At 42.7% G+C, this 269,067-nt stretch overlaps 7 protein-coding genes and 2 pseudogenes across 18 annotated transcripts in view; 4 read left to right on the top strand and 5 right to left on the bottom strand.

Moving 5' to 3' along the window:
• Positions 1–12,330, bottom strand: part of LOC117259560 (uncharacterized) — a 14,252-nt gene extending 1,922 nt beyond the window's left edge. Inside the window, exons 1-8 of the mRNA XM_033630945.2 lie at positions 12,269–12,330; positions 12,040–12,102; positions 7,160–7,235; positions 6,998–7,012; positions 6,688–6,837; positions 3,895–4,034; positions 1,977–2,177; positions 1–1,691 (exon numbers count right to left, since the gene is read on the bottom strand). The exon at positions 1–1,691 is cut by the window's left edge and continues 1,922 nt beyond it. Of these exons, the coding sequence (XP_033486836.1) occupies positions 1,581–1,691; positions 1,977–2,177; positions 3,895–4,034; positions 6,688–6,837; positions 6,998–7,012; positions 7,160–7,226 (684 nt within the window). The 5' untranslated portion in view covers positions 7,227–7,235; positions 12,040–12,102; positions 12,269–12,330 and the 3' untranslated portion in view covers positions 1–1,580. The remainder of the gene's footprint in view (positions 1,692–1,976; positions 2,178–3,894; positions 4,035–6,687; positions 6,838–6,997; positions 7,013–7,159; positions 7,236–12,039; positions 12,103–12,268) is intronic.
• A 6,348-nt stretch (positions 12,331–18,678) lies between these two features.
• LOC117259227 (uncharacterized) lies at positions 18,679–21,906 on the bottom strand (annotated as a pseudogene).
• A 13,421-nt stretch (positions 21,907–35,327) lies between these two features.
• On the bottom strand, positions 35,328–37,599 carry kcne4 (potassium voltage-gated channel, Isk-related family, member 4). Its single transcript, XM_033616669.2, has 2 exons — positions 37,467–37,599; positions 35,328–36,890 (listed from the first exon to the last, which is right to left on the bottom strand). Exon 2 carries the CDS (start codon positions 36,849–36,851, stop codon positions 36,306–36,308), a length of 546 nt encoding a protein of 181 aa, XP_033472560.1. The 5' UTR covers positions 36,852–36,890; positions 37,467–37,599; the 3' UTR covers positions 35,328–36,305.
• A 2,360-nt stretch (positions 37,600–39,959) lies between these two features.
• LOC117259364 (fatty acid CoA ligase Acsl3-like) lies at positions 39,960–87,927 on the bottom strand. 6 transcript variants are annotated; one of them, XM_033630648.2, is made up of 15 exons: positions 87,786–87,927; positions 77,987–78,533; positions 75,649–75,826; positions 69,823–69,932; positions 67,252–67,390; positions 63,415–63,565; positions 59,995–60,118; positions 57,821–57,892; positions 52,260–52,399; positions 51,984–52,156; positions 49,375–49,449; positions 44,432–44,623; positions 43,924–44,038; positions 41,698–41,855; positions 39,960–41,616 (listed from the first exon to the last, which is right to left on the bottom strand). In XM_033630648.2, the coding sequence occupies exons 2-15, from the start codon at positions 78,359–78,361 to the stop codon at positions 41,459–41,461; spliced, it is 2,160 nt and encodes a 719-aa protein (XP_033486539.1). In that variant the 5' UTR covers positions 78,362–78,533; positions 87,786–87,927; the 3' UTR covers positions 39,960–41,458. The 6 variants fall into 6 exon arrangements, with proteins under 6 accessions (XP_033486539.1, XP_078023453.1, XP_033486541.1 ...); XM_078167327.1 differs by having other exon boundaries at positions 63,415–63,562; XM_033630650.2 differs by lacking the exon at positions 87,786–87,927 and adding an exon at positions 84,712–84,831.
• A 3,068-nt stretch (positions 87,928–90,995) lies between these two features.
• On the top strand, positions 90,996–110,457 carry farsb (phenylalanyl-tRNA synthetase subunit beta). Its single transcript, XM_078167323.1, has 17 exons — positions 90,996–91,125; positions 91,573–91,628; positions 93,199–93,353; positions 93,663–93,735; positions 93,852–93,967; positions 94,762–94,912; positions 95,004–95,112; positions 95,345–95,415; positions 95,511–95,572; positions 96,200–96,251; positions 96,363–96,424; positions 97,727–97,934; positions 98,046–98,126; positions 98,491–98,583; positions 101,538–101,655; positions 102,009–102,161; positions 110,041–110,457. The coding sequence occupies exons 1-17, from the start codon at positions 91,068–91,070 to the stop codon at positions 110,190–110,192; spliced, it is 1,770 nt and encodes a 589-aa protein (XP_078023449.1). The 5' UTR covers positions 90,996–91,067; the 3' UTR covers positions 110,193–110,457.
• A 144-nt stretch (positions 110,458–110,601) lies between these two features.
• On the top strand, positions 110,602–111,597 carry LOC144462761 (elongation factor 1-beta pseudogene; annotated as a pseudogene). The gene has a single exon (XR_013490985.1). The product of XR_013490985.1 is annotated as an elongation factor 1-beta pseudogene (transcript).
• A 555-nt stretch (positions 111,598–112,152) lies between these two features.
• Positions 112,153–130,476, bottom strand: sgpp2 (sphingosine-1-phosphate phosphatase 2). Of its 3 annotated transcripts, XM_033630919.2 has the most exons (5): positions 130,115–130,476; positions 127,902–128,063; positions 119,325–119,504; positions 115,113–115,202; positions 112,153–112,886 (listed from the first exon to the last, which is right to left on the bottom strand). In XM_033630919.2, the coding sequence occupies exons 1-5, from the start codon at positions 130,328–130,330 to the stop codon at positions 112,341–112,343; spliced, it is 1,194 nt and encodes a 397-aa protein (XP_033486810.2). In that variant the 5' UTR covers positions 130,331–130,476; the 3' UTR covers positions 112,153–112,340. The 3 variants fall into 3 exon arrangements, with proteins under 3 accessions (XP_033486810.2, XP_033486811.2, XP_078023450.1); XM_033630920.2 differs by lacking the exon at positions 119,325–119,504; XM_078167324.1 differs by lacking the exons at positions 127,902–128,063; positions 130,115–130,476 and adding an exon at positions 124,264–124,417.
• Positions 130,477–131,986: 1,510 nt separating this feature from the next.
• Positions 131,987–137,930, top strand: rnf228 (ring finger protein 228). Its single transcript, XM_033630620.2, has one exon. It carries the CDS (start codon positions 135,060–135,062, stop codon positions 135,828–135,830), a length of 771 nt encoding a protein of 256 aa, XP_033486511.2. The 5' UTR covers positions 131,987–135,059; the 3' UTR covers positions 135,831–137,930.
• A 4,540-nt stretch (positions 137,931–142,470) lies between these two features.
• Positions 142,471–176,612, top strand: pax3b (paired box 3b). Of its 4 annotated transcripts, none has more exons than XM_033632053.2 (9): positions 142,471–143,119; positions 143,699–143,934; positions 144,141–144,198; positions 144,688–144,831; positions 162,111–162,310; positions 163,062–163,227; positions 164,144–164,358; positions 168,837–169,116; positions 174,803–176,612. In XM_033632053.2, the coding sequence occupies exons 1-9, from the start codon at positions 143,035–143,037 to the stop codon at positions 174,835–174,837; spliced, it is 1,419 nt and encodes a 472-aa protein (XP_033487944.2). In that variant the 5' UTR covers positions 142,471–143,034; the 3' UTR covers positions 174,838–176,612. The 4 variants fall into 4 exon arrangements, with proteins under 4 accessions (XP_033487944.2, XP_033487945.2, XP_033487941.2 ...); XM_033632054.2 differs by having other exon boundaries at positions 168,837–169,121; XM_033632050.2 differs by having other exon boundaries at positions 142,474–143,119; positions 144,141–144,270.
• Positions 176,613–269,067: the final 92,455 nt, after the last annotated feature.

Here is a 269,067-nt window from a genome sequence, read left to right as displayed (position 1 = left end):
GGAGCTGTGAACACTGCAGTCTGATTGGTCAGTAGAGGACGGTCACTCTGCTCAGGGCTGAGTTGTGTCTGGTTTTGAGGCTCATGTAACCACTGTTCATACTGTGGAGAGTTTTATTAGTAAACTGTAACTATAAAATGAAAGGATGTTTTGCTGCCTCTCACAGCAGCTGGAGTCTGAGAAAAAATAACTTTATTCATTGGGCCGAGTGTCTGCGATTTTTAAGGTGGAACATGAACTTTGAATGTTACTCAATGCATGAGTTGATGACGTGAATCCATCAACACACCTTAAATTTCACTGTCACAACTTTGACCATCACTTTAGTTTTATATGACACACACTTTTAGTAATGAGTGGATCTTCAAGAGTTTATATATTTTAATTTCAACCCAATTATGTTAACTGCATATATTCAAATCTTCAATCCAAAATAAATGTGGCAGAGCGTCGTTCCTGTAGGCTACAGCAACACTAAACCCCTGAGCTTGCCTGAGAAGGACTAAATGCACAAAGCTGCTATCTTTAAATATCCCATGGAGAGAGACTCTCACTGCAGCCTGTTCTATTTTGTTCTGAAAATGTCGGCGTGCAGCCTCGTTCTGTGGACGATAAACGAGGTACAGACTTCCATCTGTGTCACTGCTTATGAGGAAATACAGCGAGTGCTGGACGGAGCAGTGAGTGACAACAACCCCGCCAACATTTAAGAGGACTGTCTGTGGTGGAAACATTAAGGTCTAAGTACCATGTCTCAAGGGTTACTTTGGTTCCAGAGGTACAATGCCGAAAGTGTTTGGTGGAAACAGGGCTTTATTTACGTGTCTTTGTGCCATTAAACCTACATTAATTATACACTGTACCAGTGATACTCAACTTGCGGCCCGTGGGCCAGATTTAGCAGAAAGACTCACCGACTATTTTTCAATTCACAATGAAAATAAATTGATTCACACCAGGAATTTTTATGGCTTTGGCCGGTGATGGCTTTGGCCGTAGGTATTAGGTTTTTGCTGTCTGTCTGTACGTACACACGTCTCATTCTTGTTGATGCAATACCTCAAGAAGGCAATCAAGGAATTTCTTCAAATTTGGCACAAGCGTCCAACTGAAGTCAAGAACAAACTAATTAGATTCTAGTGGTCAAAGGTCAAGGTCACTGTGACCCCGTATGTCGCATTCTCTTGAATGTGATATCTCCTGAAGGCCTTGATGGAAGTTCCTCAAATTTGGCACAAACATCCACTTGACTTAAGAATGAACTCATTGCAATTTGGTGGTCAAAAGTCAAAGGTCAAGGTCACTGTGCCATAAGAATTCATACACTAACTATGACCAGATTTCACAAATATTATTGTGAATTGGTGACACTGAACTTAAAACTGTCCTGATTGTATAGATCTTGTGCGCTGCTGGGGAAGCATCCATGTTTTCACTGACATGGATGTAAACTGTAAGTTCAACCTGAATGGTTTGCGGAGGCATACAACTGCGAGACGGTAACTCTAGTTTTTTAGCGTGCTTTTAATATAAATAAGGTGGCAGTGTACATTAATAAAAAGCCATAAAATTGAGCTTCTTTATCGAAACAGTTTTTTTCTGTCCTCAAATCCCAGAAACACCAATACAAGACCTGCACGAGCCTGCTGTGACTGGATTTGTGTCGTCAAACGGTTGAGAACAGGCATTTCCTTTAGAAACAGAAAAACATTATAAATAATTGTTCATTAATTGGCCCCTGGCTTCTGTCATTTTGCAAAAGTGGCCCCCAGGCAAAGCAAGTTGAGCATCTCTGCTCTATATTCTATCAGTGGTACAGCACAAGTCTTTTTTTTGTATGTGTGAGTAGAAATGGGTCGATCTTATTTTGTGAAACTGCACATAGAAAAAACTTATGGACAAGCAGTACAGAAGGTTGTTCAGATAGATGTTGCTGTGATGACATTTTAAAGTCATTGAACGGACTGTATCTTCACCTCACAAGCGTCAACCGCTTCACCTCCACATTTAGGATGCAAGACCAGTTGGATGAAAGAAGGATCACTTGCATCGGGCTGAAATCCCAGGTAATACCCTCGGTACTCAGAGGACTCAAACTCATAACAGCCGGATGATTCGAGTTTGGTCATGTAGAATATTTCCTTGCTCTTGTTTCCATCAATTCCTTGTGGAATATCCTGGAGAAAAACACACAGCAAACCTGATTTAATTGTCTGTTTCGTTACACCTCTACACGGTGGACAGGTTGCAGTCAATGGAAAGGAAAGCCTAAGCACTACAGGATGAACTTTAAAGGTCCAGTGTGCAGGATTTAGGGGGATACATTGGCAGCAATGGAATAAAATATGATACTTTTTTTTTTAGTGGCCTGTCTGCTATGTGCCAAACAGTGTAAGAGAAACCCTATTGTCACCTGGTCTGTTTGTTTTGGAGAAGAAGAGACCTCTGTGGATAACTGACCTATGGCTAAGTCCCGCCCTCAAACACAATGAGCCAATCACAGTGCGTATAGCCATTCCCATACACTCGGACATTCTCTGCCTGGACGTCCATTCAAATGCATTACAGAAAGTCAGTTTTGTTCGGTTTTATGAGCTTTTTCTGAGATTTGAAGTTTAAAAATGGTCACACGGTGTACATGGGGTACATGCAACTCTGACACAAGGTATCCTGAGAGGCTGGGCGACGAGGTGTATTTTTTTACACTTTAAACCACATCTCAACCGAGAAAAGTGTCTCCTTTGGATAAAGTTGTGTGGTAACGTTAGACCACAACATCAACTCAACGTGAATAAGATTAACAATGATGTCTACATCTGTTCTAAGGTAAGTCAACATTGTGTTTGAGGCAACATATTGTCACTTTGCTGGAAAGAAATATAAAGTTATCTTTAACATCTCTAGCTAACGTTAGCTAAAGTTAGCCTAATGTTAGCTCCTAGCTGCGTTGTTCATCACGTCACCTTGTTTGCTGGGAGTTCATTAGCCTATTTTGTTCTAGTTTTGTACTTTGGTGATCGTACATCATTGTTAGCTGTTGTCCAAAGGGCTCTAGTTAAGCTAACGTTAACTTCTGGAGCTTAGCTTCATTAACTTATCTGTAATGGCAGAGATAACAAAGGTTGGCAAACGTTATGCTGAATGATTCAGTGTAAATACTGTAGCACCAAACTAACGGAGAGACACTCTTGGTAAAGATGGTAAAAAGGCCGTTATCCTTTTCTCATATTCCGAGCCAAAAACCTTAACTTCAGTGGCACTTTAACTTGTTGTCTTTGATGGCGACGGCAACGAGATGCGGTTCACAAGCGTACACTGTGACCTGTAAATTTTGGCTTGTAATTTAAGTTTTTCATCGACCTTCTCAACAATAAAATGATGAATATATCCCTCAATGCATAGTTTAGGTCCTTTTGGTTACTTATCAATGACATCTGATCATTATGTCCCCAAAAATCATCAACTGCCTCCTGTGAAATGCCGTGTACTGTGACACCTGCCATAGCGCCGCTCACTGAATGTTGATAGTTTGTCCGAGTGAGTGGAGGGGGGCGTGGCTTAGCCATAGGTCAATTCAGCTGCTGGTCAAAACCTCCTGAATCATGAACACTGAAGGAACTCAAACCAGGAGAAGTTGCAGCTGGTTGCAGTCTGCAGTCGTCACAGCTAGATGCCACTGAATCCCCCTACATCTTACACACTCTCTTTAAACATGACATAAAGCAGAAGGCCTCGCCAAGGGATGACAGTCAATATCTTTAAGGGCTTACTAAGGTTAGAAAATCCTGCACAAGATAAATTAGGTCCTGTATGTGGTTGGTTTGACAACAGACCCACTCAGAGTAGACCCTCGCATCACCAACTTATAATTGCATATCATTTGCTCAAACTCACCTTTTTCTCAGGATAAATTTTCTGCTCCTTCCCACAGCACACCACCATGTTCTCATTGTCTACGGTGACATATAGCATGGCTGCCGGCACTTTACTTTCCTCTGGGACTTGATTGAAAGTCTTGATTTTGAAATGGCAGTCTAAAAAAGGAAACACAAGATCAACAGGACATGCAAAACCTGACAATGATTGAAGTCATTTAAAGAATATTTTCACAGTGTGACCTCTGTAAAGTGTTACGTCTGCTCATCTGTGTTTTTTCTTGTTTTGTGACATCAGAAGATCTGAGACAGTTTTAAAGGTGAAGTCAGTAAGATTTAGCTGAATTATCAGCAGAGGTCTAAATAAAGCAGTTTCACGGTACAAATCAGTTTAAGTCCGGCGGTGCCTATTGCAGTTGGGCTTCTTACTACAGTAGCCAAGGCGAAAACACAAAGGGCACTATGTTGAGCCAGTGTCTGGTTTGTCTGTTCTGGGCTACTGTAGAAACATGGCGGTGCAACATGGCAATCTCTATAAACAAAGACCCGCTCCCTATGTAGATATAAACGGCTCATTCTGAGGTGACGAAAACACAACAATTCTTATTTTCAGGTGATTATACACTAAAGAAAACTTGCTAATATATCTAATGTTACTAATATCTAATGCAAAAACACTTGATGCTCTTTGCATTTGGTCGTCTGACACACACACAAATGCCTCACTATATGCAAGAGCAGCTGTTTCTGTGATTTCCTCTGAGAATTCACTGGATTTCCACGTGTCGTTCCACTCCTGAAGGAGTCGACAAATGTTTGTCAACATTTGGCATTTCATAGGTAATTAAGATAAACTTTTTTTCCCTTGAAAACAACTTAATAACTACGAATCTGGAAACAAATCAAATTACATTTTAATCTGGAACCCATATCCCACCCTTTACCCATTGTTGGAAACCCAGCCTTTGCAGCAGCTAAAAGATAATGCTTTAACAATGTGGACTTGGATAGTATAGGAGACTTGAGGAAGTCAGACCAGGAAGTCACTTCCTCAGATGCTTACTAATAAAAGACTACGACAGGAAATACCTGCAATATTTTGAGACTTTTAGAGGCTCCAGTCTTGACGGATGCCTTCCGTCCACATAGACTACATGTATGACACCTTACAAACTGTCAGCCCAGTTGATCATACTGTAGTAAAAAATAAATGGGAGGAAGACACGGGGGTCGAGATCTCAGACACCTTGTGGCAGGAGAGCCTAGAGCACATCCATCTCTGTTCTAACAGTGCAAGGCACTGTTTAATTCAGTTTAACATTCTACACTGTCTTCATTACTCCAAGGAGAGATTACACAGAACGTACCGCGACATTCCTCCTACTTGTGACAGTTTTGCTCTGTGTCCCAAAGTTAAGACCTACTGGACAGTGTTGGAAGGTATACTGGTACCAGTGGTAGACCGCGGTACAAAAATACCACGGTACATATGATACCATGACGTTGGAGTACCGTAGTACCACGGTACCTCATGGTACCACTACAGTTGGATAAGTTCAAAGTCTAATCACAAGAGGGTGAGTGTCCATGCGCCATCCAATAACGGTGCGCACTGGCCACCTGGCACTCAATATTCTGCTGCAGTGGTTTGTTTTCCAGTGACATTTCAGGTATTAGCTGAGCTACTGAGTATCTTTAAGCAGTGAAAGTTATTATTTATCTCTTTTTACTTGTGAGCTAGATTTCTTTATATATGCTACAGTGATGTGTTTTCCACAGATCTCTACGTGCGAGCATTTTATTCGCATTTGCAACTAAAAATAGTTTTGTGCGAGCAAAAGAAATCATTCAGGAGCACGCTGTGTGAGTACAGATTTCAACCAGCAGCAGAAATGAAAGGCAAATCCCGCCGGTTGTGGGTTGAAAGGGGAACATAGACAGGAATACGCGGAGCACTATGGCCACCGCAAGATAACGGCTTACCGGCGACCGAGAAGCCCGGCTCCAGGTCCAATAATTTCCTCTTTCGTTGTTGTCATGACTGCCTGGTAGTACCTGAACAGCCGAGCCGTGGCGGCACACAGGTATGTGATATGTCAGAGGAGAAACGAGCCGTTCACATTTCTCTCTGTGTGGCAGGTAACAGTCCACAAACCTCACCGCACTTTAGGGACTGTTCTTTACTTATGAAGGGACTGTTCTTTACTTGTCAGGGGAGGAGGGTGGCTGGTTGATTCTTATTTTATTTATTTATTTTATTTCAATCCCCTCTATGTTAATCACTTATTGATGCTGTTTTTGAAGTATGAATAAGTCAATAAGTAATTTATTCCATTGAAATATCATTGATGTATTATAGAAAAGTGATTTATCTTTTTATAAATGACAAAAAGGCACATCTGCCTCATTTTTGCTGTGGTGTCGTGATACTTTCACTGGTATCGTACCGTGGGTCCCAAATTTGGTACCGTGACAACACTACTACTGGATCACCATTTTAATACTTAAAATCCAGATGGAACCTGAACCCCTCATTATTATTCTAGGAATGTCTGATGATGTCAGGAAATTAAGCAACACGCAGCAATGTTTTCCATCCTATGGTCTCATTATTGCAAAAAACCTGCTCCTTATGCAATGGGAAAAGAACGAAATCCGAACCCACTTCACCACTACAATCTTATGGACAAACTTCCATATTTTTCTTGTTATAAAAAAGAAAGTTTTTTTCTTCGAGTAAAGTTTCTTGTCTTAAGATAAATGAATAAATGTTTTTCAAAATATTTTCATGTTATAACTGGCTGCATCTTACCAGGTTGACCCAGCTCACCGCTGTCCAGGTTCTGTGCTTCAAAGTGCTCCTTATTCAATAACAGCAGGGTTTTGTTGTCTTTGCTTTGGACCCAACATTTTTCACTCGGCAGTTCACTGGCCTGAAAAGCGTCGGACTCCAAACCTATATCTAAGAGAGGAAAACACGTCTTACCATCATGCACTTGCAATCACTTCTTGTTTATTCTCTTTTAAAAATGAGGATGGAGGAGAAAAGCGTAACACTGTGTATCAGTTTCATGCTTTTAAACAGTGTGTATTTAAAAAAAACAACACAAGAACTGCCTTACCTGCTTTTGTTACCACTTTAAATGGAGAGACAGTGAAAGAGAAGATTTCAGGTTTTATACACAGACATTAAAAAAAGAAAAAGGACTTTATGAACATTGTGATAATATTTATACCATATAACGTATCTACAGGGAGGGAGTAAAATATGAAGTCACTTTTACCTTGAAAGTAGAAGGCGTTATCAAATGTTTTTCGAAATATAACAGGGGAGCAGTCACTGGTCGCCATCAGGTAGACCTAGAAGAAAGCCTTTATGAGTACAGTTTATGTCCACAGGGCATTCGGGTCTGCCTGCTACATGTCTTTTATCATGGTACCAGTGGGTGGTGCCAAATTTTCAAAATACTACACACAGGCAGAGTGACTTCAGGTCAGGGGGCAGCAACCACAAGTAACAGAGCCATCAGTCTGGAGCTTCAAAACATTTGAGCCCTATATTAAAGCTTTGCAGCACTGTCAGCGAGGGCAAACAAAATCTGTTCACACACTAGTGAACTCTGTATTTCCTTTTTTTGGGTTTGGAATCCATCACTAAAGAGACCAAAGACTAGTCACTGCTCCTGAGGTTTGGGATGCAAGTGATTAAACACCTTAACGATTAAACATCCGAAATATCGCAACCAGAAATATTAGTCGATTAAACCAACTAGTGCTTTATTCATGTACATCTACAAGGACACTTAACCCTTTGAAACCTGAGCACATTGACTTGATATCTTTTAAAACATGGGGAAAAGACAATGAGCAATGAAAAAAAAAGACCCAAAAAATTAATAAGAAAAAAGTAAAAAGAGAAAATTAAAAACAAGACAATTAGTGGGGAAAAGAAAAGAAAAGAAAGACAGTTAAAAATAAACAAACACAGAAATTACCTGGAAATAGTGCTTAAAAATTATAATTATAACATGATTTAATAATAAAAAATAATTTATAATTATAGTTTATTTAATTACAACATTATAATATAATTTTAACATTTAAAAATAATAATAATAATTACAATTTTTTAAATAATTTTCCAAACCTCTCTTTTTTTTGCAATTTGTTGGACATTTCAGCTGAAATTTAATTATAATTTAGATGTTGTTTTATTAACTTTAAAGTGAATTGCTATCCATTCTGATGGATAACCTGCGAGGCTCTGTGTGCGCCACATTTCAGAGGCAGTTCATTTATTTTAGATGTTATTTTAATGGTTAACTTTCGACTGAGTTGCCGTCATGTTTACATTCCTACCGCACTTAAAATACAGCATTTAAAATCCGACATGTTCAAAAGAGGAGTAAGCCACTCAGGCTTTCTTCAGGCACACTACGCACCGAGCCAAGGAATAATATTAAAAAGCCGTTATTTAATTGGGCATGTCAGAGTTAAAATACATACGACCCAATGCCAAAAACAAAACAAAAAAACGCCGACCAGTTTCAACCACCAGGTCTTCTTCAGGGCGTGGCAGAGAAAATGTGTGAAGCCGAGTGAGAGGTTGTGATTTGTTCTATAGATCTCTTGACAATGGGGTAATTGGAAACAGGAAAGGGACAATTACATCATCAATTCACATCAGGTGGGCTTGCAGTATGTAAACATTAATTAACAACAATATTTTCAGAGATGAACAACAAACAATATATCAGAGTGGACATCATCAACAACAATATATCAGAGATGAATTTATAAAAAGGGTCTAAAATCTATCTCTTCAATTAGTCCAGGATACATCAAAGCATCAAATTTGAAAATCCAGAATGTCCCTCTTTGTAATAATTTATTGAGTCTGTTTCCTTCTCTGATTGACTGCTCCACACATTCAATACCTTCCACTTTCAGTAGGCTGTCGTTCTTATTATGAAAGTTACTGAAGTGGCATGCCATAGGATAATCTCTATTGTTGGTTTTTATGGCATATTTATGCTCCGTCACTCTGTCTTTTAAGCGTCTTTTTGTGCGGCCAATATAAAAACAGCCACATGGGCAACTTAAACGATAAACTACATATGTGGTGTTGCAGTTGATGAAATGTTTATTTTTATGTATCTCATTTGTCCTCAAATCAATAAATTCCTTCTGTTGTATGATGTTAGAGCAGTGATTACAGTTGGTTTGCATACACTTAAAGGTTCCTGTAGGTCTTTTAAGCCAGCTGCCTGCCCTCTTAACTGGGAGATAGCTGTGCATCACTCTGTCTTTTAAAACAGAAAACAGAAAGTAGGAGGAACTTGTGACCCCTCTTTTAGAGAGGGGTCACTTTTAAGGATGTCCCAGTTAGACAAAATAATCTTAATTTGTTGAGCTAGTTGACTGAAACATGTAACAAAATAAGTGCCCGAAGTGTTTCTTTTCTGTGTTTGATTGTTGTAGGAGCTGGGGACGTGCAATGGAAGCTGCCTTGGTCTGAGCTGTTGAAATAATAAGTTTAAGTTTATTTCCTTTATTAATCCCCCTGAGGAGAAATTCAATGTTTTCGCTCTTGCTTGTCAATTACACACAGGTCTGAAAGACACACACATGCACAAACAGGACCTATACATGCACAAAGTGGAGAGATGTCAGAGTGAGGGGGCTGCCCTTGGTGAGGCGCCCCGAGCGGTTGGGGGGTTCAGTGCCTTGCTCAAGGGCACCTCGGCAGTGCCCGGGAGGTGAACTCTCCAGGGTCGAACAGGCGACCCTCCGGTTCCCTATGGACTGAGCTACTGCCGCCCCCTTCTTGTCTTGTTATATGATCTATCCAAAAAACGTTTGGTCATATGTAGAGACTGTGTATGAAAATCTGAATCCTGATCACATATTCTTCTCAATCTTTGAAACTGGCCGAATGGGATGTTGTTTTTGAGGTGGGGTGGATGGAAAGATCCATACTGCAATAAAGAATTACGGTCAGTGGGTTTTCTAAACAGTGTAGTGTGTAATTTTTCATCATCCCCTTTATAAATGGTTAGATCTAAAAAGTTGATATTTTCTTTAGAGTTTTCCATTGATAATTTTATATTTTTGTTAGTGTTATTAAGATAATGGTAAAAATCCATCAGATCCATCTGGCTCCCCTTAAACAGAAGAAAAATATCATCAATATATCTACAATACATTTTAATGTTTTAACCAAAGGGTTTTTTTCATGATTAAATTGACATAAAAATCCGACATGGTTGTTGAAGATTGTAATTAAAGGCTTCAAAGGGTTCTTAATGCACACAATAGTTTTTGGGACAATGTTTCAAATACTTAACAATAAACTGTGCTAAATTTTGACTGTTTTCTGAGTGTTTTCCTTTTTTCAGACTAGTCGAGGAGTCTTACCTAAAATTTCTGTTTAGTCGACAGGGAAATTAGTATTTATTATTAGGAACATCCCTAACTGAGGTTTGACAAAGTTTAAAGAAAAGGCACCAGGCTGCACATTTTACTGTCGCTGATAAAATGTTTAAACTTTCTTTTTTGTTTGTTATTTTAATTCAGTGTATAGTCTACACCTGTTTTACAGGTGGAGAATGTAAGAATGACTTTAGGCCTACAACAGTGATGTGATATTTTTCCGTGTGCAGCTCCAGAGCCGCAGCCTGTCTACCCCTGTGTGGTACATTAAATATAGGTACTACAGATCCTAACCAGGTGAGTGACAATCCAAGCTTCCCTGTTCAAACCAAACAGACTTATCTAATGAACAGTGGGATCTTGTTTAACACCTGGTCCACTCCTCCATATGTGGACGCCAGGGGTTAACTCAGTGTAAAGAGTCCTCTATACTGAAACTATAAGCCAGGATTATAATGTGACCATTGCCCTGAACTTTTTATCGGACATCTTTGGTGCTCCTTCTGATGCCGGCCTCCCCATTGCAGCCTTCACAACCTTACTGGCCTCGCCCCTATACATGATCGTCTGATCAAGGAAGTTTCTAGTAATTTTTCTTGATAAATTTTAGTATTATTGTTTCTTTTTATTTTTTATAATCTTCTGTTATGTATGTATGTATTTATTTATTCATTCATTTTCCGTAACTGCTTCTTCTGTTGGGGGTCGCAGGGCGGCTGGAGCTGACAAAAAAACAAAAAACAAAAACCGAACGCTGTTGTGTGTTGCCATGTCATTATACGCTACACTATAGAGGGGGGCCGGTGATCAGCAGATTACATGTACGTGATAATTTTCAGTGCTCTGTTAAAACACCTGCAACGTCTACAACATATCCTGTTCTGCTTTTACGTCCTAACGCTGCAGGGATAAGGAGCTGGCCTCCGGATTGTTTTTTCCTCATACCAGTGATCGGCACATCTGGGTTATGTTTGTATGTTTTGGATGTGTTTCCATGCTCCATTTCCATTTCTTTGCTGCTGTAATTTACCGGCACACTGAGGTCGGCCTTCCAGCTCCAGTATATTAATTTGTGCTCGTCATAGTGACTTAATCGCACCCCATTCTGTTAATTGTGCTAACCTTAGTATTTGTTTTATTGTGTTTCATATCATAGGCCCACAATTATTTATCCACATCTCATCTCTAACCCTCCCTGTGGCCAGGGTTACTCATTTATTTTAAAAGGTCTAGGCTTTTTAATTGCTCTGTATCATCACACTATTATTAATATAAGCAGGGATTTTAATGTAAAGGTGTAACCACTGTATGTGAACACATGAATGTGTCAGACCTGCAGCACTGGATTTAAACAACATGAGCCTCATCATTTAAAATCAACATTCGTTATACTGAGGTGAAAGTAACGCAAACATAGTGTAATAAGTAACTAATTACTCTACACAGAGAGTAATGTTGTAAAGTAACTGATTACTTTTTGTTCACACTGATCCTACAGCAATGACTGAAATTTGGGCTGCATGTGTGTATGAGAGGTGCTCTTAAAATGAAGTTGAGTTTAACAAATCAGGCGCTGAGTAAAGTGACAGTGTCTCAATAATGTAAACCTGTCCAACACACACACACACACACACACACACACACACACACACACAGAAGTGACTCTCAATTTCCACATCAGGTCGTTGTGTGTTTTCATTGATGAAACGTTGAAACGGAAGCTTTAACAAACCTGTAAAGGTGCGCTGTAACCTGCCAGTTTCCTCTTTTCCTCACGCGGCACGTTCACGGTCTCCTTCAAATGAAGCCGACAGGCAGGAAAATGTTAAAACAAATTTCATATAGTTTCATATTCTAGTTTTATTCTCCTCCCGCTGTGTCTGTGTGATGCAGAGGAACTGCTGCTTGTTCCAGCTCTTACGTCTTTAAATGACTGCATGAATGTATGTACGGTGTGTTACCTTGTTGCCGCTGTCTCCACACCCCGCTGCCTCTGTCTCAAACAATCTGATCTGGAGAGGTACGTGAGACTATGCGCGGGGCGGGCAGCAGTAGCCTACTATTGGGCAGCGGGCGCGCGCTCTTCACAAGGCGGAAGTGAAAACAAAGGAGTGAAGGACTAAACGGAAAAGCTATTCCTGTTTCATTATATTCTGAAACGTGTGAAATGATTTGGGCTCAAAATCGATGTGCCTATTAATTTGTAATTTCTAGTACATACATATAGATATAGATAAAAAGTCATAATTATGAGATAAAGTCAAAATTATGAGATAAAAAGTAAAAACTATGAGATAAAAAGTCATAATTATGAGATAAAACGTTATAATTATGAGATAAAATGTAAAAACTATGAGATAAAAAGTCAAAATTATGAGATAAAAAGTAAAAACTATGAGATAAAAAGTCATAATTCTGAGATAAAAAGTAAAAACTGAGATAAAAAAGTCATAATTATGAGATAAAACGTCATAATTATGAGATAAGTCAAAATAATGAGATAAAACATAATTATGAGATAAAAGTCAAAATAATGAGATAAAAGTCAAAATGATGAGATCGTCATAATTATGAGATAAAAAGTCAAAAATAATGAGATAAAACGTCATAATTATGAGATAAAAGTCAAAAATGATAAGATAAAAAGTCAGAATTATGAGATAAAAGTCAAAATAATGAGATAAAAAGTAAAAACTATGAGATAAAACGTCATAATTATGAGATAAAAGTCAAAATTATGAGATAAAAAATAAAAACTATGAGATAAAAAGTCATAATTATGATTATGACAGTGCTGGCATGGGTTAGCAACCCATGGTAGCAGTGGTGAGGCCTAGCAGCCTTATTACAACCAAAATTAGCTACAGCCAACATAGGAAAAATACCCCAAGAGTCAGCGAGAGCAAGGGTGGAAGATGACTCACAGGTGGATTACACGGTAACAGACATTGGAACGGACACGACTATGACTTGGATCTGTGACTCAGTGAAGGATAGGGGCACGGACCTATCCACCAGTGCTAGAATTAGCAGCACTCAGGGCAAGGTGAGCGCATCTGTAGAGGATAAAAGTAGCACAGTTGAGAACAAGATGCTTCAGGTTTGTCCTTGCGGCTGGCAGAAAGTAACATCAGTGAAAGGCCTCAGAACTCATCAGGGAAAGAAGAAGTGTGTGGCAAAGAAAGGGCAGAGTAGCCGCATTGATCAGTACTTCCTAAGAAGTCAGTCGAGTCAGTCGGATGAAGTCCAGCGGCAGGTAGAAAACCACAGTTTGCAGGATATCAGTAACGCTGCCACTGAGGAGGAGGGGGTAGTAAGAGAGGATGCAGGCGACACTGAGGCCAGTATGCTAGCCAGAGAGAGAACCATGGAGCAAAAGGTTAGAGTTAGATGGCCTAGAGCAAATGACAGTAAAGAATGGGAGATAGTTAATAGAGATTTGTCAGTAATCTTAAGTAAGCATAGAGGAAATGCAATAGAAAGGTTAGAAAAGATGGGAGATATAATGTATTCATATGGTGTAGAGAGGTTTGGGGTGCATGAGAGAAAGAGGAGTGAGAGGGTACAGTCAGGTAAGTCTAGGCGGCAGAGAGAAATAGAGAAATTAGTCAAGGAAAGGAGACAGTTAAGAAAGCAGTGGAAAAAGGCTACAGAAGAAGAAAGGGAGGGAATTAAGGTGTTGCAAGAGGAGTTGAGAAGCAGGCTAGCAGTTCTTAGAAGGGCAGAGCATCTCAGGAAAAAGAGGAGGAAGAAGGAATATGCTAGGACAGGTTTTTTCAGGGACCCTTTTAAGTTTGTTGAAGGATTGTTCAGCCAGGAAAAGGGAGGGCAGCTTAAAGCAGAAAGGTTAGAGGTTGAAAAATATTTGAGAAACACATATTCAGATTTGGAGAAGAGTAGGATAGTAGGTTTCCCACCTGATATCCCTCCATTAGGAGGGATAGAGCATGAGATGGATGTCAGGCCACCTAGGTGGAAGGAAGTTCAGGAGGTGGTCAGGCGTGCAAAGGCTTCTTCGGCCCCAGGGCCTAATGGAGTCCCCTACCGGGTTTATAAAAGTGCGCCTGATACCCTTAAATTTTTGTGGAAACAGCTAAGAATAATTTGGGAAAAACAAATTATACCAAGAGCATGGCGTAGGGCAGGGGGTGTCCTCATTCCTAAGGAGAAGGATTCTGTGGACCTTAGCCAGTTCCGGATGATTTCTCTCTTGAATGTGGAGGGGAAGATTTTCTTTAGTGTAGTAGCGCAGAGACTAGCTAGCTACTTAGAAAGGAATAGCTTAATAGATACCATGGTGCAGAAGGCAGGAATACCAGGTTTTTCAGGGTGTTTAGAGCATACTAGCATGATCTGGCACCAGATTCAGGCTACGAAGATTAACAAAAGGGACCTACATGTAATATTTTTAGATCTTGCAAATGCGTTTGGTTCAGTACTGCACAGCCTCATTTGGAGTGCGTTTGACTACTTCAGAGTGCCACAGGTAGTTGTTAACTTAGTGAAAGCATATTTTCAGGATATTAGGTTGTGTCTAAGTACAGCAGGTTTCACAACAGGTTGGCAGAGGCTAGAAATAGGCATCATGGCAGGGTGTACAATTTCTCCATTAGCATTTACTATGGCAATGGAAGTAATTATCAGGGCTTCTAAGTGGGTGGTAGGTGGGGAGAGACGGCAGAATGGGTTGCATCTTCCACCAGTTAGGGCTTACATGGATGACATGACACTGATGACCACAACAATGCCATGTACAAAGAGGCTACTAGAGAAGGTAAATAAGAACCTCAAGTGGGCCAGCATGAAAATCAAGCCTAGTAAATCTAGAAGCATCTCGATATGTAGAGGGAAGTTAAGTGATAGGAAGTTTGTCATAGATGATGAGGACATCCCAACAATTAGGGAAAAGTCAGTAAAGAGCTTAGGTAGGTTGTACAATGTGGAGTTGAATGATAAGGAACAGGTGGTGAAATTTAGAAAAGATGTGGCTGAAGGATTGGATAGAATAGATAAATCAGAACTTCCAGGAAAGTTGAAGTTGTGGTGTTTGCAATTTGGGCTATATCCTAGGTTAATGTGGCCATTGTCAGTTTATGAAATTCCAATATCTGTTGTGGAGAGAACTGAAAGGTCGGTTAGCTCCTACATTAGGAAGTGGTTGGGCGCTCCTAGGTGCCCAAGTAGTGTTGCGTTGTATGGAAAAGGGATACTTCAGCTGCCAGTATCTAGTTTAACAGAGGAATTTAAATGTACCAAGGTCAGGACAGAGCTCTTGTTATCTGGGAGTAAGGACGTGGTAGTTAGGAGTGTGGTTCCAAATCCAATCAAGGGGAGGAAGTGGAACCCAAGATCGGCAATTCAGGAGGCAGAGACAGCTCTTAGACATGCAGAGATTGTAGGTAATGTTCAGTTTGGCCGGGGAGGCCTGGGGCTTGGCTCAGGTAAACCGGTATGGAATACAGCAGGCCTCAAAGATAAAAGAAAGCTGGTTGTAGAACAGATACGCAGACAGGAAGAGCTAGTAAGGGGTGCAAAGGTAGTGGCCCAGGCTAAACAGGGACAGTGGTTGAATTGGGAAAGTGTAGAGAAGAGGAAGCTTAGTTGGAGGGACCTGTGGAGTATGGAGGAGAATCGTATTAGATTCCTGGTAGGGGCTACATACGATGTCTTACCAACCCCCCAGAACCTAAAACTGTGGGTAAATGAGGATCCATCATGCCCATTGTGTTCATGTACCGCAACTTTAAAGCATATTTTGTCAGGCTGTAAAGTTAGCTTGTCACAAGGCCGATATACATGGCGACATAATCAGGTGTTGAAATGTTTAGCTGCAGGCATCGAAGGGAAACGAAGACAGGTGAATTCAGAAGGTGTTAAGGATAGGAGCTTAGTAATTCAGTTTGTCCGTGAGGGAGAGATACAGAAGGGATAAGTTAGTGAGGAGGCAAGGGTGTGGCCGCCTAGAAGGTGCTTGTGATTGGGAAAAGCAAGTAGATTTAGGGGGAAAGCTTGTTGTTCCTCAGGAAATAGTCTGTAGTGTTGTGGTCAGTGAGTCAACAGATAGTTTATTTCATTGAGCTGACAGTTCCTTGGGAAGACTCAGTGGAAGAAGCCTATGAAAGAAAAAAGCTTAGATATGCAGACTTAGGAGCAGAAGCTGAGCAGCGAGGATGGAAGACTAGGATTTGTCCAGTGGAAGTGGGGTGTAGGGGATTCATAGCAAGATCAACTGTCTCACTCCTGGGGGAACTTGGAGTGCGGGGACAGAGTTTGAGGAAGACAGTGAGGGAAATGTCAGATGAAGCAATTAAATGCAGCCAGTTTATCTATTACAGAAGAAATAATGTCAGCTGGGGGCCAGCAGGGGGAACTACTAAGCAGGGCACATAACTCCTTGAGATCAGGTGGAGAGATCCACTTCCTGTCAGGAGAAATCCAGGAAAAGGAAGTATTTAAGTGTGGGAGTGGCCTATTGGAATCCATTTTGTTTGAGGCCATGCGGCAAGGTGAATGTGCTTGCTGATCCTGTAAGTCCAGTTAGCTCCTTTAACTTTAGCTTATATTGTAGTTATGCTATGTAGTGTGTGAAATAGAGTATGGTGAATGTGACAGGAAAGCTAGTATCAGCATTGCTTCTACCTGGAGCTCGCATGTATGGAGCCTGGGTTTGGTTGAAGATGGCAGTGCTGTTTGGGCTGAGAAAGCCATGTGTAAGTAAGGAGGAAATCCAGGAAGAGGAAGGTTATTTAAGTGTGGGAGTGGCCTATTTGAATCCATTTTGTTTGAGACCATGCTGCAAAGTGAGTGCGTTTGCTGATCCTGTGAGTTCATTTATCTCCTTTAACTTTAGCTTACATTGTAGTTATGCTATGTAGCGTGTGAAATAGAGTATGGTGAATGTGCTAGTAAAGGTAGCATCAGCATTGCTTCTGCCTGGAGCTCGCATAAACGGGGCCTGGGTTTGGTTGAAGGTGGCAGTGCTGTTTGGGCTGAGATCACTGTCTAGCCTCCTGGAGGTGTCATTGTTGTGAGGGCTCATCTTGGGGAGGTAGACTGTACAGCCTAACCCGGCGGGGGAGTGTGATAGCCTAACAAGGCTTCCTTCCCTGGGTTGGAAGGTTGTTCGGTTAGTGTGGGGAGCAGTGAGACCTGGCATTAGGGGAGTGTCTCTGGGACACCAGAGATCACTGTCTAGCCTCCTGGAGGTGTCGTGGGACCAACTAGACGAAACACCGGTGAAAGGAGGTTCCCACCCAATGACCCCAAAGACATGTTAGTTATCACTGCTCACTGGTCTGTATAGTTAAGCCTTGCCATAATAGCTTATCGTAGGGCTTAGGAGGTTATTCACTGAGTGCTGATCCTTTTTTTTTTTTTTTTTAGAGCACAAACTTCTTGTGTTTATTTGAATTTGAATGAGAAAAGGTAAAAACTATGAGATAAAACGTCATAATTATGAGATAAAAAGTAAAAACTATGAGATAAAACGTCATAATTATGAGATAAAAAGTAAAAACTATGAGATAAAAAGTCATAATTATGAAATAAGAAGTCAAAACTGAGATCAAGTTATAATTACGAGATAAACGTTCATAACTGACATAAAAAGTCATAACTATAAGATTAAAAGTCAGAATTATGAGATCAAAAGTCATAATTATGAGATAAAAAGTAAAACCTATAAGATAAAACATCATAATTATGAAACAAGAAGTCAAAAACTGAGATCAAGTTATAATTACAAGATAAACGGACATAATTGTAAAATAAAAAGTCATAACTATTAGATTAAAAGTCATAATTACAAGATAAAAAGTCAAAACTATGAGATCAAAAGTCATAATTATGAGATAAAATGTCAATTATAAGATAAAATGTCATAATTATGAGATCAAAAGTCATAATTATGAGTTCACTAACAAGGACCACACCACAACGATATGCAGTTTAAAGATTTAATAAAGATGTGATTGTCAGAGAAATGGTTGTGAATGGGGTGGTGATGAATGGGGGAGTGCAGATTTGCGGGTGAATGAACGGGATGGAGATGGCATCATCGGAGGGTCGGACTGGGTGAGGTGTAGATGTGGGCGGACAGACTCAGTGTGGGGGTTCCGTCTCGTGCTGTTAGGAAGCCCCCAAAAGAGTCTGATTAAGTGAGGCTTAGTCTGTCGTGTGCTAGACAGAGATCATTGAGGTTATTGTGGATGTAGGTTTGATATGCTTGTGAAGACCAACAGCCGAGGATCTGAATGACTTGGTCTGAAATACCTGATCTGGCGGCTGAGGAGGCAGCGCTGATGGGGAACGAATGGCAAGAGTAATGATCAGATGAAATTCCAGAGAGACGGAGGATATTATGGAAGTGTTTCTAGAACCAGAAACGGGTGGCCATCCTCCCTGTTTCGGTGAGGAAGAGGGGATCTTGTGGTGAAGCGCGGGCGGAATACCGGGTGTGGATGTATCTGGTCAGTGGCTCGTGCGGGCTGAGAAAGGAGTTGAGGCGAAAGATGTAGATGGGAAAGGATACTCCTAACTGATCGGTTTTACTCCTGCAGAGTGTGAATATGAGCGAGTCGGAAGTGTGAGTGGTGATGTCGGATAGACTGGGATGACGGGAAGGATCGTAGACAGATGATGTTGGAGCGAATTCAGAGCACCTCAGAAATCCAAAGAAGGCGAGTAGAAACATTGATTCCAGTGTTAAGTCGACTGTGGGAGAAATGTAACCGGAGCGCAGAGTGTGTATGCAGCGACAGAGCAGATCGGAGGTGGGAGGAAGGCGTCTGGCTGTCAGCGCTGGTTCCTGCTTTCGTAAGCCTTTGATTAGCATGGCAACGTGAGCGTGCGAGATTGACTGACAAGGGAGGCCGGTGGATAATTTATGGAATAAATTGATACCAGCCAGATATGTTTGTATGCTGGAGGCCCGGATCTTTTGAAACGGGTGTGTTTGTGGACCCAAATGCAGTACCAGGCTCGCAGGAACAGTTGGTAATGACTTTTATTAGCACCACAGCAAACAGGGAATGCAGCAGGCAGAATAAACACAGAATAAAGTTCGTTCTTCGGGCAAGTTGCCCTCACACAGTCTCTGAGGCTCAGATGAGGGAAAGAGATCAAGCTTACGGCAGCCAAAGGCGGCAAGGCAGACGCACCGTAGGCTGAAGCGCCGGCTGATCGTGCTGAGAAGCCGACGAGGAGTGAGCTGAGGCGAGGTCGGGAGCCGGTGGGGGGGTCGTAGCTAGAAGAGCCGTCAGCGAAGGCAGAAGCACCGTTGAGGAGCAGGCAGGAGGGTAGACGAGGCCGGGCGGAGGAGTCGAGACCAGACGAGCAGGCAGAAACCAGAGACGCTGAAGCAAAGCACGAGGTCGGGGACAGAAGGCAGGTGAGTTTACCCGGAGGCAGACGAGGAGAGCAGGTTGGGGACAGGCAGAGTTGGCACCGGGAGATCAGGCAGGAGAAGAACGCTGGAGAGTCTCGCATAATGCTAAAGAACAATCTGGCAGTGAGTGAAGGTGCTGGAGAGGCTTATATGCAGGGCTGGTTGATGAGCTGCAGCTGTGTAGGCAGGTGAGCAGAGTTGGGCTGATGAGGTGGGCGCGGCTGGCAGGTAGAGTGAAGCAGAGGGAGGGGGAGTGGAAAAACACTGCAGCAGAGTGGCAGGAGAGGACTGAGAGACAGGGATTGTGACATCTTTGTTACAGTATGACAGTGTGTGATGAAGTTGCACATAGACATGGCGTCCAGAGAGGGAAATGGTAGATGATAAGTGGCATGGTAATTCTTGAAAGAATTCCAGCCGGTGAGGTAAGAAGATAGCGTGCTTGGTGCTAGACTGTTAAGGATGGTTTCTTGGGAGGTGCGAGTGAGATTTGCCAGATGTGGATTTAATTGAATATGGTTGCTGAAACCGGTGGGATTGTTGTGGGATGGACATCCGAGTCTGGAGCTGAGCATCTGAATTTCTGGAAAGAGAAGCGGGAAAGTGAGTCAGCGATGGCGTTGTGGTGACCGGGAATGTGAGATGCACGGAGGATAAATTGATGCTGAGCGGAGATGAGAGTGAGTCTGCGGGTGAATGGCATGATGGCTGGGGAACGGGAATGGCCTTTATTGATTATATCTACTACTGCTGTGTTGTCAGAGTGAATAGTGATGCATTTTTTGGACCATTCGTGCCCCCAAGTTAGAAATATCTTCTTGACCCTGACCATACATGCTTTTGACCCTGGCCCCTTACTGGTCATCTGTTCCAAAGCTTCAGAGTAAATGATAATACACTACAGTGGCGATGATCACGGGGTACAGCTCATACAGAGCAGACGAGGGAGAGCATGACTCTGCATTGAGGGACTCGAACTCAGAGGGCCAAGCAGCAGCAAACCACCTCCCCCCGTAATACCCGCTGAAACCTACAGAGGGAGCTGCGTCGGTGTAGAGTTGAATGTCCTCGGGATGGGTGATGAAGTTATCGTAGAAGAATGAGATGCCATTCCAGGATGACAGAAATTGCTGCCACATGCGCATTTCCATTTTACAAGTGTCATCCAGAACCACGCGGTCGTGGAGAGAGGGAATGGATGCAGCTTTGGTCAGCAGTTGCGAAAGAAAAGATTTTGCCTGTGGAATTATGCGGATGGCATAATTGAGGTGCCCGAGGAGAGCGAGCAGCTGGCGTTTGGTGCACCTGTCTGTCAGGAGATAATTAGACAAGAGCAGCAAGATGTGCTGCATTTTCTCCAAGGGCAGTGAAGCCTGGAATGACAGTGAGTCCAAAGTGATGCCCAGAAACTTGATGGACGTGCCAGGTCCTGAAGTTTTTTCTTCGGACAGAGGGACGCCGAGGTCGGAAAATGCGGATGTAAGTGTAGTGAGACCGTGGCGAGGAGGTGAAGACGGAGGGGTCACGACAAGAAAATCGTCAAGGAGATGTAGCACGTAGGGGAGCCTGTAATTGTTGGAGAGGATCCAGCATAGAGCCTCGGATAAAGAGTCAAAGATTTTGGGACTGCTCTTGCAGCCGAAAGTGAGACGCACGGAGAAGTAGTAACCCCCTTCCAGCAGACATCAAAATAACACCAGAAGTCAGGGTGAATGGGCAAGACCTTGAATGTGCTGGTGATATCAGCCTTAGACAGCCATGCTCCATGTCCCGCCAGTGCCTTGGTGTGGTCAATGGTGGCGTACTGCATAGAGAAATCCGGGCTAGGAATAAGGCTGTTGATGCTCGGGATGTCGGAGCCGTGTGGGGAAGACAGGTCAATAATCAGCCTCTTTTTCCCCCGAGTATTTGCGTGTGGCGACACCGATGGGACTAATACGGAATACAGAGAAAGGAGGATGGTCGAAAGGGCCTATCATAAATCCCTCAGTGACCTCTTTTGCCAGTAACGTGTCGACAGTGTCGGGCTCAGTGAGAGCGGACTGAAGATTGTGACACGTGTGGGAAGAATCGGGAAGCACCTCCATGCCAGGGTGAAAACCGTGAGTGAAGCCAGAGATGAGAAAATCGACAAACTGCTTATCAGGGTAGTCACTGAGAGCAGCAGCGAGTGCACGTACCTTGATGGGCGTGCCGAGGTGACGCTCTAGTCATGCTGCTGTGTTGGTGGGATTGTGGGGGCAGGTGGTCCTGGCGTGAACGCCCCCGCAGAAGGAGCAGACATGCAGGAGGCGGCAGCCGGACGAGTTGCAACCCCACTGATTGAAATTATTGCACACCATCCTGCCGCCCTGATAGAGGATCGGCCGTCCTCGCTTGTCGACACCCTTTGACACCGGCACGTTGACAGTGGGACGTGTGTCCTTGGCTCTGGGGATGACAGGAGGAGGAGGTGCAGCGGAAGACAGACGGTCGAAGATCGGGGCATTGTGTGGAGTGGTGGGGCGGGAGTGCGGTGGAGGAGCCATGATAGTGCATGCAGAGGCAGAGTGAGAAGGGGCGCTGCATAAGTCGCAGGAGACGGAGGAACGAGCTGCAAAAATGCGGCAGTATATTTCAGAATCGAGGACCCCCCCAGTACGTCCCCTGATTTAGCTGCTGCAACCGGCCGGCTGCTTGTGCAGCAAAGTGGACGTGGTAGGCATAAAATCCCGCCCCCCCGAAACGCAAAGCCATGTCCAACACGATGGACAGATAGTCGTCCAGCTCTGATCGACGGTAAGGAAAAGCAGAGCAGATGACGTCGCGAAAGAGGGAGAAAGCTAGAGCAAACTCAACAGGAGTCAAGTCTTAGACCTGGCTGACAGTGACTGCTTTAATCGAACTGGACCGAGGACAGTCTGCAGTTCCCTGGGTTGACTACTGTCGAAAAAGGATGGCTGAATGAGCTGGGCTAGGTCTACATAATTACCGGACAATATTTGCTGGCGCAGTGAGTGCGAGACGGGTGAGGGGCGGTGAATGGCAGAGGCTGGCGGAGCTGGTGGTGTGGCTGTGGCCAGAGTGTAGATGGCAGCAGAGGAAAAAACATTAGGGTGTTGGGGAAGGGAGGGGGTGGGTGGGAAGGGGTAAGGAGAGACACGTCGGAAAGAGAGTGGAAGGCAGTGAAACACCCGCCGGAGGAGCTCCTTGTGCTGCAGGACGGGGCTCCTGGGCTGCGATGCCAGCCAGAACAGGATAGTTGGAAGGAAGGGTAGAGGAAAGGGGTGTGGGGATGGAGGATGTGTGTGCACGGGGTGAGAGTGGAGGCCTGCGAGACAGGGAGGAGAAGAAGGCAGGTATTGCGCGTGACATATCTGCATCAGAGGGAGCAGGCACAGGGGGTGATACGACCTGACCCCCGGCTGGAGGAATGAATGAGAGAGGCTGCTCCGGCTGGAGTGGTGGAGGCGCCGTGACGTCACCGACGGTGACTCTGGTGCGAGTAGGCCTCGGAAGGGAACCCGGAAGTGGGGCCGGCTTGGCAGAAGGAGCTGTGGTCTCGGGAGCCCGGACAGCGGCTGAATAGAGCTGGAACAGCCTGGACTTGTTGTCACTGCGGTGGAAGGGGATGTTTTTTGCCCTCAGGAACCGCTGGAGCCGGGCGATGGTCCAATCCCTGATGTCGAGCTCTTGTTGTGGACGTGGAGGTGGTGGAGATGGCTGAGTGGAGCGTGACGGAACGCCGCGGGAGCGGCGAGGTCAACTGGACGTTGCTCTGCTTCGGGAAGGAGGAGGAGAAGACCGCCGCTGGCTCCCACGGTTGTGGATGCGGTGTCGATTTCCCACCCGCGAGGACGGAAGAGAAGAGGCCTGAGACCCACTAGGAGTTGGGGCGATCTCGTTGATGGAGCCCAACGGAGAACCACGGCGAGACCGAGGGATGTGGACCACAGAGCGCAGCCAGCTCCCCTGGGAGTGTCGGCTACTGGCAGACTGCTGAGACTCGTACCAGTCGTCGGAGTCGGACCGGAACGGGTTGACTTGCAGCACGTGATCCATCTTGGTGAGTACACGAATAAACACACTTGCTGAGATACGTATGGTCGTCAATGCTCGAGAGATCTGAGAGGCCTGTGGTAGAGCTGTGCTGGTATATATACGTTAGTCAGGTGATTAGAGGAGTGGTTGAGGCATGGTCCTGCTCCTGAACCTAAGTTAAACAATTAACTCCATATAAAATGTCAATTATAAGATAAAATGTCATAATTATGAGATGAAAAGTCATAATTATGAGATGAACAGTAAAAACTATGAGATAAAATGTCATAATTATGAGATGAAAAGTCATAATTATGAGATAAAATGTCAATTATAAGATAAAATGTCATAATTATGAGATGAAAAATATCGAAATTGTGATATGAAATGTCAAAATTATGAGATAAAGAGCCAAATTAGAGATAAAAAGTAAAAACCATATTGTTAGAGCCATTTTTGTATCTGTGTCCAATCAAGTGTGGGTCACTGGTTTCCACAGTAGGTGGCATGTAGACAATGGTGTCTGTGAAGGTACAAGTAGAGGAAGAGTTAATTACTCTACAGGTGTGCTGCTTACCAGGAGAAGCACACAGTTTTTTGACCACCGTTTAGTGACCTAACTTTGAGCCTTTTGTTTGTTTTGCATCCAAGTATAATGGTATGTGTGTGTAGGTCGACAAAGGCTACATTGTTAAATGGACCGATTGTTGCAAATAAATAATCTATGATTGAGCCACGCATGGATTCATTCAATGGAGCCGCCACAGACGACGCGTCAATTAGAAGTCCTGGTAGCAGCCCCTCAGTGGCTTAGGTTTTTTGTTTGGTAGAAATCAAGTCATTACACATGAGATTAAGTCATGATTATGTTAATGTTAAAACCATGGCAAACTAACTAACTTTAGCTGAAGACATCCATGGCTCGCTGAGTTGTTGTTGTTAAGCTAATATCATGGCTAGCTAAATGGGAGACTAACTGGATGAAGTCTAACCTGTAAATCATTTTTTCCCCGTGTGTTCGAGGGGAAAATGGCGGAGCAAACTTCACAACAAGGTTTCTGGGACTTTCCTCGACAGCGAGGTGTGCCAGAGAAAAACAAAAACCAAACGCAACAAGACGAGGTAAGATTAATTTCACTTAAGTGGATTCACAGTTTAATAACCCAGAATATGATTATGGTGTCTTTGAACACTGGAAATGATTTATTAGGCCAAATATTTCAGGGAAAATTAAAATTCTGTAACTCATCATCTCAATGAGACTCTCTGACTTTGATTGTGTCCATAATAAGTAGTTTGTTCTACTAACAGAAACCTTGGCCCAAACAAAGAGTGGGGAAAAAAAGCAGTTATCGTGCTAAAAATGCTTTAAAGAATTCAAGAAAAATTGAGTTAGGATGGATCCATGAGGGAAAACAAGTGAGGAAACGTGAAAGTGGGGGCACCAGGGTACTTGAGGTATCCAAGAATTCAACCAAAAAAGACCTTTTGATTCATGCCAAAGAGCTTTTTTTTCTCCAGATGATGAGTCGTAAAAAGGGAAATGGCAAGACTTCATTCACAATATTTATGTCTCTAAGGAATCTCAACTTGGTGAAGTCAGTACGGTCTACGGTTCTAGCACAACGTGTTTCGTAAGGACATCTGACTCAGAAGTAGATGGCAAGATGGACAAATACGGTGACACTTTAGTAGCGCAGCAGAGACAGACAGATTCTGATGAGCGCCACAGTAAATCACAGATAGCACCATCTGGTCCAGCTGAAGACTCCACCCTTTACTCAGCTGTTGCTGAAGTTGTTGATCCTTTCTCCCAGGTGTTGAAAGGTGGCCTAGAAGGTGTATACTGTACCTCTGCACGCCAACTGGATGACACTGTTCCAGTTATCATCAACGTTGCCCTTGCTACGTCCTCACCTGTGTTAGCAGATCATGTTGACCATGCTGTCCATTCAAGTGGTAGTGCAAACTATGACCCACCCTCAGAGATTCACTTGGATGACGGAGTCCGAGTCAGCAGTGCCCCCTCAGCATCCCTTCCAGAGGACCATGCTCACCATACTGATCACTCAAGGTTTGATGGGGGCTATGAGTCACGTGTGTCTCAGACTTCACTGAGTAAATCTGTTGGAGGAAATGATTTGTCAGTTCAAAGACGAGTCTGTTCTTAGGTACCCTTTGAAGTTTAGATTGAAAAGGGTGCAGATGCAGGTGCAGATGCAGATGGCGTGGCCAGGGATGCTTACGCTGCCTTTTCGACAGAATTCTTGGACTCTGCAGCAGAGGGGACAGAAATGAGGGTGCCATCCCTGTCACCAAGGAGTGGAAGGCTGTGGGAAGAATATTGGCTAAGGGGCTCCTTGACCAAGGTTACTTTCCATTGCGCCTTGCCCCAGCATTTACCACAGCACTGATACTTGGAGAGCGTGCTGTGACGACTGATTCAGTATTTGAGTCTTTGCTTTTGTACCTGAGTCAGTGTGAGAGAGAGCTCATAACCGCTGCTTTACAGGACGACCTTGACAGTGATGGCCAGGATGAGTTATTAGATCTGCTGGATCGTCCTCCTTCAAGTAGCACACAAACAAATAATACAACAACCAAAGTACTGATGGACTAGGGGCTCATCCTACTCTCCAGTGTGCTATGTGTGAGCTCAGTCCTGCGTGTTCTTTAATGAAGCAATAGGAGAAGATATTCAGTCTCAGTTAATGTAGTTTATTAAGCAGTAAAGGAATAAAATTACAGAGCTCTGGGTCTCAACTTCACGTCGTCCCTGACCAACAACAAAGGTGTGTCAGTTCACGAAGTCTGACCTCCTGTCCTTTCCCTGACCCAGTATATTTGAGCGTAACAGAGTGTCATTATGCACGCAAGGCGTTGTCCTCTTCTCATTGGCAGTTCCACTTCCTCCTTCACCACACCACGCCCCTGCCTCGTGTTAATCTGACTCCTTCCCGCTGGCGGTGGGGGCGTGGTTCCTGTTTTGAAAGACAGGAGAACAACACAACTCCCTATACGTGCTGTACCTTACTATCTGTATATCACTTTCTATTCTTTTTACCATATATGAAACTAATTATCTAAGCATTGCGGTATGTGCTCCTCAGACTTCATGTCTCTTCCTCTCCTGTACTTCTCCACTTCTGCAAAGCAAACACATTCAGATCAGCTGAAATCATCTCAGTATTCTCATTGTTCACACATCTAAAACTTATATAGTGAAACACAACTTATAGTAAAACACATAAAATCATTCTATTCCCAACAGTATGCTCTTGTTAACATGTCAGCGGCTGCAGGACAACTCCTGAGGTCCGCCATAACCACAACAGCAAAAATACAGGTCATGTACGCAGACAAAACTTGTAGGAAAGTCCTGAAGCGGATTGAAGCCAGTCCAGCGACTCCAGCTGAGAGACAAGCCCTCAGATTTTTACAGCAGTACATACACAGGTTGGATGAAGGGACTGGAACGTCGACCGATTGCACACACCTGCGGATTGGTTTAGTTACCTTGTACATATAACTCCTACCTAGAGCTACGCGCAGAGATGGAGAATGTACTGACGTGTAATAATGAGAGAGAATACACGTGCTGTGTGCACAAAAGGCAGGTTCCATACTGACACTTTGAATGAAATCAAACTGCATTCTTTGGTATTTTAACCCTCAGGCAGAAGTTGACTTGAAAAATGTTCTGCGTCAGAAATTAAGTCCCTGTATGCTGAGTCAAAATTGCACAAGTAACCTTGAGAAGTCGCTGAGTTGGTAGCTATTTAATTGTGTGTAACAAGCCATGAGGCAACCTGTGGTAATCATACATTAGCAAAATCATATCTGAGTAATGAAAACAGATCGTAAGGCTCAAAGGCTGTTAGGATTGCTGGCTTCTCTTAATGTTACAGCAAATCCAGAGGCCAGTTTGTTAGTCATGGTTGGTTGTTTGACAGAAATGAACACAGTGTCTCAACAATCTTTTTTTTTTCTTTTTGTCTTTTTTTTTGTAGTTCCATACAGGAAGGAGCAGTAATGCCTGTCATGTTTCGCAACCGTCCACTTGTGCTCTTATCAGTATTTCTTCGGTGTGCCCCTCAGACATAGTTTGAAATCTTATTTCTTATTTCAAGACCCCCTTGTCAAGGGGAGTCCCCTGAGAGACGCTCTTGGTCTTTTTACTTCTTAAAATCCCCACCATTGTTAAGTCCTTTGGTTATGATTACTTGAAATAGTAAAACTCATTTGGTTGCCTCTTAAAAATATTCGCATCTGCTCCACTCAACATTTTCTTGTGGTGTTTTCAGAGGGATGTGGCTGGCCCCTCAGGTTGCGTCACTGGAAAGTTGACAGAGTGAGAGCACTCTGTGGTTTGAAGTTTACTTAGAGTTATTGTTGCCAAAATGAGTTTGCCTCTAGTTATGAGCAAAAGAGATTTTTCATACAAATGACTGAAAGTGTTGCTCCTGGCAGGGGCTGCCCCAATTAAATGCTATGTTCACTTTGGCTGTGAAAATTTGTCACAGGTTAAATGATTGTACAACAGTCTTCAAAACATTTTTTTTTAGCACAAACACAGGTGAAAAATCTGTGAAATTATATGTATAGCCTGTTAAATCCAATCCAAAGCTATGTATTTTTTAAATAAAAAAATGAAGTCATGGGATCCGTCTAAAAATAAAATGCCCGTTTTGGTTTTTGCTGGTTCCTTTTTGCCATTTCTCATGTGTAGCAGACACGCTGGACAAACAGGAAGGGAAAGAGAAGTGTTAAAATAATGAGTAAAATTCCAAGACAACAGATCAGTCCTTCAAAAGACGCTTTCAGTGCATTTGGGCTTTCTCTGAACTATAATAACTTTGCTAACACCACATTACACAGTAGGTCTACTTAAAACTGTAAACTGTATTCATAATGTCATGATGTGCCCTTTTGAGTGTGCAATAAATAACACTTACGGCCTCTACAGTGGAACCACCAGTAAATCATTCACACTAATGGTGGCAAAAAACATTGTAAATTCTCCTGTAACATTGCTCAGGGCTGGAGGGATACGTCTTTTGTCACCTGTGTGACGTCCCTCCCTCCTATGCTTTTTGCTCATGTGATTGGTTTGGCTTCCTTACTGAGTAGCCACCGGGCAGAGTAGGGATGGACATCAGGAAACTGCCTACACCTGAGTAAATAGGCCTCAGTCTATTTAAGGTGCTGACACACCAGGCCGACGGTCGGCTGTTGGCCAATGTCGGGCTGTTGGTGAGCATCTGTCGTCCTAGTTTTTGCGGTGTGTCCTGCACCGTCGGCACTAGTCGGACCCCTGTCAGCGGCTTTTCGGCCGATTGAGCATGTTGAATCGGCAGCGGAGCTTGTCGGTGAGAGAGATCACTCTGATTGGCTGTTCAGGTTTTATTTCCTCGCCCCTGTAGCGAGTGTACTGAAACCAGTGCTTCCTCCTCAGGCTCCACTTCACTCAGCTGCCCGACAGACCCGTTTCTTCTTCTCACTTTAACCTGAATAACAAACCAGGGCTAGCTGTGAGGCTAGCGGAGCGTTAGCCGCAGTGTCCGCACTTTAATGTTTTCAAATGCAACTGACACAGGGCAACGTGAGGCGACGCAACAGTTGGCTTTCGTTGCCACTAGTTCTTTGATGTCGGTTTGGTGTGTCAGCACCTTTAAGTGACTTCACCTGTAGGTTCCTTTTTTCATCCTCCAAGGCCTCAACCAGCTGGTTTGGCTAAGGCTGTCTTTTGTTGTCGCTGTCACACACTCTCTTCCACGCATTCGTAACCAACCTTAATGGTTAACATAATTATTGGTGCTTTACCTCAAGTTAAAAACTTAGTTTGGTTTAATTTGCTGGATGTTGTAACAAGTGAACCCAAATGCAGCACTCCAGAAGTCAGTGACAGTTGATAATGACCTTTTCTATACACAGAGTAAACAGGAACGTGAGCTAACGAAGATATTCTGGTAACAGTTCGTTCTTGGGGCTCAGAGCCCACACACAGTCTCTGGGGTCAGGGAATGGACCGGGCCACATTCGGAAGTGGGACTGAGAACGAGGACAGTTCAGTCTGCTAGCAGGCAGAGGTAACGGAGAGGGGCTTACTGATGGCGTGGTCGAGAAGGCGAGGGGTCTGGAACCAAAAGAGCAGTCAAGGGAAGCACCAGAGCCAATGAGGGATGAACAGCAGGGAAGTAGAGGCCAGGCGATGGATCAAGGTGCCGACAGGTAGGTGAAAGGAGGACACACACACAAGGCAGCGTGTGGCGCCTCTGAGCTGCAGCAGGCGGGAACACTCACACTGAAACGTCGTCGCAGGAGAACACAACACAGACACAGGCTGCGATGTAAACAGGGTTGTTATCGTGGAATAAGGCAAGTCAGAAGTGTTGGAAAGTGTTGCATGTGGGTGCAGCTGTTGAGGCAAGTACGAGGAGAGTGGAAAAACACTGGGAGAGCAGAGGAGCACAATGCAGGCTGTGACAGATGTGGCATGTTGCTCTAACAGGTCTGATATTCAGACACAGTAGAGTCTAGACTGGATGAGTAGCCTACATTTACAAAAGAGGAACTAAAACCTCAGTTTAAATAAAGATGACATTGCAGCAATATGAAATGCCACTGTATCTGTCTTCATTATTGTGCAACATTAAGTTCTCTGAGAGGTTGTCAGACAGTGGTTAAACTCTGTCTGACTTCAGTCATGAGAGATTAAAAAAATAAAAAAAGCATAAAACCGGTCAACCTTGTCTGCACTTCATCCGTGTACTCCGGGTCACATAAATACGTTTTTTTCCTACTTATATGCACAAGTGAATACAGATTTTCCCACTCTGAATGACTCCCTCCTGATTGAAATAAATACTTGTGGTGTCTGACTCAGGCTGGTCCCACTGGAGCTGCTGTCCACGCCAGAAAATGAGCTGTGTCTTTCAGCTAAGGCTATGTCATTATTCATCTGGCTTCTTTTTGTCGTTCGCTGTTTCTTTTGCAATCAGTTTTATTCAGCGTTAGTTGGAAGAGTTTATGTGTAGCTTTCTGCTTCATTTCAGGCTACAACTTTGTTTTGAGCTGCAGAATAAAGGCAGTGGGCCCTGTTTTATCTTTTGGCTCGAGGAATCAGGCACCAGTAGGTTGTCATCCTTCAGTATCTGCTCCATCGAGCCGATTGTGTGCTAGAGGAAGCAGGTCAACACTGACACCTGGTGGTCAGGAAGCAACTTACATTTAGCTGTGGGACATCAAATGCATTGTTCAGTACGCTATCAGGATTCTGGAAACATTATGTGCAGCACAACACTTCATCTGTCCTGCAAAAGGCTGCCACTCACTCAGAACATATCAGCCAATGTGTCAAAAGCATTAACAGAATCAACTACCAGCTGAAGACATTCATACTCATAAGGTACATGCAGTTAAATTTAATACCTTTCAAGACATTTTTTTAAAGCACCGTTTCTGGTCTCTATGGAGAATAGGCTACAACGTCATTGTACATTGCATTCTGGGTATTAGCATCCATGCTTTAGGACACACTTCTCTGACAAGGAGCTGGAAAGCGTCGCTGGGTAGAGGGGCGTCTGGGATCTTTGCCTGGCCTGCTGCCCCTGCGACCCAGCCCCAGATGAGTGGATGAAAATGGATGGATGTTTCTTGTGACTTGATGGATGTAACTCCAGTGTTCTCCCTTCTTTTAGCTCCGTTCTGGGCTCTGCCATCTTCTGCGAAAAAGGACCAGTGGCTGTATTCACAGACACTCCGAGAACACTTTCAGAGAGCTCGTCACTTAGCTTAAAACATTCTAGCAAGGAGTCCAAGTTTAGGAGTGATTTAGAAGAATTCTCAAAGCAACTCTGAGCAAAGAAGCTTCTTAGTGAGGAGGTGTGGATAAACCTGCTGCCAGGTATGACACAATCTTTTAACAGATGTGATTGGTTGTCTCATCGTTCGTCTGCAAGTTGTGGACAACCAGTGGAAATAAACTGCAGCACAATATGAGACGTTTATGTAGTCACACTACAAACGCCCCTCAACTCAATGAAAAGCAGTTTAATGATAAGACAGAAGGGAGGGAGGAAGAAACATGGAAAATGATAGTGGGTTTACATTACCACACTCATTAATGGTGAGTATGTGTGAAGCCTGAGGCTGGATGCAAGCCCCAACACCGACTCCCACAGGGGGGACACCGATGACAAACATCCTGCTTCATGGTGCAGGAGACAGTCCATGCATCACATCTGCTTCTTATTCTCACCCTGCTTACGCTTACTCACTCTTTCTCCTGAGAAAAACTCCCACTATCACTCTCACACACACAGACAGCTGTTGTTGAACCATTAAAGAGGACAAAGCAGCTTGCACATGGTTTTTGTGCTCCTTGGTGGAGGAGCGGCGGTGCATCCCCGCCAACTTCTCTGCTGATAAGCAGGCCTAAAAGGAATCTGTGGGTATTTTAATTGATTTCAGCTGTGAAACAAAATGGAAAAGTGGCTCAAAATGTGGGACACATGGCACTAAAATGGAAGGCTCAGTATGGAGCAGAGAGAACAAAAAGTAATTTTCCAATCTATTAACAATTAATGCTGACTGAATACAACACATACATGCACAAGGAGGTGGAGGAGACAATGACAACGTTCTGAGTTTTACAAGCAGCATCTATATTCCTAAAATCGGTTCAAATTGCTGGTTCACTGTGCGGTTGTGTGTGTTTGTTGTACGTGATTTCTGCAGTGGGGTGTTTATGTTGTGCAGGAAATAGGATTTGAAATGCTTCGACAAGTCTGTGTCTTTGTCAAGCTGTCTGCAAGATAGGAAGACACAGACGGAGAGATACAGAAACTCTCCCTGAGCTCAGCCTTCAAGCGAGTGACTTCATCCTTCACTTGTGAAAAGGTAGGATGGTGGTTTGCACACACATCCATTGTAAAAAATTGGGAAACAGTTTCTCTGCTGCCGCTTTGGTGGACACAGGTTATTTCACTAAGAGCCCAAAATGTCAACCTCATGGTGCTGCCAGATGAAAAGTCATGGGATCGCCAAAGTCCAACTCATCGTTTCATGGAAATCCATCTGGCGGATGTTGAAGTGTTTCAGTCTGGACCAAAATACTGGACTGACCAATTGGCGACAGACAAACATTGCCATCCCTGGGGTCACGGCGCTAGCAGAGCTTAAAACTGAATGACACAAAGGACTACTGAGGGAAGCCACCCACAGACTGATGACCACTCTGACGGAGTTCAAGGCTTCAGAGGCCTTGGAGACACTGTGTCTGTGTGCAGCAGCTGGCCGGGTGCTTCACCAGTCAGAGCTTTATGGGAGAGTGGCAAAGATAAAGCAGCTTCATCTCAAGAGACCAAAGTCAGCTGGAGGAAGATTCTGGTGAGACCAAAACTGAGCTTACTGGCCATCACATTAAACGCCACGTGTAGACTCCGAAGCTTGACAAAGGGATAGTGCAGATTTTTTGAAGTGGCGTTTCATGGTGTACGTATCCATAGAGAGTGTATTAAAGACAGAAGATGGTGGTTGGAACGGCCCCAGTTTGGAGAAGCAGGCTGGAGTCCGGCCTCTAATTTCCAGGGCTGGTACCTGCGGTTATTCCACAGGCTAGTTAATAACATGTTGGGCAGGAAATCCAAAGTGTGGGATCATTTTGAGAAGGTGAAGGACGAACCCAAGGTGATATGTAAACTCATCTTCATTGGTCGACTACAAACATGACGTATCATCTGAAACATGGAAGTAGCTACATGCCCATTAGCCCACAGCGTCATTAACAGGCGGCTCGCTCAGTGTGTGACGTGCATTACTGTTTTTCTCAATGGAGTCTGGTTTTGAAGAGAGCAATTGAACGGCTATATTTTCCTGTAGAAAATCACTGTCTAACAGTGAAGTGACACACATTAAATACTCTGGTGAGGGGAAGGATAACGAGACACAGGTGAGGCTAATCAGGGCGGGACAGACAATCACACACAGGTGAGGTCATCACAAGGGAGGGAAAACACACAGGGGCCTTATAACTAGTAATCAGCGTGCACTGAGGCCCGTGGCAACTGCCTCACACCGCTACTGTAAAGGCTGTTACTCTGTCAATACACATCATAAACTCTATGAGTGTATTCCCTCTGGCCTTTATTGTTGCTTATGTAGGTGTGGCACGCTGTCATTGCAGTTAGTTGTGGGACTGAGAGTCTGTAGTGCCGCTAACAGCCTGTGTTTGCGTGTGAATGTGTGTGTGTGAGAGGGAGAGGCAGGGCTGGGTGATGCAATACACACGTGAGCGTCACCTTAGGGGAACAGAAAACCTGAAGCTGAATCCTCACATCCTTCCCTGTTTCTTTTTTCGTTTCTTTGTTTTTTCATTTTCAGGACAAAGAAACTGAAAAAGAAGAGAGAGAAGCTTCAGTTACTGTCATTTAACACGCGATAATTCAGTCTGAGGATCTTTAAATGGAGTCCTTGATGTTTTAGGGCAGGAGTAGTGGCTCCCTGTGGCTTTGGCAAAGAATATTTTCATGTTTGTCATTGGCCTTGAGTGATTCTTATACTCTGAATTGTAAGAATGTGGAGCCTCTATACAGAATAAGAAAAATGTTTTTAATGTGTCCTGTCTGACATGGTGGTGAGTAGCACAGGAGCTCCACGGGGGACTGTTCTGTCCCCTTTCCTTTGCACCTTGTACACCACAGACTGTCAGTATGACTCTGGGTCATGCCACCTGCAGAAGTTCTCTGACGAGTCTGCAATCGTCGGGTGTTTAAGTGATGGACAGGAGGAGGACTACAGAGCACTGGTGGATGATTTTGTGGAGTGGGCTGGAGGAAACCACCTGTTGCTTAACATGGCCAGCAGACTTCCTGAGGATGCTGAGATCTGTCAATGTGTGCAGCAAGATGTTGGAGATCTTCCATCGGCGCTCTCTGGCTGAGCTAGCTACGGATTCTAGATCGAAAAAAAGTCTTTGAGAAATTGAAAATTGAACAGTGTGTGCACATATTCATCCCTGCAAAGTTAAAGTACCAAACAACCATGAATAGCCACCTTGTGATAAAACATATCAATAAAGGCTCATTTAGACCTATCAGTAATGTTGATGAGTGAATTTAGCCTCACTGTTACCTTCAGTATAAGGTTCAAATATGTTTTTCGGCTCCAAAAATGGCTCTTTTGATACTAAAGTTTGCTGATTCCTACTTTAGGGGCACTTTTCTATGATTATAAACCTCCGTACCTACAAAATAATACTAAAAAGGGGTTAAATTATTCTGTTTCAGGCTCCTTGGTAGGCATTAAAAGTTTAAGTGTGGTCATTTTAAAATAGGGACATAACTGGGATAATTGGGACCCAGTCTGCTGCGTCTGTGTGTAAGAAAAAGAGGAGTTAACCTGCTTAACTGAGTTATGGTGCTTTGGTGGCACTGACTGAACAATTATCTGCCCTGTTCTGCATTATCCTAATGATTTAATGAAGGCTATCTCTAAAAATAACAAGATAATGATAGTCAACCTTTCCATCACTTCATCTCCATTTCATATTCTCCTGCAAGAGTGCCCCCAGCTACACATCATAGTGCACAGACACAAAAACCAAAAGGCTTGTATCAGTTCATAAGCATTTATTTTCTCCAAAAACACTACAAAGACTCCATCTGAAACTAAGCCTTCTGAAGTGACAGATACAACCCATATGTACAGTGCATTGCTCTCATCAAGTAAACCTACATCATTGACTGTGTTATGAACAGTGTCGATCACCAAGCTACGACAAACACATTTCAGTTTCGACAATCTTTCAAGTGGGTTCCAGGTTTCAGTACTCAAGTCCATGTTGGCAAGAGCGAGTCAAGTTCAGTCCAACAAAAAAAAAAAGAAGTCAGTCTCTCATTCTGTCCCCTGTAGGGTGAGTGGCATCAGGAGGGGGCTCCAGCAGGGAGGGGGCTCCAGCAGGGAGGGGTCACCGCCAAATGAGGCCAAGTCAAAGTTATACAATGAAATATTATGGTATAAAACTAAACAGTGTTTATTTGTGTGTATTTATTGTATTCATTACTGACTCCAGCATATAGCTTTTCATGTGTGGGTAACCAAGGTGGTGAGCTGCTGCATACAACTTCCTGTTGGGATACATACAGTCGTACACAGCTGAACTGAATAATTACATCACTAAAGGTTATGCCAACATGTAGCCTAACATAGAAATGACCATTAGAGTCATATGTTTCACCCTCACCATGAGTATCTTGTCATTTAGAGTGATGTATAAAGAAAATAAAAATGGCCACATGTGGCTGAATGTGGGTTCATGTCCAATACCCCCTCTTAATCACTGACGTACATATCGCATTGCACATTGTGTGACTTGTTACAGCCCTTTGATGGATATCATATTATGGATGTTTATGTTTTGAGGAAGTTTTGTTGTTGTTTTTAATAGAAAAGCAGTTGCCGATGGTTGGACAGTTTGGGCCTCTCTGACATGAAGGCGCCTGAGAACCTCCTGGTTTCTCTCCAGGTGATGTTTCTCATCTCTCGGGCCGCGGTGGTGTAACACACAGGTTTGTCTCTCTGCGCGGGTTTTCTCAGCCTGAATCATCCGCGCTGTTTTCGGACCCTCCCTTCATGTTCTCCTCAGACCCCTCCGCCGTGCCGCTGTCCGACTCCTCCTCTATGGCGAAGCGCGTGTCCGCGGAGGAGCACAGTGAGCTGATGCTGCTCTGCTCGATGCACAGCGCGCACGCCAGCGGGGACGGCAGCGCGCCCTCGTAGTGGAGGTGACCAAAGTGGTTGCCGTGGCCACCGCAGAAAGGCAGGGACACCTCCACCGAGTGCAGTCCCGAAACAACGACCGGGAAGGTGAGGCTGTGCTTCTTGGGGAACGCGCCCCACTCCCGCTGCTCCTCCTCGTGCACGAGGCGCGTGAAGATGTTGGTCCTTCTCTTCTCCCTCCTCTTGGAGCGAAAGTAGCCGAGCATTATACCAGAGAGGAAGACTCCGTAGAAAGACATGACTATTAGTATGTACAGGTACGCGTTCCCGTCGCTTTTGTCCGCCTGGGAGTGCGCGGTGCTCTGCGTGTGCAGGGAGAGGCGTTTGGGGAAGGCCGTGGAGTTTTCCAAGTGCTCCATTTTTTCAGTGCAGTCTGTGTGGAGGTCCTGGAAAGTGAGCTGAAAAACATAAAGAGGCACATTTATAAATTTGAGGATATTTGCCACCTTTACGCACGCTTTACGCACAAGATTAGGTCCCCAGTGAGTGGGACTTGCTGTACAAGTCATTACAAAGTGATGAAAAACTTATGAGAAGAAAAAAAAATGAGTCATCATACACACACAGCTATGACAATATAGACAAAAAATGTTTTCAACCTCTTGATTTATTTAATGATGATGAAATGCCACTACTGGCGTCATGTGGGCAGAGAAAAAAGTGAACCTGGTATGCATTAACCTGGTCACCGCAATGAATAGCAAAAATAATACCAAGTATATTCTTAAGTTTCCATCTGGACACTTAAAAAACTCTCACTCTTCTAAAAATATTGTTGATTTTAAATTAATATTATCATTATCATTTTATTAAGTTTTGTACCCATGTTTTAATTTGGCATCTCTGTATATTTTGTGTTGGAGAAGACACTTAAAACTAGTTTAGAAAAAGCTGCCAAAAGTCAACACTAAATGTTGTAGTTTATTTAAAACTAACAGTCTATAAAAATATATAAACAAAAAGTGTCTACTCACCAAACTGAATCGCTACGTTTCATGTGAACCTTTACTACTTGTGTCTTCCTGCAGCTCCTCTGGAATTTGGCAGCACTTCCAAATGGATGAAGTTATTTATACAGAGACCCAGGAGTCACGTGGTGAGGACAGATTGTAAGATGAGTCCTGTGTCTATGGAAGCCCTGAAGGGATGAATAAGAAAAAAAAACTCCAAACATATTTTAACATTATTTAAACCTCTGAGGGGTTCTAATGAAATCACCAAAGCTCCCATGAGTATATCAGACTTTCAAAGTTACTGAGGAACTGAGAGGCCAACAGAGGGAGACCCAGGGGGACGTGATGGAAAATATATATTTACAGAGAACTGTTTAGAAACTGGTGATAAAAAAAATGAAATAATAATAGAGTCAGTCGCACTCTGTCAGTGTCTCCTATTTTTCATCAAGTCTCTGTACTATGCAAACGATGAATACACCTACTCTCCTCTTGTCACAGCAGGTTTCAGTGTTCTTCTTAAATGATAGAGTTTAGAATTTAACCAGGTCTGCAACCACAAATGAGAACATCATGTATTAATCTACAAATTCATGTAAATAAAGTCACAGCGTCTCACAGAAAATGGCAGATACTTAAATAGTGCCGTGCAAAACATTACAGTAAAGTAATTAAACATAAACTAGACTCTTCTGCAGTCTGAAAAAGGTGGAGGCTGAAGCTACAGCTTTTAACACCTACACTTTTAACAGCACGTCATATTTAGAAATCAACAACAATACAAATCAAAACAGGCAAGCGAGACAAAGTACCAAAAAAAGTCTGATCATTTATTTTTATATTTGATCAATATGTTATTTTTAAGGTTTTGTTTAAACCTACTTAAAGGGATAGTGCACCCAAAAATGAAAATTCAGCCATTATCTACTCACCCATATGCCGATGGAGACTCAGGTGAAGTTTTAGAGTCCTCACATCACTTGCGGAGATCCAAGGGGAGAGTGGGTAGCAGCACAACTCCACCTAATGGAGGCTGACAGTGTCTCAGATTCAAACGTCCAAAAACACATAACTGAAACCACAAAATATCTCCATACTGCTCGTCCGTAGTGATCCAAGTGTCCTGAAGCCCCGACATAAAAAGTTGTTTGGAAACAGAGAGGCAGTCAGAGCTACAGGCTACAATGAGGCTAAAAACAGAGTTCAAATGACGTTTTTCCAATGTTGGAGTTCAGGTCAGGCGAGTTGTCTGCTCAGTCAAGCACAGTAACACGATGGTCAGCAAACCAGTTACTACTGAAGCTCAGCGTAAGGTCAATCAGGAAGACTTTATTTGTGATTCATCCATTAACAATTCTCTTCATCCCACTCCTACTGCTTCCTCTAATCAGCCGATTATGGGTGTTCACTCCTTTAGTTATCCAGTCAACTTTGCCACGATCTCTCTCAGCCAATCACCACCCTCCTCCACCCTGTTCACCTCCGGCCATCGTATCCAGGACAAGCTCTCAAAGGCTCATTCCTCTACTCATCCAGATCATCAGCACTTCTCCATCTTCCTCTTATCTCATCTTCACCACCTCTACCACCACCAGCGTCTAGACCCTAACAGGGTTCCCTATTCGACTATGGAGTAATCACCCTCCTTAAATCATACAATCTCTACGGGGTCTAATTGCCAAAGACTTTTCACATTTTGCATTTTTTTTTGCCCATGTTAATAAATATTCTTTTTTACTATAAAAATAAGTCTCTCCTGATTGATTTTGGCGCTGTGGGCAGGTGCTAAGTGCTGCTGGAAAAGGACATCAGCATCTCTATAAAGCCTGTCAGCAGACAGAAGCATGACGTGCTCTAAAATCTCCTGGTAGACGACTGCGTTCACTTTGGACTTGATGAAACACAGTGGACCAACACCAGCAGGTGACATGGCACCCCAAATCCTCACTGGACTTTAAGTGATGTTAATCAGCAGTCTTCCCCATAATGTGGTTGTGTGAACTGAACCAGGCTGACAGATGAGGGGCTCAGGAAACCTTTAGCTGATCAGAACTCTCTTCAGACTTTTCTCAAATTCACAGGTGGAGAACGTGTTTTTACTGGTTGACATAACTGTTGTTGATTTTCACAGATATGTTTTTTTGTGGTCATTCTAAGGGTGGCTCCCCTTCCTTTAAAACTGTGATCTCAACATGATTTAATTTGAGTTAACTCCTCCCTTTTCACCAGACAGCCAAGCATCAGCGTGACAACTCTGGGAACGTACAGTACGTCTCCACACTGTCATAAATGCTGAGTATTAATTGTTGAATTGGATTAGGTTCTGATCACTCGTGGCTATTATTGAATCAGTGAGAGCTGATTTCACCCCTCAGCCGTACAGACATAAATAAATGTCATCATCTGTCTGTCGTTTGGTCACGTAGGCATCGATTTCACACCCAACTATGCTGATGTGCTGAATACAAAAAGATTACAGCTAACGGCAGAGACAATAAAAGGCTCCTGCATGTAGACCAAACACACTTTATTTACTTCATTTGGGCATATTTTCCAAAGGCAAATTACAAATAAATAATTGGATGCACTTATGTTACAAGGCAGGCTCTCGGTACAGAGAGGGAGTGTAGCTCTAAAACAGGTTTACATCAATAAAGCTTACGTTAAAATCGAGGGTATACATGTGCTTCCTCTGCCGATCCCAGCTCCACATCCACATGTACTGTACGTACACGTCAGGAGAAACATCAAATGAAAAATCAGGCAGGAATTAGAAAGGCGTGACTCAGAATCACAAGAGAAGGCAACAGGTGTCACATTGTGAGGGATGCTGCTGGGGCCATGTTTGTGCCGTGTATGAACTCCATGAGTTGCTCACACTTAGTCATACTCGTGCAGATGTGTGACTTAAAGCTGGTGATGACAGTCCTGCAGAGTAAATGTTCGTCACACACACACACAGACGTCACACTTGTCAAAGTGTGCTAATTTCTCCAACCCGCCCACGCACAGTGAGAAAGTTATATATAGGTCCTATCTGTAATCAAATGCCATATTTGGACAGATATGATACATTTTCATATTGCGCTAAGATTTATCAAACATGACAATGATTACACAGTCATTTCATCTGTAATACAAGCAAATAAATGTGCATTTTTGGTGCACAATGTGTTCTGTACAGAACATAAAAAGTATCACTGTAGGAAAATAGAACAGACTAAACAGTGCAAATTTGTTTCTTTTCTTTTTAAATAAAACTACAAGGTGCAATTTATTCATTTTCCTAAAAAAGGACGATGACCTTCATGTTGTTGATAAGATTTTTAGACCAGATATGTTCGCGCTGTCACCAACCTGCTCTCATTTATCCTCGAATGACTTTGTGCTTTTGGTTTCAAGATGTGCTGACGGGAGAGACGTCCCGCGCCCGTGGGAGACAAAGTCTGACTGAGACAAAATAAACGACTGACAGAACTCAAAACATGTGGACAAAAACAGAAGAATTAACTGTGTCCTGACCTGCAGGAGGAAGGAGTGTGGATCCTTTAGGTTAAACGAAGATCAAAATGTACGAAATAAACTTTACACACGTGACCAATCTAGTGTCTCATGGGTGGGCACAAAGCAACGTGCTGTGGCACTCAGAGAGAGTTCAACAGACAACATCAGCTAACACACCATCTGTTTCATAACTCACATCTGGAACAATAAAGCTCCCCACAAAGAGGTCATACACCTGGACAGAGAAGGGTGAAGGCAGCAGTGGACAGGGACATTTTGTCTTTTCTTTTTCAGCCTGTCTTTAGTTACAAATTCAAGTAGAAGCCCCTTCCATGATGGAGTCGGTAACACCCTGTCCTTTACCTTCTTTCTTTACCACAGATTCAGGTTATTGTGGCTCGTATGTTCATGGGGAGGGATGTAAGGGAGCAGTGAGAGGGTTCTGGGAATGTTCACTCAAGTGTTGGTCTGTGCTTTGAGAAGGAACAATGCTGTGCTGGGTCTTGTCGTTATTTTCCGCCGTACATTCTCTCAATGTCGTCCTGGTAACGTGTCTTCAGCTCCTTGCGTTTGAGCTTGAATGCGTCAGTCACTAGTCCTGTCTCCGGAGTCCACGGCTCTGGGCTCAGGCAGATCTTGCGAGGGATCTCAAAGCGCTCTAGCTGGGCTGCGACAGAAGAACACAAGACATTAATTCAACCCTAAAAAGTTCCAACATGGTGAAACCTCCTCTTTGACCTCCTCGTACCTGCTAGAGCAGCCTCAGTGATGATCTTGAGGGCCAGCTCCTCCATGGCTTTACTGGTGCACAGCTCCTCCCACGAGCCTCGGATGCCGTACTGGTCGGCCAGGGCCAGTAACTGCTTCTGATTGGGCACCAGGAAGCCAATCACGTACGTCTCATCACTGCAGAGCGGGAGGAGAGGAGACGACATGAGGAACATCAAAGTGAAAGAAAAACAGAGTGTGGTTATTGAGTGACACTGGTTTTTGTGTGTACTCTAGTGAGTGGATGTTCGGCCGAATGAGCGGCTGGAGCGAGTGAGATATTTTCCCATAAAAGGGAATGGGAATAAAACATTCCTGAGCAGAGTGTGAACAGTTTACAATCTCCAGATATCTTTAAAACAGCATCTGCAGCACAGACAATGAATTAAAATCAGGCTGTATTAGTCAGTGTCACGCTGGCTGACACTATGGGGAGGTGTTTTGTGTGTGTGGGGTGGAGGAACTTGGCTGAATCCAACAATCCCAATTCTCTTCCCTTAACCTTACCCCTTGGTTTCAAGTACACTCGCCAGATAGATTCCCCTCAGCGACGACGGGGTAGTGTTGAGGGGCAGGGAATTTTACCCACAAATTGGGACGCCACTTCATACAAATTAGCGTAACAGACGTGGTCACCTACGTCACGCGTATCGTCGATGTAGGCTTCTTGCACTCTATTCCAAAATGCGGGCTCCAGTGGTTGTACTGCCTATTTCGTTGGCTGTCTTCATCCTTCTTTGTTTAACAAATCAACGGAGAAGAAACGCAGCAAATACAAGACGCCTTCGCCAAGAATTGTGCGATGGCTTTCTCATGGAGGCTGCCATCTTCCTGGAAAACTCGCCTGGCTGGATAGTTTCGCAATGCAACCTGGGAAATTCAGTCTTCCCCTCAGTTGAGATGGGTTCGTAAGTGTGCATCGCACGGCCCTTCAAATTAAGTGGGGATTTTAAGGGCTGAAAAGCACTTCCCTAAAGTTTGGGCCACCCTAGCCCTTCGCAGGAACGCTCAAAAACATGGGCTAGGGCTAATTTTGAGGGAAGTGTGAGTATTGGGACGGCGGGACTTCAGTTGTACGTTGTATTTACTGTCATCACGTAAAGTCTGCGAGGGCAGAGACTGTATAGACAGCCCTCGAGACTGTTATACTTGTTGCCGTGGAAATGTTCAGCTCTCGCTGCTGTCATATTTATGTCATATAAGTTTATAAATAAGGACTATAACTCAATAAATTGGGTATTACTGACATTAGAAACCTTCTTTGTTGTTTTTTGGCCAATTTTTGAGCCTATTTCACTGCACCACCTGATAGGCTGCAATAATAAAGTGTATTTTCAGTCCCTCTACAGCCTGTACTTATACATATCTCTGTATCATGATGTGGTTGAATATCATTTCAAATAGCATTTTAATAGACCTAACCTTCCATCAGTAACTATTTCACACATTCATATGTTTAAAACCCACAATGTCACATCCATATTGCGGGTTATTAAATCAGTGAAGTCTGCTGAAGTCTGCACCCCAAGCGGACTCTCTGGAAGTCTGCAGGAAGCCTGCTTGGGGCCCCTTGTGGACTGGTTGAACTGTGGATTTGGAGCCCTCAGCACTCCCGGACTTCCTGTGAACGTGCCCGCAAAGTCCGTGAGTCTACAAGTGCGGACATTTGGATTCAGTCAATGGCTGTGAGTTTGGGTCTGATTGAAAGCAGGTGTGTCTGAGTGTGCCTCCTCAAGCTGAGCTCATTTAAGCATGTGCTGCAAACACTGCCGTCTCTCATTCTGGTTGTCTTCTCTCTGTCCTCCACTGATAACGCTCTCATCCCAGAGGGGCTGACTACGGTGGCCGACATGAAAACACAAAAATCTGAATAGTCCTACCGGGAGCCAATGTTCGGTCTGTCTGTTCTGGGCTACTGTAAAAACATAGCAATGTAACGGGGATGTCCGCAGACGAGGACCATGCAGCTCCCTTTGTAAATATAAACAGCTCATTCTAAGGTTCACAACAGTTCTTATTTTTAGGTGATGATACACTGAAGAACACATACTTATTATATTATATTTCATTTCTGCCAACAGATCCCCCTAAATCCTGCACACTGGAGCTTTAAAAATGTTTGAGGAGCTATGATCATCATTTTTCCATCAGTGCACACACACACACACACACACACACACACACACACACACACATACACACACACCTGTTGGCATAGGCACAGATGTTGTCGACCAGAGGGCAGTTCTTCAACATGGCCTCCACCTTCCCCAGAGAGACGTACTCCCCTGCCTGCAGTTTCACCAAGTCTTTCTTGCGATCTGCAAACACAGCAGAGACAGCTGCCTGTGATAACGTGTACGTCCATGTGCACATCCACAAGCGTGGACATGTTTGCGTGTCTTGAAAACAAGGGAAGAAGCTGGGGGAAGGACCCATTTTTCCACTGAACTGTGTATATCTGACTAGTGTCATCTAGATAACGGAGAGAATTTGGGGGTTCTGGTGGGCTAAAGTAAACAAAGCTGTGAAGGAATTCTGGGAAGTGAGGTACAATCTGATTTGTTAAAAGGCTTCCTGCCAGACTGATGGATGGAGGTGGAGCAGAGAGGTTGTCTGGAAAAAAGCATTAGTACTAATCTCCATTTGCTGAACATATCCTCTGCTCTACACTTCTCCATGTGACCCTCATCCCTCCATCCACCTCTCCTCACCAATTATCTTGAGGCACCCATCGTCGTGAAACTCTCCAATGTCTCCTGTGCAGAACCACCGCTGCCCGTTCTCATCCACAAAGAAATCCTCTTGGTTTTTGGCATCTCTCTTGTAGTATCCCATGGTTACATTGGGTCCACCGATCAGAATCTCTCCTCTTGGATATGGCCTGTCAGTGCTGCGGTAACCACCTGAAAGCAGGGATTCAATTCAGTGGAGTGCAAGTGAAAATGAAATAAAACAAACCTCCAGTTGTTTCTATTTTTTGTTCATTAATGTTTATTGAGCTTTAGTTTGTGTACACAACCATGAGTGTCATTTATATCAACCTACAACATTCTTTCCACAATCAAATAGGAAAAACTGAGCAAAACGGCTAAAAATAAAACAGTCGTGGTCACAAATGTCTATTTTTAAAGGAAGGCACATATATACATATAAAAAATTTTCAGTATCTTGAAATTTCATGTATCAGTTAGTCCAGATGTTTTTTCCCACTGTGTCATAAATCATCAATGTCTTCCATTTACTAACAAAAACATTTTCTCCCACTTTGATCTGATCATCATTTTTTCCATAGCACAATCCTCCTGAGCAGGTTGGAAAAACACATCACTACCACTGACATCCAGTTTGGTTTCAAACATAAACATGACACTGACGTGTAGTTTTGCTTTAAAGGAAATTTTAGATAAATATAATCGTTAAATCTCCACAATGTTTATGTGCTTTGTAGATGCCTCTAAAGCTTTCGATTGCATTAATCATGAGCAACTAGTCCATACCCATTGGTAGCTTTGTCACCTTCTACCTATGCCAATCCTCAGTGCCTATGTGCAGTTTCACATAGATTGACCACGTCAGTGAGAAAAAAAAAACGTGGGACAGACAGAATGACTGACTAACAGAATGACACACTGACAGTTTCCGTGATTATGTACAGCATACCATACCATGACTTAGTCATACCAAAAATTAGAAAAAAACAACAACATTGGTCCACAGGGGGAGCCACAGCGATCGGTCGCATTTTAGCCATTTTGAAGCATTTTTCTGTTGTTATAGCGCCACCCAGTTGCCAATTAGAGTTAAATTTCTCCAGTCACCTTGAGGCGTCCTGTTCTACATATCTACCAAGTTTAGTAAAAATCCATATGGCGGTTAGGCCTAGATAAGAAAAGAGCTCTCTAGCGCCCCCATTTTGTTTGATGGGGTCAATAATGGAGGGGTCCCCTCAGATTATGTGTGGTCATATGCCTACAAAGTTGCGTGGTGATGGGTGAAACCCTTGAGATGTTATACACCTTTATGTGATGAGCCACGCCCTCCGCAATATTCATTGCCTTATAGAAGCTCAGTTTTAGTAAGTTTTCCAACTTTTGCCAAGAGGGAACTTTAGATATTGGTCCCTAGATTATGTTCACCCAGTTTCATGCAGATCGCTCAAACTTCCTAGGAAGAGATCCATTTGAAGTGTTTTTCAAAAAATACAAAATGGCGGAAAATCTATATAAGCGGAAGTTATGGGTTCTTGAGGCAAATGTGTTCCTCATGAGGAGAGGCATCTCTGTGCAATGTCTCTACAACATACAGGGCATGAGATATGCCCATTCAAAGTTTGCAATTTCAATCGGTTGCTATAGCGCCCTCCTTTGGCCAATTGATGTAATATTGCTTCATTGGCATCCTCCCATGACCCTCTACCACTGTGCCAAATTTCACATGGATTGACCAAGTCAGTGAGGAGAAAAACATGGAACAGACACACACACACACACACACACACACACACACACACATACACACACACACACACACACACAGAGTTTTCATCATTATATAGTAAGATCACTCATTAAATTGCATCATAGAGGGGTCCTTAATTGGATAATTAGAATTCTTGTTTACTGGTGTGCTCATCAGTCTGTGCAGGTTAGACGGGGGTGCTCTGTATCTGAATCATTTCATGTTTCATTTCATTCTGTCTCCTTTTCTTATTAACGTATACAATACAGGCCAAAAGTTTGGACACACCTTCTCATTCAATGCATTTTCTTTATTTTCATGACTATTTACATTGTAGATTCTCACTGAAGGCATCAAAACTATGAATGAACACATGTGGAGTTATGTACTTAACAAAAAAAGGTGAAATAACTGAAAACATGTTTTATATTCTAGTTTCTTCAAAATAGCCACCCTTTGCTCTGATTACTGCTTTGCACACTCTTGGCATTCTCTCCATGAGCTTCAAGAGGTAGTCACCTGAAATGGTTTTCCAACAGTCTTGAAGGAGTTCCCAGAGGTGTTTAGCACTTGTTGGCCCCTTTGCCTTCACTCTGCGGTCCAGCTCACCCCAAACCATCTCGATTGGGTTCAGGTCCGGTGACTGTGGAGGCCAGGTCATCTGCCGCAGCACTCCATCACTCTCCTTCTTGGTCAAATAGCCCTTACACAGCCTGGAGGTGTGTTTGGGGTCATTGTCCTGTTGAAAAATAAATGATGGTCCAACTAAACGCAAACCGGATGGGATGGCATGTCGCTGCAGGATGCTGTGGTAGCCATGCTGGTTCAGTGTGCCTTCAATTTTGAATAAATCCCCAACAGTGTCACCAGCAAAACACCCCCACACCATCACACCTCCTCCTCCATGCTTCACAGTGGGAACCAGGCATGTGGAATCCATCCGTTCACCTTTTCTGCGTCTCACAAAGACACGGCGGTTGGGACCAAAGATCTCAAATTTGGACTCATCAGACCAAAGCACAGATTTCCACTGGTCTAATGTCCATTCCTTGTGTTTCTTGGCCCAAACAAATCTCTTCTGCTTGTTGCCTCTCCTTAGCAGTGGTTTCCTAGCAGCTATTTGACCATGAAGGCCTGATTCGCGCAGTCTCCTCTTAACAGTTGTTCTAGAGATGGGTCTGCTGCTAGAACTCTGTGTGGCATTCATCTGGTCTCTGATCTGAGCTGCTGTTAACTTGTGATTTCTGAGGCTGGTGACTCGGATGAACTTATCCTCAGAAGCAGAGGTGACTCTTGGTCTTCCTTTCCTGGGTCGGTCCTCATGTGTGCCAGTTTCGTTGTAGCGCTTGATGGTTTTTGCGACTCCACTTGGGGACACATTTAAAGTTTTTGCAATTTTCCGGACTGACTGACCTTCATTTCTTAAAGTAATGATGGCCACTCGTTTTTCTTTAGTTAGCTGATTGGTTCTTGCCATAATATGAATTTTAACAGTTGTCCAATAGGGCTGTCGGCTGTGTATTAACCTGACTTCTGCACAACACAACTGATGGTCCCAACCCCATTGATAAAGCAAGAAATTCCACTAATTAACCCTGATAAGGCACACCAGTGAAGTGGAAACCATTTCAGGTGACTACCTCTTGAAGCTCATGGAGAGAATGCCAAGAGTGTGCAAAGCAGTAATCAGAGCAAAGGGTGGCTATTTTGAAGAAACTAGAATATAAAACATGTTTTCAGTTATTTCACCTTTTTTTGTTAAGTACATAACTCCACATGTGTTCATTCATAGTTTTGATGCCTTCAGTGAGAATCTACAATGTAAATAGTCATGAAAATAAAGAAAATGCATTGAATGAGAAGGTGTGTCCAAACTTTTGGCCTGTACTGTATATAAATGACTTGTCCCAACAGTTAAATGCATGTAACACAGGGTGTATGGTCGGCAATATTTAAATTAATCATCTTATGTTTGCAGATGACTTGGTAGTTTTCTGCCCGTATAATGCCGGCCTACAACAGCTATTGAAAATTTGCTCTGACCATGGTGCAGATTTTGACATCAAATATATGTCAATAAGAGCAACATTATGATTGTTAGAAATAAAGACAGAAAATTTGTATTTCCTGAATTCTTTTTATCTGGTGTTGCTCAGTGCGTAATGAGATTAAATATCTCCGTCATTATATTTTCAATGGTTTATCTGTTGACAAAGACATCCACAGGCAGTGTTGCAAGTTGTATGCGCATGCAATATGCTTGCCCACAAATTCAGCATGTGTTCAGTTAATGTGAAGATCTCTCTTTGTCGAGCAGTTTGTACCCCTCTGTATACTGCGCTCCTATAGGAAGAGCAACATGTGGCCTATAATGATGGAATGAGACTGCTTCTTAAGCTTCCACGACGGTGCAGTGCCAGCCAAGTGTTTGTGAATGTTGGTGTGCCTACCTGCCCTTTTCCCATCATTGGTGTAGCTTGTGACATTCCCAAAAAATATGAAATGGTTTGCCTCTCTATTCCCACATACTCACCAAAATGGCTGTTGTAACCCAGTTATTTTACTCTTTATTTTAGGTGTAATGAAGTAGCGTATTGAATTTTTCCACCCAAACTCCCTCCATGTCTTTGAGTTTGTAGTGGTGTGTTGTGTTTTGCACATATCAAGCCATTCTTCAGTGTTCAATTCCTCCCATTTCGTCTTGATGTACACAGCTGAGAAGGCTTTACATTCTCCCAGGTTTTGATATAGCCCTTAAATCACCTTGAATCTTGTTCCACTGCATCCCTGCATCATGTTTAAAGGACTTTGGGTGTTGTATTTCCTTTATAATAAAATCCTCATTTTCTAACCCATAACTCTTTTAAATCAATCCCTCAGTTGTTTCGATCACTATGCAGTGATTTTGCAGAGATAAAAAAATAACAGCGTGTTTACTCTGAGTTATATTTCTGCTCTGCGCGCCAAGCAGGCAATAAACTCAACTTGATAAGTATCAAGATTTAACTGGGCGTAATAAAAATGAGTTATGATGTCTTACGTAAAAAAGATGGAGATTGTACAGGAGTGGAAGGAAGAGAAGTATGTTTTCCTTACAAGGTTGTGGACCAGCTACAGAAGTCTGTTCCTGTGAGTCCATGCTACACCGTATTATTTCATCATGGCTCCAGTGTGTGTGTGTGTGACTCTCACTCACCTTCCACCCAGTCTTTGAGCTTGATCTCACAGCAAACCAGCGGCCCTCCCACTCTCCCAGTGCTGTAATCCCACACTAGAACAAAACAGACAACACACGTGATCAGGAAGCACACTAGCATCAAGTCACGACATTTAATACCATAGCAACACGACCTCACTTGTTCCCTCGCCATGGAAACCCCATCCCAAAGGAGTGTCCACAGAACAGTGTTTTCCTGGCTCAAATGACCGCAGCGGAGAGTGACGGGCAGCGGGCCGCTCTGTCGGTTTAGTCTGCCTGGGAAAGCCTGGGAGTTTTTCCACAATTTGACAAATGTGTTGGCAGTGAAAGCCGATACATGAGCGACGACATTCAAAGCAGATGATTGGGACTGTTAACACCGCCACAGATATGAGTGGCATTCTTTTACGCACAATATTAAGAAATAAAAAAATGATTTCCCTATTTACGAGAAGCTGCGATGAAGGTCTTAATTTAACAGCTCACGACAGGCTGCTAACTTCATGCTAACTGGGGTCAAAGTGCACGATGACTTGTGGCTACTGTTGTTTTTTCCACACCACTGCCTTCCTTTTCATAACATAACCTACTCCCCTCTGTTTACTGTAACCCCTGCACAATATATCTACTTATTACTTTCCTCTCATCTGTTTTCCCAGCCCTTTTTCATTTTCACATCCTCCCACTGCTTTTATCTGCAGCTGCAGGTTGTGGAAACTCCAGTAACTTCCCATAATTGCAACAATGTGCAAGTTTTCCAGTTAATGAATCTTAATTTAGAGCTACTTTACTTTCACTTCAGTTTCACTCTAGTTAAGATGCAGTCGTTATTGTTGATGTATCGCTGTCCTTTCACTTTGAGTTATTGCTGACAAACAAGACTAAGAGCCTACAGCCATGATAGAGGCTCTGTGACAGTGGCAGAGAGTGTTAGGCTTAGGTCAGACCAAAGATTTGCGATGAGACGAAACCGGCTCATGGTGTCACCTGCAACTCAGCTGGTCACATCGCCAGCGGCTAGTTTTAAAACGTATTTTAAGGTGCTACAAATTATATTCAGCCACAAAATAAGCCTGACAAGCTCGAATCAGAACAGACATACAGATAGTTGTTGCATAGAGATGATACACCATCTCATCTAGTTGCATTGGTGTGAACTGGCAGGTTTTTAGAACACTACAGAACAGCGCTGTAGTTGCCTGTCTCAATTCGTCTCGTCGTGAATCTCTGGTCTGAACTGGGATATAGAGCTAACTGCTAACATCAGTATGCTAACACGCTCACAATGACAATGCTAGCATCCTGATGTTTCGCAGGTAAAGACTGAATCACATCCGGGTAGACAACAGGCAACTGATTTCAATTTTGGAGGTGTGTCAAATCAGGAAACTTGTTTTACTTCTGTTGAAATTTTCAGCCGTAACTGTACCGTTTGAAGATACATAGTTAAACATGGTGGTCCGACACATCTGATATTTCTGCTGTGCTTATTTTATGTGAAGTTTTGCTTTGCTAATTTCTTTGATAAATCAAATCTAAGCGGCTAAGCAATGTACTGCTGCAGATGGGGGCTGCAGCAAAACGTATACTGGCCAGCAGTTACAGGCAGCATAACGTTCACCACGGTGTCTCCAGACTCTTTTCCACCTGTCACATGTGCTCAGTGTGAAGCTGCTTTCCTCTGTGAAGAAAATGGGGCGCTAATGGTGGACCTGTCATTTCCGGTGGTGTCTGGCGAGTGCCAGTCGAGCTGCGCGGTGCTGGGCTGAGAGCACAGGTCCTACTAGAGGACGTCAGGCCCTCGTGCCACCCTCATGGAGTCTGACAGTTTGGTCTTGTGCCTCCTAAACGGATTGATATCCCTGAAGTTTAACTCACTTGTTGTTATACTGTGATGATACCGTGTTTTTTTTAGCAGTGTATTTTCTTTCCACTGACCGTTCAAGGCAGGCGTAAACCAGCAACTCCCATTTCTGTAAAGTACACACTAAAAGTAAAATGGTTGTTTTTGTCAGTGGAGTCTGATAGCTTTGAGACAATAGCTTCAGTTTCCCTTCAGAAAGGCCGTCTAATGGCAAGGCAAAGGGGTGAAAATATTGTAAATATAGAGCGCACTTAAACTGATACTGCTTTTTTCCACTGCACGACGGCTGTGCCCTGAGATCAACTTTTGGAGAGCAGCAGCGTGCGCCGCATGTCACGTGATGAGGTACAACCAACCACAGCTGGTAAACATCTTTCCCTTCTTCCATAAATATCAGTCTGTGGTAAAGACGGAGAAGAATTTGATCATTTTAGTGCAGGGCTGCCAGAGCTTTACGTCTGTCACACCAATAATATTTTAGGCCAAATACACACTACTAAACAACACCTGGAGGAAGAGGTCTCAGGATTTCTGGTAAGTAGGCTATGATATGGTGCTGGTTATGGTCGCTTAGCAACCTCATGTTAGCATTCTAATGTTTGCTAATCAACACTAAAAAGTACAGCTGAGGCAGATGGGAATGTCATTAGTTTCTCTCAATATTCCTGATTATTTAATTAGTATTATTTCAATATAGTCTTCTCTAACCATATACTACTTTGTGTCTCTCATTACTGCTTACGTTCGCTAATGGTTCCAGCACCGCAGGTCTCCGTCAGGCCGTATCCCTGACCCACCGGGCAGCAGAAACACACATTCATGAAGCGTTGCGTGGCGGCGGAGAGCGGCGCTCCCCCTGATAACAACACTCGCGTCCGTCCTCCCAGCAGAGAGCGAATTTTCCTGAACACCAGTCTGGATGGAGAAAAGGCAGGAACAGTATGCTAACTTGAGACAAACATGAAGACACTCTTCAAACTCTCGTCAAAATGCCAGCTGTAGGAACTCATCTACACACTTGTCACATAGAGGTGTGCTGTATCCTTTGGCGAACTGCTCCAGTTTGTAGTTGTATGCCAGGATGAAGAGTGTTCGCTGGACGCAGTTCATCTCCTCCACCTTGGTCATCACGTTCTTGTAGATACGATCCATGATCTCCTGGAATCAGAGGGGGACGGAGATGAGACAGAGGCAAAGGACGGGAGTGGTGAGATAAAGGTTGAGACTAAATGAATTAATGAGAGCAAAAAAGCAGAGGCACCATGTGAGACTGATGCAGAGGAAGGCCAAATAAGACCAGATAAGATAAAGAAGAGTGAGGAGGAGAGACATGTCAGAGATATAATGCAAATGCGGACAAAGACACAGTCAGACAGATAAATGTTGGCAGCAAGTCTTGTTTCTGAATTGGTGAAAAGACAGAAGTTTGAGATATGAGGTGAAGCACAGTTGCACTGCCGTAACAGCTCCTAATATGGGGCCCATCCAGAGCTCTAACACCTCAAAGTGGAGATTAGGCCAGACAAAACCAAAACACTGGATCTGAAGTACAGGGGCATGTACATGTATACTTGAGGAAGTCAAGACCAACAGACATTGTGTTGTTTTTGTTTTTTAAATTTAGGGCTTTTAGAATATTTTTCTTTTATTGGGATGGTTAAAAAGAAAAAAAGCTCATGGAAGCTGAAGTAGGGTCTGTTGTCCCAATCTCAGAGCACATGATGGATTTTTTTCGCTAAATACAAAAATTTGTCCATGGTTAAAATCACTAAATAATAATTTTAAGAGGATCGGGGCTCGTAAAAAGCAGAACTCGTAAAGACCAGAACAGGACAGAACAACTTTTTCTATACACATGAAGTCCGGAGAAACAAATGGGTACAATGTGGAACACACATGCTCTTAAATTTAGTTGCATAACAGCAAGTCTCCCCAATGGACTCTTTGCAACAAGTGACCTACAAAACCAAGAGAATCCACCAGAGTCAGTCTCTGGATGTGCTTACTGAAAAACAGAAAAGAACTGCAGTAAACTTCTTCAACCTAAAATGTTGGGTGTGGTTTAAGGCCACGTTATAGTTAGGATAGTTATGTTTGACTATTGTATAGAAAAAAAAACAGACATTGTAAAAGAGATTTCAGTGAAGCTAAAAAAGTGATCTGGTAAAACTGCATTTAGTATTGCAAATGAAAAAACAACAAATTCCTTAAAGCTGCATTAATCAACATTTGGCCACTAGGGGGCAGAAAAAAGCTGAAAGACACACAGCCGCCTCAAATCACCAGCTTATGGCTACATGTTAGCAAATTATTGCCTACTTAAACATCAAGCAGACAGAGAGCAATGTTAGCGTTCAGTCCATCCATCCTTCCATTATCATCTGCCTATCCGAAGCTGGGTCGCAGAGGCAGCAGCCAAAGCAAAGCACCCCAGCAACACTTCCCAGCTCTTCCTGGGGGACCCCGAGGCGTTCCCAGGCCAGATGAGATATATAATCCCTCCAGCATGTTCTGGGTCTGCCCCAGGGCCTCCTACCAGTGGGATGTACCCTGAACACCTCTAACAGGAGCCGCCACGAGGCATCCGAAGCAGATACCTGAAACTGACTCCTTTTGATGTGAAGGAGCAGCAGCTCTACTCCGAGCTCCCTCCAGATGTCCGAGCTCCTCACCCCATCTCTAAGGCTGAGCCCAGACACCCTACGGAGGAGGGTCACCTTTCGGTTTGTTGTCAGTGACACAAGGAACTGGCCACGGTGGTATAAAGAGTGTCTCCTGCGTGTTTCAGCAGAAGCGGAGCGGGCTGTTTTCCTTACATTAACTGTGTCAGGCTCGGGTCAAACTCTGTTCCTGCTCTCTTGGACTCAGGTTGGGTTCAGACAGAAATATGCAGCCTGAGCCGCGCTGCAGTCTGTTTGGTGCTTGGCATTTCGAGTAATGTGGGTTTATGAGAGTGAATTATATGAATTTGTGTATTTGGCTTGGCTTTCTTAGTCAGAGAAAAACTGGATAAAATGGGGTGAACTGGTGATAAGAACATGACGGTGCTGGGAACTGAGATATCAAAGGAATTGGTACGATTTAGTTTCTTGGCTGGAACACTGTCACATGCCTCACTTGGTTTTTTTAGATTCCTCCTGTCAACGGGACGACAGTGGGAAGAACTGAAACCCACAGATCAAGAACACTTCATCATCTAAAGCAGCAAAGTCTTCAAAAGCTGGACTCATACTTAAATGGGTAAAAGGGCAAAAACCAAAAACAATAAAAGCCAGCTGCTCCCTGTGTGTGTGCGTGTGTGTGTGTGTGTGTGTGTGTGTGTGTGTTTGTGGGTGAAGCTAAAGCAGTGAGAGAGGAAGTCGATACAGGATTCATGTAGCAGCCCGTCGTCATATCACAGCAAACAATTTGTACGTGTATGTGTGTTAGCGTGTATGAGTGTGTGTGTCGTGGGGATAACCACATGGGGCTTTCTCACGTTCTGTTTACAGCTGTGAATGGTTCCAGACACTGGGGCCCTCTGCCCTTTACACTACGACCACTGGGAGATGGGGGGTGGGGGTGGAGCTGAACTCATGGTGTGAGAGAGACGGAAAGAATACAGCGGCAAGGGCGTATTGTCTCCAACCGGCCGGCGCACAGTCTAGCCAACATAAGCAATGGAATTATAATCTCCTATTGTCAGGGGGTTTAATCATTTCAAAAGTCTTCACGGCAGTGGTTAGAGTTTCATCATATCTACGTACATTTCACTGACTAATATAAAATCATGACATTACTCAGCCTGGGTTTGGAATTCATAAAAACGAACCATCTTTATGATAGCTCCGCCTCTTTGAATCAACTGTGAACTTTTTAGCAGACATATAAAGTACTTTGAATCAGGAATGGATTAGGGCTGAATCACTGCTGTGGACTTTTCGACAGACCACCAATTCCTATTTCAGTTGGACAATACAGCAGTTTAAAGTCCAGTTCAGATCAAAGATTCGCGATGACATGAGACAAAAAACAGGCAGCCACTTGCAATGTGTCGCTCTGCAATGTTTGGTTCACACTAATGCAGCTAGATGAGACGGTGTATCATCTCAATGCAACAACTCTCTGTACTTCTGTTCTGATTTGCAGCTTTTCAGGTTTATTTTGTGGCTGAATATAATTTGTAGCTTCTTAAAATATGAATGAGCATAGTGATAGTGAGATACTGGCTACAGCTGCATTTGTAGTAGTGATGAAACGGTGAGAAACAGAAACAAATAACACAATAATATAAGTAAGCAGTGTCAGTTAATCAGTCATTTAGAATGTGTGTGTGTGTGCGTGTGTGTGTGGGCGGGGCATAAGCACATACAGCGAGCAGCAGCAGTGACCCACCATCCAATACCTCCACACCGTGAGGAAACAGAGGGCTCGGCAGGGAGGGATCACCTGCTGCAGCCGCCGGCAATATGACCAGCTGAGTCGCAGGTGACACCATCAGCCGGCCTGAGTCGAGCTCAGACCAGTTCACACCGCTGCAACTTTTCTCTGCAACATTCTGAAATGGTTTTGCCTTGTGTTGTGAATCATTGGTCTGAACTGGGCTTAAGAAATACACAACCAGTATTTTCTGTAGGTTTTGTTTCCTCGTGAAATCCTTGTGCGTGTAAAATAATCTACGTGGTGGTTAGTCTCTAATTTGTTCATGCTAAGTGCTAACTATCATGCACAGTGAGTTCAACATTTCCAAAGTATGCTGCGGCATGTTTATTTAATGTCCCATCCCATCCAAGCTGTGGCTGGTCGGCTCACAAAAAGTGATACTGATGAGCAAATCAAACATTCTTGGTGCTCCAATGACCAGTCCAACCACACTTTCAGTTGCCTTGTTGTTGAAATGTGCTGTACAAATAAATTTGCTTTGCCTTGTGTTAGTGTCTGTCCTCCTGGTATAAATAATAAACATCTGTGGTTTGTCAATTTAAGTGCCCGCTACCATTCATTTAATACATAATTCACTGGAAAATATAAATTTTTAAGTGTAATGATCCATCAACCATATTAATAGCTGTGTGGATACCCTATTACACCGTGTCCTAACTGAAAACAGCGTGAGCGTCAACGACTGAATCAGTTCGACTGCACTGTTTTCTACTGGAACGTCCTAAGTGTATGCGAGTGATACGGCGCACCGTATTGAGCTGAACTTCTGTCAGACACCTTGTTTGTACTTTATGCCACGTTGAAAGCAGCGCAATGGATTTCTGATTCACAGAGTTGTAATGAGGAGTTATCTTTACCAGTGGTTCCCAACTGGTGGGTCGTAGTCCAAAAGTGGGTCATGGGTCCATTCTGAACGGACCGCAAGTGACTTGCAAACATGTCAAGTTTGTAAAAAACACACACTAATTTTGAAATACAGTGAATTTGTGGTACAAGATTTTATTCTGAAGTGCGGTTTCCTGTTGTTGAATGAGTAAAGAACAGACAGCTACTTAACAGAGACAGCAAACTAGCTCGCAGACACTGAATATATTCAACTTTGTGGACCTTGAAGTAATGGCTGAGGAGCAATCTGGACCCCGTGGCTGGACCAGTTGGGAATCACTGATCTATACGAAACCCTCTCATGTCATTACAGAAACCTAAATGGGGTGGCATCTTGCTGGGAGCTCAATGTTTCTGGTCATGTGTGATGCTCAGCAAAGCTAGTGTGCTAGCGTGTTTTACAAAGAGGAGATGGTGGTATGATATAGTACAGTAGCTAAAACAATGATACGTAAACACACGATAGTACTATTGTGAATATGAACAACAAGGAAGTAAGTACTCGCCCATCTTTCCGGTGGTCACATCGTCAGTCTGAGGTCTCTGAGCACACAGCTGATTGGTGTGTGGCTTGTTAACATGGCATAACAGAGATCCATGTTTAATAGATTTAGTGTGGACAGAGAGTGTCCAATGTAAAAATACTTGGGCAGCTTCCGAGTCCACGAAGCATTTCCCAACGGGGACATTTAAATATATCATATCGTATCGTATCGTATCGTATCGTCTCTGCTCACGCTGCGTATCCAGCTTTTATATTTCCCCAAATTGTAAAGTCCTTCTTCAACTAATAAAACATTTAAGAACGATGGAACACCCACTCTGCTCTTCACTGACAAAACAAATACAGCGATGCCAGGTTCTGAGTAAAGACCATCCTGGCGTCATCACTGCTGGAATGGATTAATCACTCAAATATACTTCAAAGACAAGCAGAGCAAGCCAACCTCAGATACTTAAGCCCTCACATTGTTTAGTGATGGAGAGCAGAAACTGGCCAGCAGTAGGACGCAGACAGTATTTACACCACAGTCAGGCCAGAGACAGATCCAGCAGATCCAGGCCTGCTGGACTCCATCGCTGCTACACCACAGCTGGACTATGAACAAAGACGGAGAGAAATCTGACCTGCTGCCAGACGAGGCCAAACAGCATAGTTTGAAACACAGACTTGCGGGAGGCTGACTCAGTGAGACATACTGTACAGGTTAAGGCTCCTCAAACATACTGTCTAGAGCATAGTGTTGGGCTGAGTGTACCGTCTTGACGTACCGGGACAGCTGCCATCAGAGTGGGCTGCAGGACGCTGGTGTCTCCTTTGCTTCCCTTCTTGATCTTGGTTGACTTGGAGTGGGAAAAAGAAAAGTCACAACAATGGTTGCACAGATCTCATTTGGAGCATCTTGTTTGACTTGAAATGTATTTTCCAGAGAAATTTAGTTCACTATCAAAGACCAAAGAGGAAAATATTCACCCTCGAGAAGATGAAACCACTACATTTCTGACATTGTTGCACAAAGAATTGCTTCAAACGATTATCAGAATAGTTGCTGATTAATCCTCTGGTAATGGACATATTGCTTAATCAACTAATATTTTCAACTTTGATTTATTCTAACAAAATAAGCCAAGCCTCTCAGACCCTGTTTACACCTGGTGTTGACATGCATCTTGGATGATCTGATCACAAGTGGACTAAATACAAGTGTAAATGACCACCAAGAAGCATTGTGTTCCGATTGCTCGAATCACTTGTTAAGGTGGTCTGGGACACATTTGACCTCGTATCTGCTGTAGTGTAGATGCTATGTGTCATGATGCGTCCCGGACGAGGATTATGTCATCATGGTGGGTGTTTTGGTGACGGTGCACTAACTCTATTAGGGCTGTCCCAAAAAATTCGAAGCTTTGTTCGATGGCACGGGATTCGATTGTGAAAAAAAGAAATCGAATATTCGGCCTTTTTTTTCTCTCGTTTTTTTGGGGGACCTTGAACGCCACACTAACCCCATTAGGCTGAGTAAAGAAGTCATGTGGTCTGATTGTTGCATGAATTGCCTAAAAAAGTTTCACAGTAAATCAGAGAACAGGGATATTATTATTGCCATGGGTTATTTGAAATGGACAAAGCTATTCTTTACTGGTGAGTTAAGGGAGAATAGCTATCATGTAATTAAAAAAGAAAACATCTCCGACAAGGAAACAGAAAGCCCGACGTGCAATGAATGGAGACCTATTATCCTGCTTGAACACAGACGACTAAATTCTTTCAACAATGTGACTCAAAATAAAGATAAAATACATTTTATTGATGTAAAATAATATGCTGATGGTGACATTTTCCACCTTTTTTGGACTTTTTTTCCCCACTCCCCCCGGTCGTCGAAGGCTTCGATTTAAAATCGTTCTGAGCTCTGAAGCTTCGATTTTCTAAAATGAAGTTGAAGGTCAGCCCTAAAGTCTATATAATTTGCCCATTTAATGACGGATTGTCTGAAGTGTTGTGTGACCATCCACCACTTTGTTCTTTAGAGGGAGACGTATTGAATTTAGCTGACAGCAACATCTCCAGCAGTGTGAAGACAACCTCTAATGTGACTAGCGAGCATGCTAGTGAGAGTGTCAACATAATAACCAACACATTCTCACTCCGACCTCGTCAGATATTGACGTTTGGTCATGGACTTCCCATGTCCAGATATGACGTGCAAGGTACCCTGGGTGCGTTGGTTGTTGACGTTCTGGGACGCTGTGTCAACTTCAGCCTGCTACATGCATTGTCTGTTTTTAAAACACACTTCTGTTTTCACAGGAAATGTACGGACACACACATGGCTATGTTTTGCCAACACACGCACGTGGTAAATTAGGAAAAACAAACACTGTCCACGCGGAAGCAAACACTGTCCTCCCAGGTTAAAGTCGGTAGTCATTGGACCACCTCCCCTTCCACCAGCCCTACTCGGACTTCCACCGCCTTAACTTTCGTTGTTGTCCCGCCACGTTTCCCTCTGACACTGCCGGCTGCTGTTTAACAATAACGGCAACCAACCGTGCATCATAACGACGTGAAAAGACAGGTGTTTTCGTCTTTGTCTGACGCTGGAAGTCACTGACCAAGCACTGGTTTTTGACGACTTCGTAGTGAGACTGGGTCATAATAACTTTGTGCAGGACCCTTTTACCTTCTAGCTTAAGTGACGTGGCCAATAACAAAATTTAAACTCAGGTGGTCAGGTCGAGAAGCATTACAGACGCAGGTGTGAACAATGACATGTGTCAGCTGTCTGCTAGTGTTCAGGTCACTGAAACGCATGTGAACACCAGGACGTAATAGGCTCTTAAATGCATCAATATTTAGAGTTGTCATAACCCAAGCAACCACAGGAAGCTAAAAATTAATCACAACGCTATGTTTGAGCAAACACATTCCAGTCTTGTGTTACCTGGTCAGCTAGAGTCTGAGGTGAGGAATAGCCGATCCTGCAGCCGTGAGCAATACACACGAGCTCTGCGCTGAGCTCCAGCACATGGGCGAGAGGCAGGTAGCCAATGTAGGTGTCCTCCTCACTGTGAAGACAAATGCACTCTTTGAGACATCCTCTGAGAGTAATCTGCACCATCTCAATCAAGCATTAGCTTCAGTCTCTGGAGTCATATATCATACGATAGCAATGTTTTGCAGATGAACGCCTTGCATCAGGTTATCTGCACAAAACGGGGGCCATCTTTCCTTTGCTTAGACTTTACAATGATCTACTGGTCCAATTTTTATCTGAACACCAGTGCTTCTGGATCCTCTAAATCCAGGAGAATTACATTTCAGTGGACATGTTGGCAATTGAGAGTATACATGAGGAGGAGGTTTACACAGTCTTATTACTTAATACCCAAAGGAAAGCTATTATTTTCATAAGAAGTCTGATTAAAATCATGACATCCGTAATCCCTCTAACCTCCATCATTCTCACCCCAACTCCCACCCTCCCCGTTCTTTCCTCCACTCATACTGAACTCCCTTCCTTCTGCATTTCCTCCCACCCCCGTCTCATACCCCAGAGAGAAAGATTGCTTTTTGTTTTAATGTAAACATTTGTTGCATGATGGTAAGAGCCGGCTGACTCATACTTATGCACGTGCTTCGTTGACATGGAAAGCCCGGCCAAGAAATTAGCCCGAAAGAGCATTTGGCATTTCTCCTTAAACTCATCGCTCTCACTCGACCTTATAGCCGACAGCATATAGCCAGGGTCAACAAAGACGAGTCAAAGTGGAGATTTAAGCAGTGGTGAAGATGTTAATGTCCTGTGTGTCACTGTGCTGAAACTGCTGGCTTCCTTTTCAGATACACTGAGCTGAGGAAACATTCTCAGGCATAAATATATATCAAACAAACAAATATATGCTCACTTTGGGTGAACAATAATAGTGATAGAAATTATGTGTAATCCAGTCCAGTCCATGCAAAAACTTTGTCTTGAACCTCACAGTGATCACAGCGAACTTTAGAGGTGCTGGTAGGCTGATTTTGTCACATCAGACTGAGCCAGGCCAGCTGTTTCCCCTGTTTCCAGTCATTATGCCAGTGGCGGTCTCAGCACATTTGGTGCTGTAACTCAACAGAGTTCTGCACATTTATTACCAAAATGCAAATAAACAAACAAATTAACAAAAAAACAAAAAAAAACAAGATAAAAATATGTGCTAATTTGCTTTCAGTAACATGTTGTACATGTGTTATATTAATTATATAAATATATTATATAAATCAATAATTATTAAAAAAAAATTACAAATTAATTAGTTCAGAGGAATAAACAAAAATATAATACATGACATTGTAAAATAATAATAAAATGTACACATTAACTTCCTAATTGAACTACTGATGCATTGATTTTGAAATTCAGGGCTGACACTGATCAGCCGATATGGATGTTTTTATATTGGTGTTTCTTTTATCTTACTATATAATGATGAAAACTCTGTGTGTGTATTTGTTCCACGTTTTTCTCCTCACTGACTTGGTCAATCCATGTGAAATTTGGCACAGTGGTAGAGGGTCATGGGAGGATGCCAATGAAGCAATATTACATCAGTTGGCCAAAGGGGGGCGCTATAGCAACCGATTGAAATTGCAAACTTTGAATGGGCATATCTCATGCCCCGTATGTCGTAGAGACATGAAACTTTGCACAGAGATGCCTCTCCTCATGAGGAACACATTTGCCTCAAGAACCCATAACTTCCGGTTATATAGATTTTCCACCATTTTGAATTTTTTGAAAAACACTTCAAATGGATCTCTTCCTAGGAAGTTTGAGCGATCTGCATGAAACTGGGTGAACATAATCTAGGGACCAATATCTAAAGTTCCCTCTTGGCAAAAGTTGGAAAACTTACTAAAACTGAGCTTCTATAAGGCAATGAATATTGCGGAGGGCGTGGCTCATCACATAAAGGTGTATAACATCTCAAGGGTTTCACCCATCACCACGCAACTTTGTAGGCATATGACCACACATAATCTGAGGGGACCCCTCCATTATTGACCCCATCAAACAAAATGGGGGCGCTAGAGAGCTCATATCTTATCTAGGCCTAACTGCCATATGGATTTTTACTAAACTTGGTAGATATGTAGAACAGGACGCCTCAAGGTGACTGGAGAAATTTAACTCTAATTGGCAACTGGGTGGCGCTATAACAACAGAAAAATGCTTCAAAATGGCTAAAATGCGACCGATCGCTGTGGCTCCCCCTGTGGACCAATGTTGTTGGGTTTTTTTTCTAATGTTTGGTATGACTAAGTCATGGTATGGTATGCTGTACATAATCATGGAAACTGTCAGTGTGTCATTCTGTCAGTCAGTCATTCTGTCTGTCCCACGTTTTTCTACTCACTGACGTGGTCAATCTATGTGAAACTGCACATAGGCATTGAGGATTGGCATAGGTAGAAGGTGACAAAGCTACCAATGGGTATGGACTAGCTTTAAATTATTATTTATTCTTCTTTTGTGCCAGGGAAACACAGAAATCTACTCTATAAAAATATATAAAATATAAATAAATGTCACTTTGAGCAAGAAGCCTTTTTACTGTATATGATACATCATAATTCCCTCTCTAATATCTAGTTTATAGTGCTGTGAAAACTTCAACAAATTTATCCTTCAAACAGCTGATTTATCCAAGTTTCTCGCCAAAAGATACATTTTACAAAATTAAATTAAACACATCATGAGAAGGTTACAATCTACCTTCGCCTAATACTGAAACAGAGCTTGAACACTTGACAATGTAAATCTGTGCAGCCTCTGCGAGCTGTTCATTGGGCCGCCGGCTGCTTAGAGGAAACGATAACCAGCTCTTTTCCTGCTGCTATTATTTAGCAGGCTTTGCTATGTAGTTATGTTGTTGTGTCCTTATGTAATATTTCAAAATAATAGTAGTTTGGCGCCCCCTATGCATGATGGCGCCCTTAGCATTCACCTATACTGCCTATGCCATAGGCTGGCACTCAGCTAAGATGCTGGCTGTAGCTTTGTGAGAGTGGTATCAATCTTCTCATACTCTTCGCAAGAAAGCAAATAAGCATTTTTTATGCTGATGCAATATCTGTTTTTGTTCCTTGAGGAATGTGAACATGTCTTCCTGCCAAACCTTTGTTGAGTCGACGAAAGTTGTGCTTAAAATCTGGTCAAAGACGATAAACTAGACAACAAATCTGACCAAACATCACTGAAAAAATGCTGCGTGTACGGTCTCACTATACTACTATGATGAAAAAAGTGTCTGTCACACATATATCACGTTCCTTAAGATATGATTAGGATTATTAGATACGAGTTTGTGTTGCCTACCACAGGTTGGGTATCCTCTCGGCCATGCCTGTGATGCCAGCGATGATGTTGCTATGGGAGATCATGACGCCCTTCGGTATGCCTGTGGACCCGCTGGTGTACATGATGACTGCCATGTCTGAGGGCAGCGGCTGCTTTCGCTCACGTGCTGCTGTAATGCGAATGTGAAAACACACACACATACAGATGTATAAACACGCATGTGAGCTGAGTGCCCCAAAACTTGCACACACACACAACACAGACTGAACTGTCACAGCCTTGCACAAAAATATATCACTGTTTAAACCTTGTCCACAGACACATGCATCTGTCTGTTTCATTTGTGCATGTGAGCTGGATAAACAGATTAAATAAAAGAAAATGCAGAGGGTGTCGAAGGCCAAGGAAAATATTAAAGTGTGTGTAATTCAATAGAGTCTGTGTAAGAGTTCAGACACGTGGACGGAAAATAGTCAGCTGTGATATTAAACAACCAGGCCCGTCTTGGCACACTGAGGAGTTTGCGTCCGACTCTGCTCGCCAGAAACACCATCTCTTGTCTTCCTCTCACTCTCCTCCACTTTAGTCTTTCCTCATTGTTTCCCCATCTCTGCTCTTTTACCTATTCCTCTTCTTTGTCTGACACTTCCATTACCTCTCATTCTCCCCACTCTTTCCTCTTTAATCTCATTGTTTATTTTTTCTCTTATTAGAACTCCAACTGTGCACATGTGGAGGGCACTATGTCTTCTTCAGTTAATCCAGGCCTGACTTTCATCTTAGTGTTTTGGACTTCAAGTCACCTTGTAGGCCTGAATCTTCTTTGATATTGCATTCAATGCATGTTCCAGGAGCCAAATTGTCCAGGGCGCTCACACCTCCTGTGCGACCAGGGAGCAGCTTGTGGTTGTGTTTGCTTGCGCTTGTGTGTCCGTCTTCGTGCCTACACTTTTTGAAAAACCCCCCAGAAAACTACCACAGCTATTTAAGCTTCTTCTGGACATGTTCTTGCAGGTGAATTTTCTCTGTTGCAGTCAGAGCACTTTACCTGCTCGTAGAACTAACCAGTATTCAACATCTTTTTATCCCTCTGCTATTCGTCTTTTAAATTCTCTGTAAATTCTTGTTTTTATATCTCTTTTATGATAAACTGTCTATTAACTTTTATTGTTTGTAGATTCCCTTATTCCACTGAACACCTTTGCATATTTCTTTATGTCTGTTTTCTTATCTTATCACTCATTTATTTATGTGTCTACATGTTACTGTATGTTGTGTTGTAGTGTGTGCAAGGCAAGCTGTTCAAACAAATTGCACCTGGTGGGATTAATAAAGTTGCCTGAATCTGAATCTGTTTTCAAGTACCCTAATAAATCAAGTACTCTCATACAAGTGTGATTCTTCAGTTGATACTAAAAGGTGTGTGCAGACTGTGGTGCAAACTAGTTTTTACTACATGTCATCCAACCACATCTGAAGGCACAGGTGTTTGTAGCCGTTCCAAATAGCTACACTTGAAGGTGGAGCAGAAAAATCCTGCAATCAGAGCGAGGGGCAAGGTGCAACAAATCCTACAAATGGGAATAACGTCACACACTTACGCACATATCTGTCTGCAAAGGAATTTATGATGATACTCTTGTTTGTACATATGAGAAAGTGACAGAAACAGTTGTGCAACAAATAAAAAAGAGAGCCAGTAATTTTAAACCCTGACTTCTCTCTCACCTCCACAGTGTGACAGTGGGTGGAAATGTCACACTGAACAAGCACTTCACTTCAAGTATAAGCTGGTGTTCAGACTGAAAAGAGTCCTGATTGAAAACAAGGCAAGGAGCTGCGGTGATTGGGGGTGTTGCCTCAGGCACTGGTGAGACAATGACATACAATCCAGAAAGTCCAGTGTGACCAGCCTCAAGCTTTGGCTAAAGTCAGCACAAACATGTCACCACCAATGATTGCCTTGAATGAATTTATTGTATTTATCATACTGATTTTATCTCACACTGATGGATTTTTATGTATTGTTTTGTTTTTTATGTATTTAACTCTTATTTTAACTCTGGCGCAATTACTTTTCATTGTGCGCTGTCCCTGTAAAAATAAACAACTGAAATAAAAAATAATCGATCTGTGAATCTGACAGCTCATCAGACGCCCAGCAATTTTTAATACTATGAGGCAGGATCCTACAACTCTGGAAAGATATCACAACTATTCACTCTTTCATTGTGACAGTCACGGGGTAAACATTAAGCACACATTGTCTTTTCAATAAAGGAATTCACCAGGAATGTGCATTTGCATGTGACTGGCCAACACAGAGTCTTGGTGGAGGATGTCCCGTTGTGTTGCAGCAAAACTTGCACCAGGTTCTACTTTTAGATGGACGACCATATATTGTTTTGCAGGAGCCCCCTGTGCTGGCAGGGTTGATGACTTATATTTTAACTTGCTCTAGAAACCTGGCACCTCTTAGCCAAGTCATCTACTGGGCCTGATATGCCCCTTTGGCGGGCTGGTTCTGGCCCACAGGCCGTATGTTTGGCTCATCTAATTTAGTCTGTGTTTACATTATCCTTAATTTCTTTAATCTAAGTATCAGTTTGGTATTTTGATTGTTTTTAGATCTCAATTTGTCTGTACTCCTATTTTATATTTGTACTGTATTTCAGTGTGATCAGAGGCACGTTCATGTGCTTCTAATGAGGATCCTTGAATAAACAATAATCGTAGAATTACAATATAGCGACCTCCTTGAGTGTCACTTTGTTTATTGTTTACATTGTGAAAATCCAGCAGCTCACTGCTGTGCCTTCTGGTGAAGTCCTCTTGTAACCCGTGTAGTGCATAGGCAAGTATTTAAACAACAATTTAAGATGCAGCCGCTTGTCCGCGCTAACGCATGGTTTAGGATTAAGTACATCTGCGGCCTTGAAGGGAGCCTGAGGACAGCTTCCCTCTTTCTCATGATTCATGTCACTGTTGCATGAAGTTGAAGGATCATTTGCGAGTTTTAAAATCCAGGTCAAACCAAGAACTAGAAGACAGTTGAAGAGACAGTCACGTGTCTCTGGGCCTCCTGTCTGACTCAACAAGTAAAGATCAAGTCAGTTCAAAGTGGGAAACAAAACCAGTTGGTGGTTTGCTTGGCGAGCAGCAGTGTACTCCTCACTCCTCTGAGCACAGCGGGCCTGAATATCCAAACGCAGGATAAACAGAGACATAAAGGAGAGTAGATCACATTACAGTCACAAGCCCCTCTTCTTCCTCTTACACAGATATGCGGCATGTAGGAGTGCGAGCTCTGAGAGTTGATGTCATGTGAAGTTAACAGCGCTGTCTGTAAACATGACCCTCCCCTATATCCCAGTGCTCCGTCCTCCCTTCCTAAACCTACTTCCTTCTCTCTTTATCTGCACATGACACTACCAGCTTCTCTTGTTTTGGGTCAGTCGGTTCAAGGGGCCACAAGAGAAGGCAAAGAGGGGGCGAAGACTTGTCCTCATCCATCTAGTCCGCTAACTGAATAAGCGTCGTATCGACCTTAATCTGACACAGATGTGAGCACTTCCTCATTCACATGACCTAATGGGACTGATACCAATCCGCCCACAAGAAAAATCCGCCATGACCATCCCGTTAGGAGTGTAACTTAACCTCTAAGCTACTGAAACAACAGAGATGCACAGTATGAAACACACGGGTGAAGCTTTACATTTGATAGTGATACTTCTGATCTAATGTAAGGGGGCGGTGCTCTTTTGGTTGAGGTGGTTTTGACCGACTACTTTCAATAAAACCTACAAAAGTTTTAATTGACAGTGCTTTAACATGTCTTCATTTGAAGCTTACCGTTCTCTGGCCTGTCTCCCAGCTTCTGTATAGCAGCCATGTTGTGCACGCTGATGCCACGTGGATAGCCGGGCCACGAGGTCGGTGTGTTTTCCACCACGATGATATGGTGCAGCCTCGGAACTTCAATGAGGATATCCTGACAGACACAAATGTAAGCACGAGCACAAATATAACAAGCATCCACGTGCCGTGTTCACGTCGTTAACAAATGACAAGAACCAGGTTTTCTACAAACTCCATGCACATCGTCTTCATCAATATTTGGGCTATGAGGGGATGTGTGAGAGTGAGCAGAGGAGCTGAGTTTACACCACCTTGATAAAAGAGGAGATGAATTGCCAGAGCACGATTTGTCTTTGGGGATTGCACCTGTCCAAAGCTCTTAATATCAAGCATGTGCACTGCTTCTTGTTTTTATGTCTCTGTGGTGACACTCTGCGCCGCTCCTCCACCTCGATAAGCACTGTCCCAGTATCTCAGATTCCCTCTGATGGATAGTGGTGGACCAGAGACAATTTGATGTCAGAGCACTGACAGACTCTGGACCAGTGATGTAAACCCACCTCAGCTTAGTTTACTTAGCTTTTGTAGACTGAGATGAAGAGAAATGTATCTTAAAACATAATCTTACGTGTAAAGCTGTGTTTCAGATTATATCAAACTTTTTATGACAGTTTTGGACTTTCTGTAATTTTGTTGTTGAAAACATTTTTCAAACTTCAAGCTCGACTTCAAAAACTCTGCAAGCCACTAAAATGTTACATTTGTACATTATTATGTAAGGGATGTGTCTGAACTTTACCTCTCAACAGTGCTGCAGTTAAAGTGTGGTTAGGTTTAAGCACTAAATCTTCTCGGTTATGGTTAGAAAAACATCATGTTTTGGCTTAAGATACATGTTTTCGGGGCCACAGTCTCGACAGGAAAAGCAGCGATGTCTTGGTAGAAAAATCAACCGCTTTCTGTGCCACTATGCCTGCAGGAAAAGCAACAACATCTGGGTAGAAAGCAACTGCTACTGGTGCCTAAAAAGCAGCTGGAAACACGGCAACTGATTTTGCTGTCTGTCTCACACAGTGGTCTGCAGTATGGCAGGTGTCGCCTTAGTGTCACACCACCCACCATCTCCTCCACCTTCAGATGACAAAGTCAGTTCATAAACTGTCACTTTAGAAACGTTGATTTGAACGTATGAAAATGTGCAAATGTACATTGTTCTCATGGTTTGCAGAAAAGTACCATGCAATATTTTTCTGGACTGTCTACACAGGGTGGATCTCTTACATCTTCTTTACCACTTTTTCATTATGTCCTTCAGCTTTTTGGGACAAGATGGTTTTGGACCAGAAGCTGTTGCTGGTGTTGGCCTCTAGTGCCCACTAGGGCTGCAGAAAGTTTTTTCTTCCATCAAACACATCGTGGGCTGTGATATTGCACTCAGGGAATTTTTTAAGTTTTTTAAGTTTTTTAAGATTTTTCTCTAATAAAAGAAAATTGGAAATACTTTCCTTTTTTTTAATTAATTTAACAACAACTTATTGATATTACAGCAGTGTATGAAAGCAGCAGAGAGGCAGACATTAGAACACTTTAATATCTGTTTATTTATTGCAAGAAATTTTGATATTGAGATCAGTTACCCACGCGTAACATGCAAAAAGCTGTGTACCAGGTAAAAAAAAAACTAGGCATGGGTGGGTAGCGGGTAAAAACAAAAATATTCTTTTTATTGTTCAGAAGAAAAGATGTGCAGTATATGTGTAATATTTTGACATATAAATCACTATTATCAAGCCACACTTAATTTTATTTTGAAAGTCAATGACACAAGTTGAACCTTTGACCCCGTCATCACATTCAGCACCGACGTGGAGGACTCCAGCCATGAAACTTTGCAGCCCGAGGATGAGGTGGTAGCCTACACTGAGTTCAAGACACCCAAGAAGGATCCTTGAATGCATCCAGTGAGTGTGCATAATGTTTTCACCATCCCGGCATCAAGTGCAGCGAGTAAAAAACACGTCTCCTCCACTGGATTTGTTATTTAAGAACGGAGAACCCAGCTTAATGTGAGTGACTGTAGATTGTGTGCATTTAATCACAGGTGTAGGTCAGGTTGTGGGACTTTTATTAACGCGTGCGAACGGGTGTGGCTTTGACTTAGACATAATGATGGGTAACAGGTTGGTTCTAGTACTGACCTTTATGGGTATGGGCGGGCGCAGGTTTTCAAAAATGGACCTGTGCAGGACTCTGATTTAGATACTCAACTTAATTACCAAATTACCAATCATCACTGCTGGTTATTGTTCTTTGCCTGTTACAACAAAATGTCTGAACTAACGATGCACAATTGCACATGATACATCTGTGGAAGAAATTGCCTCAAATTCAGAGCCAGATGACTGAGTGTCGCTGCTCCCTCTACGGAGGCCAAATACTCAAGTGGAGTTTACATGAAGTGTCGTTACCACTACGCCACAGTGCTTAAGATGCCTGAATGCCACTGACTACCTAGAGCTTTGAAACAAATGCCATATTTCCTGTGGTGTTGGAGTGTGTTCTAACCTTGAGTCTGGTCTCCAGGAGCTCTCTGCTGGTGATGATATGTGTGACGTGAGTCTCATTCAGTGCGTGAGCGATGGCTGGACCTCCCAGTGTGGAGTAAAGGGTGACCACTGCAACACACACCCACAAGAAAACACAATATACCAAAAAAACGAAATAAATATTCCATTTGTCTTGTTTCTTCATTGTATTTACACATCATCATGACAAAGGTAATCATTTCTAGACATGATATATCAGACCCTGCTGACTGAACTCACTTTGTCGTACATAATTAAGGGTAAAAAGTATTTTAGAGAGCTGCTCTCTCTTGTTGAATTCAAACTGCAGAGCTGCAACTTTACCACTTCAAAAAATATATAAATACAGATATACAAATACACACATATCATAGACCTTGGTTCGAGTAAATCATGACTAATAGACAGTGACGCTTTTGCAACAAAATTAATTCACAGGAAGAAAACATTACTGGCTATAAGTCACACAGTACTTCGTGGAATAAACGTATGATCTGGCTCCAGGCAGTGACTCCATGCCAGTATGCCTTTTCCAAAATGTCAGCCAGATGTCCGAACCAAGGGACGTGTCACTGAACTAACCCCTGAGATCTGAAGGCTTGAAGCTGCAGTCAGTACATCGACTGGCTGAGAGGACAGAGATAGATACAGTCGATCTGAAGCCTCTGATAACCTTAAATGTTCTGGTTAGTTGGCTGTAGCTGTGTGTGTGTTGACTCTGTCGGAGACCTGTTGTATCGGACTGCACTATAATGTACAGGGGCTGCTTTGTGCAGTGGATTAAACATAGATAAACACACCAACAGAAAAAGAGGACTCAATAAATAATATAAATAATGTCTTATAGCTTATCGATTGGTCCATGTGTGTGTGTGCAGTCATGCTTTAGACAGTGAAGCATTATGTGAAAATAAACCATGTACGTGCGCTCCGTCGACACCGCTCAGTCGTTCAGACTTGGCCCCTCCCATGCCGATGACATCATCAAGCACCTCAAGAGGCCTCAGCACAGCAGGCGAGCCAATGGGACACAAGCTCTCACTGCCTGACAAGCACTCTTTTGGGGATATAAACAGTACTGGTATGCGCGGGTGTGTGTGTGTTGTGACTAAGTGCATATTTCTGATGGAGCGCTGGTATGTGTGCTTGGATTAACGCGTCCACAAAGGAGCATCGGCCTTAGAGTTTGATATCTTGTATTGCATGCAGATACTGAATCATCTGTGTCTTCAACATATGATGTGGTTTGATTAAATCACGTTGTGTTTCCTCGAGAGGACATTAGATCACTGAGAAAGAGATGGACACCCCAACATTACACCCCTATGTTACTTTTGAAGATGCCTTCACAAACCTATACGATATCATCAATATGCTCCCATAACAGCCTCCACTCCTCCTGTTGAAGGCTCTCCTCACGATTATAGAACCTGGCTTTGGGGATTTGCTCCCATTGAGCCACATGAGCACTAGAAATGTGACGAAGGAGCAGTTCCTGCCTCGTGTCCAGAGTGGGATCAGCTGCTAAAGAAGGGCAAGAGGTGTGGTCTCAGATATCTGTAACTTAACATCTATAGCTGCTCTTAATGTATATTTTTCTGTCCAGCTGGCTCGGGAGCATGACCTAAATACATCTCTGACCGCTTCCCAGTGGAACATAATTTAGAGGTTGGCACTGAGATCTTCTAAATCTTGTAGGAAGCTCTGAATACGGCCCCAGGTGTCAGACCGTTGGCAGCATGCGTCCAAGAGGAAGCTACATCGCTGAATAAAATGTAAATGTAAGGATTGGCAGTGACCCTTTGATAAGTCCCGCCCCTGAACACAGACTGGCCAATCATAACGTAGCATCAGGCTGGCTCAGACCAGGGTCCAACAACAACACAGCTGTGCTCCATTGACTCTAATGCAGTCATCTCAGATTTCCTTCATTTTCAGGCTGGTTTGTGGATTTGGAGCTAAATGTTGTGCCTGGAGCACGTCGTGTATTAATGATACTCATTACCAGGAGAGGTTGGAAAAAGATATACGTTTCTTCCAGGGGCGATTGCTCTGAGACAACAAGGCAGGCTGAACTTCCCCTAAAATTTCATAGAAGAAATGGTCAAATATGCACTATATTGAATTTACATTAAAATAAGAGCGCTAGGATGCGTTTCACATCATGACTATGATGTTCAAACGTCAGCTGTTTATCACCAGTTTCCAAACGCGACCTCCCTGTCATACATTCTCATGTCAGCACTGTGGACGCGGAGCCTCCAAGCATTCCTATGAGACAGCGCTGAGCAGGTTTTTTTCATGCAGCAAAGCGAGACGCTCATTGGATAAATGCGACAAAATCGCCACTTCCAGGGAGGCTCAGCTTCCCTGGGACCTAATGGAGCGGTAGGCAGGAGAGGACGCTCGGTGTCTGCATGATGATTGGAGGAATTGTCTCAGAGGCTGAACCCCTTTGTGATTGACAGCGCTTTGGAAATACACACCGGCATCGGCGAGTGGAGTCTTCTGACAGAGTGCCGTCTGGAGTTCCTGATTTCCATAAGAAATACACCACAGTTCAGGTGTTTAAACCCATCTGAAGATCTTTGAGGTGTGTGTTGCTGTGGTTCTATGGCATGAGTGTGGTTGAAAAACAGCTTCAATTAAATGTTCCTTTTATAAGTTACTGCCTCGCTACAATATGACAAATTTTATGATGTAAACTTAACGTGAGCTTCCCTTGTTTGAAAGACCAGCAGCCGCCACTGGTTTCTTCCCTGTTCCAAAACCAGAATCATACCCTGAAAAGTGTAGGGTTAGCTAGCTAGCTACTGAAGATATATACCCTACTGAACGTATACACATGCTGCTTTTGCTTTTTAATGATTATAACAGTGAAACAAAGACCGACCCTGCTGTACAGGAACCAGTGAAGGGAAGCAGGGAAACTTTGCTGATAGTCGACCAGCTCTGTGTCATCACATTGACTTCCCCATGTGATCCCTGCCTGTCTGGCAGCAGAGGTCCAGGTGCTAGCAGCGGCACAGAGGCAGTGCCAAACACCATTCATCTGCACACACTGCGATGCCACACAGCTGGTTCAGTATCAGCAAAGTTTCCCTTTATATTCATTGTCTTGTGTGGCGATCAGCAGTGATGTGGTGGTTCACTTTGACACTGTGATCTGTAGCCTATAGTTCGGCTTTAGCTTCTAACTATCTTTGTCTTTTTAACCTGTTGTTGCTGCTGAGTCAGTTTGACATCCTGGATATATCCTTCAAACACAGACTGTAGACCCCTCTGTCTGCTGCTCTCTGGAATCTCTGTTTCAGTTTTTCCTAAAACATGATAATATCTCTTCAGGGAGTGCAGTTAGTTACAGTGTGGGCTCATGCTTAAGCTGACAGCTGGTTGGACCATCACAAAGGGGCGGGGCTTAGCAAAAGGTCAATTGAATCTGGGGTTGGCCGTCACATTCACTGGCAATACTGTTTGTAAACAGTAGCTGAAAAAATATTGCATAGTATATCTTTAAGCTCGACAATCCGTTCCCCTTTTAGACGATGAATGTGAAAACAATCTTCAAGTGTCAAATGTAGACTCTCTGCACAGTGAAGCTCAAGTGCAAAATATTTTTGGGTGAAGTGGGACTAAAAAAAGTGGCTTTTTCTGTGCGAATAAGTGCTCGAGTGTGCGTGTGTTTGTGTGTGTTTGTTGAAAGATCAAAGCACCAGAAGCACACTGGCTCCAGGTCATCCCTTGCATCCGAGAGGAGACGCACAGAGGAAGAGGGTGAAAGAGACGGAGAGAGGGAGCACCGGTCTCATGAGGAAATGACAGTAGACAGACAAATGAAAAGAGGAAGAAAGGCCAGGAGAGGTAGAGCAACACAAAGTAACGAGGTCCTCAACCCTGCGTCTCCACGCTGACACAGACACATGGGTTTATGGGACAGGGCTTAGTGACATCACAGTCTTGCGTCATGGAGCTCTACTACTTCCTGCTCTGCTACTGTGTGTGCGTGAGTGAGTGTGGATGAGGGCCATGACACCTCCAGCCGTGAGATCTAAACACTCGTTTGGGCTCCAGCTCGACACACACACAAACACACACACAAGAAATCGTAACAGAGGTCCAGGCTTTCCTCAGCAGGGACAGAGTTTGTAAGATGTTCATCCCTGTGTTAACTCTGCCACTCTCTTTTCAGTTCCACAAACGGGGTCTTTACGAGGTCGCTCAGATGTTAGAAGCACCCAAAATTGAAGTTATGGTGTTTTTATGTGACACCAGCCTCATGCAGAGAGTGTGGTGGTGTAACTGCTGCTCTTTTATCTAACTCACATATATGACAAGTTCAGAGAACTCACTGATGATGATTTTCCATCTAACAAAGAGCTAATAAACAGTAAATATATGATGCACACACACACACGCACACATACCGAGTGTTTGAGTTCACTGGGGGCCTTTGGCTGACTCCTTGATGCCTCTGTCAACATCAGATGCTCACGTACACCCTCTCACCCCTCTTCTGACGCCATCACCCCTCACTTCTCTCCCTCTCCTCACTCCCCTCCATCTCTCCCTCAACCTTTAACTCCTTTTCTACCCCCCGCACTGTGTGTTATGCACCGCCTCGGGCCAATGTTTGTGTTCGCAAGAGAGAAGGACGCTTTATAAAGATGCTTTATTGGCTCGGACTCGCAGCGCTTTTTTAAAAGCATGTCAGTTTAATGGAGTGTAAACTCAAGAAAACGGGGAAAATGAAGGGTGCTGCGAGGACAATCGCGAAGAATTAATGGGCTTAAAGTGCTGCCGTGGATGCTCATAGTAAGAAAAAGTACTCTTTGGCTGAAACATGTTAAAGAGTAATTCTGCACCGAGCCCTCGGGGGAGAGAGCTGCAGTAGCTTCAAAATTTACAGTTTGCAGGTTTGGAAAACGTCTTTTTATCCCGAGAAGATCATTTTGCTGAAGTAAATCTGCTTTTTTTAACGTCATAATTCTAAATATAAAAATAAAAATATCCCCTTTAGCTGTCAGCTTTGTGCTAGCGTTGAATGATTCGTCTTGACCTGTTCACCTGAAGGAACCAAAAACTTTGTTAGGCTGACAGGCACAGCATTTTGCTCTTTGGATTACTTCTTTACAAGCTGAAAGAACCACTTTCCAGTACAAAATACGCCTTCTGTCAAAAGCACAACCAAAGCATAAGTGGTGACGATGTATAAAATATCAGTATTTGAGTTTCCATCACAAGAAAACGAAATGGATGGAGGGGGAAAAAAAGGAGTGAAGGATGTGGGATACTTATGTAACACGAGGCAGAAGGGACAAATTGACCTTCTTTTGCTCAGCTGGGCCCTGCGTGTTACAAGTTGTCCACTGCAACCACTAACGTGCGCGCACACACACACACACGCACGCATAAACAGAAATAGCTATAAATCAGCCTAATTCAAACACATTTGGAAGAAGCACAGTGGGAAAGCCAAAAGTGAATAGAAAGTGTACACAGAGTCGCTTTTAAAGTTGCAGTATTACCAAAACTGAAAGTGCTCTACAGTGCAGAGGTCAAAGTTTTCATGACTCACTACCAATTTAGGGAGCTGGCGTGTGATTGAGGGCCACACAGAAAAAGTGCAGTTGTGACCACTAACTTTAGCTACCGGCATTAGAATTGACTTACATGCACAAAGTGTTCCAGTTTTTGCCCTTATTCCAAAAATTAGGGCAAAAACGCCCCTTTTCATGAGGTGGTAGCTTTACTCGTCGACCTTCCTCTGTGTATTCCTGTGTCCATACTCACACATAGCTGCACTTACATGGGAAGTTATACATGAAGCAGGCCTGGGCGGCGATGATCCACTCGGCTCGTGTCTCACAGAAGATGGCGATGTTGTTTTTTGGCCGCTGCCCCAGTGACGCCAAACCGCTGCCCAGCTGCGACGCTGCCGTGTGGATCTCCTCATAGGAGAGCCAGCAGTACTCACCCAGAACCACCTGCAGGTGGACAGAGGGGAGTGGGAGGATATTAGAGAGACATGTTGTTAGTTATGAAGCACAAGGGGAATAAAAGAGTGCGATATATAAAGACAGGAAGGATGCAATGTTCCAAATCATTGTATTTATAAAGGCTCAGTTCCCAGTGTTGACTCAGTGTCACACTGAGTTCTTTTTGTGACCATTTAGAGGATGTACTGAGCCACTGAATCAATACGCATGATTGCTGGTACATCTTACCGCAGGAGCACATCCCACACTCACGTTTGGCCTGTTTCACATTATAAAGACACAGGAAAGGGAGCAACAGTTTACTATTGCCAAACACAGCTACTTCCTCTTCTCATGCTGTAGTGTTTCATGTACATCATCTGCACAAGAGGAACATAAACACAGGCTTCTGGATTTACTCTTCACCTCTCAGTGTTACACTCATGACAGGTAACAGCCACAAACACACAGCAGCTTCCTGCATGTATGAGTGAGGTTATACTGGCTCCCAATGGTTCATGCATGGTAGTGCACACAAAGAGGCTCACTGTAACGATGACTGTACTGTACAGTGTTCCACTTGTTGGGAACAGTAAACAGCTACAGTAAGGCACGCTCTCTTGCAGCATTAAAGGTTTCAACAGTGGGGTTTTAATTGGATTAGAAGGATCAGGCTGTTGGGATTAGTGGTGTAATGTTGGTTAACTCCTTAACAGCACGCTGATACGTTTCAAAGCTTTCTGCTGGGCAAAGTTTACACTGAATGCTGAAATAGCTTTCAAGATAATCTGTGAATCAGGTGTTTGTATAAATTAGTAGATTTTCTGAAAGGAAGCACATGACATGGATGTGAAACGTGCCACTAGCCTGCATGATGGGACCAAATCTGTACTTTACTTTTCATACTCTTCTTTTTATCCTGTTTCCTCTCCTCAGATGGGATGGAGGAAACAGTAGTGCACCAGGTAGTGATGCCTTTAATACAGAGAGGAGGATGAACAGAGGCTGTGATGTTGGCTCAGGTAGCTAGGATGGGACAGGTGCACCTCTAATCCCATGCTAGCTGGTTAAACTCAGTCAGACAGTTGCGCCGTGGTTGACTGTTTGCTCTGGAAGTGCTAGCTGGGGGTCAATCCTTGCCTTGCTCCCTGGTTAAAATGAGGGCTGCTTACAATTTTGAAGAATCCCATTTTGATTTGACTGTCCTCTCTCCTTCTTTCTAGGTTCCTTCTCACTTATTTTTAAATCTACTGATTGTAATCAGTCTTCCTTTTTCTGCCCTCAGCGAAGCAAATGCCTTGACACCACTGTCCAACCAACAAGTAAAAGACAACATAACATTACCTCCCTGGATGGGCATCTCATCCGCTCATCCTCCTAACTGCTAACTCCTAAAACAGCTGGAAACCACAGTAAGAAGTGTATTTCTTGGGGGAAACTTTGATATTTTTCAACCTGGTCTTTTTTCTCTCCATGTTTTTGTGTCCAAATAACAGAGACAACATTTTTTTGCAGTTGCTCCAGTATTGCAGCAGATGTGGTCTCAGCCCATTTGAGATTTTCTTTGGCAGACCACTGAACACTGGGATTGGCCCCATTAGAAGACAACTCCCTGACACCACTCAATGTGAGGATGAAATTCATGTTACTGTGCAAATCTGTCCTCTGTGCTCTCTGATACTCACAGACAGGTAAAGGACACCTTACCAAATGCAGCAGAAAGGCAGGTACACGATGTAGAGAGAACGCTGCTGCAGTGAAACAGGCTGTGATGTCACCACTCATGGCAATTATGCACTGTCAATATCATCCACTAAAAGTGCTTGTAGTGGATGATATTGACAGTGCATAATCAGCTCATTCGATTTCTTGCAGAGTTGTATGAGGAGTTCAATAGCATGCTTATATCTGTACACTGAATATAAAGTTAACTCTTTCCAGTCTTTACGTTAATCTAGACTAACTGGCTTCTGGCTGTAGCTTTATATGCAATGAACAGATATGGAACTGGTATCAATCTTTTCATTCAACTCTTGTAATGAAAGCTAATAAGTATGTCTGATGTTGTGTTTAATGCCCTTTTCATCTCTGCACTCATTAGATTGTGTTCCCTTGCATGCTTTACTATGTTGTTACTTCTATAACCGCACTTCCTGCATCACTCTTTACCTTCTTGAACACCTTCCCGTTGCTCTGTCGCTCGTCCTCCTCGCTGATCACCTCCCTCGTCCCCAGACAGTCTCTGCGTGGGAACCTCGTGGCCGCATGCTCAAACACCTTATCCAGGGTGTCCACTCCAGGGTGCAGCGACGTCACCAACCTCTTGGTGGCACTCACTGCCCGGTAGGGTCCCTCGGGACGTCCCAGCACCGAGCGGGCCTTCGCCCTCTTGGCTCGCTCCTCCTCGGAGCCGTAGCAGCCCCCGTCGGGTCTGGAGACCCAGCTGAGGATGTAGGAGGGCAGGAAGGTGATGAAGGTGTAGATCCACACCATGAGGTGGAAGAGGAGCAGCAGCATGGGGTTCAGGTCCTCCTTCTGCTTCATCTTGGTGAAGCTGTGACGATGTTGGAGAGCAGTGAGGTGAGAGTGTGGAGGAAGACGAGCTGTGAGAAAAGTTCCTACTCTATTGTCGTCGGTCCGTCTTTTCTTCTGTCCCCTTGTCTTCCTTCCTTCTTTTTTCAGAGAGCTTGATTCGTACACCCTGGTGTCCACACTTCTGGAAAATAAAAGACATCAATCTGACATTTGACTAGTGTCATAATAAGATTACCCCTGTACTCGTAATGATACCTACAAGTACAAGGATCTCAGCTCATTCAGAAACCGAAACCAAACATTCAGTCACATGTACTCCAGCACTCACAAAAAGCAGAAGGGAAAATGTCAATTGCAAACCACTGTGTGACAAACAGGCCCACTCCGTCTGTGTTTCACATGTTCCTTCTCCTTCCTCCAGCCCCTGTATCCAACACACTCACTAGGAACACATGTAGCATGAGTACAGCATATGTAACTGTCAGTGTCATGACTGTTAAATATCAGGAGCAAAAAGACAGGAAGCAGCAGGAACAGATTAGAGAAAACAAACAGAAAGTGAAGAAACCAGAAGAGAAAGTGAAAAAAAGAAACAGAAACAGGCTGTATACGACACTGAGTGTGAGAAGGTGCATGACTGGTCTCTGAATGAGCATATTTGAGTGTGTGAGACAGGATACAGGCCACTAGACGGCAAGTGCGGGCCAACAGAGGGACAGATAAGGACACAGAAAGAACATGCTGCAGCTCATTGTGTGTTCTGCCAGTTAGTGGATCCAGTAGCCACACTGGTACCCATTAAACTCCCTGACATAAGATTAGGGGGGATTTTGATGCAGCACTCAACAATAAGGACTGCAAGTAAAATGCCTCGTTTTTCCAAGAGCTGATGATGGAAGTAGCTAAGGGTGAGCCATCATGCCTCCTTCTCATCTCTGCTGTGAGATGCATGGTACTGATCGGGCACTCGCTGAAAATGTTGGCAGGTAAAAACAAAATGTACGAGCAGAGCATTTCAGTATCCTGGTAACAGGTGTTTAGCTGGGTGGCGTTTGAGGATGTGGGCGATACTCCAACTTTGTTTTGAGCAGCTGGCTGCAATTTTGGGAAGAAACTTGCAGCAAACTTTCATTTTCGATACGCAAGAATGTTTGTTGCTTTGCATCTGCCACACACTGTAACCTGACTCTGATTCATCTACTGAACCTGTTGAGATCCTCCATCCTATCCAATGGATGTAACATTTCAAGGATGTTTAGATCTGATTTCTGTCGTCTGACGCCACCTAAGTGCACAGACTTATTTAATGGGATGTCTGTAAACCAATCACAGTGTGAGCCACGCCCCCTTTTTTAAACTAGCATGGCCGACCGTGAGGCAAAGAGGAAGCACAAGGCACGTTTCAGTCTTTAAATCATATCATTAAAGCTCAAAATTTGTGTTTAAACTGTGTTTAAAGTAAACATGAGATGTCATATTCAGTATGTATGTCAAAATATCATATGAAAGATTTATAGCTTTTACTCAGGATCTTTTTTTTTTAAATATCCGTCCATTGGAACAGACAGTGGATCTGAATTATTGGAAAATGAACAAGGGAAATACAGTTCTGATTTGATTTTCTAATGATACAATCAGTTTATAGGACATTTTATTGATTACGTACACAGAATATTCATTTCAGGAGGTTTTCAACACAGTTTTCTGGAGAAGCTTCAAAAATTGAGGATATTCTGAGCAGTGGTGACAAATACTTTGCAAAATATATATGCAGGGTGGTTTAAAGCATCATTTTAATCATTGATATAAGTAAATTACTCATAAAACATAAACAATCTCATGTTTTTCGTTGAAAAAAGGTCTGTTAAAACCATTTATTGTCATTTTTACTGGTAAGTGATTTCTGCATTGAGATTATTTGCCCAGTGGAATGGACTAAATAAATAAATAAATAAATAAAGCTATCCTAATCCATTTTATTTTGATTTAATTTATTTTGATTTAATTGAATTTAAATTATTTTATTTTTTATCTTCTATTTTTTATTTTATTTTATTTTATGCTTTTCAGACTTATGAGTGCATTTGGTGCAGAAACCCACCATTATAATATTTGTTTGGAGCATAACTGGGTTCTGTGCAGGTTAAATAAAAATTAAACATGATAATTATCTTAAGTCTCAGGCAAGTAGATTTCCAACCTACTTAACATAAACAAACAAACAAAAAAACATTGAACCCTGCTGGTATTTTTTCTCTTCAACTGTGGTTGCAACGATTTGACATTTTCCCAGCACGATAACCAGGGTTATTTTGGGGTGAACAAATGTTTTATTACCATAACACAAACTTGAAACCTTTTTGTTGTTATATGGAAGTATGTGTAAAAAGTTCCCCTTTGACAATAACTAAATAAAGGCGAGATCTTACATCCACTTGCATATTATTTTCAATATCATACATAAGCAAATGTACTCAGTATGATAACCGTCACCTTCGTATCACGGTTTACCTTTAAACCAGTATATCGCTGCAACCCAGCTGTATGACTGTTTCTAAAATTCATCTCACATCCTAGTTTTGATTGTACCAGTACTGTATCTTTGGACGTCGATGAATTAGGGTTGTGATGGAGACGGTAACGTACAAGATAGGTGCTGACAGAGTTTGGGAGCTGTCCAGAGTTCTGAACAGCGTCTTATCAGTGCGGCTAGGTGTGTTTGAACAGGTTTAAAACTACCACTTAACAACCAGTGTGAGAAATACCCATAATGCATATTGACATTTCTATTCAGTCAATCTTTACAATCATGCAGCTAAATAAACAAACATGCCCCCTGTCAAAATGGTGCAAGCATGCACGCGCACACACACACACACACACACACACACACACTCTGTAGGCAGTCTATTCTAGCATCTGTAATTCATTATTCATATGAGGGAGACTCCTCTGAAGCACCACATCTTCCTCCTCACAAAACTGCCCGCTGACATGCACTGTGTCTCCCAAATACACTCATCCCTCAAGTGTCCCTTTGAGACTCATAAATAAATGAAGGATTTTACCAACAGCGCTCTCCCAGACTACCATCTATTCCCTGCGGGACGCCGACTCTGCAGCGCTGTCGTTTCACTCGGTGTCTTGTTTCCCAGCCTGGATGCCTGGCTTTATCACGGGACGCCACAGCTCACCAAATCTGCACCCTGGTGGAAGACATGCTCTACCCCATCGCCTGCTATCATCCACTGTTTGCTCGTTGGTTTTGTTTTAATTTGCAGAGAGTCAAGGTCGATGGACTGGAGGCCACAGAGGAGGAACAAACTATAAAACTAAACAAACTATGAGACCAGATGAAAAGAGCAGAGCATCAGCAGAGCATGGAGCAGACTTCAGAGTCTTCTACTGTTGTTTTTACAATGTGCAGAAGTTTGAGGTCTGCTGCAAGAACAGTTTTAAATGCACTAAATCTGAAGCCTTTGAGATGATTTAGACTGAATGCTAAAGCGCTACTCAAGCAATTTAGTAATGTTCTTTAAGAGAGATTTCTAAAAGTCTGGTCAAAATCAAAGCAGCACAGGGTCTGTCTCTGGAAACACTGGAATCTAGGTTTCCCATAATCTCTTTGGTTAGACCCTCTGAATGGTAAACACCCACTTCTAAACTTCAATCTCCACCCACACAGTTTGTTACTCAGGCGCTCAGTTACAAACTTGAAGGATCAAACTCAATCCATGATGTTTTTATACCTTGGAAAGCTCATTTCAGAGCCACACAAGGTATCAGAGTTGGGACCAAGACACTGGCGTCGTGTCAAGTGTCGTCTCTAGCACACACAGGACGTGTTGCGCTGCAGCTCATCAACAGACGGCCACACAAAGTTATTATTTACTTAACACCTCTGCATTAGCTTGAAATCATGAACAGCCCCTAATTAAACTTTCTCACCTAAAGAGCCAGTCTCCAGGGCTGTGACTCGCTAAACAATATCTTTTTTGCCATTGTCTTTATAATGAGGGGACTATGGGTTGTTTAGCTCGAGATATTTCTCGACCTCAACAAGTCTCTCCTCATCCATTCTCCATCACACACAAGACACAGCAACAGTTACAGAGTTCTCTTTATGCCTCAGTGGTGAGGCGAGGAGTCGAGCTGTCATAGAAGCAGAGAAAAAGAGCTACGGGAGCTGGTATGTATGGGCAGAGAGCAGGTGGGGGAAAAATGCATTTAATGCAGGGCGCAGAGAGACTGGAGATAGGACAGTAGCATGAAGTGCCGCTTGGTGACGTGTGTCCAGCCACTGCCGGTGTTGAGTTGTGCTTTAAATATACTAAGGGTGTATTTTTTGATGCACGACGTTCACCACCGGTGTGTTTTGGCCATAAGTCTCAAGACACAAGTCCCAAGATCTAAACTTTGAGTTCCAAGTCTGAAGCAAGTGTTTATACACTTTTCACCAAATGTACTGCCCTTCTAACAACAGAGTAACAATATATTATATTCACAAAAATCGTGAATGCTTTTTAAATTTGTATATATTTATTAAATAAGTTGTTTGGAAGTTGCTGCGTCTGAGTCTGTAGCTTTCAACCCACATGTTCTGATTACTGCAACAAATTTTTTGTTGACCACCACATCGTTTTTGTACACAAACGAAATTAGCTTTATCTTTAAAAAACGAATTCTCTGACTCCATCTTTTTAAATGTGAATATTTTCTAGTCTCTTTACCCTTCTGTGACAGTTAACTTAATATCTTTGGGTTGTGGATGAAAGAAGACATTTGAGGACATCGTCTTAGGTGTTAGGAAACACAGGTCGACATTTTTCACCATTTTAAACTGATTAATAAAGAAGATAATGGACAAATTAATCTACAATAAAAAATATAGTTAGTTGCAGCCTACGACGGAGTATTAGGGCCATATTGAAGAAAAAAAATATGGAGATCTCGAGAATAAAGTCGTAATTTAATGAGAAAAAAAGTCATAATATTACAAGATTTTAGTTGTAATATTACGAAAAAAAACTCGTAATATTACATGTGTGTCAAGGCAACACCCCTGAGACAAAGAGCAGCTGCCACAAGCAGGTTCATCCTCTAACCCATTCTGTTTGTTGTTGTTTATTTCCTTAAAAACTACGACTTTATTCTCATAATATTATGACTTTTTTCCCTAATACTCCTTTGTAGCAGCCTTAGTCAGAGAACTGCAAAATAAGTCAATCACAATACTGCACAAAGTGATATAATCATATTGTTAATTTAGGCTGACTATTATTCAAAAACCAGAAGATTTTAAAATTACATGTTTTAAAACTGAAAAAAGCTGCACATACCCACATGTGAGAAGCAGTAAATGTTTGGCAGAGTTGCTTAACCCTTTGAAATATGAACAAATTGGCCTGATGTCTCTTAAAAACCTGGGACCAAGGCCATGAGCAGCGAAAAACAGAAATGTCCCCAAGAATTTGCAAGAAATTAGTAAAAAGGAGAAAATTCAAAACTTGAAAATAAGTTAAAAAAAGAAGAAAGAAAGTTAAAAAACCAAACAAGGACAAGACCTGAAAAAAGTATGTAATAAGTCTAATAACCCTGTAACATGTAATTTTAAATATGTAATAATAATAATCATAAATACAGTTTTTCTCTAGCTTTTTTCTTTTTTCCCCATTTTTAAAAAAAAAAAATTCTAAATCTTTTATTCAGCAATTTATGGGACATTTCTTACCAAGTTGCTCGTTGCCTTTTTTCCCCATGTCTTTGACAGAAATCACACTCATCGATTTGTTCAGGGTTCAAAGGTTAAAATACTTGCAAAAGTGATGTCGCTCCAGGTTTCATAGGATTAAAAAGTGTCCTGAACAATTTATTGATGATTTAAAAAAATAGCTAATGATTAATTCTCCATCAACAATCGACTAATCATTTCAGCACTATGTCAGGACAGTATGACATAACGGTGGAAGGCACTACTGTGTGCACTGACACTGGTCAGCTGGCCAGATAGATAAGGTGATGCAGTCAGAGAAGGAGGCAGGAGTTGTGACGACATGTCAGCTAAGCTTTGTATAAAGATGGAGAGCCACATTTAATCACACTGCTTTGCAATAAACATCTGTGTGAGTAGAACATCCATCATAATCACTTGTCTTGTCACTTGCAGCCCTGATTGGCCGTTTATCAACCAGAAGAAACGGGTCAAACCAGGTTTAGACAAACAGGCGCTTGGCCCAGGTCTCTCTGAAACATCCAAGCACACAATCTGATTAACAAGTCTAACTCCTCTCTATCTCAGTAAAAGGTCAAGACCCTCTTTTGCACCACAGCAACACACAAGCATAAGTCTAATCTCTTACCTTTAATAGTGAGAAGCGGGTATAGTCGCAATATGTAGCCGAGCAGTTGCTCAGTGGGTGCTTTATGCAATAAGCAGGCGCTTTGCAGGCAGCCTCCACTCACTGGATTAATTGAGTAATATTGTGACATGGTCTGTGTAGTGTTGGGGTGAGCAGGCGTTTGTGTGTGTTTGTGTGTGTATGCTTCCTCAAGAGATTGTGTGAATGAGGTCTTTTGTGCAGGGACGTCATCGTGCCTTCACCCACACAGCTAAGCAGGCGGGCCTTGCAGTCTTGCAGAAAGTTCAACGTGGCCATTGTGGCAAAACGACGCAGCAACACACGACTCGGTCTCAAGGGTCAGACTGTGTGTGTGTGCGTGTGTGTATGTGTGAGACAGAAAGAGAAAGAGGGGATGTTTGTGGTGTGATTGTGCGTGTGCGTGTGCATGTGGGAGTGCAGGACAGAGTTGCACATACTAAGTGTATTTGCTCATTTCAAACGGTGACATAATTAAAAGCTTGCAAAACAGCTGAAGAGTTTTAAGTGTGATTTCATGGAGAGTGAAAGCACAGAACACAATCGGCTGGATTACGTGGATCAGACTGCAGCTTTTCTCTGCATTTGTGTATGTGCGGTGACAAACTGGCAAACATGCCGGTCACCAACCCCGTCCTTTCTCTGCTGTAAAGTCTCTTAATGATTTAGATGTATGGTTATTTATACAACAACTAAATCAATAGAAGTTTCTTGACAACAGAATTAACAAGTGAAGTAAATAAAAACCAAGAAAACTTTAACTCTTCTCACTCATCACTCTGTGCGAATATAGTTACTTAGAGTATATGTTTTATAACACTAAAATAATGCAGACTTATATTCTCCTCACTTGCACTGGTGAAGGTGCAGCTTATTTTAAATGCTTAATATAGCCTACTGTTGTAGTAGTTTAATCTATAAATATACATCATCGTGTGTTAGTTGATTATATATTGTATTATTAATCTATGTTTTCAAAGTCACTAAAGCAGACAGATAAATGTAGTGGAGTAAAAAGTAAAATTTTCCTCTGAGATGTAGAGCCTAAGTTGTTCGTGATGTGCACCTCCCCAGAAATGTTACTACATGTTGCGGTGACGCAGACCTCCTGTCTGTTTCTGTAAGCTGAAACCATTTCCCTCAGTGGAAACAAAGCTTTTATTTACTTTTATTTCACAGATAAGAAACAATAAATTGTGAAGACAGTAAAGCCTCCACAAAAATAGCATTTAAAGTCTTGTGTGTGATTTATCCTGGCTTCATATGAGCAGAGGAAATCTCTGCTCGTCACTAGGCTAATTTATACAATGTAAAATGTCATAGGCTTGTGCTAATAATGTTAGCATGTTGTATTTGTTTGGATAACGTGTTTAGTATAAGACAGTTGTTTTGTCAGTGAACCTTGTGAGTTGTAATGGAGCCGAATTTTGTAACGTTACCTTTGTTAAATGTTGCTGTTGTCACAGGATTTACCTGAGAAGAGGAAAAGTCTGCTAGCAACTAGGCTAACTTATACAATGTAAAATGCCATAGGCTTGTGCTAATAACGTTAGCATGTTATATTTGTGGGGAGAATGTGTCCAGATAAAGACAAGTGTTTGTCTGTGAATGCTGCGAGTTATAGTGAAGCTGATTTGTGTTCTTGTGTTTGAAATTGTCTCTATCAAGCCATGTTTAATGTGTGATTCATGTGTGTTTTGAATCAACTAAACTTTACAGCACTTCACAGAAACCCCACTGCTGCCTAGTGTTTTGGAGGTGTAACTGCAGAGTGACAGAGACACACCACTGCACAAGTATAAATGCTCACAACGGTGTAGGCGACGGCGTACGATCTGCCACACGAGTATAAATCCTGCTTTAGTGTTGATGGAAAACTTGTAAGTGAGTGAGGGGGCGGGGCTGTGCAGAGAGTGTGAGTAAGGAGAGATGCACACTGATATGCATTAAGTAACGCAACTTGACCCTACATCAACATAAACAGTATTGCCTTAATCTTTATCGTGCTTCAAAATATATCAATATATCGTACATAGTCGTTATATATCACCCACCCCGGAGATATAGTGGAATATAAATTAGCATAAAACATAAATACTCGAGTACAAGTGCCTCAGAATTAAATATTATATAGCTACTAAATATTATTGGTAGCAGTTCCCAAGTATTCTGTTTCTACTCATTACTAATCAATAACGACAACGACCACTATTTTTAACATCACAATTCAGAATTAATATGGAAAATAAAATGTAGAAAATAAATAATAATAATAATAATAAAGTTACTGGGGGAGGAGCCCCCAAGACCCCCCTCAAATTGTGTAGGTTGTCCTAAACTCCTAGAAACGCCCCTGATGAAAACACTGACAGACACTAATGTATCATAAGGAAAATAAAATAAATCTTAATAATGACAAGAAAACAAACTGATTTTAGATGATATTATAAAGGTGGTCTCAGCAATAAGCCACAGATGTTCAAGCTGCAACATCCAAGCTCATTAACAAGTCAATTATACCACAATGACAAGGTAACTTCCGGTTTAGAATTTCAAAATAAAATATTCCAACTCCTGTTGCTACATTTTTGAACGCTGCTAATTAGAGCTCATAAATACTTATGGTAAAATAATGTTTGGTGTTGGCCAGAAGAAATAATACCAAATTCCGTTCATAAACACACCAACAATGGACGTATGACTGTGTAATGAAGGTAACCAAATGCAGCCTTGTATCTAACGAAAATTTTAAAGTTGAACACAATGCCATTTAAAAAGAGCTCTTGAAAATATGAAGTAGGCTATACTGGTGACTCTCTTCCCACGCTTTGGTTCAGCTGATAATATTAAGTTACATAAATAGGAAATGGCACCGTGCTGCATTCACTAGCATCAAATACTTTCAGGCACACGTGAAGTCTCATGTTTTACTTTTTAGACTAAAGTTCGTGACTTCCACAGCTGTCTCTGTCCTCCTCGTGCAACTTGACGCAGCTGCAGCATCACGCACATCTGGGTTCTCACGCGCATCACAAACACCGACAAAAGAAACTTACCACAGGTGTCAGTTCATCCAGGATCCAGCTGCGAACAGATGTGACTCCCAACATCCACCGGCTCTCATCTGAACGCTGATATCACACCCTGCAGCCTGGTCTGAGCCCGGAAGTGACTCGCGCGTCGTGTTGTTGTATGAGGATGGATAGCGGGTTGGGAGGGGGGGGGGGGGGGGGGGGGGGGGGTCAGGCATTCCCCGCGTTATGATTGGACTCATGGAGGTGGCGCGTGCTGGGGGCCGGGCCAGATGAAGTAGGGCTCGAGGTGACTACATAGGGGTTACTAACAGTCACAAGGAGCTAGGGGCCACGCGTACGGCACTCACGCACACAACCATTATAATGTGACCGTGCAGTGTCAGACTCTACAGAATACAGAATATCATGACTGGGGAAAAAAACTCTTTGACCCAGATATAAAGCTCTGACCTCACCAAAACACACACATGCAAGCATGTGCACGGCTGGGAACAATGTCCATGACGTCCAGGGCCTCACCTTACATTTATACACACATGTGGGAGTTGTGAGAGCAGGGAGTGCACCCTTCTGCACACAATCCTGATGCATGATGCATGCAGTTTATCTGGTGTAAATATCTGTCATTTCTTGTCTTTATTCTCCAGTATCTCTCATGCATTATGAATATTTACCTTAAATGTTACACCCTTTGTGTCTCAATAGAAATATAGCTATGATGAAAGTGTGACCGTGGCAGCGTGATGACTCACTCTGCGGTGTCGTGCAGTGGCAATGTGATGTAGATAATGGAGACAGAGAGACAAGCAGGCGGCAGACTGACCACCAGATTTATAAGTGGAAAAAAATGCACCAAGACTCGTTGCCCACTGTCTCCACTTTGTCGTCAGGGTTAAATCTCACCACTCCATTATTATTAGTGTCAAAATCTGTCATCGTTATTGTGAATATCTTCCTTATACTGTCCCTGTTACTTACTGATTCTTTGCTGTCATACACTTCTGTGTCCATCCTCAGCTCTGTCTCTCAACTAAAGTCCTTGAGAACGTGGTTTCTAAGCAACTTTTATACACGCTGGATAATAGCAATATATTTCTGATTTACAATTTGACCCTCTGACACTCCACTAACATTTCTCTCCTCAGGCTCACTAAAAATAAGTTTCATCAGTGGCTCTGAGTGATGCACACCCTGGCTGTCAGGAGTATACTGTACTTAACTGCATGTCCTGTCACTCATGACAGTTTAATGGAACTGAACAGTTTGTTTAATATGACATCACATTATGCTGCATATTGTTTCTTTTTAAATTTCTTTTTAAATTGCAATTTGTATTAGTTAATTTTAGTTTCTAAAGGTTATAATTACAAGGATGCATAATATTGGATGTTTTGCACCAGCAGATGGAGACATGAATACTTTTCAGTGTATGTAATATTCATTCACCGTGCAAATTAAGAGCAAGAATGTCTGCCTTTTGCCATATTTCATTTTAAAGCCATGATTGGACAATACCGATGACGTGCCAATATTATCCTGCATCCCTACATACAAGGATCAGCCAAAAAATTAGATCCACTGTCAGGTGAAGTGAGTAACACTGATCATCTTGTTACAATGTTCACCTGGGGGACTTTTGGTCCCGAAATTCATGAAGATGCCACTTGATGTGCTCCACCCACCCTAACACCTCTGCAGATCACGATCAAGGCCCACCTGCAGGAAAATGCCCCACGCAACACTGCAGAAACTGCTCAGGAATGGTCTGAGGAACGTGACAAAAGCTTAAAGGCATCGACCTGGCCTCTAAATTCCCCAGATCCAAATCTGAGCGAGCATCCATGGGACGTGCTGGTACCTCAGAGGTAATCCTAATCTACAATGGGGCCTCCCTGGAGTGGACATGTCTCTGGAAGGTGTCCTGTGGTGTCTGGCGCCAGGGGCATTGGTTTCGGATCATTTGAGACCTGTCATTTGTTAGGTGGGGTACCAGCACTTCCCAGATATGCTCAGTCAGATTGGGGGTGTGGGAGATTTGGAGGCCAGGTTGATACCTTGAGCTTTTTGTCACGTTCCTCAGGCCAATCTGGAGCAGTTTGTGGTGTGGCATAGTGCATGTTTCTGCTGGGCAGGCCACTGCAGGGAGTACCGTTACCGTTGGGGTTACTTAGCCCACAGCGGTGTTTGGGTGGGTGGAGGGCGTCAAGTGGCATCCACATGAATGCCATGACCAAAGGTCTCCCAGCAAATCATAGCACTGAAACAAAATGATCAATGTTACTCACTTCACCCACCACTGGTTTTAATGTTTGTCACGGAGTGTAACTGTACCCAAATACAGCACTCAGAGAGGCAGGCAGACAGTTGGTAATGACCTTTATTGCTTACACAAATATGCACCAGTTCTGAGGGTCTTTGGGTTGGGCTTGCTTGAAGTAACAGCGGTGAGTGACTTGAAAGCGGTCTGAGAGTTGTGGACTGGTGTCTCCAGAGGCTGGTAGTGGGGTGAAGTCAGATGTAGATAGCAGAACCAGGAGAACTGAGAGATGCAGGACTGGTGTTGCACCATGCAGCCACAGAGTCAAGCAGACGGGAACCAGGAAAGGGGTAGGCAGGAATCAGAGTCACAGACAGAAGGCTGAGGTGATTACCAGGGCAGAGACGACAGAAACAGGTCAGGAACAGGCAGGGTCAGTACTGGGGAAATCAAGCCAAGAGTGAGGGCTGGAATGTCATGCATGTTGTCGAAGAACAATCTGGGCACTGAGGGAGAGCCAGCAGGTGCTTATATGCAGGGAAAGCTGATGAGGACACAGGTGAGTGGAGTTATCCTGATGAGGGGGGCGTGGCTCGCAGGTAGAGTGGGGAGAGAGCAGAGGAGCAGAATGCAGGCTGTGACAGTTTTGGCTGATTGGTGTCATTAGAATCATTATGTATGTTCTCATTAATCAATATTATTTGTGAAAAAGTATATTACTTAGATAAATGTATTTTGACAGAAAAATCCAACAACATTTTAATAAATAAATAAAGGTTACATGGGTTTAATTTCGTGTGTTTCCCCTCATTAATATTATGCAGACTGTACTTATCTTAATAAACAAGTAAAATAAGTCATGGTAATATCGTCTGTTATCTCTTATCTCTCAAACGACTTTATTCCAGATTTAATTAATTACATTTATAACTAACTGGATGACGTGTGACTCCAGTGTCTCTAATTTCACTCAGGCACCGCAGCAGGCAGCTGCAGCCGGCTGCTGGGGTCCTTTCCCACTGGGCTGAGGAGGATTAGCAGCCAACATGCCGACTGTCGGAGTAAAAAGAGATCTTCTCTTCACAGCTTTGGGCAGAACATACAGTAAGTCATCTTTACTACATATTCAAGTGATGGACAAAATGTCTGTCTGTTTATTTAGTGTAATCTTACCTCTAAAAGACAGAGGAAGTCAAGAGTGCTAGCTAAACTAGTTAGCATGAAGGCTAGCAACACAGCAGCAGCTCACGAGCGGCTAACTCTACCTGTTAGCTAGCTTTATTAAAAACGTCTTGAATGAGAAAAGGACATATTTTTAAAGGAAATTGTGCTAGTATATAATTTTTAATGTTAGCGTATTTCTGCTAATTAAAATTAGTCTTATTTAGTGCGCTGACATCTCTGTGTTGGATGTCAACGTGATTGCATCATGTCCCGGCTCCTGTCATTTAAATCTGAGCAGGCTGCTGCTGTAGGGCAACATGAAGACACCAGCAGGTTGGTACTGATGTAAATCTGACTTAAATAATGACGGTTTGTTGCTTGTTTCAGCCGATGAAGAGTTTGACGAGCTGTGCTTTGAATTTGGGCTGGAGCTGGATGAGATTGTGAGTATATTGTGTTGAAGGAGGTCAAATCACAGTGTATCTTAACATGGTCTCTTTCCATGATTACAATACACCCTTCTCATAGAATAGATCTTTATTGTCCACCATTTTGGGCATTTATCTTCAGCCAACCAAACATAGAAGACAAACATAATAAAAAAGACAAGCAGTTAGTAAAACACACATACACATGGTCATTAGGAACTTTACACATTAATTTAGTTCATGCCAGCGTCTGTCTGTGGTTTAAAAGTAATCGGTCACTTTGTTCAGTTGAGAATATTGATGGTATTTGGCTCGAAGGACTTCTTGAAAACATTTGTAGTTGCCAGAGGGACCATATATTAGGGGTGGGTGCTATGGCTCTAAAATAATATTACAATATTTCTGGGTATTGTTGCGATAACGATATTCTTGAGGATATGAAAAATGAGTTTCTTCAGTTTGTGAACAACAACAGTAACTCAGAGTGAGATTCAGATACTGTTACAATATTAATAGTTCAACAAAATAAAACCTACCATAGATTACACATTTAAACAGCTCCCAAATACAAAAAATGTCCCCTGGGATCTAAATCAACAGGTGATTTACTTCTTTTGGTAAAATCCTAAATGACTGAGTTGTTGTTTTTTTCACCTGCACGTTTATGCTCTGCCATTTCTCCTCTAATCATTACACTGTAACCTGTGACAGGCTGTTATGATACCACAGCTATCACACAGTCACATATATGGAGTTTGTTGTCGAGCTGCGAGCGTCACGTAGTTTTACATTCCCAAAGGTTTATGACAAAATCATGTGATGACACAGACTCTTGTGTGGGCACGGCGAGAGAGGAGAGGGAGAGATGCTGTGCTGCTGCCAGAGGAGCCGCTGAATGAGTTCCCTCTGAGCAGTAAGTCACTAAAAGAGTCTGAGAAGTCCGGGGCTGTTCATAAAACATTCAGGACGCCACAGTTTATTCCACACTACTGGAATAATTGGTAATAATTTCGCTTTCAGCCATGCTTGTTGTTGACGTGCACAACAGTATGACGTCAACATGTCAGCAAGTCAAAACATTGCAAGTATCACAATATGAATTTTTCCTATCATATTAAAAATTATACCGGTATTATGGTGGGCGATATGATGGGGCACACCCCTACTCCATGGCACCTTGCTTGTGGAGCTCAAACTGGCTGAAGAGAGGATCTATCTGCTAAGATAAACCTTGCTTTCTTCCTCGTCCTTTCTGTAAAGAGTTGAGTCAACAATTTTGCTTGCAATTGACACAAACCTAGAGAGTTTAGTTTTGATGTATAGATGTACAATTTAGGTGACCGTGTCAGGCAGGAAGGTGTAAAGTTAAAACACTGTTAAACATAGAGTCACTGTGAGCATCTCTTGAAAATATACCGTGTATTTACAGACACCTTTGCATATCCTTTTATTGCTCTTGAAATAGCAAGAAATAAAAGAAAAAGTGAAAAAAAACAAACCACCCATCATACCTGTGTTTTTGTGTGTACAACATCCTCTGAGCTGTCACATGTAACCAGTGAACTCGCTTCTGACCCCGTTCCAGACCTCAGAGAAGGAGATAATCAGCCGAGAGCAGGGCGACACCAAGGCATCAGGAGCGTCTGACGTCATCCTGTACAAGATCGATGTACCAGCTAACCGCTATGACCTGCTCTGTCTGGAGGGGCTGGTCCGTGGCCTGCAGGTCTTCAAGAACAAGTGAGTGGTGGTTTCCTGTGTGCTGGAACTGGTATGCTGCTGCGGCTGCTACAAGTGAAGGGTAACTGCTAAATGCATGCCGAGTTTGACCAGTTCCATTCAGAGGTGACACAACAGAGAAACATAAACGCACAAGTCAGTGCACTTCTCCAAAGTAAGGACGATGTCAAGGAGTAAAATGTTCGACTATGTTTTGATGGAATTAAAACTGTGTTAGGCTTGCTAAGATACAAGTTATTTTTTTCGTTTTGGGTGTATTGCATGCAGACTTATGTCACTGTGGCTACAGACATTGTATTTGTGTTGCAGGTTGGAGGCACCTCGCTACAGACGTGTCAGCCCAGTCAGTGGGAAGCTTCAGAGGCTGATTATCACAAAGGAGGTGGGTGGTAACATTCATAATCTTTAACAGCAAACAAGCAGTTTGTGAAGCTGTCATTAGTTTGCTTTATAAATCAAATCAATGTGTGTTTTTACTACCATGCTTGTTCTGTGCAGACGGCGGCAGTGCGACCCCACGCTGTGGCAGCAGTGTTGAGGAACATCACCTTCACGCAGGAGCGCTACGACAGCTTCATCGAGCTGCAGGAGAAACTCCACCAAAACATCTGCAGGTCAGATTAGGTGGTGCACGTAGTGCGACTGCATGCCTGGAATACTTGTGTCAGCTTCTGCTGATAAATGTCATTCAAAAGTAACTGCAGGAAATGTGGTAACTGTCAGTTGAATCACATCCAGTCGTAACCTGTTTTATAAAGACTTTTGTAGTCACTTAGTTGGGTGGATCTGCCTTGCACAACCTGAGCAACCTGAATTTGTTTCGAGCACTTTATTACAATCAAGCTGAACAATACAATGGAAGCACTGTACAAAATGTCTGCCTGTGTATTTAATGTAATATTACCTCTAAAAGACAGAGGAAGTCAAGAGTACAGTATTTATTAATGTCTGCTTTGATGATGTGTTCAGTGATCCCGTTAAAAGCTGTGATCAAGATTAGAACAAATAATGCTTTTCTGAAAAATCAAGTCTGGTAATATATTATTGTTTGTAAAGGACAAAGCTTGTGACATTTTATTCTTTTTATTATTATCACTATATTTCTAGAACAGACCAACAGAGTAGCCACAGCTGGATATTTGCTTTGCCATCATGCCTCAGAACTCTATTGTTCCCCAAAAACTATGGAAAACACATGAAGGAGCTTCACTGTTGGGTTCAGTGAAGATGAATTTGTCATGTAGACTGCTCCCTCCTCATGCAGGTGGGAAATGTCAGGTCACAACATCAGGTTTCTGTTCTCCCTGTGGCAGAAAATACACCACCATTTTCCTTTTTAGAGTAGTTGTTGAATAAACATACTTTTCATTTCACTGTCATCCAACCATTAACTGTGTTTTGCGTGCAGGAAGAGGAGCCTGGTGGCCATCGGGACCCACGACCTCGACACCATCTCTGGTCCCTTCACATACACAGCCAAACCTCCAGGAGACATCTGCTTCAAACCCCTCAACCAGACCAAAGACTACACGGCCACCGAGCTCATGAGCCTCTACAAGGTGAACACCTAGATGTCTGGATGTTGCTTTAGAAGAGGAGTTTGACTTTTGGAGCGGTGTTAACCTGTTGCTGTTCCTCTGATTCATACAGGCAGACAGCCACCTGAAGCATTACCTTCACATTATTGAGGACAAGCCTGTGTACCCTGTCATCTACGACAGCAATGGCATCGTCCTGTCCATGCCACCCATCATCAATGGTGAGTGTTGTCACTGTCTTCATGTGTCGGCCTTCATTTCTGGCTTTGGTTTCTGCCTCTGTTGCACACAAAAGACACTTCATTTAAGATTGGGAGGGTAGAGACATCTGACAGTCAGAAATATCAGAGATCTGACCAGCAAAATTACTTTAGGCTTTTTAAAACCAAGTGCTTTAATACTACTGTCAATTTTTGTGTGAAGTCTTATGATAGTAAACTTTTTTTCTCTCAGGTGACCACACAAAAATCTCCATACAGACAAAGAACGTCTTTATCGAGTGCACGGCCACAGACCTGACCAAGGTACAACTGAGAGGAGAACAGAGAAATCCCAATATCTGTAGTTCATGTAAGGAAAACTGACTTCAACCTTGTCTCTTCTGCTGTGTGCTCTCCAGGCAAAGATCGTGCTGGACATGATGGTGACCATGTTCAGCGAGTACTGTTCACAGCCTTTCACGTAAGTCACGTATTTGGCTCAAATATGAGCTTGTCATCTTCTCGAAAATGGACAAGAACTGTGAACCATTTCTGCATTTTGAGTTTGAACTTTGCTCAGAGGCAGAAAATGTTGATGCTGCAGGGCAGAAAAGCACTGCTGTACTGCTCTGTGGTTTGAAAACTTTTCTCTTTTACCCTATTTGTAGTTTTGTTTTTATACTGCAGTTTTAATTCTCTTAACGGAGATGTTTTGCTCTGGTTCCTGCCCGCAGAGTACAGATGTAGATTAGCTTATAGCTGATTCTGGAGCAGCCAAGAAGTTGTGCATTGTCCCTGTCAAATAAGCAAATAAAATGAAACAGACGCTGTTTCCCATCAGCTGTCAAATGCATCAGCTGGACCTCATTTAACCCTTCTTGCTTTATGTTCCAGATTCAAAGATTTGCTCATTTATTTTTAAACTTCCTGTTTACTCTGCCTTGTTGAACTCGGCACTGCTTACATCACAGATTAGGGTGTAGGGTGTGTTTTAAGGTTTTGTGTCGTGTGTCCTTGAAGTTACTGATTTAATCTCTTTATATTAAGTGATGGAATATGAGAGCATTACAGCGAGGGTGATATATTCTTCTCTTTCTTGCTCTCTCAGGGTGGAGGAGGCTGAGGTGGTGTACCCAGATGGCAAGACCATCAAATACCCGGTACTGTATCCACTTCGATCATCTTGCACTGTGTTCTTTTTGTTTAATGTGACATGAATTTGATTGACTGTCCTCTAATCCCGTGGTGTTGTTTCCTGGTTTGAACTTTAGGAGCTGGCTTACAGGACGGAGAAGTTGAACGGCGAGTTCGTCAACCGAAAAGTTGGCATCAAGTGAGTCATTTGGACCTCCTCTGTATAAGTCAGAGATAACAGTAAAATATATAGAAAGTCCCTGCAGGTAAACGTTTGATAAGGCTTATTTCATTTTGCTTTTGTCACAAGTTTGGCATCAACATTCAAAACCTTTTTAATAGGTACACCTGTGATATCTAACACAATCTAGAACAGCAGCCCTGCAACAAATCCTTTCTTTGTATAAAACAAATCTCAATATATTTCAGTCTATGCAGTACCAACTACAGCCTCAAAATGCCTGTGTTTGGGCTGTAGTGTTAGATTGCATCCTTACAATTGGCATTATGCTTGAGCATATTTGTAAGTGTTTGTGAGATATGATCATTTACATAATTAACAGCACTAAATAGCTATAGACTGCTTGTTTCATTCTGTTCAGGGACAGGTTTTATTGGCATAAATGACAAAGTAAAAAGGAAGAATTTCACAGTGTGCAGCTTCAAGTCCTGCTGTTGCAAATCAGCAGACAAAAACACAACAGATCCAGAAGTGTCTGTAGCGGTAACACCCAAAACAATACGAAAATATGAACAGAGCCAAAAGTAATGTGTCATCAGAGCAGCACTGAACTGTGTGGCAGAAAGAAAGAGGACATAGTTTGATGCCTTAAAATGTTTTGCTAAAGCAAAGCAGTTCATGATTTTGACGAGAAGCAATTGAGGCGACGTGACCCCCTGACAGCAACCTGGATAAAGTCCCTGAGGCAGCTGAGTGAGAGAATTTCCCTAATAATACAAGTTTAGCCCATATGTTGCCACGCCAAAATATGCCAGTGAAATAATGACAGATGACATGCCATGATAAAGATACTGTGTAGTGAAATATTAACTTTAAACTCCAGATTCAGTCAATTCAGTTTTTTCTGCTGCAGAGAGAAGCAGTGAACCTGTACATCACTCAAATGACACATCTGGACACCTAAATGTTGTTTACACCCAAGAGAAAACTTTAAATACAAGAAAATGAAGGAGAAAGACTACATGTTATGGAAGCAAAAAAGACACATCACATTTACCAGTGCATGAAAAATTATGTTTCCCATGTGTTGCCTCCACTTAATAACAAATCTATTCATATGAGTGTTTCTTGCACGAGGCCCATTGTCCTGAAGCATCTAACGACCTTATAACTAATGATTCTTTTTTTTTTTTCTTTTACTGTACTGCTCCACTCGTTACACACAGCTAACGTCCAGCCAGCTGCTCGGTGTCCGTGTGTCCTCCGAATCCCAATGAGTCACACTTTCTAATGAGCAGTGTCTGTGTTTTCTCCCGACAGTGAGTCAACTGAGAAAATCGCCCAGCTGCTGACCAAGATGTGTCTGCGCTCCAAGGCTACAGGTGTCGGCGACGAGATCGAGGTTGAGATCCCGCCCACGCGCCCAGATGTCATCCACGCCTGTGACATCATGGAGGACGCCGCCATGGCCTATGGATTCAACAACATCACCCGCACCACGCCGCGCACCTACACCGTTGCCAGCCAGGTTACTGTGTCTTCTTCTGCCTGTTTGATGTGTGTATGTGTGTGCAATCAATTATCTGCATCTTGTCAAATATTTCGCGCGTTCTCATGTGTGTGCTCTGTGTGTCTACAGTTCCCTCTGAATAAACTGACAGAGCTGTTGAGACAAGACCTGGCAGCAGCTGGATTCACAGAGGCCCTCAACTTTGCCCTAGTAAGAAAAAGACACATCTTTTAACACAGTCTTCTTCTTATAAATGAACAGCTGAATTCACACGCATCCTCAGGGGTTTTGTTCCAGCCTATTTGGTCTGGTACGACCAGTAGCTTGTGATGACTAATGTACGCTAAGGCTTGCACACTTCAAGTAAATATAATTATGATTATACAGGCATCACTGAGTCAGCTTGCCAACATTATGACTGTGATCCACGTGTGTTACTGTTACAGTACATTTAGCTAAACGCTAAATAATAGCATTTAGCATTATCCCATAACGGTCACTCGTAGCCCTGAAGTTACATCGTCTCGCTTGGAAATTTCTCAAAGCAATTTGTCCCCCCCTCTCCTTCCTGTAGTGTTCTATAGAAGATGTGGCAGACAAGCTTGGAAAGAAGATCTCAGAGACGAGGGCGGTTCATATCTCCAACCCCAAGACCGCTGAGTTCCAGGTAAAGAAGAATATAACATAGATTAGTAATATAATTCTGAACGAGAGAAAAAAGCAGGCACAATGTGTAAAAGCAAAACTGAAAGAACCACCAAACCACATTATTTATGGTAAAACACTCATTTTCTCTTGTAGCTTTGACCAGCAGGTAATAATTCATGTTTTGGCATAATGTAGTTGGGCTGTAGAAAGCTCCAACTGTGGGATGTCCCGGTATGAGTGAAGCCATTCCCACACTGATAATGTACAGTACAGGCCAAAAGTTTGGACACACCTTCTCATTCAATGCGTTTTCTTTATTTTCATGACTATTTACATTGTAGATTCTCACTGAAGGCATCAAAACTATGAATGAACACATGTGGAGTTATGTACTTAACAAAAAAAGGTGAAATAACTGAAAACATGTTTTGTATTCTAGTTTCTTCAAAATAGCCACCCTTTGCTCTGATTACTGCTTTGCACACTCTTGGCATTCTCTCGATGAGCTTCAAGAGGTAGTCACCTGAAATGGTTTTCCAACAGTCTTGAAGGAGTTCCCAGAGGTGTTTAGCACTTGTTGGCCCCTTTGCCTTCACTCTGCGGTCCAGCTCACCCCAAACCATCTCGACTGGGTTCAGGTCCGGTGACTGTGGAGGCCAGGTCATCTGCCGCAGCACTCCATCACTCTCCTTCTTGGTCAAATAGCCCTTACACAGCCTGGAGGTGTGTTTGGGGTCATTGTCCTGTTGAAAAATAAATGATCGTCCAACTAAACGCAAACCGGATGGGATGGCATGTCGCTGCAGGATGCTGTGGTAGCCATGCTGGTTCAGTGTGCCTTCAATTTTGAATAAATCCCCAACAGTGTCACCAGCAAAACACCCCCACACCATCACACCTCCTCCTCCATGCTTCACAGTGGGAACCAGGCATGTGGAATCCATCCGTTCACCTTTTCTGCGTCTCACAAAGACACGGCGGTTGGAACCAAAGATGTCAAATTTGGACTCATCAGACCAAAGCACAGATTTCCACTGGTCTAATGTCCATTCCTTGTGTTTCTTGGCCCAAACAAATCTCTTCTGCTTGTTGCCTTTCCTTAGCAGTGGTTTCCTAGCAGCTATTTGACCATGAAGGCCTGATTCGCGCAGTCTCCTCTTAACAGTTGTTCTAGAGATGGGTCTGCTGCTAGAACTCTGTGTGGCATTCATCTGGTCTCTGATCTGAGCTGCTGTTAACTTGCGATTTCTGAGGCTGGTGACTCGGATGAACTTATCCTCAGAAGCAGAGGTGACTCTTGGTCTTCCTTTCCTGGGTCGGTCCTCATGTGTGCCAGTTTCGTTGTAGCGCTTGATGGTTTTTGCGACTCCACTTGGGGACACATTTAAAGTTTTTGCAATTTTCCGGACTGACTGACCTTCATTTCTTAAAGTAATGATAGCCACTCGTTTTTCTTTAGTTAGCTGATTGGTTCTTGCCATAATATGAATTTTAACAGTTGTCCAATAGGGCTGTCGGCTGTGTATTAACCTGACTTCTGCACAACACAACTGATGGTCCCAACCCCACTGATAAAGCAAGAAATTCCACTAATTAACCCTGATAAGGCACACCTGTGAAGTGGAAACCATTTCAGGTGACTACCTCTTGAAGCTCATGGAGAGAATGCCAAGAGTGTGCAAAGCAGTAATCAGAGCAAAGGGTGGCTATTTTGAAGAAACTAGAATATAAAACATGTTTTCAGTTATTTCACCTTTTTTTGTTAAGTACATAACTCCACATGTGTTCATTCATAGTTTTGATGCCTTCAGTGAGAATCTACAATGTAAATAGTCATGAAAATAAAGAAAACGCATTGAATGGGAAGGTGTGTCCAAACTTTTGGCCTGTACTGTATGTGGTGGATTCCAGTGACAAGCTACCACTGTTTTAGCAGCTGTGAGAGCAGCTAACAAGAGGCACCTTTAAATTAAAGTTAGCTTCAAAGAGGAGGTGTCGAGGCCTTAAAGGAAAGATGGCCTTAAAAATAAAAAGACTATTTTGCTATCCACCCACAATTTGCTTAAAAATCAGAAAACAAAACAACATTCATTCAGATAACGTGCTTAGAAAGCTTTTCAAAAGTGCATCAATCTCATTTCAAGTGGAGTTCAACAAAGGCTCATGTTGATCCAAAAGGCTTTTTATCTGAATTCATCATCAGACCAGAGAAAAGATGGTAATCTAAAGGCCTGTGCTGTCCATCTGGGCTCTGGAATTGAACAGCAGTGGTGTAGTTTCAGTTTTGTGCATTAAGCGTTCATATTGTCCATACTTGGCTGAAGATGTATTAGATTCTGTAACTTATATTCTACAATTTAAAGTAGTTCTGTACCATCTGAAAAATCACCTTGCTAACTAGTGTCCATACAGAAGTGAGACCAATCTTCTAGCCACAGTGCAAACTAGTGTGTTTGCAGCTTAGATTGCACTGTAAATAATGACCAGGGACATACACTTGAATGCTGTAATATTCATTTTCTGCAAATACTTTTGAAAATGTCAGATTGTATTTCTGTAGAAGTGATTAAAACTGGAGGGGATGTTTAAAAAAAGAGGAAAAGTACTTATTTACAGGGTCCCATGGTCATGGAAAACCTGGAAAAGTCATGGAGATTTGTTGTGTATCGTGAAATTGATTGTTACAGTAATCCTCTACGGATAAACCTCCATTTAATTTAGCATAATGGCAAAACTATTTTCTGTAGCTGTCGACTTAACGTAGCTTTATTATGCATTATGCGTATAATATAAATTTTGTCTATGAAAATGTGTGGGAACTCTGCATTTAATAAGAAAGACAGAGAGATAGTGAACAAGCAGAAACTCAGTGATAGGTACGTTGTGGTGTTATCTCTCCAGCAGAGGACACTCTTGTCCTCTCTGAGTGTTTGGAGCTCTGTGTCCAGCGTCACCGCTATTTATCACCACCAGGTGGCGCGCACCACTTTGCTGCCAGGCCTGCTGAAAACCATAGCTGCCAACAGGAAGATGCCCCTTCCCCTCAAACTGTTTGAGATCTCTGACGTGGTGCTGAAGGATGAGAATAAAGGTGGGCGTCTGCATGTGTGAAGTGAAGGAATCATTTAGTCTTGTATAACACATACACACTGTACCCACACACAATGGTTGTTAAATATACACACTTGTGAGAAATTTGAATTTAGTGTCTTATTATGATCAGTTTTATTAAAGAGAAGTCGTCGTGTTGATAAATTGTTCCAATAGAAATAAGGAAAATTAACCAAAACACTATTTTCATGATATCAGAAAGGGGAATGATGCTTATATTGGCCGATATATTTTAAATAAGAGCCCAGTATTGTCTTGATATATTAGTAAGTCATTGGCATCGCACTGTTCTTGATGTCCCTAACACTTCCTCCCCCTCATCCCACCAACCAGATGTTGGGGCGCGGAACAGCCGGCGTTTCTGTGCCGTCTACTACAACAAGAGCCCAGGCTTCGAGGTGATCCACGGCCTCATGGACCGAGTCATGCAACTGCTGGAGGTGAAGCCGGCCCGAGGGGACGGCTACCACATCCAGGCTGCAGACGGTAAGAAGAAGAGGGAGGGGGGTTGAAACCAGCAGTCAGGTCTATTTGAACATACTTAGTGTTAATGGTAAATATCTTGAGACTGGATTTAAACAGCGACGAGAAAATCCCAGTGATTTGCAGCCCTGTGATTTAGAGCATGTTTATCTACTTGCCAAGCTGGTGAACAAATAAATCTGGGTCGCGTGAGGTTAAAAGGCAGATTTTTTTTTCTTTTTTTTGCGATTATGTAAATCCAGTCTGTGACGAGCAGTGACTGCATTGTTGTGTTTGTTAGCAGAGTGTCGGGGGCACAGTGACATGCACATATCAGTGCATACATGGGTTTGATGAGATGGTTCTGATGCGCTTCAAAGCTTAATGCAGCTTTAAACTGTGTGTAATCTCTTTTGTGGCTTTATCTGCTGCATTGTATTGTAACTACAGCTAGACCGATCAATCTGACAGTATGAGCTGATTGCAGATATGTCCTATTGGTGTGTGTATATCAACTGATACATGGCAAGAAATCGCAGTATGCAGTTGAGGTTTCAGGTAATTTAGAAACTGTCTCCATTACATAGTTTGCCCACCAGAGAGCACTGACTAGTTGATTTAACTGTAAAATGTCCGGCTCAGTGTGTATCTTGGTCACAAGCCTTCATATGTTATGGATTCATATCAAAATTATTTATTTATGTAAAAAGAAATCAGCAAGTATACCTTCCAAATATCAGCATCAGCCTCAAAAATCCAGTGTCATCGAGGCCATGATTGTAATTGCGATTAAAATATTGGAGTCTTCTTAAAATAAGTGGTTGGTTTGTCCCTTTAAACATTTCTGTCTCAACATATTTTGATTTAAAAGTTGAGTGAACTGATAATCTGAGTTGTAACAATCCAGTTAGGTTTCCCTTCTCTGGCCTGGTATTGTCTCTGTTTCTCTGTGTAATGGACACAAGCAAACACTGAACAGATGTGAGTTAGAGCCAGGACTACAGATGTAAACTTGATCTCCTGTTTTATCGTCCTTGCTCTCAAACTGCGCCTCACATACTTGGAGCTTCACCCAAACCCTTTAACGCCACCCAGCTAAACTCCTGTTCCCAGGATAATTCAAAATGCTCTCTTGTGCTTCAGCTCATTAACTTTGCTTTTACCTGCTGCTATTTGCTGGTGAGTGCCCAGTCAGTGTGCAGCTCTCCACAGATGAGAATTAAGTGAGGTGGCTCACACCTTGGCTTATCAGCAGTGGTGTTAAAAACAGTGTATTCTTTTTAACCATTTGCCCAATCTGGCAAGTGAGCTTCTAGATTCGCTAGCCGGACATGGCATTTTCTGTGCCTTGGATGATTTTGGAATCATTGTTGAGCCTTTTAACAAGCCTGCAAATGTCATACTATAGAGCTTGTAAGTTGCGTCTTTCTGTTTCCGGTACAAGGGACCTTAAAAATCGATTTCTCATAATGTAGTCCAATGGCTAGATGAAAATTATTTTCTGGTCCCGTTTGAATTGTGCCATGAATTTCACATATGTTGTTTGTGAATTTTTAATATATTTTTTCGTGCAAAGAAGGCTACAATGTAGCGGGAAGAAGTTTGATACTGTTAGGTTTTGTGTGAGAGCGCTTTGTGGACTACAGCTCTTCGCTGCTCTCGACGGGTATGATATACGTCACCACTCGCACTCGGGAACATGGCTGTGTCTCTGGTACACTTCACCGCCTTCTTCCAAGGAGAGGACAAAAGCCTTAAGCGTGGCGAAAACGACTACAAGTCTGGACATGTGGAAAGTTTCAGCTATGCCAGCGGCAGCACTGTGAGTTGAGAAGTGGAGGGAAAGTGTGATGACGTGACGTCACATAGGCGACATGTGGTCTTTCTCATTACGTTGTTTCCACAGCCTATAACTGAAGAATCATACAATAAAGTGTAAAAATCTTAACATGAAAAAACATTATTTAGACCTACACAAAACATTTGTGTAATTCCATTCATATTTTCTGAGCCTAGAGGTCTGATGGGAATCTACCGGAAGGGGCGTGACTTACGAGCTCTATAGTGGGATTAGAGATTGTTTATTATTGTTACCATCATTGTTTTTTTGGCAAGAGAGTTGTTGGTTTGAACCCAGGGTGGGGGAGCCCTTCTGTGTGGAGTTTGCATGTCCTCCCCGTGTCAGTTTGGGTTTCCTCCAGGTGCTCCAGCTTCCTCCCACAGTCCAAAGACATGCAGGTTAATTGGTGACTCTAAATTGTCCGTAGGTGTGAATGTGAGTGTGAATGGTTGTCTGTCTAGATGTGTCAGCCCTGTGATAGTCTGGTGACCTGTCCAGGGTGAACCCTGCCTCTCACCCAATGTCAGATGGGATAGGCTCCACCCCCCTGCGACCCACAACAGGATGAGTGGTAACAGAAAATGAATGAATAAGATTGTTTATACAAGGAAAGGTAAAAGTAAACAAAGTTATTTTTAACATTAAAAGGAAAGCCATCACTTCAAGGCTCCAGCTGGCCATGACAGTTGTGCAACATCACTTTCAAGAGTTTTAATAGGTTTGAGTGCAGACAGGAGGAAATCAAGGAAGTAAACAAAAGGCTAACTTTACAAGGTGATGGCAGAACATGTTTGACACCCTGTTGCAAACAAGGGTTTCATTTGATAGGTCTAAACCCATTTGAAATAGAAACCACTTTAAAAAGACACACAATAGGAAACTAAAGGTGAACAGGTGTTATTTTTAAGTCAAGGGCTTCAACTGAAAAAATACCTCCAGTCCACTGTGGGAAACTTTTATGCCCTCTTCTCTCCCCTGTCTCCAAAATCACCAGCCATGTCACCTTACCCTAATAAGTCAGGATAACTCTGTTCAGTCGATGAGGGAAACCAAATAGCATTGACGTACAACGTTCCGTCATCGTTACACTCAATAAAAGTTAAAGCCATCATCTCAGCACTGATGCTTCATGAGCTGTGGGCCAAGAACTCATTTCACATGCCTTCACTGTGTCTCTAATGATGAAATGCATCAGAGCAAGAGCGCAAAAGCTGGGTCAGTCATGTTGCACCAACACTCCAAGCTGGGAAAACTTCAGATGAGCTTTAAAGCTCTTAGAGGCTGTTTCACACGCTAATGGAGAACAACTATCTGTGAACTCTAGAGCACAAGTTCATTTTATTTTATGTAGGAGTTACATTAACCAGCGGTGACATGTGACTGGCACAATGATACTTGAAATAAAGTTGCCTTTAAATGGCAGATGAATGTATGACTCAGCTGAGTTTCATCTTTCAGATGTTTGTGATCCGTTCCTGTGAGATTAGTAATAAGAAAGGTTCGACTGAAGCATCACACCGGCCAATCTGTGCGCCTTTTTGGCTCCCACTTTCCCAGAGAGACTCTCGTACATCATTTGAGCTTTGTATTCCTCCCTCGCTTCTGTCTCTTTCCATACTTTCTCTTTCTCACTCCATCCTCTCCGCCCACCTCTTTTTCCCCTCTCTCCTTGGCTCGCATGCGTCAAGGTCACACTGCAGGATACTCTGTTGGCCCATTCAGACTGCAAATCAATGAGCTCAAGTATCAGTGAATGAGAGCAGCGAGGAGAAGGGGAGGCTGACAGGGGAGCGGAAGATGGGACGAGATGAGACTAGAGGGGTGCGGGGGGGTGACAAGAGAGCGACAGAGCGACGGCTGGAGGCGTAAGCAAGAAAGGGGTATGAGAGTAAAGTCTGCAGTGTGGGAGAGTGCATGGGAGTCACGTCACCCACTGCAGTGCTGAGCAGAGAGACAGACTGGCACATACAACACCCACCCACGGGTGCTCAGACTGTCCATCTGACAGGCACAAACACACACGTACACTTAAAAAGGAAGCCGAAATGGACATGCTTTCACAGTACACACTAATGCACTACACACTGGACACTCGCTCCCACTCAGTCTATCCTCTCTGCTATTTTTTTCCACATTCTATGCACCATTAGCCCCCCACATATGTCAGCGTGTCCTTAACCCCATTACAAGGTCATGACCCAGTCTAAGAGCTCACCTGACACAGACGCACGCCCTCAGGATGTGTCGATCAGCAGGGTGAAGCAGCACTACAGCTAACTCAACGTCACTGTCAGGGGAGAGCGTGAGGGGCTGAGGGAATACTTATCAGTCGAGTTTCCTCCTCTCAGCAGGGGGGAGAGGATGAAATAACGAGTCAGGGGATCCAAAGTCGAGGAAGAAACCACTCGAGACAGATGCCTGTGTTTCACTTAACAACTGTGACCAATGCAAAGTCTTGGCCCATATTCTCTTTGTCAGGAAGGAGCCCATGTTCATTTGACTCTTTCGTTCAGTAATTGACCTTTAAGTATTCAGCCTATATGTATCTTTGAAGGTGATACCAGTAACTGAACCTTTGTCAGCCATGTGGGGGCAGCAGAAACAAGCTGTGAACACAACATTGACGTGTCATCGCCTTTAACGTTGATATGGCACACTTGCTTATTCATATATCTCTTTCTGCCCGCCTGATGAATGTCCGATATTTCCTCTCTTTTACCTCCGTTTTTGGTCTCTACCATAGACTGTTAAATAAAGATGGACAACACGACAGCTCCCCAACAGTCCAGTCAAAACATCTTGCCCGTCCCCTGGTGGCTGGTTGCAGTGTAGATCATAAACCTCACCCTATTTCATGTCAGTGGATGGGACATGGGCTAAACTACAAGATCAAAGTACACGTCACATCACTTTTCAAGATGGTTTCTGCTGTGTGTTTTCTGATAAGTTTGGTCTCAGTCAGTTACTTGATGCTATAAAAGGGGGTTGTTGCATCATGATTGACAGCTTTGGATGCCAGTTGGTGTGCTAGCGATTAATGATGCTGCACCTGATTAGCTGGATGGGTGTAGGGTTGGGAACCTTTAACGTGGAGATTGCCACTGCACCATAGATTTACAGTAATATCTAGATACGAGATGGCAAGAGTCATTAGTCATTAGTCATTCCAGTGGAGTTGCTCGCCTGACACATACTTCTGCAGCTTGCGACCCACTGAATATGCACGGAAGTGTTTTGTCCGCTGTGAGTTCCCGCATGGCTTAAAGACTTAACGTTGTGGTGATGTCACAGATTTTTAAATCCCTTTTCTCTGCACCAGGAGAGTTTTAGCGGTATAAAACTTATATGGATCAAAAATTCGTAACAGAGTCATAATTGATTTTCTTCGCAGTTCAAGGTGTCCTGTCAACAGTTTTACAAACATCTCTTTACAGTTGTAGTCTGCGGGGAAAATGCTTTTTGGGCTACAGGGGATTTTTTTGCTGTAATACCACGAGTGGCCACCGGCAAAAACCATAGAGGCAAAAATTTGCTGCATGGCTAAGCAGCGTTCTGGGGCGCCTGTACTGCGCAGACTCGAAATTACGTCACCAGCTCAAGATGGCAGCGTCTGTATTTTGGATATATTGGCTTCATTCTTATGCAGTAGAAAGAAGTGGAGACGCATTGTCCAATCTTCATATACAGTCTCTACCAACTCCTGAGAGAAATATCTGGCTCTTTAGCTGCCAATGCTCCATATGTTCACAAGCTAGTTGTTAATTTTGTCTGTCTGCTGCTTGGTGCTGAGCATGTAGTGTGCAGTGGGTTTTTAGAGCTTTACAATGCACATACCCTGTAGTTTAATTTGACTCAATCCCACATAGGCTGGCCATCTGCTGTAGATTCTTATTGGAGCGCCAAATGTGTATCAATTCAAAGCTACAAATAGTCCCAAACAAAATGTCCTATGTGCTCCTGATTGAGTAACTTTTGTTAAAAACTACAATGCCCAGCTGTTTTAGGAAACTGTTAGGTCTTTAGTATACATGAAACATCCTGGACATGTATGTCTTTATTAGATATGAATAGGCTGAGGCTGAGAGCAGCAGACAAGCTGGAGAAGTTGGGCAATACTGAGAGACAGACTAACACATTGTTGGTTTTGGTCTCTTCATGGGATTTGTTGACAATAACAAAAAAAAGACTATCACCAGCCTTATCGTTTACCTGATCGTCTGGCTGCTTCTGTTCGTTTTAGAGATATCACTGCATTCCCATATCTCTGAAATTACTTTGGTGAGCACAGTGTTATCATAACCAACAGATATGATGGCCAAACTATAGAAAAGCCTGAAATTAAACTGCCATTATCCTTTTACTGTGATGGTTTTCAACATGTTTCAGCGTTTTATGCTGGAAATATATTCTTTTCAGCATTGAAACCCATAATAATCATCCGTAATAGTCACTAAGTAGTAATCAATTCAGGTGTGTTTGAAGCCTGTTAAAGCACAATGAGGCATTTCTTTCATTGTGTGAGTTCTTTGTCCCGTTGTCTAAAATAGTAATAAATCCTGTGGCAAAATGACGACGGCACCATCAGCGAGTTATATCGGTTATCTGATGCAAACCGTCTCACTCTCCTTTCCGCTGAGAGCTTCGGTGAAAGTTGGAGGAGAGTGGGCGGAAAGTGGCCTGGCTCAAGTGTAGGATTTTCATTGACTGATTGGTTATTTAAGATGTACCAGAGCTATTTATATAGTTGCCATGGCATCCCGCTCATGGTACAAGTAGATGACGTGTGAGCCGACGCAAGAACATTCCTCCGGTTTTAATACACCTAACAGACACAGAACAGGCGGCTGAGGTAAATGATAGAATTTCCCTGCTTCATTTGCTTCCCCTCTCTCTCTCACTCTCACTCTCTCTCTCACACACACACACACACACACACACACACACACACACACACACACACACACATTTGAAAGTACACTCCATATGTTTTGTAAGCCTTCATCCATAGTGATGAGTGAACATCTAAGCAGTGGGCTCTGGAACCCATTAGCAAGGCAGCGTGGGAAGAAGCAGTGCACTATGGGAGAATGCCATGTCTCTGTGTGTGGGGCTGTTGTCATGGCAACCCCTGTATCTTGTTAAATTTCTGACCAGTCCGTCTTTCTGTCTGTTTGCATATCAGTGCTTTTGAATGTAGCGAGCCTGTAGCATCGACAGGCATGTTTCCAGCTCACTGTTGACGGAGGCGCTTTTTATTTTTTTCCTCCATCTGGACTGAAGTGACCTTCACTGCCGACACAGACAAACATACCGGGCCGTCAGATTATAATCAGGAGGAGTAATGTTTGTGTCAAAGTGAGCGAGACAGAAGATCTAATTATGGTCGAATGGCCTGCGGAGGTACGTTAGTTGCCTCAGAGTAACGTCCTTGGGCATTTTCACATAAGCTCATTGTGCTGCTCTGTTAATGACTGATATGAAATAATAGCATCCCTGCTTATACCCCGTCTATCATAGCTTTGGATTCTTTGGAATAAACGGATGTATAATTGATCACTGATAACCAATGTGGGTGAGCAAATGAAATTATCTGGAGAAAATCCAGTAACAAGAAAGGCAGCACAGCACCACCCACACTGTATGATTGACTAATGATCTCTGTGATACAATGTGCAAACACCACTTGAGCTGAACGCTTCATACCAAGGATGTCATCAATACCGAAAAGAAAAATGAATGCCTCTGCAAGTGCAAATGCATTTAAAGCGTGTGTGCTGCAACTATATAAAGTGGCAGAAACATGTTCCAAGAAGCACCCGGATCAAACAGATGGCATGTTAGATAGTAACACGCTGGTCAAAAATAGTTTATCAGGATACAAACAGATTGCAAACACGCCTGCGGAGGTGATAATTGCCAGTTTGAAAAGGAAGCTACAAAAGGATGTGAAGTGCATCGACAGTCTGGGCTTTAGTGAGAGAGGAAGTCAGTGCCAGGTGTAGATGTTAGACGCTAAATGATATAACCCTATAATCCACTTCTCACTTATTTTTCTTCTCTTAGATTCCACCTTTTTCCCCGGTCGCTGCGCAGAGATCTTCGTCCGTGGAAAGAGCGTAGGGCGTCTCGGGGTCCTCCACCCGGACGTCATCAACCGCTTCGAGCTGACCATGCCCTGCTCGGCTGTGGAGATGGACATCGAGCCCTTCCTGTGATTGCACCTTCCTAAACCTAAACCCCTAACCATATAAAGCAGTTTATACTCGAATAATAACAGAAAGAAATGAGATTCATGGGAAAAATTAAGGCTTGAAATTTGTGAAAAGTTAATGAGTGTTGGCATGTGGTTGAAGTGTGCTGCAGAGGTGCATGAGGGAAACTGAAGGACCAATCTGTCATGTGGAGCAGTTGTGTTTTATATATCAGTAACAAGCCTGTTTTTACTAAAAGTCAGAAGAATTAAAAATTAACAAGGCTCTATTGTGTTTTTGCCGCGAATTGTGTGCATCTGTGTGTGGGCTTGTGCAGGCATGCCTGGTCTTAATTTAGGTTACTTGTGCCTTGGGGTTAGTGCATGGTAATTAATCTCAGTGACTCATTACCTGTTGCTTTGTTGCCTTGGTTCTTCCAGTGGCCACACTGCTGAAACCACCCTCACACACGACGTCCCCATGCAGGAAGTCATCAAGCACAACTTTCCCACGCAAGACGAATCCTTGCAGGCCCGTCCAACTTCCACAAAAACTGTGCTTGGCGACATGAGCACGACAGCCGGCCTCAAAGCTCTCAATGACTTCCTGGCAGACAAGAGCTACATGGAGGGCTATGCGGCGTCGCAGGCTGACACAGCAATGTTCGACGCCATCCCCTCCTCTCCCTCCTCGACCTTCTGCCACGTCATGCGCTGGTATAAACACATCAAGTCCTTCCAAAGGGAAAGAGCCAGCCTCCCAGCAGCTAAGAGTCAGTTTGTCCTTCCAGCCGCGACAAACACCACCAGCGACGACGACGACGACATAGATCTATTTGGCTCGGACGACGAGGCCGAGAGCGCGGAGGCGGAGAGAATCAAGGAGCAGCGCCTTGCCGAGTACGCCGCCAAGAAGTCTAAGAAGCCAGCTCTCGTCGCCAAGTCCTCCATCCTGCTTGATGTCAAGCCCTGGGACGACGAGACGGACATGGCCAAGCTGGAGGAGTGCGTTCGCAGTGTCAGTATGGATGGGCTGCTGTGGGGGCAGTCCAAGCTGGTCCCGGTGGGCTACGGCATCAAGAAGCTCCAGATAGGATGCGTGGTGGAGGATGATAAAGTGGGCACAGATCTGCTGGAGGAATCCATCACCGCCTTCGAGGAATATGTTCAGTCTGTGGACGTGGCTGCCTTCAATAAGATCTGAATCATACCGACACAGACTAATTTCACTGAATGGTACCATCTGATGTTCTCTGATCTCGGCTTAAGATAGGTGATGTGATATGAAACACAGTGTTCAACCACTATTCCAACATCCGCGTAATACAACTGAAGCTCAGGTCCTTTATTTGAAAAGACTGTTTATCCTTTGATATAAGTACAAAATATTCTTGCCTTCAAACATCAAATAAAGCCATTCTAACTTTTCACTCTCTGGCATTAAGTCTTTTCTTATTAGAGTGCGTGTTTTTATACGGTAACATCGCCTGTATGTCGACACTCCACTATCAATACAAAGAAACTGTTGCAGCCAGTAGCCTCCCATATGAAAGTGAGCCGTGCCAGATAACAAGCAGTCTTGTAAATTAAGTCTGACAGGTGCTCCGGCATTCCTTCAAACTCTACTGTAGCAAAGCGAGGTTAACTCTTTCATTGCTGCTCTGTTCCCGAACATACAATTAGCAGGCCAGTATGGTGAAGCAGATGGCCTGTTCCAACCCAGCCATGTGATACGACTTGAGGGACAAAGACAGGTGCCGCTGAAATCAAGTTGCCAAGTTTCACTTAAACTGGTTTTGTTTTTCCTGGCTGGTGCGAACATGTCTGGATTAAGGTGGGGTTCTCCCGTTTGCTTCTTAATGTGGAAATGTTTTGGCATGTGTGGCCTCTGTAATACGCAGCACATCAATAACTCAGCGCTACAGCCTTGACTACACAAATCAAATAACGATCGAACTGGGAAGTCATAAAAACTTCATTGCTACGTGAGCAAAACATTTTATTTGCTTTCAGCTTTGTTACAAATACACTCTTGTGAATTATGCCCGGCAAAAGCTTCTTGTGTAAGAAAGTTAACATGTAAAAAAAAAAAGGTCATTTGATACACAGTGAAATAAATATGAGGTAAATTGTTCAGTTCAGGTCATTTATACATCAGTCTTGTGTTAATAGGTCATAGTATCCCCAGTAGAATGAAGACTCTATTGACCAGTATCGAATTAACAAGTCCAACAGCTGTGTATGTGACAAACTTATACGGCACCTCGATCTCTCGCTTCCTCCTGGCACTGTCGTCACTTTTTGGCACTCTGTACCATGCGTACAACACCTGCAGGCTCAGTGTCTTCACCACCTGCCGAGTTCCCACTAAGGCTACAGCTCCCACCACAAAGCGAGCAGCACCCAGTGCCAGGACAGTCGGCGTCAGTGTGGGTAGGGGTACAGGAAGAACCCCCTTGGGCTCAAAAGTCTCCCCCAGCTGCTCATTCACCCAGTATCCCACAGAGCACCCGGCCCCGACCCCGAGAATGGTGGTCGTATCCCCCCGCGTGGGGCTGTAATGGTCCAGCTCTGGGTACGTGTAGCTGAGGAAGAGGAGCAGAGACAACGCCACGACGGGGGAGATGCTGCTCCGGAGCTGGAAGTTGTCGAAGGTTTCCCAGTATGGGTAAGTGAGGAACAAGATGATGGCTGAGATCAAAGCGCCACAGATCACATCCTGAAAGCAGAAGAATGACAACATTTTGAGCTGGAATGCTTAAAGGGACAGTTCACCCCCAAATCAAAAATACATTTGGATTGTTTTGGCGTGAGCTGCCGGGTGTTGGAGATACTGGCCATGGAGATGTCTGCCTTCTCTTGAATATAATGAAACAAGATGGCACTCAGCTTGTGGTGCTCAAAGCGCTGAATACATACATTTAAAAATTCAACAGCAATGTCTCTTTCCAGAAATCATGACCCAGTTACAGACCTTGTTATGAGCAGTAGATCTATTGTCCTTCTACCGAACTACCCCCTTCAACCATATCGCACTGTGGAAGGAAGTGTGCATCTACTCATGGACAATAGGCTTGTGATGGCGTGAGGTGTAACGTTAGCTAGCTAGGTGAGCTTGCAGCACACTTCCTTCTGCACAGTTGACAGGTGTAGTTCAGTAGGAAGAAAATGGTTCCTACATGAAACTGCTCACAACAAGGTGTGTGGATTATTCTGAGTGACCCGGTCATGATAATAATAAGTATTATTATTAAGGGCTGTCAAATGATGGAGGCAGATGAGACGACGCTGCTCGGCCCCGTGAATGGAGCATTTACATTTAAAAAAATGCCCAGTGGAACTGTTGATAGGAGCACCGTTCTCAGCAGTGAGAAATTTTCATACCATCGGAGTCCCACAAGCCTGAATATCACCTCAAAGTAAAGAATTTAGCAGCGAACCTGAACATCCGAGCTAGCACAGCCTCTGATGCTAGCACTAGCATTTAGCCTCGTCGAGCCACACTCAACCAGGTGTTCAGACTGAGCAAGTGTACCTGTGAGTAGAGATGTACCGGTACCACTTTTCCCTTCCCGATACCAATTCCGATCCCTGACCCTTAGGTATCTGCCGATACCGAGTACCGATCTGATACCAGCGCGTAAAATAAAACTGGATGGGATATGAATTGCTGTATGTCTCGACTCCTAAAACTCTATGTAAAATATTAAGAAATAAATACATAATAGTAGAATGAATGCCATAAAACTTTTTTTTTTTATTATTATTATCCAGTGTTGACACAGATCAAGACACAGGTTAAAGTGCAGCCACACAATTTGGTAAAAAGCCATTTTAAATGCTACAGTAGAATGCTTTTTAAACTCCGCTCCGTTTCGTTTGCCTGTAGCGTGCGTATGCGTAATGACATGAGGCATTACGTGGTATCGGATTGGTCATAGGCTGTACTCGCCGATACCCGATACCGCATTTTAGGCAGTATCAGAGGCATTTCAGATACTGGTATCGGTACAACTCTACCTGTGAGTGACTAACAACCTTGCAAAATGGACTGCAGACCAGTTTGGGTGGTAGATGACAGGGGGACAATTGTGTCCAAAATGCAGCAGCTTTACCATGACACATTTGTCCAAGTTCGTTTGAATTGAATTTTTTAAAAATACTTTAACAGCAAAAACTGATGTATGCCATTAATTTAGATTAATTAATCACAGAGCATGTAATTAATTAGATATTTTTAATCACTTTTTATTTCATCTTTATTTTTTTTAATTTTTATTTTGGTGTTTTGAGTACCACACGCAGAGTGCCATCTAGTTCCATTATACTCAAGAGAAGGCAGACATCGCCATGGCAAATATCTCCAACACTCAGCAACTCACACGAAAGCAATCTAGATTAATAAACAGCACAGAGGAAAAACATGAATTCTCAATCTTGTCTTTCTAACAGTAGCTTAAAATACATTTTTCCCCTTTCCTGCCAAGAGTAGAGGACAAGATCAATACCACTCTCATGGTGCTGATCGGTGTATTTGTTACCTACTGGCTGCTGGCTTTAGTGGACAGATATGAGAGTGGTATTAAACTTCTCATCTAACCCTCATCAAGAAAGTGAATATGCACGTTCCACAAATTTTTTTGTGTATGTATGAAAAAATATTCCTCATCAAGCAGTTTTCAGTGATGAGGTCACCCTGACTAATGTGTGCTTAAACATGACTGATTTTATAACTTTTATAGCTTCATATTACGGCGTCGTGATTTTCAAATGAAATGAAGACAACATAAAGTTTCTCCTGAGTTATGAGTCTTGGATCAAAGCCTCAGCCAGACAGTTTAACCAGACACAGATATGAATTATGAATCCTGCGTTGAGCTTGAATGTTTTATGCTCGAGTATGAGTGTGAGCGTGTGTGCGTGTGTGTGTGGGGGACTAGCTCACCAAAACTGAGTGCATGCCAGTGTAGAGGCGGCTCAGACACACCAAAGACGACAGCGTCAGTGCGATCAGCAAACCCACCTCGAACTGGAACTGTGACAAAAACAAAACACTGAGATCACTAACCATCACAGCGTCTGATCTGTGGATACGTCACACACACACACAATGACAAACACCACCACCCTGATTAGGGACATAAAAGATGAAATCTGTGAGAGCAGAATGTCATGTGTCATGTGTCTCAGATTCCTGACATTCCTGAGTGGAAACACAAGAGCAGTTGTTGTTCAGTGCTTCTTTTTAACCTTCCTCCTCTTTTTCCTGTTAGTTTTTGATCAAATCGTCCATTCGTCAATCCTCATAATGGCGACGTGTACCTCCTCTTTCTGCCGCTTATCCACTCTGCCGGGTTGATGTACTGCCTGTCATCAATTCACCGCTCCTTTATTCCTCTACTGTCTCTCCATCTTCTCTCCCCTCCCTCCTTTACCTACGGCGGCAGGTTTTGTTCCCCGCTCCATTTCAATAACAGTGAGAAGAGAGGCCTTGTGTATTCATTCACCTCCTCCGCCCTCCCCTCCTGTGCCCCCCCCCTTGCCTTTTTTCCTGTGTCTTTTCCTGTCTTTTGCAGCTGGAAGCCTATTCACTGGTAGTTCATGAAGAGAGGGGTTTTTTTGAATGGCCACAAAGGATGCCGGGGACAGGAGGGGGTCACTCTGTGATTGACTGTCGTGACCTCCGACCTGCTCCGGGAACTGGGCGAGCTGCCCCGAGGCCCTGTGGCTATTCAGGAGCCTCTGCAACAGCCAGCTACTCATCTGAAGCTATGCGTGCTCTTTTCTTTCAGGGGAATCCTTGAGGAATTTCAGGCCACAGTTAAATGCATTACTGTACACGGGCTGTCTCAAGTTGCTGAGATGATTTCTCTGACCTTGAGGACGACACAGTGAGAAAATTAAGCAAGTAGCTGAAATGCTGTGAGCACAAATCAGGCTGACAGCTGAGGAGGCTGTAAACTACTGACTAAAGTAGTCACTCAGCTCTTCATTTAAACACAGAGCTTGATTAGGACAGCCTATGATTGAGCCGCTGAGTGTTTTATTGACTTGGCCGTAGAGTGTGAGAGATAAAGAGAGGAAGAGTCAGGAGGAGGAGACATGGACTGACAGTCATTGACTCAGTCGAGTCCATCAGAGGACCAAACAGCAGCTCGACGGGTGTGGCTGATGGTGACTGATGGTGACTGCTGGCCCCGCCCCTCCCTGCCCATTGTCCAACAGCTCAGTCAGGACCCGGTGATGGACAGCGGGGCCACTCCCTTCATCCCACTCAGACGCCAGTGAGCTGGCTGCCCTCCGCAGCCTCCCACTGCCTCAAACTCTTTGCCTTCAACACTTTGACTCGAGTGAAGCTGGATCGACTGATTTAACACTAACTGGTGCCTCGCTAGTCTTTAAAGGAATTCATCAAATTCAATAGCGATTTAATAGCACTGCTAATGAGACACCTATTGTCACAATTACAGTTCAACAGCCACTTAGCCTGTGCTAGCTCTAATGAGATCTGAGCACATCATTTGCAGGCAGCAGTGGTGGTAATATCATTTTTTTTATAGTAAGGAGTAGTGTGACCATTAGCTGTCCCAGCTTTGGTAATAATATCACAGTTGCCAATCAAGGAAGTCTGTTCAGTCATTTTCATAACTCTCTAAATATCAGACTGATGTTGTAGCTTTGGTGAGCTGAGGCTCAGGAGGAACAGCGGTTCGATCCCCAGGTCCTCCAGTCCAAATGTCGAAGTATCCTTAGGCAAGACACTGAACTCAGAATTGAGCTCTAAGTTGAGTGTGTGTAAATGTAACTGAGTAGAAGGTGGCATCCTGTATGATTAGCCTCGGACATCAGTGCATGACTGTGTGTGTGTGTGAATGAGTGAAGGTGGTGTGTAGTGTAAGGTGCTTTGAGTAGAGTGAAAACCAGAACGGTGCTTTACAAATGCAAATCCATTTACCATCTACATTTACAATGCTAATGCTAACATGCTTACATTCAGTAGGTATAATGTTATGGTGTGTCTCAAATCACATACTTCATCAGTACACTTCCATGTAGTATACTATGTGCACTACTCATTGGCGTAGTGCCTGAATTTTGACAAGGTTACCGGAAATGACGACCGCAAATGAGCTAGTTAGCAAACTAGCATTAGCATTCGCGGTACAAAATCATTACAGACTGCTAAATTAACCCAATAAACATACTGCTGGCTTATACCCGACAACAGTATAGTTGTGCTTGGTGCAAAAAACACATGTATTTGTACAATGCAGCAACGTTCACGGTCACGCAGTCCTCGGCTGCCATTTCCAGTTTGAAAAGTGGTCCCTCCCCTTCTGCTACATAGCCAAGATGGTGACCATTGAGGGCGAGAAGTGTCCATAGTTCCACCCTCAACTTCTTGACCGTTTTGAGTGCACCATCCGGGTACTCATAGTGCACTGCATTTTTCCATACTTCTCAGCGTGAACGCACTTATGCACTCAAAATATTAAGTGTAAGTACAGAAGTACGCGATTTGGGACAGAGCATTAGTTTAGCTTGTTAGCATGCTAACGTTTGCTAATCTACACAGAACACACAGCAGTGGCTGATGGGAATGTCATTCAATCTGCAGATATTTGGTCAAGAACAAAGGTATTGGAAAATGAGGAAAAGTTAAGGGATCATCAATATTATGATAATTCCTCATGAGGGGACCATGTGAATGTCTCCACCAAATTTTGTGGCAGTCCGTCCAAAAGCTGTCAAGACATTTCACTGAAACAAAAAGTTTCGACTAAAGACTGAAGTCTTGAAAAAATAGTATAATGTTTTGACCCTAAGGCAGACCTTAAGATGTTCCCTGACAGACACATGAAAGTCTCAACCAAATTTCATGGACACCCAATAGTCAAGACATTTCACTTAATGTCAACCTTTGGCTTTAGAGAAATATCAAGTCAGAGGATCCCCAAAGTCATTAGGCTTCATCCCCTGGGCACCATATATGGATATGGTGCAGTCCATTTGTAATGGGAAGTCGGAATTTCCCAATTCCCAATTGGAAGTCTCAACTGGAATGCCCCCCTTTAAGTCAAACTTCTGACTCAGAAAGTCGGAAGAACCTCACAAACATGACCTTGAATTCCAAGATTGGTGCTCAGTGCATCAGCAGTAGTGTAAGCTGTGGTATTCTACTGTTTATTAGCACTTCTGTCTTATTTGTGTCTCCTTAAAATAGCTGTACACACAGTACCATGCAACTTCTCTCTGTAGACATGTTGCTACAGTCCTGTGGTTAATTGGTATTGCTAACAATGGACGACCTAGCTGGAAGTTGCATTGTAAACAACATCTTGGTTTTCCGACTTATTGCACTGGAACACAGTCAGTTCGGGTGTGACATCATTCCCAGCTCCGACTTCCGACACACATGGAAGGCAGCATGAGACTTTGGTCATGTGAGACGGTTATATATGGAGGGGATTCCCTGCTCAAGACTGGTCTTTGACTGTGGATATCAACAGTCTTTTTGATCACTCTACTCGTGATGAATGATGACTCTAACGCCTTCACAGTCGATGCTGCGGCCTGTTTTGGACCCCAGCCAGATCCATTTGCTGATGAAGACCATGAGATGCGGCTGAAACCATCTCACACAGCATAATATATTCGTTAAACATATAACAGTTACTAAGCAATGTCATATTTGTGACTAAGTACTGTATCTCACAACTGCCAAGAGAACCTTTGAGCTGGTTCCCTTTGAAACCTGGAGCGAAATCACTTTCCTTGTGCTGCTTTCAGACGCCTTTTGCAAGTATTCAAACCATTGAACCCAAGCAAAGGCAACTCAGTAAGAAATATCACACAAATTGCAAAAAAATTTAGAAAATTAATAATTAAATTATGGTAGAGAATTATTATAATTTTTTGAGTGCTTTTCTTATGTCATTTCCTTGTTTGTTTCTTTCTTTTTCTTTCTTTTTTTTTAACTAGTTTTCTTGTTTTGAATTTTTATTATTTATTTATTTTTTTTTTACTAACTTCTTGCTAACTTTTGGGTCATATTTGTCTGTCATTGCTGACTGCCTTCTTCCCATGTTTTTAAAATAAATCAAGCCACTTTGCTCAGATTTCAAATGCTTAAATCAGAGCCATCAGCGATGCCCACCTGAATCCTGGACTGAGCGCTCAGTAAAACTGTGAAGGAGATGGCGGTGGCGGCCATGGCATGGGTGGAGGGCAGCCCGTACTCGGCATCAACGCGCATCTCCAGCTTGACCACCGGGGGTGAAAGGGGGCGAGGCAGCTTCAGCACATCCTTCATCAACTGGCCGATGTACATCACCAGCTGTGGGAGGAGAGAGGACAAGTGTCTCTGGATGCAGGGTTGAATATCTATTATATTTCTATTTTTAATGTTTTATAAATGTTTGCTTTTATCAGAATGCTACAGTTTAATCAGATTTCACACTGATTTGATTGAACTCTGATTAAGTTGTAGTGCTTGTAAGAACCGTGATGTTATCTGTCCTTATTTAACCCTTTGAAACCTGGAGCGACATCACTTTTCTTGTGCTGCTTTCAGAGATCTTTCACAAGTATTTAAACCTTTGAATCCGAGCAAAATGGTGCGAGGTCTTTCAAAAACATGGGGAAAAAAGGCAATGAGCAACTTGGTAAGAAATGTAATTACTAATAAATTAATATATTTAGAAATGTATTTACAAAATAGGGAAAAAAATATAAATTTATAATTATTACTATTACTATTAATAACATATTGAAAAGTATGGCATAGAATTATTGTAATTTTTTGTTTAATTTTCTCTTTCTACTAATTTATTGCAAATTTTTTGGGTCATTTCTTGCTTTCAGGCATCTTTTGCAAGTATTTAAACCATTGAACACGAGCAAATTGGTGCAATGGCTTTCAAAAACATGGGAAAGCAGTTGAGCACTTTCTTAAGTCATTCCCTTGTTAGTTTGTTTTTAACTTCTGTCCTTTATTTTTTCACAAATTTTTATTTTTTATTTTTCCAAATTCTTGTAAATTTTTGGGTCATTAATTTTTTCCTTGCTCATTGCCTTCTTCCCAATTTTTTTGAAAGAAATCAAGCCAATTTGCTTTGGTTTCAAAGGGTTAAGGAATGCACAAAATGTAAAGTGTATTTTTGGCATCATGGGACAGATTTATCATCTATACTTGGCATGAATAAGTCGACAGCACCATTGCAGTTAAATAGCAGAAAGGAGTGCACAGTGCCGCAGTGTGCTGGCCACAAAAGCAGAAATTAGAGATGGAGGAAGATGATAATAAAATAATGAGTAGAGGAAGTAAAATCCTGATCAGGGTATGGGCTAAAACTAACCACACAGCCTTATAAATAAGTAATCACCATTCCCACTCCACAAAAAAAGGTACTGTACGAGAGTGGAGACCCACCCTGGTATAAAGTGCAGATGCTGCAGTCACACAGAAACAAAATCTATTGTAAGAAACTGAGAATTGAAGAAGGCAGTGTGTGCTGACACAGCGTCTTCAGCCGGCGGGGTCAGACAGAGGGCTCTTGACAGAATGACACACTCCGTGCAAGGTGTGTGTGTGTGTGTGTGTGTGTGTGTGTGTTTGTGTAGTGGTGGTGTAAAGGTATTGGTGTGTGTGTGTCCTGCCAAATGTGCTGCCTATTCTCTTTCATGAGATCCCCAGCAGCCCTCAGAGGGGCAGCCTGCTCCAGCTCCAGGTTTATTTAAAGCTCTGCCTTGTATATTTAATGAATGGCTGTCTTAGCGAGGAGCAGGGAGGCAGCGCACAGAGAGCGAACAGGACACTAATGTGTGTGTTTAAGGGAGAGAATAGAGAGGTTGTTATTACCATCTCTGCTGACACTGTAATCAGGAAATGCTTGTTACCATGGCAAATGAGATATAAAAGTATGTCTGCTGACCTGCTGTTAGTGCAGCAACTTGTGGGCACATAAAGGTACACCGATAGAGAGGGAGAGACAGGGGAGATTATGGAGTACACAAAGTGGCCAAAAATATGTGAACACCAGAACATTATCTCTCATTTTAAAACCGTGGGAATTCACAGGCTGCCATAACATCAAAAAGATGTCGCTGAAGAGTGGAAGCAGAGATTTATGAAACTGGCTGCAGGAATTTGCTCCTGGTCCCTCTTAAGCCTAGTTCACATTACACGATTTTCACCGCGATTTTGACATCACAGAGGATCTTGAGAGCCACCTTGGGTTGGAGGTGAGTCGGCAGATAGTCTGCCACGACGAGTCCTGTGTGAACAAGCCTACGAGCAAGTCGTCTCCTTGTCTGTGACTAGGACTGGATATCTGGCATGCTAGAAAACTGGAGAAGTCTGACTCGACTGACAAAGAGCATCAGCCAATGAGAGGCGGGATACGTCCCACGTCAGCACGCAGGAGGCCGAAAGAAATGTGAGGAGTAGAAGTTGCAGGATTGCCAGGTCTGCTAATTAGCCGCGACTTTGGGCTTGTTTCTAAAGTGGAGCTGCTTATTTGGGCTTGCTCTCTAAACATCACCTTCCTCTATATATATCCGTCTAATAAGTTATTTAAACGCATGATAGTTGCTTCTTTTGAGCTTGTTTCCATAGCCCTGCTTGCTTGTTTCTCTCCCAAGATCTGGCAACACTGACAACCTGGCAAGCAACAACAATGGCGGCGTCCACAGGATCACAGGGAGCGCGTTGTGTTTGGAACCAGGCCCTGGAGGCAGATCTGATTCAACACTGAAGAATATCCATGCCTTACGATGTGTTGTCTCCAAGTTTGGTGACGTCACTGCGTTATCTGGGGCTCTGTCTGCGAGGGCTCGGTGGAGAAATCTTGTGGTGTGCACACACAGGTCGTAACGCAGTTGGCGAGACTCCCGCTGACAGAAACAGACATCGCCAGGTATGAACACTGAAAAGATTACGATAGTCTCCGCGACGCAAAATCAGGGTGAAAATCTTGTAATGTGAACTAGGCTTTAGACTTACGTTGGGGCAACATGAGTATTGGCTGATTCCGTAATAAAGCCTGCCTAACTGTTTAGTGTCTCAGCTCATCCCAAAGGTGGTGGATGGGGTTGAGGTCACGATTTAGGGCTCACTGGTCAATTCTTTCAAAACAAACCTATGAAAACACGCCTTTATTAACCTGGCTTTGAGCACATGGACATTTACCACTCCACTATCACCGTAACTACAGATTTTGAATCTATTCTGTTACCTTTTCATCACGTTTATTGGCTCAGATGCACTGCTCTCAGAGTGTTACATTGTTTCATTGGAATCTTTTTTTGTTGTTTTTGCGGTCTTATTATCGGCTTGTCAGTCATCTTTGAAGCTCTCAAACTGCACTAACCTGTATGAAAGATGCTAAACAAATAAAATTTGAAATGGTTTGATAGAATGTCACACTTAAATGGGGAGAGGGTCTAACTGGCTCTGTCCAAGGTTCAAATATACACCTACCCAAGCTACCATCAATAGCGACCATCAATTTTTTATTCACTCAACCCAGAATTTGAAGAATAACACAAAACTATGCTGTACGCTATGCTGTGCAATCGGTGAAGTGCAGATGTTCCTCTTTTTGTTTGCTAATTAACTGGTTTTAGCAAGTGTCTTGTTGAAGATGATGTCACAGCTGTTACATGCAACGTCACCATGGCGATTAGCTAAAGGGTGTACTCTCCGCAATAGAGTGAGTTGAGATGAGTAGAGTTAAACAATGAGTGGAAATGAGGCATAAGCGTCTCGCCATACTAACAACTCTGTGCGGCTGTAATTACAAGTGCTTTGAGCTAAATGCTAATGTCAGCTTGCTAACATGCACAAAATCTAGACAGTAATTATAATATATGTACTGGGGGGACATAACCTCCCCAATATCCATATGTGCCCCCCAAATATATTGATGAAAAATATATAAAGAAAAAAAATGCTTTGCCGCCGTGACGGACAAACACTCACCACCGTAATCATAATCATAATCATGAATTAACTTAACACGTTGCCATTATTATTATTACTGTTGGTTCAAACACCATATTGTCTCCCTATTTCATTATTTTCAAATGTATTTAAGTGGAAATTGGAATGTAAAATGAATCATATGTATGCTAGAACACTGTCGACAGTTTTTGTAACATGTTAGTATGTCATTATAAACGTCATAAAAAAGTGATAGCGTGTGCACTTTTCCTGTGCGGCTCTCAGTCATATGCTGGCTCCTTAAAAGAGCATAAAAACTCTGTGAACCCCTAATCTAAGATTTTTGTTTCGAATGCTCTAAAACGGCTGTAAAGTTCCTAAAAAAAATTCTCCCAGAAATCTCCACCGAGGGTCTCACAGTAAAGACAAGACTCTGGGATGTCGCGCTCAGTCAAGAAATAGCCAGGACACAGCACGCAACTTCTGGTAAAAACTGCAGATTGGCATTTTCACTTTCAGTCTGTTCACAGATTAAAGAAACAAGTAAAAGTGTGTTAATGACTGAGCTTTAGAGCATCCTTTTTTCATCTTTGGATAGAGTCAGGCTGGCAGTTTTCTGCTGCCTACAGTGTTTGTGCTAAGGCAAGCTAACAGCCTCAAGCTCCATAGTCTGAATAGCCCCAGACCAAAAGTATGTGGACACTCCTGTCTGCATACTTTTGGCCAAAAGACAGAGAATACGCTCAGTAAGCATAACTCAGGGAGATAATGAGACTGAACCCTCCAACACTAATGGCTTGTTATTTCCCATAGCTAAACCTTTCTTTCCCATCTGTCCTTGTCCTCCGGTCATGCATGAACATAAACTTTATTATTCCAATATTTGCATCTACCTACACTGTCCCTACACACTCGCACCCAGAGCGAATATTTGGTACAATGAAGTGGACAATAAACAGTGGACAGACAATGGTGAACCCATTCAACACGTCTGACCCCATCCATTCACCACGACTGTGTATTCATACAACGAGCCATACTGTGTGCACACCATCCACTGCGCCCCCCGCCCCTCTGCCTTCACACAATGAATCTGCCTACCAGTTCAAGTGCTTGCATGATATGATACCCTCGCCCCACCCCCTGCACTCACCATCAACACAAACATGATATTCAGCTGCCTCATGGGCCAGCGTCTCATTGGTGCCTTTGTACGAGCGACATCAAACGACTGAGCCAGGCGCAGTCTGGTCACATTAAGGGAAGAGTTAAAGACAGGTCAAGACACACACGCAGACAGATAGCTGTGCGTGAGCGTGTGTTTCCCCGTGAATAAGTGTATTGATCGAGGCCAGTGCTGCTTTGGACTTTGATCTGTCAACATAGAGTGTGTGTGGGACTGTGTGTGTGTGTGTGTGGGGAAGAGAGGGTAGTGCAGAGGTCACTGTTTGTGTGGAGAAAATGGAGAAATAGAAGATGCAGAGCAGCCCAGTGACCACCAACGTACTGGAAACTACACAGTTGTGCTAAGAGAATTATATTTCTGAAAGCTTCTCTCAACACTGGTGCTAATGAATTTCACTCTTAGGGTCAGTTCTAAGTGATATAAAAATCATCTATGTACACAAAACAGCAACATATCTGAGAATGACACATTCTGCTTCATAAAGATCTTCGTCATCAAACAACATCAAAGCTACCAGAAGTTTAACTTTACCGACTGTGAAACTCATCAAGAGCACATAATAGAGGTCCATTTACACAATGGGTATTTTGGGAGTGATGCCGCTGCCTGCTCTCTTGAACTTATTTTCTGCAGATACATAATAGTTCCTCCGTAATATGACTGTGGAGCCAATATGCCAAATCCCTACAGCGTGGCTCCTGCAATTTACTGAGATCGCCTTAATGAGGCAGGAGAATTTCTTCTGGGGCCAATTTTAAAGTTTTGCTCGGCCTTTACTGGCCTGCTCGCTGACTTACAATCCTCTGGTGTTCCTTTAGAAACTTTTATATATGTGCTTTTTGGAATGTGGCTTTTCCAGAGTTTTGTGCCGTTATTGTTTTTTGCTGAGTGGGTCTGCACGTCTCCACTGATGCAAAGAATAACCTCATTAACTGCAAATTGTTTTTAAGCACTCTGAATGTGTAGAGCAACAAGTCTAAGTCTACTGCAATGGTAGATTTTCACCCAAAAATCAGGGACTCCTAAAGTAACAGTCAGGGTGCAGAGAGACAAGACGATGAAAGGAGCAGAGAGGCAATGGGCAAACGTCATCGAAGCATCGAATAAACTTGCTGTATCGGCTCAGTTTTAAAGCTACAGTGAAGATACTGTTCTCATATCAAACTCAAGGACCTAAGGCCTGCATTGGTACCAACCACGTTATGCTATCTTGTCGTGTCTGTTTGGGAAGTAAGGAGCATAACAGTGGATAAATGAGACTTGGATTATGCTGCACAAGTTGTGTGACTCCTATGACTTCAGTTCATCAAGACTTTTCGGATTCTCTGTCTCTGCATGCGAGAAAATCCATCCATCCATTTTTGTCCATTTATCCCGGGCAGGGTCAAGGGGCAGCAGGCCAAGCAAAGCACCCCAGACGTCCCTCTCCCCAGCAACACTTTCCAGCTCCTCCTGGGGGACCCCAAGGTGTTCCCAGGCCAGATGAGATATGTAATCCCTCCAGCATGTTCTGGGTCTGCCCCAGGGCCTCCTACCAGTTGGACGTGCCTGGAGGATCATGATCAGATGCCTGAACCACCTCAACTGACCCCTTTCAACACGAAGGAGCAGCAGCTCTACTCCCGAGCTCCCTCCGGATGTCCGAGCTCCTCACCCTATCTCTAAGGCTGAGCCCAGACACCCCACGGAAGAAACTCATTTCGGCTACTTGTATCCGTGATCTCATTCTTTCGGTCACTACCCAGAGCTCATGACCGCAGGTGAGGGTTGGGACGCAGATGGAGCAGTAAATCGAAAGCTTCGCCTTTCAGCTCAGCTCCCTGAAGCAGCTGCTTCAGTATAAAAGAATCTGCCTCAGACTTTTATCTTAAAACAATATGGGCGGAAGCCTGCTGCTAAGGCACTGACACAACTTTAGATTTGTAAATGGTTTGTAAGGCAGGTGATGACTTAACCTGCCTCTTCAATAGCTTCCATTTTAGTGGACAGTTAGGGAAAAAAATGCACATGTAATGACGGTGATTAGTAGACTGACTGAATGTGGAAAAACTGAGACATACTGTTGAATTTGCACATATTGTTTTGAGGACATCGCAGGCTGTTCAGCATTTTACAGAATGAAAATCTTTACACTAAAAAAAGGGGGAAAAAGTTTGAAGGGGTTGGTATTTATAGGTTATTATGCAGTGGTTTTGTTTGTCTGGCCCACTTGAGATCAAATTGTGCTGTTTGTGGCCCCTGAACTAAAATGAGTTTGACACAGATGTGAGTTTGGCTGATCCTGGGCCAAGGCCATGTAGCTGAAAAAATTGTCTTCTGGGAGTTAAGAGTTTTTGTCATTGAGTGTGACCATTGTCTGCCATCGTCAAAACTTTACATGCAGTTCTCCATGTCATGGTGTGTGCCCTCTATGCTGTAAGTGGATTTTTGATATTCCAAACAGCACAGTAGGTGTGTGATTTGCATAACACTATGCTACAATAATACCATACAACACGGCAATGTAATTCATGACCATATGGTTAATGACAGTTATTGTTTTCTAAGTCAACCAAAGTCACCCTGCAAGTAAAGCCAACAGAGGGTACTGAAGGACACCGGGGTCCATGTGTGTATAATGAGTGTGCGTGTCCGTTATGGGCCTGCAATGTGTGTGCTCATGCATACAAGTCTTAATTTGCATGGGTGCACTTCAAACATTGGCGTGAGTTGCCAGATTTGTGTGAGAGACAGAGACAGAGGAGAGAGAGTGCACAGCCCTCCATGAACCTTAGATAACTCCACCAGCACAATGGCAGGGTGCTGTTAGAAGTGCGGGGTGATGCGCCCCGAGGGCTGACAGACCAAATGTTCGGTCCAGAGAGAGAAAGCTCACAGCGCTGATGAGGCCAATAAAACACTCTGCTGGTAGACTAGGGGGAGGAGAACACAGAGTAAAGCTGGTAATGCCTAACTAGAGGGAGGGCAGTGAGTGTGTTTAGCAGGCGAGGCGGGGAGTGCGAGCGTGTGTGTGTTGGTGTTTATGTGAGTTTGAAAGGAGTTCACACAAGGGCCTGGTGCAGCCAGGATGCCAGAAGAATGGTGTCTCTTCCCCTGAGGGGCCAAACAAGGGGTTCAGACGCGGGGCACTCACCAAGCGCTCGGGGCGGGGACACAAAGGGCACAAAAACACACTGCCTATCACACACAGTACAAGAGTGAGGGTGACTGTGTTTCCCTCAGAGTGTCAAATACACTCCTTCTGGGATCACATCTGACATGTTTTCAGGGTCTCTTGTTGTAATGTGCTGGAGTCCGTCAGAACAAACATCTAAAGGGGAGATCCTTGACTTTTTTTTCCACTTATGTGTCCACATGTGTGGCCTCTCACCATGTCAAGGGCCCCCGGTCAGGCTGGCCCCACTGGCCCCCAGGCCTGGGGATATATGAACACAATGGTGTCAGAGACAGGTCACTGGAGGGGGGAGAAGGATGAAAGGAGGTTGAAAGGTGAAAAGGGAGAGATGAAGAGCAGAGAGAAGAGGGGTGGCATTGTGGCACCAACGGACATCAGACTGAAGACGGCTGAAGTGCACACACACATTTTCTCTCCAGCTGTGACTTACGGTCCACATGTTGACGAGGCGTCGGCACAGGAACGGGTCCAGGTTCCAGTGTATGCATGGCAGGCAGGTGATGTAGAAGATTTCATGGCCTAAGCCTGCAGAGAGCAGGAAGAGGAAGTGCAACAGGTGGTTCCTCACCTCGTACTGAGGCCTGCTGCAGCCCTGCAGAGTAAACACAAATTTAACCAAATTTTCAAAACTAAAATGCAATTCATGTGCTACCCATCCACTACTGTTACGCAAATATTGGGCTTTGGTTCACCGAGAAAACATATACTGCCAACATATACTGCAGAAGAAGAGTGCCAGTCAAACATTAAACGAAGGGAAACAATGGCTGTATCATACCAAGAGAGCACAGTGGCCAATGGAAATAGAGGGTTTTGAACAACTTATATTACAGCTATGTGCTCTTGGAAGAATTCTGGTAACAGTCCTGTGTAGATATGTGCGTTAAAAGCCATCCAGAGACAACAAAGACGGCGTGCAGTGGCTGCAATGCAATGTGCATCATCGCTTATTTGCAGAGGCTGTTCCCATAGCACTTACTCGTTTTTACCTTTTAACAATACACCAACATTTCCAGCTCCCCAAACTGCATATTTTTTCGCGATAACTCAAGATTTTTTTTTTTTTTTGCATTTTTCGGCTTTTCCCTCAGGTTTTTGTGAGAGTAAACGGAAAATGCACATAAGAAGAGGTGGCTGGAAATGCACCTACAGATCAACCACAAAATATGATGGCACCAGGCGCTTGAAGACGCCTCCTGGAGCGGTATCAGATCAGTTTACATCTGCCAGCCAACACTGCAGTCACACTATGTTGTGTCCTATGTTGGCTACACGCCTCTCACCTTTTTCACAACTTCTTTGTATTACATTTCATCGTTTATAGCAGCAGCAAGCACTGGATTCTTCTGTCCAATTGATCAAAGCAACACATGAACACAAGCACAATTTAGTACTGGCATTCCATGGCTGTAGGTGACCCACAAGAGACAAATTCAAAACGAGTGCCGAGACTTTAAGGCCTTGTTCAGACTGCCAGCCCAGATCTGTTTTTTGGCATATCCAGGTTGTATCCAGATTGACTGTAGAGAGTCTGGACAGCAAAGAACCACATGAAATTTGATTTTTGCAAATCAGATCTGAACCATATTAGGGGGTGGTTTGAAATGCGATTCCAATCGGACATCCACGGATGTGTCTCTGTCCAGCTGCTCTGAACACTCCAATCGGATTTCAAATTGTCTTTAAACATGACACATGATGACATCAAATCCAGAGTGACAGAAGTGCTGGGTGGAAGCATGCTGCTACTAGCTGAGGACAACAATGAGAACAACAGTCCGTGAACAGACACCAAATAAAATTCAGTACAACTTGATGGCACAACTGCATGGAGGGTAAAATGATGGAACTCCATCTGTAATGCTTCTGTGTTGGAAAGCTGTGTCACCGGTGCTGCTGCGTAGTTACTGATGCCTGTGTTGTTTCAACCCATGATGATATCAGGACACACAAATCTGATCACTTGCAAATAACAGTGTGAACAATCTGTCCTCAAATCAACTCTGACATGCCTGCAGAACGTGGCCTCTGTCTCATACTGTATGCATCAAGCTCCAAAATGCTGGATCCTACATTTCCCATAACACAACAGGCATCTTTCATGAGACCTGAAGCTTGACAAAGATATTCCAGAGCAACTGAGTTCATTACCCAACAGCTGTTACAGGCTGAGTTGTCATGATGACTCCTGGTGGAGTTATTAATACAAAACAATGTCCCTTCTGAACGCCCCTCTGTGGAGGAGCTCCATTTACTGCACATTATCTAAGGGTCCTGGCTCCCTAAGCCAGGAAACACCTTGACTGTGTTTGTCTCCACTTTGTCAACAGCCTAAATAAGTTGTTTGCGTAAGAAAAGGGAGACACAGAAGAATGTAAACATCCCACACAGTAAGTCATTGTGCAGATGAGGATCTGGTGGCGGACAGAGACACCCAGACAAACTAGAAAAGCCAGTCACTGTTTGGTTTGCATGATCTTTAACACATCTAAATGTTCCTTTAAGCGCATTATTAACTCCTATAAACCTCCACAGCAGTGTTCTATAGTAATGTGAAGCAGAGCTGTGACACCACAAGTTAATTTAAGCCTTTGATATTATCTAAACGATGTGGGAATCAAATGCACTTGTAACTAAACTTACACCATTCTCCTTGTATTGATAGTTTGAGTTCTTATCCTGGTGGTCCCATCTTCCCTTCAGCTGTCCACGTGGTTCCTCTGCGTGGACTGGGGTTCCAGTCGGAGCGCGCGTCCTCTCTTTGCTGTGATGCGCGGCGTCGACTAGGAAGAGTCCGCATCGTCTCTGGAACTGGGCCACGAGCTCCGAGTCGTGGAGGTACGCCAGGAGCTCCAGCATGTTAGGTGGAAGAGGAGCAGGTTGATGTGGATTCTCTGAGCAGGAGAAGTAACTGAAGGGGAAATTTGCGCGGCCAGGGCGCACAGCTCCGGACAGGTGCGGCTGCAGGTGTGCGCCTCGGGTGTGCGCAGTGGGGCGTGGCTACAGGTGGGCTGAAAAGGTTGTCTGCAGGAGCAAAAAGTTGTCCGACCTTTATACTGGGATGGTGTTATCACAGTAGAGCAAGAGGAAGGACGATTTAAACAGTGATGGCAGGGTGGAGTATGTTTACATTGCTGAGGAATGTATAGGCTATAAAGTAAGAAGGCAGTTCATTGGTCCAAAACCAGGCTGATATTGGTTTCAGTTGTTAAACATGAGATATGACTGATCATATATATCCAGAGAAGAGAGCAGAGTGCAACTTTTATCTGCACCCATCACTCTGCATACAATATTTGCAGTAAATAATCAGATCTATGAACATTTTGGACACAAAGCACACATATGGTTTAGGGGAAATAAGATTGCATTTTTAAAAGGTGATTCTCCATCACTATGGTAATGCTTTCAAATTGAATGTCAGTGTTGTTCCTGCTGTGACAGAGAGCTGTTGATGCAGGAAGTGTTTGCTAATTTCCAAAGAAATTACAAATCAGCAACATTTTGAGGACCTGAAAGTGGAGTCTGGGACACTCAGTACGTCCTGAAGGTGCCAGAAATAAAGAGTACTCGTTCATATATTCACCATAAACTCTGTAAATTGGACAGAATGACACAGACAGTCAGATCGGCCTATGGTCAAGTTTCTTGTCTCTGATCTATGAGATGTATATCTAAGAATGAGACTGTCATGACACATCCATTTGGATCAATATATCCATGACATGATCAACAATCCGATATCATCGAAAGTGAAAACACTGAATAATACTGTCACCCTTAAGAGCAGCCAAGAAAAACACAATTAGAGTGTTTACTGATGTCGTCTTGTATCAACAGGCCTCTGACTTTAACTGAAATCATGTCATGGCAGACTTTGTGACATCAGCAAAGTGGACTCAGGTCACATGACTTGGACTTGAGTCAGACTTGAGTCACAAATTTGATGACTTTAGACTCGACTTGACAAAATCAAGAAAGACTGCAGCACTGCTATTTATCTGATTAAGTTCAGTAGCACATGTTCTAACAAACTTGTTTACAAATCAATACAGTTTTTAAAAAACATTCACGATTATTGTAAATTTAATATATTGTTACTCAGTTGTTTAACTGGTGTTTGCTTTGGTGAAGAGCACATTATGTCTCATATAGGACTTGAAACTCAAAGTTTAGGGCTTGTGACTCGACTTGAGACTCACTTGTGACTTACAAAACAACAGTTCGGTCCTAGTGCTGGCAGATATCGTAATGTTGTCCGAACAATTGATAAAACACATTGTGATGACACACAATATAAACCCCTGACAGTGTGTGTGACCCCCTCTTGTTATGAACCAACTGTTCTCTCTTTAGGGGATGAAATTAACACTTTTCACTTGTCAGCAAGTATCAATATCTCGAGCAGGTGATATATATTTTAGGGAAATGAATTACAGGATGTGTCATAAAGGAAGTGTCAAACGTGGACCCACAGTGCAGACATAAGACTCTGAAAAGCTGCTGGTAGATGAAGAAAGTCTTTTATTGTAATTACAGAAGAGCGGAGCTGGAGCGGGACGGGGGTTGCAGAGTCTGAGGGCTTCCAGAGAATGTCCAAAAGGAACCAGGTGAGTATGGCCGTGGTGGTGTGAGGCTGAGTGCAGCAAGTCAGGAACAATCTAAGTGGCAGAAAACAGAGTCAAAATCCAGAGAGCTAACAGATGACCAAAAACTAAAGTTAAAGAAAAAAAGACAAAGGATCGTGAGCCAAAGCACACAGGTACCACACAGGTAAGCAGACAATCTGGCAAAGAGATGTGAACTGGACCAGGCTTACATACAGAGTGGAGTGGAGATGGCTTGATTGCTGATGGCTGGCAGGTGTGCAGGTGAATGGTGACTCCAACTCCGCCCAGCTCCAAACAGACACACATAAGACAGGAAGACAAGACAATAAACAAAAGGGGAGGGTAAACAATGGAAACACACTCGGATCCTGACAGGATGTTTATCACACAGTAACACACAACATCAATCTTGTGTCTTATAGTGCAGCCTCTATAAACCCACCACCTCTCTGCACCTCTCTTTTGTCTCTTTATTGTTGTTGTTTGTGTCTGTTTGTAATTTTTATGCATCTTTTTGTGGTTTTTGTCACTTTGAGGTAATTTTGTGTCTTTTTTTGGTTGTTATTATTTTGTTTCTCTTTGCAGTTCCTTGTGGTCTTTCTCTGTTAGCGTGGTGAGACCATCCTGATGACGTGAGCTCAACATTCTGTTTCGCTCTCTGTATGAGTCTGGACTCAGTGCCGCTCCACACCAACCCGGTCTCACTCTGAAGTCGTCGAAATCCGGCGCTTGGGCAGTGGCTTGCAGCATCAGACACCAACGGAAAAAGCCGTAACTGTGCTCAGCAGCATCGGGGGGACCACAGCAGGACAAGAACGAAAGTTAAGGCGGCGAAAGTCCAAGTAAGGCAGGTGGGCGGGGATGTGGATGGGTCCAACAAACACAGACTTCCACCTGGGAGAGCAGTTTTTGCATCTCGTGAGATTAAGCCAAACCCTGTTCTTTTTTCTAAACCTAACCACGTGATTTTGTTGTTGGAGGGAAAAAAACATCAATTAGTGTTGTTGTACCGACAAGAGACTGCATGTAAACTGTAAATTTCCTTTGAAAACAGAAGTGTATTTTGAAAGAAGACAATGCATGTTACAGGTCAACAACCAACGCACCCAGGGTACCTTTCACGTCATATGTGGACGTGGAAGGTCCATGACCAAACGTCGATATGTGACGAGGTATGGGTTCAAATGTGTTGTCCAACCTGGGCCAATCAGGGATCTGCACAGTAGCTGAAAATGTAAGCAATCAATCAGGGACTGTGTTGTAGTTGCAGAACAGTAATGATGCCCGCGAAGCAACAAGTGTGAACTCTAACGTTAGCGGAGTAAAAACGGCAATAAGTGAAGATACTGCAGAAATCAGAGTCAATAACAACAACTAAACTAGAACAATATGCTGCTACAGCTGCTGTGAGAGGCAGCAAAACATCCTTTGATTTAACAGTTATAGTTTAGTAATATAAAACTCTCCACAGTATGAACAGTGGTTTCAAAACCAGACACAACTCAGCCCTGAGCAGAGTGACCGTCCTCTACTGACCAGTCAGACTGCAGTGTTCACAGCTCCACATTTTAGTACCAGATCTGTGTGTTAGGTACCCCAACAGAGGGGGGACCATTGGTACGATCCACAATTTTTAACGGTGGTAATGGAAAAAAAATGTACCGAGCTGGACTGAACTGTACTGCTGGGTGCAAACAAGGCTTTTGGGCCCCTGTGCCTGTTCAGTTATCCATCCATGAGTCAAGAAAGGACTACTGTGCTCTGATAGTTTGGTCTCAGGGATGTTATCAGCTTCATGAAAAAAGACTAAACAGAACTTTCCCTGAGAATTTGTAGCTGTCGGCTTCAAAACCAAAATCTTGTGAGCACCAGTTCACAGGACCAGCTCACCATATGATCACATTAAGACTTAACCGCAGGGCTTCAGATCATTTGACCTCCATCAATGGCCTATTTGTGCACTTAGAAGAATAATGGCAGCACATTGAAAGCTGATATTCACACTCTGGAGGAGCCTCGCTGTGCTTATTGAAGCTGATTTAGTGACTTTCAGATGGTTAGAAAAGGCTTTTAGACCAGTGAAAGTTGCATTTGATGTGTTGTTGTGCACAGATATCTGCTCCTACAACATGTACATAATGAAATATCTGTGATTTTCCACCGCACCATGCTGAGATGCCTGGAGCCTCCAAATAAGTCTGACATGATTTATTGTCTAAATGCGGAACAGAGTCACTTCCCTTTACCAAATTAACCTCCCCTCTTCTTATATGGGTTGGATAATACAGTTAGCTGCCATTGTTCCGTCCAATCCCTCCTTGTAATGTAAGACAGCGCAGGCCCGTGCGTGATTGGATCATTGTGTGAGTTTACATGCTCTTTGTTACAGGAAACAGTGGCTTGACGCCCTCAGATGACCAAATTAGCGCATCCTGGCAAGCGCTACGTAATTGCGACCGCGCGTGGCTGTCATAGCTGCCCGGTGCACACACCCAGAGCGCACAGACAACCACACACACACACACACACACACACACACACACACACTCTCTCTCTTTAATGGATTTAACGGGACTCTGAGGCGACACATCTCTTCCTCCCCTCCCTCTCTGTTTCTCTCTGCCTTTGTGGGATGCTCGGACTCTCTGGATGGATGAGCCCTCGCGTCGGAGTCACCACCATTACATCATCTGTTCCCACACAGCCGAGAACGCAATGAGAGCTTTTTACTATTAACCCGGGATCCCGATCGTTTAGACTGAGCGGCAGCATCAGCAGCAGCAGCAGCAGCAGCAGCAGCAGCAGACGCCCCGCTCTCCATCGAGGACGCTGTGGGGGTAATAACAACACATCAGCAATGTCTGCGGGGATGATGGCGTTTCAATGAGCGGGGAGGAGAGGAGGGGGAGAGGAGGAGAGACGTGCACCGTCATCAGCATCTGTCCGCCAGCTCCCTTTGTGTTCACCGGAGAATGTGAATGGCGAAAGATGACATGGCAGAGGTAGATTTGGCAGCAAACGGAGCGGAACCCCCCGGCGAGGCCTCCTCGGCGTTTCCCTACGAGGAGTACGAATGCAAAATCTGCTATAATTATTTCGACCTTGACCGCCGGGCTCCTAAGATCCTAGAGTGCCTGCACACGTTTTGCGAGGAGTGCCTGAACACGCTTCATCTCCGGGAGGAGCGGCCATGGCGCATCAGCTGCCCCGTCTGTCGCCACCGGACTCCAGTGCCGGATTATCGGATACAAAACCTGCCCAACAACACCAAGGTGACGGAGGATTTTCCGCTCTACATCGACTCGGACCCGCTGCCTCAGGACGCTTTGCCGCCGTACCCTCCCCCGCTGCATCCAGCCCTCGTCGCCCTCCGTCGGGAGGAGGCGTCGGGGACGTCCAGCGTCAGCCAGGCGACCCCGTCCACCACCGTGTCCACTGCCACGACCCTCTCCCAGGACTCGGTGCGCTACGACAGCTGTCAGAGTTGCAAGAGAGTGGCGCTGACCACCGGCTGCGTCTGTGTCATCTTCTCCTTTCTGTCCATGCTGGTGTTGCTCTTCATGGGCCTGATCTTTGTGCACAGTCACAGCATTCCTCCCTCGCCGGCGGGACCCATTTGCTTGTCGGTAGCCAGCATCCTGGCCATGTTCTCGGTGGTCGTCACATGGCTCATCTGCTGGCTCAAATATAGACCGGACCATGAGACAGGCCGCTCATCCGCCACCAGTAACTCCCGGAGAAACGCCTGATGGCTCTGACTGACTCTTGATGGAGAGGTTGTACTGTGGCTGTGTGATTCTGTACATAATACTGGCAACTGATTCTCCTGCTCCCTTTACTTTTTCTAGGAATAAATCTCGTCCAAAATGGCCTTTTATCAGTATAGCAAACACCCAAAGGCCTTCATGTTGTTTGGAGCAATAGGCCGACATGATCCTTGATAATCTTTTCCTGAAGTTGTGCAGTTGTACTGACAGTAGGCCCGGCTGACCGGGCGTCCAGATCAGTGAACTTGTCCCCAAGACTCAGAGCTCTGGTGCTGGTCTCAGCTGTGGTTGGTTGGAAGAATGTGAAGTGCTTATTTCCAGGGTTTGACACCCTCCCCACCCTGTCCTGCTAAATTATATGCATATCCCACTCTGCCACTCACTGTATGATAACTGTCCATGACATGACGATCCACTCTTATATCTCAACAAAGCACTATTGTACTGTACAGATATTTGGCCATGTGCACTTCCAGGTGAGGGGTTTTGGTTTTACGGAAGAAGTTGTGTCCACAATCCAAACTGTAAATAGTCCACAGAGAGGTGGTGAGTGCTACTAGATAGGTGTGATCAGCCTTTCTCGAAGACCTTCCTAACCCTTGTGCTTTAACTTCTCCTCCAGGACGGCACTGTTTCCTTTATCACCATGAAAACTGCACCTCTTCCAGTTTTTTTTGGTGTGTTTTTGAAGGGATTTTAAGAGATAACTTGTGATTTTGAACCTGTGTTTGGCGACATTTGTGCATGTTAAGCTCCTGAAAGGTCAAGGCTTGTTGTTTTTATTTTATTTTTTACTTTCTAACAGAAGGGACATTGTGTCTCCTTCCTCGTGTGCCTCACCTTGTTGCTGAATGAAGTAAAACTTCACTGTAATCCTCATCACAATCATGCATGGGGGGGCTCCTGCTGCACACAGCATCCAGCATCCAGCATCCAGCTGAGGTGTTGGCAGGGATTTCCTCTTTCTCTCACACACACACACACACACACAAAAACAGGGTTTCCCAACATGGAGCTGCCTCAGAAAGTGGCACCTTTTTATATCTATGAATCATGTCTTTGCATCTGGCTTTGAAGAAACGTTGTAGTAGATACCTGAGGTACAATCCATCTTCAAACTCCTTTTCTTTCTTCAAAGCCACATGTGCACAGTATCTGTCTCCTGGCGTGGTGAAGAACTTATAAGAGGATACATTTGGTGTCACTCTGGTTCCTCTGAGCTCGTCAGGAGTCGTAATTACCTCTGGAAACTTAAAGAGCCCCATGAGCTCCGTGGCTGAGATTAGAAAGAGGCGTTTAAGAACGATAAAAACACTGATTGTGTTATTTCTGCACTAACACAATGCAAATATTTATGTACTAAAACTTAATAAATCCGGGTTTGTGTTTGTATCAGAACAGAAACACCGACCTAACGTCTGAGTGACACCAGCTTCAGACGACATGGTGTAATCAAAACGCTAACTTGTTACGAACATTACTGTGAAACATAAATCCTGTGTATATAATCGTTGCTACAATCTATACACTTACTTATTTATTATTCCTCAATATGGCAAAAAAGTGATACCTTATATGTGGTGCAGTGGACGACCCTCATATTGACAGATGCATCATGGTCTGTGGAGCATGTGAGTCGCTCCCTGACCTCCCTATCAGCATTTACTACAGAATTCGGAGACGATTCGGACACCAAAGTGGTTCGACCTTAGCACTTGTTGCCCTTGCACACTCATGGTATCCCTACCTCACTGCATGGGATAAAAAGGCAAAAAACAACCCAACATAATTCTGCACCCTCCATCTGACTCCCATGCTTGCTTCAATCATCCCGCTCGACCTTCTCCCAACTCTTAGACGATGCACTTTCACCCTCTTATTTGATACAAGTAACGGGGTGCACCTTTGTTCAGTGTAAGCATATTGTATTTATTTCAGAGGACCTAGAAAATGTTGTTGGTTTTTAATGAGAATCTGTGGTTGTTGTCAAAGTACCAAACGTATTTGCACAGAGAAATGTTCTTTATGTGCTGTTTTACATACATAAACACATTTCAGTAATAAAGGAAACATGAATACCCACTGCTTTTTAGTCTTTGAATCGGGGCAGCTGACAGAGCAGCCTGTTGCCAGGGCTGTATTTATGGTGCTCGGTGTTACATAATGAATGGTTCCAAACACAAGTTGATCACATGTTTGCACAAGTAAAACACATTGTGTTTAAATAGGAATCACATGTCAAATATAAACCATTGTGTAGCTGCTGGTGTGTCAGTGTAGCAGGCTCCAGGACGCATCAAATGCGCCCCCTACTGGTAGACACAGACTGCTGCACGCTTTAAAAATGAAACCCTCTTTGCATTTCTCATGTAGGTCTAGTTGTGCAAACTGCTGGTGGCTAAATCTTGATTAAAAGTAAATACATTTTTCAGTATGTTAATATCACTGGCTTAGATTCTTCACATGTTTACCTCTTCATACAAGGCTCCCCTTTTACTGCACATAAGTAAAACCATTCAGCAACAACATCTTCCCCCCTCATACACAAACACAAGAGATAAAACCCAATGTTGACCAGTCACCATCTAATTACAGGTTACTATTCACCTCACACATACTTTACATCAACCCAAAGCTCCATGCTTCATAAATTAAATCTGTCACACAGCCTGTGTAGCTCCCTCCTCTCCTCCATATGCGCAGCTCCATGTAAACAAGTCTGTGTTAGCTGATTGTTGGGATCAGCAACAGCAGCGCGACACTGCAGCCTATTGTATCTGAGCCCGGCGGTATTTCCAATCAGCTACAGTTACACTCATTATACTGGAAAATAGTTTGAGGCATGTTTACAAATGAGCCATGACAACAAACAAAATGAGACATGTTTTTGTGAGGATGCTGGGCCATGTACAAGGAGCTATTTCTGACCCCCCCCCCCCCCCCCCCACACACACACACACACACACACACACACACACACACACACACACTTCCAGACACTGTTCTCGCGCTAGCTGCGGGGCGTGACGTCGTCGGACAACAGCGAGGATTCAACAATACATAGCAAAACAAGATATAGCCTGTGGGCTGCTGACTCGTGTGTAGCCTCTGTTTTGTATTGCATGTCATAGCTCGACTAACTGTGACATTTTCTACTTTAAAACATTGCAACTTTTGTTCACACTCAACAAAACTGCATTTGAAGTGCACAAAAGACAGTAAATCTTAGTTCTGAGTGAATAATAAATACATTTTAGTATTTAAAAAAGTATAAACGATATTAATCTGTAAGAATATAAACAGTGGAGGAGTGTTACTGTAGCCTTAGGTACTTGTACTTTATTTGAGCACTTCCATTTTATGCGACTTTACAGGGTACTTACTGCACTTCAGAGGCAAATATCCTCCTTTTTACTCCACTATATTTATTTGACTGCTGTAGTTAGTGATTTTTCTATTAAAATTTTACACATAAAACATATAATCAATTCAGAAACTATGCATTGTTACAGATTAAACAGTAAAGCAGGATATAAAGTTGTTAAAATGAGCTTTATAGCCAAGTTAATGAGTCTGTAATGATGTTTATATATATATGTGTGTGTGTGTGTGTGTGTGTGTGTATGATAATAATAATATATGAATGTGATAATATTGATAAAATAACTATTTGAATTGGGCTATTTTACATTAATTCATGCTATTCTTTTTTTTATTTTTAATGTCCATGTTCTTATTTACACTTTTCCTTTAGACTATTTCGATGCAGGATTGTAATGGAGGGTTTTAAAACATAATAATAATCATGAAAAAATATTTATCTATTTAATTTATTGTAGTATTGTTACCTAAGTAAAATATTTTGATACTTCTTTCACGCCTGGTTATATCAACTTATGTTAGACAGGCTAATAAATAATATCAGATTTCACCACATACTTATTTCAAGATGTTAAGCACAATGACGTCACTGGTGTATTAGATAATATCAAAAATATCAAAACAATAGCCTAATTTATAGCTCACTCTTAATTCTTATTTTTATTAACTTCCTGTGAGTCATAATAAAAATAATTACGTAATTAATTTCGCCCTCTTTTATCCCCCTTTATCTCTGTAGGAAATATTACCGTAATATGCTGCAATGGAATCTAATTGATTTGACAAATGTGTGTGTTTGTGAGTGCGCTCCGCTCAGAGCATGCGATGCAACTAATTTATTTCTCATCAAGCGAGATTTCTGACTTTGAATTTCATCCCCCGGTAACGGATTGGACACGGAGATTGAGTGTCGCTTTTAAAGAAAGGGCCGAGGTATGCATCATGCCTCTCTCTGTTTTCCATTTGCCCCTCTTTTTTTTTCTCCTTCTTGGCAGTAATATCCAGTTTCAATAAGATCACTGACACTCCCAAATCGTCACGTTCGTCCTCGTAAAGACTGATGGTTTCTCTCCTTTGGAAACAAGTCAGATAGAAAACAAATCTTAGTTTCATCACACAGCCTGATAATTCATCTTTTATTCTGTTACTCAAACTGCTGAACACTGACCCACATAAAGGTGCGCGTGTTAACAGAGGCCTATTCATGTATCTGCCCATTAAAGCTTCCACTCACCTGATTATCACCTGCAGTATAATAATTAAGCCAATAATTGAAGCTCATCTGGTTTATGACACATGTCACATCAGTCAGAAACAACCCCACATTTCCCCTCTCCTTGAAGCCATGTTATGACAACCTTCAGGACTCATTCATGTCGATAACTCCTCTGCCTCAACTTAATGACACCCTCCTTAGCAGGTGAAAGACCCCCTGTGTGCCCTGCTTATTTTAAACCCAGCGTCCACCCATTGTTCACGCGCGTCTCTGACAGCAAAGTCAACATTTGAAGTGCGTTTTCTTTTCTTACTCCAAAGCAACTAAAAGAGGCGAATGTTAATTGAAACCTACTTAGCCTGTGGGATGTCTCTGCCCTGCATGAATTAAGGTGAATGACATCACGGGCCCTCCCGTGGGGGCCCCGTTATTGCTCCGTATAGCCTAGGTGAGTGGGGTGAGGCATGAAAGGGCTGATCAGGTGCTGGGGGCGCTTTGCAGATTTGGCTTTGCACGAGTCACACAAAGGGTGCAGGGCTTCACTTGCAGGCGGTGAAACATATTTCCAACTGCACGAAATATTTTCCCATGTGGGCCTGGATGGTAAAAACATGTACCAATTGCCTATAGATGTTTAAACCCCACCTGTTCGACGTGCGCAATGTTCGACCAGCTGCGTCTCTAAGTGTCCGAAATCAAAAATTAGAAATTACTCTTTAATTTGAATGAATCCAAAAATCTTCTTTTCGTGCACAGGATCAAAGTTGGTGCTGAAACACTGAGGATGGACTCGCCTTTCTTCAGATGACACAGTGAAGTAAAACGCGCTTTTGTCTGATCCCAGAGCTCAGGAGCGGAACCTTTGCTCCAGTGATTGATTAGGAACTAAAGGAGAGAGGGTCCATGGCTTTAAAAGAAACAACTCCTCACTTCTCTTTTCTTTTTTTCTAGTTGGGGAGGTGACACTATCGATTATTAGACATTTGGGGATGCAAATACACCCACTTCTCCATAGTGGCACAGAGCTAGACTGGCTTTACGGCCGCCCTGGCGTCGTATCCTGCTGTGGCGCGCGTCCCCCTTCAGACTGTTCTCGGCTGGCTGGTGCTCAGTCTGAAAAACCACAATAAATTCCTTGAGGTGCACACACTTTAGCACCATTTGTGTCATATGTGAGGCCATGGGGTGGAAACAAATTAGGGGTCGTGTGCGATGGCATGCATTAAACGGGTTTCACGTGATTTTACGCACAGATTGGTGACACGATAAGCAACAGAGGAATCTAAGGGACTTTATTTTTCATCGAATATGCGTAAAACCAAAGTCACACGTTTGGGTTTTTGCTCATTAGGCTGCTGTGTTGCTGAATAAGACCAGAATCAAGTTTTGGTCTTGGTTTTATAAAAACAGTTTGGAGCTGAAGTGGAACAAAATTCAACAGAAACCGCAGCTGAAAAGAAAGTTATGTTAGAAACATTGGACTGTGTGCATGTGTGCAATGACCTGTGTGTGAAATAAAGTGACAAATTATGAAGAATTAATATTTAATAGAGAAAACATGACTGAAAGTTTTGGTGCAAAATCATGTGTGACTTATAGAGAGATGCCAGTTGTCAGTGAAGCAAAATATAATGCAACAAAATAACCCTAATAGTTATATTATGTTATTTTAAATGTGCAGTTTTTTGAGACTCTTATGTGTGTTGATTTTCTCATATTACTCTGAGGCTGTGCTGTGCATGACTGACAGTGTTTCCTAATATTTTCTCCACCTCATTTACATCTATAAAGAAGCAATAAATCACAAGCAAACGTTATAGAAATGTATTTATTGTCTGTTGTATTGGGTTGCATCACACTGTTGTGTTTCTGTTAGTGCATGCCAAAAAGACTTCATATATTTTAATTTCATCCTGTATTATCTGTTATTAATCTGACTTAATAGTCTTTTTTATTTTATGTAATTTACAGGTAAAATCTCACATCAGGACCAACGTGTTCGTCTCTGCAAAACACTCCATGCATTAGTTTTTGTGAATCGACGCCCCTGTCCCGTCCGAAAGGCTCTGTGACAGCCTCTCTGATAGGACCAAAGTTTCCAGCCTCAGCCAATCCTCGCGCTCCGCTGCGTACCGTGTGTCCCCTCTCCGCCAATCCCAGCCGGGAGCGCTGACGGGGAGAGAGAAGAGCTCCGCTACTTTTGACTGTCTCCTCTCACTTTGTACCGGTGTCAACAAACAACAACAACAACAATATTTGCGTCCCAGCTTCACCACGTTGGCAACTGCATCCCCAAGAGGGTCCAGTACTGGCGAATAACCCGAGGAGGCTGAGAAAGTGACTCGTATTTACATCCAAGAATCAGGTTTTCTTCTCTTTTTGTCGTCACGTTTGACTCCTCAGAGGCTTGGGGCTCCCGGGACACTGGTGCTTGGCTGCAGCCCGGGTGAGGCTAACCCTAGCCGAGGCTAACCTTCCAGGGAACTTCCTCACCAAGCGAAAAAAGCGATTTCAGCGACGACCTCGGAGTTTGAGCAGCAGCCTTCCCCTGCAGGAGGAGGTATCTGGAGTCACTGGGGTGTTGGAGGTATGACTGCGTTGGCGGGGTCAATACCCAGGATGATGCGACCCACGCTGGCTCAGAACTACCCCCGCAGTGGCTTCCCACTGGAAGGTAAAGCATCACACTGCCAAAGGAAGGTTACAGCCCTGGATGTTGACGGATCATGTGTGGATTCAGTGCTAGTTAGTCAAAAGTTGCTTTTACGCACTCAGTCTTGTGCCAGACCTCGGCTTGGAAACACAAACTCTGCACAGTTACAGCACCTTAAAGTTCTACAGAATCAAATCTTATTCAGCTGGGAGCTAAACTGACGCATTCCATGTTTTTATTGCTACATTAGTGCCATATTTTACATTTTATTTCTGTTAATATCTTATTTTAGAAACTTTTTAGCAAACCTATCTGCAGGCTGCATTAAATGACATGATAGTTTGTTTTTTTTTTTACAAATAATGTGCATATTTGCAGACATTTGTAATTAATATGTTCATGCGTAAAAGTGCATTTTTCACGTGCACTGTCAGCTGATTTTGTAACTATTAAATAAAAGTGCTGCCTCATTCTGTAATATCCTGTTGCTGGTGTGTTCAGGTGCTTTTGGGCTCAGCTAAACCCTGACTTCTCCTCGTGGTTTTGCGCAGCCTGGATCACTTTAATAACACATCCCTGTCATGTTCTGATCACATGTAGTGTCCACCCCGTTGGGTCAAGGCCGTGTGAACCAGCTCGGAGGAGTTTTCATAAATGGCAGACCTTTGCCCAACCACATCCGCCATAAAATCGTGGAGATGGCCCACCACGGCATCAGGCCGTGTGTCATCTCCCGACAGCTGCGGGTCTCCCACGGCTGCGTGTCCAAAATCCTGTGCCGGTACCAGGAGACGGGCTCCATCAGACCCGGGGCCATCGGTGGCAGCAAACCCAAGGTATGGACCACAGAGAGCAGCTCAGAAACTCCTGTAACTGTAGAATATATAAATCATTTTGACATAAATCCACACATTGAATGCTTATTCAAAATAATAATAACGTCTTGTTTTTTTAAGTTAAAGCTTATAAAGGCGATGTATGCATTGTGCCCCAAGGGCCACAACAAAGTGAATAAACACTGCGACTTTTCTGACCTTTGAAGCAGGGGACAACGCCGGATGTAGAGAAGAGAATAGAAGAATACAAGCGGGAAAACCCGGGTATGTTTAGCTGGGAGATTCGGGATAAATTACTGAAGGATGGGATATGTGACCGCAACAACGTGCCTTCAGGTAAAAAGGCCAGACATTAATTAATCTACAAATTATTATTATTTTATTTTTATTTTTTTCACTGTCATTATTTTCCTTCACATTTATTTATTTTTATTTTATAATATTTTATATTTTATTTTATCTTATATACATTTTAGCTTCAACTGGAACCGGTTTTATTATATAGCCTACTCTAAAATTAATTTTAAAAAATTATTAAATTATTAAGATTAATTAAAAAAAAACTTTTCCCAGTTGAACAAATCTGCACTTTCTTTTTAATTTATTTTAATTTCAAGAGACTTTTGACAACTTAAAGGCCAAATTAATGTCCTATATTGTGTCTAATTCTAACATAGTGCCAAGTAAAATTTATACCATTTTTAAAACGCATTACTTATTTTTTATTTCCATCCTTTGGCCAAACCTTTGCAGTGAGCTCCATCAGTCGCACCATGCGGAGTAAGTTCGGGGGCAAAGGCGACGAAGAGGAGGATGAGGAGGAGATCGAGAGGAAAGAGATGGAGGAGAGCGACCGGAGGGCCAAACACAGCATCGAAGGCATCTTAGGAGACAGATGTGAGTGAACTGCTTATCGTGGCTGATGTAGAAGGAGAGAGAAGTTCTCTGTTCACTTTAGCTGGAGTTATCTTTGTCATATCAGTGCGCGCGCACACATTAGGAGTCATGTTTGATCAGATATCGTCTCAGTGAGTCCATATGGGAGGATTTTTATTATTTATAATTTATATTTATATACTTGCTAAACTGTTTGCTTAAGCTGTATTTGGTTAGTATCAGAACTTAGCAGAGTGTTTATCTGCGTATATTATTTAATTGGGGTAAAATCCAGTGAATTAAATTCCAATTTTGCAGCTCAGGAAATCTGTGATATTCAACCTGTTGATTGCTCCTGCGCAAAGAGTGTAAAGGAGAGTGGTTTTATTTGGTGTTATAACTCGCCTCTCTGGAGTTTGAGCATGCTGTAAAGTTGTTGCATGGGGGTGGAGAGTGTGTGTCGTCCTTTGTTAGGAATTCTTTATCGCCCATATCTCTGCGGCTAATGCTTTTCCCATGAGGCCATACCGTAAATCAAACAGCAGGTGATGGCTCTGTGCGGGAAAGGAGAGTGTGCAGTGTGTGTGTGTGTGTGTGTGTGTAGCCTCTGTGTGTGTGTGTGTGTGTGTGCAGCTGGGTTTATAAGCAGTGTGGATGCATCTGTGTTACAGTAACTCTGCATATTAGGATGCACATATTTTAAGGGTGTTTTATTCTTGTAGACAAATTACAAAAACAAGCAATCCACATGCAGTATAAATTAATTCGGTAAATTTAAGTGTGACACCTTCATGAATTATGAAAACAGTTTACATTTCTCTTGGCCCGCTGTGTGTTTATAGTTTGGCTATTATTTTATGCAACAAATCAGTTTTTATTAGTGTTTCACACGCCAGCGTCCACTGTAAAAAGTTACCATTGCGCACGCCATTCAGTCTAACAAAACTTATATTTTTTTTAATTAAAGAAGTGCAAATAATGTATTTTTTTCAGTGCAATTTAAGCTGTTTAGTCACTTCATAGTGGATTTAAACAAGGTCGAATAAATCTAAGTTCTTAACAGTGATTTGTTGCGTGAGAAAAAAGTGGACTTGTCTCATTTCATCAGAAAGTTTATTCCTAATTAAGAAAAAATGCCCTTCCTGCTCACAAAGACCTCTTTAACGATGGACTATTTACAGTGTAAGCCGAAGCCAAGCTTTTTGGTGAAATTAAAGTAATAGGAAGTGCAGCAAGCCAAGGAATAAAGCATATTTTCTTCATTTCCGTCATTATAGTTCCACAGACAGTGGCCTAATTGGAGATTTGAGAGCGGTTTGGGGCTCAGTGCTCTTCAGCTCCGCTATTTATCCTCTTCGCAGTGCCATTACTTTACTTTTCTTGCCTTGGGAGTGGAAATTCGTCACGTTTAATTTGGTTTCTTTGTAGAAATGACGATGTGCTTGTCATCCTCACTGGATGGAGTCGGTTTAAATGTTTTTTTTGCGCTCTGGAAAAGTTAATTACACTTTTCAGTGGGGTGGGCGCGAGGCAGCGAAATTGAAATGGGGCATAATTCCGGAGAAAAACAGTGCAGGTGATGAAAGAGGTGATAATTCAGCCTCAGACTGACTTTAGAGCTCCTGGTATTGTTGGAGAAGTTTGGAAATGTTGACTAAATATTTCATCTTTAAACACTTGGTCACTTAATAATGTGCCACCAAGCACCAGAGATTAGATGCACATAAAATACGTTGTTTCCTGTAACTATTTTCCCAATTTTAAAACCAATTTACGCAGTGACATGTCAACATGCAGCCCTCTATTTCCCCGCGCGCACCCTCTCCATCCCCGCATCAGTATAAAACAGTGGAGGAGAGATAAAGGACTCGAGTCTGAGGAGACAAAATGTCCCCCAGATGAGTTGATCAAACATTTGTTCAACGGTTTCCAGCTCCTCACAAAGACACGCCTCGCGCGCACAACGGGACGCTCAAGGATGAACTTGGGAGACAAAGGCGCGAGAGTCTATTTGGGGCTCACGCTTGGGCTGCGCGCGGACAAAAGGCCAGCTTGGAAACAGCTTTGGCCGCGGCTAAAGAAGAAGGAGAAGAAGAAGGAGGAGAAGGAGAAGAAGGAGAAGGCAACCTGTTTATAATTCAGTCAGAGAGAAAAAGCTCCTCCACAGAAAAGCCCCGACAAAACACACTATGAGGCCGCAATGAAGGATGAATTATTCAGGGAGCGCTCCGGCACGGTTTAGCCAGAGAAAATGGCCGTTTTCACCTACAAAATGTTTCCTTTCGGGGTCGCCTAAAGAAGCCCGCTGCCATTCAGAATGACAATTGAGGCCTCTGAAATCCTCTCACGTATTGCTCAAGGATGCGTGCGCGCCCCCCCAAAAAACCTGCGTGGTTACAGACGTGTGCGCGGACAAATACGCACTGAACACTTGATTTAAATTGCGCTATTTTCAAAGTAACAAAATGTGTGCTGCGCACACAAAGGCGCGCACACATTTGACAGGAAGGGAAAATAGAAAATTGACAAGCCAGTACACAAGCTGTAATTCTGTTTTTCTGACGTCAGCAAACTTTGAATAACTTTCTTGTTGCATTTAAATGTCAACGCTTTAAAACGTCAGCAGCTTTTGATGCAGCCTAATTGCTGTTTGTCATAATATTCAGACTGTAACTGACCAGCTCAACAAAGTGGCCTTCTCCGCCTCTGGAGGATGGAGCTAATAATACCGAGCCGTCTCCAGCCTGTAACTCATGATCCATTATTGATTCTTTGATGAGTCCCGGCCTTGCCCCCTCGAACATTAATAATGTCCTCTAAATGATGTCGATATTGTGCTATGTCACATTTAATGACGGAGGGAGTGTATTAAAGAGTGGTTTCGGTGAATGGGGACCAATGTTCTCCCCGGAGAGCCCCGGTCTGGCCCGGAGCGCAGCTTCACAATAGGGGCCCCGGCCACCCGTCCTGCGCTGCGCACAGCTCCGAAAACTTCACCCCCAACACTCCACCTCCTCCTCCTCCTCCTCCTCCTTCTCCACCACTTGCTCCCCAAATCTCTTCAAGCAGATTAAATCGACTCTTTTATTTCATCCCACTTTCATCTGGAGCGCAACACCGCCCCTCTCCCTCTGTTTCCTTCTCCTTTCTCTGTGTGTCTCTCTCTCAGCCTGCGGCGCACAGCTCGTCTCGTATCTGGGCTCCATCCTCCGGAGCGCACAAAGGAGAGTCAGTCCACTTCTGTAAAGTTTCTAATTAAGTTCTTTATTAAGCTTTCGCGGTTTGATTGCAAACACATTTGGTTGCTTCTTCCAAAATGCCGCATGGAAATGGATTTCAGCGCCTAAATCTGATTAATTCTTATTTAAATACTTTTAATTTGTTAATTTCACCGCCAACTTTTTCTGTTTGTTTGTGGAGCTTTCTGCCTCAGAACAACACATATTTGTTGTACATTTTCAATGCAAATATCTTGAGTTGACACCTATTATTAGAAAATGAAATGACACCAAACTATCTTAATATAACAGCAGTGCATTTTATATCTTATAATAATGTATAAAAAATGATGTATACTAGATTTTGAGGGGGATGTTATGACAATAATTAGAATATGTGCATTTGTCCTCTGCAATAAAAACATGAAAGTAGTACAGGACTTTTATTTTGACAAAATTAAAGACATCTCAGCCACAAATTGGTGCATGAAAATTCACTAGAATGCAGAAAATTAAGTGTCTGACACTCAAAGTTTTCTAGTGGAGGACCCCCAGCTTCATGTGTCCCCCAAAATATTGAAATGAAACCAAAGCCCTTGTATAAAAATGATTATTACAATATGCAAACCCAAACTTGTAGCCCTGTTTTTCAAATACCTGTTGCCCACTTTTCTGACTTTGTTAAATGTTTGCATTGAGCATTAAGTTTCACTTTTATATTGTCAAAAATGAGCTATTTTAAAAAGACATATACACACCTAGTTGCTTAATCAATTCAACATTGAAGGGTAAAAATTAAAATTCAATCTTGTGACACACAGATGAAAGTTAAATCACATTTTCTCTACATTCCCGTGCAATAAGGAAAGTTAAAAAACAAAGACATTCATGCTCAAAACTCTCCTCCTCCTTCTCTCCATGTTCTGTAAAATATTTATATATCTGGCAGTGACGCTGGCCCTCAGGCCTGTTGCTGGGCTGCACCAAACTCCCAGCATCATAGTAATTAACCCTGGAGACAAAGTTAATGATTAAAACAGTCACGGTGTCCCCGCCTCCTCCTCCTCCCTCCTCCTGCTGCACATTTTCACAGTGTATCTTTTAGAGTCCGTACTTAGTTAGGTGAAATTAGCCAGATAATACAGAGGAGCCTTGTTGAGGGCCGATACATTTCCATTTAGGCTGGCCATGTGTGCGCACATACACACATACACACACAACGCTGTGCATACACACACACATACACACACATTCCACTCTGCAATGCAAACAGTCAAAGGGATAACTTTATTTGGTGAAAGGGGATCCTGGAAAGGGCTAATTGAATAAGCCCGGGATCTTTGAAAAACCTCTACCATGGTGAGCGCAGTCATCATGTCATAATTAGGTTTATTGAGGCGCATTCCTTCAATCTGCCTCCATTCCCCCGGGCTCATTGTATCCAGGGCCCAGGCCAATGGCTGGGGGACAAAAGGGAACCGTGAGCAGACAATACATGAAAGAGCCATAAAGATTTAGCTGGCTTTGTCACAGAAACGGAGTGGGACTTTGTTTGTGTAAATAATGCGAGTGAATGAAGAACTTGGGTTCCTCTGCCACTCGAGGTGAAGGATGGCGTGCTGCAAATGTAATATGTGGGCACACACTGGACCGGTGCCAGAGCAGAGGAGAGGGAAGAGAGGGCAGAGGGAAGAGGAGTGATAGGACGGAGCGAGGGAGCAGAGGCCAGACGGTGCAGTGTGTTGAGTGTGTGATGATGGCGTTTGCAGAGACTTTTGCATTAACTTCTGCACATCAGCTGGTATCTGAAGAACTTTAAGCACTCAGACTGCAAAGTGTTCACTGATAAAGCTTTTCCAAAATGAGAATATGTGGAAGTAACTTTTTATATTCCAGTTGCCCACAATGAGCTCAATTGTTCGGCCTCGTTTTCTTGCTTACGAGGCTCTGAAATACAAAACTGTAGTCAGCAAAGTCAGCAATTATAACAGAAAACACAGAATTAACCATTTAAATTATTTAATTTTGATGTAAATTGTAAAGCTGAAATGATTAGTCAGTTTATAGCCAAGTATTTGGGTGATATATTCATCGATTGAAGTTATTTTTGAGCAAAAATGCCCCAAAATGTTTGTTTTTAGCTTCTCAAATGTGCAGATTTGGTGCTTTAATGTGTAATATCTTTGGGTTTTGGACTGTGATCGGACAAAACAAGACAGACGGACACTCTGGAGTTTGAATTCACATTTCCTTTCACTTCTTAGACCAAAGGGTTGATCGAAATATCAAGAAAGCAACCAGCAGATTGATTGATGATGAAAATAACAGAGTTGTTGCCCTAACAAGCTGCCAGCTGCTGCCTCATCAAATCTGACAGAACCAATAAGCTCCCGATGGATCTTATAATAGCTATTGGCTATAACTGGCCTGAGCCAAGTGTCTGGTGAAGAGGGCTCTGTCTGTCTGCTGAAAGAATGAATGTGTCACTCAGTGAGTCCCTGGGCACGAGGGCAAAGAGGGGCACGAGGGCCAAGTGGCGAGCACCAAATCACTCTCCTCTACCCCGGGGCTCTCTGTGTCTCTGTGTCCCCTCGCTCCTCATCTCGCGCTCCTCCCTCTCTCGTGAGTTTTTTCTAATAAGCCCATGCATGATGACTATTCAAGCATGAAAACATAGTTATCTGCAAATGAATGGCTGCTCTATGCTTCATTAAAGCCTCTTTTTCCTTTCACACTCTTATTGTGACCCTCTGATATCAATTCAAAGGGCAATTAATGAATGCACACCAACTTTGAAGTCAGGGTGATTTCTGAGAGGGAGGGGGTTTGTGCGTGTGTGTGTATGTGCCAGTGTGCAGGGGGGGAAGGGGTATTTGGGGTATTCCCCCTTCAAGACCCGCTGTAGCGCCTCAGCCTTCACCCGTGATGGACTAGCCACATTGAGCTGCGAGTGAGCGAGCCCCAAAGACGGTTTGAAGGGAGTGAAAGAGTGAAAAGGCCCAGCGAAGGTCAAGTAGAATGGCTCGCCTTAGAATAAGGCCCCTCTTTATCTGCTGCGAGTATGCACTATAGGCACAACAGCTGGGGGGAAAGGGGGAGAGAGGTTGTTTTTTAATGTGCATGAGTGTGTTTGTGCGTGTTTCTGAGAAAGTAAGGAAGAATGTTGAGTGCGAGCGTTTTCCTCTCATGCATCTGTCTGTGGGTTTCCGAGCACGGTCGTTTTTAACATGCGTGTCTATGTGCATGTGTGAGTGTATCGGGGTTAGGGTTGGGTGTCAAAGTTTGCAGAGGCCAGCCAAAGGCCAGTAAACGCTGCATCTATGCTGCTGACGGGGGACAGGCAGCTGTCAATCACCTGACTGATGAAGCCTGACTTTCATTCAGAGCTTTGTTAACTAATTAGCCCAGAAGCTTTTGTGTTGCGTCAGGAAAGAGGCTTAAAATGTGTGTTTATGTAGTCGGGCCATGTGGGAATATCTTTTGTAATGTGCACACGTAACGGCATCAAGCAGACACAGAATTGTATTTGATAGATATGAGTTTGTCCTTGAGCTGTACAGCGTGAGCTACAGTTATCTATTTTGTTCAAGCTCTTTGGATGAATGTGTGACTCTGTAGAGCTTGATTAAAGGTATTTCCACATATAAGTAGGGACTCGCTGCCAAACCAGGAGTTCCTTAGTAATATTTACCATCTGAAAGTTGAGGTAAGAAGTACGATCTGCCCTCACTCATGTAACATGAATGCAGCATTATATAGGACATTACTGCTATTCTGAATGTCTCACTAGATTTTGGATCTTACTCTTCACTTCTCTACGACGACGATATTAAGAAGAAAGCAGTGGTGGGCCCAGAAATTTTTTCATATGGGCAGCCAAATGGGGCCACTGAAAATGTTAGGGTGGCACACCAAAACCAAACGCCACATGTGAAATTAAGGAATATTTCTATTTATTTCGATATGGTGAGGAGTCAAGAAATCACATACTGATATAGTTTGGTTTTGTACTTTACTCTTGAGCAGCATTGCTCATCACATATTGTCATTTGGTCGTGGGCTTTCCACGTCGTCATATGATGTGCAACGTATGTGCTTTGGATGTTGATGTCCTGGGACGCCATGTTTCCCTTTGCCTGTTACATGCATTGTCTGATTTCAAAATACACTTCCATTTTCACAGGAAATGTACAGTTTACATGCAGTCTCTTTCAAAATAAATGCACGACGTCAGTACAACACTGTGAACTGCCTTTATTTTCCTTCAACAACAAACACACATGGTTACATTTAGCAAACACAGGCATGTAGTTGGGTCTAGGAAATCTTACAGGAAGTGAACACCAGCCTCCCAGATGAAAGTTGCACCCTTAACTTAAGTTGTTGTCCTGCTGTGTTTCCCCCGCCAAGTGCCATTAAACAGTAACAGCAACACTCTTCAAAAGTGTTGCTCTCTTAACCATAAATCTGCCTTTACTATCACTAATAATCTGATGTGCTAAACTAATACTGGTCCAGTTTGCATTTTGAGTTCCACAAAATGTCAGGCGACCGATTGTTCCTCAAATAGGCTGGCTGTCCTTTTCCTTAAAAAGACAAAAACACAACTTTAATTTGAAAGAGCAGGCCACATTGATTGCAAGGACAAAAATTACAGGGAACAACTTCAAGTTTAGAGAAGACTCATGGGCACCAAGAAAATCCATTTTTATTCAGATATCTAAAGGTAAGAGTTCAATGGATCTCTTTAAAAATGACCATTCCAGTTGTTCCCTCGCCAAACCGTAGCCTAACTTTGGAGGGTTATTTAGTTCCTTTCCTGACAAGCTATGACAACATGGTAGGTGCAAGTGGATGCCTTAGGTTGTCTAGTTTCGTAAGATACCACTACCTTACCTTTAGCTTCAAAAAAGAGCATGCCACAGCCTCTTAGAGACAGTTAAGTCTGCCTCTAATTATTTTTGCTGGATGCGGCCAATGGGACTGCTTTTGCTTTTGCGTTGATGATGCCGTACACTCTCTTGAAAACTCTGTTGTAATCTGCTGTAGTCCGTAGCGGCAGCAGGATTAAGACAGCTGAAACTGTCAAACATCCTCCCTGTCAACTTTAAAAAATGAAAATGACAGTTAACCTGTTAACAGCTCACCTTGCCGGATTTCAACAAGTGCCCCACTGACTGGAGCTGCGAGTTAAAAGACAGACAAGAGCCGCAGGGTCACAGGGCCACGGAGGGTCGCTCTCCCCCAGCGCTGCACAGGAAACAGGGTTAGAAACACATTTAGCTACAAATGACAGGTAACCACTTCCTGATTCACCCCCTACATTCTCGACAACTCCCATAACTCTTCGTTGACAGCCTCAGACTCCTCCGTGCCCTCTGTCGTGTCATTTTTTTTGCTGCGTAACGAGGCCGTGACGGTTTTCTCGTGTCATTTTTTCGTGTATAATCACAATCTCATGCTGAAAAACCCAAAACACACACACACAGCTCCGGCACACTCTCATTTACAGGGCAGCTGTGAAGGTTGAGACTCCTCCTTAGCAAGTCAAGTGAGTTCGCCCTCCAACCCCGCCTCCCACACACACACACTCACACACACAATCTTTTTCTTAACCCAGCAGAAAGAGTCACAGATGGGTCCATAAGCTGTCAGTAAAGCCATTATCCGGCCCAGCATCTGCCTGTCTTGACTTCTATATACTGTTTAATGCAGTCGGCCAGTCACTTAGTCCCCCGGCTCCTGAATAGGAGCAGCATGGTCGGCCCGCCCAAATAAATGCTGCGTTTGTCTCCTCTGCCTTTTGTTTTGTGTTTTTTTTCTGAGAGGGGTAGGTGGAGAGAAGGGGGGCGACGTGTCAGAGGCTCAATTTACCCTCAGTATTAACCAAAGCCCCAGAAGAGTTACTGGGATGTCCGAAGAGGGGTGTAAATAGTCCACATATGGTCAGTCAATTCCCCCAAGTCTCCAAAATCCAACTTTGACACATCCCCTTTCACTGCCTCTCTATCTGTCTCTCACGCACGCATGCAAGCGTGCTCAGAGCGTACTGTCTCATGTCGCTGTGGACATTTTTAAGCCTTTGTGTCCCCATTCGACTCCCCCCCACCTCCTATGAAAACAGCAATGCCGAAGTCTTTCCAACAGTCTGTTTCAGCTAAACCCTCCATTCTCCTCCTTCCTCTCCCCTTGTTTTTCTCTTCTCTGGGATGGCGTTGCACGGTGGGATCCATTTTGGGCTTTCTTGGCTCCGGAGAGGTTGTTTTGGCTTGGAGTCCCATGCACTGTGTGCCTCTCAGGGCTTCAGTTTGGTTAAATTAAACAGTTTTCTTTTCTCCTCTAACCCCTTCCACCCACCCCCTTCCAACTGCTTCTCTCTTATTTTGTGGCTTAATGCTCCTTAGCTCCCGGGCGATCTCGCCGAGGCTGCTGCTTTTCCAGGCCCTCTCCTGCTCAGATAATTTTACCCTTTTAAGGCTCATATTTTCTCATATTTCGATGAACTGACAAGAGCCGGTACCACGTCTGCACCCCCCAGCTCCTTTAAGCTGAGGTGGAGCAAAAGTATACAGAGAGAAGTCAAGTGTTTACAGGGGCTATAAATACAGCATTTTAAGATATAGCATATGTATACAGGCAGGCAGCGATATGACGGTTAGAGTGGATAATTTGATTGGCCAAGGCTATTTGACGGTGCCAAATCGATGTGATCAGATCTTAGGGATAGCGAGGCGATGACGGCAAACGGGGCACTCTGAAACCACAGGTTTACAAGGTTGGAAAAGATCCGGGGGAGCAGGGGAAAGGTTTCAGGCTCTTCTACTCTTCAATCTCCTCCTCTTTGTCTCGAGGTAATATGTGTCCTGATGCTGATTTGGCATTATGTTTCATCATCGCAGAGATCAATTTGGAGAGTATTGTGTGTGTGTTGACCACACTTACAGGCATGTGAGCAGGGGGAGCGCTGCTAATGGACGCTAAAGTGGAGACGCCTCAGGGCTGACAAGCTCAGTTAACGTAGCCTTAAAATGCATGTAGAATCAGGGGAAGCCCAGCGCTGTGGACATGTGTACAAGGTCATGTGCTTGGAGTGCTGCAGTCTTTGTGTGTGTGTGTGTGTGTGTGTGTGTGTGTTTATGAACTCCTCAGCCAAGCTGTGGGGAGTAGTAAGCTTCAGGGGTGATTGGGCGGCTGCCCTCCGTCTTGGCACAACTTTGCCACCATAACACCCCTCTGCAACCCATGTGTCACCCCATGAATCTCCATCACCTGCCACTTTAATTTGCATTACATTATATTTTAGAATTTTAGGCATGTGGGTGTTGCTTAAGCAGGCATGTGTGCAGCAGTGGAACAAACCTCTTTTAGGTTTTTGTTTTCACAGCGATCCAAGCTTTGCATTGTCCTTAACACACACACTAACACAAAATATCCAGCAAGTTACTGTATATATTGCATATATACATAAAAATAATATATACATCATAATATTGCAGTTGCAAAAAATGTTATATTGTCAAAAACAATGTTATTCACCGAGTTGCATTTACCACCTGAAAGCTACAGTAAAAGTGACTTTTAACAGAGAGCGATATCGATATCTTATGCATATAGGCATGCATCCAAAGGTTTAACGGGATTTATACTTCTGCGTCAAATTGATGCTACACATCGTAGCGATGCAGACCTCCTGTCTATGTTTGTGAGCTGAAACCATTTCCCTCAGTGGAAACAAAGCTTTTATTTACTTTTATTTCACAGATAAGAAACAATAAATTGCGAAGACAATAAAGCCTCCAGAAAAATAGCATTCTAAGTCTTGTGTGTGATTTATCCTGGCTTCATATGAGCAGAGGAAATCTCTGCTAGCTGCTAGGCTAATTTATACAATGTAAAATGCCATAGGCTTGTGCTAATAATGTTAGCATGTTGTATTTGTTTGGAAAACGTGTTTAGTATAAGACAGTTGTTTTGTCAGTGAACCTTGTGAGTTGTAATGGAGCTGAATTTTGTAACGTTACCTTTGTTAAATGTTGCTGTTGTCCCTGGCTTCATATGAGTGTTTCTTGTCTGTGAAATAAAATTGAATAAAAGCTTAGTTTCCACTGAGGGATGAGGGAAATGGTTTCAGCTCACAAACATAGACAGGAGGTCTGCGTCGCTGCGATGTGTTAAACTTTTGGATGCATGCCTATATGCATAAGATATCGATATCGCTCTCTGTTAAAAGTCACTTTTACTGTAGCTTTCAGGTGGTAAATGCAACTAGGTGATGGTTCGCTAGCTGCTAGGCTAATTTATACAATGTAAAATGCCATAGGCTTGTGCTAATAACGTTAGCATGTTGTATTTGTTTGGAAAACGTGTTTAGTATAAGACAGTTGTTTTGTCAGTGAACCTTGTGAGTTGTAATGGAGCTGAATTTTGTAACGTTACCTTTGTTAAATGTTGCTGTTGTCCCTGGCTTCATATGAGTGTTTCTTGTCTGTGAAATAAAATTGAATAAAAGCTTAGTTTCCACTGAGGGATGAGGGAAATGGTTTCAGCTCACAAACATAGACAGGAGGTCTGCGTCGCTGCGATGTGTTAAACTTTTGGATGCATGCCTATATGTATAAGATATCGATATCGCTCTCTGTTAAAAGTCACTTTTACTGTAGCTTTCAGGTGGTAAATGCAACTAGGTGATGGTTCGCTAGCTGCTAGGCTAATTTATACAATGTAAAATGCCATAGGCTTGTGCTAATAACATTAGCATGTTGTATTTGTGGGGAAAATGTGTCCAGATAAAGACAAGTGTTTGTCTGTGAATGCTGCGAGTTATAGTGAAGCTGATTTGTGTACTTGTGTTTGAAATTGTCTCTATTAAGCCATGTTTAATGTGTGTTTAATGTGTGTTTTGAATCAACTAAACAGCACTTCACAGAAACCCCACCACTGACTAGTGTTTTGGAGGTGTAACTGCAGAGTGACACAGTGCACAAGTAAAGGCTTACATCAGCGTAGGCCACATGCACAGGCTACGGTGTAGGCTCTGCATAGAGCTGACACACAAGTATAAATCCTGCTTTAATGTCTATTGGAACAGACAGTGACCACAGCAAGCTCCAGTAAAAATGCTCGTATTGTAATGAGGACTGCTAAAAAAAAATTTCTTAAGAAAGTGAAAGTTGTGTTCACTTTCTAATGAAAATGGGCCCTGACACACAAAGTCGACGGTTGGCCGTTGGTCAATGTCAGGTCATCAATGAGCGTCTCTCTCACTCTTGTTTTTGGGTGTGTCCTGCACTGTTGGCACTAGTTGGCTGTTGTTGTCTTTATTCGGCTAATTCAGCATGTTGAATCGGAGTAGTAGACATAGGTTGGAGGTTCAACGAAGTGCACAAGAAGAGAAATAAAGTGAGGAAAGCTTGTAAGAGCTGTACTTTTTCAGATAGTGTGAATTCTTTTTCTTTTGTCTTGTGTGTGTGCGCAAACAGTTTTGCTAGCTGATTTCTTTCTTGTTGTCTACTGCGCTTGTGAAGCATGCTGCTATGGAGAGTTATTTCCTCTCACGCAGGCACAGAACATACTTGCAAGTTTGCCGTTGGCGGTAGTCTTTGCAATTTGTTCAGGTGCAACTTTTTGGCCGAGACATGGGACATGAGGCGACGCAACAGTCGGCACCAGTTCTTTGATGTAGGTTTGGTGTATCCTGACTTTTACACAATTTCAAGAGAGAATCAGGGGTTAACTGTGCAGTGCTAATCCAGTTTCAAACTGATTTTTGTATCATAAATATCTTATTTGGGCATTTTACCCATTAAAAAACTGATAAATGTACATATTTTCCCAGGCAAGGCACAAACACAAAAAGAATTAGACAGGATTTTTATATTTTAAAGTTAAGAGAGAAGATGGAGGAAATATTTGGGAGGCACGTATTTCTTTTCACCGCAGCTAGTGTCCATGAAGAGGGCCTACAAACCGTGGATGCACCACGCTTCCACCAACAAGAACAACAACAAAAACCAACACAGATGCCCAGACAGACTATCCCCACGGGGACATTTACATCGGCAACAACAGCCCCTGTTGCCCCTCTCCGCTGCCCTCCTCGCCCCCTCAGGTGCTCTTACAGTTCCCTCTGGAGGAAGGGGGTGTTTTTTAGGAGTGGGGGAAAGGGTAGAACGCCCCCGGCTGTGCACCCATCCACCCCACCCTCCCCAAGCCCTCTGCGGAGCCTCTTTATGCCCCCCCACCCCAGCTCCCCCGTGGGGCAGGTGACAGCCCTCCACTGTGAAGGGCCGAGGGAGCCATGACGGATTCCACAGATGGAGCGTGGAAATCGCCGGCAAAGACCTCAGCTCTGTGGAGCAACAAAGAGCCCGAGAGTCACAGGGAGAAATATGGGTGGAAAAGAGAGAGAGATGGGGAGAAGGGAGACAAAGAGAGGGTGAGAAGGAGGGAGCATGAGAGAGAGGAGAGGGAGGAGAAGGTGGTGCTTGTTTAAGGAGGGCGGTGTGTCGAAGTGCAAAAAGTTTGTGGGGCAAATTAGGAGTTTGCTGTTGTTTGAGGTGAAAAATGTGCAAGTGCGACATTTTCTCTTCCTTTTTTATACATGCTAGGAGCCATTTTTATCACCCAGTGTTCTACCTGGCAGCTGTATAATGTTCATGCGCTATCTTAGTTTCATTATGCGCTGACCCAACTTCCTCACAAGCGTCGTTATCATTTCATCCTATCGTCTTATCTGACTGTATCTTAACATCAACTAATTTAGCAATCTAAGGAAGTGAAGTGAAACAACTGAGCCCGCCTGAGTCGCCCGTACACGATCTGATTCAGGATTATATCGTGACTAGACTCCCGAGACTTGAGAGGTGCCACTCTGTCGCTTCTTTTGAAAAGTTCTCGAAACCCCGGTAGCAGTCATAACCGATAGGTAATTCCAAAGTGATTAAGGATTTTCCCGGCCGCCTCAGCTTTCCCAGGGCCCAAATCCCTGTGAAATGCTGAGGAACGTGCATGCTGCTAAAGTCGAGGGGGGGAGCGAAAAAGCATTCCTAGTGGCCCTCCTCCGTGCAGGAACTGGAGGGGGAGGCTACAAAAGGCCTCATCTCTTGTTTTTCAGCTGTCCTGTCAAAAAAGTTCACATCCCGAATTCCTTCCCCACCATCTAAAAATCCAAGTCATGTAACAACTAGTCATATAAAATGTTTTTTGTTTGGTTTGAGTGATGTGTTTTTGTCACCACATTGTGATAAAGTTGCAAAACAGCAGATGAAATTGAATCCTAATCCGCAGTGGCCATTTTGAAATGTCTCTGCAGAGCAGAGTCGTAGCGTATCATTCCTGTTAAAATGCTAGACTCACACGGGTTGATAAAGAGTTAGCAATCTACGAGTGCAAAATTGCAAGATATTCAGCAGAGGCTTAAGGCAATGTCTCCATTTCTCTCGCTCCCCCTTTGAAAATATTTTACTTATTGCCTCCCTCATGCTTGAATGTTTCTTTACCAATTTGCTCCTAATGCATGTTAAGTTGACTCCCACTGCTATTGGTGTTGCACGGAGAAAATCGCCAAAGGGGGAGAGAGGATCAGTTTCACATGAGGGGCCCTGAGATATTTGGATTCTCTTGTATTTTATTGTTGCTTCTGAGGGGGAACTAATACAGTGTTGCACACAAAACTTCCCCTATGCTGAGGGGGAATTAATTAAGTGTGACACAAAAAGTGCTTTGGCCTTGGTGAACTTAGAAGGGAGCCAATGGGCTGTTTGAAGTAGTGAGTTAAAAACCGAGCTGCCGGCTTATAGAGCGTCGCTCACAATAGTATTAATACTGATCTGAGACGCAGATGAAAAGTAGAAACACAAAAGCTGTCAGGGCGCATGATGTCACCACAGCTCAGTCAGGCTGAAGATCACTTGATGACAAGTCAAAAACACAACTTATGTATTTTTCAAATTTAGGATATTGAGTCAATCAATAAGCTGACTGATACAAAATAGATAAATAAATAAAAGTTTATTTGTGAAGCAAAGTGGATAAAGATTCTTTAGTTACAGCTTCTTAAATGTGAGGATTTGCGGTTTTCTCAGCTTGATGTGATTGGAAATTTAATAAATTTGGGGTTTAGCCTGTTCGTCGTTGGACTCCAGGAATTATTTTATGGGCATTTACCGCTTTTTTTAATGTTATTTTGATGACAAAATAAAATAATTCTGAAATTAGTTGATAACTGAGGCCCTAAATTCAATGTTAATTTAATTTAGTAGTTTTTTGTGTATGCATCAGACATGCTGTAAATTATTTGCAGGGACAGCACTCCAAAAATTGGTCAGAAGTTAGATATCACGTCAAAATGTTATTAGCTTGACTTTAGACTTTATATATAGGAAAAGAATAATACAGAAAGCCTTTATTGTCATTGTACAAAGAATATACAACAAGATTAGGAGTGCTACATGTGATCAGGGGCCAAAACAAGCAAGTTAAGAAAAACTGACCACATAATTATTAATAAAATCAGAAATAAATAGTGTGAAAAAAAGGCTGTACTTCATAAATGGATTATTGCACTAAGAAGAAGAAAATATCATGTTTCCAAGCTGGTGACTTTACGAATGAAAATGTGATTTTTTTTTTTTTATTAGAAATAGACTCTCTTTTCAGATGTGTTGTACACATGCACACCTCATCTGCCACATGAAAGACACTGGGTTTTATTTTATTTATTTAGAAAGCTCTTATTGGTCTTTTACTGTCTTAAATGAGTTTAATGATTTCTTTTTATTGTGGGCTTTTTATTCAGGTGCCGGCTGTTTTTACTGAACTTGGGAACTCCAGTTTTTCATATTGTGCACCTGCAACGTGGAACAACAATTTAAAGCATTCCTCACTTTTATCCATAGTGCAATTCAAACTTTAAGTCTAGGTGTTCCTTTTCTATAAATTTTTAATTGTGGTTTTATTGCTTTTTACTTCTTGTTGCCACTTTTACGTACATTTCGATCTGTTTTTTTCTGTGTTTTTTACTTGATATTGTTTTACTCGGCTACATTGCAAATGAGGTCTCTACCTTGATGTATTTCTGATTTAAAATAAAGGTTATGATATTAAGTTGAGAAGCAGTGGATTGCACTATTTAATAAATAGTAGATTGCACCTGAAGAGCCACATAGGAAGAATTATTTGGGCTCTTTATTGGACTTTATTTTAGAATTATGGGATTTTTTTTGCTTATCACTTTAAAAAAATAACTTTATCCCCACCTGTTCAGTCTCTGGACTTGACAACATATATCTTAAGACTTAAGGCTGATGATATCTGATTAGAAACTACAGAGCTGCTACAGAAATCACCCAGTCTGAACTGTGAGTTCATTCTTGTGACGAGAAAGAGAGCGGAAAATAAAGAGAAAACTGATTCATATCTTCTCCTGCTTAGCTCGATCATAGATAAGGAGACCAGCATTCAGCTGACTGCAGTTGTTCTTCATCCAGGCAACCGCTCCTGGCTGTCCAGGCTACTGTCCACACACACACACTCACACACACACACACAACTGTGCGCTCAAAGAATGGCCCCTGGATCCAAATTAGCCTTTTGTGTGGCTTTTAGTCCACCAGTTCCCCCGTGGTGCCCTGGGAATCTTGTCCAGTGGGATTATTCCTGAGGCTCAGAATATTTCTCCTGAATAGAGGTCTGTTTGGCCACAAGACCACGAGGAAGGCTGATGCCTTATGGTGCGAGTGTGTGTGTGCGAAGAAAGGAAAATATCCACCGTCTTGAAGTGGAAACTATAAGAAAAGAAATGAAAACAGAGAACAAAGTTATCATGAGATGATTCTGCTGAATGTTACAACGTGAAGCACCATGAGGTATTGGTCTGTAACATCAGTGTGTTTGCTCAAAGGTTAGGTATTGAGTGACTTAAATAAAGCTGTGAAGTTGAATATGTGCATGGGAGGTTATCAGGATGAAACTCAACATTTCAGGAGCAGACAACACCAACCTTTCCCTGATTCAACACCTGATATTTGGAGGAAATCTCATCCTTACTGTTTCCTAATTTTTCTGTCTTCTGTGTTCAAACAGCGAGTCACTCAGACGAGGGTTCGGACGTGGAGTCAGAACCCGATCTGCCGCTTAAGAGGAAGCAGCGGCGCAGTCGGACCACCTTCACAGCGGAGCAGCTGGAGGAGCTGGAGAGGGCCTTCGAGAGGACTCACTACCCCGATATCTACACCAGGGAGGAGCTCGCCCAGAGGGCCAAACTCACAGAGGCCAGGGTTCAGGTACGAGAGGGCACGTATATCTATATCTTAAATGTTCGAAACAGAAACAGATTTTAGCTTGTGAAACACAGGAATTCATATGATGGATTTTCAAAAGGGTTTCATAAACTCAAGGGTTGTACATTTGACCTCAGCCTCACAGGGATCTATGGAATCCTTTAACAGGTAAACATGAACATGTTTACAAGATGGCAGCAACACATTAGCTTCTGTCTGACATGACACACCAACAAGCACCTACAGACCTGTCCGTACCATGAACAGCCCTCACACACACACACACACACACACATAAAGGCAATTACAGCTCAAACACACACACACACACAAACACATGCACTTCTCATCCTCACTCCCAGGGGCCCAATCTGGACTTTCCTATTTCTGATCTGGAGTCCAGTAAATTCTCCTCCACAGGCTCCATATGGGAAGTGTAAGCAGGCCCAGCGTGAGCCTCGTCCATATGGGCACGGCATGTCACTCACACTTGGAGCAACCAGCCATGATACACATCTAACCCACACACATACACACACACACACACACACACACACAACGTCTTTTCTCACATTGTCTCTCAGCTTCCTCTCCAACTTCACACACTGATGGAAGTGTGAGATACTATTCTGTGTGCAGAATAAATGTGAGAGTGTGTGTTACCCACTGAAACAAATGCAGTGTCTTGTTGCTTATTTCTTTGTGTTGTTTTACCTCTGATTTTTTTTGCGTCGTCACCGTTGTCCTCCTCCAGGTTTGGTTCAGCAACAGGCGGGCGAGGTGGAGGAAGCAAGCAGGAGCCAGTCAGCTGATGGCATTTAATCACCTCATCCCAGGGGGTTTCCCACCTTCAGCCATGTCCAGCATCCCCCCTTACCAGCTCTCTGACAGCACGTACCCCCCCTCATCTATAGCACAAGGTAAGAGATGACACTGACTCGTATAATTAATGCAGCGGTCAGTGTGTGCTTGTTGATGCAGATAATAATGTATAATATTTTTTGGGGGGGAAAATGAAAGAACGCCACCTTCTTGTAATTACGCATTTTTCATTTTATCTAGTTTTATCTAGTCTATCTAGCTAAAATTTCCCTAGAAAAAACTCATTTGTGGTTGAAAAGAAATTCTAAAATTTGAGTGTCAAAGCTTTCAACTGTCTGATGGCTTTTATTTTGAGGCTTTTCTCAGTTTAATTTAGCCACGAGAAAACACTGTGTCATGGAGAGAAGTTCTGAGTCAGTGTTCGTTGTGTAAATCTAAACATTTTGTGCACTTTTTGATTTAAAATAATAATAATAATAATAATAATAATAATAATAATAATAATAATAATAATTTTATATTGATTTGAGGCTGGCACTTAGAGTGTGTACCACTAAGGCTGAACCTGCAGTATCCTGTGTCTTTTGTGGCAGAAATACTAAAAAAAATGCTAAAAAAAAATCTTAAAAGAGCATTAATTTAAGTGTTTTTTGATAGAAGTATATCTTTTTATTAATAATAATCATTCTTAATTGTTGAAACTGTTAATTTTGGGATTGTTTGTTATCACAATAAGGTATAATACTGCATGAAAAGGACTTAATTAAACAATTATCTATTTATTTTTCTTTTAATCCAGCATGTTTTCAAATGTAAGTTTACATTGAATCCAACAGTTTTGCATCTGCTTTACAGAATATTCAGCACAATAAGAGCAACTCTATTAGAGTGGGATGTTTTGGTTTTATTGACTTTCACTGATCCCAGTAACGACGCCTTGGGATTTATGTTTTGCAACTTTTACCTTAAGAATCCATACATGTGTTTAAACTCTCTCTCTGATGCTTGTTCTAGTGTCGGAGCCCCCCAGCACAGTGCATCGGCCCCAGCCTCTCCCTCCCTCCTCGGGCCATCAAGCCAGCGGTGGTGGAGGGCAGGTAGAGGGAGGCTCCGCCTACTGTCTCGCCTCGGGACGTCACTCCTTCTCAGGCTACACGGACAGCTTCGTGAGCGCCGGAGGGCCGGCCAATCCCATGAACCCCGCCATAGGAAATGGACTCTCTCCACAGGTGAGACAACAGCCTGAAATATGTGTGTTTGAGCTGCTTGAGGTGGGATGGATTTAGCTCAGTGAGTAAAGCAGCAGATGGAGATAACTTAACACTCAACTTAACACACAAGTTTTTAAGTTGAAAAGTGATATTGGATTAATTTGTTTGAAGAAAAACACAAAGAAAGCAGCATATTAATTTGACAGGACTAAGACTTGTGTGTTTGACACTGTACACGCCTCCAGAGACTAAGATAGTTTTACTTGCACGGATAAAACCCATAACATGCCACAGCAGAGCTGGGCAGAATTAGATTTGAACATGATTTCAAAGAGTTGGAGGTATGCATGATTTACTCTGTCAGACACACAGCTTCACACAATACATCACGAGCTTTAAAAAGTCAAACACTCAAGTAATATTTCACCCAGGTGCACAACGCACGCTCACTCCAGTCGCACGCTCCTCGGCAGTCCTGGAGGACGGGTCACTCACTGTTGGAGGAGAAAAGTGAGATGACTCCAGGAGGACAGAGGACAATTGAGCGTGTGACAAATGAGAAGTGAAAAGACAATTACAGCCAATTATCCAGGCATGACGTCCCAAGGTCTCCGCACCTAGACAGAGGGTACAGCAGAGGAGACAGAGGAGTTAGAGACCCTAACAGGCAGAAAATGAGATTTCAGCCTGACGCAGTCTGACTCCTCAGAGAGCAGGCCGCAGCAGTGTGAGGACGGAGACACACTCACATGAACACACACTCACAGGTCCATATAATTACAGGCACACACACACACACACACACACACACAGACGGTGTAGATAATTGATCAACTCCATGACATTTTGAGGATCAGTTAAGGATTCTGCAACATCTTTTACACAAATATTACACGACATGGTTGAGCAGCATGGCTAAGTCAACTTTTCAACCTTCTGTTTAGATCGAAAGATTGATTACTGTATTTTTTTTTAATATTTCCAATACAGGAGCAATACAGGGAACAACAAGTGATTTTAGTCACAATTAAGTATTAAAATTTTTGGCCATTTTGTTGTCTGTGTTTAGGGCAACGAGTGTGTACACAGGCATCGATTAAAGGGAGGATGCAGGGGACATATTCCCCTCAATATTTACAGCATTTGCAATAAAATAGCAGATGATTTTTATTTTGCTGAAATGAAAGACATCTCCACCTTAAATGGCTACAGACATACACAAATTAGTGCATAAAATACCACCAGAATGTAAGAAATTAAGTGTCTGATGCTCTCAATTTACTGGAGGAACCACTCCAATGCTGAAACCAAACCTACGCCCTTGAGCGTGTGCTGTGAGATTATCCCTTTCTCAGAATTCTCAGAGTCTGTCCTCATGCTTTTACTTTCACACACTGTGTTCAAACATGCACAGACACATTGCTGCATGCATAAAACCGGCACAAACTATACTTCACAAACAGTATTGTGCACAGACGCAGCTTGACACAGCATCCACAAACACTGACTACCCCGCTATGCCGTAGCCTCAAGGGAAGCTCCTCGTGATTGCATTCTTAAAATGTTTGCCTCGACATTCCTCTGTGCGAAAGCAAAGGTTCAAATTTATTTGTATATATTTCGTACAGCGGGGAAGGAATGTCCTGTCTCAGATGTTTCGCCCCCATCCCGACATTCTTCCCCGCTAACTCCTGGACGCACTGATTCAGGCCGCCGGCGACGGCAGAGCTCCAATATGAAACACCCTGGATGGGCCAGCCAGCAGGCATCTCATGAGGCAGGGAGAGGCTCAGGAGAGAGGCATGATAAGGGTTTGGTTAAAAGGATCAGAGCAAACAGACAAAAGCACTGAAAATCACCAAACTAGAATATCGGTTCAAAGAGCATGTAGCCCTGCTCCCTGTGGCTTATCGAAGCCAAGGCGTATCCTCGCTCTTTGTGTTTGAACCAAAACCTCCAAACTCAGGTTAATTTTTTAGGAAAATGTTACGGGGCATGAGAGGAAACACAACTCCCCTCTCCAAATCAACATGGACTCCTCCATTCACCTCCCCTACTTGGGAAATGATTTAAGCAGGACCATGTGTGTGTGTGGATGTAGAATAATATGTCACTTAGAGGGCCAAGAGGACCCAAAGAGCAGCGTACCTGCTTCTTATTAGGACAACTGGAGGAGCCTTGAGGCCTCTGCTCTGCCGAGGAGGAGGAGGCGGGATATGATACATTTAGAGGTAGCAGATTCAGTTAGAGTTACTTTCATAAGTGATCAAGCCGGTCTCAATTTCTTATTAACGGTTTACTGAGCACTTTGATGATGGACAGGTAAAGTCAGCGAGCGTTGAAAGGCGGGGATCTGTGGTATCAAGTCTGTTTTGAAACCAGTTGAAACACTTTGCCCCGCGGCTCTTTTCCGTCCTTTACCGGCCACGCAATATTCCCCCAAATTTGATTATCTGGTCGCTAATAAAGACCAGGTCACGGATTGCTCAAACTGCAAATCTATTCGGAGGTTGAGCAGAGCCAAGCTCACACAGACCTTTCTTTTGTGTTATCTTTGTCGGCATATCTTCCTCTGAGATAAGTTGTTATCTTGCACCGTGGGTTTTTGGAGCAGTGTCAAAAAGGAATTTTAGAATAAGTGGATCCGCGAATCGGAGACAAATTGCTTAATTCTTCCTCTCTGGTGCTATCTGTGTCTGGGACGAGCCTTTTGATGTCCGCGACAGGGGGATTTCCTTTGTGGGTCTGAGTGTGTGTTTGTCTTGGTGTCTGCGTTGATATATGTTACACACACTCCTGTGTTTGTATGCTAAACATGAGAGATATTTAATAAAGTAAAAAAGCCTTGTTAAAAACCAGAGGTGGGACCAAGACATTGTTTTGCAAGTCACAAGTAAGTCTCACGTCTTTGTGCTTAAGTCGAGTCAAATCGCAAGTCCTAAACTTTGAGTTTCGAGTCCTAAACGAGTCATAATGTGCTCTCCACCAAATGTAATGCCATTTTAACAACAGTCACAAAATCGTGAATACTTTTTAAGTAGTCATACCACAACAGAATGATGTCTTGTTGTATAACCCTGATTCCAAAATAGTTTGGACACTGTGTACAATATAAATAAAGACAGAATGCAATATTTTGTAATTCCTTTTTGACCTATATTCAATTGAATACAGTACAAAGACAAGATATTTAATGTTCAAACTGATAAACAAGGGCGTATTTACCTCTCTGTCACATCACATTTTCTTTTAACAACACTTATACAATAATTTTTGAAGTTTAAAAAGTGAAATTTCCTTCTCGAGATTCACAAATCTTCAGGATTTAAAGACAGTCTTTGTGGAGGAATGAGCCAAAGTCCCATCTGAGCACTGTGAGAAATTGATTTCTTCGTATAAGAAGCATCTTGAAGCTGACATCACAAACAAGTGCTTCCATATTATACTAAATAAATGTCAGTTATAGCGTGTTTAATCCTTTTTTCCTGTGTCATTCCACTTTATCACACATAATTTTTATGGATTGAAATGTTACAGTTTCTTTAGCAGAGTAATTTCATTGTGTTGATTTGGTTTTTTTCATTTCATGCCAGTAGCTGTATTGGAAATATATTTAATTGAAAAAATTGACATGTTGAACACGTATTTCTAGGGAGGCATGATATTGGATTTTTTGCTGATATCCAATATGCAACAACTCATTTGACCAATAACCAATACTAATATTGATATTCTACCTTTTCCCCACCTAATTCTACTTTTATCAAGTCTCTTCTGAAGTCAAATTAACATCATATTATACATGTATACTCTTATCATGATGGAGACATGAAATACAATACTTTGCAATGTATGTAATATTAATTAATTGTGCAAAAGAAGAAAAAGCATGTTGGCAGATTCTGATGACGTGCAAATATTATCGTGCAACCCTTCTTATTTCCCTCACTGTATGTCAGAAAGGATTTACAGATTATTGCATTCTGTTTCTACATACGTTTCACACAGCATCCCAACTTTTTTGGAATCAGGGTTGTATAATGTAAATAGAGTACTTTAATTTTGTTTATAACATTGTCGACCATAGCATGCTTTTTTAATCTTTGGGCTTGGGGGAAGGTGTCAGTTATTTTCAAGTCAAAAGGCTCAGTGGTGTTGAAGTCCAAGTTGAGTTGCAAGTCTCTTTTGATTTTGTCAGGTGGAGTCTAAAGTCATCAAATTTGAGATTCAAGTCTGACTAGAGTCCCAAGTCATGTGACTCAGGTCCACACCTCCATCAGAAACTAAAAACACAAGGTCCCAAGGTGTCAGCCTGTTTTTCCTAATTCCAATGATGATGTCTAGATGAACAAACAAATGGACAGTGGAAAAAAAAATCCATTGTATCCATCTTATTTTCAACACGAGTTAAGTGCTAACATTACAGCGACTCACTCTGACACTTCACAAAAACTAATCTAACCTTAACTTCTCCTTCTCTATCTCCTCCCAATCAGGTGATGGGTCTGCTGAACCCGGGTGGTGTGCCACATCAGCCCCAAAGCGACTACGCCATCTCCCCTTTGACAGGCGGCCTCGAGCCCCCTGCCGGCATGGCCACCAGCTGCAGCCAGCGCATGGATCACATCAAGGGCCTGGAGGGTCTCACCAGCGTTCCCTCCATGTCGGCTCTGCCCTCCCTGCCCAGCTCCCAGTCCTACTGCCCACCCTCCTACAGCTCACCGGGCTACACCGTCGACCATGTGGCGTCCTACCAGTACGGCCAGTACGGACAAAGTAAGGTCAATAGACTTCACCTTTTTATTTTCACTGTTTACTTCCTCACACACACCTGCAGCAACAAATTCAAAATTCACAAGTCTTTTTCTTACATATTTATTTATTTGTTTACAAAAAAAGCCTGCTTGTGCTTTTTGTCCCTGTTCAATAAGTAAATATATAACTGATATTGTAGCTGGTCGAGGTGGAGCAAATTTTGACCAACTGTGTATTAACAGTGGTTCCCAACTGGTACAACCAGGGTCCAGATTTCTTGCTTAGTCATTAGTTCAAGGTCCACAAGGTTTAAAATATAGTGGGTTAGAGTGTCATACTTGTGTTTGGCCATGTTGATGAGCTAGTTTGCTGTCTCTCTCAAGTAGCTGTCAGTTAGTCACGCACTCTACAGCAGGAAACAGGACTTCAAAATAAAAGCTCTATACCGGAAATTCACTGTACTGAAAAATAGTGGGGTTTTTTTACAAATTTTGACATGTTTGCGAGTCACTTGCAGTCCATTCAGAATGGGCCCACGACCCACTTTTGGACTGTGACCCACCAGTTGAGAACCACCGATGGCTCACTGAAAACAACCAATCAGAGCCCCGGAGTCTCAACAAGAAAGCCTGCTTCATTCTGTGTTTTGTTTCGACTGTATCCAACATGGCGGCCGGGTCACAAACGTTCTCATTTCACAGCAAAACAGTGCACTAAAATATGTTTCTGAAAACATTTGAGATGAGAAATAGGCAGCGCAGTAACAGAATCTCGATTCATATTTGATCGGAGCTGCCTAGTTTTAAAGTTTGACTGCAGCTCATGAGCAGTGACTGACGCGACTGAAAGCTGCGCTAGAGACTCCTTGTGTCATTCACATTCTGTACAGTAATGCAATTAGAAGCGCTACAAGGTAATAGAGTAGGTGTATAATGTTTTTTGTCTCAACTCTGTGTGAATATAGTGACAGTTTCAGCAAACATGACAATTTAAAAAAAAAAAAGAAAGTTACCCAAAACAGCTTTAAACAATATTTCCCTCCACAATGTAGCACACAAGAGTGAAGCCAAGCACCTCAAAATTGTCCCTAAGTAAATTTACTTAATTACACTCTATCAGTGTAATTACCAACTGTCTCCATTCACACTGATTGCACTTAGTTTATAATCTCTTGGTGATGCTCAACATGCTGTAAAGAATAGAACACTTTTTTTGTCAGAAGGTCCTGACATGAAAACTTAAGTGAAATTCTGAAGTGCTGATGAGCGTGAAGTATTTTCAGTCTGAATATTTTGGGCTTATAACTAAAATCAGATAAATCCTGTTTCCAATCGTTGTCCTTGGGTTTATCTGCACTTTGATAGTTTTTAATTCAAAATGGGTTTGAACAAACTTAGCTGACAAAAAACAAAAACTAAAACAAAACAAAGAAAGAAAAAACACTCACAAAGCTCGATTTAAGGACAGTAAAAAAATGACGTTCATGGTTCGAGAATATCAGAGCTTGATTTAGTGATAATTAGCACTTTTGCCATGATGGTAATGATTTTACAAAGCATTGGTGCCTGCAGGTCCTTGAAAAAGTTATAAATATTAGGGCCTTAGAAGTCACTGAATAGTCTTAAATTTGAATTAAAGAGTTTTTAATTGCCAAATACATGATCTGATTTCATTCATCCATCTTTTTAAATTTCTTTTTGTCAAAACGACTCACACTTTTCTGCATGAAAGTCCACATTTCTGATGTTACAAATCTTTAAACCTAAGACTGAACCTAACTCACTGTAATAACCATATTCCTACACAAAACCTACCTCTGCACTGGACTACACATATATACTATTCTATGCTACTTACCTTTATACTTTCCTCCAATGCCTGAACAAAAGAAAAGATGATTTGTCCAAAAATTAGTCCTTAATTTGGTTACAAAAAGCTCTTATCAAGCATTACATTGAAGTGTCTGATACCTGTTGACACCCTGAGTGTTACAGAAGTTGTCGCAGTTGCTGATTTGTGGTATCTATCAAAATGAAAGAAAATGTCTTTTGGAGAATATGCTCATCACAGGGCTTAGAGATCACATGACCACAAAACAACACAGCCACAATTTTGTTTTTTGTAATCTATGACCTGAAGCAATTTGAAGACCTTTCCAATTCTCTAGTGTAAACCGCTGACTGGTTTCAGAGTGGCCTTTCACTTACTTTCAGATGAAAATCTAAACCAAGTCAGCCGACAGCGTATGATTATTGTGTGCTCTGGTAGTAAGATGCGTAACTTGTAACCACAAACCTCCTGCTTTGATTCTAGGAATGGTAAAAAAAAAAAAATGCTGACAACAACACAGGTCACTGCTTGTTAAAGGCAGCGAACATTTTTCCGGGTCCAATCATGCAGTCTCAAGTGTTGGGGTTAATTGTGCAGATCTGATTCCATCTATGAAGTGATCAGCCCGGCGCTGATACTGAAATCTGCGGTTAGGTCTGCCGTGGAGTCAGCTCCCATCAGGGTAACGTGTAGCCCCAGTAGTGCCTGATAGCCCCCTCAGACTGTTTGCCCTCAGAGAATACCTACCTGTCCAGCAGTGAGAGGGTCTTTCACTTCACATTACTGTTACGTTAAGGGTTAAAATCAACTTCAAACAAATCCCCGTCGAACTTTGGAAGGCAACGTCGTTTTCCGTCACAGCGTGATTACAGCGGCCGCCGTTTCCAATTTTGGTCCACAGGGGGTTGACCAATCAGGTTCATCCACTGACCTTGTGGCAACCTCGAGACAACCGGGCCCTTCAAAGAGCGTGGCAGCGGTCCAACCGGTCCGACTGTGTGTGTGTGTATCAAATGAATATCTGACTTAATATCCGAGAGCAGCAAATGTCTAATGAAATATCTCGGTCAGGTATCTCAAAGTGAACAGAATAAAGAATTAGGGCGACACACATGAAAAACTTCTCGTATGTGGCAGTGTGCGCGTACGTACACACCAGCTCAGAGGCAGCCACCAGGACAGCACTCGCACTCACGTACACCTCTACAGCGTTACAAGCCCGAGCACTCCATCTTGATGTGATTAATCAGTGCGACTGGATAGCCAGTGTGCGGTTGGGTTTGGAGCTGCAGAGGAAAGGTCCTTTCTGGGGGTGGACGGATCCTAATAGCCTCTGGCAGGGCGGCTATTAGAAACAGGTGCTAGGACTGAGGTCAGCTGGGGAAGCAGTGTTGGATAGTGCCGCTCCTGGTTCCAGTGCAGAGGAGACTGATTCACACTGCTGCACAGCTTTGACGACATGCAGCTCTCACTGGACTGCCTCTCGGAAACTACAGTGTTGATCCATGAAATACTTGTTTGTTTTTATTTTGGTAGTGTTGCTGTTGCTAAGCAGGCCGAGCCGCTGTGTTTCTGCACAGAGCTTTGCAGCGGTCACCTGTCATGTAGTGAACCAGAGTCTTTCTCTCTGACTGTTCTGGTGACGATCAGCGCTCACACTAACTCCTAAAGTCCTACTAAAACAGATTAGCTCCAAATTGAAATTGCAAATAAATTTTGAGGGAAGCTCAATGCTGAGCAAATTACGTTTTCCACAAACATAATTAGGAAAATGCTAATTAATGTACCTTTAGATGCACAGTTAAGTCAAGCTATGGTTATACCTCGATTAGGCCATTTAATTGGACCACTGTCCTTGTCCCAGTAAGCAAGCACGGTAGGGGAATTGACTTACTGAACGAAGTATGTCCGACTCCACCACGATAGGTGGCGATAGGCCCCCTTTCAGCTTCTTTTTTTGGTTGACCTATTATGTCACAGACCAAACAATCAACAAACAAGTTAGCTAGCAGTAAACTGGTACCATGGTGGACAATGATTTCAGTCAGTCAGTTACAAGTATTTTTTAGTCGGACTGACACAATAAATCAATTTTCTCTGATGTCATGTAAATGCGCTGACTGAAAACCTAGTTCAGTTACCAGCAAAATGTTCAGTGACAACATATTCTAGTTGTTTTTTTGCCGAAATAGATAATCTTGCAACACGCTGTCCACTTGTAATGACTACAGCATTACTATTTTTTAAATGTTACCTTTTTTGTTAGCATTTAACTGAAATCACAAACTTTTCTTAACCTTAACCAAAGTGCATTTGTTGTCTAAAGGTCCAATAACCTGCTTCTGCAACTTATCCTCATACAACGGTTCGTATGGTATCCTACAAGTTAGCTCTCCACATATGATGTTAGGTCCTTACTGTAAAGTTACTTAATTAACGTAAAGTTACGGAGGTAAGGTTGAGGAAAAGAAACAGGGCGAGGTCGTAGCTTAAAACGATTCAAAGTTTACGCAATTCCGAAAACTGGTCTCCTGGGGAAAGTCCTGTGTTTTGTGACAAATCCACCACCCCAACCTGCCTCCAATCTCGACTGCTTCCTTGTTTACTCTTGTCAGAACATTGGTCACGTGATCTCAGCCTTCCAAAATATGTGGGTTACACACAAATTACTGACTCGTAATTACGTGGGATATGTACAAATTTGGGTGCGTTACTTTTCATAGGAAAACGCACAAACAGTGCATGAGAGCAGCCTGCATACTGAAGCCTTTGTGGTACACGAATATATATTGTATCGTTACCTGACAGAAACGTTGTCTCTGAATATTTTCAGGCAACAACAACCTCATTAAGAAAGCAGTTTAATAACATCCACATGTAAATCTGACAGGCTTGAATAGTAGTAGCAAGTACTTCACCACAGATTTCTAAAGAAAAAGTGTTTATTGTTGTGTTTGGGGCCCTCTTTAACGGGAACTGCCCATTGGTCCGACAGCCCATTGGTCCGACCATATTAAACCCATTGTTCCGAAGTCCCGTTGTTCCGAAATCATCATGATGCCCTGTGGTTAAGGTCTGGTTAGGTTTAGGCACAAAAACCACTTGGTTAGGGTCAGGAAAAGATCATGGTGTGGGTTAAAATGAAAAAGAAAGTGATAGACACATAAGCCGTGAGCCTGCTTCGCCTCAAGCCTTTCCCAGCTGACCCAGAGCCGGTCGCGGCGCACCATCAAGGCAGAAATACACCCGCCATGAGCCGTTCAGCACCGCGGACCGTCGGACTAATGGGATGTTGGACCAATGGGCTGTTGGACCAATGACATGGACCCTCTTTAACAGCTGATGCACACACTGATATTTCATGACCTTTCTGATGTGCTTATAATCATGAGTTTGAAGTGATGACACGTTTCAGAAGTCCACAACAGAAACTACGCACAACAGTGCACCATAAGCAAAACACAATGAAAAAAGGGGGTTTTACAACCTTGACACGTTCGCGAGTCACTTGCGGTCCATTCAGAATGGACCTGTGACCCACACCCACAGTCCTACATCATACCTCAGATAAAAGATTGTTCCAGTTTGCATTTTTGCTGTGATTGTGGAATTGCTGTTTTTGAGTGGCAGAAATCTTGTTGTATTTGTCTGAGTCATCCTCACACTTCTGTTCTCCCCTTCCACTGACCTTACACCCCAAACCACTGTTAGCACATGCTATGCTAACAATAGCCATATGTTAACAAAATGCCCAGCTTCAACATATGCCCGGAATTTACTGCGGCCGTATATCTCTTTTATCATCTTTCCACCTTATTTTTTTTAAAATCCCTTTTCACTTGTAATTTAACAACTGTTTCATCCTCTTCTTTTACAGGTGCCCTTTCTTATCTGAGGCCTGAAATCACCTGATCGCGAGCTTCGGATTACACAGAGGGACATTTGTGTGTACAGTGATGGAAATTTTTTAATATCTGGACCAAAATTTATTTTGCTACCATTTACCGGGACATGTTCTCTACTTCAGGACATTATATTGTTAATTCTTGGTGGAGAAATGGACACAAAAACAAAAAAGAAGGGACCACAAGAAGGATTATCAGACCAAAAACTGTTTATTGACTGTGAACAAAAACTGTTGATTGACTGTGAACATTGCATCAGTATTGACGACAAGAGATGGCGGTGCTTAATGTGGTTGGTGCGGTGGAGCTGTGACCCTCTACGGCACCCTGCAGAGGCACTTTCCACAGACAAATCCAGTGACTAAACACCATCCGTGGACTCTGCCTATGGGGTCTCTGTGAGGACAGCAAACCCAAATCTCTTCGTCATAATCAACCAGCCTCTGAGGCGATGCTTGAAGGAACATGTTTACATATCTTAGGGCCACATGAGTACGTATAAAATTCCATGTACACCCAAATTAATCCCCAAAATGTATCTGCTCAAAGGGGAAAAAGAAAAGGGCTTTGTTGATTTTATTGCATTTGTTTGAGATCTGTGCATCCCACACATGGAGAGGAATTCCAGAGACAGAGAAAAACAAACGTGAGCAAACGAATCTGTGGGTTTTATTGTGTCAGAAACTCTAATGTACACCGCAGCTGTACTGCAGTGAAAGTTCATTCAAACATTCCTCCTACCTCCTCCCCCTCTGCCTCCCTCTCTCTCCTCTCGCCTTTCTGTCTAACTCTCTCTGTCTCATTGATGTTTCGGACGGTGAGGCAGGGATCCCGGCCTTTTGTAGTTTTAGAGAGGAACTCGGAAGAGGTCAGGGGGTGACTTTAGGGAAAGTGACAGATGAGAGAGCAGCAGAGGAGGGCGGCGGAGAAGTGGCTTTAAAGGAAGGAGGGGATAGGCAAGATCGATCACAGGGTTAAAAACCCTTTAAAGATCCTCTCCCGGCGAGAAAAAGCCACCGGGTCACAAGTCACGACCGAGAGACACTTGAGAATCCGAGAGGCCGAGAGAGTTTAGACTGAAGACAGCCATTCTCCCAGCTGACCAGAAGTGCAATATCATGTATCTCAGAGTCGACCTCACCGTTAAAACAATAATAAAAAAGTCAAACGTGCCTCTTAGAGTCTTATGAAAGACTTTGGATTCATTCTCTGGATCTAGTTTGCAAAGGAGCAACACATGTGCCTTTGAAGGCTTTTGGGTCCACAACAAATACGGAACATTGTTAATATTGCCTGTAACAGCACACTGAGGACCACATTTGTGAGGACTGAAGTCAGCGTGGTGTCATGAGAAAAAGAATGAATCAAGGGAATGCCAATGTAAACAGAAAATTACCAGGAATTAGAAAGCCAAAACTGTACTTTATTTTTTTAAATATTTTTTTTGTGTTGCTTGGAAAGTTGTTTTTTTTTGTTTCTATTTTGCATACACAGGAAAATTAGGATTTTAACGCATTCCGGACATATTTATTGTCTCAAATCTTCTGTATGTCAACAGTGTAAAAGTTCCCACAATGTATACATGAGTGGCAATACTTTACCCATCATCCTACGGCTCAGTGCCTCCATGAGCACCCTTGTAAATCTGTCTATGTTAGAACGACCCAGTCCTTTCATTCCTTTGATATATTTTTTGTATTATTTGACAAAGCGATATGACATGATGTCATGTGTACAAGCGCATTATCACTACTATTTATAATAAAATAAAAATACTGAAAATAGCCGTTTCTGTTTTCTTGGTGTTTTCTCAGCCTGATGCTGATCACTAAATGGAGTCTTTGTATTTATTTTTGCCACAACATGACAAACAGAAAGCGAGTGACTGTCATTTCACTCTATAGAAGAATACCAGCGCAGTCGGAGACAAATATGTACTTTTGAAGACACTCATGTGAACCCTCCAACCAAAATAGGCCCGGCCAAATGGGGATCACCAGACATTCGATTTGACAGTGAACACAACAGGCTTTCTCACAGATGGCTGTAAATGCTCAGACATCTGCATTGGTGTGTATTAATACCCCCGCTGGCCCCACGCTACTGTAACAAACTGACTTTTGTTTAACAACCTCTCCGATGAGGAGAACAAGCCTTAAAGCGTTTTGGACAAACAGCACACCCAGTCCCTCTGAAAACCTCTGCAACCCATCCACCCTGCTTACATACACAGGGCCCGCTCTGTGCGTGTGTGTTTGTGCACCACATGCATTCATACATTATGTCCATGTTCACATGTAGTGTTGTTTCTGCGTCTGTTTATGTGTGTGTGTGTGTGTGTGTGTTCATGCAGCCTGAGGGTATTAAGCCTAATTATAACATTCTTCTGATTAATCGTGTCTGCTCGCAGGCCTCGGAGGGGTGGCGCTGTGTGCAGCTCGTGCAGCGGGGACCACACACTCTATAAATAAAGTCTAAGTCAATAACAACGTTAAGGATCACTCATAGTCTTGTCAGCTCTGTTTGCTAAGCCTGAAGAGTTCAGCCAATGGGAGGACAGCGAGACACACACATGCCAACAAACACACGCACACACTCTGGAAAAGTACAAGCGGCGGCGCTCTAATCACCTGCGGATACACACTTTGGCGTACAGATGTGAACGCACAGCACACACACACACACACACACTGTTTGCTTTCTTAATCAGTCCATACCATTAAAGATGAAGACAAATCACACCTGCAAAATTCCGAAGCTAAGACATTACTTTTATTAATGAACCCTCCCCTGCACTGAAAAGGCTATTATTTCTTTAATACACCCCAGAGTGTAGTTAAATGGAACTATTTTAATGGTATTTCATACTGCGGGATAAAGACAGATTTTTGGGATTGTCGGCCTGGCAGCTGAACTCCACACATACAGCTATATTCAAATAAATCCAATCAAAATAAGCTGTTTTTTTAATTATTTAATTATTATTTTTTCCCCATTTCTAAATGAAAAAACAATCCTCTATGTTTAAAAAACACAAATATAAGCCACTGAAATTGGTCAGCTGTGCTTTAGCCTCACATTTAGAGCAGTACGCAAAATAATTACAGCCCTTATTTGTGTGTTTTGCTCACACCTGTGTGAAGCACAGAGAGCTGGATTGCTGGCTCTGGGCTGCAGTGCAATTATTCATCAAGGTGCTAATTAACTACATGTTCTGCATAGTGTGAGTTTATGGTTTTAAAGACTCTCTCACTGAGGCAAATATACTCCTGCTGTGCTCCTTTAGACTTGTAAGTGAAATAAATGTAATAAAATGGAAGAAGTAGAAACATTTCTGTATCTAAAACCCCATCACACACGTACTGTACACAGTCAGTCACTCCGTGTCTTTGTCATTCTCAAACACACACACACACACTGAGGGAAACACTCACAGCCTTGTATAATCATGTGATCCAGTAACTCACATCTTAGACAACCCCCTGGGTTAAAGAATTTGTTTTTTTCCTCGGTGTTGTGATCTAACATGACCTCCAGAACATGCCAGCAGCTGCTTCTGTCATTCTCACCATGTTAAATGTGCCTGTGTGTGTGTGTGTGTGTGTGTGTGTGTGTGTCTCTCTCTCTCTCTCTCTGTGTGTGTGAGCTCTTTCTGATTGTCTTTGTCTCCACAGTGTGTGCTGTGGCCATTTGTTTGAGTACTCTCGGTAAATAAAGTTTAAGTTGTGATGTAGTCAGAGAGGACCCCTGTTGGCACACTGACTCGGTGGCTGGCACAGAAGGGTTTCAGTTCGAATGTGACGACCAGCTGGCTGGTTTTTTCGTGTTCTCCCCCTGTCTGTGTGGCTTTGCCCCAGATGTTCCGCTCTCTTTCCTCAGTCCAAAGACATGCAGGATACAGTGGGTAAAATGGAGACTCTAAATTCCATTTTGATGTGAATGTGTTGTCCTGAACACAATGAGCAGTTAAAAAAGGATGAATGGATGCATGAAGTTTTGAAATAACCCATTTTGTAAATTCATGTTGCACATCTTTTATTGAATACGACGAGGAAAAAAAAAAAGTGCATTCGCCTAAGTCATGGCCCACTTCAGTCCAGCTGCAGTTGTCTGACCAGTATCTGAACACTTTAAGGTCCAGTGTGTAAAATTTAGGAGTATGTTTTCTTATGTGTCTAATCTCCTGAAAATAAAAATCACTGTGTTTTTGTTACCTTAGAATGAGCCATTTATGTCTACACAGAAAGCGGGTCCTCATCCATGGAAATTTTCATGTTGCATCGCCATGTTTTTAGATTCTCACTCTGGCCTCGTCACATGTCGATGGACCTTCATGTCTAGATATGACGTGCAAGGTACCCTGGGTGCGTTGGTTGTTGACGTTCTGGGACACCGTGTCAAGTTCTGCCTGTCACATGTATTGTCTTCTTTCAAAATAAAAGCACTATGTTGGTACAGCAACATGAATTGGTGTTTTTTTTTCATTCAACAACAAACACACAAGGTTGGGTTTAAGAAAAAAGAACAGGGTTTGGAATTATAATCATACAGGACACAAACACCACTCTCCTGGGTGAAAGTCATGCTTGTTGGACCCATCCACCACCCCTCCCAACCCGCAAGACTCAGACTTTCACCGCCTAAACTTTTGTTCTTGTCTTGCTGAGTTTCCCCCTGATGCTGCCAAGCGCTGTTAAACTATAATGGCGACTGGCCGCATATCATGCTGATGTTGGATGGCTTTTTATGTTGGTGTCTGACACTGTAAGTCACTGCCCAAGTGTTGCATTTCAATGCCTTCGAAGTGAGACCGGGTTGGTTTCTACAGTAGCCCTGAACAGACAAACCAAACACTCGCTCTAGATAGGGACATTGCGGTTTCATGTTTCCGCATCGGCCACAGTAATAAGCAGCCCCTCCGCGATGAGAAAAACAAAGATTTTTTAATGTGAAACTGCTTTATTCAGTGTTTCACCTGTTTTAATCACTGGGTTAATTTGTTTTGGAGAGATATTTTGGCTCCTGGTTAAAACCTCCTGACCATCTGCTTAGCTTAGTTATCAGAGAAAAAAGATGAGCAGATGTTAGAAGGTGCTAGCCTACCATCAGAGAAACACAAATTTCTCACGTAAAACTGCTTCATTCAGGATTTTCACTGGTTTAAATCACCAAGAGGAGAAGACCTCTGCAGATTATTCGGCTCAAGGTAAAAAAATCCTGAACATCTGGATCAGAAAAAAGGTGAGCACGCTTTAGCAGGTGCTGGGCTATAGCGGCCTCTTTTTGATGTGCCGAACATGGTAGGAGAAACACTGTAATGAGAAACTTCTTTCTTCAGTGTTTTTACCGGTTTAAATCATCTGCTCTGTTTGTTTTGGAGAGGAAGAGACCTCGGTGGATAATTTGGCTCCTGGTAAAAACCTCCTGAACACTGAACACTGAGGGAATCTAACCAGGAGAAGTTTCAGCTGGTTGCAATCTGCAATCCTCACCACTAGATGTCACTAAATCACCCTAAATCTTACACACTGTTCCTTTAGTACTGTTGTGAAGTTGAGAAAAACATTTATTTAGAAAGTATTTTCCCTCTCTTAAAGTGACAGAGCCCAGTTTAAAGGCAGTAACTAAGCTTCTGTCTCAGTCTATTTCTTGGCGTGCACAGAAATATCACAGTATTTCATAACTTGGTAGAGTTTTTTCAAGGATCAGCCCATGTTTACTTCATTTTTTTTCAGTGTTTGCACTTTACGTTATTATAAATATACACTGCCCCACCACTGCAGGACTATAAGGCTACATCACTCCTCAAAACATCTGATCAGTCCGTTTCTTTCTCCACAGGAGATGACCAGGTGGAAGGCAGTGTTTCGGGTGTCTCCTACATACCCCAGCCTGCCACACAACCCCTGTACATACACTTAACCCCTGACACTCCCCAGCATTCACACACTCTGTCATCACGGGTCCTGGCTGCTGCTGACCTGAGCACCAACACATGCTGGGGACAACTTAACCTCTGGACCTCCAGACGGAAAAACACATCAACAGAGGAGAGGGAGGGCATCTGAGCTGGAGGAGGACAGGGGGGCGACGGAACAGACAGAGGAGGATGGGGGATCAGTGTGTGTGTGTGTGTGTGTGTGACTGGCAGACAGCCAAGAGATGATACATGACTGTATAGTGACACGTCCACATTATTGCTCTCATTTGTTAAATAATCAATCTCTTGTCTGCGTCTGTACAGTACATCTCTTTTGTCGTGTGAAAACCTTCTACATACCAAATTTACTTTCTTAAGATTGACTGTACAACTCTGCGGCTTGGGAATTCCTTTCAGAACATGTAAGAGGGAAATAAGACAGCAGGGTGGTTACATCACAAGAAACACTGTTTGACGTTTAGGTGGTATCAGGGGCATTTCTAGGATTTGAGGACATCAGGGGCTTAGCCTGGACCTCTATAGGTGAGTCTGGGGGAAGGTTTTTTTTTTAATTCACTCTGGCATCTTATTTACCCTTTAAAACTGTTTTTTAAATGTTCTTTTCCAGAATAACTGACGTGTGATGTTTAAAATATTTGTAGCAGAGACAGAATATTTGGCAACTGGTATCATTAAAAATTAGATAATTTAAAGGTACTTGTACTTGATTATTTCCATTTTATGCTACTTAATACTTGTACTCAGGGCCCTTGAGAGTGATTCACATTGAAATACAGCTATAAAAAATATAAAACTAAAGCCCAATTCAGACCAAAGATTTGCAACCAAACGAGTTGAAATAGGCAACTATTTGCAATGCTCTGTTCTGCAATGTGCTGGTTCACACCAATGCAACTACATGAGACAGTGGGTGCGGTTACATGATGGTTTCTCATTCAGAATGAAATAAATCTTAATGAAATCATTCGGAATTAAAGTTTTTCCAGGTAACTTTACATGGGAAATATTCATTCTGAATGAGGGTTTACACAGGAGATCAGTTTAATCGCCTTTATTCGGGTCCGCGCAAGGTTTGGAGCAGGGAAGGTTTCTGATTGGATAGGGGGCAGGGCGAATGTTACATGTTACGTTTACCGGAAGAAAACACTGTAGTCTTTGCTCCGGATAACAAGATGCTTGACGACGCCGTTCTTAGTGCCTTTTTCAGGCTTGTTTTGCTTATATTCTTGAAGCTGCAGTACGACAACAACCTTGTTCTGCTAATGCTTCGTCTGTTGAGGAGGAGAAGGGAGGAAGAAGGTCGAAGAAGGAAGACCGTGCTTTGGCGTATGGAAACTGGTTAGTAGAACGAGTCCGACTGCTCTATCTCAGCCTGTTGCTATGCGCGCTATATACGTCATCGCGCCAGGAGGGCAAGGGAACGAGCATGTGCAGAAAGACCGGAATGAACTTAAAGAGGAATGAGTGTATACATGCACACAAAATAATTTCATTCGGAATGACAAACGGAATAAACCACACCCTTTAATCGGATTTAATTTTCAATCGGAATGACTGTTTACATGACCACTTTTAATCGGAATGGCCTTTCATTCTGATTAAAAGTGGAATTAAACTGTCCATGTAAACGTACTGAGTGTATCATCTCTATGCAACAACTGTCCGAATTTCTGTTCTGATTTGCAGCTTTTCAGCCTTATTTTGTGGCTGAATATAATTTGTAGCTTCTTAAAATATGAATGAGGATAGTGATAGTGAGATACTGGCTACAGCTGCATTTATAGTAGTGGTGAAACAGTGCAAAAACAGCAACAAAACCAGCATCACATGGACTGTATTCATAATTAATACGCCACAATAACATCAAACAGTCGAGCTAAGACCGGCCAGTTCACACTGCTGCAACTTTTCTCTGCAACGTTCTAAAGCGGTTTTGTCTCGTAGTGAATCATTGGTCTGAAGTGGGCTTTCAAGTCGTTGCTATTTATTCACTCAAAAGGCCTAGAGGGCCAAATCAGCAGCAGTCTATAGCAAAACTATGTGATTATTCTACATAAACTATAAAAATTAAAACTAAAAACACCATTCAACTGAATAAATAACTTCTTATTTTCTTTGGTATTATCATATACAGATGATACAAAGGTGACTGCTATGCTATGCTATGCTAGTTTGGACACAAAATCTGTCACGGGCTCGTCATGACTACCTTATTGTTGTATCATATACAATATAACTCATTTTTAGTAAAGTCCTGTGCTTACGTTACTCCTATTGTTACTTTATTTGGCACTAGATTTGCTTTTGCTCCTTGAAAACACGTATTATCCTGTATATTTGTATATTTTTAGATATTTAATACTCTATTGTTTCTAAAACTGGGCCCAGCGAGTGACCCTGACCCCGGGAACCCACTGGTTTTAAGTGGTTGGGAACGTTAAATTTTGGTTACTGTACTTAGTGTTACTGTAATATGAAGCATTCTCTGGCACAAGAATTTTCTTCAGGATAAATGTTCTGTTAAATTGAATTAAATTGAATGATGCCACTGCTTCTATTCCTCTACAGCTCAGAGGGACACACTGTACTTTTTTCTCGACTACATTAAGTTGTCGGCTTCAGTTACTTTGAAAACTTAGATTTGTATTATAAAATATAATCATCTTAATCTACCCAGCAGTATATAAGCAGCAGCATTTAAAATAAGCTCCTCTTTTACCAGCTGCAACACTGAAGTGATTACAGGTGCACTTTCTGTCTTGAGTGCGATCAGACAAAATGCGCTGCTGAACGACACAAAGGACCCAAAACTTGTATTTCTGATCAGCAATATCATATTATTTTTTAGGGCTTTAATGCCTGAACAAAATGACTCATTTTTAGATCTGGGGATTTAAAAAAAATATATATATATTTTAAGATCCAGGGCTACTCATAAAACATGCAGGGCTGGAGCCTAAAAACACCACTGGGTGCTGCAAAGTTTTCATTCAGCAGTAGCAATGTTTCCCACGGTTTCAGTAATAAATGTGAAACTTTTTATTTCTTTATTTTTATTATGCAGGCTTTTAGCGGAAATTTCCAATATATTTATTACTTTCCTCCTGGAACGCCGCTTTTATTTTAACCAAAAGAGGCACAAAGAGATTTTTCTCTCTCTTCACAGTCTATGTGTGGGAAAAAAACTCAACTTTGCTTGGCCCCCAGTGGAACAGTAGAACCTATTGCTGGGAGAGTTTACTTATTTATTCACTTGTCACTGTTTATGTATATGCTCAGGATGTTCAAACCCTCTGGTTAGAGCTGATTTTTAGGGCTACTTCAGTCACCTTTCAGTTTTTATGGCAAATAAAAACTTTTTATTTGTGCAACGTTTGGAGTCGTGTTTCTCACCTGCTAAAAGTAAGTGCTTTCTGTAGCTGCTAAATGCTAATACATTCATCAGCTAGGTGCTGACGTCCAGGGACAGGGGGATGCTGGAGCCTATCCCAGCTGACATTTGGTGAGAGGCAGGGTTCACCCTGGACAGGTCACCAGACTATCACAGGGCTGACACATAGAGACAGACAACCATTCACACTCACATTCACACCTACGGACAATTTAGAGTCACCAATTAACCTGCATGTCTTTGGACTGTGGGAGGAAGCTGGAGCACCTGGAGGAAACCCACAGTGACACAGGGAGAACATGCAAACTCCGCACAGAAAGGCTCCCCCATCCTGGGTCCGAACCGGGAACCCTCTTGCTGTGAGGCGTCAATACTAACCAATTTGAACTCTGTGAAACCCTGGGCCTCAAGATTTCATAATGTAATCATCTTGTCTACAAAAAATACTGTCACCATTAAAGATTAGGCCCGTTTCCACCGCAGGAACTTCGGGGTAATTTTACAGGGCCGGGGCCATTGGTGCGTGTCTCCACCACAGGAACCACCCCCGAAGGACAGAGTTCCGGAACTTTTACAGGGGCTAAACAAGTCCCTGCCTCGGAGTAGGTACTCAGAACGGCCCTGAGAGAGTCCTGGCTGGGGCTTGGGGATTACTTGGTGCTGATTGGATATACTCAGGGCGGGATGTGACGTTTTGTAATTACTATGGTTATCGTAGATTAGCTGGGCTAACCGTTAGCTGTTAGCCATTAATGGTGTCTGTATTAACTCATTAATTCAATATATGGTCCATGAAAAAAATATTTTTTCCAGCGGATATCTTAGTTACATCATGATTGAGCTAGCAAAGCAGTTTTGTGTTGCTATGTGTGGTATTTATTCAGTTTTGGGAAATCACAATGTCTAGAAAGCATCAGTGGCTGCAGCTAACAGGGACAGCTAACAGCAGCAGCAAAGCTAACATCAGGACGTCATCTGTTAAAAGCCTCCCATTGTCGGATACGACATGAAACTACTTCAGTTAGCTCAATCATGTTGTAACTAAGACATCCGCTGGAAAAAATATTTTTTTCACGGACTGTTTATTGAGTTATTGAGTTAATACAGACACGGCTAACAGCTAACAGCTAACTACGTCCCTACATCACCCCGGTCAAAATGGTCGCGCAACGATTACGTCACATCCAGAGCCCGGTAACTTTACAGGAACCTTCCTCCTACTCCGCTCTCTCAGTGGAGACACGGTGGTTGAGAGGGCCGAGCGAGAGGACGTTCCTGTAGTAGTCCCTGCCCCCCAAATAGTACCAGGAACTTCTTCGGTGGAAATGGGCCTATTCTTGAGTTTCAGAATGGATTTGCACCAGAAAATCTTGTAACCATACTGTAATAGAAATTTCAAATCCACTTGCAGACATTTTCTTCAGGTATCAACCCTTTCTCGATGCAGTTTCTCCTTTAACGTTATAACGTTAGCGTTAAGTTTTGGACGGTAAAAAGCGGAGTGGTCCAACACTGCTTTTGGAAAAAGTGCCGATTACGCCCCAGCTTACATCTGTCTGCTATTTGGTGTTGGGCAGGTACAATTTGCATGGATTAAACAAACCATAAATGATGTGCTAATCACTTTTGAGGTGCTGGTAGGTGTATTGTGTCACCTTTGGACAGATCCAGTCTGGTCTTTGCCCGTTTCCAGTCTTTATGCAAAACTAAGCTAACTTGGAACTTCATATTAAAAGTCTGTGATATCACTCTTCTCATCTTACACGTACAAAAAGTGAATGGGCTGAAAATTTTAATGTTTCCTTTAATATTAAAATGAAGGTTACAGCTACTAGTTTCCTTGTCGCTCTGCTGCCCTTGTGGAATCTCAGAGTTCTGCTGGCAGCAGTAAATGCAGACATATTTTGGCAAAGCTATGAATATTTGGAAAATACTGCACATGGATGAACACTTCAGAAGTGGTTCATGATGTAGAAATAGTTTGACAATTATCTAAAGATGTTTCGATGCTTTTTCCTCCATCGTGAAACCTTGGAGTCAGCTGCCACGAGCTGCGTCCAAGCTGACCACAGCTGCTGCTCTATGGGAAGGAGGAAAAACTACTGACCTTTTACAGCCACTCATGCCAACACTGGTTGAGTGTTTGATACTCAAATGACAGAATTTGTGTGGAGTATCACTTTAAGGGTAGACCACGGCAGCCAGGAGACTGTTTTGACAGCAGTGGAGCCGGGCAAAAGTACCAACAAAAAAGCAGGACTGACTTGAATCATTTTTTTTATGGACTCACATGATGAGAGAGAAATGACATGAGGGAAGGGGAGTGAGGGAGCAAAGGACTGCAGACAACAATATGTACAGTGTTTTTTATGTGTGTCAGCGGAAGCGATGTACAGTGTGCGAGCTCCAGCTTGCATGTGTTTCTCTGTAAAGGCAAAAGACAACTGGCAGACGGTGACGCAGATCAGAGGGAAAAGGCTGGAGGAATGAAGTCAGACAGGAATTTCTAGGAAATGACGGCTAGCAAAACAAGAGCAACGTGACATCAATACGAACGCTCCTCAGCTGCACGCTGGCACTGCTTTAAGGGGCTAACTCTGCCCAGAGAAAATGTCCTTTGTGTGCGTGTGTCAGTGTTGTGGGCACTTAAACTATCAGGCGGTGACTTCAGAGCCGCCGGTGTGCAGCAATACATTTGACTTAGGGAAACAACGTTAATATCACGATACAATAACATGCCACAAACAATTTTAATGCGACAGGGTGACGTTATTGAACAGTGATTGCAAGCGCAAACAGGAAAGCGCTGAAAACATTAGAAGTTAAAACAGACTTCCTGGCAGAGCTTATTTCATTCTAATCTCTCCCGACAGTCATCTGGACCAACATGGAGACATCTGTCGGCAAAACCCTGCTCATGTGGATTTACTTCTTTACCCATGCTCTCTACTTAAAGACTCTTCACTCAGCTTAAAGGAAAAATCAGCAAAAATTCTTATCTGTTTTTCTACTCCATCTCCCGCTGATAGCCACTCAATACACAGTTTGTCTTTTTCTGTTAGTAGGTCACAGGAAGTGATGGATTTTATGGTTGGGATTTGTTGGGATTTCATGAGGCTAACAGTCAGTATGAGCTCACGAAAGAAAACTTAAACTGCATTGGGAGAATACAAAAAATACAAAAGACCTGTGGATTCTGTTGTGGTGAGGGATGTGCTGATGCTCGTAAGAATGACATTTTGAGGAATATGCTTTTTTGCTTCTTTGCCAAGAGTCAGATGAGACTGAGACAACTCCGCAGACCACAAAATCTACCAGCCCCTAGCTAGCTAGTACCCCTTTCAACAGTCATGGGCAGCAGGGAATTGCATTTCCATTACAACACAGGTTTTTTGCTGCGTGTGTGTTTCCACAGCAGGGCAGGTAAAAGAAGTTTACCTGTTGGAGGTGAGCTGTTTGCAGAGGTGCAGTAAGAGCCTGTTGTCTGCAGCTCTTCATCAACATCTCACAGTGGCCGTTTCTGCTTTTACTCTTCCTCCCTGCCGTATTATTAGACTTTCCTTTATTGATGAAAAGCCGCTAACAAAGTTCTGCTAATTCAATTCAAACACATTTCATTTCCTGTAGATTCTGCACAATAAAAGTCCACCATTATTTTATGTAAAACTTTTATTGTGAAGCAACAAAATGAGGAAGTGTTTTCGAGCAGCAACTTCACACAACTACTAATATGGCTGACAGCGAACATGAAACAGTAAAATAAAGCAGATATCTAAAGTAAAAACAGGACGCAGGAGAGAAATAATCTCCAAACCCAACCTGGTCTCACTCCAAAGTCATTGAATACTTGTGCTTGGTTAGTGACTTCTGGCGTCAGACACCAACGAAAAAAGCTGTCCTTGCATGTCAGCATGATATGTGGCTGGTTGCTGTTGTTGTTACATGGCACCCGATGGCTTTGGGCTGAAATGCAGCATGACAACAACGTAAGTTAAGGGGTCGGAACAGTGGTGTAGTTTTAATTGACGAGGTGGGTGTACTACTAGGTAGATAGGTAGGTTATTAATGAGGAAGTAGGCATACTCTCCTATATATTACAATGGCTTTTAGCTGATAGGTGGGTATACTGTAACTGGATACAAAAAGAAGTGGGTATACCCCGTATACCTGAGTATATCCTCCACTACACCACTGGGTCGGAAGTCCGACCAGGGTGGGCGTAAAGAGTTCTGGATGGGTTCAACAACCACTGACTTCGACCTGGGGGGCTTCCCATGTTGCTGTTAAGAAGGGAAGAAAATGTCACTTTGCAATTTATTTTGAAAGAGACTGTATGCAAACTGTACATTTCCTGTGAAAACGGAAGTGTATTTTGAAAACTGACTGCATGTAACAGGCAGAAGATTGCATATGCATTGCTTTCTTGCATATATGTCGACATCGAACATCCCTGATCAAACATCGATATGTGACGAGGTCGGAGTGAGAGTGTGTTGTCTCTTTCCAGACATGTGTCTACCTCAGCTTGAAGCGTTTATGCATAATGTTGATAAAATGATCAGGAGTACACTCCTTTTGGGTTCATGTTACAGCCATCCTCTGACATAGCTCTATATTTGTGCTCACTACATGAAGACTCATCTGAAGCTCACCTGTACATGACAATAGAGTTTTGTTTGCACCCTTAACAGTAGACATACAACAAACTGTTTTGCCAGTTAGTTTGTCCAACTTAAAATTTTTATTTCTGTTAAATTACTTTAAGTCTGAGTAACTTTAATCTGTACATTTAAACCATTTTTTGTTAAGTTTTGAGTTGATTAGATTTCTGATCATTAACCATCTCAGTTGGGTTTATATTTGATGTGAGGAAAGCAGTGTGTCTGAACCCCTCAGGGTTAGAGTACCAGATTGTCACTGGTTTTGTTGTACTGTTGGTAGCCACATTTAGTGTCTGTCTATGAATATGCCATAAATATGAAATATGGTGTGTAGAGTGCTTGACACTGAAGCCAGTCTTTGTGAAGACGACCATGGGACTCGTGTGAAACACATGTATAAAAATACACACAACAAACTTCTAATATGTAACTGGACGGCTTCTTTCATTAGTGTCTGGTTTCAAGGCTGTGTGTCCTGTGCTGATGTCCCTTCTCCCTCCACTGTAGATCTGCCCGGGTGTGCTGCATTAGTTAACGAGGTGCATTGCACCTGGCATTGAGGAGGTGCTTCAGAGCTCCTGTACCAGCAGCAGAGGAGAGAAGCTTCTGGTGTGGGGACTGCTGGTCCTGCTGCAAATCAGCCTGGGATTCTTGTTGTCTTGTTTTATTAGTAATAAATCCCATGGATTGCTTTAAAGGTGTTTATGTGGTTATTTTGGGTCAGTGTTGGAGTTTTGTTCGCCCCATACAGCTGCCTAAGGGTGGGTCATAACATTGGCATCGCAAGTCACTGCCCAAGCTCCGGATTTCAAGCAATCCAACCAAGAAAGGCAGCGACTACTGGCCATTTAGATACATCTCTTATTTTATACTGCTAACTCCTAACTCCTGACTTGAACCCGCAGTCGTTCGAGGTCCGCCATCTTTAAGGCCGTCTCATGTCTCTTATCCCTGCCAGTAAGGAGTTAGCATTAGGAGTTAGGAGGGATCTGTTAGGTGCGATGAGTAAGGTAACACGAGAGGTTCCTAACAGGAAGTCTTTTTCAGCTTGAGGCTCTGACGTATAAATACCCGCCCCCTACATCTGGCTCATTTGAACGAGATGGCGGAGAAACAGCGCAAGTGTACCCGTTACATGCATTCTTTGTAATGAAACGCTGTAATTCACATGCCTACGTGACTACAAAGAGTAACGTTAATGCTATTTCGTGCAAGACTGTCATGTTGCAATTAAGTTTATTTCATTCACAACCTGTTGTGTTGTTCAGCGGACTGTCCGTGATGTGTAGCTGTTAAATGTGCAGCTGCTCATGTCCAGAACCACACACACACACACACACACACACACACACAAACACATTTGCCCATCATTAATTGTCCTGCATGTCATGTTTAATAGCTTGTAGTTAATATTAATTATTAATATTAATATTATTACTTTAATTAATGTTGTTGTAAGCTACTGTCATTACCGTCTGTCCTGCATCTCTCTCTGTCTCTGTCTCGCTCTCTGTCTCTCTCTGTCTGTCTGTCTGTCTCTCTCTCTCTCTCTCTCTGTCTCATTGTGTCATACGGATTACTGTTAATTTATTATGCTGATCTGTTCTGTACGACATCTATTGCACATCTGTCCGTCCTGGAAGAGGGATCCCTCCTCAGTTGCTCTTCCTGAAGTTTCTACCGTTTTTTCCCCCGTCAAAGGGGTTTTTTGGGGAGTTTTTCCTGATCAGCTGTGAGGGTCCAAAGGACAGAGGGATGTTGTATGCTGTAAAGCCCTGTGAGGCAAATTGTGATTTGTGATATTGGGCTTTATAAATAAAATTGAATTGATTGAGGCAGACTGACAGGTCTGATATGTCTTATTCACTCAGCAGCTGACTTGTTGAATGATGGCGAGTGGATTTAATAATAGTGATGATAATAATAATGATAATGATGCTCATCACAGTGAAAGTGGCAGGGCTACAGACCGTTCTTTAATTGCGACAAACTTCGGCAAATGACTCAATAACAATGGTAATACATGCAAAAGTGTGTGGCCAAAGTCATGACGGCAGGGGGTGGGGGTTACGGCTTTGATCAGCGAATATAATGTGACTTGGGATGTACGCCAAACGCTGGCTCCGTTATGCAGCAGATCCAGCTGTTGCGCCGTCATCAGAAAAGGACGTTGCTTTACGTGACGCTTCAGAGTAAGGCCGTCTCATGTCTCTTATCAGCAATCCTCGCTCCTCACTCCTAACTCCTGACTCCTTAAATGTTTTCCTAAGTGGGAGGGACTAAACAGTTAGGTTAGGTGGCTAGGTTAGGTGGTTAGCAGTAAATTTAAGGGACTTGGGACGTACCGTAGAGAAGGGCAGATCATGTCTTTGCCATTGTAGGAAAAACAACCAAGGGGAGTAGGGCTGTGCAGCGTGAGCTTGAGCAGTGACTGACACTATGTTCCTAACTCCTCCTCAGCTCTGATTGGTTGTTGCAAATGCCTTTAGGAGCACTAGGAGGAGCCAGAGGACCCTGATTTTTTCACACATAATCTCTCTTATGTACTACTGTCAGGATATAGTGACAGTTTCAAAAGTTATTTCTGTAGAAGTTACTTACTGAACCTCTACTCATGACGTTGAGTTACGAGACTGAGCTCATGGTTTTAGGTTTTGAAAATGATAACTGGACAGTTTAAGCTGACTTGACTTGAATCTGACACTTATCTAATTACAGTGCAGATGAATCTGTCTTAGAGTTGATTTTTTTTGGCACCCCACGACAAAAGCACTCAGTTGTAGGAACTTTCTGACTTAGCAGCTGATGACATATTAAGATGTTATCAGGAATAACTCTGGGACTTGTTGCCAGAAACTCAGTATCTACTTTAAATGCTGATCATTTATTTTTCTACGAGCTAACAACTTGTAATCTGCTATATCTATGCCAAAGAATATAAACTGGCAAGAGTAAAGGAAGTGCAGTTTGACTGAAGCACTCTGGGAAAGGTAGTTCCAAAAACACAGCTAAAAGGAGACAAAAATGTATCTTGCAGTATTTTTATAAATGTTGACACAGTATAAATGAAGCTGTTTAAACAGTGTATCTGTCTGTACGGTGTGTTACATGCTACATGAATCCAGTCCAGCTGTAAATACCTTTTCATAATCCATGCTATTTATTTGACTTTGTCTTTTCATAGGCTCTGTGGTGTAGCTGTATGACTGACAGGGGAGCGCCTTTGAGAGCATATCTGGGGCTTCTCGAGCGCCCCGTGGCTGCAGATTATGTATCAGAATCGCCTACGAGTTGCACAGCCAATGCAGCGAGGTTTGGCCGGGAGTCTGAGGACAAACTGGCAACCCTGTATTTGTGGTTACATCACATTGACGAGTGTGAAAGCTGAAAAGACAAGAGAAAGAATGAGTGATTAAGATGCAGAAGTGAATTAAGAGGGGGAGAAAGGAAAAACAACACACAGAGGAGAGTTGGTTGTAATTTGCACACACACATCCTTCCATAAGGGCGTGGTGCTGAGGGTTTGTGGCATTTAAGGTAAAATTGGTAATCCCTGGGAGAAAGCAAAGGGAGAGGAAAACACAAAGATGGCTTTGCAGAGTAACTCCCAGATCAAGAACAAGCAGGGATTTTGTAAAGGCGAAGGCAAATGCAAATGATGGTCGACATTTCTTGAAGGATTCTACCTAGAAATAAAGCGTCTTTGCCGCGTTTGTCCGTCGGTGGGAGAGCAGCGGGAGCTGGGAGGTATGCAGAGTGTGTTTTGAGAGAGAGGTATGTGATGTAAAACGGTGGAAGTGGGATAGCAGCTGAGGCTGTCCAGCAACCATGAATCAGGCTGAGGCACCGTGAAGCAGCGGCCCTCATAGGAGCCAGATGGGCCCTTGGCTCGACACTGGCAGGGATGAAGGAACACACACACAGGATGGGAACAAACAGGCTCTTATGTGCGCTGCTGATACAAACCGGGAAATGCGGGCGGAAGCAAATACGTGCACACATTTCATATCAAACAGTTTGGAGTTAAATGCATGAAGTGCACATAAAACATGCTTTATTTCAGAAACATGTGCACACACACTCACACTGACTCTGATATTTACTTTTTTATGGTAAAGACAAACATATGGAACCCAAAACTGACCAACCTAGTAAAAAGTTATCAGTAAAATCAAACATTTAATAACTCAATCAAGTAGAAAAGTACATTTAGTAGAGCACAGATCTGTTGCCCCGGCTGACTTCAGCCATTTTAGATGATTCTCTTAATTTCAGCAGACACACTGCAGCGAGTTTCAAAGGCATCCAAAACATCTAATAAAAATACAGCCATGTCAATTTTTGACTGAGATGCAGCTCGTTGCACAAAGCAGATCAATCTCTCCTGCTAACAGGCACTGTATATGAAATATAAACTATGATGTGATAATGAGGATGAATGTATTTCAAGTAACTAACACTCAGAGATCTTCTATCCATGTTGTTCATAACTGGATTTTTAACAGTATTAACTTTGTCCACAGGCTGTAGCACAACGAAGTAGGAAAACAGCAATAAACACAATGAAAACAGACAAAATACAACCAACCAACTAAACAAACAAACAAAGAAAAAATATTTACCGTAAAACTTCAATTGATAGCCGGGCTATTATTTGCTTAAATCACGGATATCAACTGGCCGATATTTGGGACAGGCCTTTATTTCATTCACGCAAAACTGTTACAATCAAATTGTTTATTTAAACCAGTATAAATATTACTTAAATTAGGTTTCAGATAATAAGTTAATTATGAATAATTCAATGGATCTAGCTCCAACAGACAGAGCATCAAATAGAAAAAGAGAGTTAAGGCACTCGAGAATTACAGCACCCGGCATACCGACACAAACCCGCGTTATTAAAACAATACTCACAACTTAATTATTACTTTTTATTAAAAACCCCTCTGATTCTTTTGATCTGAAGAGCGTTATGGACTTAAGGAATATGAATAACTTGGAACAGACACATAAATTGAGGTCGTCAACAACCTGCTTTTATACATCCAAAGAACCTCTATAAAAAAATGAACTGCTTGGCAACCAGACCAGGCCTCTAATTGAAACAGGTGTTAATTTGTCAAACTATGTAGCCACACCGGACTAGTACAAGGGACTGGGCTTTTAACTGAAGTTTTACGGTAACTAGGCTTCTTAGTCTGTCTACCTACTTTTGGTACAAGCACATATACAAGGAAAAATGACCAAGTAACAAAATCAGACAAGTAAAACACTGCCTCTGAAACACTCGTAGTGTGGTATGACGACATATGGCAGATAGAACAAAACTGGGTTGCAGCCAGAGAGCTGCACCCAGTGGCATTGTCCCTTCATACAGTCACAATGTATAGTATATAGCAAAAAGGGCAAGTAGTTCATCTCATGTGGTGTCTAACTTTAGTGGATCATAACATACAAGGTATGGAATTAATCTGCAGATGCTCCAGTTCGAAATGAGACCAAACTTCTCCATGAAGGTCAGTTTTTGAGCCACAACAAAGGCCAAAATATATTCTGCAACAGAAGGTAGGGCTTGTTGTTGTTGGCCCAGCCGATTTCCGAAAAGCTGCAGCCCCTACCTGCCGGTTAAGAGCAGTGAGGAGTCAGCAATTAATGACGGAATAAAACAATCAATAAAGCAGGTTTTCGAACAAGTGTGAATTGCTGCAACCATGACGGGTCCTTGGGCATACATTCATAAATGTGCACAAAAGATATTAGGCTGATTGGTCCAGTAGTTTGCAAGATTAGCTGCGGGCAGACAGATACACACATGCACACACACACATAACCAAATGCATGATCCACTCCAACAAATAAAATGATGACTTAAATAATTAAAATGGAGTAAAATAAAGCTTTATACTTTATACTTTAATCTCAAATCAGTTGCTAAAAAAGAATAACTGCTTTTTTTTTTACTACCAAGTAGTAAACATATTTTACTTTTGTATGTATTTTAAACTATTTTAGTTTTGTCTAAATTATATTTAAAAAAAAATATATTAATCATTATTGTTTGAGCAGTAAGCTGAGTTGGTTCACATGAAAGCAAACCCTTTAAAAGAGGGGGGAGGGAAACAACAAAGACAACACGAGGGAGCAGCGAGGTACCCGCAGCAGATACTCTGCCCTCAGATCATTTGAGCAGGTCAGTGTTTCAATGGGGCTTGAAAAGTGTATGTTTGCTGCAATGAATGGTTTCCTAAAGCCCATCATCCCTGTCTGCTTGACTTAAGGTAGACAGACTGTGACTGATTTCAACCCATAGTGAACACATATGATCCAAGTTTACAGGCCGCAGCCGAGATGGGCCGAGGGAAAGGACTCTTTATGTTATGGTCATTTGTAGAATAAAGATCCATTTCAATGGTGGATAGAAACATTCAATTGTTGCCAATACTTATAACTCAGATATGTAAAGAAATAAATTCATTTTTTTTGTAACAAATTAAACTCAAACAAAAAACAACAATGTATGATGAATATCAATTTTATGACTGCATATATTTGTGTTATTATTTGGAAGGTGTCAGTGAGTAAAAGCCATTTTCTGGGAGGTCCACATACTTTTTCATTTTCCTTCAAATAAACGCATAAACTGCACTGACCGCAGTTTGTATGTAAAAAAATAATCCCTCCCTCCTCTGTGGTCGCTTGTGACCATGTTCATAAACATTTCCATGATTTTATCCACTGACCGGGTCTCACAAAAATCTGCGGGCCTGTCCAAAGCGGTGTGCCACAGTCTCATCCACTGTGACTGACTGCTAATTACAGTCACAGCCATGTTATTGACATCTATCAAACTGCTGGGGCAGGATTTGGTTTTTGTGGTGTCACATATCCAATGAATTCAGTCCAAGTGAAGGCAGAACAAAGGGTGATAACTATGAACAGATAGAAGACTGAATCATTTCAGATGGAAGAAGCTACGTCACTCTCAACAGATGATCTGCCTATCCAAAATATAAAACTAAATTAAATCCTGCAAATAAAGTAAAATCAGACATCTTTGTTAACCCTTTGAGAGGGATTTATTATCAGCAATACCAAAGTTTTTCCAGTTCAGCTCAAACAAAGATGCATGACACACTGTGATCAGTTGATTTCCCTTCAGTCAAATGGAAATAACAGATTTAATTCATCTTAACACACAGAAACAAAACTATTCAAACTATTCCCTCACTGGTGTTGATTCAATTTACATCCCAGCGTAAAGGTTTCCTTCAGCCTGCCTTTTCTCTAGTTTCCCAAGGAATTTCCATATTGTGCTGCCTTCAGGTTTAGTTGGAAATCTGACAATTTTAAGTTCAGTGCATGCAGATTAATCAACAGGAGGGTGAAAATGTTCTGTGGTGCTTTATTATGGTGTTACAAGCAATGTAGAGTTCTGAAACCATGTGAAAATAAATGGTGAAAGAGATGGTATGATGATGGTTTTACACAGTATCAATGATTTTGATTTAATTTTAATTATTAACAAGCTCTGGTGTGCAAAAAACTACGATAACAAGAATGATTTTATTAATTTTTAAAAACCTATTATCATTTCTTTGTTTATTTTTGTTTCAGTTTACAATATATAGTTTTTTTCTTTTTCTTTTTTTACGTGTACACATATGTATCAAGTGCATTACTTTTTTTTTTTTTTTTTTTTTTTTTTTTTTACAAAGGAGGAATAAAGATTCCCATTTATTTATTCTACTTTTGGCCACATAAATATAATTTAGTTTGTTTTTTAAACTATATCTGGATGTTGCTTTGGCTCCAGCTGAAATGTAAAATAACCGCCATCATGTAAAGCACCTAAATGCTCAACATACTATGCTCTTTGAAACACAGGGTTGGAACTTACAAGAAGACCCTGAAGGCAGCATTATTCACAGAAGCTTAGTTCCTGCTGCAGTGGCTTTTCTGCTCTGAAGGACATACACTGCTGAACACAGACCTCTGCTGGATACTTGTTGTAAACAGCATTGTAGTTCTCATGAATTCATGAATTCATCCAACATCCAACTCACACACACACACTGGAACTTTGATTGTTACTGTGCTGAAATATAAGAGTGTCTCTCACGTATCTTCCTTTAGTGATTGAAATGCCATCTGACGCATATGCCACTGGTGTTAAAGGCAATTGAGAAAGCAGAAACCAAGATATCTTCACTTTTAGTCAAGATCTAAGAACACTGAATACCACGTCACATAAGGCAACTCAGTATCTTCCTTTAGGCCCACTCTAATGAAAGGTCACGTCTTTAAAACAGCATGCCTCCAGCAGACTTTCTGTCATAAACGTTATGTCTCCAGCACAAGATGTTTGAAACATTAAAATGCATCATCAAGGTTATTTTCTCCAAAGCCACCGATGATATTTTATAATGTTTGCACAGGCTCAGTATACTCCCTGTAATGACACTCCTTGTGATGATACTACCTGTGATGAATAAACTGACCTTTGTGTACAAGACTGTCAATGATCTGGCACCAGTATGTAACCGAGCTTCACACACCGTACCATCCAAACAGGCCCAACAGGTCTGCTATCTGGGTCTTCTAACAGTTCCAGAGTCCAGGTTAAAGACAAAGATCGATCGAGGCTTTTCAGTTTTTGCTCATCGGCTTTGGAACAGCCTCCCACTGAGCATCAGATCAGTTGACTCTGTTCACGTCTTTAAATCTCGTCTGAAAACTTACTTTTACAGATTGTCCTTTCCTGACAGTTGATAGATTTATTGTGTGTGTGGGTGTGTATGTAGGCTATGTATGGAGCCATGTGTTTTTGTGTGCATGCTCACAGGTATATATGTTTTATTAGTATCACTTTTGTCTTGTATTTTCTTCACATTCACCAAAATAAAGTTATTATTATTATGAATAAAATGGAGTATTATATCCTACAAAATAATTTACTGATATGAAGTTATTATAGATTCATTACACCAGTGATACCCCATGTTTCATGTTAAAGCTGCCACATTTTAGACCTGTGGAATAAGTGTATGGCATATATTAAAGAGATAGTTTGGATCTTTTAAAGTGGGGCTGTAAGAGGTACTCCATAGTCAGTGAATTATCTACAGTAGGTGGTCGTCACACTGCTGCTAAATGGTTGCTAAAAACAGTAACACTCCCAATATTATAACACAATATTTTCATCGCTTTTTTATTTACTCTTTTTATTATTATTTTTATCTTTACCATAATTTTAAATATGTAATAATAATGATTATAAATATAGTTTTTCCCTATTTTTTAAATAATTTTCTAAATCTATTAATTTATAATTTGTGGGACATTTCTCGCCAAGTTGCTCATTGCCTTTTTCCCCATGCTTTTGACAGAAATCGCTCGGATCGGAGTTCAAAAGTTTATATATTTGAGAAAGGCGTCTGAAAGCAGCACAAGAAAAGTAATGTGACGTCAGGTTTCAATGGGTTAAAGTACTGTTTTTATCAATGGAGGCTGGCTGAGGAGAACAATATAACGACTTCAGTTCCCCGTCAGCAATTGTTGTCTGACAGCAACATAATACTGTGAGAATATTCTAAATATAGGCTAGTGTACACATGAACTGATATTGATAATTTTAGTTGGGACTTTTTTAGGAGGCGAAATACATTTTGTTGCTGCCCCTGATCACAGCAGTACATTGCTTGGCTCTTGTGGCAGTTTGTCTGTGTGCTTCTCCAAACTGGGGGCGTGCCAACCGCCATCTACTGTGGGTAATACACTGATTATTAGTCGTGCAAGTCCAGTTCAAAAGATCCAAACTATCCCTTTAAATGAACAAACAGTGCATTTTTGAATAGAGAAACTAATATACTCCTCCAGTTGGAGAAATCTGCACTGAATCAATCTTCTCAACTCAACTTCAGTCAGGACCACTTTGTCAAAAATAATCTTTATTTACTTGCACAAGTTATATTACATTTGGCGGTATGGTTCTGTTCTGGGACCCCCTGCTTTCTGCGTGCTTGCATAGAAAGCCTGAGGCAGGAAGAGCACACCTTCCTGCCCTTCATGAGCCATCATGAACAGCTGGAGCAGGGGGCGCAGCAGCAAAAGAAAACCCAGACAGAGCAGAGCAAGCAAATGAATACAATAAAGTTCGGACCCACATAGCAGGAGGATCTGGGACCCCCTGCTCTTCCACGCACTTGCGTGGAAAGCCTGAGGCAGGAAGAGCACACCTTCCTGCCCTTCATGAGCCATCATGAACGGCTATAGCAGGGAGCGCAGCAGCAAAAGAAACCCAGATAGAGCAGAGAAAACAGCATGACAGGAGGAGCTGGGGTGGAGGTGGGTTGCGATTACCAGCAGAGGAAGCAGCAAAAGGGGCCAGGCTAGAGCTGTTTAGCGCGCTCTGAATGCAATTTTCCAATAGGAGCGAAGGGGCAGTCAGCTGAGCCATCAGCTGATTGAGGATTGCTTGCTTGCTGTTAAAGGCTAATTTAGAGCTTGACGTCGTGGCCTGCCAGAACTAACGCTACACTTGATTTCTGGTTTGTTTTCTTTGTCAGCGCTTCTGCTCATGGGCAGATATATCTGCATGTCTCTTCTGGAAAGTTCTACCTATTCTAATATCATCATCTGTCTTTGATATTGTGGTGGAGTTGGTTTTAAACTGCTGCCTGACATGAACATTAGGAATTGCCAAGATAAAACAAAGTTTGGAGAACAAGCAGTGTGGTGTGCTCCAGGACTGTCTTTATCATATGAAACCCAAAGAAAAAAATGCAGGTGCTCTCATGGCCAAACACTTTCAAGAGGTACACAATAGTAACTAGAGCACTCGGAGAGCGCAGACCTCTGCCAAGCAGCTCGGATTTCCCGCCATTTTATCATTTTGTCCACTTCGCAAAATGTTATCATCTGTTCCTTGTCCCATTATCAACCTTTCCTGAAAATTTCATCAAAATTAAAAAAAAGTCAAAAGACAAACAGACAAACAGACCAACGCTGGCAAAAACATAACCTCCTTGGCAGAGGTAATGATTCGTTATTAAGGATACAGGCGTCCATCAGAGGTGGGGATCGTTTACGCAGACTTCTCCAAAGGCAGACATTTTGGATTTTTAAACTTGATGAAATGGTATATCCTGGTTTAAATGAGGAAAGTGATTACACACCTTTTCTTTAAATGTATGTTAAATGTTTGCACCCTGATAAAAACCTTAGGGTCAAAACCAGTCTGAGTTTTAATGTAAGCAGCCATGTTCTTTGAATAAAGGCTTTTTTTTTTTTTTTTTTTTTTTTTTACTTAATTCAAGTGCGTTTGTTCCTGCTCCATGTGTGAGTGCCTGAAATATATTTCTTCTTCCCATATAAAAACTTAATTTGGATAGATAGGCTACTGATGGCTGAAAAATTAAGAGAAAAACCAACATGATATGTCTTAGTGAGGTGTCATCTCTAAAACAGCTTCAGCACTGATTGTCATAGATTCTCTGAATGTATAAATTCTGTTGTGTTGACTGTAAACACAGTAGCATATGATTTGCATCATTTTTATATCGCAGTCTTAAAAAAAGTTGTATAAAGTTTAAAGCCCTATCAGTAAACAAATAAAGGAGGTCATAACCCAACATTGACATATTATAGCAGTCTGCAGCTCTGAACCAGAGTCAATGAACATAGAAGCTCTATTTATAGACTAGATCCAAAAAGACACTTCCAGGAGGCAAAACATCCGGCTACCACACTCAGTATCTGTGGCATTAATGTAGTTAACTCCAGCCACAGACATACAGATCTGGAAACTAAACTCCTGCAGTGTGAAATGAAAGTAGATGGATATTTCTTCTTAAAACTGAACAGCCTCTAAGCCTGAATGAAAAACTTAACTTGTCCTGGTTTTTATAGACATCTGCATGTACCAGCACGGCCCTGTTGGATATGCTTTGTCATATTTTGTATTTTCTCCTTCTATTTTATTCTTTTTTTATCATTTTTATTTATTATTATTATTTTGATTTTTTAGATTCTTTTTATTTCTATTTTTTATTTTATTTTATTTAAAAAAAAATTCTGTGTATAGTTGTGTTTCTGTATATGTTCTGCTGTCATACATTGGTGTTTGAGGATGTTGTGAACAGTATAGTACTCATATGACAGGTGATAGTGATGTGGTCGTCAGGCCTCTGCTCCTCAGAGTTGATCTCATCTAATTAGTGGCAGCAGCTGACTGATTCATCACACCTGGTAGGAATCTGTCTGTGTCTGTATCTGTTCTGTGAAGCACTCCTGTCAGTAGCTCTGATGACGTCTGCTGCTGTTGTAACCACTCTTTATCATATCTTGCACCTTGAGCACCTTCTTTTTGTGCATGCATGTTCTGAATAAACTGGCATTTTTTTGCATTGATTTTAGCCTGTGAACTTTTTTTCTGGCTGTCCTTTACTTCATCACCTGTCAGTAAAACTCAGTAAAAATCCAATTCTATTACTCCTCATATTACACTACCTCACAGTGTCCACAAGATAGCACACATGTTCCTCTGTGTACAGCTCTTCACCTCTTTCACAGCAGGGTATGTTGGTACCCATCACGCCCACCAGGTGGCAGTGGTAGCCTGCTGTTGACTGGAGCTGATGAACCGATTAACCCCCACTTTCCACCCCACAGTGAGGGACTCCTCAACCTCCCAGCTCTGTAACACAGATATGAGCCTGTCTTATGCTGTTTTAACTCTGACACTGCAAACCGCCTGCCTGGGCTATGGGGTGATTATGTATGTATGCTCGTGTGTGTGTGTGTGTGTGTGTGTGTGTGTGTGGGTGTGTGGGTACTGTATATCTGTAGGATAGAATAAGTTGTCAAGAGTCCATCTTCCTTTTTCTCCTCCTCACTCCTTAAAGCATACACACACACACACACACACACCTCCTCTTTGCATATTGCTGGTTAGAGCTGCATGTATGTGTGTGTTGCCGCGGTCTCCTGGGCGCTGCCACCCTGCCCAGACTACTAATGCCCTACCTGGTTCTCATTAGAATGTCCCGCTTGAGTCCGGCCATCTGCACCAGCTGGTTGGCAAACCCTCTGCCAACCGTTTGATGTCGACGAGAAGCTCAGCGACGCACTCACGACGGTGTCCCGGCACCAGACTTAAAAAGACCCCTTTGCTTTGTAGTTTTTTTGAAAAGCCCGAGAAAAGTCCTGATGTTTTCATCCAGGCTGGCAGGCTTTAAGGGGACCTAGGTGGGTTTGGATGGCATCAGGCAAAGGTATTTCACCAAGGTTTGCACAGTTCGAGCTGCCTCAGATGTGCCGGATTTGTCTTGGCAGATGCTGAAAGAGAAAGTGGAAGAGGTGATGTAGTGGTAAACAGGAGCTGGAACGAGACTGAATGTACAAAATGTCTCCTTGACACTGGGTTACAGTCTGTTTTGCTAAATCAGCATCTCAAAAATCTTTCCAGAACCTGTTTACCTTTCCCATTGAATTGACAGATTTACCGACACATAATTAATAGGTGCATATTATATATACATATTATTTTTTCCTTTTCGTCTCAGTTGCTTCTGGTTCTGGTTTTATTTGCCGTTTTTTTCAGGGATGTTGTCAGTATTTCTTTCTGGTAATTTGAGGGTTTAGAAATGTGGTGGAAGTTTTGTTTTCTACTTATACTGTGTGGGTTTTTTTACAGCCTGTTTTTTAGACTTGACATTAATTGGACTATAAAATATAAATCAATATGGCTGGGTATCAGTTTTGGTATCTAATACTTGGGGAGTATAAGCATGTTTTGACTGAGGATTTAGTGGCTTTTAGTAATGAGGTTGCAGATTCCTGTGTGGCTAATGTGAAAACATGAAAACTCAAATGGCCCCGTCTAGAGCCAGTGTTTGGTTTTTCCATTCTGGGCTACTGTAGAAGCAACATAGGGGACTCTGTGGAAGCGGACCCAGTCTGTATGCAGATATAAATGGCTCATCATGAGGTAACAGATACACAACAATTCTAAGTTTCATGTGATTATACACACATGAACAAAACACATATAATGAGTATTATATCCCATTTTTGCTAATCCATTCATTGAGTTTCCATAACCACTTATCCTGTTGAGGGTCGCGGGGGGTGGAGTCTATCCCAGCTGACAATGGATGAGAGGTGGGGTTCACCCTGGACAGGTCACCAGACTATCACAGACACACAGAGACAGACAACCACTCACACTCACATTCACACCTACGGACAATTTAGAGTCACCAATTAACCTGCATGTGTTTGGACTGTGGGAGGAAGCTGGAGCACCTGGAGGAAACCCTCTTGCTGTGAGGTGACAATGCTAACCACTTCACCACTGTGCCGCCATTTTTGCTAGTATATCCCCCTAAATCCTACACACTGGACCTTGAATAAAACATACCAAATTGCTTAATGCATCATAAAATTAAACCCCATTATTGTTGCTTTTTCTACTCACAGCTATTTCTGCAATAGGTACTCAACATATTTAGCTTCTGTTATTACCTACTTATTTAGTTGTTTTCATTGGTAGTGGCGGACCCCGCCATTCCACTTCACTTCAAACTGCCTGCACACTTGAACACTTGACACTTTTTGATACTCATTCAGTAGGTAGTCAGAATGTATTGAGTTTCAATACCAAGCCTTATAACTTAATTCACCACCAAATTTAAAGAAAATATAATTGAAGAATTTACAATATGAAAAGTCAACCCGGTCTCACTTTGAAGTCATTGTAATCCGGCGCTTGTCAGTGACTTCAGGTGTCAGACACAGATGAAAAAAGCTGTCCTTTTACATCGGCATGATACGTGGCCGATCACCGTTATTGTTTAAGGGTGCCCGGTGGCATCAGGGGGAAATGCAACAAGACAATTACGAAAGTTAAGGCTGTGGATGTCTGAGTAGGGCAGGTGGGAGAGGTGGTGCATGGGTCCAACAACCATCAGCTTTTACCTGAGAGGCCAGCGTTCACTTTCCGTAACATTGTAAAGTTGAACCCTGTTGTGTTTTTTCTCAAACCCAACCATGTGCATGTGTTGGCTAAACGTAACCATCTACGTTGTCAATTCGCATTGTTGTACTGATGTAATGCGTTTATTTTGAAAGAAACTTTATGCAAACAGTACAGAAACAGAAGTGTATTTTCAAAACAGACAATGGATGTAACAGGCTTTGACACGGCGTACCAGGAAGTCAACAACCAACGCACCCAGGGTACCTTGGACGTTGTATCTTGATGTGAAAAATCCATGACCAAACGTCGATATGTGACAAGGTCAGAGTGAGAATGTGTTGGAAAAGTTATTAAAAGGTGTGGGTTGAAGAGGAGGACTTGGGCTCAGTGTTTCTAAAATCCTGGAGCTCTCTGCCTCCAACCCACTGTAATGGAGGTGAGTGGAATTATGTTTGTGGTGCTCAGCACAGTGAAAAATTACATTTGAAAAATTCAGCAGCAACATCTCTTTCCTGAAAAATGAATGCTCCCGTTTCTCTGGAAAATCCACAGAACACAGTTTCAGTCAGGACTTTTTCTTCAGTTCTTCAATGAAAACTGTGTAAAGTGTGTGGATTATTCATAGTAACCCTTTTTGGGCGAACTGACCCTTTAAAACCAGTATACATCTTTGTTTCTGTGTCTCACTCTGATGGCACTGCTCCTCTTATAAAAAGGTGAGTTGTGCTGTGCTTAGCATCACTTAATCCATGCTTGTGAGATAACACACCTTGCCTTCCAGTTTTTTTTATCACCTGTGTGTGTATCAGCGACTGCTCTGCCCAGAATAAGAAACAGCCAGTGACTATTTTGGCCCGCTCTGATGCCACGCTGGCCTGTGGGGCATGCCGAGCCATCTAAGGGAAATATGACGGATGCCTTCGGATGTCTGCGAGGTGGGTAAACATGTGTTCAGAGATACTGGATATGGGTAAATACACCCACAAGCGCAGGCTGACACATGGCCGAGCTAATCCTGCTCTCAATCTCTTCATCTACCTCTCACTCTCTCTTCCTCTCCCCTGGCTCTTTTCCTTCATCGCTTCATCATCACCCACACTTTGAAAACAAAACTGCATAAAGCCAAGGATCTAAATGAGGAACGAGTGCGAGGGGATGGGAGGAGGATGAGAGGAGTGTTGGGAGGCAACACTTTAAACACAGTAATGGCCGACTCTCCATCATGCGGAGCCTCTTAGGGCCTGCAGCCGCCAGACCTGTGCTGCTAGTGGCCCACCGAAACATAAAGATGAATTAATCATTGCTTTCTCCTCCGTGCTCCTCTTCACTCTTTCCTCCTCCTCTTCTCCGTCCCTGCTCTTTCTCAAACTCCTACAGATACTCTCTCCATTTTGCTATTCATTCTCTATGTGTAAACATTACACTTCACCCTTCTCTCTTTGCAGCGCCGTTTTCTTCCTCCACTCTCTTACCTCCTTCCATCTTCCCCATCTATCTCTCTCGCAGCTTAAATCCTCCCCTTCCTCCCCTCCAGCGTGTTGTACTGATGTGTAATGCTGACCCACTTTATTTGACGGGGAGCTGGGAAGAAGGGAGCATAGGCTGAGGGAAAGGAAAGATGGAGGGAAGGAAGGAAGGATATCACAGCCCTCCTCCTCCACCTCTTCCTCCTTTCACTCGCCCTCCCTGCTGCTCATGTCCCACAGTGCTGTGTTTAAGGTAAATATTTTTACAGCACCACTCATCACAAGGGCTTCTGGGATGGCCCTCCCCACTCCGCCAACCCCTTCTTACAGCAAGATCAAATATTCATATGCCCTCCCATCGTTTCTCTCTCTCCCCCTCGTCTCTCCATTATGCGGTGTGTTTAACCCCCACATCGTGTCATTTCTAGTTCTGTCACTCCCACTCCCACTTACTAGCCCCCTCACGTTTCACATCTCCAGCTCCCATACTCTCCATACCAGTGTAAGGGTATGCGTGTCATGTATGGGTCACATTTCACATGTAGTTAACGCATCATGTGGGAGCGACATGCACAGACTACTCCCTCACGTGTATGTCAGTGGGTTGTTGGCTAAGATATTAAAGGAGCACTTTTCAACATGATATGATGACAAAACAAAACAGATGCATCGTAAGTGAAGCTGAAAGAATAACACAGAGGTGAAGCATGCTGAGTGGCTGCTTCACATCTCTCACACTCACCTGTCACTCACTCTCCACGGTCCTTTAAAAAAACATGGACCTGTATATTGCTCTGAATAAAGCCTTAGAGGACAGGACATACTATAATGGAGACATACTGTATGATGCAGCCCTGCGTCAAAGGTAAACTTAATTATCTTAATTTATATTGTTGCTCATATGCATTTTTTTTTAACCAAATTACTGCACAATCACTGAGAAACTGAAAAACTCAGGCCAGGTACCTCTCCAGTATAGCAGTACTAGTTGGTCTCCAGGTGCATAGTAAAGCTGCCATGTAAAGTAATAGTAAGCACTTTACCTAATGGGAACAGGCTACACACACAATATACAGCGACAATAGGTGGAGGGTGGAGGGTGATGGTGGAGAGCCAGTAAGAGCCCAATAGTTACATTTGCCCAGTGACACCAACAGGTTAATACAGACATAAAAAATACAAGAACAAGTCATGAGCTCACTGTCAGTCACTGTAAGAATGGCTCATTCCAGGAAACACAAACACAACGATTCTTATTTTTAGGTGATGATACAATAAATAAAATATACTTTACACTGCACTGCTGCTTACACCATTAAAGGGAAATTTCGGTTTATTACAACCTGTCTCCTATCGTCCTAAATTTGTTTCAAGTGACTAGTGACATAAAATAATAGTTAGCATGTTAGCTGTTAGCCTAGATACAGCTGGGGCGCATAGTAGCGTCAGACCTGTTAAAACGTAAGTGAACGGGCAACCTTCAAGTGCAAAGTTAGTCCACTAAACAAGCTTTTTTTCCACAAAGACCGCCTCATATCGTTAGGATAAATGTCAGAGAACATATAGAAAACGACATGTAAATGTGTTGTCTTACCTTACCGGTGTGTTGCCATGTTTGTTGTTTACCATTTAGCTAAGGCTGCAACCGGTCCCATTCCTTGCAACAGAGGTATTCCTCTTCTGTGGGCACTGGGGCACAGCATTCACAGGTATACCACCAATCTCCAGAGCTACGCAGCCTTCCAGCAGCCATTCCTCCTCTCTCATCCTCTACCTGTTGCGCCTCTCTCTCTCTCCTCCTCTGTTCTTCAATTTCACAAAGCTCTTCGTCAGTGTATTCTGGCTCAAATAAATAAGGGCGGCCATCAAACTCTGCAAAATCAAATTCCTCCTCCACAAAGTCGAAGTCTGGCAAAAAGTCAGCCATTATTCTATAAATCTTTCATAAAATAAATGAATGAACTTGTCAGGCTACTGTCTGGTTTTGCCTTCCAGCTGTTGCTGCTTGTTGTTCTCTGACATTTATCCTAACGATATGAGGCGGTCTTTGTGGAAAAAAAGCTTGTTTAGTGGACTAACTTTGCACTTGAAGGTTGCCCGTTCACTTACGTTTTAACAGGTGTGACGCTACTATGCGCCCCGGCTGTATCTAGGCTAACGGCTAACATGCTAATTATTATTTTTATGTCACTAGTCACTTGAAACAAATTTAGGACGATAGGAGACAGGTTGAAATAAACCGAAATTTCCCTTTAATATTATGTTATAATCCTATAATATAAACAATAAAGCTTCATGAAAGGGCCTTTCTGCATAATGTTTATAATAAATCTTAAAGCTGTAGCCTACCCATCAATATTCTTATACTAACAACAGATAAAATGGCTAACTTGTATAAATACATTTATAAAGACATTTATCACCAGACTTGAGCGTATTAGTGTCTTTCAGCTTGTTTACAGCCCACAGCTTTACTGTTGTGGTTTAGTCTCACAGTCTTTATCAATCTTGTTTCTTGTAGTCTTTTAGCTCAGTGAAAGTGCCGGCTCGACAGTGCTGTGTGCGCTCCTGGAAGGAGAACGAGAAAAAAAAAGTTTTGTAATAAGTTTAAACAACTGCACAATGGATTACTTGCTTGTAAACAACCTTGCAGTGCGATTCCTTTAAACACAACACCAACCTTCTTCTTCTGCTTCTTTTCTGTGTCCAATTACATTGTAATGGTTTCCTGCAGGTTGGCAACACCCACGTAAAAGAGCATTATCGCCATCAAGTGAGCTGGAGTGTATAACGCGTCAGGGTCAAACGAACGATCAAGTGGAAGTTTACACACAGGTGTGAGGCAGCTGAAAAAATAGTTCCACAATCGAGATGAAAACCACAGTTTGCTACAATTTTTATGTCAGAACATCAACGAACACCACTGACCACTCGGTGAGTTTCATGGCTTTAAAAACAAATGTTTAGGGTGGTTTTAGGACAGGTTCACACATGGCCAGAGGCAGCAGTGTTAAGCCAGGCAGGGGAAAGCCAAACTCTCCGAAAAGGAGCAATTGTCAAAATTTTCTTAACCACTCTATTTCATCATAAACAACCCAGACATGGGACTCAAAGTGCAAAATACCGGACTACTCCTTTAACAAGTAAAGTCTTACAGGAAGTTTAACATGTCTAAAGCTTCCTGCTGACTGTGAGATTTTAGCAGTCTTTTAAGTTTAATGCAGCTACACCGTGCGACATGGACCTAATTAACTTGGGTACGACATCAAGTTTGATGTGTGCAGACTGTACGATGACAATGCCTACTGAATCGCAGGCTACAGCTTATGTCCATCAATGTCAATAGGCAAGAACAAAACGTAATCAGCGTGTGTCATCCACCTATGTTGATGTAGTAGCTATGGTGCCATTTATGTGGTTGGAAAAGTCTAAGGAAGAGGAGAATGTGGATGCGATTGTGGCTGGGGAAAAGGGGCAAACTTGGCATGCCAAATTTGCAGCAAGAGTATTCATTATTAGCATCTACTAGCATTTAGCACTTTGCGCTAATTGATGGTTAGTAGACGTAGGTCGTAACAGCAGACACACAGTGAGAGGATCATCCTAAATTTCTGACACTGTCAGAATAACCCAGGTTTTAGTGCCACAACCAAAGATATCGCCACGTTTGTTTCACATTGGTTAGCTTTTGTTTGGGACAGCCCAAAATCGCACAGTGTATGCCGGGCTTAAGAGAAAAATACGTTTGCCTGGATCCACTGCAGAAGGTCAAAAACAACTACATGGAAACCTTTACATTAAATTTGGCTCTACCAATGGTGTAGTGCATATACAGATATATTGACCATGGAGCTCAAACAGGAAGTGCTAGGGGCTTGTAAGGAAGTACATGAGAAAAAAAGCATTTTGCTTTGATAACCCTTTGAAAAGTCCATTGATGTCCTGTAAATTTAAGATTTGGAAACATTTTGTGATCCATTTTTGCTGATATGAATATAAAACCCAGAAAGATGTACTGAGAATAAAGCATAAAATGTTGGTGGAGACCAAAACAGAGGTAAAAGACGAGTCCATATTGAACTGTGTATAACAACTTCATGAGGTGATAATATGCCAGTGTTGTGTTTGCAGCTTGGCCCATTGCAACAGGCCAAAAATACCAGTTACCAAACAACTACATATATCTTCCAACACTGCTAGAGACATAGTATAAACCATGGTATAAATCTCATACAAATATTATAATAATTCTTACAAAAAGTAGGTTAAAATTGCGCATCATAAACACATTTTAAATCCCTATAGGAATATATAGGAATATTTCAGTCATGGTTCTTTCTCCAGCCTTCTGTCTACACAGGAGCCTCCTGGTGATGAAAGACATTCATACATACCCAGCTGTGGACAACAACAGGCAAGGACAACGAGGAGAGGGAGATAGACAGAGAATCAAGGGAGATCTAAGGGGCATCTGAAGAGAGGGATAGAAGTGAGATGGGTGGAGGACAGAAAAGCACGTGGCCAACCTGCCTCCCCTGTCTCTCCCCCTATGAATATTTGATGCGGGGGACTAAAACCAGCTCCGTGAACTCTGAAAAAGTGTGACAGCTGAAAATGCTCGGAGAAGAGCAGCTTACAACAGCCATCCAGAGGCAGAGCGCAGGGAGAGCTGCCTGCTCTGAGAGACGTCTGAGGCAGAGGGAGAGAGACGGCATGTGAGCGTGTAGAAACATGGCAGGGTCGAGAGGCTGGAAACTGTAGTGTACAGACACACACACACATCTGTATCATGAGGGAGATGGTAGGATATAGTCAGCTGTATGAAAGGGGGATAAGAGTGCAGGCCTACATGTATCTTTTTATGCAAATCGTCTGTGCTTAAATCTCGTCTTGCTACCCTAGCCTCTTGAAGAAGCGAGAATTGCCGTATTGTTCTTACTTTGGAGGACTTTGTCTATTTGTACGAGCACTTTTGCTTCATTCTAAACTGTACAGGAACCCACACACACGGAGGCTTGCACACACTGACACACTGAGGGCAGGCAGGGCCATTGAAATATTGATGGAGGCTCTCTCCTTGCCGTAATGAAAAATCGTCCTCCGATAAATGTTTCATCCCTCCAGATGCATCACCTACCCATTTTTAACAGATGAGGCAATTCGCTGTAGAAACACAAACACTGGGGAAATGGGTCTCGCTGCAATTTGTTGCCCTCAGCATACGACGGAGAGGGACAAGGTGGAGGAGATTTTAGAACAAAAAAACGAGGGAAACAGAGGAGGAAGGAGCGGCGCTTTACATTTCATTCTCATCCACACTGATTCCCCTCACCCTCTTTACATAAACAAGCTATTAACTGTGTATGTGATGGTGTAACAGCCTAATTCACCAGGCTGGGTATTGCTTTCTGTAATAACCTACTGACTGTCGTTTGGTAAACCTATAGTGTAAAGTGTATAGCGCATTACGTCGGTTCAACACAGCAAATTTATGTTTATTTTCTAACAAACGCACATGGTTACATTTAGCCAACACATGCAAGTGGTTGGATTTAGGAAAAAGAACAGGGTTTGACTTTACAATCACATGGTAAGTGAATGCCGGCCTCCCGGATGTCATGATCCTGGGTTTTGGTTTCATATTTTGTTATCTTGTGGATTTGTCTCAGAGTTTTCTGTTTTGTTCCTTGTTTCATGTTGTTTAGCTCATGTTTGATCTACTTCCTGTTTTATTTTGTAGGTTCTCTCCTTTGTGTGTTTTCCTGCCTGTTTTCTGTCACACCTGCCTCATTAGTCCTTTCCTGTTCCAAGAGTCTTCCCTTCACACCTGTTCTCTGTTAGTCTTGTGTTCCCCTCCACCCTTGTTGTCAGCCAATCTCCGTTTCACTCCTTTTGCCCATTTCTTCCTCCTCCAGCTGTGTCTCGTCCTTGTGATTAGTTTTCTGTGTATATATACCTGTGTGTTTCCTTTTGTTCTTTGTGCGTCGTGGGTTCATCCTGCTTCCATCCTGCTTCCATCCTGCTTCCATCCTGCTTCCATCCCTGGTCATCATGTCTTTCCCTGGTTGGGTTCTGTTCTGCTCCCAGTTGGTTTTTGAGTTGCCTTCCTTTATTGGAAGTCCTTGATCAGCTACATTAAAGCTAAGCTTGCCTTTTGTTGAGAACTTAAACCTGCCTGTTGAATCTGCATTTGGGTCATCCACTGAACCCTTTGTGTACCCATCCACACCCCCTCCACCACCCCTCCCACCCGCCTTACTCAGACTTTAGCCCTTAACTTACGTTGTTGTCCTCTGACGTCGTTAAACAATACGGTGAGCGAAAGTACGGCTTTTTAAATAATATTTTTATTTTTAATAAATATCTATCTATCTATCTTATCTATCTTATCTATCTAATCTATCTAATCAATCATCTAATCTATCTAATCTATCTAACTAATCTATCTATCTATAATGTCAAATACAGTAGCTAGGAGAAATAAAAAAACATGCATGCCAGACAAAAACTTGGTTCCAGGAGGCTCAAGTCTCACGTTGTACAACAACTGAATTTCAAGGTGCTGATTCAAAGGGGGGAAAAGAACATAAATAACATTGCCAGTGTACTCTGCATTACTGGATCAATTTTGAATCTGCCTCAAACATCTTCTCTAAACGCCAGTATTTGGTGCCAGTCCTTTAAAATCTTTCTAAACTCACCACTTTGCACAGACGTTCAGCAGTCACAGTAAAAATCCATTGTTGTGCTATCAATGGGAGGTGTGACTGCATTCTGGGTACAAGGAATCCAGAAACTGAAGTAAAAGTAGAAAAACTGACCTTACAGTAAAAGCAAATCACCGTGAATCACCTAATCACATAAAAACACACTGAATACTCCAAGATGATAACTCCTCAGAGTAAGAACATGTTGTTTAGTAGCTGAAATGTAGATCTGACCTCCCAGGAAGGAAAGAGGCAAACTTTCCTTGGGTCTCAATCAAGTGTCACACTTTGATGATTGCCTCTTCCGGTGCTTATATCATCCCTGGGAGGCTCCAGCTTACCGTACATCCTTGCTGACGAGGCTTCAACACAGTGTGCCTGTCAGATGATTTGCCCCCGTGAGTGAGTCAGCAAGAACTTCTCACCTTAAAAACCAGCATCAGGGGAACTTTTTATATATCAACCCCCGAATTGAAAAAACATGAGTCATTTACCAAGATGCAATATGTGTGTGGCAATTTATAACCCCTCTTTTGATTTTACTGTGTTATACTCTTTTAAAATACACAAGTAAGAGTACAACAAGTCTGTTTTTACAGTTTGAATCCAGCTTGAAGACTTGAATTCTCTCCCACCATTGTGTGTGAAACTTTTATTGCCCCGCGGATGTTGTGCGCTGACTCAACATCTGAGAGCTAAGGATAATAAATAAAATCTATACGAGCAGCTTGTGCGTGTGAAAAGTATATGTTACCTATCAGTGTGAGCCCCCGACCCACTAACCCACTTTAAAGCACACCAGCAGCCCATGGTTTGGCCATGCAATGCAGCATCTGCTGTTCAGCTCACACCACCTGCCTGCCTATATTTGTCCACTCTTCATATGTGTCTTACATGCCACATGTCATAACCGCTAAAGTGCCCTGAGTTTGCACACAACTGTCCAACCGTGTCAACATCAATTATTGATAAAAAAAAAGAATGCACAAATAGTTTTATGTGAGTCACAACAGCGACATGCTCACTCCCCTCTAAGAGCTGTTTTGCACTGATGTATTGGAATGATTGATTGTCCCGGGCCTGATATGTCGTCCACAGCATGAAAAATAACATGAATGTTTTGATTGTTCATGCATGGTGTGGCTGGGTGTGGCTGCTCTGGGTTAGATTACAGCGCTGACTTGTTTGGGACATATTTTCCTCCTCAGCGACTGTAATTAGAAAAGCCTTTCTGCACCCTTGCTCGTATAGCAAACACATACTGTAACTATAACTCCTCTGGGCTATTTTCCCAAACTCTTGCCAGACTGTAAATGACTGCAACTTGTTTGATTGGCAGCGCATGAGAGCCCGACACGGAAAGCAAGCTTAGGCGCACAACGGCTCATATTAAAATGCATCCATCCTTATTAAGATTCAGAAAGGATTGGCTGATTCTGTCTTTATGGTACTCTGTCTCTTCATTGTTATTGAGTGAAAACCCATTAAAGCTGGGCTAAGACTTGGCAAGCTTGCAGGATGCTGCCAATACAACTCCACTGACATTGTCTGTACCCTTGATACCTCAGCCGTTTGCCGGTCTCATGCTGAATGATAGAAATATTGGAATTCAACTGATTTCCCCTGGCAAAGCTGAGGCACTTTCCCAGCTGCAGTTAAACACAATACAAGAGGTGAAACAGCTAAATTGAAATGATAAAACAATTTCAGCAGGCGTTTTTAGAGACAATAGTGCCAATCAGGAAGGGTCCTAAAGGCATGAATAAGGAAAGAGCAATGTCAATGAATTGTCCCACAATATCCCTCTATGCCAGCAGGCTGGGAGCAAAATGGCTTAACAGCGTTCCTTTTAGCACCGCAGCCGTGCTTATCCTAATAATCTCTGTCACTGTTGGAAGGTCAATATGACTGGCACTCCAGGGAAGAACACGTGGGCCTTTAGGTTTCGACTGGCTCAGGGGCCCCACTCTCTGCACTGTGCTGTATTAGTGCGGTGTTATCAACCACATTGCTGTTCTTGTGCAGCTGCTTCATTTTTATTAGTTAATTCAGTCATCTGCTTTGTGGCTGATCTATGCAGTGATGCTCCAACCCAAATGTGTGTGTTGTAGTTCACTGGGACCAGTGCTTGGCCGGCCACCAAGACAAATACACTCGTAAATGGTGGCAATGCTTATGCTAGCTTGATTTGGCCATTGACACAGAGGCCTGACTGATCACAGTGACACCCCAAGGTATGTTTCATAGGGGTGGCCAAGTGAGGCCACTGAAAGTTTTGGGGGTGTCACACCAAAAGCAAAAGCCTAAACTTAAATTCAGGAATTCTATTATGCTATAGAAGTAAATAAGCTAATTGAAAACTATGTCAAGGGAGCGAGAAGGAATTGCATACTGATGTACTTTGCTTTCTTATTTTACAGTTTACATTACAAATTATCTGCTGTGCATAGACTAATACTAGTACACACTACCATTTTAAGTTTCACAGCAGTCTTGTTTTAATGTGTCATCTACACATGTATTAGGTGGTTAATTGTTCTTCAAATAGGCCGGTGGTCCGTGTCCTTAAAAAGAGCTTTAATCTAAAGGAGTACATTGATTGTAAAAAACAAAACATATACTGGGAACAAGCCTTTTTAATTTTAAGGGAGATCTGTAGGTGCCCAAGGGACCCATTTTAATTCAGATATCTTGAGATGAGAGTTCAAGGGACCCTACTAAAGATGGCCATGCCAGTTTTTCCCGGTCAAAATTTAGCCAATTCTTGGAGTGTTATTTAGCCCCCTTCCTGACAGGCTATGCTAACATGGCTGGTGCCAAATGATGCCTTAGTTTTGTCTAGTTTTACAGGATAGCCCCCCTTGGGAGCGCCAATGCCTAATCGTGTGAAAAATGTGAAAAAATTCAGTTTTTTAAAATACGAATTAATCCAAAAAAACATTTAAATATTATTTTTTTTCTGATACTTTGGGCACATTATCTAAAAATGTTTCATTTGGATTTTTTTGACCTTACACAATAATCTTAATGTAGAAGACCCTCACTAAATTATTAATAAACTATCTAAATGTTTAAATATTTCAAATATCCTGATGGCATTTACATTTTAGACTGGTGATTATGACACTTTTGAAATTGTGACTTACCAACTTCAGTTTCTTCAGTTCATCAGTAAAATAATGTTAAACTAGTAGGATAGTATTTGAACAAACAAGGGGGACACAAATTTAAGAAAAGTTTGATAAATGAATGAGTAAAGAAACATATCACATGCAGATGCTTCAATACAGGCTGTGAGGTTTCACTGAATGATTTAAGGAGAGTTGCTCAAGGCTCTTTTCTGCAACTCCACAATAAAATCTTTCCTGTCTTGTAATGATTTAGAGGTTAAACATACTTCTATCTTTCCTGACCCGACGATGGACAACTTTGATGCCTCCAACTGCTTCTGAATTCCTTTGCAGTGCTTTTACTGTAATGGGCAAAGCACACCTTTCACTGCACCGGCTTACTATACATTTTAGAAGTGATTTTAAAAATTTACTATGAAAGCAAAACTCCAAATGGCCCGGAAATGCAACAGATCCCTTGACACCCTATAAGCACGCTCTTAGATCCTCTAAGCAGCTGCTGCTCGCTGTTACCAGCCTTAACTTTATGATCAGAGGGTCAGAACCCCCACTCTAGAGGCACGACCATCAATATCCATGTCAGCTTTTCAATAAATTTAAAGATAAAGTTTTTGACAATGACATTTCTGTCAAATTGCACCATGTAATGGCTTGCACGTGTGCATATGTGCACATGTGTATTAGAGCTGAAACAATTAGTCAATGTACACACAAATAATCAACAACTATTTAAATAATTGAATAATCACTTGAGTTGTTTTACAGGAAAGAAAAGCCAAACGTTTCATAGTTTTCAGTGCAGTCTTACATGCCAGTAAATTTAATATCTTTGGTCAGACTAAATAAGCAATTTGATGACATCATCTTTGGCTTTAGGAAACCTCACTAAATATATTATCCAGCCCTTGGCCAAACTATGAATCGATTAATCAAGAAAATAAATTGATATTGATGGTAATTGTTAGTTGCAGCCATTATATATATATATATATATATATATATATATATATATATATATATATATATAGGATTTTTAAAAAGATTTTCTAGTTGTGTTTGTTTTCTCATTTTATTTCTAATGCTTATCTCGTTCCTATTTTATTTGCTGACATTTACATGCGTGTGTGTGCATATGTGTGTTCATGTGTGCATGTGTACGTGTATTTGCATGTTTAAGTAACAAATTTACATCTGTGTCTGCTTGTGCATACATGCCAATTCATGCTAAGGTATATATGGATATGCATGTTGGTGTACTGTTTGCACATGAGATAATGTAGCCACTACTATCAATGAAAAAGCTGCTAAGAGGCTGAGTAGGCTTGTAACTGTGACTTGTTCAAACAAAGTTTATGCTGAAGTCCAGAGGTGTGTTTTATAGTGGTTTATTAAACAACCAGCTGGGATAACTAAGGAAAAATGAGATGAAATGAAATAGTACATTATGTGATTTTACAGTCAACAGAAAATATCAGAGCCAAAAACTCACCCTCTTTGTCTAAGTGCCGCCACGCCAGTGAACGAACAGGTAATTTAATGTGAAACCACACCAACACCTGTGCCAATTACAACTACCGGAAGTGAAAGTGTCCAAAAGAATGTTAATTAAGAAAATTAATTAAAATTAATTAATTAATTAAAATTAACAGAGGTTAAAAACACATTCTGGCTCCTGCAGGTAATGTTATGTACATGCACAATTTACCATCAATCAGTTTAAATTGAACTATTTTAAAAGTATACCTGTATACATGTTATTTTCTGTCTTTTTGTGGAGGTCTTTATGAAAAATGTCAGCCAACTCCAACATGAATAGATAGAGTAAATAAATTAGGCAATGTGTATGAAAATCATGTAATCATGGGCATCACAGTGACCAAATCTCAACCCAGCTAAACCCCTATGTTACGTGTTAGACAGCACTCTCCACCGACATCATCAAAACACCAAATAAAAGATTATCTTTCAGAGGAATGGAGTCAAAGAATCCGTGTGGAGGAAGCTGTTCTGGAGGCTTGTGGCATCCCAACCTTACACCTCTCCCATAATGCCACCAGCTGAACATGCTTTGCTACAAAAGCAGTTAAGGAATAGTTATTACCATTTAATTGAGCTTGTGTGAGTGTGATTACCCTGAGTGTTACAATAACCCTCTTAAGCTTGTTTTTACTCTCTCTTATATTGGGGGGATTTACAGTGAGTCAGTGTGTGAGTTGAACAAAGTGGCCTCCAGGGGGTGACAAGCTACAGGTGACCAGAGCAGAGAGGAAACAGAGAAGAGCTGGACAGCTGGAGGAAGATGAACTATAGCAAGAGCAGAAGAATGTGAGTCATACAGTACGTGACCTCATTCCCCATGGTTGCAGGCTGAAAAGGAAAGATGTACAACACTGTAATGTGGAAAAAAAGAAATGGCAGTAATAGAAATTGTGTTAATGGGTTTATATATATTGATTGTAGAGGTTATAGCTTTTCAGGGAATTTTTGTCAGCCTTCCTCGGTTTCCCCCATTGATCTTAAACTCCCAAATGCATTGCTGGACTCTTTCCTATTTCATTTAAATTGTTGTCATTGAGGTGCACCATTAACTCTGCTGTAAAAAAAAAGAACAGCCTGAAAGCTATTGCATTAGTATACTGTACATTCTTTAACTTCCTGTATTATACTTTAAGCCTTGACTGTCCAATTAAGTGCAAACAAACTGCGGCAGCCTGTTCCTGTACACGATGTTCATCCAGATGAATTGTGCACAGATCCAATGGTTCAGAGATACAATTTCATGCCTCAGCAGATGAAATGTCGTGACTATATTCTGTTGGCGATTTACGCTTTTGGACACTAATAAACCTGCTGCACCCTTTAGTGAAATTTAGAGGGGAATAAAATGTCAGTTTCTATATTTGTAGGAACCATACACATCATTTTTTAAGTACAAATGCACTGAAAATGGCCCATTAGGCTACTGGACAAAGACATGAATCTTATACACATATACACATCTGGCCACTCAAACAGAGTGGATAACATTATTGCTTTTCTTCCTTTAATCTTGTTTTGTGGGCTGTAGGTGGAGCTCATTTCTGTATATGTGGTGGCTATCACTGCTAATGTTATATTTTTCATAGCTTAACTGTTCATTTAGTACAGCTAACTGTTTGTGAAACCATTCCCATGAAATGGTATTGTGCCATCTAGCAATGGAAAGGTCAAATAGGCACATCAGGCCTGTCAAAGGTTTTTGTCGACGTGCTGATATGGTGTGATTGGGGTTCCGGTAAGGGCGATACTTGGTATCATAAAAGTTTGAAGGGTAGGGTCAGTTTTTAGTATTTTCAAAACCAAAAAAACATAAGCGAAATAGTGTAATGAAGGGATTAAACAGTATATTTGTCGGCTATGGTATGAGCTGAAAATGTTAGTATACCTGGCTAATCAGCTTACAAGCTACACTACTATAACCTATCATTGCTCACAAGGCCAAGATTTGGCACAATGTATATAGCACACTTGCTAATTACATGATATTGTGCATTTACATGCGACAGTAGATAACACAGTGGATATACTGGCACATCCACTTTGTTATCCCGCCACTGCAAATGCTAAAATATGCTATCAGAGTTTAGCATATTAGTGGCTCTGTCCTGTTGATGACATGATATTCAGTCTTTTACTATTATATGTATGTAACATAGACTGTATGAAAATAATGGGTGTAGCCATCGCAGCATCACTCATTGGACTGTGGAGTCCTGTTTTGAAGCCTCAAGTTTGGCATTTTGGCTGACGCCATCTTGGATTTTTAGAGCCAGAGGTGGAACTGCGGATGAGCATTGGTGAATCTGACTTAGAGCATGAGGACACTATCTGCAGATAGTCTGTCACTCAAAGCGTTTACACAGTTATGCATGACTTTAAGACTTGATAAAATTTGAAAAGGTGAGTTAAAAGTTATAAAAATTCACCACCCGTGCTGTCATGAATGGAGAAATCAGCTACAGAGGCCCAAACTGTTTTGTACCAAGCTGTAAACATGTTTATTTCAGCTGTAAAGACAGGGATTTCAGCGTAGGGGGCGAAAGGGATTGGCTCAATTTTTGAGCCAGCCTCAAGTGGCCATTTGGGGAACTGCAGTTTGTCGCACTTCCATGTTTGCTTTATTTTCACCCCAGGAACTTGCTGCTTGTACATGTAGGGGCGCTTTGGTAGCGTAGTTACTTTTAAAATCATGTAACGTTGAAACTATTTTTTCATTGACTAGCACTGACTCCATTTTAAGGAAGAGCATATTAAGATACCTTTACAGGATTTTCACCAACTCACAGAATTTAAGTTAACTCACAGGTAATTGGCTAGCTCCAGATGATTAAATCTGTCAGTGACAGCTGTCGTTTCAGCTGCAAAATTGAGGCTCACTGGCTATAAGTGAGATGAGAAGCCTCCTTTTGTCTATCACTGTTAAGTCAAGGATCCATTGTTTCAGACACTGCCAAGAATTTCAAGTGGTAAATCTGCCACAAGTGCCACTGCGAACTGACTGAAAAGCTTGACAGATGTGCCAACAGTACCTGAGAGTGGGCAGGGTTTAACAAAGGGTCAGTCAGGAAACAAAATGTTCTATTAACCTCAACAAATGTATTTCCTTCACAACACTATGGATTGGGCCTTTATCTTAAAATCACACTTTAAAGTTGATAACCGTTTACAAAGTGCACATCTCTTATTCAACAGGAAGGGGGTTAAAGGTCATCACTAGGCAGAGTGTGCCTCTTTTAGACAGCTGTGGGAGGTAAAGGTAGGTCCAAATGTTCTTTGGTATGGCCTTTTGTCCTTTTGTTTCCACCAGCCTCCTGCCTCTGAACACCATGCAAGTCATTACCAGCTGAGAGGGAGGAGGTTAACTACTGTGATGTGTCGCTAGCACTTTCGTCAAATGCTCCTTGAGACAACCACAGCCAATAGACAGGAAGCAGCCAAAGAAGTTTTAGTGTTTTCAAGTTTGTCTCGCCAGCTGAAACGAAAGCCTTTGCAAATGAAGCCGGCACTGGAGCCTGCCTTTGCTTTTGAATTACAGAAACAGACCTCACGAATAAAGACACCAATCATTTCGAATCCGACAATATCATTCCATTGTGCATTTGTACATTCATGCAGCAGCTTGCTGGCAGCCAAATAAGAATGAATAATCACAGGTGGTTGGAGCAGACATCGGCATTACCAGAAGGCTCTTAAAGCCTGAAAGCACTGTTGTGTGCCATTGCCTTGCAGCATCAGACAGCGCCCATGCATCATAACAATACAGCACTGGCACACTCAGAACATATTGACACAGCAGTATAGCCAGGTTGGCAAGGTGGCAATCAATGCCCACACACTGGCAGGCCTGGCAGAAACATGATCTGGAAGAGCTGCCGACTGGGGCCTCGGGCATGGCTGTTGGCATGCCTTGGCATTTATAGTGCTGGTGTAATGAGTGTGTGATTGATTGGAACCACAATAGGGGCTCATGTACTCAGAGCGGTGTACAGCACACACCGGGCGGCTGGCACTCCTGGATTAGAGGCCCCCTGGGCACCCACCCAGATTAAAGGGTTACATTAAACAGCATGAATAAAAGATTGAAATTATTCTCTTTGGAGCGTACCCGTAGGAGAAAGGATTGGAATGTGTTTACATTTGTGCCTGCTGGGAAGGATGCTTTGGATGAAGCTTTTCCTGCTTCTTCTTGAAACACACACACACTTGCCTGCAGCAAATGTCTCTATCTGTAGCTTTATGCATCCAAGGGCAAGCAGAACTTAAATATGTAATTACCACATACAAATTGTACAAATGGGACACCCATAACATGATTATGCCAATGTTAAAGGTTACCTCAGTCATTTGGATAATTACATTTACATGCTTGGGGCAAGGCTCTCCTTGAGGAGGAGAGGGCACGGAGGGAACTGCGGTGCCACCTGAACTGTTTCGAAGGCATCCAGGAACTTAATGTTATCATGCTTTAATGAGGACATTTGCGCCCGTGGTCAACATAATTTTGCTTAAACCTTAAGAAGAAGGATGGCCGCAGGCGCTTTTATGATTTTAATCTTTCTAATTGGCCCTATAGTTCAAGAGCTAATGTAATGAAGGAGGATGGGGTGCCTTAATCAACTACAGGAATTGTGGGTAAACCAGTGGGCAGCGCGGGCCCCTGGCGGGGTCCGACTTCCACCCGCTGCCACACTATTTCATCTTCAACTCACGGATCACTTAAGCAAATGAATCGGCTGCTCACATGTCGTCATGGTGATATTTCACACGTTTTTACCAGCGTCATAAATATTACAGTCATTTCCCCGCTCGTCCTCACTGTGCTTTGCTAATTATTTATTTATAAACATTACAGCTTAAACAGTATTTTACAGTTTGTTTTTTTTTTACAGTGTCCCCAGTCTTGCCAAGACTGAAGTGAAACACCCGCTACAGGATGTAAAAAAAAGAGCCCATAAAAAGTTAGATTTACCACCACATCAGGGGGAATTAGGAAATAAAATCCAGATTTGGTGCCGTCGCGTTTGAAGATTTATCAAACTGTTTCTATCGATCTGTAATTCATCATTCAATCCAGGGCAATGGGCTAACGCAAGCGGAACAAGACTTGGCTCCGGCTTCAGATGATGACTCGCACATAATCAATGGCTGATAATAGATGCTGTCCTAATTATTGACGACCGGAGCAATACTCCTCTCCGCTGCCCCATTCATTCACAGAAGGGTCAATTAAATAGCCGTCTTGGCCTCAGACTCGGCTGTCCAGTTGGTTAGAGCAGGCTGAAGTCCCGTGGGAGACAGAGGTGAAAGGGTGACAGAGCCAGGGATTTGGGGCCTCAAGGCGCAGAGATACACAGTTGGTCTTTCTAACCGAGGGAGGATAAGATGCAGGAATGATTTACTTATCAGTCAGCTCATCAGCAAACAGCCCCAGGATCACAGGTGCAGCTTGGCATGGGATGGGCTCAGAGCAAAGTCACAGAATCAACTCATGGCAAGGTCTCCTGCTCTTCTTCATGCTTTTTATTTCAGTCTCTGCTTGAGGTTTGTGTGTGCGTATAAGTGTGTGAGAACTAAACTGTGGCATGCTTAGTGGTTTGTGGCGAGAAAACATTTTCCATTATTTTGCACTTGGTGATCTTACAAAAGTCATTCCAGACATTTCACATGTTAAAAACAACTGGAACGCAAACTGGAAAATCACCAGCACACATCTTCAACTCTCTGTTTCTGTGTCCCACACGTGACCACTGTGCCGTAGGTGACGCTTGGTGGTAAGTTAGGAAATTAGGTCTGATGAGAGAGGGTGCTCTGACATTGCTCCTTTCACACCACAGCACTGAGACACATAAAAAAAGTTACCCACCCTCAACCCCCGTCCCAAAACCATATCTGCCACCTCTCACCTCTTTACCTCCACTGACCCAGTCCTGCTGCTATCTTCTTCCTTCATCAGGTGATCTTTGACCCCATCAGTGGTGTCAGGTGATATCTCAATGGGACAGTGTTACCAAACCACTAATATGAATGCCAGTGTCAAAACAACATAATGAATGAGTGACCGCTGACAGACACAGATCAGACCTGGCAACCCTGGGGGGATATAGAAGTGGAAAGTCATAAGGGGCACTCTGTTTGTGGGTCAATCTTACTCAGTCCTGATTAACTCAAGATACATTTCTTTAATTCTAAATTCTGGAAAACATCACATTTGGCAGTGTATAGTAGATTTTCTGACCAATGGTTGCTGGTTGCTGCAAGACTGGACTCTTTACCTATAGGATAGTTGTTTTGGGGATCCATGGATTTTGTAATAATCCTTCACTGCAGAAAAAAACTACATGTGCACAACGATAAGTAAGTTATGTCAAATTCAAATAAAGAAGCCACTTTGTGTGTGGTGGATGTTTATAACTGAAGTTTGGGTAAGTCTTTCCCAACTCCTGAGGTAAATATCTGGCTTTTTAAACCTAACTCACACAACACAACACAACTTTAGCTCTGACTCCCTGTTCTCCGACAGTTTTTGGAGCTCTACATCAGAGATAAATCATTGCTGTCTCTGTGATTGCAAATTGGCACTCAAGCACTATGTATGAACTGTTCAAAGATGTGAGCAGAGAGGCTCAGCGATGCATCACAGATGTTCCCTAAGATATGTAGCATGTCATATATCTGGACCTGACTTTATTGGCTAGCTTCAGCCCAAAGAGCGATGCTTTCCAAGATGAGTTTGTGTGTGTTATATACTGTACATTCATGTGTGATTCCTCCTGCTGAAAGATCTTGTAGTGTGAAAACCATGAGCTCAAGACTCATAATTACAAGACAGCAAGTTGTGTCGTGTGAACAGTACGATGATGTGACAACATTGAAAGTCATGTTATAGTTCTTAACTTTGTCTGTCTCTCTTTTGGTTCTGGGCAGGTTGGTTTCTTTAGAGCTTTAGAGCTTTTGCACTGATGCCTGCTGCAGCTGGAAATGAAGTTGATGAGAGCAGTGACAGTGAATCAAAACAGTAACGCTGCGGGTTCAGAAACCAAAACACTGAGCTGAAAGTTTCTGCAGAGCTGTGGGGAATTGCACAGTTGAGTGATAATTCTCTTTGGGTTTGTTGTTAAGATACTCCTTACCTTTAAGGCCATCCACAACTCCTCTGCACCTCTTCCATCCACCTCACTGTCCCGCCAGCCCACCTGACCACTATGGGGTCTAGAGCAGTGGTTCCCAACTGATGAGTCGTGGTCCAAAAGTGGGTCGCAAACATGTCAAGTTTGTAAAAAACACACTTTATTTTCAAGTACAGTAACTTTCCAGCACAGAGCTTTTATTTTGAAGTGCCGTTTCCTGCTGTAAAGTGAGTGACTAACAGACAGATGCTTGACAGAGACAGCAAACTAGCTCGATGACATGGCCAAACACAAGTATGATGCTTAATGTGTTAAACTGTGTGGATCTTGAACTAATGACTGAGGAGAAATCTGGACCATGTGACTGGACCAGTTGGGAACCACTGCTCTAGAGCCTTCAGCCGCTCTGAATCTTATCTAATCTCCTGAGATCTAATCTAATCTAGTCCAGCATCATCATTTATTTTAATTATATGTTTCCAGTGATTTAATATCTGTTGAATTAGTCCATTGTTAGGAATGTAATTGATCTTTCTGATGTGATGCATTTCAATATAATCTCAATGATTTACGCCGACCTGAGCTGTGATGTCACCTTTCTCATCTGACATGTCAATCTCTAATTAACTCCCTGTGATAAGCAGCTCTGAGTGCGGGCAGAATAGCACCGATCAATCTCTCCTCTGTGGCCACAAGTGTAAATGTTTAGATGTACAGCCGTGTTACTTCCCATGTTAACACACACATCCATTAGAGAGAGGCAGCAGATCTATCTGGACTCCCTCTGACCTGCTGGGCCTTTATCACTGGGAGCCTCCGCACCTGGACACTGGGTGTTTGTGTGTGGGAGTGGATCGAAGCATCGTTGAAACGCGTGTGTTTGTAAGAGAACGTGTGTAGGTTTATGTGCGTTACAGTGTGTGTGTGTGTGTGTGTGTGTGTGTGTGTGTGAGAGAGAGAGAGCGTACACATACGTGTCAGAGACTTCATGAACGTGTGCACAAGTGTGACTTCCTCAGCGTGAGGTTGTGAGTGTTTTTATGTCACAGGTCAGATTGGGAGAGACTGGGAGGTTGATGGGATCATGACATAACAGCCACAACATGCCCCCCCCCCCCACACACCCACATACACACACACACTCATGTCCCTCCCGTGTGGAATGCCATTTTTCAGCCCCAGTCTGACTTTCCTGTTTGAATTAGAGGTGCAAACATCAGCCTGCCTTGATAAATGGTGTTTTTCCAGGGCCAGAGGATCAAGGCAACTGTAATGTAGTGCAAATTGATGAAGAAACAAAGAGAGAAAGAACAAAAGAGAGTGGGGGAAAAGAACGATGCAACACCATAGTCACTGCTTGTGTGTGTGTGTGTGTGTGTGTGTGTGTGTGTGTGTTGAGGACTGAATGTGGAGCAGAAATAAAGGGATAGATGGATTTTAAGTTGGGTTAAAGAAGAGCAAGGCAGGGGGGCATCAAGAATGTCTGGAGGCCACTCTTATCTCTCTGAATGAGAGGAATGCACACACACACACACACACACACACACACACACACGAGCAGAGCAGCTAAATTAAGATGTGCACTGAAGGAGAAGCAAGAACAAATCAATGGGCAGTTTAACACCCATCTTCCAGGGGATATAAAGATACCTTTAGGGTAAGACACAAAAGTGTGTGACTGTGCTCATGCGGTTCTTTGTGTACATGTGCATGGGGTGGGGTGGGAGGTGGGGAAGGGAGGAAGGGGGGTGCTGCTGACAGAGAATTAGCCCATGTACTTTTAGCTGCAGGGGACTTGGGTGGGAACACACACCCACGCACAACCTCAATCAGCATCCCCCTTCCTCCTACTGTTCCTTCACCCCAGCAGGCCTGTCTATCCAACTGCCTGGAACCTCTTTTAGTGGGGTGAAAGGAGAATGTGTGGTAGGTGGATGTTTAATGACGGAGCGGCAGGGTGTCCCTAAGCTACCTGTGGGTGTACCTGAGAGCGCAACACCCCTTTGAATGAGGCTTGGACTGTGGTGGCTCTGTTGTTAACTCTGGATTCGTGGCCTTATTGTATTATAGCCCTTTTCAGACATGGAGTGTGTAACATTGCTGAGTTCCTATATGTGTTAAATGAATGTGTGTTTGTTATTTAGGACTGGGTGTCTTTAATATCAGTGGACATTACGGCTTTACTGACAGGATGTGTATGGATGAAGCCACAATGCTCACGCAATATTCAACGCATTCTCACTCCGACCTCTTCACAGATTGACGTTTGGTCATGGACCTTCCACATCCAGATATGATGTGCAAGGTACCCTGGGTGTGTTGATTGTTGACGTTCTGGGACGCCATGTCAAGTTCTGCTTGTTACATGCCTTGTCTTCTTTCAAAGTACACTTCAGTTTTCACAGGAAATGTACAGTTTACATACAGTCTCTTCCAAAATAAATACGCTACATCAGTACAACAACTAACGCATGTGGTTAGGTTTAGGAAAAAAGAACAGGGTTTGGCTTTATAATCTTATGGGGCACAAACACTGCTCTCCTGGATAAAAGTCTGTTTGTTTGACCCATCCACCACCCCTCCCGACCACCCTACTCAGACTTTCGCTGCCTTAACTTTCGTTATTGTATCACTGATTTTCCCCCTGATGCTGCTGAGTGCTGTCAAACTACAACAACATCCTGCCCTGTATCATACTGACGTCAAAGGACGGCTTTTTTCGTCAGTGTCTGACACTGCAAGTCACTGCCCATGTGCCAGATTTCGAGAGCTTTGGAGTGAGACCAGGCTCCAATATTTGGCACCTGAGTGAGTTGGAAAGTTATAATATGGACAAATAGTCTTTAACAAACTGCACAATGGATGTGTTTTAAAACATTTTTCTATAATTGAATAATTTTTCAATAGTTTAATAATTTCATGGGCGGCTAATTCAGCTGCCTATTTTTTTTTTTAAATCTGATAATGCAAGTATAGAAGGACAAGATTTTAAGTTGAGACTCTCATTTAGTTCCTATTTGCTCACATTCTGAATGTAAAGTGTTTTGCTGGATATGCACAATTTAATGCAGTTAGAGGAAGGCAAAATATCAATGCAGGGACAGAGTGCATATCTGATTATTGTTGTGGTGGTTCAAGCCTTTGTTTATTTCCTTTCTCTACTTTTTTGCCCCACACGAGGGGCATATCATACCGCCACGACAGGTGGTGTCCAGCTGTGTTATGAACTGAAGCCTACCGTCTGGCATCAGGTGTCTAATGCTGACATCACTGACAAAGCGGCGGTATTCCATAACTCTGGAATGAGAACAGGCTGCAGTAACAAGGGTTACTAACAATACTCAATCACTTTTTTCAGCATTGTCAGTTTTTAAACTCATATTACTCACCACCATAGACTGTAAAAAAAACGGACGTAGCTACCGTGATGTCACCCATTGGTCTGAAGACCAATATGAAGCCCTGAGCATGGCATTGGGCCTTGCCTTCTTGTTTCTTTGGCGCCACAAGTGACCATATTTGGGTGAGAGGCTGGAGCTATGAAGGAGCGAGGGATTTGACTGAGAAGCCGAGGACACTATCTGCAGACAGCCTGTCACTCAAAGCCTTAAGTCTTAATAAAATGTTAACAGATGAGCTATATCAAAATTTACCCTTTGTTTATGTTGTTGGAGTATGACAGTACAAAGAGCACTAAAATGTTTTGCCTTTGGATAAGAAGTACTTTGCATGCACACCAAATTAAAACATCCGACCCAAAGCTTAATAGAAAACTTCAGTCATGTGCTATCTTTGCCAATAATTAAGTTTCAAATGGAGTTGGGCAATAGGTTCTGTCACTGTAAGTAAGAACAACACATCTTGAGTCTACTGGGGAATACGGGTGAAGAAGTAATAAGGAAAGTAGAAGTTGACTGACTGACAAAGTTGCAGTATTTGAAACCACTGCTCTCTCTGCATTTTCTTATATGCAGTTCTCTGATTTTTGCTGTAGTTTAGTTCATTTGTTGAGGATCATTAAAGTTTCAGTTTACGACATCTAAAAGCCAACACTTCAAAGACGAAATATTTATCAAACCTCTCACTCTTTTATTCATCAAAAAGAATGGGTTTTGTAGTCTTCCAGAAGAATTGATGTCATGAATTAGTGAGCAGAGGAACACAGCAGATCATGTCTGGTTTCGTACATTTCGAATCTCCCTCTGCTGACATCTGGGAGGAGTTAAACAGAACATATTTCATTGAGTTGAGGAATTACATTTGACCATGAAACATGGAGTGTAATTTGGAAGAAATGAGTTGATGAATAGGAAAAGAGCCACTCTCTTCCCTCTTTCTTTGTTCTTTGTTTCCCCTCTCTCACACACTCACACACCCTAGCTGACCCCGGCATTTTGTCATCATCCATTAGCAATTAGGAGCTGTTTCCTGAGTGTGTATCCAGAGGCTTGCTGGATAAAGGCTTTAGAGGAAATAATAATAAATAATAATCAGACCGAACCAATTAAGACTGATTACCCTCTGCATGTAGCTGGGGTGCTACACACTCCTCTGCTCTCTCTGAATATCTATGTGCAGCCCCACTTACATGCTGCTAAATAAAGCCAGGCTCCGGCTCATAATGTTGCACTAATTGTGAAACCCCTGAACAGTTTAGTCCTCACGGGGGCTCTGACTCCAAGAGACCTGGCCTCTGCCTCTCAGGAAGGCTCTAAGCCTCGCTAAGCCTCAGTCTTAGCAGGAGACAAAAGCTATGTGGCTTGGGGAGGATTAGTAATATGGGTGGAGAGGGTCGACATCCCAAAACGTGATTAAGTGTTTGGTAAGTGACAGAGGAAGACTCGTGAGACTCCAAGTAACGTACTGAAGACGCCGGGTCCTTTCTGATGTTAAATAAGGCTGGGAGATGCAGCTCAGTGGGGGGAGCGGGGTGACAGTGAGGGAGGAAGACGCAGAAGATGTCAATAAGGAACGCTTGGCCTCTGACAAGGAAGATGTGGCTGCTATTGTTCCTCTGCTGTCCTGAGGGTGGACCATAAGGAGCTGAGATCACACACACATGTTGGTGCACATTTTTCACACACATTTTCTGCAGTCTGTGAAATGAATACCTACATTATTGATTGGAAAATCATTGCTCTGAACAAAGGAACCCTTCATGTTGGCCTTACACAATTGCACTGAACTTTCCAGGTACTGGAAAGAATCATTTGTCTGTGAGGACATAGAGTACAAACCCTAAACACATAACACACTTGTATTGGTGCCTATATACCATGATGCACATATTTCCCCACACTTTCCCTGAACATTAAAGATCCATTCTGCTTCCACCACTGCCTCTGTCTTCCTGTCTCTGTCGATGGGCTTTAATAGCGGGTAATTGTCATCTGTCAGTGGCCCTTGGGCCCGTCCCCAACGGCTGCTGTGTGACTGACACCCACAGCCACTCTTCTAAGAAGTGCCATATGGCTACAGTTAACACTGACATATAGGACTGTAACAGCCTCACGGAAAGGGAGTGACAAGACATGTGGATACAGTAGTGTGTGTGAGAGAGAGAGTGAGAGCAAACACACAGTAACAGATTGGCTCTCAGTGATATCACCATCCACATTAGATGATTAAAAAATGTTTCATCTTGACAAATCAGAGCCGCTCACTGGCTCTGATTTGTCAAGATGAAACATGTTTTATATGCTGGTGATGGTTGAAGTCTGTGTTAGTGGAGTGTGGTTGGGTGTAATAATGCTCTGATAACAGCAGGAGGGAACCAGCGGAATTATTGATGAAAAAATTATCAACAGTGTGGTGTGGATGAAAGAAGTTAGAAATTCTTTGATACTGGGTAACAACTTCTTGAACTCCAAACTGCAAATAATTGTGGGATAATTTGATAAAATCTATTCTCTTTGCTTGACATCAGTATTTTTCTGCATGGTTCCTCAAAATGAATTTAATACAAGAGAAAAGAAAGAAAGAAATGGCTACATCTGGCAGATCTACAAGTTGAAAAGAAGAGAAATATTTTGAGACAAGACAAAGAGTCTACAGCCAAGCATACAGTCAGCGTGGTCTCAGAAATACATGAAGCAGCATTACGTGGTGGAGGCAAGTAATGTGTTAAAATGACGTGCCAGCACCAGTATAAAGAGCAAGAACGTCCACGTCGGGAGGAGACTTTCACCAAGGAGACCACTGTTCGTGTCCCGTGTGAAACCAAAAGTCAACACTGAGTTATTTTAACTTTATATACTTACTTCTTCATGTAACTATGTCACGGTATGTTACATATTTTACCACAAATGTACTAATGTAACCCAAAACCATGATCTTCGCCCAACACATTCTCTCTTCGATATCATCACATGTTGACATTTGGTCATGGACTTTCCACGTCCAGATATGACTTGCAAGGTATCCTGGGTGTGTTGGTTGTTGGTTGGTGTTGTCTTCTTTTCAAACTACATCAGTACAACACTGAATTTATGTTATTTTCTTTCCTTCAACAGCAAACAAAAATGGTTGGATTTAGGCAACTTAGGATGTGAACACCGCTCTCTTGGGTGAATATTGATGGTTGTTGGACGCATCCACCACCCCAGTTGGAATTTTTGCCACCGTAACTTTTGTACTTGTCCCGCTGCGTTTCCTCCTGACGCTGCCAGGGTCCATTAAACTGTAATGGTAACCGGTCGCATATCATGCTGATGTAAAAAGGATGCCTTTGTCATGAATCCTTCCTGATCTGTGTTCAGTATTCACTCAGTAGTGAATACTCCATGCCCATCTCCTCGCCCGCACTCTATTCCCTCATCAGCTCCTCAGTATATATACTAGCCCATTTCCCCTTGTCCTGTGCCAGATTGTCTTAGTTTCTCACTAGCATTCCAGCACTTACCTTTTCACCTGAACATTGTGTTACTCTGCCTGATTCAATGGATTCTGACTCTACGCCTGATTACCTGGACTCTGATTCCCTGCCTCACCCCTGTCGGTTAAGTTTGCTCTTTCTGATTGATCTCCTGGTTCTGACCCTTGCCTGTTTGTTGGATTAAACTTTCTGGACTTTGATTTGAACTGATTGTTTCTTGTCATGCTTTTGGGTTCATATTGCTCTGAGACAGTGACCGTCACAGCCTTTCTTTGTTGGTTTCTGACATCGCAAGTCACTGCTCTTCCCTCAACAAAAAATGCACGTGGTTATGTTCAGCCAACATGCACATGGTTGGGTTTAGGACAAACGAAAAGAGTTTGGCATCTTACGGCCTCCCAGGTGAAAGTCAGTGGTTGTTGGTAGGTATGAGTAAAATTACTGTAAATCAAACAAACACTTTACACTCACCTACATCACCTGAGACGATTGATATCACTATGTTTGGCCCGCTGTAGCACAAAAACGCAAGCGAACTACTAAATCTCTGGCAGGTCAGATGTGTGTATGCTAAAATAACATCAATTTTGGGTGCATTACATTAATGTGAACCCATGCCAGTATTGTGCTGGCTCACCGACATGGCTTAATGGCATACACAATTGGAACAGAGCCATTATTAATGTTACAGTGTTATTTTTACTTTTGACAGTGCTATGATAACCACTTCCTCCCTTCTTCCAGTCTTTGTGCTTCGCTAGACTAAACATAATGGCATGCTAAACGTATTGTAAATGAATTTGTATAGTGCATTTCTTGTTAGCAGCCACTCAAAGCACTTTCACACACATTTATTCACTGGTGGCCAAAGGTACCATACAAGGTGACACCTTGCCATGATAAGTTTTGGTTCAGTATCTTGCCCAAGGATACTTTAACATGTGGACTGGAGGAGCTGGGGATCGAAAGCCGATCTTCTGATTAGTGTAAGATCTGCTCTACCTCCAAAGCCACAACCGCCATCAGATTAATACGAGAATTATCTTCATACTGCATGCAAAGACACTGAATTGAACTCATCTGATCCCTAAAATAGCAAAGAGATGACACGTTCCTTAGCTAATGCTCCTTGAAATGCAACATTAACTTACTGAAATACAAAATATAAAACAAAAGACACAATTTCCTCTCATATTTTACACACAGTTAACAAAAGAGCAAGTCATTCAGTAAAGAAATACCATGGCAGGTGATGGATGTAAAGCACAATTTTGTAAAGACAGATACAAATAAATACGTTGAAATACTTTCTCTTTACCTGATTTGCTTGCAGCCGACCTATTTGTGAAACCTTTTAGCTGTGAACCATTCGTATGCTTCTCCTGCATGCTGCTATTACTCTCCCAGCAATAAAATCAACAGCTTTTTCACAGGCCTAAATTATTGCAACAGTATAAAAGAAAAAACTCCAGCAAAAAGAAAAAAGGCTGCACACCGTGCCAGACATTCCCTGTTTTACATTTTACAAGTGCTACTCCTGCATTCACTGATCATGTACTGGAAAAGTGTGCATGTATATATGTGAGAGTGTGTTCTGGCCTGAGTCATTTACCATCGGCTTTGTGTGATAAATATGACCTGTCTCTACTACTCTGGGTTATGTGCCATTGAGGGATGGCGGCTGTGTTTTGTAACTGAGGACTGAGGCAGGAGAACGGGCCTAGTAAATGACTTTAACCCTGGGAGAGAGTTGGGTTATCATTAACAGGGGCGCAACAGCGTCGTGCTGCTGTCAGAGCTCTAACCCGTGACACAGACGTGACAAGGACGTGAGATGTGTACGCTACGGTTTCGACCTTGTGTCGATTTGGAGGAGCTGCGTCCTTGGCAGCTCGGCTGTTTGATTGGCTGGTTTTCTTATGTTTGTGCTTTTTGGATTTATGTACCGTGCATGTCCATGAGTTTAGGAATGTCCATGACTGTGAGTGCATGAAAACATGCTGACACACATGCACATAAACACACACGTTTCCTCAGTGGCTGTTTTAAGAAAATGCTCTCATGCCATATCAGACACTTGGTTCTGTAGGCGTTTATCAAAGCATTGTTTGGTCCCATGAAAACCCTTTAAGAAAATGTTTCCTCATACAATAATACTCAAAATGGTTCTTCAAAGTCCCTTCATTATTTCCTAAAATCTGCACGATTAAAATATCATTCTACAGTCCCTACTTGGTTTGATCCTTCGACTTTCTTTGAGCAAGTTGCATGGTTCTATGAGGGGCAATGTCAGTCTATTGGTTAGTTGGACCACTGTGGTCCACTGAAATATCTCACCTAGAGATGTCCCGATCAAGTTTTATTGGCCCCTGATCCCAATATGATCTTTAATAGGTATCGGCCCACATCGAGTGTGATCTGATACTTTGGTTTAGCCTAACCTTTTGAAACCTGGAGCGACATCACTTTACGTGTGCTGCTTTCAGACACCTTTCAGAAGTATTTATGAACCCTGAGCAAATTGGTGTGATTCCTTTCAGAAACATGGGGAAGGCAATGAGCAACTTGGTGAGAAATGTCCCACAAATTGTGAAAAAAAAAAAATTGATTGAGAAAATTGAAACTAGCAGAAAAAAGCTAGGGAAAAACTTTTTCTAATAATTATTATGATTACATTTTAAAATTGTGTTGATGGCTAATTTTTTGGGTCATTTCTTCTAACGTTGCTCAGCTCAAGGATGATCCAGCTCCAACTCCTGACAGAGATATGACACGATCAGTTAGAGCGAGTTTGATGTTGGCTTGTTTTCAGATTACTCAGTCAAAATATGAAGTAGCACATAAACCCAAAAAGTTCAACTTATCTGGTCTAAAATCAACTGGATCATCCACATCCATTGGCCTACAGAGCACAGGCACAAATGACTTCTGTTGGCTAAGCTGGCTTATTTCTGGTTTAGCGCTCTGCTAAATTGAATGAAGATAAAATTATGCAATCATGCAGCTCTTCTAGACTTTCAAAATCTTATCAGACTGAATGGATCAAAATCTGTTAGTGAAGTGAGTCATTTTATGGGGGTTGTGATGCTTAAAAAAAATGTATCCACTTATTTCTAGACGTCTCTTTCGCAATGCAAGTATGACCAGTCTGGCCTGACACTTTGGTTTGTGCTGTGTTCATGATTGATGAGAATGGAACCTCTGCCTTGCTGACCATTGGGATTTATTCTGTGTGCGAAACACATTAAAATCAGTACAGCAACTTATCATGACCAGCTTTCCACAAACACACCTCTCCTCAAGGGTCTAGAAAATGAGTGAGAGTTGTTACATTTATCATATTGTGCTCTATTTGATGAATAAAACAATAACACCATTAAAACTATCCAATAAAACAAAATTCATCTCCTTCAGATTGTGTAGTTACAATAACAATGTGCAGTTTAAAAGATATTTCCCACCCCATCTGCGGTAATTTTATATATTTCATGAAAACAAATAAAGAAAGCACAATAAAAACAAAATGAAGAGAGCTTACATACTCGTACTTTCCACACATTACCTGCATGAATAACTGCCGTCATGCTCATTTACCTTAACTTGAGATCGATAACTTAGCAAAAGTGCTGCAAAAGTACATACATACACACTGAGATAAATGTGCCAGCTACAGACAGAGTGTGTGACCTGTACTGTGTAAAGTTTGCACCTCTGTTTAGTTTTTTTTTTTTTTTTGGTCACATTTTTATGCTTTATACGCAGGAACACAAATAACTCTCACCTCTCTTCACGGGATCCAGAAAATAGAGGATAGAGGGAATCTACAGGAAATTTTGTCACTGAAATGTTTGAGGTCGCACAACAAAACAACGAATATACAAAAATAAAAGCTCCCAAAAATAAACACAGAAATGAGCAAGATGGATTTGGTGACATATAAACCTGTTACAATTATACATCAGACACACAAGTCTATGGGAAAAGTCTTTTTGGGCCCCATAGCCTCACATAATGGACCTGTAACTTGTAATTCCACAGTGTGGCCCCTATGTCAAAGGCTTGGTAGAGTACAGTAAAGAAAGCTGACATAATCCATTGAAAATATGCTCGGGTTGGCCCCGATATTGATCCTTAGGATGGTCTCAGGACATCTATAATCTCAGCAAATACTTGAAGGACTACCGTGAGATTTTGTATCGACATTGAGGTTCTCCAAATGTTCCCTAAACGATAACTCCTACTGAATTTGGTGATTGTTCTCTTGCACCACCAGCAGGATGAAACTGGTGGTTATGTACAGACAGTCTCCCTCAGGTTGAACTGTCATAACTGTGGAGACCTTTGACTTTTTAAGGCCATCATCAGGTCAAAATTTTAATGCAATAATAAAATTCTCATCAGCCTCAGCAGTACTTTAACCTGTATAATCTTAGCTAAATGAGTGCAAATAAATTAATTGATTAAATTATACCTGCTAATCATCTGCATGTTAGCATTGTCTTTGTTAGCATATTAGCATGATAGAGTTTAGCTCAAAGCACCACTGTCCCTAAACAGCTTCAGAGCAGCTAGACTCTTTTGTTCAAACAAATTAGACATTACATTGTCACAGAACTCCTGTCTTCATCAAGGACACACTCGAACCTTCCTTTATCCTTGTGTTACCCACCTGTCTTCATTCCACATAAACCTCTGTCATCCGGCTGTCTCCTCTTCTTCTCTTCCTCCTATTCCCGTCCCGGCGTTCCCATCCCCAATCAGTTTGTCAGTCCATCACTGTCTCAATAGGCTAAGGCAGCGCAGCATTGTTGTTGATTTCATACATGTCATACGACACAATTACGTTAATGGCTCCATGAATGGATTTCATGGAGAGTCGGTCGGATTTGTTTGGGAGGCAGTTTAGAGACACAAAGAGGCTGTCATCTCTGTTTGGCCATCATCTCCAAAGCTCTTATTAGCAGATGAGAGATTTGACAGTCCTGCTGCAAATGAAGTGATGATTTCTTTATAATGAACACATTAGAGAAATGTTACAGATTAGTTCACAATCTCTCTCTTCCTTTCTTCCTCTCTTTCTCTCTGTCTTTCTTTCTTTTAGCTGCTAAAATGTTTTTTTTACAGCTTTAAAATCACAACAGCTTTTGCAGTCACATATATTTACAGTGAATGATGGTAGATGGGTATTCTAGACATCATTCTCATGTATGTGAAGGTGTGTTTAGACACCGTAAGTGGTTTGGATTTGGATTTATCTCACAGCAGATGAGCTGTCAGAGGAAAGACAAGCAGACTCTCTGGAAAATAAGGGTTTGTGGCCAGACCCAAACACACAGACTGCTAGTTTTGGGGTTTAGCCAGACTGGTGTGACCTTAGTGACCTCTGTGTAAGGACTGGAGTGACCTTGGACTTCTCACTCTTTATCACATAACCAGTACACCTTTTGCAAATTAGCTGTTCTTTTAAGATGTTGTTTGTGCTTCATTGTAATCATCGAAGCAATCATTAGTGCTGCAACTCATTAAGCATTTAAATCAACCTCACCTCAACCCTGGCTCTGATTCTAATGGGAGAACTTTGTTATTGTCACAACACAAGCATATGCGGCGGGGAGTGTCGAGGTCACCGGATGCCGAGCATCAGCTCCTTGATGGTGCCTTTTTAGCAGAAATGGTGGTATTGGACAAAATACCCCAGTATAACGTTGTGATTATGTGCTGCAATTATGTCTTTACATGGACATAAAGGTGCAACAAATCCTCATACAGTGGTTTGTATGATATCCTATGAACATGCACACACAACAGTTTGAATGATGTCTTATGAATTAGCATCCTTGAATACATTAGCATTATTTCATTATGTAACGTCAAGTTATGTAATTAACATATAGTCAAGGTGAGGTGGAGGCGAGTAAAGTTACTGTGGTTAAGTTTAGGGAAAAGAAACATAGTGAGGATGTAGTTTAAAAAAACTCCATAGCCCTTTTTTCAACAGTATCGCACTACAGGGCAACTGCGAAGTCTCTTCTTAATGCCGCCTTTGCATTTTTACACAGAACCAAATGACTGTGGCATCATTCCTCTCCTGTGTGTTATTTTAGACTGCATTCTGGCATCAAAAGAGACGTGACGGGTGTGACATGTAACACAACTGCATTGGCCTCAAGTGTGACATGTGACATGCATCAGTAGTACTTTAAAACCATCTCGTCCTCTGCTCGGTAGGTAAACTCCAGGACCTTATTTTTTTTCCTAATTTGCAGACATTTTTTGGCCACTGTTTTTTTTTCTTTGAGTTAGCTATGACTGCTTATCCTGTGAGAGGTCGTGGAGGGGCTGGAGCCTATCCCAGCTGACATTGTGCGTGAGGCAGGGTTCAACCTGGACAGGTTGCCAGGCTATCGCAGGGCTGACACATAGAGACAGACAACCACACCTACGGGTCAGTCATCAATTAACCTCAGCTGCATGTCTTTGGACTTGTTGGAGGAAGCCGAAGTACCTGAAGAAAACCCACGCTGACACGGAGAGAACATGCAAACTCTGCACAGAAGGGCTCTACCACCCCACGACTCAAACCCCCACTCCGGGTTTGAACCAGGAGTCCTCTTGCAGTGAGGCGACAATGCGGTAGCACTTTATTTGAAGGTATCTACATAAGGGTGACATGACACTGTCATGAACCTGTCATAAACATTATGTACATGTCATAAACATTTATGACTGCTGTCATTAAGTGTCATTCGGTTATTGTAATGACAAGTTGACACTGTTTGGGTTGTTTTGATTATGACAACTTGACATTAATTAAAGTGACATTACTAGAAGTTGTCTTTGTCATGACAAGTTGACATTAAATTTGTTTGGGATGTCCTTATTATGACAAATTGACATTGTTTAGGTTGTCTTGATTATGACAACTTGACATTAATTAAAGTGACATTACTAGAAGTTGTTTTTGCGATGACAAGTTGACATTAAATTTGTTTGGGATGTCCTTATAATGACAACTTGACGTTAACCAGGATGACATTACCAGATGTCTTTGTCATAACAATAATAATCATTATGTCAACTTGTCATAAACGCAAAAAGAGGTGCATTTCTTGTAATGTCAAGTTGTCATGACAAAGACAACTTCTAGTAATGTCACTTTGATTAAAGTCAAGTTGTCATAATCAAGACAACCCAAACAATGTCAACTTGTCAGTACAAAAACCAAATGACACTTAATGACAGCAGTCATAAACGTTTACGACATGTACATAATGTTCATGACAGGTTCATGACAGTATCATGTCACCCTTATGTAGATACCTTCAAAAGTGTTAATGACAATGCTAACCACTGCACCACTGCGCTAATGTGATCGCTTCTCGGCCTTTTGTCTGAGATTTAATTGCTAATAGCTACCTCTTAAATCTCCTGTGGTGGGTCACACGCATAACACGTCGTCAAATTGTCACACCCGTGCCCCCCATGATCCCGCCCTGCTGGCTGTCCCATTTACTGTGTATACAGACATTGTTTTGGTGCTGATACTACCTCCGTTCCCAGCTCAGAGGTGAAACAACTCTGTCCCCACATTCTGCAATCATACCTCATATACATAGCAGCGTGATTTCCCGATTTGACAGGCAGTATCGCTCAAAGTTCGCATGGTCCCGAACACTTGTCACTGGGTAAAGGAAACCCTGCTGCATCGCTTGGGACCGCTTTTATCTTTACTCCTGTCGGCACATTGATCACCTGATCGCAGCTGTCCCTAAATACATAAGTTATACATGAATTACTTGCTCATGAGGATGTGGTTTATGTGCAAATTTTGGTGCATTACTTTTAGGAAAACGGTGCATAAGAACAGCCAGAAATGTGTTAAAATGTTAACTGCATGTAATATAAGGTCAACATGCAAAGTCTTTGGTGAAAAGCACAGATCTGTTTTTATGTTTAAAAGCAGGTTCTCTTAAATCAAGTCCGCTACTAATACAGACAGTAAAGCTATAAGTTGCCCTGGCTATAAAGTTTTGAGGGAGCTTTTAACTTAACACTTAATTTATTTCCGTATTTATCACGGGAGGGCATGTATATAACATACCATAATACTCGGTAGAGTTTAGGCAAAGATTAGTTTTATTTCCTTCTCTCAGCCCGGAGGCGTCACGACAGCTCAGCCTGCTATCACAGCTAAGAACTGCATTTCTAATCAACTTGCCAATAAACAGGCACAGTCAACAGAGATTGCTCCACATTTTTTGTTATCAAAGTCAAAGCAGCACTGAGTTAATACAGCTCAGTCACAGGCACAGGCTCATTGTGCTGCTGCCTGGCTGGAAGCCACCACAGCAGCAGCAGCCCTGCTAGTCAGGATGTTGCAGACAGAGAGCCCGGAGTATTTGTGCTTTCATTGCCCGCCATGCCAACCCAAACTAAGTCACGGTGCTGCGGGGAGTTTCACCGTGGACTGTTAGTTTTTGTTGGATGCTGCTGCTGACGCCAGTGCAGAGGAACTTGTGTTGTGTGCGACAGCGCTGGACTTGAAACTACATTTTTTTTCAAAAGATAAAGAAACAAGCACTGCCAACAGGAAGAGGGCAGCTGACTTATGTAACCCAGTGCTATTACTCTGTCTGAAATCATTCACACACTTGTTCCTCAATGATAAGCACTCAGCACATTATCGTGAGGAGAAAGTTATGAATTGTTACCTTTTGTGTCAGGTAAAAAATAGAGTATGAGAACCACATCTGAACCGGAACCAGCACACACACCGTTCATACAATGAGGTAGAGCACATGCCTTTTGATTTTACGTGGAAAAGCACACTACAGTGACTTTTTCCATCCGTTTCTTTTCAATGAATCCAGCTATGTTCTGCAGGCAGTGAACCTCTCTCTCAGAACGTGAGTGGTCACTGAAGTGGTTATAGTTTTTATGTATTACATACACTACCAGTGGAGACGTCGACATAATTAGCTGCAACATGTTCCCTCTATGTCTCTGAGCCTGAGGTTACATGAAACTTCTCCCTCTCCCTAAAAATATATTTCCTATATTTCTGTCATCTTTTCCTATATGTTAGTACTGTACATGTTTTTATAGTACAGTAAGTTCAAGGAGAAAATTTGCCTTTTTTGCATGTTTAATGTGGCTTTGTGGCATTCCTCCTATATACAAACGCACCAGCCGTTAAAGCCAGCTCTAGGATTCTGTGGAGGGTTGTGGTTTACAGATGCATGTGTTTGTGTGCAGCTGACAGGGTTTAGGATCCTTCCTCCTTTGAGATCCTCTGTAATTACTCTATTGTCTCCAAGGCCAGATGCCCAGAGAGCCTTTCACCTCTCAGCATTGACTCTGCCGGACCCAGCTGGGACGGAGAACAGGGGAGCACTACTCTAAATTAGCATGCCTGCATGTGTGTGTTAACCGTCAGCATGGTGATAGGGGATGGAGCAGAGAGCAAAACAACCAAGAGTGTTTTTTTTCAATGCTTTTACATTGTCAGAGGCTTCTCACACAGTATACAGTATAGTGCAGAGTGTATGCAAATATAGGCAGTGCACCTCTTCTTTTTCAGTGAGCACTGCCTGCAGTCAAATCTCTGGTGTCACTGATGCATAAAGCAGCTACAAACTGATGCTGTAAAAGGACAGGATACTTCAGCACAACTTGCGCATTACTGAGTTTTGTTGTTTCCATAATGCTAGCCCATCACTGTAGGCTATGTTAACCCACTTTAATATTTACAATACCTTGATCATATACAGTAATATTACATTTTCCATACAATGAACATGAATAATTATGCAGGTTTGAGAACTGTACCCCATACAAAGAACTAGATTTGATTTCATTATATTTAATTATGTGAAAGTTGTTGCTCATAGTGATGAACCCAAAGAGAATTACTACCAAACTCTGTATCTCCCCTCAGCTGACCTTTATGATGCCTTTCAGCTCCTTGTTTTGGTTTTATGGTCCCACCTGTTTAAAGTCTTGCTTCACTTTGCTCTCATCAGTGTCGTCTTCAGTAGCAGCAGGCAGCTGTTTGCAGTGAGAAAGCTCTATAATCCCACTGTACACTTCCAGCTCAGCGCCAAAGTGAAGACAAAGTTAGCAGCTAGCTGGTGAACAGTGAAGCATTTAGCTGCCAGATTGTTTTCAAAGGATTTGACGGAAACCAAAACAAAGATAAAGCCGGAGTAAATATTGGAATTACATTCATCAGGTGGGCAGAAACATGAATCCAAATGAATGACAGTGTTGCTCTGTATCAAATGGATGCTTAAATAGGCAAATTTTTGCCAACACAGCTGCTATATTAACTTCAATGTTTAACATGATGACATTTAGCAGAGTAGACATATGACATTGAAGCTATAATCGACTCTTTTCCCCTATGAAATTGACCACTATATCATCCAAAAAGATAGTGTCTATGTTCACAATCACTGTGATTTAAAATATGATAACATATACAAGGTAATGCAATATATTACTTCCATAATAAACAAAGTTAACTTTTATTACATCAATAATAAACACAATGAATAATAAACATTCTGTGTCCTGAAAGGAAAATGTGGAAAGTCTGAGCAAGAAGGCACACACGTAATTTTCCCTCATCTTTAAATGTAAAGGCCCAGAAACACCAAACTGACTTCAAAGAATTGGCAGCAATGAAAGCCAACTGTTTCATCGCCTCACGTCGCCTGTGTGTTGGCCAAAAAGTTGCACATGAACACACTGTAAAGACTACAGCTGACAGCCAACCAGCATGTACGTTCTGCGTCTGTGTAAGAGGAAATAGTTCTGCACACCAGCAGGCAGCGGTAGTCTGTTTTCACCAAAGGGAAACCAGGAAACCATCTTGGTGCCAGTTAGCCAGTTAGCACATTAACGACACAATTCACTGTTAAAAGGACAGAGCCTATTTATTGTGCGTCAATGAACAATACCACCAACCATCAGGAAATGTTTCTGCTAAAGAGCTCAATGGCGAAAAAAAAAAGAAAAGAAAAGAAAAACTTACCCAATATTACAAATTCATTTTGGTCTCACTACCTCTGGACTTTAACTGTTTGTTTACTTTCCTCACTTATATTTCTCTCCTCGTGTGCTGAGCTGAACTGTCAATCAGAGTGATTTAATTCACGACCAGCACCACCGTTGTGGATTCAACAAGCTGAAGCAGCCAAAATAAAGCTGAAGGGGGCCAACGAGAGGCAACGGTGCAGGACACACTGCACCAACTAGGGCAACAGACACTCACCGTAGGCCTATTGACCAATGGTGAACCTTTGGTTTGGTATGTCAGGGCCTTTCCAATGCAATCAGCCTATAGAGTGAAAAGAAAAAGGCATTTTCTGATCCAGTATTTGATGTATCTTAAAACTATTATCATCTGTAAAAATGATCAAGATTGACACTCAGCAATATGGTAGACTACAGTTGTATTAATATTACTTTCAAACTGGGTGATGTGGACAAAGAATCAGATCAAGACTTTTTAACAATTAATGAATTATAGCGGCTTATAGTTCGAACCTGAACACAAAGAGACAGTGCAGGCGGACAAAGACTGACTGTGTTTATGTTTATGTGTGTGTGTGTGTGTGCGCTGGTCAGAGGTGATGTTAGATGAAATGCTTGCCTCTCTGGTGACCCCACTCCCATCTGTCATGGTAGGTAAACAGCCCTCTGTCAGCAGCTGACACTCCACCAGGACCCTGATCGTCTCAATGTGCCGAGTTACGGGTGGGCTTCTGTGGAGAGGAAGACCAAGGACACACACGAGCCCACACACAGACACACACACAGAGACAACAAGCATTAATATCTTTCTTTCTATTATTACATTGGTTTTGTGTCTCTTTCACACAAACACACAGATGCACATTCAGGTAGAGAAATAGAAAAAAAGACCCCCCCCCCCCCCCCCCCACACACACACACACACACACACACACACACGAGAGGAGATCAACACACACATTTCCTCCTCGTTGTGAGGTCAATGTGGGGTGTGAGGTTCCTGGCAGTTTGTTGTCACATTCATGACAACAGTGATGGGGTCCTCCACCACCTGGCTTAGATTAGCACCCGATGCCACATGTATCTTTTCTGCAACACACATACACACACACACACACACACTAAGTAAGGGCCGTCACAGAAACCCAGAGAGACTGCATGCAGCAGAAAGAGAGGAGAGGCTGAGCTCGGTAGCCAGAGAGCGACATGCATGATTGAATGAGCGAAGCATCTGCTCTCCTTCGCGGCCTCCTGCAATAACAAAGCCTGATTTGAAAATCCACTGCCTGAGGCCCCGGTTCATGCTGTATATGTGGCTCGATGTGCAGGAGCCCTATACCTTGTTCATGCTTTCAAAGCTTAGCTGCACACTCTTGCTTCCAGTAAGGAAATTGAACTTTATGGATACTACATTGAGAAAAAAAATGATGAGTTGTAGCTTGTCTCTTTGGGTTTATTTATTACCAACATTTGTTTCCTTGCATAGGGGTCGGGGTAAAAAACAAACCCACAAAATAAATGAATTTTTTAACTAGTCCTTTAAAGGTGTTTCAGCATATTTAAAGCCGTGTGCCAGACTAAACAAAGGGAAATCATGTTTCAGGCATGCCATCAATATTTGCATGTCCTGTTGACTGAGGTCACATAGTCAAATGATGATAGTAAGAGACAAAGATGTATAGGAGACCACATGTCTGTGTGTGTGTGTGTGTGTGTGTGTGTGTGAGAGTGTTCCACCCCCGTCCTTACGTCTCTCAGCCAGCCTGAGTGTGTGTATTGACATCAAAGTGAGAGCACCATCTTCAAATGACTGTCTCTTACCTGACAAACACGCGAATAAACAGAGAGGAAAGTGTAATGGATGAAAGAGGAAACACAGCAGATTCAGCAAACTGTGAAAAAAAGGGTTATTGTGAGATGAGTGCACAAATAAATTTTAAAAGTCGAGCTGTTAATCTGCTTTATATATTTCCTGGTCTGCCCTTACTCACTCCAAAGTAAAGACAAATGGCTATGATGTCATGGCGCTTGATATTTTCGTAGTGGAAACAGAAATATAAATGACCAACATACTTCTTCTGTAACAGTCACTTGGCTGCACATAACTCAGAAGAAAAGCTGATTTCATACTCCGCTCTCCACAGAAAAGATATTGTAATCTAGTGTATTTTCTTTGAAAATTAATGAGCTATATATTATGCTTTCAAAGCAACTTTTTCCAACAGTTAAGATGAGATAAAACTTTAATCATCCCTCTGGGGGAAGTGGGTCACTGCAGCAGCAAAGAGAAGGTTACACCGTCTACCATGGGAGAACAAATACGTACTTCCATTGTTCCTATAACGCTTTGATAAGACGCAGCACTGCTTTAATAAAATTCTAAATAGAGTATCGTAATATTTACAGGAGTGTTGACTTTGTTCTTTCTCCTGTGCCTGGTGCATCTTCTTGGGGCTGGATGGTACCAGGCTCACACCAGACCAGCTTCACCCCAGAAACAGCCACACGTCAGGCGGTTCCCCAGCGATTCAACAACCCCCACCTCTGCTCTCACACCAACTCCAGAGCTCAACTCGTTATCAAGCTGTTAGTCCTCTGTGATTCTCGAGACCTTCTGTCTAAACCCACCCACTGCCTCTATTCACCCTGCATTCACGCTCCACTGACAGCAAGTGATCCAGGATCAGGCCAGCTTTAGTTCTGTCAGCCTGCATTGGGTTTTGGAAGGCTGAGCTTCAACATATTACTATGTGATGTCATCCATTAGGGAACTAGTGGAGAACGATCAATTCTATAATAGCTATGTAACCAAACCACCATCATCATATCCAAGAGGAACTGATATTTTCAGTGGTGGAGTATTCAGATCCTTTAATTAAGAAAACATATGTACAATGTTAAAATAACCCATCCTACTAAATTTAAAGAACATAAACTTTACAAACGAACTGTACTAAAAGTACCAGGAGTTAATAAGGTAAATGTCCCCTGTAGGTCATTATTATATTTCAAGGATCAAGGTTTAAGGTTCAGTTTATTGTCATTCAACATGTTAAAGAACATGAGGGACCAAGATTCGTTACCCAGGTCCATCAGCGTACAGAGTAAATAACATTGAAATAGACCTATAATAAATACAACACATAGTTAAAAAACCAAGTAGCAGTTACAGTGCATAAAGCAGCTTGTGCCCCAGTCCGTGTTGATGTAGACACACAGGCCATGATGGTTACAGTCTGCTCGGAGGAGTAGCCCATCGATTTGGTAAGCTGAGTCCGGCGTGTTCTTGTTGAGCCATGTTTCTGTCAAGAGAAATGCACAGCAGTTCCGCATTTCTCTGTAGCTGCTCAGTCGGAGTCGCATTAGGTCCATCTTGTTGTCTAACCAGCGGATGTTAGCCAGGAAGAACATTGGAAGAGTGGGTCTGTTGCTAGCCTTTAGCCTAGCTAGCAAGCCAGGCCGCTTGCCTGTCTCTGGCACGCAGCATTACAGAGGCATTCTACCCAACACTGCTTTTAGCTCTGGTTTGATCACTATGCTGGGAACAGCAAGTTGAAGAAGTTCAGTCGAACTGTACCTCACCACACACTTTCCGAAAGTTAGTAAGTACGGCAGCCACCAATAATAGCTGAGAAGCCACTGCACTGCTGGGCGCCGCCATCTTTCAAGGCAGCAGCGAGGCTTAATTGTAGCTTCTTCCCAGATGCTGTGAGGCTTATGAACTCTCTGACTTAAGTCTGTCCTCTGCACATACCGCTGTGACTAACCACTTGATAGTAAATAATGACGAGTCAATGGGTAAGCAGCATTTTACTGTTGTGGTTAGTTTTAACAATTTTAGATACAGTTGGGCAGTTTTGTCCAGTGGTGTCCAACCAAAGGGTCGGGCCATTCCAAAGGTCACAAGATAAACCGTAAGGGTCTTGAGATGTTTATTACCACACAAACTTGTATATATCTCCCATTATTTTTGCTTGTTTGTGAACCACTGGACAATTTTACCTCTTTGGGTTTCAAACCATTATTCATAAAACCATCTGAGAAGTCTTGAGGTGAAATGTCTCTTTGATGGAACTAAAGGCCCACACACACCAAACCAACATCAAAGGACTAGAGGCGAGGAGGGCTGACTGTTGTGTCACTTTCCGTTGCCTGTGTCCTGGTGAAAAGTTGTGCTTGAATGCACTGCAAAGACCACAGCCAACCTTTTGTGCCTGCATGAGAGGAAACATTGCTTCATACCAGTAACAGCCAGTAGTCTGTATTCATCATTCAAAAAGGGAAATCAGATGGCCGACACAACAGATTCAAGGCGCTAGTTAGCCAGTTAGCACGCTGGTTCTTATCTAAAATCATAATCTCCAAAGTAACCAATGACTACATCTGCCAAATGAATATAGTGGAGTCTTGAGTACGATATTTCCTTTTTAAATATAGTGAAGTAGAAATATAAAGTACCGTAAAATGGAAATACTCTAGTTAAATAAATGCACCTCAAAATCACATTCAACTCTTGCTGATATATCAGTTTATGGTTGGGTAAAGTGGGAAAGTAAAAACTACTCTTAGATTAGTTTAATAGCCTAATTTCACACAATCAACATCCTAAAGTCACACATTTGGATCGTAACCCTTTGAGATACAAACTAAAGCTCACGTCTAGCCCAGGAAGACAAAGAAACATGAATCACCGCCTGTTTAAAATGTAAAGGATCGTCAGAGAGAGTGAAAAGTAGCACCAACAGACTCGCTCTCATCCACACCCCCCTGTACGAATACACTGCTCTGAGGTCGTTATCAGCAAATGAAGAGGGGATGGGAGGTCTGGGAAAGGGAGGAGAAGGTGATAAAGCAGTGGGATCTTGTTGACAGGTAATTGCCCGATGGGCCAGACCCTGTCCGACAGGCCTGTCAGAGAACTGGTGTTGACGTGTCTTGTTCTTTGAAGAGACAGCCAGGTTCCCGTGTGGTGGCCGTCGGTGTAGGAAGTAAATGAGCATCTCTTACGACACCGCGGTTGTGTTACAGGAAGTTCTTGACATGTTGTGATGTGTCGCATTGTCTTCTTTCGGAATGGTTCAGCAGTACTGCGCTCAGATTGGGGGAAATAACATGACAAGCAATTTCCTGATCGTCAAAAGTGGACAAAACTGGGATAAATGTCGTAGGGAAACAACCATATGGAGCTCCAACTCTGATCTCTGATGCAAGCTCCAAACATCTGCTGTGAATCCTTTTATGCTGTAATAACTCAGTCAGCGAGGAGACATGTTTCATATTAGAATTAGCATATGTGCTAAGTACTCAAGTGCCTGTGTCTTAACATACTCTTTAATGGTATTATTTTCTTACCACTTTGCGAAAACATTGCTCTATCATTTACTTATCTCTGCACTGCTGCACACAGTTTCATAAACGACCCGACTCGTTTATTTGCTGCGTCTCGGCGCAGAGCGACCTTGAGTGTTCGGTCGGTTGGTTTCAGCACTGGTGATGACGGTTGGAGGCGCTCAGTGGGCTGCGGCGCTGAAACCCAATAGGGGCTTCATATTAGCGGGCACTGAGTGAAACAGTCAACAGCAGTGTTTCAGGGAAGCAGTGGAGCTTTAACACCTACTGTAACGCCCTGCCCTGCTTCCTGCTCTGGATTACATCTAGGCTTATAGTATATAGGACACACACACACACACACAGGCATAAATCCTGAGACTTTTTCTCAACGCTGGCTTCCCCCCCTTCCTCCTTCCACCTTTCCCACCCACTCACATTCACATCGGGGTTATTCAGACTGCTGTATCGCACCCACTCATGCTCCCTCACACACACACACACACACACGAACACACGTGACACCCAAGCTATTTCCTCTCCCACTTAATGCATACTTGTTATAATCTGTTTGTAAGTGTTATTTTAATGGACAAACAGCAAAACACCTAGAGCGCTTAGCATTAGCGACAGAAAATACACCATTCAGAGCGGCTATGATAGGCCTTCACACACACGTGCACACATCACACACATGCACCCTTTTGTTACATATTAGGGAACTGGTAATGGAAAGCCCCCCTCCTATGAGTGCTGGCCTCATTTTAGTAATTACCGTGTGGAAGGTGTAATGGAAGCCTACCCCCCTGAGCAGCACACAATGGCATGCGCACACTTTCACACACATTCAAACACCTATCAGTGCATATAAATCTGCATTTCCCCCTGTTCGTCTGCACTGTTACATGCACAGTGTGGTTTGGTGAAATTCCTCCTCAAGCCACTCTGTCTGTCAAACGCACACGTACACACACATATGCCATCTGTCAAATGGCCAGACCTATCTGTTATCAGGATGTCTTGGCCTGTCATACCTGCCTGTCGTCTGCAGCCTGTGTCCCAGAATGCTGACAGATAAGCCTGAGTGCGTGTGTGCCAGTCAAGCGTCAGTGTGTGTACTTTTTGGATCTCATGCTCGCCCACTTTTAAGGGGTTCCCACGTTCTGCTAGGTTAATCTCGTTCCCACTAGTTAGAATTCAATGAGCTGGTCAGCTACTTGACCAAACGATCACACTCTATCACAAACAAAAAGGAGCAGACAAACTCTCACCACTGAAGTCTAACACATCGTCAGTCATATGGATGCAACCACGACTCCACGCTCATAAATACACGCACACAGACACACTGTAAGATGTCACACTGTAGAAATAGTTGTAGCACGGAGACAAGACGCTCACTAAACCATGACATCGATTCAGTGCAGTGTTTGATGGCATAACTGAGCATGAAATAAGGCCCGACAATTCAAACAGCTACTTGATGCAGGGCACGATGAAGAGTGATTTTGGGCAGCATGCTTTTTGATGTTGATTCTGTGTCACTGAAAAACAGGGACAAGTCACTGTAGTCAGTTTTAATCAAGGAGGCAGGATGTAAGGTCATGGAGTGGATATAGCAATGTACCGAGGTCCACCAGGAACTCAGGAGCCAGACATGAGACAGAAACACAGAGTTACTGTGTTGTTCCTGCAGTGTAATTCACTGTTTTGCAGATGAATGTTGAAAAAGAGAAGCACAGAGGTGGGAAAGGAGACTTGATACTCAGGATACTCATGTCTAAAGTAGAGAAAATCTGCAGTGTTTCTGGTCATTTTTCCGCCTCAGTCTGCAACTACATTGGAACTGTACTTGCAACTTAAATTAACTTTAGGGTTTTTTTGTGTGTCTCTTGTTTGCCCTCTGTCTTGTCTCCCTCTGTATATTTTTTGACTTGAAAGAGTTGAAAAGTTGACTAGCCTACTTTGTTTAAATTTCACCACAAGAATTTCTCACCTCAACTCCCAATATTGATACTAGAGACATCCAGCGCTTGCTTAAAGTCTGAATAAATGTATTTTAGTTAAAGCAGTCTGGAGGTTTTTCAACAGCAGTCAAGATTGCAAATTCCACCAAGATGGTTCCTGTACTATCGCAACATACTGCCTTAAGCTAAGTTCACACTATATGACTGTCAGAGTCATCACATTCACACTAAACATCTTGAGTCCAGTTTCCGCACCAGCACTTTGAGTATAGTAGGCTACCTTTGGAAGAACCCAAAAGGGTTACTTTTGGTTCTTCTCAGGCATGCTCAGGGGTTAAGTTTTACCGGAGCCCACAGGAACACTCCGCTTCGCTTTTTTCTCTCTGAGTGAGGACTGGGGTATATGCAGTTCATGCTTAAAGACCCACTCATTACAAAAAGTGTGTGTCATCCAAGAGAGGCAATAAAAACTAAAGTGATGGTCAAAGTTGTCACAGTGAAATTTAAGATGTGTTAACGCAAATAATTTCCCCTCGGGGATCAATAAAGTATTTCTGATTCTGATTCTGATGGATTCACGTCATCATCTCGTGCATTGAGTAACATTACAAATTAACCTTCCACCTTAAAAGTCCAGTGAATGAAGTTATTTTTTCTCAGACTCCAGCTGCTGTGAGAGGCAGCAAAACATCCTTTCATTTTATAGTTACAGTTCACTAATAAAACTCTCCACAGTATGAACAGTGGTTACGTGAGCCTCAAAACCAGACACAACTCAGCCCTGAGCAGAGTGACCGTCCTCTACTGACCAATCAGACTGCAGTGTTCACAGCTCCACCTTTTAGTACCAGATCTGTGTGCTAGGTACCCCAACAGAGGGGGGACCAAACATGGGGACGGTTAGGAACGGATCCACTGGTACCATCCACAACTTTTTACAGTAGAAACAGAAAAAAAGCGGACTGAACTTACTGTACCGTACTGCTCGGTATAAACTGAGCTTTACTGACTTGTAATCAAGAGTCTTGAAGTCGTGGTTTTTACACTCATGACTGACCGGCGACAGGGGCCATTCACCACAAGATCTCTTACCAGGAGGAATCCCCGATGAGTAGGCTATGTCATGTAATGTACAGGTGGAACTACAACTCGGAGTCGGGGAGGGCGGGGCTTATTAAAACATGTCAAATTCTAAAAATGCCATTGCACTATTCCAAGTAAGTTACTAGGCTAATACCTTACAAAAACATTGCATGCAATCGTCCACCCTCCACCTTCTTTTCTTCTCTCTGTCACTTTCTTTGTCTCCCTCTCAAACACACAGACCTTGAAAAGCCCTGCTGCCCCGCTTGTCTCTGTCCTCAATGCGTGTCTTGTGCTTTTATTTGCTGTAGCTCACTGACCATGCCCAGGCAGGTCTGGATATTTAGCGAGCTAGATATCAGGGGAGTGTCTGTGATGCATTGGTGAGCTGTTGTCTCAGCGTCAATTTACAAATGCTGAGACAATGATGATTTGCCTCTGATCTGGTGCTTTTGTTGGGGAGCTCCAAAAACTGTCAGTGAGCGGTAAATCAAAGCTAAAGTCATGTAGCATTAACGAGGCATTAGGGACAAGGATTGGCAGGAATTAAGGCCCAGGAACCAACTCTGGGCGCAGGCTCCTGATGGGAAAGTCTCCCAAAAAGTTCTGTGGTTCCTAGAAATGTTCCTACTTTGGAAAAATGACCACAGGCCGTGGCAGAATCTTGATCTTTCCACTCTGTAGTCATCATCACCATTTAGCATGTTGTCTGCCACAGAAACCTTTCCATATGTCCAAGAACCATTTTGGGAACTCAGGAACCTTACCTGCTTTTCAACCCAAGGAACCAGAATCTTCATTTAGTTTCTTTATTCCCCCCTCCAAAAATGTCCTTACTTTGGTGGAAGTATGGTGGCCCAGGAGATACTGGGGTGGAAATGACGGAGCCAGTATACACTGTCAGTTGTGCCTTGTGACATACTACACTGTCATCTACGTTGTATTCCCTGTGTCATGAATATAATTCTCTGCATGGCTTGTATTTCAATACACACTCTTCTCTCTCTAAACCAAACTGTAATATGCACACACACACACACACACACACACACACACACACATTGAGAGCAAACAGTAGGGGACTAGAAGACATAGTGGTGCTTGGAGGTGGGTGGCACTCCTCAGCGACTCTCAGTAATAAAAGTCGAGCGCGATTTGAAAAGGCCCTATTGTGGCTTCATTCTGTTTTTCCACGAGGGTAGCATTCCTCCCAAATTGGACAAAAGAATTTTAATGGGGCGGCTAATGGACTGTGATTAGATAGGAGGAGAGGGAGAGAGAGGGAGAGAAGGAGAGAGGAAGAGAGAGGGAGAAATAGGTGGGCCTTGTTGGGAGGGGGCAGGATGGGGGTCTAAACGCTGCGATGGGGGGCTTGAGTTTCATCCATCCAGAGAGAGGGGGCGATGGGCCAGGAGATTACCCCATTTACCTGCAACCTTTGAGGGGGAACTGGAGAGGAGGACAGGGGAGGGGGGGTTATTGCGGGGGTTAGGTTGCGAGGGGGACACAGGGGACTCCACTCCAAAGGTATATCCGCACATATAGTGGTGGGATGGATGGAAGCCCACCTGCTTTTAGCTGTAAGTGGATTCAGTGCGGTTCAAGTGGCTTAATGCAGGGCTTACTCACTGTTGTTTGAAGAGAGATGGCAGGGTTGTGCAGAGGGCTATACAAGGATGCTAAAAATAGGACTTGGGTGATACTTCGTTTTGCCAAAATATGACATGCATACATATCAGGATGTAACAGAAAATATGTTTAATTTATTGAACTTTATTATAAAGTGCTCTCTCCATTAGAACCTCTGTTATTGCTCTAATATTGAGTTGAACTTGTTACCGTAAAGCACAAATTTTTGCTTTGATGTACAAAGTGCAACATTTTTGTGTGCAACAGCGTCAACTTATCAACTGTAAGTTTAATTTTTGTGGACTTAAGTCACATGGCAAGGACTCATGTCAGCTCAGAGGGGGAAACCAGCCGATACATGTGATACCTCAAGCTATCACATTTGTATTAAAAGAATATCTTGTGGTCAGCACAAAATACAACATGCAGAGTAATTTAAAACTTAAATATAATTGGAATTTTTATAACATACCGAGGTGCACCTGTACTTCAGTGTACTACCTTGTCGTGGACCAAGTAGACAAAGCACCAAAACACAGGTTTAAAGTTCAAAAAAGGTGGTTTTATTTTCCCAAAACATAAATTTACAAAGCAAATGATGAAATATAACAAACTTTGAGTTATAAGGCCCTTAAAAGGGTTAAACAAAATATAAGGCTACTGAAAAAAAGGCCAACAGAACTAGACATTAACTCAACAAACAGACCTCACAGAATGAGACTGTAGGGCAACATATATGCACTGGCTGATTGGATCAAAACACCAGGGGGAGAACTAAAACCAACACAAATAAACCCCTTCATCCCCCCCATGATGTGACAGCTCTTGGTGCGGTCCGTGGGATGACCTTCTGCATAAAAGCAGGCTCCGCCCTCAGGCCTGACTTTTGCTGAACTCCAACCAGGAAGTGACTTCAGGTAACTCAAAGACAACAACAAATGAATTATTAACTCACAAAAGTATAACAAAATGACAAAACAATGTAAACTAAATGTGTGCGCTTCAACTAGAAAAGAGTGTGTTGTCAAAATTTTAAATTTTAAAGGTAACTGAACATGTGATAATGGTGTGGATAAGGATGGGAATCATTCAACTGTTTGTGTGGCTGTGAGCACAGCCATCACTTACCTGTTAGTCTGTTTAGAAAGTAAAAATGAATTACATATTGTAAAGGGTGCATAATGCCTAGTTTAGGACTGGAAACACAAGATTTGGACCTGATTTGGGACTAGAATTTAAAGCCAAGACTTGAGACTTACTCGTGGCCTTCAAAACAATGAGAATGTCCTAGCGCTGCAAAATATTCATGTAATAAACCACTATCATAGTGCCAACTTACATATATTGGTAGATTTATCTCGATGAGTCTAAAAGTTTGACGAGGAGTTTGGGATGAGGTTTAAACCCAGTTCAGACCAAAGATTAGCAACGAGACAAAACTGTTCAACAACGTTGCAGAGAAAAGTTGCAGCGGTGTGAACTGGTAGTCAGAGCTCGACTCAAGCCAGCTGATGATGTCACCTGCAACTCAGCTGGTCAATTCGACAGCGGCTGGTTTAGAACTTAAAGCACGTCACCTGTTTCAACAGCCAACTGGCTTGTAGTGAAGTGTGCTGGTCAAGTCAAAATGACAGCAGACGGTGTGTACGCTTGCTGCAGCGGGTGCTTCGTCCCCGCCGAGCCCTCTGATTGTGTCCTCACAGTGTGCCGGACTGTGTCGGCCTGTCGGTCGCTGCTGCTGCTCACTGTATGTGCTTTCTATATATTTTCCTTGATATAAGTGTTAGATTTTTGGGTTATTGTACAACACTTTTTATTACTGAAAAAGTATGATAGCATGCGCTGACTGCTATAGAGCAGTTTACATCTCTGAAATACCTCTTTCTTGAGAGAAAGATTTAATTTCTGCTTAAAAACAAAACACCGATCTGTTAAGAATTACAGTTGGTTACTTATTGGCACATTAAATTTCATTTAAAAGCATGTCTGGCTTGCTCAGTCAGGACAGTCACATGATTTGGTAATGCAGCACACGCATGAGAAAGGTCACGGGATCATGGCTGAGGTGAAAGGAGGAGGGTGCTATCTCTTTATCATCCACCTGTCTGAGCTAAGACAAACAGGAGCCGGTCAATTATTAGTCAGCTACTGTTGACTCTTTATCCATTAAACAGTAAGTGTGGAAGGTGCAGGAGAACAGATTATACTGTGAGCTTTTGTTGCTTGTCGTTAATGCGATCTCGCAGTGTACACACTGTGTGATTTCATGTTGGTGTTTTTAGTTGGTCGTCAGCCACATGAAGTGGAATGACTCCAGGGATACAGCGTCAGTCGGTTGGTCCACCACTTCGGTCCAGACTGAAATATCTCTACAACAGTTCAACAGTTGGATGGATTGCCACTAAACTTTGCGCAGACATTCATTGTCAAAAAGAGAGAATGACTCCTTCTGACTTTGGTGATCCTCCAACTTTTACTCTAGCACTACAATGACGTTCTCATCTGTGGTTTGGAGTGAAATGTGTCAACAGTTATTGAATGAATCACCATGAAAGACATTCATGTTCCCCAAATGTTCATCTAGCATTATCATCTGGTCAAAATTTCATATTCTCCAAAACTTTGGTGTATGAACAAATATCTGATAAACTAATGACAAACCCATCAGCCTCAGTTTGCCTCACTTTGTGTTTAGCGCCAGTTGGCAAGTGTTGGCAAGCTAACACTAACTATACACTTAAGGCTTCGACATACTTTCTGCAGAGAGCTGTGGTCAGCGGGATGCACATGTGGTTCTATTCATAGTACAATTGACAGTCCACTTCAGCCCCCAACAGTAAACTGGAGGGGTGGGAGGCGAGCTTACCATCCTGCTACTGTCGACACCAGGTAAGAGTGAGACTAAGACAACGCATTCTCCCTCCAAACTCGTCACATATCAGCGTTTAGTCATGAACTTTCCATTTCGAGATACAACGTGCAAGGTATCCTGGGTGAGTTGGTTGTTGACGTCCTGGGACGCCCACATGCCCTACTTGGAGTTCTGCTGCATTAACTTTCATTGTTGTCCCACCGTGTTTGCCCCTGATACAGTGGGGTGACCGGCCGCGTATCATACCGACATGAAAGGACAGCTTTTTTCATCGGTGTCTGATGCCAGAAGTCACCGACCAAATGCCGAACTTTGATGACTTTGGAGTGAGACCACAGTGATTGTCTGTCAATTATCCAGCTTAAAACTAAGAGGCAGCTGTGGCTGGCTTGTCCACAGTGGACTGGAGTGTGGAGCAGGAGATTGGAGCATGCATACAGCATGCTTGCTATACTTACAGATGTTCTTGTGTTTCAAATACATGGGCCAGATGTGGCTGTCTTGGTAAGGGATGGAAATAAAATAGCGTTGGTTGAGCACGTCGATCGAAGGTCTGTAGGTGTAAAGCAGAAAGCCCTCCACAGTAAAGATGTGAGTGTCCTCCTCCTTGTGATCAGACTTTGGGACGATCTCTATTGACGCCATCACAAAAAACTGGGCTGCACACGAACATCCAGACATTTACGTCACATGGAACAAAGCGGATGCAGAAACTCTGAATTGGCCCTTAGTCTTATTATACTGTATGTATCATTTCCACAACCGTCTACCTTGAGTTTTTATATCCGAAAGGACTGAATATGTAAAAGCATGATTTAGTGCTGCTTTGATTTTGCACTTTCTATCATCTGTAGTTGTAAAAAGGTTTTTGCATACCGAAATTGTTACAGACAGGAGCACTGGATCAAAACTCTGACTGGGCTATGGTCATAAGTACGTGGACCAGGACATTAATTAAAATAAAAGCCTCCAGGTGATTGTCAGTGTGTGGGATTTCTTTGTTCTTTCACATACCAGTTGTTGTCACTGTGAAATCCAATCTCTCCTCAGTTTCTCCTTATTTTGTAAAGCCAGCCTTCCTGATGTGAAAAGCACCATTTCAGAATGTTTTTTTTTTTTTTTTCAATAACACAAGCCATTTCTATTCTAAATGTATGGATCCCTCCTCCGTGATCTCCTTCATCACATCTCGGCTGTCTCTCTGCCTCCCAATTCCACTAGACTGAAATGACTTGAAATACCTTCTGTCTTCACAAGTGTGCACACAGCACACAAACACATAAACACACACTCTACTCTTACCTTCATCCTTATGCAGATAAGCCACCCCTGCACACACACACACACACACACACACATACACATACATTCTGTCATTCTTCTCCAAATTGGATAGAGACACTGCCATGCGATATTTACATAAGTAATAACAGGCGGCTGCTCCGGGGGCCAGCAGCTCCTATCTCACAGCACAGGATGGGTAATTGCTATTTTGGCACTGAGGTGCTACCTGTTTGTGTGCTTAAGTGTGTATGTGTGTGTGTGTGTGTGCAAGGAGGGATCATCTGAATGAAAATCAAAGTAAGAGTGGTGAATTTATTAGGGATTCATGTGTGCATGTGTGGAAGCGTGCACAGGTTCTGACAGAATAAACTTCTTTCTCTTCTCCTCTTTTTATTTGCGGCGCATGTCTCGATGACTGTTTGTGTTGGTTTGGGGTCCAGTGGGAGACAGCAGGCTGCATCTGCAGCCCACAGCTCCTCAGCTTGATATTTGGTGTTGGGCTGGCGCAGTTTGTTATCAGCACATATTGTCCCATGCTGCAAGCGTGCTGCTGTGTGTTTTAGATGGTTGGTGTGACTGGATCTCGCCTCCTCCCTCGCTCGTTCGCTCTTTCTCTCCCCATCTGTGTGTTTGAATATGCTTATTTCAAGCAAATATGTGGGCAGCTGTCAGTTGCTCTGGATGACTCTGTTTCTCGGTGAATATGTTTATTTTGAATGAGTTTGTTTTTGTCTTTGCATGTGTTTCTGGACCGTGTGCCTTGCGTGCCTACTTCGCCATTAGTGTGCCCATGCTCAGTGCGTGTGTGTGTGTGTTGTTGTTGTACTCCTGTCCTTATGAGAACCATTTTATTTGAACAAAAATAGACATTTTAAAGAAAAGATACATATTGTGACGCATTGTTTTCTGTCCCACTTAATTTTTTTCAAAGGACTAACTTAAGGTTTCGATCTGCGCTGGGGTTATAAATCATGTCTGAGGTTTAATGCAGCTAATGGAAGGTCTTCACTGGCATAGTAAGTCAAACTGTGTTGTGTGTGTGTGTACGTGTGTGTGAATACTTGTGTGTAATCCTCAGTGGTCTCGACAGCTCGACAGCTCTCTCCTCCTCTGTGCAACTCAATAAGCTCTCGCTGCTGTCACTGTTCAGCGGCGGGACGCCATAGCAACCGGCCCACCTTTAGGTGATTACCATGCTCAGCCCTACCTCACCCACCTCCTCCATCAACACCCATGGTGCAAATACAGCCCACCCCCAGGAGGAGGAGGAGGAGGAGGAGGAGGGGGAGAGGAGTGGAAAAGAATAGCTGGTCTGAACAAAATATTTTACCTGAGCATTTCTTCATCTCTGTGCAGGATTAGAGGCTGCTGTATTGTGGATTTTTGCCGATATCTTGTCACACTGTCAAATTTAGTGATTCTTTTACTTTTACTGGGGAGTGTAAATGATAAGTTGTGTGTGTTTTGAAGCGTCTCTGAGGCTGCAAAGCACAGACCATGGAAGCAAAGGTCCAAGGGCAACTTTAAGTGTCAGATATAATATTTTTATCAATTAAAACATATTTTCTTTCTCAAAACTTGTACTTTAAATGAGCCGTACAATTTTGGTCACTGTCACCAACTCCCACTGCCTGACTACTTTTAATTTCACTGCACTTGTCTCAAGTGTGTGGGTGCTTGCACGGCTCTACACACCCCGCCTGTCTGTGTGTGTGTGAGATATTTATTTCCTGAGCGCTGATAATAATGGATATGATGTTGATTGACTCGCAGCAGGATGTGTTTTGGTTGTGGACTGGATGTTTGTTGTGTGCTATTGTTTCATGCTTACTTTTATGTGTAAATAGGCTCGGTCTGTTGTGTGCGAATTGTAGTGCTGGATCAGAAGGGGTTCATCTGAGCTCATGTGTATTTCAGTATGCCCATCATGCGTGTAGATGTGGTAATGTGTGGTGTTGGACTAAAGCATTTTGTGATGTTACTCATACATCAGTGATATAGGCCTCTACGTTGTTTCAGCAGCCCATTCTCATTCCCAGAGCTCCAAATTCTGTCGCTTCATCACGCCCCTCAACTTGATATCGATGCAGAAGGAACCCTTTAGCATCTTCATGAGACGCACCAGGATTTCATCTAACTCCAACCCATCCCCAAAAATGCTTGTCGCTGCATGCAACTGATGCAGTATAAAGAACAAGAAAGTCAACCTCAGGTGTTGTTTTAAAATAACGTAATGCAATTTAGGTACGGTCCTTGCGCAATGATGTCACTTAACTGATGTATTTACATCATGTTACATTATATAATATAATACATGTACTTATTTTAAGGCATGACATGACCTCTTTTTCTCAACCTAATTATGTAGTTTTGTTGCCTAAAACTAACCACAACCATTTTACAACATTAACCATGTGTTACAATGTGACTCAGTGGCCTGTGCATCGCTGTAAAATGCAGAGGGGCGTGACAGTTTGTCAGTATTTGACAACCTTGGATGAGAATGGGTTGGTCCAAATGCATATGATCCCACGCCCTCTGCATGCCTTGAAAGCATCGCCCCCTCTTGTCCTGTGGTCCATGCTGCAAAGTGCCTGAATCACTTTGGACTGAACCAATAAAGCAGGTCAGTTTGCCTCATCGTAGGTAAATAGCAGATGGAGGTTATCATACGTGTTTTTACTGTTACAGGTACGTGATAATATGCATAGTTGACTAATTATTATGTAATTATATGGCACTGCTGTAAAGAGTTGCAGGGAGGCACCTTACAGTGAAAAACAGCCTTTTGAATAGTTGATCATGTAATGCTCAAACCTACTAAAGACCTGTATATGCTTAAAACAAAGCACCTGTTGCATCATGTAACCGAAAGGTCTCTGACACCACCTTCTGATTGCATAATCAAGAAGGTCCCCATCCAACACATTTTTTAAAATCTAAAAAGACAGTCTGACAACATGCCCACCTTATGCTGCAACTGACCAGGTGTGCGGAGGTGTAAAAGTGGGCCCAAAGACGACTAAAGAGATCTCTTTTTATATAATATTCATTACATCTCGGCCCTGTCGGTGACAGCAGGTGTCGCCTTCAAGCGCAGCAATTCAGAGCAGTTTTGCTGTTAGATGTGGTTAAATGACAAGTTGTGTGAACTCTCCTGATGCACACTGAGACCCTGAGTCAAATGAAACCAAAGCCCTATGTCACCAACACCTACAATGTCTCCGTGGGCTTTACATGCCCACAGCTCCAAAGGTTTCCGACCCAAGTTCCCGAAGATGACAGAGAAAAATCTAAAAGTGTGGAGGATAAATGACACCATTACTGTTAAGAATCAGACCCATGTTGTCCAGGGACTAGGGATGCACCGAAGTGACCGTTTCTCTCTGAATACGCATTTCTATCTCTGATATCTGCCAATGCAGAAGCATTCCCATCTATACTATACCTTCCCATGAAACAATACAGGAGGCAGAAGAACCACAGTGACTCATTAAAGAAACAGATAGCAGAAACAAAGATTTTTACTATTACCTGGATCAGTCACATCTGACTGATACCCAGCCTTCTGGGTGACTTTAAGCAGCCTGGCTGCAGCTATTGTCTGTGCAAACATATTAAAGCTGAAATCTGTAACTTCCCCAAATATAGTTGATACAATTTGGCTTATGCTTGATATTGTTGCATTTAAATACAAACACAGTGTGAAATGCATCTTTAAAGTGTGCTGCTCTGTCTTCACTTGTCCATGTCCTTTAACCATAGTAGAGTTTTTATATACTTTATCACGCAGGAAGATACTAATTCATAACACATTACAGATACCAGTGTTGACACAGCTATCCAAGCTGAATTACATCTTTATTTTCCTTTTATTGTCATTTCACGGTTTGCTTAAACACAAAGTGCTGTATTAAATCCAAACAATCCAGTCACCAGAAGAAAAATGTTGGCAATGTATGTTTCTGCAAACCACAGTTATGTTACATTTACACGTTATTATGTAGCAAATAAACTTTGCATTTCAACAAAACTGTGGTTAACATGTGGTTAGGTTCAGGCACAAAAAACACCTGGTTTTGGGGCCACAATCCCGACAGAAAAAGCAGCAATGTCTTAGTGAAAAAACAACCACTTTCAGTACCTAAAAAGATGCTGGAAACTAAGCAATGACTTACAAAATCACAACTGGTTTGGTTGTTTGTTGGTCTCAAACAGTGGTCTGCAGCCTGGCAAGGGTCTCACCCAGGTGTCACATCAGCCACCATCCCCTTCACCTCCAGATGACAGAGTCAGCTCGTATACTGCATCACTTTAGAAACACTGATATGATACACATACAAATGTAACATATTCATGCAGAAACATACAATGCCAACAATTTCCTCTGGTGACCGGGCTGATCCAAGTACAGCTGCCTGGCAGACATCACAACCACCAGAGTAATTATCCAAATACATGTTACAATGCAAAGCCCTGTTTCCACAGAGCAGTACGGTTCAGTTCAGTACAGATTTTTTTGTTTCCACTGTGAAAAGTTGTGGATGGTACCAATGGAACCATTCCGTACCGTCCCCATGTTTGGTCCCCCCTCTGTTGGGGTACCTAGCACACAGATCTGGTACTAAAAGGTGGAGCTGTGAACACTGCAGTCTGATTGGTCAGTAGAGGACGGTCACTCTGCTCAGGGCTGAGTTGTGTCTGGTTTTGAGGCTCATGTAACCACTGTTCATACTGTGGAGAGTTTTATTAGTAAACTGTAACTATAAAATGAAAGGATGCTTTGCTGCCTCTCACAGCAGCTGGAGCCTGAGAAAAAATAACTTCATTCACTGGGCCGACTGCCGGTGACTTTTAAGGTGGAACGTTTACTTGTAATGTTATTCAATGCATGAGTTGATGACGTGAATCCATCAGCACACCTTAAATTTCACTGTGACAACTTTGACCATCACTTTAGTTTTTATTGTCTCTCTTGGATGAGACAGACTTTTAGTAATGAGTGGATCTTCAAGCGTTTAATATAATGTTAATTTCAACTGGAATATGTGAACTGCATATATTCTAATCCTCACTCTGAGAAAAAAAAGCATAGCAGAGCGTCATTCCTGTGGGCTACAGCAACACTAAACCCCGGAGCTTGCCTGAGAAGGACTAAATGCACAAACCTGCTTTTTTTTAAATATCCCATGGAGAGAGACTCTCACTGCAGCCTGTTCTATTTTGTTCTCAATATCGTTCTGTGGACGATAAACCAGGTGCAGACTGACGGAAATGCAGTGAGTGCTGGACGGAGCGGTGAGTGACAACAACCCCGCCCACATGTAAGAGGACTATTTGCAGTGGAAACACTAGGATCTAGGTACCATGTCTGAAGGGTTACTGTTGGTTCCAAAGGTACCATATCATAAGTGTTTGGTGGAAACGAGGCTTTGTTAAAGAAGAAGATACAAAATCAGAGCATTCTTAAGCAAAACATCACAGCCCGAAAACAGTTGTGTTAATCCATGCATCCCAACATACTGTACTCTTGTCCTCTTGGTCTCAGGCTGTGGATAAGATGACACCTCCCCTTTCTGTCATCTTGATTTTTTTCCCCATCACTGGCATCAATCTGTCTAATGAACAAGCAAATTTATGAATTCAATCAGTTAAAGACAGCACGGTATGTGTTGCCATCTAACATCGATAAATCATTACCTCATTAATTTGCTGGGCTCGTGCCAGTTTTGCATGTTACTTGTTGTGACAGTGGGTTTCATCTGGCAGTAAAGTTTGATTGTTTTACGGCTGAAAACAGGAAGAGGGGGCCGTTTGTTTCCACCTCAAATTAGCCGAAGCTTTTTGGTTGGCAACAATGTCTGTGACTGGACGCCACTGAAAAATGTGGTCTTACTTCTGTAAACCACCAGTTTAACATCCTCATTGCCACTGGCACGAGATAAGTCTACTGACTGACCGTGATTTGATTTGTTTACAATAATCACGCTAAGAAACCACAGCTCTTCACGTAGCACTTTTCATTTGTACCAGTTTGTCTGAGAGTAGCAGCTGAAGGGCCAAATGCTCATTGTGTGCTGATAAACTCCCACTACCTTCTGTGCATTCTCTTGATTCTCTCTAAATTAGGAGATGACATCAGTTGGAACACAAACTCCATCACCAGCTCACACCGCCGCGTTCGATGGTTCAGCCAAGTGTCAGTTTGTGTGTGACTGTGACGCGCGTGTCTGCATCTGTGCTCTGAGTTGTAAACTCACAATTAAAACAACATCTCAGCCTGGGAGGAAAAAAAAAGGTCTGTGCATGACTTCTATTAATGCAATGCGACTGAAATATATGCATGTTTAAGTGCATAAATAATCCATGGGCACCTTCATTGAGTAACACACCAAGGCTTTGGGTGATGTCCCTCGTGGAAGCATATATTCCCTCCATATCTTCCACCTACATACGCTTGTTTCTGCACCACCTCCTTGTCTTCCTCTAAGTATGATGATTAGGAGGTGCTCCGGAGCGCATGACACCACACCATAAATTAACTTTGAGACACCTTAAATCATCTCCCCTGGAGTGCTCATTCCCTTTTGCGGCTGCCAAATGTCTTTTGCGTGTAATCTTTTACATAAAAATTCTAAAGCTGCCTGGAGTTGGAGCTGATTTGTAGCTTGTGTTGATGCTTCGAGCGTTGAGTGACTACAGCGCCACAGACATCTAAATGCATCTAACGGCAGCAGCTTAATCTGGCAGGCAGATGAGAGTTTGCTGGATCGTTACCCAGCCCCCTAACAACCGAAAATGATGCTTTTGCAACAAAACAGTGGGATAAGCGGGTTTTCTCGTGGTTACAAAGAGTAATTTGTGACTTTGATACAACTTCGCTACCTTTACGCCTCATAAAACAAGACACAGCAACCTGTAAATCACACACCTTAGTCACAGCCTACATGATAAAGGTTTCTATACAGTGCACATTTCAGTTGCTCTTTCCAGAGGAAGGCATGTAACCTCGATGTGTCGTGATCAGGGGAGTTATATTACAGTGTGGCATTAGAGAAACTCTCTGTGTGAATGCATACCTCCTGCTGTCAGGTCTCAAACTAGTGGCATTTCCCAGAACAACAACTCAGGACTGGAAAATGAAGGGTGGTAAACAACAGGGTAGACGCAACAACGGTCTGCTTTGAAAACCCACAGGTGATTCTGAAATGACACAAAGGGTCTCTTGCAGCTCGCTTCCTTTTCCACAATCACAGGGAGAGCTCGCGCCTGCTGGGCTCCACTGCCGGACCTGCCGTGATGCTTATTGACTGACACGCTGCCGTCAGGGGGTAAAGAGCTGGGTGGCAGGGGCGAGAATAGGTCAGATAACAGCCAGCGCCGTGGCATGGGGGCATGGGGATGGAGGCTGTGTGGTGGACGGATGCTGGAGGGTTTCAGAGTTAACACGGCTGTGCTGCAGAAAGCTTTCCTGTCAGTGGTGGTGATCTTTTTGCTTTCTCTTCAGCTGCGTCACGCATTTGCTCCTGTGGTGTCGTCATGTAAAATGTTATCACTGTATCTGTGCGTGCCAACATTATTCAGAGTGCCAAAGACCATTCACTAAATCATGCTGCCAAACAGTGAGTGTCCAATCACAGCTTAGCAACCATAACTAGGCAGAGCAGGCCTGTCAGGCTTTGGGTTTCTCTGTGTGGTGTGTATAAGGCTTTAACCAGCGATACCTGGTAGCTAAACCTTTTTGAAGACAAAATCACAAGAGCGCAGACAGTGTAAGGAATGGATTAAACTGAGTTTAACTAATTTACTACCTACAGTAGAGCATTATTTCCAAAGGCAAGCTAGAATATTAGACTCTAGACTTAAGACGGAGGCCCTGTTTGGCTTTGTATTTGGTTTAGGGAAGATTACATTAAAGATAATCCAGCCAAACTTGTATTAGATAGAGTCATGTTAGCCATCCTCAAAGGTTATTCCTCATCTATCTTTTCTATCGTAAAAGGAAATCATACTGTTAACTATAACGAACTGCTGTGTTGCTTGTTTTTCCACAGAAAGTATCCAGACCATTACCCTACCTGTACAGTAACCTAAAGGGAACCTCCAGGGCTGAAAAGCGAAGCCACTGCGGAAGTGCTAGTTTTTCGGATGGCCATTTGAGGCTGGCTCCAAAAGTGAGTAAATTCCCTGTTATGAGATTACAAATTTGTCTTTCAGCACTCTGTTTTTGATTTGGGATAGAGTTGTTCAGGTTTAACAATGTTTTTGGACTGTCTTTGACCAAATGTATGAATTTTGTTAATGAGCTTAGTTCCTCTTTAAAGTTATGAATGATTAAGGGCATGGACACTGTGACAGTGACAGGCTGAGCGTAGCCACAATAAATGAGTCAGATCTACCCCTCGCTCCCTCACAGCTCCAGCCTCTTGCCCAAATTTGGTCTCTTCTGGCTCCAAAAATCCAAGATGGCAAACTCAAGGCTTCAAAACGTGCACAGACCAATGGGTGATGTCAAGGTGGCTAAGTGGATTGTTTTTATACAATCTATCACTAAGCTGTAACATGTTTGAGGCCGTACACATGTTGTGTTTTTTGCGCCCTCAAATTCAGTGTCTTTAATGTAGTTGCACAGCAGGCACGTCAAACACCAGAGCGACACCATTGTGGCATGTACGCATTTCCAAGGGCCTATTTTTCAGGGTACAGAGATCAACTTTTGGAATGGAGCGGCACGCATCACGTCATGTGACGAGGACTGACCAATCACAGCTGACAGATTTTTTCCCCTTCTTCCATCAAAGTCAGTCTGTGATAAATATGGAGGAGTTGATCGTGTTAGTGCAGTCTGTCCCACAGACGATAGGCCTACACACTTATAAACAGCACCTAGAAGAAAATCTGCTCTGCTCTCAGGATTTCAGGTAAAAAGGCTATGATACGGTGCTTGTTAAGGTTGCTTAGCGACCTCAGAGGCAACCTGCCACTGCACTTTTGAAAGCTGGCACAAAAAAGCACTCGACCGCATGTTTTCCAGGCAGGTAACAACGCAGCATGTGTACGGCTCCTTACACTGCAACAATGCTGCTTCTTTATTGTCTTTTTGCTTAAACGTGCAGCTTAAGCCTCACTTTTATTTAGCATATTATGTTTTACAGTCTTTCATTTGATATGAATCATCTGAAAACATTAAAAAGCCAGCAGGAGAAAGAGTTTGAAACCAACTTAGAGTTTGAGCATTAGCTTAAAGGGAAATTTCGGTTTATTTCAACCCGTCTCCTATCGTCCTAAATTTGTTTCAAGTCACTTGTGACATAGAAATAATAGTTAGCATGTTAGCCGTTAGCCTAGATACAGCCGGGGCGCATAGTAGCGTCAGACCTGTTAAAACTTAATTGAACGGGCAACCTTTCAAGTGCAAAGTTAGTCCACTAAACAAGCTTTTTCTCCACAAAGACTGCCTCATATCGTTAGGATAAATGTCAGAGAACATATAGAAAACGACATGTAAACGTGTTGTCTTACCTTGCCGGTGTGCTGCCATGTTTGTTGTTTACCATTTAGCTAAGGCTGCAACCGGTCCCATTCCTTGCAACAGAGGTATTCCTCTTCTGTGGGCACTGGGGTACAGCATTCACAGGTAATGTTACACCACCGAGCTCCAGAGCTAAATCCCTCCAGCAGCCATTCCTCCTCTCTCGTCCTCTACCTGTTGCGCCTCTCTCTCTCTCTCCTCCTCCGTTCTTCAATTTCACGAAGCTCTTCGTCAGTGTGTTCTGGCTCAAATAACTAAGGGCGGCCATCGTCTCTCGATGTGGAAAGCCTATATACTAACATTCCACATTTAGGTGGTCTTCAGAGTTGTTGTCTTACCTTACAGTGTGTTTACCATTTACCTCTGCTTCCCAAAGCGCGGCCGAAATATCGCGAGAACAAGCAGCGGTCTCATACTTTGCCTGAAATCTCACGAGAACAACAAGCAGCAGCTGGAAGGCAGAACCGGACAGTAGCCTGAAAAGTTCATTCATTTATTTTATGAAAGATTTATAGAATAATGGCTGACTTTTTGCCAGACTTCGACTTTGTGGAGGAGGAATTTGATTTTGCAGAGTTTGATGGCCGCCCTTATTTATTTGAGCCAGAATACACTGATGAAGAGCTTCTTGAAATTGAAGAACGGAGGAGGAGAGAGAGAGAGGCGCAACAGGTAGAGGACGAGAGAGGAGGAATGGCTGCTGCAAGGTTTTAGCTCTGGAGATTGGTGGTGTAACATTACCTGTGAATGCTGTGCCCCAGTGCCCACAGAAGAGGAATACCTCTGTTGCATGGAATGGGACCGGTTGCAGCCTTAGCTAAATGGTAAACAACAAACATGGCAGCACACCGGTAAGGTAAGACAACACGTTTACATGTCATTTTCTATATGTTCTCTGACATTTATCCTAACGATATGAGGCGGTCTTTGTGGAGAAAAAGCTTGTTTAGTGGACAAACTTTGCACTTGAAGGTTGCCCGTTCAATTAAGTTTTAACAGGTCTGACGCTACTATGCACCCCGGCTGTATCTAGGCTAACAGCTAACATGCTAACTATTATTTCTATGTCACTAGTGACTTGAAACAAATTTAGGATGATAGGAGACGGGTTGAAATAAACCGAAATTTCCCTTTAAGCTGCAGCTGATAAAATCTGCTAGTAGCATTTCAGCCAACAAGAAACAAGACACAAATCGTGAGCTGTAAATTTGCCACCGTTATCAAACACATTATGTGAGAACAGAAAGCTCGATTATAGAAAACAAGTGTTGCACATTCCGGCTCCATGTGCATTTCTTTTATTTTGATGACATTTCCGCCTTTGAGCCTTCTTCAGTTTTTAATGCTCTATTTGTCTTTCCGTGTCCAGCTTGACAACAGTAACTAACAGGGACCGGGCTCAGCGAGTGGCCAGTTGTGATCCACCTGCTCAGCCTGCATCAGTTTGTTTAGAAATGTCACGGGAAGAAACTCTGGACTGGAAGAAGAAAAAATTAGATATGTTCTTTTTTTATCTCCACAGGGAATACCCAGAGAGCAACACATCTGATTACCTCCAAATGTCTACCTTGAGTCGAAGTGACGGCGTCTTAATCACGAATACAAGAGAACAGGTTTGTAAATCGTCCACCAAAAAGCCTTATATTTAAATGTAAATGCTGAACAGGAAAGGGATTGGTCAAGCAGCGGTTCAGTAGATAAACACAGTAATGATGCAAGTCAGACTTCACATTTCGTAAACATTTCCAAAAAGCTGTCCTGTGGAGATAAAGAGCAAACAGTGGTGGGCATTAAGAGTGCTGTAACTGTGAAAGAGTCGAGACAGTGTGAAAAGAATAGCTCAAAATAGAATAGATGTTGAGGAGACTTCAAGAGAAGGTTTAGAAAGACCTGCAATTAATAGATAATTCTGAGATAATACAGTAACACTGATGACAGATTTACAAGTCTGAAATGGATCATCAGCAGTTCGCGTTGTCATTTATGGATATAAAATTAGTTGGCAGAATTAACGAGAGATTCATGAGACTGCAAAACGTCCTCAGGAGATTTGGAAGATCACAGACGGAAGATAAAAACAAGTCCCATCATGTTGCAAAACACAAAACAAGTGTATACTGCTGGTGTGCACGAGTGCATCTGTGTGTTTGTGTGAGCAATATTTCCAGTCCAGTGGATTTCATCTCATCTCTGACATTCTGGTTCAGAGATTCTCTCCTGCTGCTCCTTTGATCTCCTCTTCCCTTTCTGCTCCGGTCTCCTCTGACTCCCACTCGCTCTGACCTCCAGGGACTGTCCTCACTGCGGGCCCGAGGAGCACTGTGTGAAGCTGCTCCGGAGGCGGTGGGCAGGGCGTGTAGCCTGAGGGGGGTCACAGGCCAGCAGGAGGGGCTTTAGGGACTTTAGCTGAAACAATAGCCCAAACTGTAGTAAGGGAGGTGGGAGATGATGAGAAGGGGAGGGGGTGTTGGAGGGTTTTGCATTGTCGACAATAAATGTGTGGTGTGATTCCTGAAGAGATGTGACAGATTGAGTTCGGTTGTAGGAGCTGTCTGATTTGAAGGCTGGGAGCTGATCATTGTGCCGATGTTCAGTTGACAACTTTTGTCTTTTAGCTTCGAGTCACTATCGCCGCCTATAGCAAACACAAGTCACAAATCTTGGCCCTGATTGGCTCCCATTTTCTGCTATACATGTATCAAAGTTTGTGAGGACGCCATATGACCTCACACCTCTGGTGCAGACACTGGATTAAACATTATATCTTTGGCACAGTTACTTTTAACACGATCTAACTAGAGTACAGTAGCTCTATGTGTCTCTCATCACCGATGCTTAACTCATCAGCACGATGATGCATGTTATTACGTTATTAGAAAGAGCGTAGCTATGGACATACTGTATTACATGTAGATGCAAGGCTATTGGAACTTAGCATGCATAAAAACAATAACGCCTGCACACTGAATCCAAACCACGATATTATTTATTTGAATAGACATTTCAATTCCAGTTGAGTCTTCGTCAGGTGTATATAGGCTCTAGGATGACAGGTGTGGTTAACCATCCAACCCACCCAGGGTGATCAACAGTTAACAGTTCACAACGTATATACTTGCAATCAGTCTCCATGTGGATGTGAAGCTTCAATAGCACCTACATCAAAAAATCCTAAATAGGCTTAATCAAGTTATAAAGAAGAAAATTAAAATTAATAATTACATGCACGGCCGTTGTCAGACTATAAAAAAATGAGGCCCTATTCTTTAAAGTTACAATATGGACAGAGAGAAACAAAGACAAAGTTTGATCAGGTTGAGGTTTATGTGCAAAACAAAGACAAGAGGAGAACAAACTGGTCTGTGATTACGTTACAACTGGATTCTGGCTAGTGATAATCAGAAAATCAGCAAAATCAGCCAGTTTCTTCTCTGTTGCAGTGCTGAATAATGTCTGAGGAGTGATAAACCGATCATCGTATATTAATATGAGACTGTAGTTTAGCATTAAGTGCCGTTTTGTAAATGAATCAATTCAATTCAATTTTATTTATAAAGCCCAATATCACAATAAATATTTGCCTCACAGAGCTTTACAGCGTACGACATCCCTCTGTCCTTTGGACCTTCGCAGCGGATAAGGAAAAACTCCCCAAAAAAACATTAACAGGGACAAAAAAATGGTTGAA

Source organism: Epinephelus lanceolatus, chromosome 4 (genome assembly GCF_041903045.1).
Source record: "Epinephelus lanceolatus isolate andai-2023 chromosome 4, ASM4190304v1, whole genome shotgun sequence".
In the NCBI taxonomy this organism is placed as follows: domain Eukaryota; kingdom Metazoa; phylum Chordata; class Actinopteri; order Perciformes; family Serranidae; genus Epinephelus; species Epinephelus lanceolatus.
This window is presented reverse-complemented; position numbering and strand designations above follow the sequence as displayed.

Bases quoted from the DNA above. Each gene is read 5' to 3' on its own strand.
- kcne4 (XM_033616669.2), bottom strand. From the start codon at position 36,851: ATGGAGCACTTGGAAAACTCCACGGCCTTCCCCAAACGCCTCTCCCTG.
- LOC117259364 (XM_033630648.2), bottom strand. From the start codon at position 78,361: ATGAAGCAGAAGGAGGACCTGAACCCCATGCTGCTGCTCCTCTTCCAC. The intron at 63,566-67,251 runs GTAAGCTTCAAA...TTCGCATTACAG, and splicing joins GGGAGACAGGCCAGAGAACG to CAGCACGTGAGCGAAAGCAG. The intron at 57,893-59,994 runs GTAACACAAGAC...TCCCACTCCAAG, and splicing joins CTCAGACTCTAGCTGACCAG to TCAACCAAGATCAAGAAGGG.
- farsb (XM_078167323.1), top strand. From the start codon at position 91,068: ATGCCGACTGTCGGAGTAAAAAGAGATCTTCTCTTCACAGCTTTGGGC. The intron at 96,252-96,362 runs GTACTGTATCCA...TTTGAACTTTAG, and splicing joins GCAAGACCATCAAATACCCG to GAGCTGGCTTACAGGACGGA. The intron at 96,425-97,726 runs GTGAGTCATTTG...TTCTCCCGACAG, and splicing joins AACCGAAAAGTTGGCATCAA to TGAGTCAACTGAGAAAATCG.
- sgpp2 (XM_033630919.2), bottom strand. From the start codon at position 130,330: ATGCTGGAGCTCCTGGCGTACCTCCACGACTCGGAGCTCGTGGCCCAG. The intron at 115,203-119,324 runs GTGGGCATCGCT...TTTTTGTCACAG, and splicing joins GCGCTCAGTCCAGGATTCAG to TTCCAGTTCGAGGTGGGTTT. The intron at 112,887-115,112 runs GTGAGCTAGTCC...TTCTGCTTTCAG, and splicing joins CTGGCATGCACTCAGTTTTG to GATGTGATCTGTGGCGCTTT.
- rnf228 (XM_033630620.2), top strand. From the start codon at position 135,060: ATGGCGAAAGATGACATGGCAGAGGTAGATTTGGCAGCAAACGGAGCG.
- pax3b (XM_033632050.2), top strand. From the start codon at position 143,035: ATGACTGCGTTGGCGGGGTCAATACCCAGGATGATGCGACCCACGCTG. The intron at 143,935-144,140 runs GTATGGACCACA...TGACCTTTGAAG, and splicing joins TCGGTGGCAGCAAACCCAAG to CAGGGGACAACGCCGGATGT. The intron at 164,359-168,836 runs GTGAGACAACAG...CCTCCCAATCAG, and splicing joins GAAATGGACTCTCTCCACAG to GTGATGGGTCTGCTGAACCC.